Raw genomic sequence first — 250,317 nt, forward strand, 5'->3', positions numbered from 1 at the left:
TTTAATTTGTCTGCTTGGCCAGTGCTTCAAAACTGCTGGTGTGCTGCCACAATGGTCGTGTAGGGTTTAATGTTCTGCAGATCACAGAGCTTCCTCTGCTTCATTCAGAGTGAACGTCTCCATATCTTATAATCAGTATCACGCAGTCCTTCTTTCAAATGTCAATACACTAACTTCATATAACAACAAAATAAGCTTTTCCTTTACAACTTAGGTGTTCAATAGGACTCACTGGCTTTCATTTCACAAATGACAATCATACACAATGTATTAAACAATTAAGAACAATTTCAAAATATTATGTTTACAAATTCACGTTTTGCAGCACTCATTAGCACAAAACACACATCATTTGAAACTAGCTTGTTATTTGTTGTGGATTATTTGGGACGGTTGCAACCTCAGAGATGTGAAGTTCAATATTTAATGCTGTCGGTTACAAACGTTCCTCTGATTGTTGGTCAGCCTGCGTCAGCATCTGCATCCCCCTGTCCATCAGAGGTCTTTGGGTGACAGTTCATCAAGATGATAACATTTTAAAGACTTTTTGTTTTTTGATTAAAAACACATTTTATGTAATTTTTTTGCTTATAACTAATCTCCAATGTGTATTATGGCTGTAATGACAGTGACAGTTACATTTGGAATCACGCTGTGTATTGGTAAACGTTCTTAGTTACGCACTCATACACACACACTAACACACACATACACAGATACACCTGAGGTCTCCCGTGAAGTGAGCTGCTTTAAAAAATCAAGTCTGATTGGATGATTCTTTGCTCACTGCATCAAAAATCCTATGGCTTATATGCACCAGGGTCATGGACAGCACTTTCATTTCTGTTTGGCTAAAAACGGCATTTTGGAGTACTCACACCAACGGCTCTGTTCTGACGTGTGAGATGTGGCCCTGATAGAGTCAACCTGAGATTATGGGATGACGTCAAATCTATCCTGCAGATTCTTTAGTCTATTTTTAAAATTGGTGTATGTGTGTTTTTTTTTTTGTCAAGATTAAGCTGCTGAATTTGTTTTGGCTTCGCTGTCAGAATCTTATTTTGATTAAAAGCACCACAGTTTATACTTTGCTTTCTCTTATTCTTGCTCAGATGTTAAACCCATCACAGATTTCCATGGATTCTGGGGATAACTTACATACCATGTGCGTTTGTGAGTTTGAGTCCTGCTCATGACCTGCTCTCTCACTGCTATTCCTCTTTCCTCTCTTTACTGTTGCTTTTTACTGTGTCCAATAGAGCAGAGATGCATAAAATTAAAGACGAGCTTAAAAACATGTATGTCCAGTCAAAGGGGAGCGAGACTGAGTGAAATATATACAAAAAAGCAAGAAATAGTCCCATAAACAGGCAAAAAGACAGACTAAAAATGTGTATATGCTTAGAAAAACCTTACAATAAAAAAATAAGTAGCATATCTCTCAATGGTAAAAGGAATTTTGAGAAGACACATAGAGTTCTGTTGTTGCAATGTATTTTTACCATCAATTTTATACAAAGCAAGCCCTTATAGACCGGAGGAGTGCATTTTCGTTAGACCACCACCTACTGTTCCTCTCTGTGCGGACTTGTGAAATATATTTTAGACAATCTTGTTTTGGCACAGTGAATTTTAATGGTGTTCTCCAAAACCCACTGACATTTAGTGCTTTTGCTTCTCCCATGTTGTGTTTCATATTAGTAACTGAACTCATTTTAACTTAGAATATGTAAATATGTACTGAATGCAACACTTTTGTTGTATAAGAGCCTAATTTTGTGAGGTTTTCCTGGAGACACTGCTGGACCAGGGCTCAGTGATCTGGAGGAGGAAGCTGCATCACTGTGTCTCTTTCACTGTGCTTTACCAGTCACACTTTTCTTTTGCATGGTTGCTACTGCCTCTCCCCACAGCTCTCCATCACTGTCAGCCCCTCTTTCTTTCTCCTCATCCCAGTAGTCGTCCTCTTCCTCCTCCTGTTCCTCCTCGACGGTCAACTCACATGTGGCTTTCTCCTCTTGCTTGATGGCTTGAATGGCAGGGGGAGCCGCTGCAGCGCTGTCCACTGTGTCGCTGCTATCGTTGAAGGCGTCGGGATTCTCCAGCATCTCTCTGATCAGTGGAGGCATGGGCCCGGGGATCTCTGTCTTTAGCGTGATGGCTCTTTCTGCACCTGAAGGCACAAACACATTCATGTAATTGTTGGTGTGTACAATTGAGAGGAGGGGAAGCCTTTCAAGTAATGTGCATTTTTCACTTTTTACATTTCATCACATTTCAGGAAATCATACTTCACTGCCAAATTCTTCATATATGCAGATGATGGTATATGTTCTCTGACAGAACTTTTTGGCATGCATGAGCCCCAATTTTAAGGTTTCCCAAAGCTTCTCATTTCTAAAAATATTTGATGTCTCATTTGGAATCAAACTCTTGGTTTCCACTGTCAGTTTTCATCTGGTGCTAACCTTTAGCATTCAGTTTTAGCAGTGCATTTTAATTTGTACCATAAATTATTTTGTTACTAAAAAAGTATGATATCCAGCCTGACTCTTGAACTGCAGTCATGGCATGTAAAGTCTCAGCTGACCTTTGGTGCTAATTCCTCGGAGGTCCGTAACCTTCATCAGCATGCGTGGAAACATATGTGGCTTGTTTGGGCGTCTGCGGCGGGTGTAGATCTTGAGAGCCTCTAGCAGGGGTTCCTGCAGCTTGTCAACCTTCTCTGGCTCTTCCAGGTCCATGCGGTCTGAGATAGAAAGAGAGAAGTACAAATATGAAGGAAATGTTGGCAGTCTAGTAAACAGCTGAAAATACTAGTGAGGGAACTACAAAACAATGAAACCAATAACAACATGAAATGGTTTAAGTTGGTTACCAAATCAGTGGTTCCATGACACAGCTTGAGTATATGTCAAAAGATAGAAAACTGAAACCCAGATTTACCTCCACAGATGAGACAGATGGCACTGAGGAGCCCTGTCTCTGTGTCGTCCATCTCCAAAGGCAGCAGCTGACCAGCAAAGGCAAATACCAGGTCTGTGAGTGGACCAAAGCCAGCGTTATGCATCTGTGTCCTGTTGAGAGTCAAGCCATCTGAGAAGGTCATTGTGTCCTGTTCTGGAGTGTAACGAGTGCATATCCTCAGCATCTAAGCAGGGGATGAAAGTGTAGAGACAAAAGTGGACAGTTATGAAGATAAACTGTTCTGAAATTCATCCAAAATAATTTCAAGATGCCTGTTTAAATCACATTGTAGCGTCTTACTGACAAGTAAACATGATAAATGTGAAAGCATTAGGAGGGTGGAAGAGGAATTGGTTTAAGAGAGTAATGTGGTTGGTACCAGGATATCCAGACATGCAGATTTGAGGAGGGTGATCTGGTCAGCGATGGTGAGCGTAGTAAAGCCTGGTAGTCGCTTGGCAAACTCCACAATCTTTATAATGCACTTAGTGGAGAGCTCACTGAACTTATCCCACAGGCCCAAGTCCAGCTGAACTCTGTGGTCAGCACTTGAATTCTGGGAGAGAGAAAAAGGGATTTGCTTTGTGTGGCTTTGCAGATCCTGTACTGTGTTTGTCTTTCTAGTAAAGCAGTGAATTAATGCTTGAGTGGATTGTGAGTATTTAGATATAGTGTATTTTTAAAAAAAAAAACTCACTGTGGTGTATTTTCCCAGTTGGCACAGTGAGGGAAAGGTCTCCTGGTGAGCTTTGCTAACTTTGTTAACCAGTTCTTCCAGTTCTCCACTCAGCTCATAGTTCTCTGGCAGCACCACCTCTTCCTTCACATCCTTCTTCTTTTTGTTCCTGTCGTTACGTACCGCTACGAGGAAACGCAAGGAACAAAATCAGTTTGGCCTTTTTTTTTTTCATAGAGAACGGATAATCATTAAAGATTATTTTCCCTGAGCCCCTTATTGTCTTACACACACCTTCTTTGGACATGCCAACCTCAAAGCACTTCTGCAGCCGACAATATTGGCAGCGGTTCCGAGTCACCTTGTTGATCTGACAGTTCTTGTCTCGGTGGCAGGTGTACACCATGTTCTTCTGGATACTGCGTCGAAAGAAACCCTGAAACCAGTAAGAGAAAATGTCCCACATGCTGCTTCATGACAGGGAAAAAACAAATCACATGAGCAGCTCCGGGGATGGAAGCATTAGTCTGTTAGTTCTTTGGTCCAAAGTGAAATAGCTCAGAAACTATTAGGTGAATTGTTATGAATGTTAGACATAGACATTCAACACAACCTACTGGATCCTCAAACTTTTCATCCGGTGCCACCATCAGCTCTAAATTTTAACAGTGAATATTGTTCACTGTATTGTGTAGTCCCACAGAGACGCTGCTGTGGCAGCAGACTTTCAGTCCTGATTATTTAAATATGATGTGATGCTTAGAAAATAAAACACCATATGCTCTGTGTTGATGATTTGCATACATTAGTAGCCTTCTGCTACAGGATTCACTCGCTGCTGCTTCACACACAGAAAATTCTCCCTTCACTGCTTCTTTTATAACTTTTAACATGTGTTTATTTGCTACTAGCACACAAAAATCTCTATTGTGGTAAATCACAAATGTTCCACGTGTTTTTCCATTTTATGGTAAGGTCTAAATCTGCAATTTGAAGTATCCATTAGTCAGTCACAGTCAACTGTCTCTGAATAATGTGCAACATTAGTAGGGATACACCAGAGGGCAGCTTCACAGCAGCAAACATTACAGCCATAGAGTCCTAACATCTGTCAGGCTGCAGCTGAGCATTAGGGTTTCACTCTGGGCTTCTTTTAGTGCACATCAGCTGTTCACATCACACATGTCCCGTGAACTTGGCTCTTTGGCGAAATATGTCTTTGTCTTCATTTACCTTGCAGCCCTCACAGGAGCTCACTCCATAGTGATAACCAGATGACTTGTCCTGGCACACAAAGCAGGGTTTGTAGACCCGAGGAGGAGGAGGAGGAGAAGGAGAGCTGGGGACCATCTCCTCTGAACTGGTGCTCTGAGTCTCCACCGCTGCAGAGACAGACGAGGAAAAAGCAACATTCAAGGTCTCTTATTATAACAGAGCATCTTGTTTGCATAGGTTCTTAAGTCTTTGAAACTGTGATGAAAGCTAATACAACAACTGATTAGGACTGAATGATCAACAAACAATCCCCAGCCCCATGCAGGACACCCCTGGAGCTAGAAGGCAGGCTCAAAGGCAGACATTTTTAAGAGAAAAGGGAGGGGGCTGGGGGCCACCGATGATTGACAGGACTTAAAAGAGACACAATTAGCTGATGGCCAGATGGCCTGGCTGATAAAATGCTGATTGGCAGCTGAGATTTGATTGGCTTCTACATTTACTAGTCAGCGGGGGAGCAACATACGTCTGTTGACTTTTTGACTGACGTTTGAATTTTCAGTTCTGTGTGTGTGTGTGTGTGTGTGTGTGTGTGTGTGTGTGTGTGTGTGTGTGTGTGCACACATGCACATGCACAGACTCACATTTTTATTTGAAAGGCTGTCCAACCAGACCTGCCTATATACCTACAGCCCCATGTGAACAAACAGAGGCGGGATGTTTATGAGACTCGGCTGGCTCCCTCTGTTCCTTCTTGCGGTCTCGCTAAAGTAAAATGGCACACTGTGTAACACCATTTGCTGGCCACAGGCAAAGTCATTCAGCTGCTGCCGCTAATGAACGTGTTCAAAACAAACACCATGAAACAGACACAACAACGAGCACTTCCAACTTATTAACGCTGTGGTGACTTACACTCAGGTTATGACTGAAGAATATAACAATAACACGCCTGGTTCAGATTTAAAGAACAACCAGATTCCTTCGAACATGCCTTTCAACTTTCACCTTCACTCACCCCAACTTCACCTCCATCTGCTCCTACCCACCCCCACTCCCTTGTTTCCTGGCCCTAAATTCCTCAGTGCAAGCTGGACGGGGTTTAATAGTTGCCCAGGCTCATAAGCGGACCCTATAAAAGTTGCATCTGGGATGGGAAGGAGGCTCCCAGCCAGGCTGACAGCCTCTTTATTGGGATCCAGTCACCTTGGGCAGCTATTCACATCAACAGTTCCATCCTTGGATCCCTTCCTAGTAAAAATAAAGAATCTGGGGTCAAAAACCCAAAGTCACAGCCCCTCCTGTCACCTTCAATGGCTAGCACAGGACTGAACCAAATGTGGCCCCCACCCCACCACAGCAACCGCAACCTGAACCCGCAGCTTGTCATTAAAAAGAGTGGTAAGGTTTCAAAAAACAGAGGCAAAGGCACAAAGGAATAATCTAATAAAAACAGAGAGGGAAAAATAAAAAGTGAAAGAAAAGGAAAAAAGGAGGTGAAGCAGAGGACAGAAGCTTCTCAGTGGCTGAGAGGTTAAATAAAATCCTGACCATTTAACTTTGACCTTGACTGAAGAAGGCAATTCCTAAGTAGATGACCAGTGGCCTGTCTTAAGCTTCCCAAATGTGGTCAAGTATAACACAACATTCAAATGAACATGACCGACTTCATCCTAACAGACAGATGATAGAAATACGGATAAATGTTTAATTGTTCAACCCATTTATTGAGGCAAAATGTTGATGTTTAGCTTATGGAAAACCGGTTGGATAAAACAAGCAATGTCAGCTTGGCTTCTGGAAAACTGGGATATTTTAAACACCAAACAATCAATCAACTGAAAAAATTATTCTGGAGGTTAAGGAATCAAAATCATCAACAGTTGCACACACACACACAGCACAGCAAATCACCAATAGTAAATGATAATGTTTGATTGGCTTCAGCCCAGCAGACCCTGAACTGGACTAAGCCGTAGGTGTATAGAGATTAGATGGATGGATAATGTCTTTAAAAGAAAGAGAGAGAAATAAAACCTTGTTTTAATAAGCTGCATAAAAAAATCCATGTACCTTCCATTCATTCCAAATCCATTTTGAAACACAAAATTGGATAACTTCATTTTCTGATTTTCACATTAAAATAAATTTTAAAAATTATTTAGAAAAATACACACACACACACACACACACACACACACACTTGACAAAACAGGATTTTGCTTTTTCTATCTTCAAATGAAAACCTTAAAAACGAGCATGGCTTGGCATATGCACAGCCTGATGGTTGAGTTTGGACTGTTTGCAATTCTCCATTATATGTGTGTGCATGTGCATGTGCGTGTGCATGTGCATGCTTGCACTTTGTAAATGCACATCGCTCCAAATACACTAAAGACTTCAGGCAGAGCTGCATACCTGTGTGTAAAGACAGTCAGCTTGTACAAACAGCAGACCCTGCACACTAAAATTATTAGTGGTGCTACAGTGAACCCCCCCCCCCCCACACACACACATCACGCATTAATAAGATATGAGAAGGAGATCTCGTATCTTGTGACCACGTATCAATAACCTGTGAGAGTTAATCAGTGGAAATGAGGTAGTGTCTCTTATCCATGTTTTAAAGAACAATTTTAATGCCACTTTAAATTTGTGCACAAAAAGTATAGACCTCCATGTTTTCTTAAAACTCGTGTATTTATAATTGTTAAGTTGTTCCTTTCATTTTTCACAGACACCAACTAGAGTTCAGTTTCCTAAGGTTTTGGTGAAACTGAATCTTTCGGTGCTGTGGATCATTTTGCTGAGTAATAAATGTTTTTCCCCCAGTAAGAGCATTTCACAACACTGACATTTAACAGTCAGTGATGTCTCCGCTTCATAACAAAGATCCAGGGCCAAACACCAGGCATCTTGAAACTTTCTGAATGTACTCACCAAACACGTTTTTCCGAGGCATGAACAGGTTCATGAAGGCTCACTTATGAGAACACCTGATACTTGGAAACTGATACGAGATAAATGTAGCTTGAAACAGAAAATGAATCTGCAACTAAAGAGACAATTGATAACTCACTTAAGCCTTTTTTACAATAGTGCCAAACATTTCATTTCCTTGTCACAGTTATTTTAAACCGACTATCACATCACGTTTTAAAGATGTTTACATGTAGACAGAAACACAACCAGAAACAAACAGACCCAATAGCACATAGAATCGCCACTGAAGCATTGTGCTGAAAATAATTCAAGTGTTTGTTTTTGTTTTATGTGCTATGTAACCTAAGGCTGCAAGAATGCACTGAGCTGCTGAAGTCCTGCCTCCCCCTGAGGGTTTGATGCATTTTTCTTTGTCTAATCTGATAGTAAACTAAATATCTTTTGAGTTTTGGACTGTAACGTAAGAAATAAGCAGCACCATGGGCTTTGGGAAAAACTATTTAATATTTTTAGTAATTTTATAACCCAAAGGATTTATCATTTAATTGGGAAAGTGCGTGGACAGATAACTGATAAAGAAAAAGAAGGTAAAAGAAGGAACCCTAAAAATTATGATTATCTTTTCTACACAGTTCATGTATTTTCATGTACACAAAGAGCCATGAGTAACATTCAAGGTTCTCTGACATTAAGTGAGTTAAAATTATTCCAAGTATGCTGGAGAAAATATCACCTTTCCCACGCAGCACTGTGAGAAAACAAAGAGCTGCCTGCAAATACTATTACGTGTTAAGGTTTGTGGCATTAAAACTCAGGTGTGGAAGGTAAAGTGAAGGGAGTGGAGCTGAATAAGTGGCACTGTAACTTGATCATTGTTTTCTGTTTATATAGTAACGCTGACAATGTAAAAGCAGCCTTGAAAGAACAAGTGGAAAAATAGCTTCCACTGAAACAGAGACGCCGCATCTGGCGCCAGGAGAGAGGCAGTGACTGACAGAGTCTGAGGGCGGTGAGAGCGGGCAAGAAGGGATGTGACTAGAAACGTGACAGAGAAAGACAGGGTGAGACGCACTGGGCTACAGGCAGCAAGGGTGGGGGAGGTTCACCTGGTGAGGAGAAAAAAAGGAAAGGAGCCAAAAACTGTCAGCGGCTGTCATCACCCTGAACTGAGCTCAGCCTCAGAGCCTCAGCTTGAAAAAAATACCTCTCTCTTCTTAACCTACAACTCACCCCTCAGCATGTCACAACATCAATCCGCACACTGCTATTGGACGCACGAGAGACAAGGTGATTGGTGTGAATCGGCTTCATCTGATAGCTGGGTGTGTCTCCTATGTAGCACTTCACGTGTGACCTCTTCTATAAATCTAATCCCTGTCACATGATGAATTTCTCCCTTTTGTTTTTCATTATCATTTAGAAGATCTTTCTTTATCTACTCATTTCTGTGTATCTTTCCCACCTTTTCTTCTTTTATTTACTCAGTATTTGTTGTCAGAGCAGCACATCCCTGATGAGACAGCAGTTAAGCTCCTCTGAAAACAGACGGCTTCCTTATCAGATCTGATGTCTGAGACTCCTGAAACTCAGGAGTCAGGGCTTCATATCCTGAGTAGTGATCGCAGCACTCTGAAGTCCCAGATTCATGCTAATCCACTAATTGTCTATCACATAAACTATAGACTAATCTTAATAGTACACTCTTTTAGTTGTTAGAGCAGGCAATGACAATACCACAATCTCAAACAAAAAGCAAAATGTGAAATTAGTTCCTGGAGCTGCATTCTGACTCTTTCCAGCATACTATATTTTGTTGCTTTTACAAATTAACACAATATATTGTCAAAATCAAGCCGGAATGAAGATGTAGCATGAATTTTGTTGGGTTTGCTCAGCTTTTCCCAAGAATATGCAGCATTACTTTCAAATGAAAATGAGCCTGTGCAAGTTCAGACCAACCGCATGTCCGTCCACTGTTAGGGGTCAGTAAACTGATGTGTCAGCAGGACAGAATTCATCTGTCACTGTGCATGAACAAATACATGAGAATGAAAACACACCGACTTGTCATGCAGTGTATCATTGAGGTGTAGCTGGTAAAGCTAAGTGGGCATGTGGCTTGTGTTACAGCGTTGAAGTGTTTTCCGATTCTTTCCTCAGTGGCCCTGTGGACGACACAGTGTGACATGCAACCTATAGGGCCTGCAGCCTGGCTCCTCCTGCCAACATCACACGTCCTACTGAACTAGACTTTGGCCTGGGGGCTCCACAGAGCCTCACAATGGAGTGAAGTGGAAGCTAATCTGGTATCATTTCAAAGAGTTTAATAACGAATAAACTGCAGCTACAATCATGTTTTATTTAAAGACTGTTATTACTTTTAAATGTAAAAATACAGTAAAATTCAGAGCAAAAGTGCTATTTTCACTCATAATTCTTCCATCCTGAGTCCTCAAAATGTTTATTTGGATGAGAAATTCTGCTTTTACATAACTTATCGCCTCACAAAATGTTCAGCAGCATGCTGTGGAATGTGCGTGCACATGTGAAAATGTGTGTGTGGGCTGCTGCATGGGGCCAAGGGTCGGGTGGACAGTGCGAGTTTTTCAGTGTGACTTTGAGTGCAACAGCACTCAGAAACAAAGTTGATTTGCAGGGAGTGGGAGGAAACACTGGAATAATTCATTGTTATATAAGCATAAGATCAAAATGCCTTCAAATGAAACTTTAATGAAACTAGTCATTTGGATCCTGCTTTCTAGAAATGACCTATATTTGTGACTGTAAAATGTGAGAATGATTCATGCTTAAAGGTACTTTGTTGTAATCCTTCAGCAGACAAACAGTGGGGGGAGAGTTTCACCTCAAATATGCTGAGTGAGTAATTACCACAGCAGCAGGGAGGAGATCATGTTGATCTGAGTGACAATGCCTTTCATCAGCTGTTCTAAGTTCAATACCAGTGTCCCCCCTTCCCTCCCCTCCCATGTCCTCCCCCCCAGCTCAACCCTCACTAATAACCCTCTTCCCCCCCCCTGTCCTCTCCTGCCTTCCTGCCCTGGTGGGAGGAGGAGCCCTTCCTGTCATTGGCAGTGAGTTTTAAAGGAAAGGCTGTGAAAACCAGGCTACTGTCCAGGAGATGGCTCCATAAAAACAGCATCTACAACAGTTAAAAAGGGGGAAGGGACACACACGCACACACACAAATAAATACACAAACACACACACACACACACTACTGTGTACAAAGGTGCACGCACATTTGCAGAAGCTCACAAAGAAAATCAGAAATCCTGGACAAAACCTCAAACCTGCAAACTCTTAAACAGTCGGGAAAGGTCCTGTAATTTCAGCTGCACTGTTGAAAGCTGTGCCAAAGGAGCATAAAATTAAAAGTCAGTTGAGCTTAACAATGTAACATGAGGCAACGTTTGGGACGAAATGTGGAAAACATTCATGTTGGATTTTGTTTTAGCGTGATCGTGGAGTTTAGCTTTGTCTGCAGACTGTGAGGCAGAGTGACTTTACAGGACAGGCTGTTAAATCTGGGTTTGTCCTTCCTATTCATCATCATACACACAATACACCCTTTCTTTTTTATTACACCCAATAAACCCAGCTTTCTATTTTTGCCCTGTTTTGACATTAGAGTCAAGCCACCTCCACCGTCAGTGTAACACTTCCCTTCTCGGACACATCCTCTGCCACTAACGTCAGGGCTTTAACTATTTATTAAAAATTATTTCTGCATCAAAAAATAATAAAGTTGCTAAACCTGTGTGTCAGTGAGACAGAAGGTTTAATCATGTCATTTACTGTATAGTGAGGAACTTGATGGTCCAATTATGCTTTTCAATTGAAAAGGTTTTGTTTTTAAAATGAAAAAAATGTTTTTTCAGGCAAAACTGCGGTTTTGCAGCTAGTGCAATAAAAACAGTCGACTGCAGGACGTTTGATGAATAGTTCAGCAGATATATGAGATACACTCGTAATTTCAAATCATCAAAGGCCAAACTCAGCCAACATTTTTGTGGTGTGGTGGAGATGTGGGTAGAAGCTGCCATGCGACAATCAAAGACAAGTCTGAACACAACTCGTTTTACCTCACAAGATATTGGCTTCACTTCACTGTCTGTGCCTGCGGCTGCAGAAGTACTGTAATTTTGCAAAAATATGCCGCTGTAAGCATTTTGAAAAGGAATCAGGTCAGAAAATTCAACTAAATCAGATCTATTCATCAACAGCAGATCAGATCATATTTTGCTGTGGTGGCACAGAGTTGTTATTACTGAGTTAAAGTCTGTGAGACAAAAAGTTATAAAGATCCACTCGTACTGTGTTGTCTCCTTTTGGTCAATAAAAAGTCCTTCTCCACAGACCAGTTAGGTCCAGCTGAGAGCCACTGGCCCTCTACAGAAGTAAAGGAACATCTGAAAATACCAACATTTCCAGAACACTTAATAATAATATTGGCTTTCATATTATGGCTTTTACAATTACCTTTAATCTGTTTGTCATTAAACTGTTATTGTGCAGACACACATGGATGGTGAAGGCGTTTTTTTCCCTGCTTTGTAAAGTGGATCACACGCACTGGCTGAACTTGAATTTCCAGGTTCATGGAGGTCATTTGAGCGTCACATTGTAGTTTCTTTTTCGCTCTAACTGAGAGAGACATTGTCAGATAGTGAGAGTGTGAGAGAGAGAGACAGTCCACAGGCATTTATGTGCTCTATGACGTGACTCTGCCAACCAGTACTTCATAGAATAGAGACAGAGAGTTCAAAGTTTTATTAAAGACTATTGGGCTCAACCAAAATAGTCCAACAAAAAGAACAAACAGGCATTCTACCTTTTGTCTTCTTAATCTTGTGTCTTTGTTAGCTACTGGCAGGAACAGCATCTCTTCTTTTTATCCGAAGCTTTAAGCTGTTCTCCTGCTCTGATGGTCTGTTGTTAAACGAGCTTTGAAGAAATCATTTAAAAAGAAGAGGCTGCCAGAGAAAAGTGGATTTTCACTGAATGAAGAAAACAACATTTCCCCTAAAGGCCCAAACACCAAAATACAAAGATTTACAGGGAGTTAATCCCAAATCCAACTTCATCCCTTCACTCTTCTTTCATTTGTCCATGCCCCTAAACACCAACTAATCTCCTAATTGACCCTTTGTAATTGTAACTGAGGAGGTCCTGGTTACATAACACAAGACACATACACTGAGCCGAGTGTGGGTACAAAACAAACACACACTATTGCTAGGAGGAACACACACACTGATGCACAAGGTAGGAAGGGAAGATCGAGTTTAGAGAGAGGGGACCTTCAAAAGAGGAGAAAAACAAATGTCACAAGTGACAGTGTGACAGAGGGAGCAGACTTTGGCATGTCCCTGCTCCCTGTAATTCCTCCTGACCTTGAAACAAAGGAAGGCAGAGAGGTGCTGAACTGCCTCACATAACACAGGAAAAGATGACCCCCCCCCCCCCCCCAATCTTAACACACACTCACTCACACATGCACACACACACACACACACACACACACACACACACACACACGCAAACACAGGACAGAAAGGGTGTGTGTCAAAAAGCAAAAAGACACAAAATGTTCCAAGAAAACGTGCTCACTGAAGCCAAACCTGAAAAGCAAACAGTTATTTTTGTTCTTGTTTAAAAAAATTTAAAGTTTTGGAACAAGTCAGAAAAATGATCTTTATATTAAACAGTTAAAGGGGAGAGAAAATTTATCCTGCCAAAAATTGTAGAACACAGTAAAAACCCTCTGCTTGGAAGAAAAATACTTAACTAGAACATAAAAATGAGCTCTGTCAAAACTGTTGAGGTGCAACTAAAGTGAATCTTCATTACTGATAAAATAACCATCATATTAACTACTTATTATATTTTTATTCTATCATTTGAAAAAACAAGACTGACTCTTGTTCACCATTTTCTGACCCTGTGACATCTTGCTGACATCTTCACATGCCTTGTTTTTCTATGAAACAGGAAAAGCTGCAGGCAGAAAGTGTTTGGATTGAAAAATGACTTGAATGATTAATTAATTGATATTTGCCTTTTAATTTTTTTAAATAAATTGTCTAATCAAACAGTGAAATTTGCAGCGTGCCAGAAAAAAAAGAACCCACACTGCTGAAAGAGCAGCACTGTGCTCACTAATGTTATTGTTCTGCAGAAAGAGAGGAGGCTGAGGTATTCTTAGCGCCTCCAATCCATCAAAAAAAACAAAAAAAAACATCTGTACACATGTAGTTTCTGGAACTACAACCTTCATCGCTTCATCACTAAAAAAAAAAATATCAAAACGGATTCTTATTTAAAGAGAGCATGATTAATGAACATTTGTGGACATTTGTCTTTCAGGCTGGCATCTGGTGAAGCTCCTTAGCGAGTTGAAACAGGCCCTGCTGTGGTGTTTGTCATCCGCACTGCTCATCCATCATCATTAGTGAGCACTGTGGACATGACAGTGCTTGATGCCCTGGGATCTAAATAATTACTGAAGATAAATAGACTTAGGGTGCTCGCACTGTTTCAGCACAGTGGAGAGGATGTGTTTTGAAAATATAAAACTGAGCGATACATGAATAGACTGCAGCGAGTCAGTTTCTGCAGTGACAGAGTCAATGTTTGATTTTCCAAGTCACAAAGCCAAGTGTAATCAGAAAATGTTCTCCATGGCAATAACACAAAAAGGGTTTACTTATTATTTTGCCAGATCACATTCTTCTCAATTATCTCTGCAGTGTTCGTCTGTGTGGAGGTTAGGCCTTTCCCTCCCCCCACTGTATCTTAATAAAGCAATCTGTGCCTTGTCTGCTGAAGCCTTTTTAGGAGCTGCCAAAACAATATCTGGTGTGTGAAGTTAGGACACAGGGAGTGCTTATATGTGGAGCAACTGTTTCATCACAGACTTCTCATCTTCACGCTCATCTTTTCTTCTGATAAATAATAATACAATAAAAAAGCTAAAATGAAATCTAGCTTTGAGTAACTCTGTCCGATTGCACAATCAAAGCTGTGTGCAGTCAAAGTGCTCATATGGTAAATTGATTCAGTCCAATAATAATTTAATTCATCACTTTCTGTAAACCATCAGCCTCTAACTCAGTCTGACCATATTGACCAGATCACAATCATGTGATTTCAAGGCCCATTTGCCTTCAATCTGTCTGATTGGATGTTGTTGTTTTCTGGATGGGCACATTGCCGGGTCAGGTCCCGAATTGTTTAAAAGATCTGTCAATCATGTGAAGTCATTCATAAAGAAAACAAACACCATGGTGTATAAATGTGCACTCCCCAGCTCACTCACTCATACTCACAAAGCACTCTAAGAGCATAAACAAACAAACTGCAGGGTGAGAATGGGTACACAGAATCCAAAGGAATCTGACTCTTCCTGTGGAGAGAGCTCTATGATAACAAAACCAGAACTCTGATAAGAACACACACACACACACACACACACACACACACACACACACACATAGATACGTTCACACAGCTGCTCCCTTCCAGTCTGATGGACAGGACCGAGTACTTACACTGAACGCTGCTGGTCCCGGTCCAGGCGAAGTGGTCCAGGCCAGAGAAGTAAGGAGTGGCCTTTCCTAGCATGCAGGAGCCTTGTGTGGACACATCAAAGAGGGGCCGCGGGGCCAGCCCCAGAGCCTCCATACAGTCAAACATGCTCCTCTTAAATCACAGCAACACAACTGCAGTGCTCAGCTATTGTCCTGAAGCTAAGCTAAGAGCACGAGAGACTGTAAAAACTCAGAAGAGGCTTCTTGTTAAGTAACTTGATGCCCTGCTTGGTCCAGGTGTTCCTTGTCTCTCTGTCTTTGCCCCTTCCACTGCCCCTCTTGCAGACTTTGTCCTCTGTATGGACAAAATCGCTTCTTTCTGAATCTTCTTCCTTTGCCTTATTTCGGTTCTACAGTCTAAACTACTTGTACACTCTCTGCTCTCAGATCACTTGCTTGCCTGTCGGTTGAGCCCTGCCTGCTGTAACTGATCTGAGCTCCCCTCTCGTCGGCTCTCTGGGCCTCTCACACTCCACCACAGCCAACTAACTGCATGCTCTCTCAGCAGAGAGAAAGGAGGTGGGGACGAGGAAGAAGAAGAGGGAGGGGACATTATGGCCTGGGGCAGCGTGTACCTGCTTTCTGATTGGCCGTGCAAAACACATTCTCGCCTTCCCTCTTTCCTCCTTCAATTTTCCAACAAGCTTCTTCATAATTCATATTCTTCAAATGAAAACAAAGCACTTCTTTGCTTTACTGTTCCCTCCCTTGTCTTTTTATTCTTTTGTTTTTAAGCATTAACTTTCTTTTTGTTTCCATCACAGCAGGGAACATTGCCTTCTCTCCCAAACTGTACAACTCTGCCACCTTTATCAAAAGACCTCTCACCTCACTTTGTGTGTAGCAAGACTGAAAACCACAGAGAAAGGCAGTTTACTAAAGGTGTTGTGCTAGTTTTCACAGCTTTCACTGTAAATGGATGCTCTCCTGTGGTTTCTGTACAGAGACAGCAGGATTAAGTGCCTCTCTGAGATTAAAAAGAACACACCTGTTCACACATGTCCAACTCAGGGAATTTCTAGCCCATAATACATGATATTGGATATTTATTATTTCTTCTGCAAGTGTGTGTAAAACTGACAAAACAGTGAATTAATACACATAAAGAATAAAAAGTCACATTAAACAAAACATATCAGATAGAAGCTAATGCTTTTATTTTGATAGTGCCTTAACATTTCATCAAAAAGACCTACATGGTAAAATGAAGCTGTGAGTTTGTTAATTTTTTTTTTTTTGAGTGATTTGAGAAGGTGCTAGACCTTTACAGGACAAAACACACATAAAGCTGAACTGATTATGAAGGAATTATTGAGTTGTATACACCTGTAGTAGTGTTGACCTGTTGTGCACTGGCATCTAATTGGATGTAATAATTTGTTAGTGAACCATTTGAACACATACAGTATATGCTGTTTATATACAGCATTAATGTGCAATTTAAAGTGATTTCTACGAAGCATCATCAGAAATAAATATATTATTATTAATATATTTGGAATTTATAGACCTGTAAAAAAAAAGCTTTACAGAAGAGAGAAGAAAGAAAAGCAAATGGTGCTGAAAAGTGGATGAAATACCAGAAAAGGTCAGACCATATTTATATTTTAAACATTTTTTTCTTTTGTTCCTTTTTGCATGTGTAATTATCTAATTCAATTCCTATAATTCAGTTCAGCAGATTCAGTTAGATTCCCCCCCTGCTGCTTATTGGATATTTCAGTCACACTGAAGCACGACTCCACTGCAAGTGAACCAAACTGGCCTGGAGTCTGGATAGTTTGTATACGAGACAACCTCACCCTCCTCCCTCTCTTCCTCCCTTTCCTTCCCTCGTTCAAGAGGGATGAACTCTGGAAGAAACCCCCACTGGGGCTCTAACACCTCCCTACTCACACACACATATACATTGAGTTTCCAACTTGTCCTGCCTGTGGCTCCTTCATACCGCTATTGTCTTTTACAATTCTCTATTTTGTCTGTTTTCTCCATTTGCTGTTTGTTTGTTTGTAGTTTTCCCAACTGCCTGAATCCATTTTTCCACATGAATAAATCAGAGAAAATAGGATACAACCATTCTTTTGTTTCCTTTCCTGCAAGTTTACTCTTTTAGAAATCCCCTCCTCCTCTCGGTCTCACTGAGTAGAGTTTTTACCTGTCTGTCACCATGAAGTCCAGGCATACTTACACACACTCACACACACTACAATGACACACGGCAGGGAGCAGAGCTGCACAATATCAGCCTGCTGAGCTCTCTCCACACCTTGAGACAATTACCCTCCCCGCCTCACAGCACCCTGCCCCCTGTTGCTGCTTCATGGACAGAGCCACACAAATGCAGCAGGAATGTGAAGCGTTGTCTCATTTTCCTTCTCTTCCAACAGAATGTAAGCTCACTCCCACTCTTTTAGTTGGACAAATTGCAGCTCTCTGCCTTTGAAACTTAAAACACTGGACTCCCCGGCCAGCCGTGCTGCTTTCTCCTCTCTCTCTGTCACACACACACACACAACCTGTATAAGGAGTGTGTCACATTACAACTATTTACAGTCAGGTTCTTGAGCTATTCATCCTGTCGTCATGTCTGACACAAACACACAGAAGTGAACAATGGCCTCTCTCTGTTTCTGTCTATACCAGCAGCTCCTCAAGCTCAACTGCGGATATTTGCACAAAGTCTCACTGCACTCATCAGCGAGCGCACAAATATAGTCACAAATGTGAGGCAAGCAGAGTGAGAACACTGGTTTGTGATATTCATGGGTGTTGGAATGTGCAGCCTACAGAGTGGTAGTGGAAATGTGTGTGTGTGTGTGTGTATGTACAGACGCACAGACAATTATGTGTGCATGTGCTTAAACAGAGTGCCTGTGATGACAGACACAAAGAAAAACACACAAAAAAAGTCTTGCTCTGTGGCTTTGGGTTCAAGTTACTAATATCACACTACACACACACACGCACACACACACACTCAAAACATTACAAAGAACAAGATGTGACTAGTGCAGAAATTACGAAAGGACATTGTGTTCATTGTGGAAAAATACACTTATCGAGATTTCTTCCTTTTCGTAAGTAAAAAAACGAGCGTGTCGCAGACAGAATGTTGATCTAGATGCTTTAACAATACAAAGGTCATTATTTCCAAAAAATGCAAAAATATTTACTTTTTCTTGAGAAAATCTAGAGATTGCATCATGTATCCACACCAATTCCTGGAAGCACTGGCCAAAAAAGACTTAGTCAAAAAGCGCTCCTTGTGTTTTTGAACTAATTCCCACCGCTATTAGGAGAAGAAGAAAGAACTTACTGTATGACTGAATACACAGTGGGGAGCTTTTGATGTGGATATCCGCTAATTTCAAGTCCAGAGATTCATCTCATCAGGGAACAAAGTCACTCACTCACACTGATTAGGATCTGGTTTGAATTCATCTGCAAATTCCTCCTAAACCTACAGTGTAATTTTGTCTAATATCGTTCACTGTGCTCTAATGAGAGATAAGTAATTTATTTTAGCTTCCCTTGATGATACATGATGACCTTCCTCTTCATTGGACACAATCAGCAAAGAGACCTGAGTAAGCTCTGTAAAGTGTAACCCTGAGGAAAAACATCCAAAGGATGTGAAAGAAATAAATAAAGGTTGTTTTCTGTAATAATGACATTTTTTATAAATGTATTAAAGCCATGAACTCACCTGCAGAGGTAACTGTTGAAATACCGGTGACGACTGACAACTTACTGATACACTATTAGAATTTTTGTCAAAATTAGTTGTGTATTTTCACAGTGTCGAAATGTCACAAAACACCTTTCCTGTTTACAGAACAGTCAATCAAACATATCTCATGTGACAAAAAACTAATTATTATATTTATATTAGAAATAAACATTCACACATGAATTTCTTTTAGTTGCCTGTGTCTGTGTGCTCTGAAATTGTTGTTGTGCACATACGGTTACAAAAACCCTGCTTTATGTGTATAAAGGCAAGCTAAGACGTTTGACAGTGGCAATAGATGAAAACAATTATTGTTGAACCTTTTTCTGATCCCTTAATCACTTTAAAAGGCAATAAGCTGTATCAGAGTGTACTAGGGCTTGGGGTAGTCGTATAGAGGTTGGGGACGAGCTAGGATACTGATTGCTGAGTGACATGTGAGGTTGAGTTGTTTTATATAAAAAGTAGAAGAGGTGACTACTACAAATAGTGGAAAAAGGTGTAGAAGGGAGAGACACGCATCTTCCGTCCATAACACCTCCCCTCCCCCCCCCCCCCCCAAGATCTTCCCGCCCCCCACCGCCCCCCCCCCCCCCACCCCCACACCGCGCCCCGCCTCCCCCCGCCCCGCCCCACACCCAAAAAGCAGACGGTGTAAAACTGGTCGCACTAAACCACACACCCCCCAAAAACACCCCTCTGCTAAGGATACACAACTACTGTAAAATGACTTGAATCTGTGAATAAACTCTTTCAGTGATCTGTTTGTTTCGTTCAGTGTTGAAGTGTGGGCAGGAGCAGCCCTCACCCTGGAAAGGATCCGCGAATTAGGATATAATCTGTGTCCGGGCTAAACACTTCACCCAAACTTGATAATCTTCTCAGTTCTTCCCATCCCTCCACTTTTTTAAAGTTGGGGGGGGTGTGTGCGGTTACGGATGAAACAAATGTTAATTGAGCGTTGCATATGCAGAATGAGGCGGCAAGAAGACAGAGAGGGTTGTAAAGGAAGAGCGAAGAGGGGGGTTTGTGGGTGGGTCGGTTGTTGACGATGGGTGGGTTGAGGGAATGAAGTCGTTGGGGTTAATAAGGGAAGAGGGGCGAGAAGGGTGAAATGTGGAATAGGTGGAATGACCCACCTCGCAGAGAAGCGAGAGAAAGTTAGCATTCTGAGAGCGAGAACAGCAGGAAAGACTCGTAAGACGCGGGCTTAGCTAGAAGTGATGAAGAGTAGAATCACAGGCAGCAATGATGAATAGAAGACAAGCACCTATAACACGAGCGCGGCGAGTGAAGAGACAATAGTATGGTGTTTAAGAGGTACAGAGGACAGAGAAGGATAAAACGAGCTCTGGAGCTGAAGCGAGAAGAAGCTAATATGAAGAGAGTGAGGGGCTACATGAGATGGATGAGCACGGAGAATAAGCTAGCGACTACCTGTCGAATGCGCAAGAGCAGAGGGCATATATAGTGAGAGGCGGCTGAGATTGCTAGGAGCGGAGATGATGGAGGAGCGAGAGAGGATGGTTTGACGTGCGGTCAGAGTGGTTGAGGTACGGAGAGGAGCAATGGTGAGCAGGAGAGGCTGAGGAAGGAGGAGATTGTAGAAGTATAGCCGACGAGAAGAGCGAGAATGAGTAGGTTCGAGGAATCGGGAAGAAAGGCGAGCAATAAGAACAAGAAGAAAAAGAATGGAGTAGAGAGGAGCGAGACCGGTAGAGTAAGGCAGAGTATAGTAGGAGGAGTATGAGAGAGGGGAGAGACGCACGAGTATTAGTATATCTTGACAAGTAGAATCCAGAGGACGAGGAGATATCGCGTTAGGGGAGAGGAAGTGTCATGAGGTCAGAGGAAAGCGTAAGAGGCAGATATAGAGATAGATTAAATAGAAAAGACAGAGAACAAGTAGGCTAGGCGAGAGGACTCGGAGGCGAGAGGAGAGGAGAGGGATGAGAGGAGGGTGAGGGAGAGGAGAGGATGAGACGATGGATATTAGAGTATCTCACGCGAGGTGGACGGAGGAGAAGAGGCACGAGCGAGAAGAAGAAGGAATACCAAAACGAAGTCCGAGAGGTAGCAGGCGAGCGAGAGGGACCGGAGTCACTGGCCGGAGGTGAGTCTTGCTTAGTCGTTTATCGGAGTACCGGTTCTGGCTGAGTGTTCTCAGAGGAGAGTGGAGTTATGGTAGGAGTTGCTCTGAGAAGTGGCTGATGAGTAGCTCGAGAGGAGGCACTGGTAGTGGCATAGCAAGTAGAAGCGTCAGCGCCGACTATAGATCCCACTATCAGAGCATTCGTCTAGCATTTGCTACATTATTCCTCTCCTCTCCTTCTCCTCTCCTCTCCTATCACTCTATCTCTATCTCTCCCCTACTCCTTATCCCTCTCCTCTCCTCTCCTCTCCTCTCCTTAATGCACAATTTCAAGCTTGATTAGAACCTCAAACTAGACCTGAAGGCTTTTTCACTGTCTCCACTGTTTGAGACAAAACAGGGCTGGTCTGGACACACTGTCTTGTCATGTGATTTTTTTGCTTCGTGACTGAACCTCAAACTAGTTGAACCTTTAAACATTTTAAACCCATTTTCATTGTTGTCTCAGTTAAGTTGAATGTGACCTAGTAGTTTTGAGCTGGGTAGAAATTTAGGCCTGGATTTGTTGTGATTCTGTTTTTTAGGAGCATGTTTGTGCATCATCTGCTTCGTTTATGTAAAACACCCCATGTAGAAAATCTTTCATAGCAATATTCTGAAGCCCAAAATAATAGCAACGGTATAATAAATTAATTTAGTTACTCACACAGCGCAGCCATCTCTTTGGGAAGGTCTGCCCCAAACCGACCGAAGAGGTGGCTACTGGCCAGCAGGTCAAAGGGGGAATGGCTCCTCATGGAGTTGAAGGTGAAGGGGTACATGGCACGAGGGAAGCCAGTCATGTGACGCACTTGGTGCTCCCTGTTGGTTGCCATCTTGAAAAGTGCTGCTGGTGGTTCAGGTGAATTCTGTCTGTCTGTCTGTCTGTCTGTCTGTCTGTCTGTCTGTCTGACTGACTGGCTGTTTCCTCTTCCTGCGACTTTGTCAGGAGCCTGTGGTGAGTGCAGAACAGACTGGTGCCATTCAGCCCCTGTCAGTTGCTGGCTTCTCTGCTGTCAGGCCACAAAGAGGTGAGATGGATGGTGATGAGGAAGGAAAAGCTGTAGAAAGACCAGGAGCCACGTGACCAAGACCTGATCAGGTCCAGACTCTAGAAAAGAAGGAAAGAAAAAGAGGAACCAGACTCCAGTTATTACTTCGAGAGCACATTGCGTTAACATCTCATGTAGAGCCAAATCAATTACAATTAACTCATCAAATTTTCTTGTGAACAAAACCATACATGAAATGCAGTGAGCAGCAAACTCAAGAAAGAGTTTAGAGTGCTGAATAAACAGTTGACAAAGCTGAACAGCGGAGGGGGGTCAGCACTTTTCTCCTGCTTTTTGTCTTCCAAGTAGTGCAGTGATTTCAGGCAATGCCATATGATTTCAATCAGCAGAGCTGTATTATAAAGGGTCTCTCTGTTCCCACTGCCAGCCTGACTCTAGCCAGTCTGCTAGAGAACCACCAGCCACAACATGCGTATAATTAATTAACCCTTTACACCAACAGACACACACACAACCCATTTATTCTCACTGTATCGACAACATAAACCCTGAATCCTTCCACTTTTTCGTTGTGGCTCTGGGACACTGTCACTAAGTTAAATGGGGGCAGCTCTCCCCTCATGTTTCTCCATGACTCTCACCCCCTTCAGTGATTTCATGAGTAGGTGGAGCCTGTGGTGAAGCTGTGGTTAATTCGGCTCTGCCAAAGAATGTCTTGTTGTTTTGGGCCTGCTTCGACATGGGAATCAAACAACCAGGCTGAGAATTATGAATTTACATATGTTCTTCTTTGAAATGCCGAGAGCAACGCATCTAATCAAAACACACACAGGTGTACACACACACACTAATGCAGGTACACATACAAAAACAATACTGGCTGCTGTAACTGACCCAGATTGTGGACAATTACAGTGTTACTGCAGGCAGTCACCTCATATGTGGTGTTAGAAATACTGCCCCCCCCCACACACACACACACAAGCAACAGTTCCTAATTTACCAAGAATGAATGTCACAGATTACGTTTTATGAGATCAGTGCACTCAAATTACCTCTTGTGGTCTTGTGGTATCTAACATTGAAATTATGGTTTTATTTGTTTGAAATCAAACAGTTTCTTTGATTTTTGTCTTGATTCCCTTCAAACCAATATAAGAGACATGAATATACGTTTGTCAATAGCAAATGATCCAGAAACAGTGTTCATGTGACTCTCAATAATCTTCAGACCTTTCTGTGAACAGCTTTCGTATTAAGTGGAAAACTATAATTTGACTCATCTATAACAAATATATCAGAACTGTGTGCATGGTTCAGTTCTACTACTGTACATGTAAATGATAAAATGTGCTTAGTCTGATGCTTTTGGCTGAAATATTGTTGCATCTTATTAAAGAGTGCTCCTGATCTCATCAATCCAGATCCTAAAACAATGTTTTTTTGTGTTTGTATTTAATTTGGATGAACTAACCCTTTAAGTACCTTGTAGTTCATACCAAAATATAACCACACCATCTGTACTGCTATTATGAGAGTATGAACCTCTGCATCCATTTGTTATTACAGCCGCTATTTCTTTCCCCTCACACATGTATATACAGTAGATATTATACATTTAAACACGAAGCCACAAAGTCAGCACAGCGAGTGTTGTTTTTAAAGTCATATTTCCCGTATTGACATATTTTCTGTAACTGTTTGGCTCTGCTGCAGTTTTTCTTCACTGTGAGGGCCAGTCAGGGAGAGTCCCTGCAACTATTTTCACAAAGAACTTTTGTGCTTGAGGTTAAAAAAGTCAAACACAGGTTTGACAAAGTGGTTGGTCGTAAAGAAATTATGACATACATGCACTGCTGTGGAATGGTACCATTAAAATATATATATTTAAATATATACATGCTTCTCCAAAAGCAGAAGACAGAAATACACAAGCTCAGACATGTAGGCTGCAGAAGTGAACATACACAGATGTTCTGTGACTTTAATCATGTTCATGGGCAAGCAATCAGTGGAAAACACACAGCATTTACACATACTGAAGCACCATTGAAACCTGCAATTGACCGTGAAGAATGAAGGAGTAAATACAGGATGGAGCATCCTTTCACAGATGCAGCTTTTGAGTCCCTCGACTTCAAGTTAAACCAATCAATTCCACAGGCCAAAATCAGTACTATGAAAGCCAGATGTATAAAAGGACTGGGATGAAGAGAAAATAAAGTTTCGAAAGCTGAGAAAAAACATGGAAAAAGACAGATGGAAACAGAGGAAAAGAATGAGAGGGGAATAATATAGGAGGGACTTTCAAGCATCTGGCAGGCCATGTGTAAGTGAACAGGGTCCTACTAATTAGAGCCACACTGGAAACTGGATTAATAAGAAAAATAAGGAACTGTGCTAAAGCAGCATGAGATGAGGGAGAAAAAATGGGCAGTGTGGCTGCTGAAAACATAAAAATGAAGAAACGATTTTATTTCCACTAATAAACCCTGAAATAATGTACCTTAGCCAAGCAATGGTTTCTTTCTCTCTAATGAGTAACACCCTCCCTCCGCCCCCTCGCTTTCCCTCCAGAGGAATACACCTTGGGTAGGGCAACAAAAGCAGCGCTGTGTCTCCGGGCCTCTGGCCTCAAGGCCTCAATGCTGCTTTCATGAGACCTGGATAGGTCAGGTCAAACTGGGTCATCTGGTCCTGGTCCTGGTGACACACAGGCACACAAGTATACCAGTGCATGCACTCACACACAGAGCTGATGCTCCATTTTTCCAGACTGCGGGGATTAAAAACAGCTTTGTGTAAAAACGATGGGGCTTTCCATCTCTCCGCCTTTTCCAACAAGCCACTACATCCTCTCGACTCTCGGCTTTTTTTCACATAACTCCAATCAAACTACACTTTAGGCAACCACTTCGTTGTGTTTGATGCATTGCTGCAGCTGTAAAGATCTTTTGGTTGTAAACAACAACATGCTTTAAGTGCTTATTAGGAGCATCATCTGGATCGAGTTATGCTGGGTGTAAATATGACTGAACTATGTTTTCTTCAAACCAAATCAGCTTGAGGTTACAATCATGAAGCAACACACACACACACACACACACACATTACTGAAAACACTAAGCTGGTTCATTTTTTCACATTGTTTACATGTGAAAACGACCTGCCTCCAGGGTTGCAGGAGCTCACCTCACTAAATTTACAACACACAAGCTGCATAACATTTCTTCTCACTTATATTGACATTTTTAACATCTTCAAACCAATTTATACACAATTTATAAATGACAAACATCAAATAATCATCCCAAGCAACCTCTGGTCAGGAGTGCAGCAGAACCTAATTCTGCTCCCTCCTGTTCTCTGTGATCATCTGTGGCCTCATGGTCATCGTCTTTCTCTTTCTGTTGTCAGACAAGTAAACACGCAAAAACAAACGCTACCTTGTAATCAGACGCTCTATTTCTATTCTGTGACTGCAAAAAGTGACCATAAATACAGCCCAATGACAACACCTGTGTTTTAGGACGGGCTTTTTAAAGTTCAGAAGTGAGTGATCAAAGTCAGGGTTATCAGTGACAGAAACCTGTCTTGGTGACTTTACTGCAAAACTGGACTGGCTTTGTACAGAAAACATCAAGCCTTCATTTTAAGATTTATTCTCTCTGGAGGCAGCTTTTGATAAAATCTGCTGATAAAAAATCTGGTGTAAAAAAATTCCAGTGTAGAGAAAAAGTTAAAGCTTTTATTGTGGACATATATTCATCTGGACTTCCATCAGATCTGAAATAAATATATCCAGACAGTTGTTCTTTGACTTTGACAAGTTTACTTAAATCACTTCTTCTCCTTGGCAGACACTTCTCTAACTCTGCTCTATGAACCTTTTATACTTACATAATGTAAAGCACGGAGGAAACAGTGTGCAGCAGAGTTTTGGTCACATTTTTTTGTTGTTTTTTGAGTTAATTACAAAATAAAATAAAATCCTGTTGGTGCGGAAACAATGTGGTACAACAGCTCAGAGAAGATAAATGACAGGAGAATTATAGTTAATGTTCAGTTTATAGGATAATGAGTCCACTTTTAGGGCTGAAAAAATGCGTGGTAATACGACGTCTTAATGTCATTCAGTGTCAGTCAGTGAATGGCTCCAGTTAAAGTGGAGACAGATCACAGTGCATAAGTTAAAAAATATGTACAAGTCATTTAGAACCGGCACTCTAGACAAACCTCCGATGCTCTTATTAACTCAGACTAGTTGCTAAAATGGAAAACACGTGTACAAACAAATCTGAGTGTAGTTTTGAAACTTACTGGTTGGTTTTCATCACTTTTCCTAGATATTAACTTGCTATTTTTCTGTGGTACTTTTTTACTGAATGCAACTCAATAAAAATACTTGCTGGTTACCCAACACGCAAAAGTAACTGATGCATAAATGATTGGACACACTTCTGCTCCCAGAAAATTCAGCCAGATCAAATAATGCATTTAGGCAAGTTTATCCCTTGTTATTCATCTGAAAGGACTAATAGTTCCAGCTTTCTAGCCCTGTTTTGGTAACAATTACAACAGCAACTAGTGCAAGAAAAAGGAGTTAAATATTTCTTTCTTTTTTTCCGGATCTGATGATAAACATACTTTGATTTTTTTTAGACCAAGAACAGGCCACAGGAACTGAAGCGGCCATTCCTTCATCTTCATTTTCTGCGTCTTTTCTCCTGTCAGTAAATAGAAAGTAAAAAATGGTTTCTTTTCTCGTCCCAACTATTTAGTCATCTCTCTGTTTCCAAACTTCCAGTGTGTGGGTTTCATCCAGAGCGATGTGAGTCAGCTGGAAAAAAACGGTGGGTATTCAGTGTTATAGTGCCACAGGGTTTACGTTTTTGAAACTGTTCGCTTGGTTATCTTGTGTGGTTTATTTGTCAATATACGCTTTGCTTATCTGCTGTTCTTTCCCTTTTCTTCTGAAATCTATTCGCCATTGTGAGTGTAATATCAATCAAATAGTTCTGGTTTTTTTTGTACTGAGTCACTTTCGACCAGAACAGAAGGCCTGTAGCTTCAGCTCCAGATTTATTTCAAGAGGACAAACTTAAAGACAGTGTCTGCATTAAAAACCACATGTTCTCATATGTATGACACCTACAGAGCTGCAGAGTAAACGAAAACCTTATTCTAAGTGGTTTACGAAGACAAAAATTCCCCCAAAACAGCCCAAATGTGTATGAAAATCATGACTTCAGCAGGGACAATTAACTGTAAACCATAAAACCACAATCAGCTCTGCCTTATTCTAAGTGAATGCAGCCAGGGATGAGCAACGCTGAGTAGAAAATACACATACTTCCACATAGAAACCATTACAGAGGAGAAAAAAGCATAGGCAGCGTCACCCACAAACAACATAATTAGATTTTCCAACAAATGACTGTACTATATTTTATGTCAAACTGACATGTAAAAATGTCTTTTGAGGAACACAAATATTGCTGGGCCATAAAGCATCAGTGTCTGACAGCCATCTTATAACCGCAAAACGTTTTTGGCTATGGTAAACACATATTTTCAGTTTATGCAAGCAATTATGTTAGTCAAGAATATACACCCAGATGTATCTATATAGATACATACATTAGCTCTTAAAGTAACATCCGCACATTATCCATACCGTGTAGCCTGTAGTGGGTCAGTGGGGGGCTGACACTGGGCAAGGGGTGAGGTATTAGCCTAACACGCATGTCTCTGGACTGTGGGAGGAAGCTGGAGAAAACCCACACGGACACAGGGAGAACATCACACAGGAAGGCTCTAGATGGCTGCAGGATCGAACCCATAGCCCACTTGGTGTGAGGCAACAGTGCTAACCACTGCATGATTGTGCCGCTCCCTAAACAACATTTATATGTTGTTTCCAGGCATTACTACACAGAAACATGTTTCAGAATGACAACCAGACATTCATCTAATTAAAGTATCTGCTAGGCCTTTAATACACTCAGGGAATAGCCCATAGCCCCACATTCAACCTGCATTTCAACCAACGTGATTTAACGTGTTTAGAGGCGTGTGCATGAAATTATGACTGGAATCTTGACTACTGCAATATAGAATAAGCTGCTCAATGGATATATCAATAGCAGACTTCTTGTTTTGTTTGTATAATTTGGACTTGAGAAGTGTGATGAAGAAGAATGACTGTGTTTACAAAAAAGCCTGAAGCTTTAACTATTTAAAAAATGCTGCAGGACCAAGCTAATGTCTACAAAGCCATCAACCATCTAATTGATAGTTTCTTGAACGTTTTAAAACATACAGGGAAGGTTCAATGAGTTGACAAACTGACATAATATTTAACAGATTAATCAACATTTAACAGAACTGTCATGTTAGTTGCCATGAAATTGCCAAGGGCATTCTCCAAAAAACCCTCTTCATTCATTAAGTGTCACTTGACTTTCATCTGATTTATACTGTAGGTTTACTCTGGTGCACAAATTTGAACTGTCAGACATACTTGAAATAACACAGCGTGAATTCCATGTTAGCAGTGTTAATGGGGAAGATGTTGATGATAGTAAGGTTTCATAAAACACACAATGTTGTCATTATCTCGAGACAACCCTGTGGCCTCCTCAGGGTCTCCAGGTCAGAGCCGGGGTCATCCCCTGTCGCTCCAGGCTCAGCAGCCCGGCCATGGGTCAGGCCTAATTGAGGCATTTTGTAGGCAGCTTTTCATTTAGTATTAAACTGAGGAGTGAGACTAAAAACTGCTTGAGCCCCCCACAATCCATGTCTTACACACAGACACACACACGCGCTCAAACTCTTTTTCGCTGCTTCTCCACAGAGAGGATTAGAAGTGTGTTTTAAGGACTTGTCGTTGTGCTAAATAGCAGCCTCAGGCCATGATTAAACACGCCGAGGACCCCTTTAGACACACTGAGACACATTCAGCCTTTAGTTTTAAAGATGTGCAGTGAAAGCAACAAAGAACATTACAAGTCACTTCCAAATCTCTGAAGCCAAATGGGCACGTAAAGCCGACCCAAAGCCAGTGCACGGCGTTTACCAAAAGCTCTCTAAACAACTCTGTGGACAATATGTAATTCTGCAGAACAAGAAAACATTTGTGTCCTTTCCTTTCAAAAATAAGTAGCAAATGCTCGCTTCTTTGTTTTGGAAGTTCCATGATTCCATTTATATGCAGTGACCAAGAGAACAGTCCTGGTACAAAATTAAACTCAGCTGACAAGGGCTTGCAAAGAAGATGGATTTTTTTTTTTTTTTTTTTTTTTTTTGGAAAAATTAAGACAGAGACAAAGGGAAAGAGAGAGAGAGAGAGAGAGAAAGAGAGAGGAGCCAGACATCCTCCTCAGCCTGAGGGGCTGTCATTCTTGTAAAGTGTAGAGAACAAAGGTGAGATTGCAATGCAGTTAAAGAAGTTATATCTAATACACACCCAAAAACAAATACATACAAGTACAGACAACCTTTACTTCAATTTACGTCAGCAAAGAAAACCAAAGAATGAAAGTAGAGCAGACACTGTACATCTGCCTTGAATGTTAGATTTTAAAAAGTCCTCTGCCAGGATCGTGTCAAAAAGGATGGCAAAGTAAAAACACAAGAGATGAAGAAAGTTATATTTAATGAGTATGTCACTGTTATCCAGAATGGGATTTCTAATATAGCATGCATCGTTTACACCCAGCTGTTTATGTCCTGCATGTAGACTCGTCTGCTTGCTCCTGCAGACGTGGTGATGAACATTCCTCTAAACATTAAGGAAAATGACTCTGAAATAGATTTGTCGAGAGTTTGCCATCTAAGCTCACAGCAGGGTCTTGCACTGTAGTGCACAGTACAGAGTGGCATGGTGTGACCACTCAGCAGCATGGTGCTTAGCACAAAGCTGCAAACAGCTCAGATCAGCTGGGAAGGCGCAAATAAATAGCATCTTAATCACAATCATCAATCAAGCATCTGCATCTGTATTTATTTAGAAGATGTTGCACGAAGGATGTAATTATAATGATTAATAGTGTGTATAAAAGATCTCCTGTTTAAATACGAGGGGGTCAGTAAGGTTATTCACACACATATACATACTCCGCCTCACACAGTCATGATCAGATGCACAGCAGACTGTCCTGTGATGTCTGGAGTCGCTTCTTTTAGTGTTTTCAGGCTGCTTATGTAATGGTGTGGAGGGAAACCTGTTTAGCTAGGTAGGTAGACTGATGTCAGGTATAGCAGACCCACTCTGCCATTTGTGTTGTTAATGGAGTGATCCATCTGAGTTTGACAGCCAGTCTGCTGGCTGACAGCCTGCAGGGTAAAGAAGTCACTTAGTCTGTTGCTGCAAACTGGCCTGAGAGGGTTCTAAAGCTCACCTGTAGCACCCCGACACTAAGGCATGCAACAATAGAACATGTTATATATGTATTATTATAACTTCTTCTCTCATTTATGCCATTCTTCAAACATTTGGGGAATTTCTAAATCCATTTTTAATTGATGTATTTTTTTTTCCCGTGTAAAGGACTTTTGTCGGTGACTGAGCCTATGAAGGGAAGAATAAAAGTGGAGATGTGCATCCATCAATAGGGCAAACAAATGAGGACACACACACATTTTCAAAAGCGTTCATCTCCTAATCTCCTCCATAACCCCGGAGCAGATGCAACTGTTGATCAGCCTTCATTCCCTTCTGTAGCTGTTTCTGTTGATCTTTCTCCCTCTCTGGAAATCTCTGTTCTCAATTAAAGCTGTCCTCAGGAAACTCAATCTCTCCACTCATGCTGTCCCAGAAACACACACACACACACACACACACACACACACACACACACACACACATACAGAAAGAGAGAGAGGGAGAAACAGACACACATCACACTCATGCTCTGACATGTCCTCCTGTCTGTCTTCTGTTCTCTCACACCGCCAACACACTAAAGTTATAAGGAGAAGATCTTAAAAAGGGATTGAAAAGCAAACTTACCAGACCCGGGATGTGAAAGCTGCGCAGTCTGGAGGTTAGTGAGGATAAGGTAAGGGGAGTATGGGCTTCAAAGTTGTGTAGTAGTTGTGTTTGTTAGTCAGAAGTCTCTCTCAAAGCGACGATAGAGCTCAGCCTGTTGCATTCCGCCTTCCTCTCCTTTTCCCATCTCTCTCTCTCTCACTGAAATACACCCTCTCTCTCTCTCTCCTCCTGAAATCATTGTGTACTTTGATTCACAAACCCTGCCTTTGTCACGTGATCCAACACTTCAAATATACAGCACATTTTTTACCAGCCACAGAATGCCCGAAGGAAGGGAAAACAAGGTCCAGAAAGCTTAGGTTTCAACTTGCTGCCCACCCCCTCTCGATCCCCCTCTCTCTCTTTCTTTGTCTCACAGTCTGCCTCTCTGTCTTTACCTCCTTCTGCACTGTACTGTCAGTCAACACTCTTTTGTTGGATTTCAACTCTGTGACTGTTTGTTTTGAGTTTCTAAATTTGTTTCTGCATTGCTCACTGTCCAAAGATAGGCCAACACACACACACACACACACACAGCAGGGTGCATACATGCATGTACACACAGCCACAATAATGAAACACTCATTAACTCACATACACACACATGCTACAGGGGGGTGCACACCTTTGGGGATATCGGTATCAGCCCTTGGCATTTGCTCCATGTTTACAGTGCCTTGATTTCAGGACTGTGGCAAGTTAATGTGGGAGTCCAGGGGCTTTAGGCCAATCAAAGGCCACTGAGTGCTTTTCTCTGAATATATTTCCCTGATGGGAAAGAAATACAGTGTCCGTTCTTATGGCTACGGACAATAGAAACAATAACTTTAAAACTGGAAATGCAAAATTCTGCTTAAATACCATAACTATGATTCAGATTTATGAAAATGACAGTGTAACAAAATGAATAATACAGACACAAAGTGAGTCAATCTGTACTGGTTGTGCTTGTACATCACATTTGACTTGCTTCAAATGTGTGCAGAATATTATGTTCATAACAAATCTACAGTACAGCTTCTCTAAAAATCTGACAGAATCTGGTATATATGTTAGATAATTTGAAAGAAATCTCCAAAATGCAAACGACCATGAGCTGTTTTCCGTCTTGCTGAGCCTGAGAAGTACAAAGGGCCATTCTCCTGGCAGTTTCTGCACCTTTAAATGAGTTCAAGTGGACTCTTTTCCTCCTACTGGATTTTCCTAAGCAAATCAACCCAGTGGAATTTCAGGTAAGGAAATGTTTAATAGAGATAGATTTGATGAGATCAGAACTGGCCAGTTGGGCCCTGAGGGGCAAAGCTACCTGCCTCTTCATGTCAGAGATAAAGCTGACTGCTACTGTCTGGCAGGACGGCTTCACTGGTGAGTCAACCCATTACAGGATGATCCATGACGGCAACAGTCAGTGCAAGTCACCTTAAAAAATAAGAGCAGCACTCTCTGGTTTTTCTTTACTTTCGGGTTTGACTGGTTAAAACAGTTTTTAAACATGAAGAACTGTGTCCTCACCATTTCATTTAGAATAAGCAGTGAAATAGATAGTAAATGTAAATGTTATGTATATATTAACTATGTCTTACTTATGTTTAGGCACGCTTAAATAAATCATTCATATGGTTTAGTTGTTATTAATTATTTAGTGTCCTTAAAAATGAAACCTGGACATAAAAAAATTAAAAAAAAACTATATAAATGTCTAAAAACACTTAGATTTCAGTTTTCACATATTCAATTTAAATCAAACCAGACAATATAATTTTTATGTATATTTTTTTAGAAACCAAAATAGTTTTCATGGAAAAACCCACTACAATAAAAACTTGAAATTGTTCCTCCAGCTGTTTCATTTCTGCCCTTATAAAAGTTCTACAGGCCTTTATATAAAGAATGGGTCGTTGTTCTGTCCCCCTCTACAACCACATTAATTCCACTCGTAAAATGGAGTTAAATGAAGTGTTGAATGCACGGTCACATGTAGTTTCATTATGAAATGAATAAAACATGTTGGCAAATATACGTTTGTGAAATTTATCTTATCTTCATGAATGTTGTGATAATCAGTTCATTCTTTTGATACATGACATGGAAACAATATCTAAGCTGCATGGGGAGGGCTGGAAAAAAAAACGCTTCTCTTGCTCTGTGTGTTTTTAATAGCAGGAAATATTCGGAATGGATTTTGTCAGAATGGCATTTAATATCAATCTCAAATCCGCATGTTCCGATACAAGAAGTCTGCCTTGGATCACATGGTTTGATCTGATCTCTTTGGTTATGAATACAAAACAGGGAGGCATCCGACAGGTCCGCTGCTGTAACCATCTGTGACTGCCACACTTCTCAGCACCCGTGTCAGTGTGAGAGGTGAAAGGTTAGTGCTGTTTGTGTTTCTGTGTCAGTGAAATGCACAAAGAGGAGGGGAGTGTAAAACGTCTAGCTGAGTGTGAAAGAAGCATTTGTGTATTTCTGACTGTAAATCTAATGGAGGGAGGGTGGGGGGGGGCAATCTGCATCCTTTCCTGCACATGCAACCACATGTTGATACATGCGTGCATACTCAGACAAATTCACCAATGTTTTCATTCTCTCCCACCTATGTTCTTATGTCTTCTTCTTGTGTTTAGTGTAAATGAGGGGCTTAAAAAGAAAACCAGGAACATGAGAGGAGCTTTGTGAGGCCTACAGGTAGGTTATTAGAGGTTCTGCCTTTGATAACTACAACCTGACGGCGTACAGCGAAGAAAGAACAAAGAAATGAAGAAAAACTGAAGACGAAAAAAAGGGGAGCTTATAACTTTCTGCAGAGCTTGAAATGGGGCCCGTTTTGGCAGCGAGGAGCAGAGAAACCACAGAATGGTGCGACTCTGGAGCTGAGGGGTTGAGGAGGCAGAGGGGGAGCTGAGGCAACGGATAGAAGGAGAACAGAAACGGTGAAGGAGGAGGGTGCAGACGGCAGGTTTTAATCAGCAACAGGCTGTTGGTAATGAGATCACTATCCCATTTCTCTCAGACTGATGTCATGTGAAGCCCTGTAGTGCATGGAGAGGCATGCAGAGGATGACAGGCATGCCTGACAAGCTCACTCGCTTGCTCGGGCACACACAAACACACAAGCACACACGCAGGAAGGCAAAGACAGAGTTGCACTCATATTAAAGCTGGCAAATGCCCACAAACCAATAACACGGGCACTGGGGCACAGGCACACAGGAGACACAAGACACAAAGAACCTTTAATACACCACAACACCCTGCTGTTAATTTTCTTCAAGCAAGAAAAAGAGCTGACACAAATAAAATCACACCCACACTTTCACCATAAACACATTTTTGGTCCCAAGGCTCCCTTATGTCTTTTCTGTCTCTCAAACAGCTAAACATGCCTACACACAAAGAACATACTGTACCAGTAGTGTGGGCTAGCTAGAAAAAAAAAAAACAGAAGGAAAAGAAAACGAGGGAGAGAAAGAGAAAGGAGGGGTTGAAATAAACGAGAGAGGTTTTCATTCAAAGACAAGCAAAATCCACTAAACTGTTTGTGCACACAGTGATACACAAATTCACTACACCCCAACCAAAGATGTACCTGAGCAAATTTGCTTAACTGGTTTATTTGCAGTGATTAGTGTTTGTGGGCAGGTTGACAGGTAAAGAAAAGAAGACAGAAAAGAAAGACGGGGCTGGAGGTGTACATGTGCATCCAATGAAAGGAGAATAGTTTTTCCTACATAAACGTTCCCCAAAATTCAACCATGATGTCACGATGAACCTGTTGTGAACCCAACTCTGTCAACTACCATTACTGTCTCGTTCCCTTTCTGTTCCCCGCCGTTCCCTCCCACTTCACCGCACTGCCTCTTCATCTCCTTCCACTGTCCTCATCTCCTTCTCGCACTTCCACTCTTCATCTTTTGCTATGCATTGTTGTCTAGCTGCATTTTTCTTTTAAAAACAAGCGGCATATGATACCCCGTCACCCCGTCCTTCCTAACCCAGCCCCCAAACACACACACACAAACAAGCTACTCACAGCCATTTGGAAAGTCTCTGGTATAACAGGGACAGTTTTAATCAGAACAAGCTGGCATATTTTGGCCAAGACTTGCACTTATGGTAATTCAATCAGAAAGAGAGGGGAAAAAGGGGGGGAGAGAAAAAGTGAAAAGGGGCACACAGAGGGTAGTAGAGTGCGAGACGGGGAAATAAGAAAAACAGAGGGAGGAAAAAGGAGACAGTGGGCGGATGGGAGGGTGAGGTAGGGGTTGAGTTGTTGAAGGAGTTTGATCCACATGTGGAAGTGATTGTCTAATTACAGCAGATATGTATAAGTGTTACTGCCTGCGGGACAGATGGCGATTGGAACGTGCTGCACCGTGAAAATATGATGATTGGATGAAGGAGAAATCAAGATCGGTAATTAAGGAGTAAGAAAAAAGACTGAGAGAAGTGCCATGGTGGTTTCCTGCAGCCTCAAACAAGAGCTTCTTCCCAATTCAGATGCTCCTTTAGAGGAAGCCAGGTTCAGCCTGCGACTCCTCCAAATGAGCCAGTCCACAAAAAAGCTAAACAAATCCCACATTTGAGTGCTCCTCATATAATCAGTGGGTTTTAAAGATGTATCAGTATAACCTTTCCTACAAATTATGAGAATAAATAGCAGTTTTGATGAAGAAGGCTGACATTTTGGTAAATGTGATTTGATTTAGTGGAGAATATCAACGCCAATGTGTTCTTTATACAGAATTACATAGCAGGAGCCAGTTAATGTCCAAAAGTCACAAAATCCACCACACAGTACCCCTAAAGCTCACTAGTTAATACATCATCTCTAGTTTATTTGTTTGTACAAAAAGCCAGACTGTGACAATGGTAATTCATCATTTTACAGGAATTTATATGCTTTATCGCTTCCACTGCAGTTACTTTTTACAGTCTCTGCGGTTTTAGAGGTGCTTGTTACCTTCACACAGAGCCAGGCTAACTGTTTCCTATTGTTCCCACTCTTTATGCTAAGCTAAGCTAACTGGTTGCATAACTGAAGACAAGGCACTGATACCCCAACCTGGTGGGGAAAATCCACCCTTTCCTGAATGAGAACCATGGCCTCAGACTTGGAGGTTCTGATTCTCATCCCGGCCTCTTCACACCCGGCTGAGAACCGCCCCAGTGCACGCTGCAGGTCCTGGCTCGAAGAAGCCAACAGAACCACATCATCTGCAAAGAGCAGAGGTGGAATTCTCCTCCAAGAGCTGCCACCTTATTGTGGTGGAGGCATTTGAGTGCCCAAATGATCCTGGGAGCTACGTTGCCTGTGGATTATTCCTCTGGTTGGGTCACCCAAGGCAAACTGGTCTCAAGTAATGGACCAGACAAAGAGTGGCTTATAAAGGCCCCCATATGAATGGAAATACATCAAGGCACACGACCCTGCCTGGGAGAGGGTTATTGTGTCCCCTCCCTGGAGTCAGGCCTGGGGCAGGGGCTCGAAGGCGACCACCTGGTGGCCCACGGGGCCCAGTCAGGCACAGCCTAAAGACAAGACATGGAGCCAACCTTCTGTGGGCCCACAACCTGCAGAAAGGACCATATGGGGTCAGGTGCAATGTGGTTTGGGCAGCAGTCGAAGGCGGGTGCCTTGGCAGCCCAACCCTCGAATGGCTAAGCTGGATCTTGGGACAGTCATTGGTTAACAATTTAAAATGTACTGTTAGTACAGTTCGCCACATTTTACCACATTACAAACCCCAGGTTATAAGAACACACAAGGTTTCATGATATTTTATTTGCCCTCAACTTTCTCCACACTCTCTCTCCACTTTCTTCACTGTGCTAAAACAAATGTGTATTAAACAGCCTGGGTACAGTATGGATGGAGCTGTGCCCCTCAGGATAATCTGGCACCTCTTCACAAGAGGCTGCCTGTCAACAGATCTCAGCAGAGCTTGGCTGCCTGCTGCAACATCTGTCTGCCTGTCAGAAAATGTAAATGCCCTCTGGAGGGCAAACCATCACACATAGGTTGTTGCTGCTATCATAGCACTCAACTTTGTTTGCTTTTGGCTTTGTAATCCTGATTGCACAATGTGGTTTAATTCTTTACTTATCTATGTTGATCTAAATGTTTTCATAGTAATTTTAGATTAATATAATCATCATTAAAACAAGTCACAAAGTATATTTTATGTCACACATCAGTGTCATTGGACCAAATCATCTGAACTGAATCAGTGGTTTTCACTGTCTTCATTTCCTAAACTGGCAACTGTCTTTTTCTTTTGTCTTTTCAACAGCAAACATTAGAAGACAAATTATTCATGCAACTCCAGTGACACTCACCTCTGTCGAAATACAACTCCCCTCCAAGCTGATCTCTCTGCTGTAAAGCTTCAAATGATGAATTTATGAGATAGAATTACTTCGCAGAATAGAAAGTAAAAAAAAAAGAAAGATCTGATGGCTGACATTTTGTTTTAGCATTATTGGCTTTGTGGTGATAAACATACAATAAATGTCACTATTTCTACTTGTTTTCTAATTTGCCAGATGCTGCTTAAACAATAACAGATGGAGAGGAAGAGAGTTGCAGAGAAAATGAAGAAGAAAATGCTAAATCCTTGCTCTTGCGATCCCCAATGCCAGGAGAAATCACCCTGTCTACACTCCTGAAAACCTTTTCTCACCTCTAACAAACACACCATCACTGGACCGCAGAGCTACAAGAGCCACACTATACTGCACTCCCTCATTTGTAAACTCAAAGTCAATAAAGTGAAGTCAGTGAGAATAAAAGTCCCAATAACATTATATTTCCCTTGAAAATATTCCAAAAGTATGACACTATATACTAATGTATCTGTCAATGCTGGGTGTGTGAGTAGCCCCAGGTGCAGCTGTACTCATTCTCCCATGTATCACCTAAAGCAGTACGCAGCAATTAGACTAAAAAACCTGGTAAATTCCAAAGGTCACAGTTTGTTTTGACAACCATCAAATGCAGAGCCGTAGCACAATTCTTGCACAGATACAAACAGAGTCAATAAGGCTCCAGTGCTCATGTTTTATGGTCCTCCCTATAAGTCCAATTAGAGCTGCAATGCTAATGTGCTACATACCTATTTCAGTCCTCCCTCCATCTCTGCTGATATGAACACATACACCCTCAAACCTACGTTAAAATGTAGTGACAGGAAACGTTTGCAAGGCTTGACATACCACTAAGTTTAAAGCTTTGAAAACTCTGTGAAATTCCCAACACAACCCAGAAAATAAGTTCTCACAGACCTTTACCAATGCTAGCACTGCCACCTTGAGATCAACAAGCAGTCCTGCATTTCAGAACCAAGACTAAAAGCAGTATAGTCGGGGGATGGGGGTCTTTTCAGCCCGTCATTATTAATGTGTATAGTAATGCAACGGTCAAAACACTCTTCACCAGTTATATGCCTCATACTCATTATGTCCAGATGACATGATTCTATCCATCCATCCATCATCTGTACCCCCTTATCCCTAACCAGGGTCACAGGATCTGCTGGAGCCTATCCCAGCTCTCTTTGGGTGAAAGGCAGGGGTACACCCTGGACAGGCTGGTGACATGATTCTATTTCAGGTAAAATCTGCCCACTAAGCTGCACGTCTTAGTGAAACCACAGTGAGGCGCTATTTAATTACTTATATCTACTACAGGATCATATACCAGGTTCAAGACCAGGTTTTTGTTGAAAATCTCTCTCCTGCAGAGACTCAGGTGAATTCAGCTGGGGGCATCAGGTATTGTAAAACATATTAAAAATGCTGCTTTTATTTTCTCACAAGATTTATATATTAACCAATAATCTTTTACCTACCCCATTAAAACAAACCTTAATTAATAACACATTATAATGTTTATAGTCAATGGTGGAAAAGGTGGAACCAGCAGGATGTTGAGCTTAGAAACACACAGTTCTATAGGATTGTTTGTTTTAATGATGTATTTATGGTCAATGTGATGTAAAGTTCAGAGTCATGTTTCAACTACAATCATTATATTTTTATATCTAGTAATTCTTTAAAGGTCCATTAACCTATTACCTAACAGCAGCAGTGGACAGATTGATATGATCATGATGATATTTCCTAAGAGATAGAAAACATCTTTTAATAGAACTGACAATACTGCTAAATCCTCAAATCATTTTATTTAGGTAAACAGGCTGAATAACTGTTGTTGGCTGTGTGTGTGTGCTGAAGGTAAGTTAAATCATTGATGATTCATTCAACATCAGTCTCTTTTATGTCGTATAAATGTGATGTTGGTAAATGTAATGTCTGAAATTAGCATTTTCTATTAAGTAGTTTAACAATTATTGCAAGTTACATAATATTTCCACACAATAAACTGGATCTTATATGTAGGTACATGTTCTGCTATGTTCTCCTACGATTTAAAGGAAACAAAAACTGTTAAATAAATTATAAATGAGGAAATTATGACTTCTGCCAGGTCTGTTACCTCGTACTTTTCAGGGACCAGACATATTTTTCTGGATGAGACCTATTTTGTAGGACCAGTCATATTTTCAGGGACCAGTTGTATTTTTCATAGACCAGTCGTAGTTTTCAGAGGCCAGACGTACTTTCTTGGACCAAACATATTTTGAAGATCAGTCATATTTTCTAGAGACCTGTCATATTTTTCTTGCCCAGTTGTATTTTCCAAAGACCAGTTTTATTGTCCAGAAGCAGTATAAGAATGGTTTGTTTGATAGATAACAGAATGGTTTGTTTTTTTTTTTCTTCTCAATATTAAATTAATTATACATATAACTATGTAAAATATGTATATATTTACTCAGGGTAATTTAACTCTGGGTTGATTGAACTAATTCTGATCTGGTTTTCAGAAACCGGAAACTCAGTTTCCCATGTCAGGGTCAACCCAGAGTTCAGGGTTAACTTCAGAGTTTGTTCAACCTGCTTTCTCAAACAGGCCCCTGGACATGTGTGTGTCTGTATGTGTGAATGTGTCTGTCCATGGGTGTTGTGTATATCTGTGTGTGTGTCTGTGTATGTATGAATGTCTGTGTGCATCTTCTGGTTACCATGGAGATGTAACCTGTTTACTGTCCTTTAGAGATTAACCTGAAATAATCCCGTCGGACTCTGCCTGACCACGACTGGGCTCAGGCAAACAAATGTGTAAGTCTGGTGGTTTTGGTGCAGCTAATTCTTTCCAGAATGGTCTGTGTCAGTGCTTTCCTGTTATTTCATTAGATCATTATATATAATCAGTGTCTTAATGTTTATCAACGTTTATATGTTGATCATATGTTTCTGTATGTGCATTATCTGAAACAAACTAATGCCTAAATGACAAAATCCAAGTACAAGGACCTAAATATCGCACGGTACTTAATTACTGTACAGTAAACATACAAAGACTGTGCCATATTTGGATCCTGTCGTTTTTCGTGGTTATTTGTAAGGAAATGGTGAAAACATGATGGCAGACCCTCCTAACTGGAAGTGACACAAGCAGATGACCTTTATATCAGATACAGATTATGACCTCTTAGCCTAATTCCCCACAAGTTAGGAGCTGCAGTGAGAAGCTTTTCATTCAGCTCACCTATCAAGTATAAATAAATCCCACCCAACCCCCAAGGGTGAGCTGCGTGACCTACATGTAATCCTCTACATGCCTGCCAGCAACAGGCGGCTGCTCGAGTGCTTTGTAGAGACACTGCGGTTTTAGGCACATTCGAGCTGTTTTACGACGCTCATGTTTGTGCGAGCAGCTCCTGACCTACATTCGCTCGGCCCCAGCCAATCTCCGGCGATATTTCTGCTTTCAGCAAACACAATCCGCGAAGAGAAAGGAAACGTGATGCAGAGGCGGGGGGACGCTGGGAGTCACGGTGAGCACCGCCCTTTCCGCACGTGTTGGCGCCTTCAGGCAAAGATCGTCTATGATAAAAAGACAGCCACTCAGAAGTTAAAGGCAGCGCCGGCTTTTGGCTGACAACGTGGAAGATATGTTTGCGCATGCGCCCTGCTAATGCGTTTTTGACCAAATAAAATATAACTTCTTTTTTTTTTATTTCAAGTCACATATATTGTACATACTATGTGTTTATAGTTATTCTTTCATCCCATATGCTCTTTGGAATAACTGAAAACTGCATTGTTTATTTTGCACACAAACACAAGCATTTTCATTTATGCCAACTGCCATGATATCATACGTTGCATATAGGAGCTTTCTCTATATATTGATTAGGGGTTTATAATGTTCCCAACTCACTTTGTGTTTCTTCTTGTGCTTAAATATAGATCAGAATGACTAATCAGAAACACTAGGATACAAGTGAGAGTCTAAATATAGAAGTACCCATTATTCTATTATTGAAATGAAAAGAACCTATCAACACTGCTGGCTTTGAATAACCTACCTTAATATCCACATGACACAATTTTGTGAACTATTACCACCTTAACCATTTCATCTGAATATTCGCTAGTTTTCAAAGTTTTGGTCAGATAATAAAATTGAATATACTACCTTTAACTTCACTTTATACAGTTAACACTAAATTAATTGTTCGTTTTTTCTTTAATAAAGCAGACATGTCTGATATCAATAATGAAGGCAATTATTAGTTGATGCCCTTCAGTTCTCCTATGAAAAACTAAACCAACCTTAAAAACTGAGCTCAATATAAACTCAAAAGAAGTTGATTTTAACACAGGGTCATTTTACAAGAACTAAATTTCCAACAAATCAGGACTTAAAATCCGACTATGTGTTTCTGGATGATATGGAGTTAGCCTCGTGCCTCTGGGGGCCTTCCTGATCTGTTTAAAATCCAGCCTCGGTGTCTCGGTATTAAAAGTCATTACAGTCTGTCCTCACCCAACAACAAAGGTCGGAGTGAGACCTCTCACTTCCCTGTCCCCCAACCCCCTCCTTCACGCTTATCGCCGAGCTCGAGCGGCTCATTTGCATAAAATGTGTGTCAGTAGGGCAGCGCGAGCTCACATGCCATGCGCACATGCTGCAGAGCTTTAAACGGCATTCCAACGTCGAACGAGCCCAATGTGCCGTTTCCACGCGGGGCTCTCGGCCAATGACAAAGTGAGGAAGAGTAAAACGGTGGGGGCGTGAACGGGGGTGGGTGTGGGGGTGAAATGTTTTCAAAGAGCGTGACACAGAGAGAGAGAGAGAGAGAGAGAGAGAGAGATCTGATATACATCAACGAACAGGCGGTTGAAGGAACACACAAAGACAGAGAGAGAGAGAGAGAGAGAGAGAAAAAAACTGGTCACATTTCTCAGGCACCTGAAAACGTGCTGGTTATTTTAGGACGCGTGTTGCTTATTGATGAGTGGGGAGTGTATAAACTACTTCCACTCTGGTCATGTTTTGATGTGACTGTACATGGCAAGCAGCTGAATGCTTTGGGACCTCTGTAATTTAGAGAAGCCCTATACAGTGATATCTTAACCACAGTCGGGCATCATAAGGTGTGCAGCCGGAGAACCGGACTAAACTGTGCATCTGTTTACCTTGGACATTATCTGGATCATTAAGAGATTTACTCTTAATTCTTTTTTAAAAAAAAATTTTGTATATTTTTTTTTCTGTGCTGAACCACTCCAGGTGGTCTGAGCTTTGGGATTCACTCTCCATGCCTTGGCAGTTCATGACTCTTTCACCTATTTCAACGAAACTCCTCAGTGGCAAGCAGGGGCAGACAATCCAGCTTTAAACGCCCACAATTACATAGCACGGAACAACAGAACCACATCGATCGACTGGGAAACATGGAAAATAGCCCTGGTGGTAAGTCGCTTTGCTGTTTCTTTTACTTGAAGCCACTGAAAAGATCATTTCAGTGCCAACAAAGGTTATTTTGAAAGGACCATGTAATTATGTATAATAGGAACAGATGCTTTGCACTTTCCCACATGAAAATATTAATTTTAGAGGAAAAAAATCTGTCTATTTTTTTTATTGTATCAGAAAAAATCCGCACAGAGCAGCTTGTTGTAGAAATGCACCACTCGCTGTGGTTTGTGTCTTGTTCAGCTGCATGTTAGTTTCAAACGCTGGGGCCAATGCAGCAGATTATTAGGTGCAATACAAGTGTGAAATTAAGCTCTGTCCCTGCTGTAACATTCAACATGATTTGGATCTTATTGTGAAACTCAGACCGCAAACGCCTACACACACACACACACACACACACACAGGAGTGATGTATGATCTGGGCAGAATTATCACAGGCTTTTAACTGTATTTCATCTGTGTAAGATGTGGCACATGGTCAAGTGCTTTAGGGGCTACAGACTGGGGGGGGGGGCTCCGACTGACTGAGCTGTGCACGCAGAGGGAAGTCCTCTCCTGTCAATCTTTACTGCAGGCTTCCGATTCTCTACACGTAAACAAACTCACGTGAAGCCAGGTCTAAAACGCCCCCTGGCCGGGCACGTTGACTTGGTCTATCTGGCTTAACACTATTAACTTTACTCTCGTGGTATTTTTCGTTAGATCGTGCAAACCACGCGCACACGTTGTAACACTGTGGGGGGAGTCGCAGAGTCCGAGCTGTTGATTTGTTGCAGTGTGTGACTCATTTAACTTTTTTTCATTTGTAGCCGTTTCCCTAACACATGTGAGCAGGCCATGTCAAGGAGCTGTCACGCCCACTGAGTCAAAACAAGTTCCCGGTGCCAAGTTTTCCTACTGGCCGGGACTTTAAAGAGCAGAGTTCTGCCAGGAATTGAATCATGCTCAAAATGTTGTGGGAGGGAGCTGAAGATGAATGAGCAGAGCAAGAGACAGAAACGGTCAATCCCCCCCCCCACACTCTCCATAGGACAGGATCTGAAGGGTGGTCTAATATTAGCGTCTTAGGGGGCTGATATTAAACAGATGGGACCTGGACCAGCAATAAAGTATTAATAGAAACATATTAAGAATAGATGACATATCAGATCTAAAGGTAGGATGCCCACTAATAACCACACACGGATGCCGACAGAGAAAGATTACTATGGTAACCAACCCGCAGACATCACCATTACGCCTTTTTTTCATCCGCTCTAAGCCCAGTGCACCCTGGGTAGATAATGTTGGGAATCATGCGCCTGATTTTTAATACACAGCTACCCCGCCTCGAGCTCGCGGCACGTGGATACAGCCTCAGCATCCACGTGCTGCGCATGATTCTCGAGCGCCTCGCCCCGCGCGGTCGTTCCTCTCCATCGCGCGCGCTCTCTCTCTCTCTCTCTCTCTCTGCTCGCGCTCAGCCCGCACGGGGATTCCTCTTTATTTGCTGATAGCTTGGTCAGTGGGTCAGATGGTTTTAGCAGCCTGTTCTCTCGCCCTGGTTACTATAACTGCTTTGAAACGTTCATTAGAATCTACAATCACCCGCTGCAAAAGTGAGGCATTACCGTTTGGTGACTGAAAGGACACATTAACCTACATCTGGCGGTGTTAAATCTGGGTTTTGGGTGGCTAACCCGTTCCTGCTCCTACTGTTCCATTTATTTCAGTGGCATGACACAAAATGACCACTGAAAGCCAAAAACGACCCAGTATTATGGGAGAAGTATTCACAATATAACCCTTCCTTGTTGACCGAATTTATCATCAATGACATCAAAATAAATTAAAAATAGGCAAAAATTATTAAAAACAAAAATGAAATCTGATTAGGTGATATTTAATATGATTTCTTATTAACATTTTTCTACCACACTCAATAAAAAAGTGTTTGTCATGGATCATACAAAATAGTCAACCATCCCTTCAGCTTCAGTGGTTAAAGATTTAACTGTAGTGAAGAAGGTGAGTGACTTAGTAGCTGAATAACAAAATTTAGGTCAGTGTGTTTGTGAAAGTGTTAATGAAGGTCACACTATGGGAACATTTTTTAGAACCTACCAAGGATTTGCCAGTTGCCTGTTCAGTGACTGTTCCCAATGTAACCTCCACCATTTAGATAATGACCTTGTGCCCTAAAAGCTTGATTATTACCTCATTGCTAATGATGAAATAGACATGCTTCACTTCTTTATGAGTTTTTATGCAAGAAATTGAAGATATTTTTTTATTCAACTGTAAAAACTTACACAAATGCATCACATGTATGATTCATGCTAGTGAGTACAGAAAGCTTGAGGTCGAGCTCTGATGCCACTCCTGAAACCAAACTCCTTGACACCTCTGACAGACGATCACACAACCAGCTAATTCACATCAAATGCCAAGTTCGATTCGAGTGACACATCGTATTTCTAACCAAGATCAGGTTTAACTGGCTTCATCTAGTTTTTTTACATACTCCATTAACTGGTGAAACCAAAATGCCTGCACATGAAACTCTAAACATTAATAGCGAACAATAAAATCATGAATGGTTATTCATATGGCAGATAAAGATGGTGGTTTGTTGCTGAGTGATGTTAAGCACATTTAGCCAGTTGTTCAAAGGGAAGAGCACATGATATCAGCATAATGTCTATAAAACCTGCCCTGAACTCTGGACATTAATACATAATGTCCAGAGTTGAGGAACACATGTGTAGGGAAGTCACAAAAGACTGGCATGAGGAGGGCTGGTGGAGCGTTTTGTTGATTGTGTAGTTATTATGTTTGCATTCGCAGGTCACATGTTGTAACCTGTGCCTGAGCACAACAGGGACAATTCCCAGAGCACATTGTGTCACCCACTCAAACCAGATTCTAGGAAACGGTTACAAGGAGACGAAATATGAAATGTTTTTACACCAGATAGGCGGGGACATGGCTGTTAGTGTAGTGGGTGTGGAGTTCACGTGACAGCAGGATATGACCCTTTCTACACATGTCCATGATTATTTATCTTTCTCACACTAATGCATACACCTGGCTGATGCTGGAGCTGCCGCCACACACAAGCCATCGAGCACAGTCTCTCATATGCAGTGTTGACACGTGTGGGCAGTGGAATTAAGGAGGCACTTAAAGCTAAACAGAAATGCAGCACGTGTTTTCTCAAGGAGAGAAAGCACAAGAGATGGGGGAGGCTTTTTTCACAGAGGACTCAAGGTCCTTGGGAGGAAATGTGCAAAGTGTGTGTGTGAAGTGTGTAATAACGTAGTAACAACTCATGGGTGTTGCTACCACTTCAGAAAACACTGTCACTTAAGTTCACATAGTTATAATCTAACTTGATTCCTTTGACAGACTTCTAACATCAACTGCGTTACAAGATTTGATACTGTGGTTGTTCAATGAAAATAGTTGGCTGATAGTGAACCACCATGTGCAATCATGATCATCACAGTGTGAGCACAGTGTTGCAGGCTGGAATAAATGAAACATACAATTTCTCACAAACATTTTTATTGGCTGTGCTTTTATGCTAAGGTGTGTAGACACTACACAAAAACACAGCAAACCTAGCTGAAGACCATAGGGATCACCATAAGGAGACCACCTGCATAAATTCATGAAATTGTGAATCTCTAAAAGAGAAAAGTCTTTTCTAATTGGTGTTTCTTGCTTTATTACCAAAATATTATAAATCAAAAGGAATTTGGTCAACCTTAAAAGTAGGGAGATTATGTTTGGTGTCCTCCCAGGGATACAAACACATGCTGATAATTGTGAACACATATGTTCACCTAATTAAAAAAAGCACAAGCAAATAATTTTACTGCATCAAAACAGTTGCCGGCAACAACGTGACTGTGACCCTCAGTTTCTAGTGGGTCTGTACGATGCATCGACCTATGGTACCTGTGCCCTGCTTGCTTTCCCCCATGTCTGCAGTCACAGCGTAAAACCCTTCTCTATTCCAAACGTGATCTGCCCAAGTGCTTGTTATTGTTCTGCTGCTGTTGTCTACACGGGACTGCGCAAAGAGCCTTGTGAGACGGGCGGGAACTGTGTCAAGAGTCCATGTGAGCTCCCGGTCAGGTGGCTGGCAGATAGATGGGTCTGCAGGCCTAGAGCCAAAGTGGGGAGGGAAAGGGAGGGAAGGAGGGAGGAGGAGGAGGTAAGAGGGGAGGAGGATAGAGAGGAAAGGAGGGGGTGGGAGGAGAGGAGAAAAGACTTAGCGCTGAAAGCAAACAGGCAGGGAGCTGGCTGGCTCAGCCTGCACGTGATGGGCAGTCTTTCATCTTCAGGCAAGAACACTGTCTGCAAAACAAGGCGGGTGGATGGATGGATGGGTGTGTAGGGGTAATAAGCCATTTCCGACTTGACGTGACATCTGTAACCAAAGACATTTTTATGGCACACATGGTATGGTAGTGACTCATTATTTTCTAGTAAGGGTGGATTTGTTTTGTTTATAAATTCTTGATTTAGAAATATGTTTTGGATATCATATATCATGTGACACACTGTCAGCTACTGTATCAAAGAAATCACACCATGCGTTTTAGAACATTGGTATTTAACCAAGAATCTTATGTGTGTGTTGGTGTTGATCTTGTCTGGTCATTGTTTATTTAAAAAACATGGTGTCAAAGTATCTGGAATCAGTAAAAGCCAAACACAGGCAGGTTATTTGGTTATCTAGAAATCCATCTATCTTAGAACTGAAAAAAATCTGTTCATACATCCAGGTCAGTGCTGTTGTTGCTCTAGCCGTGACATATTTTTTCATAATTATTCATGAGATGAAATTTCTGTTGTCCCAACATGCTCAGGGTTGTATGTGTCTGTTGGAAAGTCTGCCAAATAAGCACTCCGACCTACATTGTGCATGTTAAAAGAGACCTAGACAAAGGTTGATGAACGGGTTTCTCACCCTTCTCTCTTCCTCCAGGTGGTGTTATCTTGTATGCCGGCTCATCTGGTAGTGCCAGTCCGAGTCCTGGCAGCCCTTCAAGTGGATACCAGACCCAATCGCCCTCCTCCCACTCGCAGCCTTCATCCCCTGAGGGTGTCTCCTTTCAGGAGATTGGGGCCCTAAAGCAGCGAGTGGAACGAAGGGGCGGAACTCCTTCCCCGAAAATGGTCTTCCAGTTTCCTGAAGTAAACAATGATAAAGCCGCCCAAATTACAACGGTGTCATCGGCAAACTACAACCATCCCACAGTGGCCAAAAGATCGTGTAGTTTCACTGGCACATTCACGAGTAAGTGCACACTCACTTCACCCCTTCATGGTCATTATGTTTACCTGCAAGCAGTGTGATAATGTATTTCCATCTGTGATGTCTTTTCATAGAGACGGGCGGTATGGTGCTTCTGTGTAAGGTGTGCGGGGACATCGCATCTGGTTTCCACTATGGCGTGCATGCCTGTGAGGGCTGCAAGGTGAGACAAAGCCAAGCTACTAATATATCATGCCATGTTTTCAGCAGCTGCACACACAGACACATGTAAAGACTGTAAAGAGACACGTTTTAAAATTTCTCCTGTTCCTTCTTCAGGGTTTCTTCAGACGCAGCATTCAGCAGAATATCCACTACAAGATGTGTGTAAAGAATGAAAACTGCCTCATCATGCGCATGAACCGAAACCGGTGCCAGCACTGCCGCTTTAAGAAATGTCTCTCCGTGGGCATGTCTAGAGATGGTGAGAGACAGTGTTAATGGTGTTAAAGATATTCACGTATAGGTCTTTGTTCCCTCAGTCCAGAGAAAATGATTGAATTGATAAATGCAGGTTTATACACAGAGGCAGAAAAATGTTATTAAAAAGTCTAAATTAGTTTTGTTATGGTTTTTGACTAGAAGATGATTCCACTGTTGAACTTGTCCTTCGGCAGCTCTCACGCTTCATCACAAAACCTCATTTTCTCTTCGTTTTTTTTTTCTTTTTTCTCTCTCCATTCTCCTTTTATAATTTGTTCCCTTCTGCCCCCGTCTCTTCTTGCGCTGTGGTCTGATTTATGGCAAGAGGATCTCAAGAGTCCCAGTAGTCATCAGTCAGAGAAACTGTGACTAATATAGTTTATTTGCAGAACTGGGGCACAGAGTTGTTGATTACGCCCCATGTTCATCAAGATGTACAGTCTTAAATTAATTTTTTTCAGCACTGACATTTACAAATGCTCATTTGATAAACAACCATCTTGTTAATCAGAACACCTACAGTGCCTGAATCGAAATGAAAATAATATTAAAACACCTAATCTGCTTCTCATTATTTCAGCACAGTCTATTCTCTTGAGATATCCCTAAACTAGGTGGTCTCTGAAGCAAACATTTTTATGTTGACCCAAAAAGACAGAATTCAGGTATTAAAAAATGACCTGCTAATTCATCTGATCATGACGCAGAAACTTTATTATTCAAGCCCACAGCAGTACACTCCGCTGAAGCCACTTTCTATTATCATTTCATCCCTTTAACTTGACAAATTATTTTTTCTTTTTTACCTTTGACCCTTTGTCTCCCACCTGCCTCTTAGTGTTTTTAACCTTTCCACACTTCTCCAATGTGTCATTTTACAAATGACATCATGTTCAGAGCTGTTGGCCCAGTGACCTACTTCCACAGGAAAAGAGAGAACAAGTGTTCAACTGAAAGGCAGAAATGGAGAGAGAGAAAAGTGGGGGAGGTGGTGTAGCATACAGCTTACTATAAATAGGACTGTCAGTGGAGGTGTGGTGTTGAAGAAGGGGGGAAGGGTGGATGGGAAGGGCTGGAGGGGAGGATGAGGCAGGCAGAGGAGATGAAGGCTTTAGTAGCCTGTATTGTGGTGAGAACAGGTGTGATGGAGCAGTTAGAGACAGAAGAGAGGGTCAGTGCATCAATTGAAGTGTTGCCAGTTAAGAGCAGTGATACCAATGCTTGATGTCAGTACATGCTAACAGAGGATGCTCTCTTCTGGTTGCTGTTCTTCTCAGCTGTGCGTTTTGGACGTATTCCCAAACGGGAGAAGCAGAGACTGCTGGATGAGATGCAGAGCTACATGAACAGTCTCAACGAGCCAACTTCCGTGGAAATGGAGGTGTCGCCTCCTCCTGATGCCCCCTGCAGCCCACAGAACCAGACGAATGAAGGAGTGGGGTCCATATCACAATCTTACCGCAACAACTTAATGAACAATGATGAGAAACCACTAAAGGTGGCTGTCAGCAACCACAACGTTGGCACTTCCTCTTTCCAAAATAGTTTGGCACAGGAACCTTCCCTGTCGCACACAACAACCCAAACACAGCACACGGTTCAGGGGGATCAGGTAAACCTGACATCAAGTTATCATGTCCCCACAAACTGCCATGTTGCCTCCACCACCAACGAAAACTCCACTAACATTGACAACGCCAAGTACACCTTCTCCTCCAACCACAATCAGTGCCCGATCAGTGGCCGCCTATCATCTCAGTCCTACCCAGCCAACCAGAACAGTTTCCCAGCCAGTGATTCCCAGAACCAAAACGCATGCCCCTGGAAGCTCAATGGTGGCGCCAAAGTCCTGGTGAGACTGTTTTTCTTTTTTGAGCAAATGAATATATAAGAATTGAATGTGAAGTGAAATTCCTAATCCTTTTCTTTTCCTCTTCTTTCTGTCTCCCGCAGGCATGTCCACTCAATTCATGTCCTGTTGCTCCGGCCAGTCGTTCCAGCCAGGAGGTCTGGGAATCTTTCTCCCAGTGCTTCACTCCTGCTGTTAAAGAAGTAGTGGAGTTTGCAAAGAGCATCCCAGGCTTCCAGAGTCTTAGCCAGCATGATCAGGTCATGCTGCTTAAATCTGGCACTTTCCAGGTACATGCACTTAAGAATTTGTTTGTTGCCTTTGGAAGTTTACATGTACTTCCTTTCATTTGCTTTGCAGTTCTGATTTTTTTCTAATGCAGACTTGGACTTGTTCTGCTCACAGGTTCTGATGGTGAGGTTCTGCTCGTTGTTTGACCCGAAGGAGAGGACGGTGACCTTCCTCAATGGGCAGACATACTCACTGGCATCACTGAGGGCTCTTGGCATGCGCTCCTTACTGGACGCCATGTTTGATTTCAGTGAGAAGCTAGGATCTTTGGGTCTGGAGCCGGATGAGATGGCTCTTTTTATGGCTGTTGTGCTTGTGTCAGCTGGTAAGACTCATCCACATGTATGCATACAAGCACATTAATCTACAGGCACGTTTCCTCCTGTTTAAAACCGTTTTCCCCTCTCTTCTTGTAGACCGCTCTGGTATAGTGGAGGTGGGAGCAGTGGAGCAACTGCAGGAGAACCTAATAAAAGCTCTGCGCTCTCTCATCACCAGTCGCCGCCCAGAAGACAGCACACTCTTCCCAAAACTGCTACTACGTCTGCCGGACCTGCGCACCCTGAACAACCAACACTCTGACAAGCTTTTAGCTTTCCGCATTGACCCTTGAGCTCAGATGGCTCACAGTTCACTGATGTATCTGTTTTGGGGAACCTGCCTGTCCCCTATGCAAACCTGGCCTGCCACATACAGCACACTGGCCTCTGCATGATGGACAGTTGTTGTGGGAGCTGTGCCAAGTGTGAAGCTGTGAGAGAGTGGACTTGGAAACATATCAGGAGGCTCAGCAGGAGGTTCGTGGTTTCTGAAACCAAACTGGTCTCCAGTCGGTTTCAAGATCGCTAAAAAAAAAAAAAACAATTTAATTGTAATTTTTGTTCTTCCTTGAGTTCAAGTCAACATCAACCCACCTCTCCATCCTGGAGTTTGTCAGAGTTTTACTCTGAAGACCAAAAAGAAAGAGAAAGACTGTGTTCCTCACTAGACTTTGTCTATCCAAAGTCACAAAGCTAACAATAAGGAAGCACATATTCACGGCCAGAGAAAAAAAAACAGAACATGGTCACACATGCATTAATGATTTCTCACTGTACATTCATGCTACGAGTGTAAAAAGCACTTTCCATACATTGAGAAACCTCGTAATTCTATATATAATATAGCAATAGAAATGTCTAACATACGATGCCCTGTTGAATTAACATAAGCTATTTTCACTACATGTCACCACATGGGAATTCTTTATGAAAACCCATTTGTGATTGAGAAACATGTAACATTTTTAGGAAGTGAGAATAAGTTGCAATGTATTTGTACGTGGTAATCATGGAGAAATTATTGGTCATTTTAGACCATGTCTGATGGGCTATATGGTATGTTATGTGTAAATTTTCTATAGAGTCTTTATTCTTGGTTCGTACTCTTGTTAGTTTGCATATTCTTGGATATGTAAATGGAGTTAGTATTGAAATGGCTGTATGACATCACATGTAATAGATTGATCTAACTGCAAAGAGAAAGCAGCATTTGAACTATGTGCTGCCAGTATAAACTTTTTATCTTAAGATATATAATTGAAATTAATGTATTGTCAATTGATTGCATCACCTTGTGAATATTTTGTAAATGTTTTATGATTACACCATAGAGCACCATTATTAAATAATGTTATATAGCAGTTTGCCTTATGGTCTGTTTCTTGTTGATTTTATTTCTTGCTTAATGTAAATCAACTATCAGCATCCCCGAAGGCACACCGTGGAGCCGTAGCCTAGCAACACACACACGACCAGCCAATCATGCTCCAGGTCGGAGAGCCATTAGGGGCTTTAATATTAACACATACACGCATCAGTTCATTTTCGGGGGTGTGTGATAACATGATATTTTAAAGATTTCACTCACACAATAAATAGAAGATGATACTGTTTGCCACAGTTACTTTGGGTAGAGGAGGGACTGCAAGTATCCAGGAGGGAGATGATGAGTTCATTGACCTATACAAAATAACACTGAAAAGACAATTGTACTGTAGGTTTATATCGGACCTGCACATGTAAATTCTGTGGGGGTGAACCGTCATATTCTAGACACTGCAATCACTAGTCTACTGGAAAGGCTGGAAAAATCCTATTAGTATACACATGTGGGAACATTTACCCTAAACAGCAACTTTGTCCTTTTAGATTTAAGATTGGTCTTTGAAATAGTCTGAGAGTCTCTCTCCCTCCCTCTCTCTCTCTCTCTCTCTCTCTCTGTACCTTCTGCAGGTGTCCCTGGTCCTGGAGCTGTATATCGCTGATGTGCAGTTACTGGCCCCACCAACTTGCAGTGTCTATTTGTTGTTTATTGTTGCTGTTCTTTTCTCTCTGCTCTATCCACTCACCCCAACCGGTCGAGGCAGATGGCCGCCCAAACTGAGCCCGGTTCTGCTGGAGGTTTTTTTCTTCCGTTAAAGGGAGTTTTTTCCTCTCCACTGTCGCCAAGTGCTTGCTCATAAGGGAATTGTTGGGTTTTTAGTTTTAGTTTTTGTAAAGTGCCTTGAGATGATTTGTATTGTGATTTGGCGCTATACAAATAAAATTGAATTGAATTGAATTGAATTGAATATTTCCAGTCTCTCAGAAGTAACCATCAGGAGAACCTGTGGCTCTCAACTATATCCCCCATTATATTGTTTTTATTCAACAACTGGAAAAAGCAGCACACTGCCCCTACATTAGCTGATTGTCTGGCAGTAAGCCTGTCCCTTTGCAATAGCATGTATCTCCCTTGGTACCGAGAAACGAAACGTGATCACCAGTCAAAAAATGATCATCAGCCAAAAGCTGCCCTCTGCAGTGGCATGTCCGTACTTTTTGACTGGGGTGGCCCAGGTGGGGCACTTAGTCATGCATGCGTAGCACCCATGAAGTGGCGGTCTGGGGGTTCTCCCTAAGGAAATTTCAGGGATCGAACACTTCAGTTCCTGCATTTTGGTGAATTTGCACCAATTTGTGCTTTTTCTGACCATTTCTGTCTCCACTGCCCATGTCTGCTTTAATTCACTACATAAAATACTATATAAATAAAACAGAACTGAAAATTGAATTGAATTATTTAGGCTACTAACATTACTAACTAGCCTAGCCTAGCGTTAGTTTTAGTGTAATGTTACTGGCACAACACTGCAGCCTATGTATCTGGAAAAATCTACTCACATTTCTTCAGGAGTGCCAAGAAACAAAACCGCTCGAGGGGGCACCTGGGGACACCTGGGGTGGCCAATCACATTCTAGGGGTGGCATGTGCTGCCCCAGGCCACTCCCTGGACATGCCCCTGTGTTAAACCCTAGTTTCCAAACCAAAACAAGTTAAGACGTCTTAGATTTATGCAAAACAATTGAAGACCTAATGTTCTACATGTTTCAAGTGGTTTCCACATTCTAATAAATTTTAACTGGGGGTTTATGAGGTGTTGATCTCCGAAACCTTTGAAATCACCAACAAAATTCCCATCTTCATCATCGTCATAAGCAGCAGCAGTAGCAGCATCAGTCATTGTGTTGATCTGTAAGGTCGTTTGTCTAACACAGCTTTTCCCACCAAGGAACATGTATTGTCATGCGCCATCTTGTGGCCAGGAGGAGAAAGGGAGTACAGTATTTCATTACTAAAGTACTTTTATATGTGTTAGGGGAGGATTAAATTAGTTTTAAGAAAGGGTCTACACATAGTTCAGCAGTGAAATATAAGATGTTTATCTATCTATCTATCTATCTATCCATCTATCCATCCATCCATCCATCCATCCATCCATCCATCCATCATCTATCTATCTATCTATCTATCTATCTATCTATCTATCTATCTATCTATCTATCTATCTATCTATCTATCTATGCTTCAAATTCTAGACAAGATTAATAAAAAATATATTTCTTTACAACCCTGTTTATAACAACAACAACAATAATAACAATAATAATTGGGTTCTTGGAAAGGCAGAGGACAGTAACATGAATTAAAGTAAATCCAAGGTAAATGCTTTCTGCTAAATCTCATTATTACTCTTTGTAAAGGTTTGTCTGCTATAATGTTCTTAAATTCCATCTCATTAGTCCAGTGTTCCTGTTACTAAACTGGTGTCTTACACAAAACATGATGTCATAAGTTCCCTAGACCTGTTTTGGTTCCACAAAGAAACACTATAGTGTGTAGTGGTTTTGGTTTTCTTTATATATAATATACATGTACATATGGTGATTATTGATTGTCCCTCATATCTGAGTCTCCTGGTTTCCTGCCTAAAGTGGAACAGAATAGTTATGTAACACATATGTAATATGTCCTGTGAATCTTTCTGGTGAGGACGAGGATGATTATCTGTCCTGAAATGCTCTTGAGGTTTGTGCCAGTAAACGAACAAACACTTTGACTTCATCTCAGTGTTTTTGGACTACCTGGACATTACTAGAACAACCTCATTAGACTGAGGGTAGGGGTGACGTGGGATCACGGATAGAGAGAGATTAACCACATGGAGGCATATAAAGCTTCAGTGTAATCCGCACAGTGTAGACAAATTCAGAGCAGCAACTACGCTACAGAAAACATTTTGGTGGTTTGGGACACACAACCTGCATTAAATAACGGACGAAGAGCCAAGGAATTTCAGATTTGGGATTAAAACTTCTACGTACCACAAACAAATCGTGTCTATGACCTCAGAATAATTTTCTTCATCATCAGAAACAAGAACAAAAACGGAAAACCATGAAAAAGGGAAAGGTATGGTATTGCCTTTTAGTTACACTAAATGCTTTAGGCAGAGATTGATTTCTTTAGTTCCATGACACAAACATTACTTTGACAAAGACATATATGGGTCTTCTGTTTCTGTTAGAAAATTACCAACCAAACACTGATATAAAGCTCTGTGATTTTTTTTGTTGCGACTGTGTTCATCTAAGTAACATCATTTTGTCTAGCACTTCAATATAGTGTGTCGTGTTAGTATAGGGTTCTCTGTGCTGCATATCTAAAGATAGAGGCCCATCTCATCCATCCTAATCCTTTAAACTAATCAAACATAGAGTCTGTTTTCTACACTTCCACGATGTAAATCTGCCACAGCCAAAAACTGGTCAAAGGAGAACGATTTCTGAATACAAGAGTAGAGCTTTACACATGATCTTGAACATGCTAACTCTAATTCTGTCCCAGCAGGTGTGTGATGAAAATGAGCCCCCCAGTTATCAGGAGGCAACAGCAGGTAAAAACGTCCTTATTTGTAATTGAACATATAATACGAGTTCTAGATGTAAATAGACTTTCATGTCTTGTTCTACCCGGAAATTATGCTTGTAGGAACATGATTGTTTGAAACAAAGCACTAGGTTAAACACCTAAAACCAGTAACAAAGACAAAAGTATTTTTGCAGCATTTAATTAGCATTTAATTAGCAGAACCTCCTCAGTTTCTACAAATATTTCTCCTCACGTCTCCTTCCTGCATCCCTCTGCACTGCAGGCTATGAGGAAATGCAGACCCAGTTCGCCTGGGATGACAAGACCATCAGGAGGACCTTCATCAGGAAGGTACTGCAAACAAACAACACTGGCACATGAACACATATATCACAACAACACTTCTACGGCGCTGACATAACGTATCTACTCCTGCAGGTCTATGCTATTCTCATGGTTCAGCTGTTTGTGACTGTTGCGGTTGTTGGTCTCTTCACATTTTGGTAGGAGCTTCTACTTATCTGAGCCAGTGAAGTTTTTGCCTTTACCATTTTAATGAATATATAAGTTACTCAATGAATCCATTTACTTTTTGTGTCTGCAGCACGCCTGTGAGGTTTTTCATTCAGACCCATCCCAGCTTGTACATGGCATCTTAGTAAGTGAAAACACGGCTCACATAACTCTCACTACGCTATAATCATCTTCTATTACTTTATTAACTTTTGTTCTATTCACTCACCCTTTTTTCACAGTATCATATTCTTTGCCACCTATATTGCACTGTCCTGCTGTGGCGATCTGAGGTAGAGTTTCTTTGTGATATAAAACACAAATATTCAAGAATAATCATAAAAAATGTCATCATAAATTTGATTTTCTTTCCTACTTAAACAGGAGGCAGTTTCCCTGGAACATCCTTCTGTTAGTCCTCTTTGTGAGTATTTTATGGTATGAAATGTGGCACATTATAATAAAACACAATATGCCCTTTCCTCTCTGCACACTGAGACTTCTTCCTGTCTACCTTCTCCTTACAGACTTTGAGCATGGCCGTCATGATGGGATTTGTGTCGAGGTAAATATATACTAAGATTACGTGGAGGCCTCTGCATGAGACCCTGATGTTTTATGAGTCTTTCCAAGGGGGAAGTTGAGGAAAAGAACTGCATTAACATCTGTGTCTGCTGTTCCCATAGTTTTTACAACACCAAATCAGTGGTGCTGTGTCTGGGAATCACAGCTCTGGTTTGTCTTTCTGTCACCATCTTCAGCTTCCAGAGCAAGGTGAGAGTAACTCCTTAAGTTATAACATCAAACTTCTTCCAAACACAAAAACTGAAATGCGCCATGTTTCTTTTACCTTCTGCAGATTGACGTCACGTCCTATCAGGGTGTCCTGTTCTCTTTGTGTATGGTCATGCTGCTCTGCGCCCTCACCATCTCCATTGTGGTTCCTTTTGGATATGTAAGTTCACCCCCCTTCAGTCGTTTTTGGTACGACCCACTCAGCGTACAAACACCTTTCTAGAGGAAGTCTAAAATAGACGTGATGAGTTAAACAACAGTTAATTCCTCAGGTGCTTCTGGCTGTATTTTGGGCTGAGTCAACGAGAGGAAAGGATTAGACTCCGATAATCTACCAAAGCACTTTGCTGTCTTAAATTAGCAGCCCTTTGTTCTGCTTAACAGGGTTTTGTAATACTTTTTATCTTGCACCACAGGTCCCCTGGTTGCATGCAGTTTACGCTGTGATAGGAGCTATCCTCTTTACTCTGGTAAGGATCAGACAATTGAAATTAAATTAAAATAAATCCCATTGAACAGCATTTTTCTCAGTTTTCTCTCAATCTCTTTTGGCTACAGTTCATGGCATTTGACACTCAGCTGCTGTTAGGGAACAAGCGCTACTCCATAAGTCCAGAGGAATATATTTTCGCCACTCTCAGCATCTACCTGGACATTATCTACCTGTTCAGCTTCCTGCTACAGATCATGGGAGGAGGCCGTGAGTGAAGGATCACATCTGCTTATCTGCTCCATGAGTCTGTCTCTCAGCTGCTCTATTTGAGTTCTCACAACAACCAGCCTGGATTTATGACCTTCATAAGTGAAATGACAGGGCTGCCTATTTCTGAAGAATCACTATTTGGACTTTTTTTCCCATTTCTGTATGTGCAAACTGAAAGTATTCTTTTGATTTTTTTGCATTTGATTACGTTAAATTGTTTGCACGGTCCTGATGCTGATTTTGTCATTATGCCCTACATTACCTATACCTGCTTAATTCCTCACTGCACTCTAGCTGTTCCTATTCATGGGGTCTGCTGTGACCCCACAGTGTGTTTAAACAGTCACTGGGCTCACAAGTGGATAAAAGGCAGCCATGGACACAGACTATGATCGGCTTCTTTGGCTGCATTGGTCTGTTTATCCATTACTGAGCCAAAAATGAAGAGTCAGGAAATCTGCACTTGTGAGTTCAGCAGGGTTGAGTTTGTTTTAATAGCCACCTGTTTCACAAGCTGCAATACGTAGGTACAGTCTGTTTTATATGTGTTTCTATGCACAGAGTTATATATGACAAGTATTGCTGTACTGTGTGTGTGTGTGTGTGTGTAAGATCTTTCCATAGATAATGGACCTATAAATAACTTTCAGATTTCAGAAGGTAACAGATTCCATGAAGGGAAAACGTATATATTTAACATACGTATGTAAGTACTTAAAGTCAGGAGAGATCTGTTGCAGTTTTATATGACTTTAACTAATGTGGCCTTTGGGATGTGATAAAAATGATTTCATGTTAAGAAGCTGATGATCAGCATGTAAGGGTTAAAAACTATCTAACTGTGTAGCAGAGTTTAAAAACCTGGAAATTACATGTTAACATTTTTATAAAGACAATGAGCTGTGTACATTTTATTCTGTCACTAACGTAAAACATATTAATGAACAGTACTGTGTCTGTCCTGACTGTGAAGGATAGTACATGGTGAGTTTAGTTCTGTATTTTTGTAGTGTTCAAAATCCATCCATCCATCATCTGTACCCCCTTAGTCCTAACCAGGGTCCCAGGGATCTGCTGGAGCCTATCCCAGCTCTCTTTGGGTGAAAGGCAGGGGTCCACCCTGGACAGGTCCCCAGTCCATCACAGGGCCACATAGAGACAAACAACCTCACACACTCACACTCACTCCTATGGGCAATTTAGAGTCACCAATCAACCTGACATACATGTTTTTGGACTGTGGGAGGAAACCAGAGTACCTGGAGAAAATAGTTTTGAAAATGAAGGGACCAAATACGTCCAGACTTATGGAGAGCTAATGACCCATCTGACCCAGGCAGCCCTCGCGACACAGTTCACACAGTTATTGAAACAAGGGTTTTATTAAAAAAAAAAAAAGGAAAAAACTGACATATTCAAATTCAAAGAGAAGACCAAGAAAGAAGGAAAATCTTATCTCAATCAATAAAAAAAACACAAGTTACAGACAATTTTAGCAACTCTGGCACAGGAAGACAAAAGTAGCCAAGTGGCTTTGCAAAATAACCAAATATCAAAACCTCTTTCCTCTAACAAAACTGTACAAAATGAGTTATTGTATAAATAAGGAAACTGTTCACAAGCAGGAAGTGAGATGAGCCCACTGTAATTTCAAAATGACCATGTTTCACATAAACGCACCATACAGTGTCAAACAACAACACAAGTTTTATGTATTACCTGTTTAGAAATGTCGCCCAAAGAAAACATTGAAACAGCCTATTAGCAATTATTTTCTATTAATTAGCGGCAACAGCATTTACTAAATATTACTATCATTAAGTTATTATTTTAAATGAAACAGATGAGGGTCATATGTATCAACCATAAAAGGACACATTTTGAAAATCCAGACTGGGCAACATCTAACTACCTGTTTGGAAATCCTGTTTTAGCAGCAAAACATTTTGAATCTATGAAACAAGCCATCAAATCTACATTATGGTGGACAAGAAGAGCATTTTCAAATTAGTGTGGTCTAAAAATAAGAAGTGCAAATATTTCTTTTAAATATTCTGTACTGTCCACAAACACACCATTGATTTTAATATTCCTACAATTAAAATTTAAAATTAAGGTTTTATAATTTTCACGATGCAAATCCATTTTAAAGCATCATGATTTTGTGTTATATTATCTCTGCTGACAAGTTTGTAAAAAAAAAAAAAACAAGAACAAAACATAAATAAATACTGTATTGTAACAAGTGGTCATTTCATAGTTCCAAAATCTTGTTTTTGTATTACAAGTGATGGCTAATACATGGAATATCATTTCTCTGAACGTATAAACAATATCCATGACATTTTCCTTCATGGTGCACTGAATCTGAAACCTTGCTAGTCACTGTGTTATCTGGACAGGTTATAAATCATACAAAAAACATGAAACACAGAAGAAGAGAATGGAAGGAGAGAGCAAAAAAGACTATTTACAAAATTAGCTCTCAGGTCTGAAAACTCTCAGCTTTTTAAAATCCGGGTGTCTCTTTAGGCCACTAAAGTTCATAATGAGTCTGTTTACATTCACGCCAAAACTTCTTTAGAAATACTCAGTTCAATCACCACATGTAAGAGCCAGATTGTTTCTTGAAGATCATATTTTGATATGTCATATGTTAATATGACAGCGCTAAAGAGAATTGCCATCATGTGAAATAATGTGTGCGTGTAAACACTCATAATGAGAACTTTCTAAATCCATTACAACCAAAAAAGGCATCTTATCCTACTACATGTGACAGAGCAGTTCAATCCGTGACCGAGAGCTAAAAGGTGGGTGGCTACAACATCTTTGGTTGCAGTAATGAACACAGAAAAAATATGACGTGAAAAATTATAAAGAAAAAAAAAAAAAACAACACCAAAAAAAACAGAATTAGAAACAGATTCATCAAACTGCGAGACATAATCACACTGTTTTTTTTTTGTTTTTTTTACTGGATTCAAACATAGACGGTTGTAGAGCAGGGAAGAAAAGCTCCTCGTAATCCTACAGCTAACTTGACGGACATGACAACGAAGTGGATGGCATTCAAACAAGCCTGCTGCCATTTCCGCATTATATACAACTTAGTGTCAATCCTATGAGACATCAGGCAGTTTATCCAGAGAAACAACATTAAGGCTTAGCTAAAAATTGTTTTTGCAGAAATTTGGATCACCCACAAATTCAGACTTGCTGTCTCACTAAAGGCTGTAAGAATCATCTTTAATGGCACTTCCATGGTCTAGTGAGCAGTCTTTTGCAAAACCATTATTTCTATTATCTACATATCTACAGTTTTGTCTGTATGTCTGTATAAATTAAAGGTCAACATATTTGAATGTACTGTATGTGGTGACATGAGCTCTACTCACTGTACTGACAGAAACATACCAGGGCTCATATCTACAAAGCCACAACACTGATGCAGCATCGGTATGGATCTTTTGGATCAGCACTAAATGACGTCAATGTTTGGTTCAGCTCTCCAGGCTTTCTATAAACAGTCAAGGTTTGGAACGGAAATTCATGTAAAAAAAAAAAAAAAACAAGAAGAAGAAAAACTCGCACTGTGCACATCAAAAACAGCATCAATCCCTACGCAAAGAAAAGCTAAGGTCTATTCTCTGGGAAAAGCTTAAATCTACAGCTAAACTCTAGTCTACTTCAAAGGTAAATTCAACAAAACGGCTAAATTAGCTCAAAGGTTTTCAAGTGACAGACAAAAAGGAAAAATCAAGACATTTAACTTTCTACAAACTAAAAATCACAACAGACAGACAATCAAACTCAGGTGACAACAGCAGCATTGAAAAAAAAAAGACTTACAGCTCCCTTTCCTTTCAGACAAATTATTCTCAGGGATTTTGTTAGTCTTCTGTTTGATTTCCCTCATCGCTTTACGCTAAACTCTCTCTTAATTTAGTAACTGCACTGTTCTTTGTACATAGAATCTTTTTGTTATCTAACTGCTCAGAGCTAAAGCATCTTCACATCATCCCTTCGACAGAGGATGAATTTAATGATACCTGAAGGTTTTCCACAACAAAACCGCTTAAAACCACTTCTCATGGACATGGATGTAACACAAAGTTACACCATAACAAAACAGGATGACTTTTAGTATGGACAGGTGTAACAGAGCTCATCATTAATGTGTGGGGTAAAGGACCATTACGTTTCTTCTCGTCTTTACAGACTACAGAATTAAATAACTTCTATAAATGTGTATCTCAATGATCTAAAAACTCTAAAAAATAGACATATAATTCAAATATAAATAGAAATAATTGATTGTCTTGTTCACTTGTGAAAGAATGGTTTAAAGTTCAAAATAATGAATTTGACAAAACTATAAACATGTTATTATCATCTGTGCGTGACTAGAAATCTCTGCAGCAGTTACAGGCAGAAGTAGCTTTAAACGGTTTGCCTCCTACGGTTGACAATGACTCGACATATCAGACCAGCAAAAATGTATGTGTGTTTTTAAATCTGTACAAATTGTTGCTCCCCGCTGCTGCAAATAGAATGTCAGACAACAGACATCAGGAAATAAAAATAAAAGTTTGCATATTTTACAAAAAAATAAAAGACACATTGTGTTTCAACTCTTCCTTAAATCACTCTGAAACATCCAGAATGCTTTTTTTTTAAAAATAAGAATTTGTTATATAACGTGCACAAAAATAATGCTCTGTGTCTATTCCTCCTCCCTTGAGTTTTTTTTCTTTGTTTTTTTAAAACTTCGTGTTCTGTTCCTTGTTTCAGTTATCAAAATAGAGCAAAGCTTCTCTGAAGAAGATTCCCACCTTTGGTTGAGCAACTCTTGAGGATGTGAGCAGAAAAGTTCAATGATGTAAGTGTTGTCCTTTTTCTCAAAAAGCAAAAAAAAAAAGAAAAAATAAACAGTCATACAGACACACATACACACACACACGCACACACACACACGCACACACACACACACACACACACACACACACACACACACACACACACACACACAAACGTTCCTTTTGTTATCCATGTTCAAGTCTGGGTGCTTAGTGATGGTATGGAGCACAGATCTCTTCCAGTTGAATCCTGTCGGGTTGGATTCATCCAGTGCCACATCCCTGCTGGGAGCAGGAAACCACACATTCACCTCTGATACGTCACCACTGACAGAGCCCAAACAGTCTGACCCCAGCCATGACCCTGCTGTCTACGCAGTTACTGCAGCAAACACTTTACACACTCTAACAAATCACTCTCTGAGTTTCCAAATTATCTGTGTCTTACAAACTTTATTCTCTCTTTGAGCTTCTTAGCATGAATAATATATAATAATAATAATAATCTATATTATAATAATAATAATAATCTTACTTTCTACCCTCACTGGCCAATGATGGTGTTTTTTTTAACAACTTACAACAAAGACAGTGCTGTCATGAGCTGTCACATATCAGGCCATATTAATTTGAACTAAAATTATTAAACTGGGTTATTGGAGCTCTATCACTAAAACCAGCTGCCTTATCAGACTAGTGTATGCACTGATTGGCTGTGTAAGTAATAGCTGACCCATCACAACAGTCAGGATTACTGAACCATTTTTCATCAGTCATGCTCTTCATGACTTTGGATTCTAGATATAATACGTAATAATGTGTAACCTGCAGGACGGAGCAGCCTGCAAAGTGTCCTACCTTAGCTTCACTTGGTGTGTTGGTACGAGTAGTTTGTGTGTTCTGCAGGAGTCTCCATGGCAACCGTTTGCTGTTGACCACCATTTTCCTGAAAAAGACGACCGGTTAAGCAATTTGATGATTCATAACAAAGAGGAGTTCAACGGATTTTAGAAAGATATGAAGGAGAAGGCTTCCAATCAGACGTTACATGTTTTAGTGTGGATGAACCAAAGAACTAAGGTTTGATTTCACAGGTGTGATCAGTTCACCTCAACTAAAGCCAGTGCATAATACTCTTAAAAAAAAAAAAAAGCAGTGTATCCCATTTATTTGGCACCAAAAGGAGAAAGCAGGCATGTTGTGGATTTAACTTAATTCATATGTTGTTTCATTTCTGTGGTGCATGAGCTGCTTTCATGCATTTTAGCACTCTGCATAACAGCTCTGCTCTGCCACCCCTGCCTAGGCTGTGGCTTATCAATGCTTCATATACAAACACATGCTGTAAACACCTGAGAGGGTCAACCTCCCGAGTTAAGGCTTTGACCCTCCCAAAAACATTAAAAAATAGTTTAGGGGGTCTGTACATTTCTGTATTCATCATAACGTCAGTCCTTAATATTTTTTACAAAGCAATGGGATCATACTATGTTTAACATGAGTCACCAAAACACAGCGACTTGTACTTGTATGATGAAGAGACTTACCTGTCTCAAATAGTTTTTCTTTTTAATGCCAGTGTGCATCGTTTAGAAGTTAAGTATTTCATTATAACTTAGTGAGCTAGTCATATGGATGAGCCCTATCACCCTAAATACAGGCACCAGTTTTTGTTGTTTTTTGTAAATATGTCCACATAAAAGCTTGAAAGATCAAATTGAGGACAGTTTCTTACCTCTACTGGGACACTGGAAGGAGGCACTGGGGTGTACTGGGGGATGTAGGTCCCCTGCATAGTTGTGTTGGCCGGAATATACTGTAGAGAAGGTAGAGACGGAAACACAAATTTGGTGTAGTAGTTTACATTAATAATAGATCTTGTGTTTAGCCATAGGCACAATTGTCTGCCTTATGCACTGTGTGTGTGTGTGTGAGACATTGGTACTGACTGTGCCCGTGCTGCCCAGGGACAGGTGGCTTAGCTGCTGGGTGAGAGGACCCATCATGGACGTGGGCTGGATGGACATGGCGTGATCCATTGTTGGGGTAAGAACTGTACCCTGTGAACGCAAGGAAACACGCATAAACACGAATCACTATCACTGATATCACTAATGTGCTTGAATCCATAACGTGTGAGCCAGACATCTGGTGATCTGCCTCATGCACATTTGTTTAAACAAAAGTAAGAAGGCAACATCACAGAGACCAGTAAATTACAGCTGAGCTATTCAGAGTGACAAATAAGAGCTTTCTGGACAAGTATAGTGACTCACAGCTGGCTGCATGAGGTATGACTGATGGTGCATCCAGGACGGGCTGTGCACCTGCAGATAAAGAAAAAACACATCATCAAACCCACTGCACTGGTATTGGATCAGCTGCTCGCACAGCCGACCCAGACCCCGTATCAGTTTGTATACAGGTCTCAAATAAAAGGGAAAGAAACCTCGGTAAATATAACTGCTGCAGCTAAAAATGAATTTCATTGTGAATACAGTAAAACGTCCCACCTGGTAGGACGAGACAGGAGAATGCATGTAGGGTGAGAGCGAAGTCTGGGCGATCATTCTGTTTGGCGCCAGACTGTAGGGTGAGGAGTAGAAGCTGCTGAGCAGACACAGAAAAGTGTGAGGAAAACATGACGACAGCGGCACCATGTCAACAAGGTCTCCAGCTAAACTAACAACATTTCTGTGTTCCTCTGGCAACCAGCAGAGGGCAGCACTTTACCAGCGTTCGGGACCTACACTTATTTTCCTGAAGGGCTGGGACTGTTTTCAGTCAGACTGTGCATTCCACTCACCCATTTTGTAAGGCTGTGGGGTCATACGCTAGCGTCATTCCTCCCTGGGAAAACAATACACAGGATTCAGAACCAGTGAAGTCATGCAAAACACCGGTGCAGTCTGTACTGAAACTGCACACAACACGCAGTGATACCACTCTACGCTTTTTAAATATGCCCTGGCTTTGATTTTTACAGGAAATGTAACATGTAATCACAGCAAGATCGCATTAAGAATCATGAGTTAAAGTCATCCATGTTACCGTGTCTCCATCTCTAGCCCAGGGCCTTCCATTCTGGAGGTACTTCCCCTGGTTCTGCCTCTTCTTCTGACCTCCGTCTGCAAACTTACATAATAAGGGCTCTGTGGGCACTGTGAATGCAGCAGATCAAACAGTGAATTCAGTGATCACAAAAACACCGAGCTCTGGCACCAACAACAACAATATCAGGTTCCTATAAACAAACATTCCACGCACCAGGCACTCCTGGTGGAGTCTTGATGAATTTCCCATTGAAATGCTGAATTATGGCCTCACATTTCTCTGTAGACTCCATTCTGAAATCAAATCAAAGCACAGTTTATTCCCTTTTTTGTTTTGCTGTTTACTTTGGGTCTAAATAGGACAGAATTGCACCCAAGCTACTTTTTATTTGTATAACAAACTGCACTCAAGTCATTGTAGACCACCACGGAGTAGAAATAACCTTAGGGTGTTATAGACTGACCTGGCAAATCCCACACCACGGCTGGTCCCGTTGGCATCTCGCAGAATGCGTGTGGAAATGACCTGGCCAAAGGACTTGAGCATGCTCTCCAGCTCTTGCTCATCCATAGTTACTGGCAGGTTGGAGATGTAGAGGTTGGTGGGGTCCTGCTCCTGTTGCTGGAAGTACAAGAAGTGGACAAAAACATCAATTCACAAACAGATCTCACTGTGCTGCCTTCAGGCGTCCCACAGGAATGCATCAACTTAAATGTAACATTTATTTCAACAAAACAATTTCGCTTTGTTACTGAATTTGCATTTGCAAATGGAAATTTTCTTGTCACTTCCAAACATTTTTCCACACAGCAGAAATGTCTGTGTAGGCAGTAATGTGACCTGTCTTTCCATCCACACCTGCTATCACTTTTGGCACATTAATGCTTCACACTGTCCATGCACCTTGTCAAGCATCATCTCACAATAGGACCCAAATGTGAGAAAATTGTAGCGTCTGGCCAATAAACTGAAGCATATTTTGTCACCCATATCCACTCATGTGCTTCTGCCTCAATTGAATTGTGCTTTTAAAAATCCACATTAACACTCAAATATATTGATACATGCAAATATAAATTTGTCTGCAAGGGTAAAGTCACACTTTTCTGGTGCAATACTGTTTAATTAAGAGATCTTGGAACCTGCAAGTAAATTAAAGAGGAGCGATTATTCAAAGACTTATTTCGTGGCACAGGCTTGAAAGTGAAACCTTGTGAGACTGTGCAGGAGCAGACAGGAAGCCAGGCATGAAGTTAAAGAGTTCACAGAGCAACAGGAGCCTGGCAACCAAGAGAAAAGAGGCTGGGCTAAAATGAGGGGAAGGGAAAACAGAGTGAAGGAAGAGGATAGAGCAAGAGGAGGGGGGGAGAAATAAGTAGCTTAAAAAGCTTTTATTTTGTGCAGAAGGAGGGAACCGACAGGATAGGAAGTGGTGGGAGTCTTGAGTCATTTGGGTAATGAAAGAGGAGGATGAAAAGATCTAAACTGGAAAAGAGGATAGATGAGTGGGTACTGATTAACAGGCTCTTCTCTTTCATCAAAATATATTTTATCTCTGCCATTTTCCTTTTTGTCACTTCTTTGTAACACACACCACAATCTGATAGCTTTGCACGCCACAGATAATGAAGCTTTTCGATCGTACGCGAAAGAATTTGTCAGATGGAAGAGGAACAGTTCAAGTTATAATCGTTTGAACTAGACTGATCCATGTATCAAACAGGAGAGGGCAGAATCCAGGTGCTGAGACAAGTTTGCCTATAATTTTTAGTATTAAAGTATTAATGCAAGATTTATTGCCTGTATACGACGCCTCTGTTTTCATCCATGAGCAACCTGCCAGAGAGATAACCCATTTTATGCAATTGTCGTCATTCTGGGTGTGGCAATATGACCATTATGTAACACAGAGGCAGATTTCAGGAGGTCATAGGCCAGACAAGATTAATGTGGGTCAAGGCTATATAACAGAGGGTTAAAAAAAAACTCCCTCTTGTTTCTGCATTTATTGACGCTTTACCTCAGCTAGTACGCACAATATCACACTTCAAATTCAAACCAATATTCATGCTGCTGTAGATAAGAAAATGCTGTTGGAGCCGGTCCAAGCACATGAATGGGATTTGCTGAGGCGTCAGTGCATTTTTTGTGCCTGGCCGTAGGTGAGCTATGTCTGTTGAGGTGTGTCTGGCGGATTTTCCTGCTTGTGTGTCAAGCAGCGCATGTGTTCTGACGTCTGAGTTTGAACAGGGAAGTGCTGGGAAGTAAGACTGCCTCTATTTTTAACTCTGCCATTGTTCCCCTGCCTCTATGCGTACGGCTCCTCTGGGCCCACAGCCTGGACGCTGTGGTGGCCCGTTCAGGGACTGAGCATTCTCTGAGGACGGCGAGTGCAAGGTGTGGCTCATTGTGTTTGTGAACAACACTCTGCAGCATCCCTGATGAATTTGTAAATAGATGAAACTGCACTTCAGTGTTTGATATTACATTTACTTTAAGCTACTATTTGATTTTTCTGACCTGGAGTGACCCAGTAACTCTGGGGAGCTGTGTATATTTAGGTTTTTATAGGGGTTATCTGCATCCCTGACTGGGCACATGCTGTCTGGGTGAGTTAAGCATTGGTGTCCAGTTGCACTTGTCAGGTATTGGGATACACAGGATTGTGTGACACTTCTACAGAAGAGGTGCATTGAGCTTAGACTCAGGGTTGCGTTGCATTGGACTGGTTCAGGTCAGTTTGCAGTGCAGATCTGTTACAGTTTTGCAAGGCCGCATTGAAGGAGATCCTGGTGTTACATTGCAGTGGGTCTGTTTGCGTGCAGGACAGAGGGAGGGGTCAGAAACAGAGGGGTGGAGTGTATTAAGTACTGGTGTCAGCCCCAGGCCAAGGCCCAGATGGATGGACAATGCCAGTCCATTGTACATGTCCCATTGACAGTGGGTGTAGTGGCACCCTCCCCTGGGTTCCTTCAATGGGGAGCCTGAGAGCCGGAGGGATCAGCTTAATGGGCCGACAAGAGTTGCTTTGACTGCAGACACTTAGACAAAGAGCTCAGAACAAGCTGCTACAACAGGAGCAGGTTAGCAACATACACAAACACAGAGACGAGGGTGTGAGGGGAAAGAAGATAGTGAGAAGGGTGAGAAGATGAAAAGAAAGGCAGAGAGGATTGATTATTTCCGCTTATGACAAGTCGAGTCTGAGTCAAACCTGACTTTCTTCTTCTCAGTGTCCATAACTCACAAGGCAGAGGCTCACCCAATGACGTACGATGGAAGACACACCCTCCTATAAACCAGAGTGTGTCTTGCACTCTTGCCAAAAGGACAATTACTGCCAATCAACCTAGATCATGTAGCAGTTTACTTTTTAAATGCTCTAAGTGTATGTGGAGTGTACGCTTCTGCAGAAAGGCATTATTGCTTCTGAGTATCAAAGTGCAGCAGCTTGCTCTTTGGAGATCAATACATTTTAGAGACATGATTGGTAAATTTGGAAGTAAAAGAATCAGTCGTTATACAAGAGGTGGCTAATTCTTACTTTGGCCATCTGAGCCTGGATCCCACTAGACTTCAGAGCTGTAACTGCTTTCTGCGCTGCAGCTGGACTGTCAAAGTCCACAAAGCCATACCCTGTAACAGACGAATTTATGTTAAAATTGTTGCACCATTTTTTATGTAAAATTATTCACTTTCTTGAGAGTTAGATGAGAAGATCAATGCTACTTTCACACCTGTGTGTTAAAGTTGAAGCTAAAGCCAGGCAGTATCATACGCTAATCAGTCAACTTTAGAGATGAGGGTTTATGCTGATTTTAATAGCCATTTCTAGACTTTCTAGACTCCAAGCTTACCATCTCCTGGCTGTAGCTTCATGTTTGGCATACAGATATGAAAGAATATCCAAAGCATACAGCATAAACAAAACAAGAGTCACAACCCTCTCAATTAAAAAGAAAACACGATGATTTATGGACACAACTCACCTTTACATTTGTTGGTGGTTTTATCCAAGATAGCCTTGGTTGACACAATCTTGCCATATCTTCAAGGGCAGAGAAGAAACACAGAACAGGATCAATGACAGATGAGGTGACTAAGAGAAGAATCTGCTCCTACCACATACATACCAATCTTACCACACTTCCTCAGACTGCATGACTACAGGTGTAAACATGACTACGTACAGCTTTGTGCATTTAATTGTGTCTTTATAATGTGATCTTAAGTGTCACAGAAAACTCTGCCTGCCTCCACCCGTCAGCCTTTGTCTGCTAGTGGAGGCTGTTGTACAGTATCTCTGTTCCCCAGTGTGGTTTTCGAAAGACAGGAGACAGCACCTCAGGGCCAAAAACAACATGTTCCAGGCCTGTCTTTAACACACACACACACACACACACAGACTAACACACACCACGCTCATAAATACAGCTCTGGCCTGACATATTTGACTCAAATAGAGATTAAAATGTCCAACTTGCAAATAGAAAAACTGACTTTCAAGGGAACTTAGAAACAAAGTCATACGGTGTCCAAACCTGGTTAGTTTAAATTTCTCAAAAGCAGAATCAATTACGGCTGCAGTGTCATAAGACCTTCATGTTATGAAAATCAACTTAAAGTGGCAAATGACAAATGTTATTTATGTAAGATGTGTAGACTAATGGAATGCGGTGTTATGAGACAGTGCATCAGCACTACAGTATAATAGACCTGCCCTTGTCTGGTGTATTAAGGCAGTGAGGGAGGCTGGTGTTCCTCTGTTTGGGCGACATGGCGTCTGGGCGGAATGTACACTGTAACCTGATGCTTCACCCCTCCGGTTTGCCTTCCTTCCCACCATGTTCCTCTCCCTCTCTCTGTTTTTCCACCCTCACACTGCAACACGCCGCTGGGTCCTACACTCCCGCCTCATTCCAGTGGACATTTGCCCAGGTGACGCAGCTCTGATTAGACGGCCACGGCAGAGATTTGTGTCATAACTCACACCAGAGTCTAAAGTATTAATGCTGCGGATACTAATACGTACATATGTACGCAGGCCACGTATTTTTCCTGCTAAACAGTCACAAAGTTACATGTGAACTAGGTTTGTGTTATAGGCCATAACTGGACAGGCATATTATATTAAAATACGATAAATCATCTCATTTTCCACTACTTTAAAAGATCCATACAGGAGTTAATGATCGGGTTTATTATGAAATATGACATAAACAATTGATACATGACAAAGGACTCTTCCTTGCTCCAGACATGAATAATTCATCATCCATCACAAAATAGCTAGATGACCTTTGCACAGGCTATGTTTATAGTTTCCCACTGTCATCTGCAAAGCAGTCATTAGGCATGATATACACAAGCTTAATATGATTTAACCCATTCAGGTCAAACTTAAATGTTACATTGCCCTAGCCCATATCTCTTGCAAACATCTGGATAAGAATTTTCTTTTATACAACATTTTTTAAAACCTTTTTAAAGACAAAGCAATAATGGACTTTTGTGAGGCTCAAATGGACAAATGTCTGTGAAAATTAGTATTTATTCTGATTTCTAACAGTCTGCTGAATTTTGTCATCAACTAGGAAGAACATTATTCAACTTTCTCATTTTATTTTATTTTTTTATGTATTATTTAAAAATGCATACACAGCATTCTGGTATATAAAAAAGTCTGTGCTGTGTGTATGACTCATTAATAAAACCCATTTTTCATTAACAGTACCATAAACAATATGAAAGGCCTTTACTATGAGTATTACTCTGATGGTCATCATGACTTACACTCTGCACTAAGGTACTATTGACTAGTTTTAGTTTGCATTAGAAGCATGACAAAGAAAACAACAGCTGTGTTTCATGTTTTCCTTGCTCGAGATGCCAGCAGAGTTCAAAGGTCGGACGGCAGTAACTGTGCGACCCTATGCTTACCTCAGTCCCTCTGCATCAGAGCAGCAGTGCACCACACCATGGAGGCCACAGGGACTTAAAAGACAGCTTTGACCCATATACGGCCATCTGACATTCTTTCCCAGCAGGCTATGCTACTCTTTTCCCACTCAGTAAAGTTTCCCTGTCAAGAGTAGACTTCCCACCCCTCAAATCTTCTTCTCTCCACTTCTCTACCACTCCACAGTGATTTCAAGTTTGGTTTGTGTTTCACAGACAAACCACAAATGTTAGATTTTCTTTCAGTGTTCAAGCTTTGAAAACGCATTTATCCAGCAGTGCAACCGCTCTCCATATTAACATGGGCATATGAGTCATGTACATTTGTTCAGTAGGTGTGATGCTTCCAAGGCTTCCTCATGTGGGGTTTTATGGTTAAAATGGAGAATCAAACACAGATGTGGTGATATAGAGTGACATCAAGTGAGATTTCATTAGTTATAGCTGACGCTTGCTCAGGAAAGTGTGTTGTTACAGTGACTGCCCTGTAGAAATTATGGTTTCATGGTAAAATTTGACCAGTTGCATACAGTGACCTGCAGCAGGCTAAACCAGTTTGGGAGCTTTATTAGTAGTCTTTATGTGTGTGTGTGTAAGGCAGAGGACACACTGTCTATTTGTCTAGGGGGTGTAAGTGTTGGTCCACTGCTTTTCAGCCAGTTAAACCTCACAAAAAGTGGATGGTTAGATCAGGACATGAGAAGGCAAAATGTCATACCCTTCACTGGCCCCCTCTCTCGCTCTTTCCCAACTCTCATTTGTTCGCTCATTTCTTTATGTCCCTTTAAGGCTCTAACATTTTTCTGGGCATTTCTTGTGTTGCTGTGATTGTCAAAATAAAATCAAACTAACCTTAGCTGTGGTAAATTAGCATCCACATTCACAAACCACTTTGCCTTCCTTTGCCTTAAAGTGCAGGAAGGAAAGAGTTTTTTTTGAACATCAAATTATGACAAATTAATAGTGAAATTAAAGCCTTTTGGTACAGCTCAAAAAGAGGAAAACTGTAATAAGCCTAAAACAAACATTAGCTTTTATTGTACATGTTTAAAAGAATGTAGACTATACCAGACACCGGTCGCTAATGGAAGCTAACCTGCTATTGCTTCTAGCTTCCTACAGACATATGAACATTATCAATCTTCTCATTGAACTTTGCATGAATGTAAAATGGTGTATAGAGCCCAAATACTGACTCATAATGTGGAATTCCTGAGGCTCATGTAGCACAATGAAACAGCTTGGTGAGATCTTACATCCTTCCAAATGTCACTTTTCTCTGCTGTTTTATTTAGAGAAGTTCAAAAATCACTCACGGCTGGCAGAGCTTCACCAGGTCCTGGTCTGTGGTTCCTGGATGGAGGCCGCGAATGTATAGGTTTGTTTTACTCAACTGTTCCCCTCCTCCGCCACTGCTGTTGCTGCTGCTGTTAGTGTTGGGACTGGGGGGCGCCATCTGGTGGCCGGAGGACACATAGGCCTGCTGCGATAAGAAAGAAACAGAGTTAGTTTTCTGTGCATGGACACTTAAATGCGTAAAATGTGAAAGATTTAACGATATCTAGTGGTGAAATTGCAGAATGCAACCTTCTGAGCCACCCCCTCAAACCCCACCCCCCAGTTTCTAGGCACAAGGTAGTGTAAGGTGGCCTTCACCTTCAAAACAAAACGCGAATCCCTGTCTAGAGCCAGTGTTTAGTTTGTCCATATTGGGCTACTGTAGAAACATGGCGGCACAACATGGCTGCCTCCATGAAAGGAGACCTGCTCCCTATGTAGTTTTAAAAGGCTCATTCTGAGATAAAGAAAATGCAATGGTTGCTATTTTCTGTGATTACGCACTAATGACAACATATTTATGAATCCTATATTCAGAGCATATTCTATTAATAGATCACTAAATATTACGCACTGTCTTTAACAGAAATCGCTCCACTAATACCCGATATCCTAAAACATCAGGAAACAATTGACAAATAACAGTATTGTTAAAAAATTCACGCAACGAGTTTTAAGACACTTTGAGAGATAGAAAAGAGTCGTTCACGAGACAGATGATTATGTGGGAGCTGTGAAAAATTATATACAGCCTTCATGTCAACACTCACCAATACTGCTTTCTGAGGGGAATGTGGGGCCTCTTGGCCTCCTGCTCCATACAGAGGACACTGACCTCTTATGAATTCTCTGTGCTTGGTAATTTCTTTTTGACTTTTGGAACCACAAAGTAACCTCGCAGTGGATATCAAGACCAAAAACTTCAAGATTGTGGACCAGCCAGTGGAGCATAATTAAATAATACACTGTGTACAGTGCCCATTTCATACTCCAATTCTTACTCTATTTTTTACAGGCATTTCAGCTCAAGCTTGTGCTTTTCTCTGTCCTAAAGCTGCAGAAGCCTCAATTTCAAAACTGTAATCTGACATTTACCAGACAACTACTTACGTGAAGTTAACGGTTATCAAGATCCTGAGCAGAACGCTGGAGTTCATCTTAGTCCACATTAAATACTAAGTCTGTTTATCAAGATAAATCAGAAACAAGACAACTTCAAACACACCAATAATGGAAGGGCCCCAGGAATTTATTACTACATGAGAGTACATACTGTAGTAAGATGTTCATGTTTTGAGCTAACCACTACCGTAACTACTACTAAACCTCCTCCTCACTTCATATTTGGTGTTGTTTTGTTTCATTACGTCTATGAGTCCAGTGAGTGCCTATGAATACTAGACATAAACTGTGGCAGTCAACTAGCCAGTGACTCACCACTAGGAACATGAAAGACTGTTGCGCAACAACCAGTGCATCATCACTTCTCATTTCACTATGGGATTCTGGCTCTCCTTGGAGAAAACAAACAAAAGACTGTGTAAACATGCAGATGATTATATGTTATTGGGAAAAATGTGGTTTCATTATCACTTTTGCTGTGAGCTTAGAAACTCAGAAAAAATGACTTTTTTCCCCAGGAATAGATCTAGTGGCTGTTTTCCAAGTACGTCTGAGACAATAAATAGCAGCACTTCAATACAGACCAGGCTCACTAGTACTGGGAAATGTCGTGTCTGTTTGACTTTAGGTTTTGCACATGTAGGAATCCAAACAAATATCCTTTCTGACTTAGCTCAGCAGGGTGCATTGAGCCTGGAGTTTCTTTTTGACAAGCTGATTGGACAGAGATGACAGGTGGACAATGGGTTAATTTCATGAGAGAGGAAAGGGTCACAGAGCAGTTTAGGAAAAACACAGCAGGAAGACACAGTCACACCAGGACCAGTGGTAACGTCAACCCATCCTGCTAATTAGACATCATCTATAAGGCATGAAGCCTCTGTGGGACAGACTCTCAGACCTCTATTTTGACAGCAGCATGGCAGCCACTTCAACAACAGCCTCATACCTCTGAGTATAATCTGCTCCTCATTTTTAAAATGGGTAATAATGCAAACCTGATGACACATTACAATACAGCACACAAAAATTATATACTATTATATATACCCACTATATTAATGTATTGCTCTCAATAAATAGAGCCGCAGCTACGTTTTTCAGTTTCAATGTAAAATGTAAAATTCAAGGTAACAGTCGTGATTCCTTTTGATTTTTTTCAGTTCTTAAGACTCCCAGTTGACGTTTTAGGCCATTAGTTATGTTTTTAATCTACTGTAGTAGATTACGTGGTAATGATGGCGATAATAAATAATAAAGGTATTTGTAAAGCACATTACAAAACACTGATCCTTGAATGAAGTTCTGTACAAGTATAAAAACAGAACAAAAAAGACAATAAAATAAAATGAATACAAATCCATCAAACAACTGACAATGCCACAACCAGGCTACAAACTTTGACAATCAGGAAAAAGGAGACAATAATATCTTCAAATGAAATTTAAAAACAGGAAAGTGGGAGCCTGTCTGACAGAGTTTATTCCACAATTTGGGAGCCACTAAGGAAATAACTTCTCCTCTGCTTTTCAGCCCAGATTTAGGGACAACTAGAAGAATGTGGTCAGCTGACGTAAGTGACCTGGCTGGACTCTATGGCTGTAGGAGCTGAGAGAGGTAATGAGGGAACTGTCAATTTGCAGTTTTATAGACCATGAGCAGAGTTTTGAAATTAATTCTAAATATAACTGGAAGCCAATGAAGGGAAGCCCATCCCGATGTAATGAGCTCCCTCTTCCTTCCTTCCTCTCTTCCAGTTAAAAGATGGGCAGCGGCACTCTGAGCAAGCTGCAGGCTTCTCAGTAAAGCCTGACTAACACCAACATATAAGGCACTACAATTGATCAGTCAGCTGGAAATTAAAGCATGCATGACCAGTTCAAAATCTTTTTTTTTTTCGCAAAAGCCTAACCTGGGATAGAAACTGCAGCTTTAACCACTGAATTTCTTTGTCAAATTTTAAATCTTTGTCCAGGGTGACACCCAGGTTCTTAATAGTAGATATGCAGGAAATTTGTGGACATCCAAGTATCCATGTCCTTAATACATTCCAGTAAGAGTGCTAATGAGTTTGTATCTCTTTGCGATAAAGCTGGATGTCATCTGCAAAAAAAGAGACACCACATTTTCTAAAAATCGGCCTCAGTGGACTACTGCCCGATCCACAGTAATACACTGATGTCGATTCTTAGAAAATCTAGTATGTCTTTTATTGCAGATGACATCCAGCTTTATTGCAAAGAGATACAAACTCATTAGCACTCTTACTAGAGGAGGAGACCACGTGGAAGACCCAGGACACGCAGGAGGGATTATGTCTCTCAGCTGGCCTGGGAACACCTCGGTGTCCCCCGAAAGAGATGGAGGAAGTGTCCAGGGAAAAGGAAGTCTGGGCATCCCTGCTTAGGCTACTGCCCCCGCAACCCGGCCCCGGGAAAGCGGAAGAAGATAGATAGATGGAAGGGATGCATGGATGGATGGATGGATGGATGGATGGATGGATGGATGGGCGACTTCAGTGGAAGCATGTAAACTCATAACAGTACTGGGTCAATTATAGATCCTAAAATTGGTGCAGATGAGAATAGAGAACCACCAAAACTGACAGTAGAACTCATATCATTAAAGTAAGATTTTTACCATTCTACAGCAGAGCCTGTAATACAACACTATTTTCTAATTGATAGAAAAGGATAATGTGATCAACTGTGATCAAAGGCTGCTGAGTGATCTAGAAGCATAAATAAGTATCAGTATCTAAAAGCAATTAAAAACATTTTCCCTGCTCTGGGGAGTTTTAAGACCTGACTGGAACACTTCCAATAAAGTATGAGTGTCCAAATAAGATTGAAGTTGGATAACGACAATGCTTTCCAATACCTCAATGAGGAATGGTAGTTCAGATATAGTTCAAAAATGAGAAGAAACGAGGAATCGAGGTTGGGTTTTTCAATCAGTGGTAACTATTACCAGACTACCATGGATTAGCTTCTGAATGAAAGGCCCAACAGTGGTAAAGACCTCTTCAAAAAATGGACAACATCAATAGAACAACCTGAGTCTTTTGACTCACCAATCAATTCCTTTAAAGAAGACAAAGACATAAGCTCAAACAAGTTGGAACCTGGAGCGCTTGTTTCCTCATTTTCACAGAGTATGAAGAGAATCACCAAGGCCAACACAAATTTTGTGTTCTCATTCTTGTTTGAAATGAAAAAGTGGTAGATGGAAATTGTGAACTTAATTGATGAAAACAAACTATATCCCATAGAAATCGACATTTTCTGAGCACGAATAGCACAAATAGCACATAATCGGCTTCTTAAAAGAAACACTTATTGCCGAATTGTTGAATCAAGCTCCATTACCTTCTACATGTTTCTTTTATTGTCCCCATTATTCAGCCCCTGTAAGTTTTATTAGTATGTAAAGCATTATTCATCTGTGATGTTTCATTTTTGTCAGTCCACAAACGTTTGAGAGACTGGAAATCACACATTGTGCAGGGCAAATACACCATTACCCTGCCTGCGGGAGTTTATCCATCTTTTCACTTTGTAAATTCATGATGAATCTGTTTTTTTGAGGCAGCTAATTTGTGAATGAAAGAACAGGACAGCAAAGACCTATAATCTCATTCACACTCTTTTTATCAGGAGCCAAGTACCAGTCTGGTTTCATGCTGTACCACAAGCACAACAGCCTTTAAATCACCTGCATACACAGTTATACTATTATATAAGGTGAATGCATAATTGACCCAATGATTCAGCTGCCCTAGAACGGGGGTTGCCAACACTCTTCCTGCCCTTCAAGCTTCAGATTGACTGAACACACCTGATCCAGTAGGTAGGGCAGGGATAGTTGGAAAACAAGCAGGGTGGGGGCTCTTAAGGGCCAGTGTCGGCTACCTCTGCACTAGAGGGTAAACTATCCAGTAGAGTCTAAGTGATTTTAGTATTGTAGAAAAAAGGCAACAGGTTAAATGCAGTTTATAGTTTCTATCCATAGAAATATTAAGACACTGTACAAGTAAATGTTTCAACTAAAAATCTGATTAGTTCCATTAATTTAATTTCAATGTCAGAATTGTCTTTGTCTTTGCTGAATCCATAGCTGAAAGAAGTACAGTCAGCTGTGACTGTGGTGGTGAGAATAAGTTTTCCCAATAAGAATTATTTCATGCCTCGAATTAAAGTACAGCAGAAAAGGTTAAAAACCAGTTAGAAATTAAAAACACTAGAGGAAGAGTTCTGCAAGGAAAGTCGCTTTCAGAGGTCAGTGCAGATCAAAGACACCTACGCAGTTCAGATGAATTCACTTTGAACGTTATGTTTCTTCTGCTCGGCTGGAACGCTCTAAATGCAAAACAAAAGGCTCAAAAATATCACCGGATATTTTTAGGACTAAACTAAATATAAAATTCTTTCCTATAAATACGACCATTTCCTGTATCGTGATGTAGACTGTCTGTCTCAAACACTGCATACTGTTGGTCCTGACTGACTTTAATCTCCAAATACATCAAAAACATACATCTTTATTTTATGACTTGACATTAAAACATGAAGAGTGATTCATTCCTATAAACACTAGTGTATCTCTTTAAACGAGTCCATCTGTTTAGATGTCCTGGCTCATTTGAAGTCCCACTCCACTTCTGTTTTTAACACTCACCTTTTTGTCTATCCCTCTGGGGCTTCCCCAGTTGACCCCAGTTTGACCTACAGAATTTCAAGGATTTCCAGGCTGTTGTGGGGTCTGCCCACCTTCCCATGTCCTGACTGCCTGCTCCCCCACTAGAGTGCCTGTCTTCTCCTCAGGCGGGAAAGAGTAATGACTGTCTGACCACCTGACAGGCTCACATGCTAAAACACAGATTTATAACCTGGCTGATGAGGATGCAGCTTCCAGCTTGTATAGAATTAGTCACCGGCATCACTAAGGACCAGCGAGGAAAATGAGTCATGAGGAAGAAAAGGAAGAAAAACTTAAAATCGTCACTACACCGAAGGATGCACTACAAACATTTCAAAAAAGGAATTTCATTTTAAACTCAAATAATTTCATTTTGCTGTTCATATCAATAAAAAAACAAAAACTACTAATTTGTCATACTACACCCCACTGAATTATCTGTCCCCTCAACAGAACTAAATGGAGAAAATGAACATGGTGATGATGATAGAAAACATAAGCCAAATGTGCTTCAATATTAGCCAAGGTTTAGGTGAGGACAATGTGCCTGGTAAAGTCCTGAGCTGCAGTAAGGTGGAAGGCGGGAAATCCTCTGTGTCTGCTACTGATCTTATCACACCACCATTTGAATGAGCAGCTCTGCATTCCAACCAGGTGACAGGGACACCAAGCTCACGTCCGGACTCGTCCTGAAACCTTCCTTTATGTCCGTAACCCACCCTTTCCTCTTTGCCTTTCACAGGCATCTAATAATCTTTAAACCGTTTGCCTGTTAATATTCTTGACCACATCGTGATGCATCACATGCACAGTGCAAATGCACATGGGTGCACGACTTTCAAGCCAGGTCAGGTTGCAAGAACTAGGGAGCTTGGAAACAGATACCAGTGGCCCTTGATGCAACAAAATGTGAAGCACACCAAGTGTCTGGCATCACCGCAGTACCTGGCATTGGATTTCTGACAGCTGTGCTTTCTCCAAGGACTCTGTCTCCCTCTCTACCTGTTCACCTTGGCTGGTTAACGCAGTTGGCACCGAAGCTGGGGACGGATCCAAAATATCAGACACGTTAAACAAAGAGACAGATAAACATATACCTGGCAGGAGGCCCAAAGGACAAAGGTGAGGATAAAGACAGTGCAGCCAAACAGCTGGTTCACTACATGAATGCAACTGTAGCCCAGCAGACAGCAATTATTTATGTAATGCATTATGTATTATCTATGTAATGTACTCTGGAGCTGCTGCAAAAATGCATTTAGATTTCAGACGCGTATCTGATATGTGCTCAGTTCCTTTTATACACAGGAAGTGTTGTTGCAATATTTAAAAACAAAAAAAAAAACCCCATTTACTGAGGTCAGAATGTCAAGTCATTATTTCATTTTCCAAGAATACAGGATACAGACTGGAGAGGTATCTAATGGAGGCACGGTTCATTTTAACATTTCTTGTTACATGTTACCTAAAAGATCTTATTTGTGGGGCAGGTTATTTGTAGGTTACTTGATATCCCTGCTGGTAGTCGGTGACAGAACCTATAGTGTGTTTTAAAGCTGTACTAAACAAATTTTCAGTATCAGGAAGAAGATAAACCCCAAAAGAAGCACGTAGACACACAGCCCACTGACAGCACGCAGGCCTCGTGTTTCCTTACACACAAATGACTCCACTCACGTCTATGCAGCAATGTAAACAGATTTCAGTGTTGAATCTGTATCTGTGGCTTCATTATGTCTCCACTGAAGTTTCAACTTCTACTCTAAACATCATCATTGAGGTGTTAGTAGTTTGAACAGGTTTAAGTGTTGTAGATGTAGAACAGTCATCAATATGAAAGACATCAGCATATTTTAATGTTAATCAGGTGTAATGAACGAGTGAGGTCAAATACCAAATGTTTTAAATTAACGTTTCTCCCTAAATAACTGCTTAGTTTTAGTGTCATGCTGGTTTTACAAAATATAATGTTCTTGCTGTTCTAGCTGTTTTTCTTGATGTCACTTAGTTTCAGTTCATGTCAGGAAACTATACCTGCACTGACTTGAAATGTTTTTGACTGTATGTGCTGTAATCAACCGCTGAACATTTAGCTTTACTTTTTGTACAAAGTCACAATTTTGCTGCAGGGCAAACCAGCCAAAAATCCCCATGCTGGTGCATTCAAGGACTCCACATCTTTTCATTTGGCACGATTGGTGACGTTTGAGATTGGACAGGGCTGACTAAAATTCCCATGTAAGCACTATGTAGGGAAAAAAATGAAGAACACCTATTAGACACAGTGTCATGATGGAAAAATGCAAACTTGGACACATTTTTCATGTTCAGCAGCCAACTTTCTGGTTTAGTTTGTAGGACTGTATATACATTTTGTTTTGGTGAACACTGACAATCCAATGTTATTATATACTGTTATATTTTAGGATTGAACATTTTATCAACATATCTGTATCAGCACTGCATCAGCAGCACTGAATGTCAAACCTTATTTGTACTAACACCAAACTTGTGGCTGTGCAATTAGTAGAATTTCTGAATTTTCCAAATTCGATTTTGGCGTCAAACGACCACAGAAACTGTGTAATCGAGAAAAAACAATCATTTAGCCTAAACTCACACAGCTTATACAGCCAGCGAAGAGTCGTATGTGTAATATTTGGTGGTGTTTAAAAATTAGCGTGAATGAAGATGGAGGAACGAGAACAGCAGCAGGTTGGCAAAAAAAGGCACAACCAATATTTCCTGAAAATAGTTTAGATTTATAAAACTTCATTCATTTTCTACACTAGGTAGCACTACGTCTTTTTAACCACCCGAAGGTGTTTTTTATGTTAAATACGTTTAGCAGTCAATGAGTAGTTGTGTTAACTAATCCAGGTTTTAATATTGACCAATATAATCATGATAATCTTTTTCCATAATTGAGCTTTAACCAAGCTGTCCTTGCATTTTTCATCCCGGTTTGATTTTACACACTTTTACATCCAGGTCGACACAGCTTTGGTGAAAATCATCTTCACTGCACTACTGCCCAGTATCAAAATCAGAGTTATCCATTATGATAACATGATCACATTAACAATAAAATATAATTCAAAGGTCTGAACTCCTGTAACAAGCGGCACAACAATAAAAGTAAACCAAGTAAAGAGGTGTTTATGTAAAGCTGTTGTTCATAGGCTTCTATCACAAAGAAAATCAATCTTTCATAAATTGACTATACAAGTGTTTTGGGCTTTTCAACGAGCTTTTATCAGGAGGCCTCACTTTAAATTCAAATATAACTCTACTCTAATTCTAGTGTTGAAAATTAAAGGCTGAAATCACTGATTCAAAGAAGAACTGTGGAAGTACGAATGTTCCCTATGAATGTTCCCTATGTATGTTCCCTATGAATGTTCCCTATGTATGTTCCCTATGAATGTTCCCTATGAATGTTCCCTATGTATGTTCCCTATGTATGTTCCCTATGAATGTTCCCTATGAATGTTCCCTATGTATGTTCCCTATGTATGTTCCCTATGAATGCTCCATGTGACAGTGTAATGCTTCGTTGTTTTTAATGTTTGATATTTCTTCATATCCAGGCATGTTTTCATCTCTAACAGTCAATCACAGCAGTGAGTTAACATTTGTCAAAACGAACTCCTGCAAAGGCGGGAACACAAATCTGACCGACATGTACAAAAACAAGCCGATACCTTCCCCGATGCCTTCAGAGGCGATGAGCCGCCTCCTGTTATTTTTCCATACGGGAAGCTTTACACGAAAACCGACCTAATTTGATTTGAGAACATTAATTCTATTTATTTGAGAGAGGAAATGAGGTGCCGAGTTAAGGGAGGAGCAGTTGGCTTTAAGCACAACAGAAACCCAACTCCTTCTAGTCACTGGGCTCAGTAATCACCTCACACACACAAAGAAGCTTTTCTCACTCCTCAACGTGTTTATTTTGCATTCCGACTTTTATTTTGTGTACTCGTGCAGCTCAGGTGCAGCAGAATGTGAGCAAGAGATAAAATGAAAAGAAGGTGAAGTGGGGGAGGAAATGTTAGGAATCACAACACGGGAACTTGACCTCAGCGTGAACTGAAGCTACACAAAATAGATGAGCTAGGCAGAACTAAAGCTGTTAAAACTATAACTAATTCTTATTGTCGCGTTGAGTCGATCTGATTATTATTATTCAGATAAATGTGAATAAAATGGTGATTAGTACTTCAAAGAGTCCAAGTTAAACCGTATCTTCTAGCAAGAATCTGAAACCCAAAGATATTTAACTAATAATTAGATATGACAATAAAAGCAGCCAGTCCTTCCATGTGCAGAAACTGGAACCAGTTTTATTTATTTGGGTTTTTATTTTTATTTTTTTCCTTGAAAGCTGACACAACATAAATGCATATATAAACTGTACACATAGGTTAAGCTTAGCGCCACATTGTTTAGCCTCTTTACTAATATTGTATTATGTATTTGAAATATATTGTAAGAATATGAGCAAATGAAAGTGCAGGTGCTCACTCCCATACACTGGATTGCTCATAAAGTGTGTTCTTCCTTTTAAAAAGTGACATTTAAGAGTTTTATCGGTCCCTGGTGGGATGAAACGGTTTGCCCTGATAGTCCAGGGAAGGAATCGTTCAGGGAAAATAGTCTCATAGCAATGAAATAAGGTCTGAGTTAGTAACAGCTGTAGTAAAAATGTATATGGAAAAAAAATAAAAATAAAAATAAAAAATCTGAGCTCATTAAAATCATTTCCAAACTGAGCACATGAGCTTGATTGTAGAACAAACAAGTCAAAGACAATGCTGTTGGTTTTTTTGTTTTTTTTCTTTCTTTTTCCTGTGTGTTGACATCAGATCTGGGAGGATGAGCAGCCAGGCGGTGCCCACGAGCACAGAAAGACAGTGTGTCAATATACATTTCAAAACGCCTTTCAGGAGCACAGTGAAGGCAGAAACAGCAGAAACAGGCAGAGCAGCTGTAAACATGTGGATCTGAAATCAGAGAAGAGGATCCATGGATACTGAAAGAGCTTTTACCATCATTAATAAGTCACTGTGCTCCATAGAAAGACAGATGATATGTTCAACCTCTGCCTGGCCAAACTGAAAACAGACTCTGGAAGAGATTTAAGGAAACGGAGTGTTACTGAAAATTCAGATCTCGGATCAGTAACCTTAGTAAGTTCCAGGACTCTTGGCCTCTTTGGTCATGTGTTTTCCAAATATTGTAACGCTGCACACCAAACACACAGCGAGGCCGCCTTTTGTCACAAATCGCTCACAAAAGTGACAATGTCAGCAGTGAATGTAACCACGAGAGTGCGATTCATAATTCTGGGAATGTAGGCACGATGGTCTGGTGGGATTTTTCAAGGGGTGGGGCATATTCCGCTTTCAGATGGGAAACCAGGAAAAAAAAAAAAAAAAAACTTTGCAAACTTACGCGGCAGCGGAGACAATGAAGACCTGATCCAACATTAGAAATGTGTGTCCGGACCTCACCGGGGGGGAAAAGGCAGAATTGATTTTGTAACACGTTTCCCTCAGCCTGCTCTCCTCCCTACCCCCACTTCCACAAACACATCCAGAGCCCCAGACGCGCTATCCCAGCACCGTCCAGGCACCCATGAAAGTTGCTCTCCACCATTGACTTTTTTCAAATGAGTGAGCAGAGTCCTGTCGACATCCTTACTGTAGTATTTATACACACACACACACACACACACACACACACACACACACAAATGCTACGAAAATACAACAGCAGCCGTCCAACATGACAGGCGCAGCCAATTTCCCAACTAGACCTACCGCGGAGCACGGCCGCTCCATAGGCTGCGTTTCCACTCAGCGAAGTCTTAAGTTAAATTCAATGCGTTTCGCTTTTCAAGGACACTGCAGCTCACTGTCACAAGCCCTTTTTGGTCGCGACAGAGCCGGGCGTGTTGTCCTGCAGGAAGAACCAACTGAAAATTAAAGAAAAATCCCGAAAGCGTTTACCTTTTTGCTGTTTCTGCTGTTATAGCCGTTGTATGGGTTGATTCCTGCCCTTGGCGGTACGGAGAGCAGCATTTTTCTCGGCGCTATGTCCGGAGCAGCGAGCACAGCCCAGGCTGCCAGCTGACGTCAGCAGCTGGGGAAGTGAGTGCCTGGAGTCCCGCTGCTTGACTGCGAGTGGTGCTGCTGCTGCAGCAGGACGGGGCCCCCGCTGCTGGCCCCCGGGCGGCTTCTGGGGTCCTTCACACGCATCCGGGCGGCCCAACTGAACTGGGGGTTAGTTCAAAATTATTCACTGTCCACAGTTATTTCACTCACCAGGGGGGAGGCTGATTGGAAAAGAAGCTTCTTAAAACTCAACTGTGTTTCTTGGCACGAAACAAAGAAGATCTTTCAAAACATCAGGCCGTGCTGGGTTTTTGGGGTCCAGATGACTGGTCTATCCTTCAGTTTATTGGCATTATTGAGACTATTTATCAAGACAACCCCCCAAACTATATCAAATTTCTTACATAGTAGTACAATGTTCTAACCTGCTATTGAGAACCAGCAGAGTAGTATCCAGAAGTTATTAAACGTTTGTATTTAGTGTCTAATCTATATAAGAGTGTTTTACATGAAAACATGATCCATCCATCCATCATCTAGACCCCCTTAGTCCTAACCAGGGTCCCAGGGATCTGCTGGAGCCTATCCCAGCTCTCTTTGGGTGAAAGGCAGGGGTCCACCCTGGACAGGTCCCCAGTCCATCACAGGGCCACATAGAGACAAACAACCTCACACACTCACACTCACTCCTATGGGCAATTTAGAGTCACCAATCAACCTGACATACATGTTTTTGGACTGTGGGAGGAAACCAGAGTACCTGGAGAAAACCCACACAAGCACAGGGAGGACATGCAGACTCCACACAGAAAGGCCCCTGATGGGTTTCAAACCAGGAACCTTCTTGATGTGAGGCAACAGTGCTAACCACTAAGCTGCCCTGAATAGGTGGATGTTTTTATTAATTAAAAACAGCTGAGCTTGACAATAAATCTTGGAAGATGTTTCAAAAATGAGAAAAAAACTGTGAGATTCCACTGTAACTCCTTATCAATTATACAGCATCAATCCAAATCTGTACTTTAAAAAAAATGACCACAGGCTTGTTGTCTGCAATAAGGACAAATATGTTTAACAACAAAACCAGAGTATCTGTGTACCTTCTTTGGTTTTGCTGCTGTCCTTCTCTTTGCTTGTGTAACCTTGTCTATCTGTTTATATTGATTTCTCCGCATGATTTATTAAACTTGTTTAGATATTTGCTATTCATATGTCCGTCCATCCATCATATCCAGGGTCACAGGGGGGCTGGAGCCAGTTCGAGCTGACATGAGGCATGAGGCGGAGTACACCCTGCAAAGACTGACACTATCAACAGGGCTTATTTGCTATTCAAACAGTAGACATTTTCTGGCTAGGCATTCTGAGTAATATAATTTCAGTAATACACATCTTATTTGAATGTAAAAGTTCAGACAGTGCATGTCAACTCTAAAATACAAATATCACATATTACAATTATCATTTTGTCTGTGCCTTAATAAAAAACAGCAACAATCAACATTCTTCTTGAATCAAATCTATTTTTGCCACAGTTGTATATACGAAAACTCAAGACTGCTGATGTTTCTGTCACAAATCCGCCTGGGTAGTTTGAGATTTAAAGATCAGCAGTCAATATTTAGATCACACCACAGCTGTAATATGCATGCTAAATGATATTTTTGAGGTCCTGCACAACTGTCAGTGCTATGCTGTTCCATTTATAGCTCTATCTAAACTAAAGCACTTGATTATGCTTGTCAAAATATTTTGAGAAAAAATATTTGTAAATGAAGAATCCAATAGAAGGTTTTATGGTTGTCTTTTTGATCAAATAGAGGCAGTAGTTTCAGTTTGTACAGGTGTCCCACAAGGGTCTACTCTTGGTCCACTTTTAATCTATACATACATAAAAAATATTATTTCTGCTATTGAGAATTATCCTGTTAATCTTTATGAGGATGGGACTGTTTTATATCTCACAGGTTCTTCTGTTAATCAGGCCAATGCAAATCTACTCTTCTTTTTTTTAAAATAAATGTTATATGTTACTTATTAAACATAGGCACTGTGGAAATATGGTCCACTTCTTGTTTGTGTTCACTACATGCACAGCTTAAGTGATTTTTACAATACAGGGATAAACAAACTATATTTTGAATTTTGAGCAAAGGAAAAACACAAAACCAACTAAAAACCACAGGTTACTGTCAACGTGGGCACCAGATAATCAATCCACTGCACAACACCATGAGCAGTGTATGTCACAGGCAGATTATTTATTTCAGATGTTAACAAGACAGTATCTTTGTAATCGATTTGTGCTTAGATGATGTTTCACTCTGACTGCAGAGTTTTGAGTTTGTCGAATTCGATTTTGTGAAGTGGAACAATAGAATAATACTAGACGGTCACAGATATTGGACTTTAAACAGCAGACACATACACAGGATACTAAACCTAAACATTTACCATCAGGGTTTGAATGAGTGGTATCCTGAAGTTGCCTTTCACATCTTCTGCTTGGCTGTCTGGTCCCTGATTCTGGCTTCTTAGCTACCTGTGCTATATTTAAATGCCTTTTCACTTTCTCCTGTTGCCCGTGACTGACTTGGAGATTTACTGTATCCCAGCACAAATGGCAACTGCGACCTGATGCCTAAACTGCAGTGGCACTCAAAAGTATTGGCACCGGGCATTAATTACATTAAAAAGCACATTTGCTACTCTTATTCTCACATTGTATCCAGCAGTTATGCAACTTACAAGCCATATACTCCACCCGTGTGTCTTAGACAGCTTATTATAAAGAGTATATTTAATTATTTCCAGGAATCAGTGTCATTTTTATATACTGGACTATATGCAAACCCCCTGAAAGACTAAACGTGAATCATATTTGTTCTAGCTTGCACACAGGAGCACAAACATGCCACAAGCACAGAAACAACACCCAACACGACTTTTGTAAGAGCAAGGAGTTTGTTAGATAGATGATCACATACAGGTGAGGGGTGAGGAGTTGGCTTCCCTTCAGTATGAATGTGCCTAATATTCAAATGAGAAAGCTGTAAGACCATGCGGTTCCTCAGAACCGAGATTTGTCTATGCAGTTTGCCAGTAATTGATCTTGCTCAAATACAGATGCAAATTCTAACACAGATTAATAATTAAGCCTGTGAAAAATATCTTGTTTATAGTTTTAAAATAAATGCCTTTTACTATTTTGTGTAAAAATACTTAATTCTTCAAGAGTTTTTTTTTTTTCTCTTTTTTTTTTTTTAAAAAGTGCAATAAGTTGCAGAGTTTGCAGAATTTGCATGTGCCTATCCAGTCTCCCACTGAGCAGATTTTTCTCCCTTCTTCACAGGCTGCCCACTTTGTCTGGGCATGGACAGTAAAATGAAAAATACAGCACTGTGAACACTATTTCTATTAATTAAGCAATTTGTGTTGGTGTCTGTTTCATTCAGTCCAGCAGCTTGTCTGTGGGCTGTTTCTCTGTCTGCATTTAGGAACACACCAGTGACACCGTTGCACTCAGCAGAACCTCGGTCTGGCACAACCAGCCACTTTGACGACATCAACATTGTTTGGACATCAACAGGCCGGTTGCTAAGAAACCCAGCCCCCTCCATCCCAAGTGTTCTGGCCTGTGAATCTATACTTATTACCTCTAGGGTGGCTGAGCCTGGTGTGTATGTGTGTGTGTGTGTGTGTAAGTTGCTGAAATGCATATTAGCAATAGAAAAGATGACGCATCGTCAATTTTCTTTTCACTTAAATTTATTATGATCTCTAAGTGGGAGTGAACACTGACATTGAAATAGTGGTGAAAACTCAGGTGAAAGGTCTTTGCATAAAGCCACATTTGCATCTGGTCCAGTTTTATTTTAAAATTCTAAATTTGAATGTCTACAAAGTCCTTTCCAATGTAAGTGGGTCTTTATTTGCAGTTTCACAGCAGAACAGCTACAATTGCTCACCCCCACACAATCAATGCTGTGGTGGTGTCATCAATGTGAGCTTTTGTTTGGGAGGAAGGGGAGCCATGTGTGTGGAAATAAGTGGACATGAATGGGTTCAGGCAGTTCATATGTGAGTGGGGGGCTCAGTCATTGAGACTGCCAATGTGGGGTTCAAGGTCAGACTGGCTAACAGAGCGGGAACGATGGCAAACGGTGGTCAAACATATAAAAGTGCATCAAGAGGACGGAGGAAAAGATCCAGTTTAATGGGCTAGAATTTAAAAGTATGGAGGACATACTGGTCAGGTTGTATGATGTACACATTTGACACCTGCTATACCTTAGAACCCGGTTAACTGTGAACTACATGTAAAAGGAATTTCCTCAAACATGCTCAAGTTAAACAAACTGTAAAATTTGTATTCATGTTTCTGCATGTTAGTTGTTATTAGGCGTACACCATTCATCCATCATCAGCAGTTTGTTTTGCGTTTGCCTGGCTGGTTAGTGCCAGAAATAATTATGTGGTTTTCAGATTTTTTTCAGAACATACATAGTACACAATAAAACGAACAATACCACATACTGAACTCATCAAAAGTATCTCCAGAGTTACTCTTGGTTAAGTTTTAATGAGACACATTTTAAATTTGATCAACTGCACATGTACACTTGTAATTTAACTTTTTCTCAACAGGGAGAACGGCAAAGGACAAGATATTTTGGTGCTGTTTACAAGCCTGCTGTGGTAAATACAGAGTAAAACGATGTGTGTTGAACAGCACAGACAAACAGATGGATGTGTGTGTGCTCGAGTTACGTGAGAGAGGTTACTTTACACGTCTGGTGAACAGACCACACACACACACACCCTCACACACTCAGACAATCAGTTAAGCATTCCCTGTGGCTGGAATGTGTTTTTGAGGGAGTGTGTGAAAGAGGAAGTTTTGGCGAGTAAGGCCTGTGGGGGATGGTTAATAAGAAAACAACAAAAAAACAAATACATTTCAGTAAGCTATGCTCACACAGAATGAATGGAGGCAAATGTAAATATGACGACTTGAGGAAATTCCATCATAATCCCCTTTTTACCACAAGAGAACGTATCTGAGTTTCAGGGTGAGATATAAATAAATGTAAATGTACACTGAGTTACAATCATTCTTTACTGACATGTACCATTAATACATATGTCCTATGTGCTTTTTGTGTTTTCTTTTTTCTGAGGCTCTAGTGGAGGCCAAACTAAAGTATTTCAGACAAGGTTTGGGGACTACTGGCAAAGACAAGCATCACAGCCTGACTGCCAGAACCCCCACTCCTTTTTCCCTTTTTCCCTGCATACAGGGCCAAACCTACCCAGGTGTTATTTTCTTAATTTGGTTTTATTCCCTGTAGTTAAATGGTATCAACACAAACTTACGTCAGGCTGAATTTATGTGCGTAAAGTTGTCAGAAGTCTTTCCTCTTAAAAAATGCACACAGCGATATAATAGTGACAAAGGATTTTTTAAGTCCATGTTGTCGTTCATATTCTCCCAACTTACATGCTCTGCTTTAACGCGTGAATATACTGAAGACTCATTAGAGATCCATGCAATCAAGAATTTCATCTATGGCATCTATATGAACCAGTTCTATAAAGGACCTTCTCTTTAAAAATCAAATCAAAGAACTCATTAAGTCTGGAGTGTATAGTTCAGCAGGACCTGACAAGAAAAAAAACAAACAAACATTATTTTGTCTTCTAAATGTTATTCTATTCTTTTATTCCACGTTATGTTGTTATGTCAAGAATTTCTTGGGTGGGATATTTACGCTGCGTTCCAGCTGGAAGCAATCTGAGCAACAGATTTAAGTGTAAAGAGGCAAGACAGAGTTTGTGATGATGAAGTGGGAGGAAAGGATAGAAGGGGACGAGAACAGGGGGAAGGGGTGAGAGCGGATGGGGGAAGGGCTGTTTGTGCATGCCTCAAATTCCTTAGGTGTTATCAGCATTGCCCACTACATAATTGTTCCTTTCGAGGAGGGGAAAAAAAATAGTCTCTGCAACACAGTGAAGTTTACTTTCTGAGGTTAGAAAAACTAAAAGTGCGGTTAAGATCTCCGAACTGATGCCATCATTTTTTTTTAACTTTGCTATTCTTGCAGTTTTTAAGATGAAAGAGCAAAGAGTGGATTTGATTATTTCTACTTAAAATGGCTCATAAATAATAAGAATTTTTAAAAAAATTAAATAACTCTTGCTAAAGAGCAGTCCGTGGTTAATTATCTATATAGATATTTTTAAATATGTCTCTGACATTTTTAGATTTTGCTGATTATACACCTCTTCTTGCTTCTCCCTTATAGCAGCACCAATGTGTTACTGACATCCATAATGTGCAAAGTCACCTAAAACTCCCTACACCTGACCCCTCAGTCCCCTAAAAAGCCAGACATTTTGATATTGCAATGTTCTCAAATGGCATTAAAGAGGTTTTTGTGCATTGGGAAGATCAGCGGTTTCTTGAGCCTCTGCTTCAAAATGAGCCAACGCATGAAGAGGACTGATATTTTATTTTTTTCACAAAATGGCTGCAGTGAGTAGTACCTCATATATTTTCTTACTGAATGAAGATTGATGGGATACTTACACACAAACACACACACACACTCACACTCACACAGGGGATGTGATTCTGGGAACTCTGATTGATGAGGTAATCCATCTGGCTTGGAGGCAAGTGAAAGGAGGAAGAGAGTACCAGCAAAGGGGGTGTAGAAGATGAGTGAAGATGTAGGACCAAATCATGATGCAGTATATTTGTGTATATGCAGTTATCTGTGTGTATTAAAGATTGTTTAATCTCTGGTCAGCTGGACATGCCAGATATGGACATTAATTATTTTGCATTTTATTTTGCATATTTATAACTTGGTTTGTTAGAAAAACCATGTGTGGGTAACAGTAACACAGTGTGAAAACCAGTACTGCTCTGTTTCTTCTCTCTGGACTTCAACATGGCTTCCATCACAGCTGCAGTGGACTGGGTGGAGGTGCATCATGGGCCTTAGCTGTGGATGAAAGAATGACGCATGAAATACTTGCTCCAGTCGTGACACAAACCAGATGAATGGTGTTTTCACTTACTTTGACAATAAAATTCTCCCTGAACTGAAACTCACCGGCTCGCAGGAGACTAATAACCAGCAGTTGTCTCCGATGTTGAAGACTCAGGCTTTTCCATCCTATGATTCAAAAATCTGTTTTCATAAGGAGAGGAGAAATCTGATCAATGTCAGTTTTTTGACAACGTTTCTTTAGGAGAAAAAGTGGTGAGAGATGCTTTGCTTCTGCATAATGTTGACACTTGACATCTTGCTATGCTTGATTCAAAGACTGCTAACCCTTGCAACAGATATCAAGGTTTTATTTTAAATAATGTTCACCCTTCATTCACATTGTTGCTGTTTTAATCTGATACTACTGCTTGAATTTTCTTTGTGGAAACTAAAATTAGTAAACTGGTAATTGAGACAATAATCCAGACAAAGACAATGAATTATACCCAATGAAGTACATCTGAATGCTTCAAATGTACTGCATAACACATGAGTCATTCAGCAGAGTATGACGTTACAGAGGGGAGGACCAATATACCTGAGCTACAGATGGACAAGTAGCTGTTCAGAGATGAATGAGGTGAAGCATTAATGCTGTGCAAAATGTCAGAAAAATGAAAGATGTTGATACAGTATCACTGAGTCACTTTCTAATGGCTGCAGGGTCAAATATCATCGTGAGCCATTAGAGTTGATCTCTCTGTGTTTTCTTTTACAGACACCACACATTAGCACATCCATCGTCACTAGAGGAGAAAAGATGATGTAAAAAGTGTAATCACGATCCAAGTCTGATGTGTAACAGATGAGATGGCCACAAAAGATGAACATCAACTATGTTTTGACATCCTGTGTTTTCATTGTGAAGAGGCCGCCGATAGAGGACTGCAATGAAAAAGTAAATATGCTGTCAGAGACAAAACATAAAACAGAGACACAGTGTCACTGGAGGTATGACCTTTGAGCCTTGAGCATGAGATTAACAAAAATATAGGGGAAGAGGTATGTAGGGATCCTGACTGTGCTCCACCGCACTGTCTGCCATCTGTGTTATGTTTCCATCTGCTGGCAGAATGTGACAAACACCACTTCATTCCTGAATAACACTGATCAGCATTTCCCTTCGAACAGCCAAAACAAAAAACAAAACAAACATAGTGTTTATGAGCTGTGGGCAGATTAAAAGGGTTTTTGTGTCTCAGATTTATAAGATTTTACTCTCATTTTTTGTACTTTTGAAGTGAGGGAAAATATACAACATTTTATAAGAAACAGCAACGATTAGTAAAAGGAAAAAAAAAGAACATATTATTTTATTAATCTCATCTATGTCAGTCATCCCCTTAGATTCAGCTGGAAACTCTTGTGAAAGTCTGTACTTGCAGGTTTTGGAACGACCGCTTAAGGGCACATCACACAACATAACACAGCAACGAACCAGATAAACCTCAAAATGCTAAAAATGTGTCCTGCTATGGCTGAAATGATGTCAGCTGTAATGAAAATCAAACACTAAAATCACATCAGAGTAAGAGAAGTAGCATATTCAAAGTCTTACTGAGAGGTGGGAGCATTGTAGACACCAAAAGGTAAAGTTTTTACCCTAAACATTTCACTGTATCATCAAGCTCAGTTCTCCCGTCTGTGTGTGTGTGATAGACACATATTGTGTGCATGCCTGTAGTGTGTGTGTGTGTTTTTATTGAAGATTTATAAAACAGTTAGGAAGACTACAGTTTCTTTAGTCTTTCCCTGCCTTTCCACTGCATGTCTGTTTTCAGTTAAGAGAGATTGTGCAAAATCATTCAGTATGAGGACATTTTTGGACTGAAACTCAACAATAGGTTAATAGGTTAAGAATTAGGGCTGTGTTTCTGTTGCTATGTAAGCCATGCCGCAAGCACTAAATTAAGCACATCACCACTTGCCAGAAGTCAAGGCGGAGGGACTGAATGAGGGAAAATAACTGAGAATCCTGACTGAATGAATGTAGAACAAAGCCTGCTTCTTTGTGTGCTGCAGACCCATTTCAGAAAACGAAGCTGTTTCATTAAAAGAGCAGTTTCTCTTCTAGCTTCAATAAATATCATGGCAGTGATGTCCTTAGAACCAAGAACAGATTGTTGAGATATTAAGATAGACTTTGCAACACATAATAGTGTCAAGTGGTAATGACATTCTTCCAAAGGGCTCAGTAAAGTATGTTGCTTGGCGTCGTCTATGAATACAATGCATTCAATGCTGAATTTTTTTTTCTCGTCTGTATTTTATCACTGTGAAGATTATCTCTGAAACAGGCATGCTTAGGTTTGTGAAACCAAACCGTCACTTTGATAGTATGTTAAATAAAGTATCTTTTATCTTCAAGGCACAAAGCACCTATTGTTCTTTGGATTTAATACAGACAGTGTAGACCCACTAGGTGTCAGTGCTGCTCAGCATTTCACAGACAGAACCAGGTGGCTGTGGGGGGTTGAAGTACTATTAATAATAATCATCATCATAATAATAATAATAAATTAATGAAATAAATGTGAAATGTGTATGATAAGCAGTTGTGTTTGACATGAAACTGTCAAATGCTCTTGCTATTTAACTTTAACACCATAAACCTGGGACTTAACATGGACTTGAAGCCCAGAACAGAAGAAAATTGGCTGGAACTGCAAAAATTTCATAGCAGACTCTCAGGCCAGACGTGCCAGATGTGCAGCAGAGTTATTTCAACTGTCCTTGTCCCAGTGAGAGAGAATGATGGAGAGAAAAGAAAATGCATGGTGGTAGTTACATAAATTGTCTTTTATATATATATATAGAGAGAGAGAGCGACTTTATTTAATCTTATGTTAATGTTAATTTGATTATGACATTGTTAATGTTTATATTTGAAATGTGTATTTATATTTATACAGTATATGAAAGAGCTCTTCATGTGCCGAAACACATTATGCTGTCTTCAGGACTCAAGGCTAGAAGTTGGGATGACTTGAAACTTGGATGTCAAGACTTAAGAGAGTGATGTTAAACAATGATGGAAAACAAATATGTGCATATTATAAATCACTTGTTCTCTCTCCAGTTTATAGCAGCCTACTTTCAGATGACTAGTTTATGATTATGGCACAGCGTTGTTACTAACTTACTGTCTAGATGATAGATCAACACAACAATAAGTGTCTGCTGTTTGTGCAAGCTATTTAAATATCCTCATATATCTTTGTTTGTGCATTTCCAAGACCAACAACCAACCAAGACAGACAAAAATCCCACCCTGTGACAAACTTTGGTCTCCCCTGACCCAGCAGTTCCATGGTTCTGTCAGTAACTTCTAACTCCAGACTGCACTTGATATAATATTGGACAACTCTTTTTTTTTCACTTTTAATTCAAATTACTAATAGGATCCTGCAGTGTCTGGAAACTCTTTGTGTATGAAAGCATTATGTCTGGAAATGCTAGGAGCAAAACATTTTGCCAGGATTTATGACTAATTTGGGAGATTTGGAAAATTGGGGGGCAGCACGGTGAGTTAGTGGTTAGCAGTGTTGCCTCACATCAAGAAGGTTCCTGGTCTGAAACCCATCAGGGGCCTTTCTGTGTGGAGTCTGCATGTTCTCCCTGTGCTTGTGTGGGTTTTCTCCAGGTACTCTGGTTTCCTCCCACAGTCCAAAAACATGTATGTCAGGTTGATTGGTGACTCTAAATTGCCCATAGGAGTGAGTGTGAGTGTGTGAGGTTGTTTGTCTCTATGTGGCCCTGTGATGGACTGGGGACCTGTCCAGGGTGGACCCCTGCCTTTCACCCAGAGAGAGCTGGGATAGGCTCCAGCAGATCCCTGGGACCCTGGTTAGGACTAAGAGGGTACAGATGATGGATGGATGGATGGATGGATGGATGGGGATGGATGGATGGATGGATGGATGGATGGCACGTGGTACAGACTGAGAATCTAAACCTCTGTGAACTGTTTGGTGCGAAACATTTATACATTAATACTATTACAACACTCAAAGGTGAGGACATCTGATATGACTTAGTTTATATGTAAAATTGGGTGTCATCAGCATAGAAGTGGAGCACAAATTTATGAAAAAAATAAAAAAAAGGACATGCAGCACTAAGATTAAGGAAAAGGCTGGTCAGGGAACCTGTACAGATCAGGGTGGGATCTGGGATGATTTGCATGGACCATCTACTCATGAAGCTTCTTATTAGTGTGAGAAAAGAAGCTGGTCACACGTGTCATGGAGAAAACACGTGTCCATTTAAAGAAGTGACGTAAAGCACATTTAAAGATGATTGCCTTATCTATAATTTGGATTTTTCATGGGCCCCACTAAACAGAAGGTTTAACAGTGCAGCATCATATCTAGATGAAAGGAGACCCCTTCCAGATTCCTTGTTTCATATGCATTCTTGTTCATCTTTCACTCCATGGCACTAAAGGCATCTTTCCTTGGTGAACATTTAAAATATATTTATGGTAATCAGTATCCCTAAATTAATTTGCATTGTTGTGGCCCTCCTGAGAGTGGGGAGGAGACATACATCCAGACAGACTACGACTGGAGGGAGACAGTCCCAGACAAGATAGTGGGATGAATCCAGATTGCTGCCTCACAAACTCATGAATCATTTAAACTAAATGGCTCCACCATCACCTCCAATATACTTTCATATGGAAAAGTAAATGGGGATCTAAGAGGTTGCAGTAAACAAAATGCATACTGAATTAAATATGTGCATTTTACTTTTCATTTTAAAATGGTGTTGTTAAATTACTTTTGAATCCAGACAGTTATCTTCCCTATATTTAGGACGTATTGCCAAATTGACTTTGTCAATTCCCTCCTTGGAGAATAAGAAACATTTATCTTCATTTGTCTGTGCTAATTTTTGTACATTTAATTTGCGTCACTTTAACTGAAAATATAAAATAAAGAGACTGATTAGTTAATAATTTTATACTGACCTGTCCCTGTAGAGATGTAATTTAATTTGTTGACTTTTTCTATTTATAAAGGGCTTAACTATTTCCCTCTTCTAGCGTGGAGTTTAATACGGATTACAATTGCTTATTGCTTTATAACCATGTGGAAGGCGCTGAGTGTCCTCTATAGTTGTAACAGAGGTTAATTATTAATTAGGGATTTAAATAGCTAATTCCAAAGTAGCCATTAACGTGATATGGATGCAGCCCTTGGCCAAATTAAATGCGCAGAATCTGTTTGATTATATATGATTTTGTGCTCGTTTGACCTTTTAAATGACGGGCAGAGTAACAGTGTATTAGACTTTCACAAATCTGACATTGTTTCTTTGTCTGTCGTCTTTTCCTCTTTGTTCTTCTCATAATGACTGTTATTATAACTATAAACTGCACCAAGTTTGGCACCGCAGACAACAATGTGTGAATAAAATGCCTTAAATAAACACAGCTGAGACAAAATCCAGAGCGCTGTTGCAGTAACGTGGTCTGCACGGTCGTGTGTGATTTGATGGAGGTGTCGGGCGCTGGAGAGAGGGAGGGCCCGCCGAGCCACTGCCTTTCCACTGCTGCTGCGACGTCACTCAGACCGCTGACTGACTGGGCTCCAGGCTTCAGGCTCAATCTGTGGCCAGCAGCAGCAGCAGAGGTGGTGGGGAGGAGAGGAACATTTGATCCACTTCTGTATTTCTTTCTGCGGTTTCCTCACTGGGGCAGAGACAACAAAAGACGGAGAACTGCATGATTAGAGGCGCCAGCTCCTCTTCATCTCGACTGCAAGCCAGGCTAGCTTGATGCTCAGTTCAGCCTAACTAGCCTTTGTGGCAGGGCTGTCCATGCATCCAAGGAGCCCCTAAGCAACCTCGGGCTGGGAGAATCCTGTGCTTTTTTCCTTGACAGTCTGCAGAAAAACAAATCCGAGTGGGCAGCAGCAGCAGCAGCAGCAGCCTTGCGAGCTTCACTGCGCACCCAGAAACTGGATTTCCAGTGAGGAGCATCATCGACTGGGCACGGTTTACACGTCGTCGCCTGTCTACAACCCACAGCTTGACAGCACCCAGAGGCGATTGATGACTAATTCTCTTTAAAGACGAGCTACAATGTTGCGCACCACGGCCAACGTGTTGGTGGCTGGATTGCTTTTCTTGGGATTGTTGGACAGTTTGGAAGTAATCGCTCCTGCGAGGGCTATTGATGGTAAGCAGAGCTGATTTTAGAATAACACCGGTTTGCATGTAAAACGCTATAACTACATTATAAACGTCTTATCACAGGATTTATCGCGTTGTGTGCGTGCATTTAAGACGAGAAGATGATTCCCTGTAGGACTGACTGGCTGATCGAGTGAAGCAACGTGGACGGGATGAAGCTGAGCCTAGACAATTACAGCGGTCTTTTGTTTTCTGTCTCCCACTGCCACATGTGAATATTGCAATGTCACAGCGGCGAGCGCGCATTTCTCGCTGCTCTCCGCTGAATGCAGCCGGTCTCACGTATTTGCACTGACATTAAGTCATGAAAATGTTGCACAGGCCCAGTACCTGCTGAGAGCGCTTCATCTAGACACTGTCGAAGCATTAGTGTTAGTGACAGAGAGGCAAAGACGACCAGGTTTGGAGCCTTCTGCAGAGTCAGTTCATGTTCAACAGTTTTTACTGTGTGCTGTAGTCCCACTCTTCCTCGGTCTAATGCCACTATTTGTTTGATTATGGGGGATTTCAGGGTTGGTGGTTTCTATGTTGTGCTGTGGTGCAGTTTTGATACAATGACTGGCTTCATTGCTTCATTGCTGAGTTTGTCATCTGTGCAAGTTAGAAAGCCTCTGAATGCCAGGAGTCATTCTCTGATCTCTGATCTGCAGGCAGATAGTGAGCAGTTCAAAACAGCTCCCCCCTGTGACCTTGTGAACACACACCTGGAACAACTTCTGGAAACTATTAAGCTCCACGGTCCCACTCAGGCGATGTGGCGTTTGGTCAGAAAGGAAAGGGGCCTTATCAATGAATATGAGTTGTAGTGTTTCCGAGAAAGAGCACTAGTTGGTGTAAAGCTAATCAGATTTCAGAATTTGACATTTCACTCAGTTTGGTCGAACCTCAACGTGCATTACCGAGTCAAACCATGAGCTGCTCTTTGTGAGATTCATGGCCAAGCCATAAATGCTTCTCTGTGCCTTTGAAGTCCTCTCCTTGAACTTGACAGTGCAGTGCTGTGAGTTTCTTTAGGAGAAAAATCCACATAAGTTACTGCCTTGACGATCAGTGTGTGGAATAACAGGTGAGAAACCCTGCCTCGAAACAAACGCTTTCTGCCCTGACGCACAGTAACTGTTTTCAAAATGTTCCTTCCTCCGAGCCCTAATACCCTGATTGGATGAGTCAGCCTTGTGCAGTACTGTGTACCAGCAGAGACTGCCAGACCTTAGCTTTAGCTGAAAACCCACAGGGATGCAGAGGTTTGCTATGTTTGACAGAGCATCCTGAGGAAATATACTGAGATTTGTTTACAGTGGGCTGGGCTCATGCAACAGATTGAAGTTGAGATTCGGCACTTTGGATAGCGACACCTCAATGTTTCATATTTTTACTACGTACATTAAACTAACCAGGCAAATCGAGACCTCACTTGATGTATAGGATGCTACACTTCATGTTGCCTCTTCCAAGCTAAATTGCTTTTGTAACCTCTTTGATTGCCTCTGATTTTTATGGCCCTTTCAACCACATGTTAGCAGTGAAGTTTCCTTTTTTTAGATGTGCCTTCAACTTCTTTTTCCATTTTCTATCACTGTCTAAGTACTGTAGCCAGAATAAAGGCCCTGGGCCACCAACAAATCCTGGTTTTAATTAGGTCTAAATGGATCTTTGTTTTACAGAGGAGACCTCCATGAACAGTCACAAATTGTTCTGAAAGTGCTGCTAATTGGGGACCCTGTGGAAAAGGCCCTAATGAAAGAACAGACACCGTTTCACTCCATGAAAGTAATCTCAGGGCAAAAGGAGCTCGCTGGTCCTTGGAAATGGACAGTACTTTTCCCCAAGGCTTTTAGTGGCAGAGGCCTTTCATTGAAAGAAAATGGAGAAGTAATGTTTAAGAGCTTGTCAGTGAGGACAGATGGAATCATTTTAACTTTTTTTTTTCATGCAGACTCATCCACTTGAATGTTCTTGGAAGCAAGCCTTCTCTATCTGAAATGCCTGGTTCCACATTTCATATTTCCTTATTTTCCCTTCCTTAAATGTTAAACTTGTTCAATTAAACCACATTCTCGATAATAAAAGTAGCACAGCCTCTTTCTTTTTAATTAACTCACCATCCAGTTATTCTCTGCTACTGGCACTTTCCCCCTGTGGACCTCTCTGCTGTAACATTTGGTGGAGGCCTTAGTACTGGCCCAGCATTTTGGTTGTTACTGGGGTGATACTGCCATCATAATGACATCCATATGGCCCAATGGTTCCCACTTTACTGTTTACTGACAGCTGAGGGCGATATGGAAAACAGAGTACATTCGTTATAGGCCTTGGCTGCTGTTGACCTTTTATCACACAAGCAACACTTAAAACTGAGTGTAGAAAAGCCGTTTATGTAAACAGACAAAGAGTATATTTAATACTGGTAGAAATACATGGTTGAGATATGTCCAATGCTCTTTGCATCAATACCCTATATGACGTACTAAAGCCCAGCCATATATATCTCAGCCCAAAGAAGCAAATAAAAATTCAGCTGCATTATTACACTCATGGTTTATGCTTCAATAGTATGAAATTCTGTAGTATAGATTTTCAATTACCACAAGAGTGAAGGTTATAAAACAACTGTCAATAAAACTGATGTGCTTAGTTCTGCTTTTTTTTATTTCATGGATGAAAACATGATATTTTGGAAAATGCACTTATTTGCTTTTTGGCTAAGAATTAGATGAGAAGATCAACATTCGTCATATCTGTCTTTTCAATATGTAGCCTGCCACCAGCCACTGGTTTAGTTTAGCCTGAAAATGAGAAAAAGTGCACTGAACGTAGTGGTTTCTGCTGCTCCCAGTCAAGGAACAGTCCCACAGCACTTTGCTTTTTGCACAGATTAAACAAATAAAATATAATGTCTTAATCACTGAGACTAAGAGGTGCTAGTAAACATACTTAATGTTTGCCCATTTCAAACAGAGCTAGCTATTTGCACCTGTTTACAGTGTTTATGCTATGCTAAGCAAACTGTCTCCTGGCTCCAGCTTCAGCCTGAACAGACACATAAAGTGAAATTAATCTTTGCATCAAACTTTCTGCAAGAAAGTAAATAAGCATATTTGGCAAAAATGTTGGGTTATTTTTTCAAACCGGCAGCAGTTGGATGGTACAAACTAATTCTTATATCGGAAATTAAAACAAATGTATACAAGGGGTTTTCATAACTACTGAAAAGACATTTGAAAGCTGACTTCTGTTTTAGCCAAAGTGCTCTGGGTACATGTGGGCAGGCTTGTCAGAACAGCCCTATGACCTACTTTAGAGCTGTGACCCACTGATTGAGATACATTATCTAGATGGAGCTATTTAAGGTTTGGAGAGAGAAGACAGTCTCAGGAGGCTGTCTGAAAGAATATGAGCAGGATCTTGCCAGAGGGTATTGGGAACATGCAACATCTGCATATTCACAATACATTACCCAGCAAATTTGAACAATATGACTATCTGATGGGAAGGATAGAAAAAAAAACTCAATAGTGAAAGCACGCCTAGAGAAAATACTGAGACTATATTGACTGGAAAATCTGTCTAATTACATCCTGTTAATATCTCAGGGTAAAACAACAGAAATTCTTCCTGCATGATGACCAAAGGTTTAGTATTATTCTTTCACCAGCATGGAAGAGTCCATTTCCCGGCAATACAAACCCTTTCTAATAAGAGTTAGAGCTGAATCGACAGCAGACAAAACAACTCAAAGATGTTAATGAGTGAGCAGGACTTGTGGACAGTGGTAATAAGTTGCAGACAGTTTCATAGTTCACCTAATGTGACATACAGAGTTCTGACAAAATGTCAGGTTGAAAATTAGCTGCAGTGTTTGTAACTTTCCATCCACAAACACTCTTTAATTGTGTTTGACCCTGGGATTGAAAGCAGTCCCTGTGGTGGTGGACTTAGTCCTGCACAAACCTTGTTTTTAAAGTAAGTTAGGGATCGTATATCTGTCTGTGGTGAAACAATAATAACTAAGAGCTTTCCAAACTCAGCTGCTGAGTAACGTTGATCAGGTTTGTTGTTTATTGCCATCTGTCATGCTTTAAATCTGTCCAAACACACAACATACACAACCCTGCAGAAGTATTGAAATCCTGTAGCTGCTTCGGTTACTGGATTGACAAGTGTGGAGAAAGCCATAAATTAAATTAGCCGCTAATTCTCTCAGTCAGTGAATGATCTATTTCAGAGGTGACAGGCCCCTGATAATCCACCAGATAAATGTGTATCTGCATGAGCAAGAGAGAGTGTAAGAAAATAAGTATGTGCCTAAAGACTCCTCGCTATTGACGAAGCCGTTATCCTAACAACAGTCCCCCACTGGCACTGCTCACCTGCTTCAGGTGAGGAATGAGATGCTTGAAAGGTCCTGACACATTTGACTTGACTTCTCTCGACACCACACAAACTCTTTGGGTGACACAGGACAATGAACAGTCATTCAGCCCACCTTTAACAATCCATATCAACCCGATGGTCATGGCACCGCCATTTTCCCACAAGGCATCATTACTAAAAAAAAAAAAAAAAATCAGACATCGTGTAATTTAATTAGGGCTGCACCTATCGATTATTTTTGGAGTCGGGTATTTACCGAATATTTGAGCGATTACTCGAGTAATCCTTGAAACAGACTTTTGCATTTTGAAACAATAAGACTATTATATAAACGACATGTTACTTTAAAATGACGTTACCCTGTGTCGGCTCCGCTGGTTGAGCCGGTCTGGTTCACAACCCCCGTGTTTTCTGTCCAGATGTTGAAGCGTTGAGGAAGTGCTGCTGTGGTTCGCCAGTTCCACTTCACAATACACACATTGCACCATGTTTTCGTCTTATTTAAGTTTGAAACGATCCCAAACTTTGGACGTTTTCTGCCTTTTACGGACAGTTTTGACATGGCGCCAGCTTTTGATACGGAGATGCGTTGTGCGACAGTGATTCCGGTCCGTGTGGAACAACGATCCCTAGGCGGAGCAGGTCCGATAACGCAAGTGATAGAAATTCGTCGCAGCCCTAAATTTAATGAGTTTTAAGAAGTTTGTTATTTTTTATAAAGCTTTTGTCAGTCAGCTGTAGTTAGTCAAATGTTGATAATATATAATTATATAAAGTTTGTCTCTTCTATAATTGAAGGATTGGATCCCATGTTTAGTGTCAGGGTCAGGCTGGATAAGGACTGTTTGTGTTGATGACTTGTGCATCAAGTTGTGACCCTGATTTGCCAGGTTGCTCTTGTAAGTGATGCACAATGGGCTACGTGACATATTGTTGCTGCACACAACTGAATGTATTTCTTTCATTCATGTACTAAATAAACCCCTAGCATCACATATAGTCCCATGTAAATCCATGGCAATTTCCATTTTCTGTTGATTAAAAATGTTTGCAGTCTTGCTTCCTCGACCAGATAAAATATGGCCTGTTTTTAGCATCAGCCCACACTACAAAGTTCATTCACATCCATTTACGCCACTCCTACATCCACAGTCTTTTTTTCAGGGACAGAAGTGTGACAGAAAAGACTCATACTTACTGTAAATTAAAGCTGAACTCACAGACCTCATTCTTTACAGTAATTCCTGGTAAGGTACCATCTAACAAGTGCCCCCACAACCACATCCTGGTGAGTTTTTCTAGACTGTGAACCCTGACACTTGTGGTCATTATTTTTACAAGGATATTGATTTGGATTCATTTCCAAACTTCTAATCCTAAACAAAAAGTACCCATCACTAACCTTAACATATGGCTAATTGTAATAAATCCCTCAAACAGGGATCCACTATCCAAAAATCTGCTCACATAACACATTTATTTTAGCCTGCTGCCCCAGGCAGAAACACAATGTGAATTAGAGATATTAAGGATCAATACTTGGCAACGATTTAAGGTGATAGTACCTCTAATAAGTCTTTGTGAATATAATCCTGCTGTCAGTTGTTTTCAGGCAGCTGATCTTCACATTTATTGTGGAGGATTTCCTCCACTCAAATGCGTGTGTGTAGGCAGTGTGGTCTCTCTGATACTGTGCATTGTGTACTTCTGAGAGGAGAATGGGCGGCTGTTTGTTCTGCTATTCTCAGCCTTCATCCACAGTAAGGAATACACTATATTTCGCAAATGTCCCTGAACATTATTTGCTGGGATTTGGAAACGATGAACTATTTTAAACTTGTTGATTTGGCTGAACTGGCTGTCAGGATGTCCTAAAGGAATAGTGAAACATTATGACAAGTACACATATTCACTTAGTGGTAGAGGAAAAGATCGGTATGACTTTCAGTCTACACAACAGTCAGTAGTGTGTTAACTTAGCCTTATTTCCCAAAATGTTAAATGTTTTGTTTTTTTTAAACAGAAAGTGCTCTGATTATTTATAAAGGCTTATTTAAAATGTGGTTTGCAGAAAATAAGTAGTGGCAGAACATCTTAGCCTGTTAGATTTAAGAGTATTTATTAACATTTACTGTCAGATGTGTTGTTTTAGGTTTCATCAGGTTGATTCAACATATAAACAGTGAAAGGGAAAGAACATTCTAGAGATTTCAGTTTATTTCCATGGAGCTCAAGCATTTCACTAAGACTTGAAAGTTGCACTGGTTTTATGAAAAGGCAATGAGGAATTTCATATAATCTTCTTTAATATGTTTCCCCCGGCAGCATGCTAAGTAGGCTTAATTGTCATTTTTCTCACTGTACAGCTACATACAGCATGTGCTCTGGTGGTGGTGTGGCAAAGGGATTTGTCTAAACTGACTAACTTGACAATGGTGGATCACACCTTGTGGCTTTCTGCTTCGTCCTCACTTTTGATTTAATCCTCATGTGGAATTGAAGGAGGTCGTAGCCGCCTCCCTCCGAGCATTAATGCTGAGTCTAGTACAAATAGCAGTCATGGCTGATTACCACTCTGAGGTTGAGACATGGTGAAATCTCAGCCAGACATCCAAATAGCTCTTCATTAAGTTCACATTTGATTACTCTGCCTCACTTAATACATGCTGCCTCTCAATTCCACAAAGGCTTGTGTAGATTGACTGAGTTTGCTTTCAGATTTGACCTGTAAAATCCAAACAGATGCAGACAGGACTATGCTGTCCTGCATGACCGAGCCCCATTTTACTTGGCAGCTCTCACCAGACATGAGCACATTCCTGCTGTTAATTCTTCTCAGCTCTAAGTGTGCGCATAACACATACTTATATAGACTTTCAAACATCCAGGCTGTCTATAAAACATGTCTCATAAAAATATGATTGAACCACTTATTCATCCTGAACAGTGAGCGTGAATATGCTTCGTTATCTCTCGCTGATAATCCATGTCCATAAGTCCTGTCTATATTTTGTTTTCTCCTCATTCACTAGTGGTTTGACTTCCACTGCTCCTCCAAATACCATACAGTTTGCAAAATCCTGCAGTGTTCATGCTGTTGCAGGGTGTGGAGGAGGATGAGGAGGTTTGGCCACAACCAAAGACGCCTGCTTAGATTCTTTCCTCATTTTTGGCCCTTAGAAGCCCCTCCCATCAGGTCAACCTAAAAGTCAGCAACTATTCTCTCCTTCTGCTTTCTGCTTTACTACGCTCTTGATCTATATGGCCTTCCTTTTGGCTGTTGTAGCTGTTCGCTCTTTCATTACTATTTGGTCTGGTGCCACCTAAATCTTGATCTGGGCATTGTCTGTAGAGGGTTGTAACATTGCTGAACACAAAATATTAAAAGACATTTCTCACTTTATTATTCCCAGACTCGGAGGCTGTCATATGTGTGCTACATATCATTGGTTTCCTGCTGCATCTCTGATGTTTCATTCCATCGTGATCTGACTCCATTTCTAATCTGCCCTGTTGCAGTGTTAATCCAGTCTATGGCTCTTACCAAAGACAAAGCGTCTATCAAGGGCTCAGCTAAGTAAGCGTCAGTGTTAAAACTGATCACGTATACTTGAAGTTGGTTATCTTGCCCTCATATAAACCTTCCTCTCCTAGATATTTGAAAAACATAATAAAACTTTATCACGTCTCCCAGTGAAGTGCATTTGTGATAAGAAGACCATTGTGTCCTCTTGAGAAACCACTGAAATGTTTTATTGGTATGGGTACATGCTATCTTCCATAGACTAAACACGATGTGTTTTTTCCTCCAGTAGACACTGCGTGCTGTAAAAATTTCAAATAACTGTGCGCCTACCTCAGCCAACACACCCACCCGGTGCTTTTGTGCGGCCTACCAGCTTTATTATTCTCAATAGTTTGGGATGAATCAGTGCCAGTGTTAATACTCTAGAAGCTAGAACAGCTCACCCCCTGTGGTCAGAGCACATGTAGCCTGAGAAAGTTTATTCTGCTTGTGTGCACTGGTTGGTTTCTAATATTCCTACTGACATACAGGGTGTGCCTGCCTGTGAGAGACTTAAGCTCACTATAATGTCAAGGGAAACCCCAACTCTGTAATTTTTATAGCCAGGTAAATTCCAGGGTTTGAGATGAGAGTTGTGTAACTAACATGAAGATAATGATGCACAGTGCTTGTGTAATACAGTACTCTGCAAAACAGTATGATTCTAGAGATCACAATGCCTGTTAATCTCAAAACCAGTTTGGTCTGGATTGCTTACAGTATTTCAATAATTATTGTATTGCTGTGATATTTGGTAAATAAATTCATGTTCACCTTTGGGTGAACTGATCCCCTGACTTTGTATAGGGCGCCATCATCAGGTAAAAAAATTAGCCTGTAACTTATAAGAAAAGTGTGTTTATTGTGTTAGCCACATGCTAAACTAAGATGGTGAACATGGTAAACACTCTACCTGTTTAGCATCAGTATAGGAATGCTAGGAATGATCATTTTGAGTGTGTTAGTCTGCTTCATATTAGCATTTAGCTCAAACCAACATTGCACCTAGATTTAGTCCCACATAGCTGCTAGCATGGGTGTAGACTGTTGGTTTTGTTGTAGTTGTTCTGAAGGATTGTTGCTGCTTTCCTGCCTCCACTGTGAGGGCAGAACAGTGGGTCCTTTACAGATCAGTGTCCCTACAGCTGGTGCAGATGGTCCTGCTCAGTGGTGTTTGCCATGCAGTTGAAGGGAGGCCTCCCTGTGCAATGCTTTAGACATCTGGCTCTAAAGTCCGGATTCCATACTGCTCACGCTTCCCTTCAGCACTACTGTTGACAGTACCTGCAGTCTGCCTTCACCTCAGCCACTGTTGAGTTGTGTGCAGCGAGGCATTATCTCGGCGTCTGCTGGAGCTTTGGAGTGCCCTGGCTGATCTTGAAGGGCAGACCTCCAACTTATTTATAGCTTGGCTGTGGGTGTCAGAGGAAATGGGGCTGTGGCTGGGGGGGAGGGCAGAAGGAGGCTTGTGTTTGCCTTAGGGAGGACTCTTCCTCCCAAGCAGACTGAGCTCATCTTGGAGGACTAGCCGACAGCAGCCAGCGGGGGAAGAGGACAGTGGATTTGCAATCAGGCCCAAATGGCAATGACCCAACGCATTTTCACACAGCCTCCACTTTGGTAAACACACGTGGCTTATTGATAGCATGTGTGACATTCCTCCGCCCCATCTCAGTATACTGTACCAGCCCAGATTAGTCTTTTCTCTGTTCTTCAGTCCTGAAGCCAGATGTGAGAACCCTGCACCCCCTTTGACTTGTAGTTGACTCGCCGCCTCTCCATTTGCTCTCACAGCTGGGGTTTGCCTAGTGTATCATCTTGTGTCATGCCACATCACATTCACCTATTTAACTGCTTACTTGGCTTCATCCTCTAACATCATTTCCTTCTTATTTATTTATTTATTTTTAAAGACAAACACGAGACCCAGCTGTATTGTGCACAAGATCACGAAACCCTGAAAAATCCAGACTGTTTTAGACACAGTATGCATTCAGAGCTAACATCAAACTGTGCTCTTGAGACCACTTGATTTTGCCTGACCTGACATGCAAATAAACCTTCTACATCACTTTAATAATCCTGCAGCAGAAAATCAATTCATTCAGATGCAAGAAATTAATAAATCCACTCAGTGAGATGTGTTGCCTCACAATTACACTGCACATGCATTGAGTACACGAGCTGTAAAATCTACCTGACTGTGGCCGGAGCGATCTTTAAATACAGAATACAATTTTGTGCTGAGATTGTGGACGCTCGTTAAACCTTTCATTTTAAACTCACAACATATTCACTACTGCCATTCATAAATATGTTCCCTCATTTTATCTGGACTGTATATACATGTACAAATATAAACCAAGGCATCAAAAGACTCCAGAGTTTTGGATATGACAAACAGCTGATCCAGCTTCAATCCAGCCGTGCTGTCGTCATCAAAAAGTGGTGCCGCTTTTCATGACAACCAAGAAGAAAAGCTGTCACCTTTTCTAAACAGGCTTTTCTTTAGTTCCTCTTCCCTCACTACTTTTCTTTGCATCTCTCATCACGCCTAAAGTGGAAGACGTGAAGAAAGCGAGAGAACCGTGGAGGTAGTTAGGGGAAATGCGATGTGCCCGTGGACTGTAGCGTTACTCTCTGACCACCACTGTGCTCTGTGCTTCCTGTGTGTTTTTCTGTGTATGAGTGGATTTCAACAAAGGAAAGAAACAACAATGGAAAGTGGAAAAAGGTGTGAAGAAGGAGGAAAAGGATCACAAAGAAATTTTAAACTACCTTTGCCCAAATTACATTAAACAATGTTCACAATGTAAAACATACTCAAACAGGCATATTTCTTACTGCTGCAATGAATGGCCTTTGTCTACACTTCCTTTTCTTCCCTCTACCTTTCACAGCTGGCTGGGCTGGTGCTACAGGAACCCTTATCCTTGGTTTCAGTGTCAGCTAGCTAACCTCATAACCTACTTCCTTTGCTCCCTGTAATGTTTCTGTCAGCAGCATCTCGTGGTTGAGTCTGAAGCATGGACGTGGACGGCCCCCACAGCCATTATTGGAAATGGAGTTAAAAGCACGTTGAGCCACAGCATGTCAGCATCTAAATAAACAATAGAGGCACCACAACTGGCTGTGTGCTATGATTGTTGTTGAAACAGCTAATGGAGCAAACAAGTAAATGCACACATACACTAAAGACGAGGGATGAGAAGCAAAGAGGAAGCGCTTGAACACAGGCTTGGTTGCTTTTCATGAATAATTCAAAACCTTGTGACTTCTGAGAGAGGAAAAGACACCCCCTCTACACACACATCCCCAAACCCAGATGCACACACACACACACACACACACACACACACACACACACACACACACACACAGCACAGCAGTACAGAGGGGAGAATAACTGGGCTGTGTGTAAATGTGTTCAGCAATATGTCATGTTGAATTCATGTATTTAGGTTGTGCTCCATTTCAACACAGCCTTCACCACCGAAGGTGGTAAATACAGTTCACTCTGCTTCATCCCATTATCCACCCCGCTTCCATCCCATGCTTCCCCTGTCCTGTTAGTCATGCTGTATGCTGAAATAATCTCGACACGCAACGACACACACAAGCAACAGCACCATTTATTATCACAGCCTTATATTCCGACCCTAAGCAGCTGACTTAAAAGAACCCGTCTGTGCAGCATAGGTGTTAACACTTTTCTACAAGCCGCACTTTGTAAAATAGCATTAAAAATGTAAATGGGATCGTTCGCCAGAGGGCCGAGGTGGGTGGACTGAACCAGTGAGGCAGGGCTGCGACAATAACCCCAGACTAATGATAGCCACCCTAATGGCAGAAAGAAGTGAAGGGTAATGCTTTTAAGAAGACCTTACAGAGAGAAACAAGCTCAGATGACCCAAAATCATCAGTTTGGTCACAGTCAGGTTAAAACATTCAAGCATTTGAATATTCTTGAGTGAATTCCAGTTGCCTGGTTCTCTCTTTACATGTCAACTGGTAGAATGATTGTTTCATGTTAATGAATTAAAAAATACGATATTAATACTGTATCAGAGCACAAGTCTTCTGTTCCTTACGTTTTATAAACCTTTTTCAAAATGATGATGAGACCTGAATATTAGGTTTAGTTTTAGGTCAGCGGGTTTTCAGATAAGTTTGTGCTAAGTGCACATTATAATCTACTGAAGTACAAAGATGTTTCCTTTTCCACTTTTCTTTAGGTCTAATGCTTTTCTTACTCACGTATTAAAATAGTTTAGTGCACTGCTGTCCGACAACAGCCCCCACTCAGCAGTAAGTTCTTTATCCAAAAGCCTCCCCTGAATGCCCACAGGTGAATCATCTTTGTTGCTTGTGTGTCCATCTGTTTTGTTTATGTGCTGTTTTGTTTAAGAGGACTTAAATTAGTTTGGGTTTGAGTGTTCTCCCCCATTTAGCTGTGGTTAGAGTGGGCAGTTTTTTCCTACCACTGCCAGGTTGGTTTGAAGGGGAAATGGGTGATAGCGAGGTTGTCCACTAAACAACATGTTCTTTGATATCCTCCAGACGTGTTGCATCACTTCAAATGGCCTGGGAACACTGACCTGGATATTCAGGTTCAGAAAATTTATGCACAGTTTTTCCAGGCATGCATGACTGAGTGTTTTGGTTTTTCTGTATCCATTCGCTATCCCCTCCGTCAAGGAGCAACTTTCCAGAACCTAATTAGGGCTAGTGAGGGCCACTATTGACTGTGAACACAACAGACCCAGCTTGCTAATGAGAGCTCAGGAATAAAGATCACTGATGCAAAAGGACCATCTTGTTTTTTTGCCCAAGAAATCTTTTAATTAACTTGCTTTTTTCTCTGTCTTTGTTTTTAGCCCCAAAGACCTGCAACCCAAAACAGTTTGTGTGTAAGGATGGGGTGACGTGCATCTCTAAGGGTTGGCGCTGTGACCGGGAGAAGGACTGCCCAGACGGCTCTGATGAGGAGCCTGATGTTTGTAAGTCTTTCTGAGTTTAAACAGCAGAACATATTGTATCCACATGCTATAATTTACCATCCTTGTTATGTTTTTGCTGCATCTGACCTCACAACAGAAGGAACTTTGGCTGACATTTCAACATTTAGGATAGAGAATTGAAGCCTAGAGAAGAAATGTTTGTCAAATTATGCAGATCTATAAATGTGCGTCGTATAATTTAGAGCAGCCATGGTGAGGTGAGTTTTGGACGTGTTTTTTTTTTTTTTTCACCTCATGTAGTAGATAGTTTTCACCCATTCAAGCCTGTGAGCTCTGAGGAATAGAACATCTTTCCAGAGATATGAGTGTTCACTGCAAGGACAGGGAGCACTTTCACTATTCACCTATACAATTAGCCGTTAGTAACCTTTGCTTTCATCACAAAAATACAGGCTTGTAGTTGATTCGTCTAAAATCTGTGCAGAAGATGTTCTGTGAATTACGTAGATCGATTTCATCAGGTGCAGGTGTTTGAAGCTGCCCCAGAAATTGCTTATTTCTGCAGTATCAATGGTATGCTAATACGGTACTGCAGTGTTTGAAGGAAACAATGGGAGGTTTTATCAACTAGTGGGATAGGTCATTCTGCTTTTAAACAGTCCTGTCATACCCAATTAGGAGATTTACTGTTTGTCTTTCTTATATATGTGATTTCCTTCTGCATTCAGAGGATGTAGTCATGATACAAAACCAAAAATAGTCCCGAATAAAGGCAGCTGTCGTGTCAAAGTCTTCATTAGAGTTGAGATGCTTTGAGGTCGAAACCCCTGGGGGAGGAAATGAAAGCAGCAGTGTCTTTTTGGTCAGCCTCTTAGACTGAAACGCCTGTAGTTTTCTAAGAGGACAGAGGGCTCTGGGCGGAGGGGGTTCAGTGTGTGTGTGTGTGTGTGTGTGTGTGTGTGTGCATGAGGTCTGTATAGAGTGCTGTAGCTCCAGTCTAGACACAGACTGTATGAGAATAGGTCTGGAAGTCATTAGAGACTCGCCCAGAGCAATGGAGAAACCTGCTGTTTTTCACAACCTGCTCTTTCCCCTTCTCATCTGTGGACCAGCCTCCTTCCGTGTCTCTATCTGGGACAGAAACAATTGTGACTCCATTCCTCGTCTCTTACTCTCTATGGCTAATGCCAAATTCTCTCAAAAACAACAGCTTTGGGGCCTTTGCTCTGGAGGGACAGTGTCAGAGCGTAAAACCAAAGACGTGAGTCAAAAGAGGCAAGAGACGCTGATTTTATCAGAACTTTCTTAGAATTTAGGTGTTTTTGTAGAAGTTAAGATTGAGATAGATAAAACTGAAGTGAGGATCGTACTAAGGAAAATTGGCAAGAAGCTTATAAAGGAGTGGGCAAAGTAAATATTTACTTTTATCTGCTACTTTTGAGTACTGAACTCAGTATCGAAGTTTAAATAGTATGTCATTTGGGTCTTACTGTAATTGGGTTTGTGGGTGTGTCTTGGACGTAGGTGCTTTAGTAAGACCAAAGGATAAGTGGGGCGATTTCATAGTTTTGGAGCAACATTGTTGGTTTTTATTGGGATTTGTCCCTGCAGCACAGCCATACTAGCAGCCTTAGTGTGCTACTATTAAATTATCCCATAAATGCAGAAACTGCAGGAAAACTAAAACTGTTGTGATGGTGCAGAGCAGATGGGTGTTGACACTGTAGAGCACCAAATGAATCTCAACTGTGTGACATAGTATTTCAGGTATTTTTTGCAGGTCATCATATGTAAACAGGATACAGAAAAAAATTAATTCCTCTGAGCTTCAGAAGTTTTAACAATGATTGAAAATTTAAAAAAAAATGATTGAAACGCCACAGTGCCAAATGAAAAGGTTTCATTATATGGAGCTCAAACTGTATGTACACCACCCACATGAGTAACATTTTTAATTTTATTGTTGTGATAAATGTGCTCTTTGTGAAAGAGCTTTTGCAGATGCTTCTGGTTGAAAGATACATGAGAGAGGTTTATTTATTCACTCATGTGGATGGAGCTTCACAGTGGCCTTTGTTGGGGTGTTGGCTATTGCCAGTGAAGTCAGCCACTGTCCAGTGCAGCTGCTTTGCCCTGCTGTGTAACCCCCACAATGCTGTTCTTTGTACCCTGGGGTGCTGGGTCAGACTGGCATAGAAGGATACTGACAGAGTAAAACAAAAACAAAATGGTTGTCTGGGCATATGACCTTTATTTAGAACTCTGAACTGCACTCTTAATCAATGAACAATTGAAAGCCATGTAATGAAGATAAATGTGAAGACAACTTGTCTGGCCCAAAAAGCCTTCAGGTAGAGAGCTGCCATCTTCTGATGCTGCAGATTTTATTGGGCTCTTCAAATATTCCCACGTGCAATAAGTGTGCCCTGCAAACACAGGAAGTGTGTAAATCTGAAATGACACCCTTTGCCCCTGGCCGATAACGGGAGGCAGTTTTTCACACAGTTCCTATATAGGCTGCACTTAGCTTTTTAGGAGATGAAGCACTTTTGTAACAGCCACAGATAGAATAATCTTTCATGATGTAATGTGCGACTCATCGATTTCTATCAAAACACACAGAGAGAGACAGAGCAAGAGAAACCGTCTCCAAGACTTGGTGACTTTTATCTTTGAAGTTAAACCCACAGCAGCTGTAAAATGACATAAAGGCCTTTATTGTTTGTTTATATTTAATCAGTGATGTCATGTACCAGACAGCTGACTCAAAGCCAGTGGTTACAATGTGCTAATTTTGGGAGAGGAAGTGATCTGTTTGATCCTGCTCCTGTCTCCTAAGAGCAGCCGTCACTCACTCCATATAGCCATCAACATGTTAAGGAAAACAACTTTTGCTCAACATGAAAGAGTCTGTCTCCTTCCAGCACCTTGTTCATACAAGAACCTGCTGCAGGTGTGAGTCTGCTCTCTCCCTTCTCTTTAGAAACATTTACTTTCTGGGTCATCTAGACGATAAAGCAACCATCTTAAACTGAGTGTTCTCCAATAACACACATACGCAAACACAAATAACCATGAAATTATTACATCTCACGCCAAAAGAAAAGCTTTGGCCACAGGAGTGTGCACTACGTCTGAAATTTGTAAGCTTATACTTGATGCAGTAACATGCTTGAAATAGCAGAAATGTCATATTGTGGCAGTTAATTGTTTTTGCATTGAACTGACCACAAAAATGTATGTATTACATTTTACTTTTAGCGAATCAAAGAATTAACAAGCCAGACATAAACACGACACATATATCTTAGAATAACATTTCCCTATTTGCACATCCAGCAGATAGAAAACAACATCAACATTAATTTGAAGTTGTGTTTCTCAAGCTTCATGTACTAGTTAGCTAACAAGTCAGTCTGCTGTAGAATAAAGCTAAGAACAGCACTGTGAGCACTGAGACTAAAGCTCATCAGTAAAATTGCAGGATGTAAAAAAAAAAACAGTTAGTTGAAAGAAGCTGAAATGTTCTGTGGAGCTGAAGGCCTCTGCACAACCGGGTGATAATTCTCTGTTAGTTTGCTAAGAGCAACACCTTTTCCTTTACGTCTTGTTGTTTAATGTGATATTTGAATAGAATCAAATTTTTACAGTCATCGGTGTAACCCCTGCACAAAAATATACCAGAAGACAAACATGTATCTGTCTGTTAAACCAGTTTTAATCCACCAGCCACCAGTTGGCTGTTTTTTGATGAGGAGTTGATGCTGGGGCAGAAAAGATTGCAAAGCTGGGCCTTACAGCAGGGCAAGAGAGGCCAGGCTGTGTTCAGCCAAGAAAAGCGTGTCAGGGGTTTAAATTTTAAAAAGGCCATTATGTAATCTCGGCAGGGCTCTCTGCAGAAGGAGGTGTGGCAGGCCAGAGGCACCGAGGGGATGGGGGGTGGGTGGGTTCATGATGCCGGAGAATAAGGGGCTCAGACAATAATAATATGGTGATGTGGGTAGGCGCACAGATGCTGAACACCTGGCTGTGCCTTGTGGCTAGACTTCCTTTTATGTACGGTAAATCACCTTGTGTCTGATTAAACGGAGTAATAAATGACTCCATCATGTATACGCATTATTGAATGCACAGCTTGTATCTGCAGTGGTTACTTAACTTCGGTCTCTTGGCTCAGGCGGTGACGATTCCTCTAATCCTCCTCTACGACCCCTTCGGGCCTTTCCTGTCATTTGCATAGCTGTTTGTCTACACGATAATTAGTTGCCTGTCCTTTGAATTAGTTATCTAATGCTCTATGTAACAAATAAGAATGAGTGTCTGGAGAGGGGATTGGTGCTTAATTTGTTATGATTAAAGTTAGTCTCTCGATTTCTGGGTAGAAGTTCTCAACCAAAACAGACAAAGTGCCTTTCGGATATTCAGCCATTCTGGGGCAGCAGAATAGCTTTTCCTCTCCTCTTCTACAAGAATAACTTGCTCTGTGCTAATAGTTTTAAGTTAATCCTGAGTTCACTGTGAGGAAATAAGAGGCGAAGGAACCAAATAATGAGTCTGTTTAGTCTCAGAAATAGAGTTGCTGCGTAACAACCCATTAGTAATAGGTGTATTTTTCCTCTTTCATCTGTATTTGTATGTAAGTGAAAGGGAGGAAAAGGGAGACAGTAAGTGTACATGTGTGTGATTTGGTTTGCGTCATATGTGTGGGAGGGAGGTGTGGTTTTATGATCAGTCCTTTCAATGCATAAGCTTTTAGAAATCGCATGTGTGGGATGAATGACATAACTTATTCATATCAACCATTGAGTTCCTTTTGTGGGTCTTTGTCTCTTTCATAACCAACATCGACAGAGGCTCAGTGGGTTTGTTAGGTTGGGGTATGTGGCGGTCCTGTCCTATGTGAATCTTGCGATTTATTTTACTGATAGAAATGTTTGCTTAGTGGTTTTTCTGCCCCGAGGAGCAGTGGTGCTGCTGCGTTTGCAGAAGGATCAGTTTGTTGTGCTTTTGAGAACTGGATTTAGCCTTCCTGCTTTGCTTGTCACCCTGCCAGCCCCCCCACCACCCCAACTGCGCCAGGAAGGAATGAAAACGTGGTGTTGATATCTTGGAAGGAAAGTGGTGATCAGGGAACCAAAGACCAAAGACCCGACCATCAAGTGTATAGACGGCAAAAGGTGTGGCCCCAGGGTTTGAGGCAGAGATGCTTATAATAAACTGCATTTTGTCCCTTGAACGTGTATAAAAACACGTTTGGCATTACTTGGACTGGGAAAATTCACGTAGCTGAAATGATTTTGCTCTAGTAAGGCACCCAGAAGCCGGTTAGTGTGTTGTTTCTCACCTGCAGAGTGAAGTGTTTATGGCATATCTGACAGAAACAAAAGTGCAGACATTTTTTACCTTCGGCACTCTGCTGCCCTGCCTGCTCTTTTGCTGCCCATGATCTTTTTGACAAGACTCTCTTGAGCAGCAACATAAAAACACAAACACCCATGTCAGTGACTCTATCGTCTCTAAGCCTGAAGGAAGCTCTGGTGTTGTTGTTGCTTTTAGTATTCAGTGCTTTGCCCTAGTTGTTTGGACTTTTGTTTCTTTAGCAGCGTGGCGGGGGGGAAGGTCATGGGGTGCCTCGGAGCTGCTGGGTCATGATTTGAGTGCTCCATCCAAGAATGTGTGATGAGGGCCAAGAACATCACAGAAAGGCTCAGCTGGTCTGAGTACATGGTCATCAGTGGTCGGAGAAACCCAGTATTGCTATTTCATTAAGAGCTGCTGGCAGCAAACCGCTATTTATTTATGGGGTGCATTATATTTATGGATCCACTAATTCAATTATCTGTCCGTATCTGCTGCCTTTATGTGTGTGAAAAGCAGCAGGATTGTGAGAGCTTGTCAGCAGAATGTGCTGTTGTTCTGTGTCCGTACTTGTATGTCTGCCATAGTTTCGTATGCTGAAGGTTCTGGAGTACTTAAAATAAACCCGGTGGGTAGCCGCACTGCTCTGCATTTGGCCTCATTCCGGCTCACATAAAGTTCTTTACATATTTTGGTCTAGTGCCGGCTGCATCTTTAGTTGTGTGTACGTTCTTGTTGAATAAGCATTGTGCTGACTAGCGTATGGACAGGAATCATGAAGTATTGAAAGGAAAGGGTTGAGCTTAGAAACAGCCTGTTCTCCACTAGGTCTCCTAGCTGGGCCTCTTTTTACTACTGCAGAGGAAATGCAGACGTAGAAACAGTTTCCAGGATGAATAATTCTGCAAAAAACTGTACTTGTAAAGGAAAAAATGTATTCGCAATTCTAAAACTATTACAGATCGTAGGAGATACAAAACAAATGAGTCTTAAGCAGCACATAATTTGAAAGTGCCAACCTACCCCAATGTGTTCAGATCAAGCTTTGCACGTGACGCCGCTTACAACACTGCGGCTCAGCCTGCTTTGTAGGGGGCCATAGCTGATTTGTGTGATCCAAACAATGGCTTTAATTCTCTTGTCCACCCCCACTCTCACCACCCCCTCTGCCCTCACTCCCTCGGACTGGAAAAGTACATGTGATCTTGTGTGTTGCGGCTTAAAGAGTCCACTTGTGCAAGGTGTCTGAAATCCAGCAGTGCTGTTTAGATGCTAGTGCTAATAGACGAAAGACAGTATTGGGCTGTAAATGTGACTCGGGTAGGCGTTCGTTTTGCTGCCCTAGATAAAAAGAAAACCTCATTATTATATGGAAAACTACACAAGCTTTGATTTGAAGTGAGGTTTAAAGTTGCTGTTTGTACATCCTCAGCCAAATGTGTTGAGTCAGACAGAAAATGGAAAGAGTGAAATCTGAGTTGGTGTCTGCTGACGTCTGTGTGACATCTGTAGCACAAAAATGAAGCCGTGGAACAACCTCTGCTTGTCCATAGGAAAAGAATAGTCAAATCTCCAGCTTCAGTTTTCAACCACTGGCTCTGTCACAAGGACATGGGTCAGTGATGGAGACATCAAGGAGATTTTTCTTTTTTCTGGACTGAGATACAGAGCTGAATAGTTGAAGCTGTACCCACCGGCCTGTGCAAATCTTTCACCCAACTTGTCAACAAGATGTGCAGAGACACAGGGCAAACAGAAACTTCTCAAAGAAAAGAAAGGTTTCTCAAAGAAAACCTGGCTCCCTCACAGTAGAAGAATGTTGAATAAGAGACCCAGTTTAATTCAAATTAGCAATGCCTTTTCCACTGCGGCCCCGCCGACCACTGCCAGCTCTTACAAGAATGAAGCTTTGTGGGCCTCTGTTCACTTCCTGTGGATGAGGTGCTCGTCTTGGTCTTCTATGTGTCTTCCCTGCTTTTTCTCAGTTTCTCTCCCTCTCTCTTTGTTTCTTACTGCCTTTATTTTCCACATCTCGCTCTTACACACTTACTGTAAATGGGTCAGCAGATGTTGGAAGAAAAATGTTGGGAGGAGATAGAGAAGGAGAGAGAGGATGAGGGAGACGTGGAACAGCAGTTTGACTTTCCAAAGAGACAGAAAGACGAGTCCAGAAGAGGAGCGACCGATTGCAAGCAAAGTTAATGATTCAAAAAAGTGAAGGAAAACACAAATGATTAATGAAAATTAAAAAATAGAGCCGTCTATCATCATTCTTTGATTTAGGCTTTAGTATATAAATGTGTTGTGACATGTGGAATTTAAAGAGAAAGTTAGACATTTTGTTGAGAGCGACACTGAAACCCTGATACCGCTCTCATGTGCGTATGCCTACGATGCTGCTGGTTAACTTAACTTAGCAAAAACACTGGAAATAAGTTCCTTCAAAACTCAGAAACATTCCTACAAAGAACTTTAATTTTTCTACCCTGTTTGTTTGACCCATTGCTCATTTAAATAATTAGTCAAGTGCAGTTACTTCATGAACTGCCATGCAACTCATCGCCAAATAGTCATAGCACGTAACTAAAACCACAACTTTACCATTTAAGTTTGTGTAGAGCAGCTAGCTGTTTCCCTACTTGCAGTCTTTATGTTTATCTAAGATCATTTTCTCCCGGCTCTGGCTCCAGCTTAGCACATGTGTCCATTTTTTCATCAAGCTGTTTGAAAGGAAAATATGTTTCCAAAAACATCCAACTCTGCCACATTTTTAAAGTAACCAGATAATGAAATAAACATGTTTATCCTTCAAACAAGCCTCTGCATTTTAACCTGAGCACATAAACTGTGACGTGAGTATAATGCCTAAAATAAATATTAAAGATATGATGCTAATAAAACAATCGCTGTGGTTAAAGGGGGAATTATTGGCAGCAGCACACAGAGAAAGCATCTCGGATACATTTGTGGACAGCACACAGACTTGAGGACAGAGTTGTGCTGAGTCAATAGTCTTTTTGTGGATAAGAGTCAGTCACACGACGGGGAACTTCATCCAAGGAAAAGAGTTTAGCAATAAGGTCATTAAGGACAAAAGCCCTCTGTGTTTGGAAAATGATTTTAGCAGTATATCCAGTTCTATATTGATCTAGAACTGCATGGATTTAGTGTTTTAAACTTTGCTCCAACCAAAGTGAATGTGTTCTCTTTACCTTCCGAGCACAGACTACTCCACCAGGCCGCTATGCCACTATCCTAGCGTGCCAGTTGTTGGTGCCCTGCCTCCTGGATGGAAGTATGTTCTCTGTAGATGTGGTGAATCTGGCTGTTTGGCAAAGCCCACCAACAATAGTGGTGGTTTTCCCTCGTGGCCATCTCTTGTTGCCCTGATGGTTTGTTGGATTTCTGCCTGTTACAGCCAGTTGGCAAGAGAAAAAGATGAATGTGAATTCATGAGGAATGGGAAGCAGCATTATTGGCAACCAAGATAAAGGAACAAAACGGCTAAGAATTGAAAAGAGGGGATCAGAAGCTAACAAACATCCCTGTTTTGTGTTTTTTTTAACAAATGATTCTTGTACTTATTTATACAGGGAAACACATTTTTTTGAAAACATACCAGTTTGGCAGCACATGTTGGCAGATACTGCACAGCACAGACAGAGAACACGCAGTTTCCCCACATTGAAAAATGTAGAAAGTTTCCTGTTTTTCCCATCATTGCAACACGGGTTTGATTAATTATCATGAAGCAAACACTTCTGACTTTGTTGACTCAGACGGATCATAAATGTATGTCTCATTATAAACTTTAACCTTTAACCATTAAAGTTCATGCTCTAGCTCATATTAGTGCAATAGGTTCATTTGATGTTGTTCAGGATGGTCAGAATTTCAGGGAAGCCTGGATGTATGTATGTACAAGAGGGTTTTACAGTACGTTTTATTTTTTTATATTGGACACTAGGTGCCTGGTCTGTAACAGAATTCATGAATTGTAATACAACAGCATGCGATTATGTTGCGATCAGTGGTTCCCATTGTGTTTGGTTTAGTGAGAATGATAGACATTCCTAAACACCTCTTGGGAGGAACATCTACTAGATAAGAGATTTTAGTAGATTAAAGTACAAGTCAGTGCACATCCGCCTTGCCCTTTTCGTGTTTGTTGTGCATTTCCCTGGTGAGCGGTCAGCACATCTGAGCTGAAAAATCTGCATTATAATAACGTGTTCATCTTGGAAATGGCTCTTGAGCATCTTCACTTGCCTCGTCAAGGATTCATTATGATGACCTGTCTGATAATATTTAAGGGTTCTCCCAGCGACCAAGTCCGAGTTGCTCTGTTGATTCCCGGTAAGACTGAGCACAAGAGGTACTGAAAAGTCAGCGTTCATGCATTTTTAGGTGTATTCATAGCCAGATAGTTTGCTGCTCCCCATCTGCAGGTTCCCTCTGTATTTTACCCTGGGCATATAAGTTGTGCCATTCACAAATATTAAAGAACAGGGAGTTTGATGCGCGCTCAATCTGGAAGATACATATCTGTGTTTCTCCAGTCTGACAAATACGTTGTCAGCCACACACAGTGCCTGCTGCCTGTCACAAAGTCTGTCATCCACTGGCAGGTTGAAATGGCAATATTTTATGAAGATTGGCTGCAAAGTATTTCTGCCTTACTGAGCATTTTTATAGTCAGGACAAAATGGATGAAAGAGACAGCAAGAGAGAAAGCAAATATTTCAGGGTAAGCTTGGTCTTAAGTAATCAAGTAAACACGGTACTGTTATGCATGTGCCTTGGTGGCTGCAAACAAATCTGCTTGCAGCAGGCTGGAGCTGTGTTCACAGATAAGGTGGGGCAGTGATATCCATTTTCTGCTTGTTTTTCTGCCTGATTAGAGTAGTTCTTATTGTTACACCTGAATCAATTATTCCCTTTTGAGAAACGCATTTTTCACATCAATACATGACTTTAATCAATTACATTCAGTATTTAAGATACAACAAATAATTCAGTATTTATTTTGGCTCCTCCTGTTCAGGGTCGCCACAGCGGATCAATTGATCCACATACTCGATTTGGCACAAGCTTTACGGCGAAGGCCCTTCCTGACGTAACCTCAGTAGCTGAGGCTATGTTTATTCACTATCTAATTTGCATAAAATTATTATTTTGTGACAAAGGAAAAAAAATTAGATTAATGGGTGAATGTTGCTGAAATGATTAGCTGATTTGTAAATCAATTAACTGATAGAATATTAATTGGAAACTATAATGATAATTGATCAGCAGTTTAAGTATATTCTAAGCTAAAGCAAAAAAAGGAGGATTTGATAATTATGGTGAAACAATAACAGATTTCCATCAACTATTTTTATGTGATGGATTGATAAAGGGGGAAAAAAAACAAGAGGAACCTGCAGCACCAACTTTTGCTTGTAATAAATGGAACTTCTGCTCCCACTTTTCCCTTTTCAGCTAACCCTGTTTGTGTATGACTTCCTCAGGTCCACACAGTACTGTGTCACGATGCCCTCCCAATGAGTACCAGTGTGGAGGAACAGAGCTGTGTATCCACATGAGCAAACTGTGCAACGGGGTCCCAGACTGCACTGATGGCTGGGATGAGGGACCACACTGCAGAGGTACCACTGTCACACACGTCCATACATTCACTCTTTCCTGTACTCATTCATCTGTCCCGTGAAGAAACAGCATTTAGGTCTTTTGCACAGTCAGAGTGTATTTTCTCTTGTGGTCAACTCAATTAGCACATTCTGTTCTGAGACAGATTGTGACATAGTTTGTTCCATTATACATTTAGTTGCAAGGTGAAAGGTCGTATTTGTCAGAGATGTGGAAAGGGCACATTATAATATCAAAGATACTTGGAATTTTTCTTTTTGATTGTGAAAATGGCTGATAATGCAATTTGTCTGGATTCTGAGTTCAGTAACGTACTGATTTTATGTCTGAATCTTGCATCGTGGCTGTGTTTTGTTTGAAACTGAGCTGTGTGTGTTTCTTTTCCCTCATCAAGCTGCAATATTGTACGCTTTATGGAAAAAAAATCAGCAATAAATTTGACTTCCTGTATGCATGGGGGTTCCATTGATTCCTGTCCATATGTTCCATTTACACATTCAATTAGGGAAGTTATTATTGTGAAATCAGAAAGGAGGAAGTAATTTATGATGATCCTAAAGAATGTAATATCCTTTAAAAGAATGTGCTGATTGAGTTGATCCCACCAAGACAAAATAGAACCCGATTGTGCAAAAGTCCCCAAAATCCTCATTGGACAGATGAAGTGTGACTAATCATTCATCCATCCATTGTCTAGCGCTTAGTCCAATTCAGGGTTGCAGGGAGCTGGAGCCAATTCCAGCTGACACTGGGTGAAATGTGGGGTACCCTCTAGACTGATCACCGGTCTCTCACAGGGCTCTGTACTCGGAGAAAACCCAACAGGCATGGGGAGAACATGCGACATAGAAAGGCCCCAGGGTTGAACAGGATTCAAACCAGTGACTTTTTTGCTCTGAGGTGACAGTGCCAACACTGCACCGCTGTGACACCTGAAGTATGACTAAAGAGAACTTAGATAGCACTGAGGCACTTCCTCTACTGGTATTCATGTCTGTCAAAAGGTAGAATTACACAACTGACGATCAGATCCTGTCCATCAAGCAGCTTTGTGTCTCAGATTGATAGAAATCCCAAAGTTATACCTGTTAGAACATCCAGCAGACGTCATTACCACTGCATCACTAACACCTACCCTGTAGTCAACAGCCCTGATTAGCATTAATGGTAGAGTTTGATACAGACCAGAACGGCCTTTTTCACATACAAACTGTATAATATGCAGAGTTAAGATAATAAACCAAATGAAAGATTGAAACATTATTTATTTGAATGTTATTTGATGTTTTGCTTTTAGGATTTAGAAATAAGAGACAGTCTGTCATAACTTAAGAGAAAATGAATGAAAGTCAATGTAAAGCCAATCCCACAAGAATGAAAAGAAAGCCACATCTTGTTGTTTTCTGAGGGTTGTCGTGTCCCAAACTGCCACAAACGTAATATTACGTGGTATGTGTCATTGTGTGTTGTTTACATTATTGCCCGTGTTGTTTTTTTAAACACATCTCAGTTATTCGGTGCTCAGACTTGTTTTGGAAAATTCCAGGCTTGTCTGTAATTTGAACTGTGGTTGCCCCAGCAAGCCTCTGGAGTGCAGCAGAAAGACTTGTTGCTCATCTGCATTCAGAGCACTGTACAGTGATTGACAGCAGGGCACCGGTTATATGAAGTATATCTGATCATTTGATTATCATTCTCATACAGGGCAACTCCTTTTATTAGCAAAAATAAGAGATCTGCTGATTTGTGTGTGTATATGTGGGTGTTTTTTAGGACGGAGTATTTGGTCAATAAAAATATGTACAGACGAAGTGTGGCGCCTTTAAAGAAAAGATTTTTTTGATCCTACTCTGATCTTCTCTCCCCAGAGGTGTTGAGTTAGTGTGAACTGTCTGCCAGTATTTCTGGGCAGAGTGAATCATTTGTGACTGATAGATCTAAGCCTTATTTGACATGAATGTGTTTGTTTGACTATGACTCACTGTTTCTTGAGGTATATCTCACAGGATATGCAGCATGCTGTCGAGAAAATTGCTGAGACTGTAGTCGGCGAGCTGACTGTTAGGTGTGACTGGAACATCTTGCGTTTGTGTCCTGCTGATATTTGATGTGTGTAGCCAACCTCAGCACAGTTGGGGCTGGAAGGAAGGTATTGGTTACTGCAGGGTAGAAGTATTTGTAGATTTTCTATTGTCTCGAACTCTTATTTTCTTATTTTGGAAAATCACTTTGCTAAGATGAGTTGAAGTTTTCTTGGTGTTAGAATTTGAAAAGTCTTGTTTATGTGTGTGATGATGCGTTAGCCTGGCCAGCTGTAATTGCCCACCCTGGCAGCATTTTGGAAAACTTTTGTACTAAGACTTGGAGTCATCTGCAGAGCAGAGTGAAAAATCGGTCCTGACAGCTGCTCACTGCATGAACACCATCAACAGAGCAACCAATTAATTCAGAACCAGTTACACAGATTCATGGTGCAGCCCGGCTAGAAGGTTGTTAAAGCGTATAATGTATGTGCCTTTATGGCCAAAACAAACATTTAAACACTGAATACAATCCTTCCCCCCAGTATCTTTACTGCCACTTGTTTTTCAGTTGTGAAGGCATTTGGCTCATCAATGACACATTCTGGCAAAAGAAACATTATTTTTGTTTGTTTTTTCAGGCACAATATCCAGACAGCTACATCATCTGCATAGGGAGTGGGTCTCCTTTCATGGAGGCAGCCATGTTGTGCTGTCATGTTTATGGAGTAGCCCAGAATGGCCAAACCAGACAGTGGGTCTAGACAGTTTTATTTTGGAGGTGGTGGTGTAGATGAGTTTTTCACATTTTACACTTTGCACCTTTAAGGACTTCAGCTAAACTACAAATATTCTCCAGAAAGTGAAGCAGCAGTAACAATTCCTCATTGTACCTACAGGCATGCCGTGAGCTTTTTGTCTTCTGTGAAGTCGTACCAAATATGACGACTGAAACCCAAGTGATCAGAGTATTATCTAGAGTCTAGTCATAGTGATATTTTGGGTTATTACATAATTTTGTTCAAATGCACCTCACGTTTGAACCACAGATCCAGTGTTTTCAGCCCAGTAACAACATCTGTAAAAGGAAAGAGACAAATAAACACATACACCTTGTTCCTAAGTTTGTTAAATCATCATCTTCCTCACCTCTTTTGTCTCTCTTCAGAGTTTATGTCCAACTGCTCAGTCTTTGGTTGTCAGGAAAACTGTGGGATAACTCCAGGAGGGCCTGTTTGTTACTGTAAGAGCGGTTATGAGATCAGCCCGAATGGAAAGAAATGCAAAGGTGAGTTCCTATTGGCCATTACCACCCACTGGCCCTCAGTGACACTGTTGTTTAATATGCGTCTGTATGTCTAGTATATGGTTTAGGTCCTGTCTATGCTAATCAGTAAGTCACAATGTAAAACGAGCAGAAGAGTGATCCTTATTTTGATATGTCTTTGTGTCAAACAGCTAGCGATGAATGCTGCTGGCTGCATGTAAGATGTTGTTTCTGGTGCTGTTATCAACAGCAAACATTCAGCTTTTCTGGCTTATGTCCAGTAAATCCACATCAGCTGTTAAGTTCTTTATGCAGCCGAAGCGACACAGTGTTTACTCACGTTTTTGAGAAACCAGTGGGTCGTTCAGGGGGCTTGGGAGTGGGGTCATTTCCCACAAAAGGCTATTTAGAAATGCTGCAATCTCAGCAGCCATCAGGCTTACAGATGAGTGACTGGCAGTGGTGAACAACACTTATATAATGATGTTTTTGTACAACAAGATAATCAAGTATTATACCTTGAATGAATCACAGATTTATTCTGGCAAAAACAAACTTAGCCATGAAATGCAAAACAACAGTTAAGCATTTGTTGTGAGTCAAGGAAAATAAGAGCATCAGCATTTTTATAACTCATCTGTGGAAGGTTTTATGTTTTGTTTTATCCACTAAAATTTCAGCAGTGAAATTAGTTATTTTGTATTTGAACTGTGTAATAAGACAATCGATTGCTCCTGTGGTTCAGATTTTGATGAGTGCAGTGTGTATGGGACCTGCAGTCAGTCCTGTACCAACACTGAAGGCTCCTACACCTGCTCCTGTGTGGAGGGCTACTTGTCCCAGCCAGACAACCGCTCTTGCAAGGCCAAGAATGGTAAGTACTGTACCAGAAGATAGCAGCAGCACTGGGTGTACTGGATGTTTGACTGAGGCTGTATGGGTGTTCTGTTCACCTTCATCCTGTTTGCTGTTAGTTATGTCCATGCTTACATTTCCAGTGCCAGTAGACCGTCTGCCTGTCCTGTTGATCGCCAACTCGCAGAACATCCAGGCCACCTCCCTGAGTGGCACTACAGTCAACAGCCTGCTGTCTACCAGCACCAAACAAACCACAGCCATGGACTTCATCTACGCCCAGGAAACTGTCTGCTGGATCCACGTTGGCGACTCCCCCTCATCCACACACCTCAAATGTGCCAAGATTCCCAATCTTAAGAGCTTCACAGAGGAGAGAGTCATCAACATCTCCCTCAGTCTGCACCGTAAGTACACAACAGAAGTATGCACCTGCACCCGAGCATTTTTAGAAATCACAAAGTGATGGTGATGAGCTGTTGCACAGAACTTGGCATAGCATGATATGCATAGGACACAGTACAATACATGTTACAGCCCAGTTCTCCACACATAACACCACTGTCAAAACAGCTACCTCACACTGCAGCAAGGCAAGGAATGTGTGCGTCTGCGTCTGTGTGTTATAATGTTTTGGTATAGTTCATTCCTGAAGGCTACAAATAGAACATATTTTCACTGCAAATTTCATTAGCTTCTGCAGCAAGTGCTGGAACAGTGGCACAAAGACTGAAAAAGCACACTGCACCACCTGTGGCCACGGAGATCTGTCATCTCATAATTTTTTCATGCTGAATTCTTCAGTTTTGGTTGTAGGGGTTGTTTACAACCTACAAATAGTGGAAAAACCTCAGATCTGAAACACACTCCAGAAAATGCATTTTGAATTTTAATTTCTACAACATCACTTCATTTATTTATGTGATGTGAACGTGTCCAATTAGATCCTGTGTCCTGTCAGTCACATGTTTCCTCTTGGTTCCTATAAACAGCAGGGTGATGAATTCTCTATTTCTATAGGATTTAACTTAGGAAGGTACATTCTGTGCGTAGGTCTGGCTGAACTGATGCATAGATGTGTTACATACAGTTATACATAAAGATGAGGGTTCAGGTACAGCAGATGTCTCTGTCCTCCATTATAAGTCATTCTGATTCACCTGTGATCTGTCTTTCTATAGTCCTCTCAGAGAAGGGCAGTAAATCCCTGCCATGGCCTGCAGATCAGAGCTGATCCTTAAACTTGAATGAAGGTTTTTGTTCTGTTTGCCTCTTTTGCAGATGGTGATTTGAAAGGACATGTTGGTTGTAAATGTGCACCTGCAGGTTGTTCTTAATGAGATTCACTTTTAAAGTCAAATGTAAATGGGCGGACAAAAAAAAAAAAAAAATGGTGAGAAATGTGGGCACAACAAAACAGGGCATCAATATTTGTGTCCTTATCTTCTCTATGCTTGTGCACAGCCCGTGAGTCACAGCTATTATAGCAGCACATTCAAAGCAGCTGTGTTTTTCCATGGCTGAGGTTTTCTTCTAGAAAACAATGAAGAGTCTTTTTACCTGAAAAAAAACAGAAACTAAAAGAGAGATGGTGGAGATCTAGGGAGCGTGATTGAATGCAGAGTTGTAGATGTGCAGGCTCCTGACTGTAGACAACCTGTGGGTCAAAAGGCTGCACACCCACATCCTGCTTGTCTCCCTCCCTCTATCACTGATCTTCCTTCAAGCCCTGTGTTACTAGCTGTGTCAGGGCCTGGTTTTTGGCCACCATGTCTCCAGTGAGTCAAAAGGAAAGCAGCCACAGAAACAACAACCTCATCTTCCCAAAACACGGATGTTTCTGGCGGACTTGTTTGACAGATGGTTTATAACTAACTTCACTATTATACTTATCTGCACTTATTGAATAAAAAGTACTTTGCCTTGAGTCAAAACATGTCATTTCCCACTTATACTCATATTTTCTGCCTTGTCCATTTCTGGTTCTCACCGCAATTTCTCCATTCCTGACCTCTGCAAAAAGCTGCAGTGTAATGCAGAAATACTGCAATCATAAAGCTCAGTTTTACTTCTCTCTTTTTATATTTTGTTTTTGTTTTTACTTGCAAGCACTGACTGATCATACTCACTGTGTACAGCAGCTTGTCTCCATTCACATCTTTTTTCCATGTGACCAAAGAATGCATTAACATGGCAGAAATGACTTTGTCAGTGCTGACCAGCTGAGAAAATGAAAAGACCCAATGATGACAGTCAGGCAGCTCTGCCTTCCACATATATGCACAATGTGGTGTAGCTGTCATTTGGAAATATGTTCCTTTCAAACCCGCTGATATCAGACAAGCACAGAATAATGAATATTATTCATGAGCATTTGAGTATCGCTCACATTAATATCATGAAGATCAGCCCTGATGCAAATCTCCATCTGATCTGGGCCTTGCAACCACCACAGCTGTTATTAATAAATTATACAGTACATCTCCTAATCAATCAGGAAAAGGAAATCATAACACCCATTTCAAAATTAATGAAACAGTAGCATGTTAATATAGTGATTTTTTTTTTATTGGATGAAACATGTATTTACGCTTAGTAATTATGATCAGAGTAATTAAAAAAACATTATCACTGTTGCTGTAATCATGCAGCTGGAACTCGGCTCACTTCACAATTTAGGGATCAGAAGAATTTGTAGGAAATTCCAGCAGCTTTTGGTTCTCCATGCGTGTCCCACACAACAGATGCACATCCACACACACACACACACACACACACACACACACACACTACACTGATGTAAACGTATGCAGAAACACAAATAAAATGGAGAAGTGGCTGCATTTAAAGAGCAGGATGTGAATGATGGATGATGAATGATTAGAGCTGTATTACTGAAGTAAGGTAGCAGTTGAAGGAAATGGCACCGTTTTCATTACTGTCTCGTGTATAAAGATGTGAAAAATGTAAATCTATGTATTTATGATGACTAGAATATCTGTCTTTTGACAGTTCACACAACCCCAGCCATCATGTTTAGCATCAGCTCAAAAAAAAAAAAAGCACTATAAAGGGCAGGTCTTCCTCATCTGTTCCAGTCCATAATCTGGAGGGACTGCAAAGTGGATCTTTAGGTTGCTGGTGTATGACAGAATGACAGAACAAGAGGAGCAGTTTATGTTTATAGTTGGCATGGAAGGAGTCAGCAGCAACTAATGGTAGGGGTGAGCCTACAGGAAATGATGCGCATGTGGTTGGGGTGACTCATGACCTCAGTATGCCACAGATGAGTTGCCCAGATGTTTCTCCCTTTGCACTCTCTCTTTTCCTTTTCTTTCCCTCACTCACTTTCATTACCTTCTCTTTGAATGTTTTCTCCTTACATATAGAAAACACTGGAGGTGCTGGAGCTGAGATTTAATTTAAGTGAACATCTGTCACCTCCTGTCTGTTCAATATTCATAACGAGACTCAGAGTCTACAGCCATGCTAGCAGCTGAGTGACATGAATGACATTGAGGCACGCTGCCATTATGGCTGAAGCAGTTTAAATGTCACTGATGTGTAATGTTCATTTACTGGTGACTAATACAAAAAATCATGATGAAAGTTCAGAAAATGCAATTTGCAGTGCAATGAAAATGCATTTTGAATGTGTGTGCTGCACTTTTAATTACTTTGAGGGACTTTGGCACATGGCAGCTAATGTGCTTTTTCTCACAGCGTTTTTAAATTAGCTGTGAGTGTCGGGCTTCCTTTATTGTACGTGGTGCCGAGCGGTGCCGAGCGGTGCCTTACAGCTGTCGAATGTACATGGTGGAGGTGAGAATCAGTTTTATTGTTTTTTCTCTATGACTGTGTGGGTTTTCTCTGGGTATTCTGGCTTCCTCCCACAGTCCAAAGACATGCAGGTTGGGTTTAGACTCATTGGTGATTCTGAATTGCCCGTAGGTGTGAGTGTGAGTGTTTGTCTGTCTCTGTGTGTCAGCTCCGTACCCCGCCTCTCCCCCGGTGCCAGCTGGGATTGGCTGCAGTCCCTCCCCCTGCGTCCCTGGAAGAAAATAAATGGATGTTTGCTGAGAGTTCTCCAATGGGGAAACCTAGGAATTTAATAGACTTAGATTTACATTCAGTAAAACCTGGGCAGCGGTGCTCCACATAATTCACAGGAGGACTGATCCCAGAGCTGTCACTTAGCCTTCCTTCCCTGCCTGTACTGCAAGAGCTACAGCACCTGGTCCCCCTGCACAGTGAGCGACAGTGTGCTACTTAGCACAGACACTGGCCCCAAATCTCCTTAAGAGGTCATGTGCTGTTAGAAGCCAAACCAGTCAGCACATTTTCAAATCTTCTCTCCATGTAACATTTTCTCCAGCTTCAAACCTCCCTCCCTCTCTCCCTCCCTCTCTCTCTGCTTCTTTTTGCCTTGAACTATGAAATACATTTGTCAAACTATCCACTTCTTTTTATCTTGTGACTCTGGAAGATCACACACCTCGAGGCAGCTACATTTTTTTTTTTCTTACATGTGTTTTTGTTTTTGTCTTATTCCTCTTTTCCCTCCCTGTGCTTGTGTGTTTTTGGTGTGACGCTGTCGCCAGATGCTTCAGGGAGAGTTTTGGAGTGCGGGAGGTTGAAGAGGGGAAATGGAGGCTTATTGCACTGGGAGTCTCAATCACAGTTTAAAAGACATCAAAGCCATATCAGCTCCATTAAATGTACTGCTTCTGATAAAACTACACTGTCCGTCCCTTGTTTGAGCAGCGTGCTCCTCAGTTCTACTCCTAAGTGAGCATTGCTGCTTCCCGGCACTTTAGATACATTAAAATCTTTCTAGGCACTCACTTTGTTTGTTGTTGATTTTCCTACACCACCAGGGAACAGAGAGAGAGACAAAACATAGAAAATAAGTTGTTTAGAAAAAGGAGGGTAAAAAATGTAGAAGGCAGGCAGTTCTGTTTTTTTTTTTTTTTCAATTATGCCGTGTTGTTTTGTTTTTTGTTTTTTTTATAGCATAGTTTCAGACAGACGGAGCTGCAGTTAATGAATCCAGACTGTTTTCCCACCTCTGGGGAACAGACCAGGGGAGAAGAGGGATGGAGATAGAAAAGTCTCTGGCTTTGCTGAGACATTTGTGCTTTGCAGAAGGGCAGGAAAATGGCAAGTAGGGGGTGTTAGCATGGGTAGGATGTTTTTTTTAGGGCTTTCAGCATACTTTTTCAATATTGCACAATCTCCTCTTTTCTCCTCCCTTTGTTTATCCATTGCTTAATCAGTGAATCAGTGTATTGTGGGGCAGCTGGAAGTGTTTAAACAGAGAATTCTGTGTTAAAAATTAAGAGCACCTTTGGGAATAAGGCCCCTGATTCCCATAAACCTCAGAAATGCTGCTGCACAAAGGCCAAGTTTCCCTAGTGGAAATCAATTTCTCTCTCTCTCTCTAGGTCTCTCTCTGTCTCCTTCTTTTCTTCTGTCTTCTTTTTTCTCACTTCTTCTTCCTTTCCTGTCCGTCCCCTCTGCATTTTTCTTTTATACGTTTTCCACTTCTACTCAAACCCAGAATATTTGAAAACGTTCCATTTCCCTCCCTTTTCTAGTTAAGCTCCTCAGTAAAATGTGTCACTTTTTATAAACACAGAGGACTACTATGGAATTACAGCCAGATTTATTGGTGCAGAGCTGGTAAGCTTTCAGTATGCAAACCTTTACTGCGCTATTATACAGAGGAATCTGCTTGGTCATTTCCCTCACCCAAGCTTTTCTTTCCTGGTTGAAGAAACTGATCCTTTGGTCTCCCCTAAATCATCACAGTGACCTGATCACCCTGGTAAAAATACCATCACATTACACCTCCACCCTTGGCACTGAGCACTGCATGATCAAAGACCCCTGCAGTCGTATGTGTGTGTGTGTGTGTGTGTGTGTGTGTGTGTGTGTGTGTGCGTGTGTGTGTGTGTGTGTGTGTGTGTTTGTGAGGATAGTTCTGTGGGGAGCAAAGTTTGCGGCAGCTGTGAAAATACAAGTCTTGTCGTTTGTGAAGTCTCTTTCTCACACATTTTCTTTCTAGATCATATGAGGGTGCAGAGTTTTCATTCACTCTGCAAAGATGAATATTTTAAGGTGCTAGATACAGTCGGTGCTGGAAGGAATATTCTGGCGCTTCACATCAGCAGAAGTAGCAAAACCACAATGTAAAAATACTTAACCACAAGTAAAAGTCTTGCAGTATTTTGGTTTACTCTCACCACCCTCATAGCATCGTTCCTGGACTCGTATTCAAGTGGACTGAAATTCAACTTTAAATGAATGCTTTACTAGAAAAACATATCAAGTTAAAAAAGTATTGATGATGCTGAAAGAATGACCTAGGTCATTACATTATTGTCACTGACGCACTGTGTTAGCTTAATTTCAGTGTTGCTGCTGGTTTAGGTGCCGCTAATTGTAACCAATCCATCATCTGTACTTCGTTATTCCTATTTAGGGTCACCAGTCCATCACAGGGCCACATAGAGACAAACAACCTCACACACTCACACTCACTCCTATGGGCAATTTAGAGTCACCAATCAACCTGACATACATGTTGTTGGACTGTGGGAGGAAACCAGAGTACCTGGAGAAAACCCACACAAGCACAGGGAGAACATGCAGACTCCACATAGAAAGGTCCCTGATGGGTTTCAAACCAGGAAACCAGGTAGTGGAGTAAAAAGTAAAATAATATACAAATAAAATGCAGCTACGTTAGATTTAAATATAATACGGTAAATCAACCAGTCTGGCCCTTTAACATCCTCACATCTTCTTTCCTTTAGCTTTAACAATAGCTTCCTTTCTCTTATCCTTGGCCCAGACTCAGTGTTGACTAAAGGAACCAAGGAGAGGGGTATATTAATGTCTCATGTTATTCTTTTCACTGTTATTCTCCTCTTTCAGACCCTCCCTATGTGGTCTTGCACCACATTTAGAACAGTTTGGATAAGCAGGGGTTATTCCAGTTTTTCCCTCTCCAGGCTTCAGTCTGTGTTGAACGGCTGTAGTCTGTGAGTGTTTCATAAAGTGCCTCAGCGGTGCCATGTGCAAGCACCTAGGTGTTTGATTCTCATCGGAGGGCAGGGCACTAGTCTTTCCCATGAGCTGAGCCTCGAGAAAATAAACTCAGCAGAAACCGCACACCCATCATCGCACAGCTACAGCAACATCACACACGTCAAAGCAACAAACAGCCTGTCTCATTTTCTGTCTGTCTGAGTGACTTGGAATGACAAACATGTTACCTAGACATTAGTAATTGGACTTGGCTGCCTTCTTGTTTGTCAGGCAAGAAAAATGCCCAGTCCAAGCCTGAAAATCTGGACTGTGTGTGGATGTGTATGTGAGCATAGTAGAGAGGGAGAGTTGTTGAAGTAGCTGCTACACAGTATTGGTGACTAATTCACTTCATCACATGACAGTGAGTCAAATCTCTCATCCATCTGCTGTGAGTATGTACAACAGCATCACAAGCTCCAGTTCTGTACCAGTAAAAACTGCATTTCCAGCACTGAAAACACTGTTCTTTCATCCCTCTGGACTTCCTCACCCCTCTTCACCCGTCCTGTGCTTCTCTCTGTCCAGATGTTGAACAGATGGCCATTGACTGGCTCACCGGAAATTTCTACTTTGTGGACGACGTGGACGACAGGATCTTTGTGTGTGACAAGGATGGGCAGACATGTGTCACCCTACTGGACCAGGAGCTGTATAACCCTAAAGGCATTGCCCTGGATCCCACCATGGGGTCAGTTTCAACACACATAAATCCAGAGAAAGGTGCCATGTCACAGAAATAATGGACTGGACTGTCGGCATGATTTGTTACTTGACAAATGACAATACAATACAAATAAGTCACAATTTTTTGTTTGGTAGCAGCGAAAGATAAATCATGATAATGCCCTGACATACTGTGTTTGGCTCTAAATCATATTTTCAGTACATTGGTAATAATGGTAAATTGGAAAACCACGTGGATTCAGAAAGAGACTCAAATGTTGAGATGTAAAAAATGGTACACAAGAATCCAAGTTGAGGACTTCAAATGTTGTGCTTTGTCCAACCAGAAGCCCAAATCCTAAAGATGTTCAGTGAGCTTTCCCTTTGAAAAAACTGTTTGCAGCTTTCTTCCTTTTGCCTACTGAAAAGTTATTATTGTTTCCCAGTCATTTATCACAAAGCCAGATGGGCAGAAAATGAAAGTATTTGCCAGTTCAGTTGATGTTTCCTTCCAGCTATCCTCACTCAGGCCTTTGTTTCCACAGGAAAGTGTTCTTTACAGACTATGGTCAGATCCCTAAGGTGGAGCGCTGCGACATGGATGGGCAGAACCGCACCAAACTAGTGGACAGTAAGATCGTGTTCCCCCACGGCATCACGCTGGACCTGGTCAGCAGGCTGGTCTACTGGGCCGACGCTTATCTGGACTACATTGAAGTGGTGGACTATGAAGGCAAGAACCGGCACACCATCATTCAAGGCCTGCTGGTGAGATCAGCTGCACTAGACGCACTCCAGTTATCTTCCATCATCCGAAAGATCACTTATCCTAAATTTGCCTTCCCTGTGCATGCTATTCATAATGCCCTAAAAAGTCCCGTGTGCTTTAGAGTCCCTATATATCTGTAATACACCTTATGTTTCTCCTGTGTGCTACTGTAAAGTGAGTGGGAGAGGAGATGCTGCCTTTTCATTAAAGGCGCTGATTAATAGTGTCTAATACTGAGGCTGTTAATGCTGCAGAGCTGGTGAAGCATAGTGGCTCTTAAACCTGTTACCATGGATTTTATTGTGATCTGTGAAGAAGTAATGGTTTTCATTTACTCACTGAGCCTAAGGCCACCAGCAAACACACTCACACACCGCAATCACTTGCCGAGTGTGTGCGTGTGTGTGTGTGTGTGTGGGTGGGTGCACATGTAATAGGGCGTTTGGAAATGCTTGTCCTTCAGATAAAGGTTAAAGGAAAGTGTGGTTATTGATGGGGCTGGGTTTGGGCTGTTTGAGCTGGAGTGCGTGTGTCTATTAAGACCTGACATTAAGCTGCTCAGGGAACATTTTATCTAAAATATGGAAGAAAAGTTCAAATTAAGTTTCAGGCGGCTCTGATTAGAGAGAAGTGTCCTATGTCTGTTTATTGAGACCAACTTAGATTCGTTATATCTGACAAACTCATTTCTGATGTTTGCTGTGGATTTCGCAACCACTTGGGATCCGAAGTGTGTGACGTCACATAGCCCAGTGCGTTTTCTCTCATGTTTTGGTGTTTGTTGCCTTGACAAGGTCTGTGATCAAAAGTGAGGCAGTGCACAAATATGTTTCCTAACAGTCTGATACTAACATGTTTCCATTTGCTGCATCGCTTCAGCAGAGCGTCGCCCTCCAACAAGACTGTGACTCTGTGGATTGTTCAGGCCGTCTGTGTCTCTCTATGGTCCACTGAGCTCCACAGTGACCACAGTGCCGTGCCACATTATATGCTGGTGCTGACACGGCTTCCTGGGACGCAGAGTCGGTGGCTGCTCAGATCTAAAAGTCATGGTCTTACTTTTCTCCCCTGCTACTGCAGTTTATCCTGCGGAGTCGTTCTTGCTAGACATCCCTTTGTGATACCGTTTCATGCCGTCACTGCAGAAAACACTAGTTTCTGAGTGAGTGCCTGTTAAAATTGTTTATGGGGACGCCTCAGAGTTTAACCGCTGTTCTACATTAGTGCATGTGGTTTATTAAACTGTAGGTAACCGTGGCAACAACACTCCTCCTTCGTGCTACATTACCAGTTAACATCCCCTTGCTAAATAAAAATAACCAGTGGAAAAGATGACGAAAGAAAAAACAGAAGGAAATTTGTCTTGTTTTTGTGGTGAGTTGCCAACGGTTAAGCCTGATAACAGACTTTAGGTTGCCCTGATAGAACAAACATCATGAACTGAAATAAAATGCAACTCCACGTTGAATCATTGCATGGTGTGGATCCACGGTTGTCTATTATTTTCATATATTATTGTATTATTGTTTACATCCATATTAACTGCTGTGATTCAGAGCAACAGCTAACATTAGGGATGAGACTGAATAACTGTGTTTTTAACCAGACTGCTGCGTGTGTCTTTTAGCTGCAACAAAAGTCACATCAAATCCTTCACAGAGTCAGACGCACTTTTCTTTCCTCTCATTCAGATCGAACACCTGTACGGGCTGACTGTGTTTGAAAACTATCTGTACGCCACCAACTCAGACAATGCTAACATGCAGCCAAAAACCAGTGTGATTAGGGTCAACCGCTTCAACAGCACAGACTACCAAGTAGTGACCCGAGTGGACAAGGGAGGAGCGCTGCATGTCTACCACCAGAGACGTCAGCCTCCAGGTAGGCCAAACACACACATTCATAGATAGATATTGATACTTCTGGTTTTTGTGACCTTATTTTCCTCCTTGTCGTCCAGTGCGTAGTCACGCATGTGAGGTGGACCAGTTTGGGAAGGCTGGAGGCTGCTCGGACATCTGTCTGCTTGGAAATGGTCACAAGACCCGAACCTGCCGCTGTCGCTCTGGATTTAGTCTCGGTAGTGATGGCAAATCCTGCAAAAGTGAGTAGTACTCTTAGAATAATCCAATAATTATTACGTTTTAGCAACTACCAACCAACACACCTTCTAACAAATTACCTACAAAGAAACTCCAACATGGACCACACCATAGTCATTAGGCTCTTCACACATCCACCATGGTAGTGATTCACTTGTACCCCAGGGAATACGTCTGCAGATGTAAGGTAGTAATAAGAGTGCACAGTAGCTCAAGTCATTTCAAAATAAAGAAAATGATATGACACATGTAAGACGAGCAAATAAAAAAGGTCTGAATAAATAGCGAAATGTACTGATTTACGAGACAAAGTACTTATTCAAAACTAACTAAAAAAAACAGTTGCAATAGACAATAATTAATAGGAAGAATAAATTATGGAACTAATGATCATCAGATAGTGGTGTGGCAGTATATCTGACAGAAAATGCTGGAAACCACTGCATTATAGCTTTGATTCAGAGTTGAGAGTTGATGTGTGCGTCCTCTAGGAATAACTGTAAGTATGAACTTGGGAGCCGCCATGTTTCATCTGTAGAGCTAAGGGTAACTAAGGCTGAATCAGTGTTGCTCTCCCCCGGACTTTGGACTGGGACGGAGATGTGAACAGAGTAGGTGAGCATCAGTACACGCTATTGTGTTAAAGACTAATTACAATGGGTGAAGTCACTTGCTTATTAAAAGAAATAACTGACCTTTTCACAGAAATGAATTGGGGCTGATCAGCGTTTTTGCTGACATCGTTAGCTGCTCAAATGATTATCCTATATCATCAATATCATTACCCATGATGTTATTGGTAAAAACAAAATCACCAAGGGTGGATTCTGAAATACTCACCCATTTCTGTAGTGCTGCAGTGAAATCACACCACTCCAGATGTGTTACCGGTGTCATCTGATGCCTGTCACATGACCTGACACATAACAAAACCAGTGTGTGATGCTCTTTATGGGGAGGTCAGTAGAGAGCTATAGACTGATGCAGCTTTTTTGACAAGTCTTTTAATATTCTGTCCGTATTGATCTGCCTCCTGACAATAGACTGTCACTGTGGATTCAGTTCAACCCCCAACCACTGCAACCCCCATTCACCCGCCTCTCAATTGAAAATCCCTTAATTTTTATTTAGGCTTTTGCTGATCTTGCATGTTGGTTAATCAATATGCACTAATTGGAAAAAAAACCGTCCTGATGAGTCAGCACCTAACTTGGATTCTTCGTCAAACAGACACTGTTAAAGTTCACAGGACGGGTCGGTAATAGAAGCTTAGTCTAAAATGGTGGTTTTAACTGATCTAAATGTAAATATAGATCTACACTAAAGTCTTCTGTCTTTGTTTTCTTGCTTTGCTGCAGAACCTGAACACGAGCTCTTCCTGGTCTATGGTAAAGGTCGCCCAGGTGTAATCAGGGGCATGGATATGAATGCCAAGGTCCCAGATGAATACATGATCCCCATTGAAAATCTGATGAACCCCAGAGCTCTGGACTTTCATGCTGAGAGCGAGTTCATTTACTTTGCTGATGCCACGAGCTACATCATTGGAAGACAGAAGATTGATGGAACAGAAAGAGATACCATTCTGAAGGAAGGTAAGGCAGCAGTAGCTGCTTTGAAACACAAACAACTCTATTTTGAGCTATGGAGAATGCATAGACATGAAAATGAAACACTTAAATGAAACTTTGGCCCCAGGTTTTTCCGCGTTTACAACTGCAACCTGTAAAATTCTTGACTAAGCTCAGAAACATGTAGAATTTGGAAACAAAAAGTTTCACTTCTGTTAATCCAGGGTACACGACTGAGGTCAGGAATTTTTTTGCCCTGGAAACATAAGATTGAAATCTATAAAAAAAAAAACAAATCTAAAAAAAACAATCCAAATGCCTTGATGCAAAACAAAAGAAGAGTCAACATTTTGATTCACAGGAAATGCACCTTCTAGTATGAAAACACTTTGGAGTGAGTGATGTTTCCTTGTGTGCTGCGGAAACAGACTTCTCACCAACATTTTGTGTTTGTCTCAGGAATCCACACGGTTGAAGGCATAGCTGTGGATTGGATGGCTGACAACCTGTACTGGACGGATGATGGACCTAAGAAAACCATCAGTGTGGCTCGGCTGGAAAAGGCTTCACAGACCCGCAAAACCCTCATTGAGGGAAAGATGACTCACCCTCGTGCCATTGTAGTGGATCCTCTCCACGGGTAGGTGGGACAAGAGACAGAGGGAGAAATGGAGTTCGGCGCTTTTGTTCCACATGAAGTGGATCAAAATCACTGAGCAGGATTCAGAATTACGCAGCTTAGTGAGAGGGAAAAATGTAGGTTTTAGGCAGCGGTTGAAAAGATGCTGACTTTGAGATGGGCTGGTTAATGAGGTGTGATGAATGCACGTCTGTGTGTGTTTACTTGTGGTCACTCAATATAAAATGAGCGATAATGATGGGTGGTCAGTCTGATGACTCAGCTGAAATGATTCAGCCGGTCTAAACTTGTATCTGTGTCCACTCTCTTTCTGTCTCAGTTTCACCTGTGTCTTGAGTCAGGTCTGTTATTTTGGAACGTTGTTTCCTTTTCCACTCGTCTGGGTTTCTTCAGAATATCCAGCAGCGCGGCTTTTATAATTTCAAACGATTTGTACCATTGTTGTTGATTATCACACTGAAATGTCACATCCTGTTTGACTACACGTATCACACATCATTATTAAAACAGATGGAGCGTTTTGCACATTACATGATAGATTTCCTCCACAGGTTCATTATACGCTCTCTCAGATAGCTCTAAATCTTGCTCTGTGTGGATGTGTCTTATTGATATGACCTCCTGGGTTTTCTCCTGAGAACTGAGCTCATAAACAAGCACACACTCTTTGGGATCGCTACTGACAAGGTGGTGTGTGTACACACACACGTCCCAGGAGAAAGCCACTCGCCTCCACTAATGCCTGCAATCAATCAGCCTCAGAGAGAAGAAGGAGGAGGCAAAGAGGTTTTTAGAAAGGAAAGGATGAAAAAGAGGTAGATGGAAAGGGAAATCTGAAACGTTAATGCTAATGCCAGTCATATTCCACTGGAGGGGGGATGTTTCTAGTTTTGCACAAAGCTGTAGACAGCCAGTGCTCACAGTTTCAGAGCTCAGTGGTGAAGATTGACAGGTCCTAAAGCTCCCGGTGAGTGACAAACATTCGTTTGCCTGTGGGCAGATCAACCAAGAAACACTTTGGAGCTGCCTCAGTGTCTGCTGAGTGTTATGTGCTTTAGAGCAGCCAGATAAAATGCAGTTTCCTCTTTTAATACCAAGAGGTTGTTCTAGGTGACCCAATAAATATTCTCTTTTTTTAGACATACTGATATCAGTTCTCTTGGTGTTTCAGGTGGATGTACTGGACAGACTGGGAGGAGGACCCAAAGGAGAGCAAGAGAGGCAAAATTGAGCGGGCGTGGATGGACGGGTCCAATAGAAACGTGTTCCTGACCAGTAAAACTGTGCTGTGGCCCAATGGCCTGAGTCTGGACATCCCGCAGGGAATCCTCTACTGGGTGGACGCCTACTACGATCGCATTGAGATGGTGTACCTTAACACCTCTGAACGCAAGGTCGGCATAAAGAACGGGTTTTAAAGCCACGGGAGACTGTGGATGGTTCATCACAATCCAGTCCAGTTTCTCTAAACACTGATCACTTTTTGTGGCTAAACTGATGATGGGTTGTTTTCAATGGCCTGTGTCTGGGCCTTCAGTGGGTGTAGTATTACTCTAGTCAAAGCTGTGGTAGAAAACAGAAAGAGACCCATCACATTTAACACTGAATTAATATAAACCTGTTTTGAGTGTAAACTCTGCTGTCGCCTGTTTTTAAAAACATACTTTACCGTGTTTTTGCTTTTCTCACATCACCAGACAGTGTATGAAGGTCAGGAGCTCAACCACGCCTTTGGTCTGTGCCACTATAAACACTTCTTGTTCTGGAACGAATACCGTAGTGGCAGCATTTACAAGTTGGACACCACCACTGGCACTGCCACTCTGTTGCGCAATGAGCGACCGCCCATCTTTGAAATCCGAATGTACGACGCTCAGCAGCAGCAAGGTACATTTGTCCACCTCGATCCACGAGGATTAAACGAGGATTGTTAGTTCATTGGGATGTTGAATAAAATAAAACAACACAGACACTTAAATAGCACAAAACATGACAGCAAATGTGTGAATAGAAGGAAGACTATAAAAAGCCCCAGAACCTCTAACCAATCGCATGACCCGAAATTAAATCCAAACATACTTAAATATACTGTTGATGCCAGGGTCACACTGTAGGATTTACCAATTATTATAGCAGAACTTAATTTGTGTACTTCTGTACTAAGCTGTGGTATTTTAAGAAGCGCAGGTTTTGTGTGCTTTTATATGTCTTCATCATGGCCCCTGAGGCCAAAGAGCACTGTTGTCTAGTGAGTGTATTTAACAGAGATATTAGATGTCACAGGTTGAACACATCAGACATGCAGACTTTCATCATGCAAAGACAAACTCCAGATTAAAGTTCTCTTTTCTGAACATTCATTTCTGTCCATCTACAGGCTCTAATGCATGTCGTGTGTACAACGGCGGCTGCAGCAGCCTCTGTCTGGCCATACCAGGAGGGAGACAGTGCGCCTGTGCAGAAGACCAAATACTAGACCCAGCTGACAACACAAGCTGCAAAGGTAGAAAGCTGAGAGATCTGTATGTATGTGTGTGTGTGTGTGTGTGTTTGTGTGTGTGACTGGAGGGTATTTCTCATGGTGCTAATTCTGCCACATTATATTTACATGCTTTTATTCCTGGTATGACGGAGAAGATGAGTCGAGCTTTATGACTGTGACTGTGTGTTTTTGTTCGAACCGTCTGTGCTAAAACATTTGAGCAAATTCAGACACACACAAGGGGTGGCCACAGTAAAAACAGTGTGATGTCATGCAGTCCAATACAAACCTGCAATAAATCCTGCCTTAGTCAAATTTATAATAATCAAGGTAGAAATTTTTTATTTTTTATTTTTTTCTGGCAAAGTAACATTTGGATCTAATACAAGTAACATTATTGTCCCATTGCTGCTCAGCTCAGTCTCAGCCTGGTGTGGATTTTGACTAATGGGTTTCTAGTTTTCATATAATTGTTCTTTTATGCAAACCCTTCCATTTTGCCTTTGTTGCAGATTTTGGAAATTCAAAACTATAATCCTTTTCTTTTTATGTCGTCCATGACCTCTTTTTGACATTTAGCTTTTTGTTCTGATTCCCTCTCCGCAGCCAACCCGTCTTATATACCCCCTCCTCAGTGCCAGGCTGGAGAGTTCGCCTGTAAGAATAACCGCTGCATCCAGGAGCGCTGGAAGTGTGACGGCGACAACGACTGTCTGGACAACAGTGATGAGGCACCTGAGCTGTGTCGTGAGTTACTGTACACACACACACACACACACGCACACACACACACACACACACACATATACACACATCTCATCTAGCACAGTTTCAAAACAACTACCCCTCCTGCTGGTACTGAGTCAGATGACCTCCGGTCGTCTGAATTTGACATTCTGATGATGCCAGACTGAAATGAGAGAGCAGACGTGTGACTGTGTATTTACGTGCACTAATTCTGTGCATATGAATACACAATGTGTGTGTGTGAGAGAGTGTGTTTGTGCAAGGAGGAATGTAGCAATGTCTGCAAATCTGGAAAAGCTCTCTGTCTGCTTGTCTGTGTGTCTGTCTGTGGTCAGAGTGCAGACATGTTTGTATTCCAGACAAAATAAGACCCAGTCCAAAACAGCCAGAATATCTACTCTTCCACTTGTGCACCTCACATCTGTCCACTCTCTCCCATCCCCCTTCTGCCTCTGCCCACACACTCTTCTTGCCATTCAATGTGTCCTTTCTTTTGCCCAGACCAGCACACTTGCCCCACGGACAGATTTAAGTGCAAGAACAACCGCTGCATCCCCCTGCGTTGGCTCTGTGACGGTGACAATGACTGTGGGAACGATGAGGATGAGTCCAACACCACCTGCTCAGGTACACAAGTGAACATACCCTCTATCAAAATCTGATTCTTTGTGCGGACGTGTGACATGAGCTGTGCTGTGTTGTGTTTTAGCTCGTACCTGCCCACCTAATCAGTACTCATGCGCTAGCGGGCGCTGCATCCCTCTCTCCTGGACCTGCGACCTGGACGATGACTGCGGTGATCGGTCCGATGAGCCTGCTTCCTGTGGTTGGTCATCTTTTTCCTCACGGTGTATCTGTAGGGTGATGTACAATAGAGCTGTTTCTACAGGTTGTTTTGACATTTTGATGTGCAGTTTTTAGGAGGTTAAAAGTAGCAACATGTGTTGTTGTGTCCACAGCCTACCCCACATGTTTCCCCCTCACCCAGTTTACCTGCAACAATGGACGCTGCATCAACATTAACTGGCGCTGTGATAATGGTTAGTGTCTGTTCTTTATTCTCCCCTCTTCATCTCTACCGTGCCTGTTTACAGTAACAGCTCACTTCCCTTTGTCCCAGTTTGCTGTGAATGTTTTGCCACCAGCTTCATATTGCCATACAGTCCTCTTTTTGGCACCTTGTACCTTTGTGTTTGTACCTTTCTTTCCTGTCATTTGTTCTGTGTTGTTGGTTTTATTGTTCTGTGTTGTGCTGTTCGCCCACTCTGCTGTCTTCCGTTGATTCTGTCTTGCAGAAAAGGATTGTGGGGACGGCTCTGATGAGTTGAATTGTCCAAACCTGACCGGTTAGTGCATAGATCAACATGCACCACAACAGCCATGATGCTAGCCTATAGCAGTAGGACTGGCCCGGCAGGCTCAGTAACTGTTTAGGGCTGCTTTTCTGCTAATTGAACATGGTCATGGCCAATACTGCTGCCATTCATTTAGTCTGCTGCACACAGATTTGATATTAAATTAGATTTGTTGAATTACTTAAAGATCCAAATTCACACGGAACTGAGTGTAAATGTTGAGTCAGATACCAAAATTCATTAACCTGAATTAAGTAAAGATTTAATAGGATGTCAGATTAAATGATGACTTACTGAAGAATATATACTCTGTACTTGATGATCAGGAAATTCACTGCTGTAAAAAGTGCTAAAGGCTATAAACGTTAGGTTGCCCAATAACATTAGTATATGGATAAAAGTGCTTATGATGCTCTGCTTCCAAGCTCAAGATTTTCAGCGCGGGGTACAATCCCTCATGGTGCATGGCCTGATCTATGCAGTTTCTGCCATTATTTTAACTGTCAACTCTCATATTCTGTTTCATTTGTATTTCATGGTTTTCACTGTCACTGTGTTAACTGTTAAAAGAACAATTGCTTTCTGAATATTTATAATATATACTTTTCCATTTGAGTCAGTGGGTGCCCCATAATGTGAGAGAGTGGGTGTTGTTTGACTGTGTTTGTTTTTCAGATAATGACTGCGGGGACAACAGTGATGAGGCGGGCTGTAGTCACTCCTGCTCCAACACTCAATTCAAGTGCAACAGTGGCCGCTGCATCCCAGACTACTGGACCTGTGATGGAGATAACGACTGCGGGGACTACAGCGACGAGACTCATGCAAACTGCACCAACCAGGGTCAGTGTTGTTGTGTTAACGCGCCGGCAGGAAAAAAATAAGAAATACAGGTTTTTGTAGAATTCCTTATTTATTGGACCACTCTGCTTGTCGTTTCGCCAGACTTGGATTTGTTTACATCGTTTTTATACTAACATAACAAGAGTTGGATGATCATTTAAATGTTTTTGTAATTGTTTTCACCACACGCTCGCCTTTAAAGATTGTTACATGGGCTGGTTTCACCTTGGTATTGACTTCCTGTACTTGTTCATGCAGCACACCTGCAAGAGGAATCCATACCCTGTAATTAGGACGTCTGAAGTAACACAATACCTGGTATAGTTTGGTGGTGCGGTTAACTAAGAAAAGGCCTCATCTTAACCGCAGTTGTTTGTAGCAAGATCATAGTCCCAAGATCATAGTCCACCTTGATGTGCAGAAATAAACATATGCAAATACAAAGAAGGACCTGAGGAACATAGATAACGACTTGAATACACTGACCATGTATTGCTGCAGCTGTTGGGACGGGCTGCCACACTCTCACACACACACTAATAATGTCTGATTTGCAGTAGATACACACCTCGACGTGAAAATGGCAAAAGAAGCTGCAGATGATGCATCAGATGCTCTAAATAAACATGGCCTCTGGTCAATTAGAAGAACATTTAATATCTAGTCAATGATAACAGCAGAGGATGCTTTGCATGTAGATATCAGGCTCCTAGCACACAGTTTGTACATGACGTGTATTCTTCCTCTGCACAAAAACATATCTCATATTTACATTTCTGACAGTCGATGTAAAAGGTCCCTGGTTGACGTTAATTACAAAGTCTGATGTGTTCAACCTGTGACATCTAATATCTCTATTAATTATTTAAAGGCACCGATATTATAACGGTTTCTTTTAAAATATCAACACATGAGACAGAAATACCTCTTTCTAATTATCTATTAGTAATTTTGCTTCTGTTGAGAGCAAAACAAAAATGATTCACTGCCAGCTGGTGTTCCTAAGTAAAAAGGTGACCTTGGACACACACTTCAATTTGTTCCGCCTTTTTTGTCGTTCATCAAGCTCATTAGTTTTTGTTTTCCTTTGATGTTGCTTATTGTCTCTGCTAAAGCGTGTGTCCTGATTTGATTAATTCAGCCAACAACTGGAGAGAATGTCATTTAGAGTCTCATGATGTCTCTCTCCCTCTCTCTCCGCAGCCACGCGGCCTCCAGGAGGTTGTCATGCTGATGAGTTTCAGTGTCGAATGGACGGCCTGTGCATCCCCTTGCGCTGGCGCTGTGACGGGGACACCGACTGCATGGACCTCAGCGACGAGAAGAACTGCGAGGGAGTCACTCACATGTGTGATCCAGCCGTCAAGTTCGGCTGTAGGGACTCTGGTGAGGAGGCCGTACTTTAAATGAAAAGGTGTGTGTGAATTTGGTTGAAGCAATTTTAAAGAACCCGTGACTTCTGTCCATAGCACGCTGTATCAGCAAGGCCTGGGTGTGCGATGGTGACAGTGATTGTGAGGACAACTCCGACGAGGACAATTGTGAGGCACTGGTGTGTAAGCTCTCTCACCATGTGTGCGCCAATGACTCCACCATCTGCCTGCCTTCAGAGAAACTTTGTGATGGCAAAGATGACTGCCCAGATGGCTCTGATGAGAAACTCTGCGGTAAGAGACAACAGCACCCAGTCTGTGTTTCAGTACAGGGAGTGCCAGTACACCAAGTAAAACGCTGTGTCTTAAATAACAGCTGCAGTGGCTCAATAACAATTATGTGCGGCTTTCCCTTGTGTCGGTCCTCCTCTGATTTTCTCTGATTTATAGACCTCTGTTCACTGGACAACGGCGACTGCAGCCACAACTGCACAGTGGCTCCTGGAGAGGGCGTGATCTGTTCCTGTCCACTGGGCATGGAGTTAGGGCCTGACAACAAGACCTGTCAGATCCAGAGCTTCTGTGCCAAACACCTTAAGTGCAGTCAACGCTGTGAACAGGACAAGTTCAGTGTGAAATGCTCATGTTATGAGGGCTGGGAACTGGAGCCTGACATGGAGAACTGCAAGAGCACGGGTAAGGGTCGGAGGAAACAGCACAGGGGGAAATTAAGAGGCATCAGTGAAGAAGTTGCACATTTGATTGATGATAGCTGTATGGTAAGGGTCCTCGCTTAGAGGCGACTGGGTTCTGGGTTTTGTCAGGGTTCGGCACTGCTAAAACAGAAGTGTGGTGTGGGTTTGAGATCAAACAGAAGAGAAGCCACCCTAGCAAGAAACTGTGTGGTTGTAGCAGAAACAATATACCAAAATGGGATATTTATTTGGACAATAGAACAGAGCGCAGGAGAGTCAGTATATAGGTACAGAAAAGCAGAAAAAGGTTTACTAAGAAAACCTAAAAAGACCAGGGTATTGGTTTCTAGCTGGTATTATTATTTTATGAAAAGAATCTGAAATATTAAAGTAGAAAGTGAAGAGCAGGTATTCTTTTTTTTTATTAAGTTAGCAAGAGGGCAAGATGTGCAAAATGGAAATTTCTGAGTCACATTAAGTCAGCTTGAATTTTATCACCCACATAAGGAATATAGATCTCTCTGTGCAGCAACTAGCCAATGAGGAATGCATTTATGATTGTGCTTTCACTGCCAGGTCTCACAGTCTAGCCACCAGCACCCCATCATTTATCCTGCTGCCTGTCTGGCTGACGGTTAGGGTTCAGATAGCTCCTACCTTATTTACACTGCGATTTAATTACCTAGGATTAGAGCCACTTTTAACGCAGCCCTTCTTTTATTGAACAAGTCATACACTTCAGTGGATCATGGCTGTGTTGTTCTCCTGCAGAGCTGTTGTGCCGTATTTTGATTAACAATCAACATGGACCAGGCAAATGGTTTTAACCCTTAACCATCCGGCTGGTTCTCCTTTTAGAGGATCTTTTCCTTGGGAAGGAAAGGTAGACCTGGTCTACCTGGTCCTGATCTGATCTGTTCCTTGTCATTTCCACAGATCCCTTCAAACCCTTCATCATTTTCTCAAACCGCCATGAGATCCGCCGTATTGATCTGAATAAGGGAGAGTTTAGTGTGTTGGTACCAGGCCTAAGAAACACCATCGCCCTTGACTTTCATCTCAGCCAGAGCGCCCTCTATTGGACTGATGTGGTTGAGGATAAAATCTATCGTGGGAAGCTGTCCGAGAACGGAGGTGAGTATTTGCAGTAAAATTAAGACGCTTGAACTTTTAATACACATAGCTTTCTGTTAAAGTGTGTGAAAAGTGTGTTGCTTTGCTGAGTTTCGTTGGATAAGAGGGACTTTTATGAGTCATACATTTTTATCCCTAAATACAGTTTGGTCACTTGGGAAATAAGCCATTATTAATAAATCTCATCGGTGTTCTGCCTAAAACCTTTGTGAGACTAGAATATCCAGTAAAACATATAAATTTGCAGCATGTAAAGCTACACTGCTGTGTCCAGAAAGATTAAATGTGGTTTTATAAAGGGCAGAGCCACTAATTATGACTGGTGTTCATGGCAAACAAGGCCCTATTAACCCAGCTGCAGTACTGAGCAATTAATGTGCACAATTCTAGATGTAAGTCGTGTCACAGTTATGTGCACTGGGGTGTGTGTGTGTGTGTGTGTGTGCGTGTGTGTGCGTGTGTGTGTGTGTGTGTGTGTGTGTGTTGTGGGACAGCCAAAAGGCTACATGCTGTAACTGTATGTTTTCACTGCTCCAGACAGGATAATGACTCATCACAAATAATTACACATATCCCTCTGATTAGGGGCCCAGGAGAAAATGAAAGGTTTAGAAAGAGGATGGAGCGTGTTTCTCTTTAGCCCTGCAAGACACCATATATTTAGATATTTTAAGGCCCATTCTGTAATTGAAGCCTCACAACCCCTGCTGAGCCACTACTGTATTTACTTGTGTTTTCCTTTAGTGCGCTGGCACGTGTTTTCTTGCAAACATAACATCTAGCCATTTGATTAGAGGAATCACAGTTTGTGATACGATATTACTTTGGAATTGAAACAGCTTGATTGCATTTGCATAGTTTGTAAATACCAAAACAAAAAGCATCAGCGCTTTGGGTTATAGTACAGTCTGAAATGTTGCTAACAGCAAAGCGCAGCCTTTGAAGCCTTTACCCATACATATTGAAATACTGTGTGAATTTATTAAAACAAGTTACGCAGCCTGGAGAAATGTTGATTTTCTTAAGCAGCAAGATAAAATATGTTTAGATCAGACTTCTATAGTAGTTTTAAAGACACTGGATGATTCACACCCAGCGTCCTTTTGATTCATTTTCATTCTGAGAGAAACTGGTAGATAAATACATCCATGCACACGTACAGTACATTTATGTAAATAAATAAGAATTGTGTTTGCATGTAGACATGTAACTTAATAAACTAAATAAACGAAACAATATGTCTGACCCTCTCTCTTGTCGTCATCCATCCTCACAGCTTTAACGAGTTTTGATGTGGTAATCCAGTATGGGCTGGCTACCCCCGAGGGCCTAGCGGTGGACTGGATAGCAGGAAACATTTACTGGGTGGAAAGCAACTTGGATCAGATAGAAGTGGCCAAGTTGGATGGCACCATGAGGACCACACTGCTGGCTGGGGAAGTGGAGCACCCTCGAGCTATTGCCCTGGATCCCCGGGATGGGTAACTAGCACAATGATTACAATTAAGTCCAGCTCTTATCAAAGCACATTCACAACAAATTATAATGGAACTGAAGGCTAAATGCTTTGGTACAGTAATTGTGGGTCTGGCTTTGCAGACTGACCAGTTGTACTCTTGTGTTATTATTGGAATAATTTTATGTCTGTGTTGTGCTGGAACTTTGTAGGATCCTCTTCTGGACAGACTGGGATGCCAGTTTGCCAAGGATTGAAGCTGCATCCATGAGTGGAGAAGGCAGGAAAACCATCCACAAGGAAACTGGCAATGGAGGCTGGCCAAATGGACTCACTGTGGATTACCTGGAGCGCCGCATTCTCTGGATTGATGCCAGGTCATACAGAGGGCACAAACAAGAACAGGCTCACAGAAACCCCCGTGTTACATATGCATACTGTGTATTTTAGATGTACCCAGAAATGCAACTGAAAATTGTGCTGTGTGCAGGTCTGATGCTATTTATTCCGCTAAGTATGATGGTTCTGGGCTGATCGAGGTTCTGAGGGGACACGAGTACCTATCACATCCCTTTGCTGTCACCATGTATGGTGGAGAGGTTTACTGGACGGACTGGAGGACCAATACACTGGCCAAGGCAAACAAATGGACCGGGAGCAACGTCACTGTAGTCCAGAGAACCAACACACAACCTTTTGACCTCCAGGTCTACCATCCATCCAGACAGCCGCAGGGTGAGAGACACACACATGCACATATACACACAAACTGTTGAAATGCAGTTTGAAACTTCTTTGGACCTGTAAATTGTTCTTTTACAACTAGTACGTTCATTATGAAGACCTAGAAATGTTAAACATCATTATTTATGAAATATTCAATTATTGTGCCATACTCCAGCTCCAAACCCGTGTGCGCCCAAAGACGGCAAGGAGCCCTGCTCTCATCTATGTCTCATCAACTACAATCAGACATTCTCGTGTGCCTGCCCTCATCTCATGAAACTGGGCCCTGACAAACGCACTTGCTATGGTAAGGATCAAAAACATACTGGACATAAATGTTACTGTAGAAAACAAACCCTGTTGTTCCCTCTGCTTGTCTTGGCAAAACTGTTGTTTAACACCAGAGTGCAATCCTTGTCTATTTGTGTTCACGTGTGTAAAAGGAGGGAAGATTAAATAGTCTAGACCTTTTTTCAGTTTGAGGTGCTATTACTGTGACAGCTTTAGAAGCCACTGAAGTGTCTGTCCATGAAAAGTGAAGGCAGGCTTGTTTATTCAGCGTGTGAATTTAGTATTCAGGGCAGCACTTTCTATTATCTTTGGAGGTAATGGAATGGAGAGCCCCATGCTGTCTGATGCAGGCATCAGCTGCAATCCTCCACGTCCACCACGTATTCTGGCCTGGCCGATACAGCCTGACACTGTCATTACTCTCCCACACTTTTTTTTCACTTTCCCTCTCTTCCTGTCTATCATTTAAGCTGCACGCTGTTAAATGATGATAGGACCGTGGAGACCAGTGCAGCTGTAATGTATCTCCACTGATTGAATCCACTCTGGCTGTCATGGCTGTGCTATTGAGTTAGCCAGCCAGACACAATCATTAGAGTCAAAGATGCAATTGGATTAACTGTTTGCTCAAGTGGCAGGAATAATGCACAGATGCACCCATCCGTGCTGCCTCCATCTATCCACAACTCTGGCATTAGTGTGCATTCATGCATTTGACTTATAGTGTGACAGGAAACTACATTTAACTCCTGATTACTTCAACTGAAGGCTGAAGCTCTGCAGAATTACATGAGTTTGCTTGTCGACACCTTCTGTCCCCACCAGAGTCTCGCCAGTTCCTGCTGTACGCACGCCAGATTGAGATCAGAGGAGTGGACATCGACAACCCATACTACAACTATATTATCTCCTTCACTGTGCCAGACATCGACAATGTTACCGTAGTGGACTATGATGCACTGGAGCACCGTATCTACTGGTCTGACGTCCGCACCCAGACCATCAAGAGAGCTTTCATCAATGGCACTGGAGTTGAGACCGTGGTCTCTGCTGGTATGGAGAAAGCTGTAGCTGTACAATGCACATCCTACTTTATCAGTGTTTTGTTTTATGTTCCTTTGAGAATTGTGTTTCCTGCTCCCTGAAGGCATTTGAGTGCCCATGAGAATAGAAAGAAAGGACAAATCAAGTAGAAATGGTTTCGACTGATTAACAGTCAAAGTCATTTAGTTTTCCCTGGATAAATGGATAACATATCAAGTTATTATTTGATTTATCCATTTATCAATTTTTGTTTTAATTTTAATTTGAAATTTTCACCGATTTATTGAATTTAATTTATTTGTTTTTCAAATTTGCAGTAGAATTGTTGTTGTTGTACTTTTTTGGGTGCAAAGGCATGTACACTATAATTAAAACACCTTCTTAGAGTAGAAATGATCGATCTTAGAATTAAGCCATGAGGCCCCAATAACAGTGATGTTTTGCACTCCAGGTATAGTGTTCTCATTGTGTTAGCATATAGTAACGTGTGTTTGTATATGTGTAACCATCAAGTGCATGTTTGCAACATTTCAACATGTTTCTTGATTTCCAACAAGTCTTCTGGAGACATTTTGAAAGTCAGCTAAACCAACTCACAGCGTTAACATCAGTTAGTGATGAAGTCAGTTAGTTAAAGTTATGGATTCAGACAACAAAATATTATAATGTGATGAGCTTGAATGAAAAGCTCAAGCAGAGCAACAGAAACTAAAGAGCAGGGGCTTTGCTGCAGCCCTTCCCCTTCTTCTTAGATTTCTTAATTAATAACATTAATATCTATATATGGCAGATCAGAATTTCTACATCATGATTCAAAAGGTTTATTTTAGTGACTGTCCGTTGTGTTGACCTTTCCTCAGATCTGCCCAATGCTCACGGTCTGGCAGTGGACTGGGTGTCCAGAAACCTGTTCTGGACCAGCTACGATGCCAATAAGAAGCAGATTAATGTCGCCAGACTGGACGGCTCCTTCAAAAATGCTGTAATCCAGGGGCTGGACAAACCACACTGTCTAGTCCTGCATCCAATACTGGGGTCAGTCGCACACGCAAACACACACACTCACACACATTATAAAGCTGTCACACTTGGGCTAAATGAACCATTGGAAATTGCTCTGACACCCTCCTGAATTTCACCTTTAACCTACAACACATAAACACAGAAGTGCACACAGACACACAAATTCACTGTCTTACTGCCAAGCCCCCTCTCTGTTGGCAGTTGGTAATGGCAGGCAGAGTAGTTTGGTATAAATGGTTTCTGACCTCTGGCTGTTTCCAATTTTTCTGCTGTCATGTCATCTTTCTCCTCTGCTGCTCTCTTTCTCTGGTTTGCTCCATTTCTGTTTTCAAAGCTAGCATCTGTGCTCAGATAGACTGTCTATGAATTATTTACAGCCACTGTCTCTGGTGCCATTTCTGTGTTAGTGTTCCCCCTTGAAAATCTCATCTTCCTGAGTTTCCCAAGCTGGCCTCAGCCGCTCCTCTTACGAGCAAAGCAGAGACAGACCATCTGTATTTATATCTTTCCTTTGGTCCTGCAGGAGAATATGTGTGCTTCAGTATTTGGGGTGGATGAAGTATGGGTGTTTTTTTTTTAAGAAAATATGCCTTTTTGTGTACTCCTTCCTCTCTTTTAAAGATTTAGCCTACTTAAGCGGAGGAATGTTTCCGATCTGAGCGTTGTTGACGCGGGGGGAAAATAAGAAGCAGATGCTGGATCCATATGCTGGGGCTGCCTTCTCTTTATGGCACTCAAAACACACTGCCCAGAGTGGGTGGGAGCAAATGCAGTTGAGGAGGAAAAAAATTTAAAGTCGTCTGTGTATAAAAAGGTCAAAGTGGGAGTTTTAAGTACTTCAGAAACTTCATTTGAAGACAAACAAGTAAAGGGTGTGGTGGATGTGGTAGAATTTAGCAGGAAGCGGGTGATGGGGGCAGAGAATAGATATCCTTTAAATACAGACTACTCAGTCTAAACACAGTGACACACAGTCACGTTGTCCTGTATGCTCTGCATGAGTGTGTGTGTGTGTGTGTGTGTGTGTGTGTGTGTTCATATCTGTGTGTTCAGTGAGGACTTTGACCAGTTTGAAGATCAAGGAAGTTAAAAAAAAAAAAGAAAATGTTGATATGAGCCTGTGTGAGAATTATTATTGGATTTCCTTCCAATTAAAAGATGCATCGTATATGAATCAAGTCTTGCTAACAGCTTTGTGGGCCTATGTGATATCTAAAGTTGAGAAATTATTATTAGTTTTATTACTGGAATGTAGGCTGTGGGTGCAAGATTTATTTGCGGTTCCTATCAGAGAAAAGATGTGAAGTGGATTCACGTCAGAGCGACAGAAAGGTCAGAACACCAGTTTGAAATTATGAAGTATGGTCAACAAAGGGAATTGTCCTCCCTGAAAATAAATCCTTAGTTCTCCTTCTTTTTCCTGCTGCACTGCAGCTTTGCTGATTATCTTTGCACGCCTTCTTCAGGAAGCTCTACTGGACAGATGGGGACAACATCAGCATGGCCAACACAGATGGCAGCAACCGCAGTGTCCTTTTCACCAACCAGAAAGGCCCTGTCGGTGAGCGACGTGCAGGACATCCGTATGATAGACAGCACTTCCTAGTGACAGGGCAGGTTATTACATATCAGCTCTGTCTTTGTTTTCCAGGTCTCTCCATTGATTTTGACACTGAGCAGCTTTACTGGATCAGCTCAGGAAACAGCACCATCAACCGTTGTAAACTAGATGGGTCTGAACTGGAGGTGCTAGAGGGGGCCAAAGGGAAGCTGACCAAGGCTACTGCTCTGGCCATCATGGGTAGGTGACCAGAAGGTGTTGCTTTAGAGAAAGTTCAGCCATGACATATGAAAATGGAAATATTTTGTAGATTTATGTAAATGTATTTAAATGTTTCTTCAAGTTAAGGTTGACATTGTCCTTCCGGTGTCAGATCTGACTTCAGTGCAGACTGTTGACCATGCTGTTGTGTGCTGTGCCCTTTAGGAGAGAAGTTGTGGTGGGCAGACCAAGGTACTGACCAGATAGGAACTTGTGATAAGGAGGATGGTGGCAACTGGAAAGTCCTGAGGAACAGCACATCACCAATGATGCACATGAAAATCTACAATGAAACTGTGCAGAAAGGTGCAGGCTTAACTACAGTACTTTTTTCCTTATAAAACACTGGTTTTGGTTAAATGACTTTGAAAATGTGTCCTTGTCTCACTGAAGGTCTGTTTTTCTTGCTGCATGAAGCCTGTTTACCCAAGCTGAAGCACATCTGTTTATGTCTCTGTTACTCCTCTTTGATTTCTTCTGTGTATTTGTTCTCATGCTTTGTGTTCTCAGGCACCAATCTCTGCAGTAATAACAATGGAGACTGTTCCCAGCTGTGTCTCCCCACCTCCCCAACCACCAGAGCCTGCATGTGCACAGCAGGATACAGCCTGCGCAGTGGACAGCAGTCTTGTGAAGGTACGATATATTCACACACACAGTGTATTCTTAATTGAAGAATGATCAAAATGATGAGCTTGTGATGCAGAACAAACTTTGCAAACTGTAAAAAAAACTGGGGTTTTATTTGTTTGCTGTAGGTGTTGGCTCTTTCCTGCTGTACTCTGTGCATGAAGGCATACGTGGTATTCCTTTGGACCCATCAGACAAGTCGGACGCCCTTGTACCAGTGTCAGGCACATCCCTAGCTGTGGGCATAGATTTCCATGCTGGTAAAAAAAATTTTCAACATATGTTTTTTTTTTTTTATCAAATGCTAGATAAGGAAGAACATCTGAGGTATTTTGTCTTTTTGATGCAGCTTATATAAGACCTTCCAGTTCAACTGTGATATGCTGCTTCTTTCCCCAGACAATGACACTATCTACTGGGTGGACATGGGACTGAGCACCATCAGCAGGGCCAAGAGAGATCAGACCTGGAGAGAAGATGTGGTCACGAATGGCATCGGCAGAGTGGAAGGCATCGCTGTCGACTGGATAGCAGGTGAAGACACATCAGGCGTATCACAGCATAATGTACAGGACATGCTCACAGTTATGGAATCAAAATCAAATAAACATACTGATAAGATGTCGCTCAGACTGTTAGCAAATGAGATAAATCAAAGATAAGGTGAACCTTATCACACACAACTTAAGATCACACTGTATCAGACACAAGGTCACACAGGGTAGATTTGTGTATCAGTATAGATGCAGCACAAGCTCAGAATCCTGCAGCCAGTTTCTCCTCCATCCTCCACAGGAAACATCTACTGGACCGACCAAGGCTTTGATGTGATTGAGGTTGCCAGACTGAATGGCTCCTTCCGCTATGTGGTTATCTCCCAGGGCCTGGACAAGCCTCGTGCCATCACCGTCCACCCTGAGAAAGGGTGAGAGGAAACAACACTGGGTGTAGCTACAGTTACTTGTGTCTTTGGCTTCTCTCATTATTGATTACTGATTATCTCTGTGCTGTTGTTTTTCTGTGTGTAGCTACTTGTTCTGGACAGAGTGGGGGCAGTATCCTCGTATTGAACGGTCTCGTCTGGACGGCTCTCAGAGGGCTGTCCTGGTCAATGTCAGCATCAGCTGGCCCAATGGTATCTCCATTGACTATGAGGTACACAGTGACTGACCATTCTTGAATTCATATGAGAGTGTTACAATGCAGAAAACACACTTGTCGTCACAGCGTCAAATCAACTGTTACTGTTTAGGAGGGCCTGTTGTATTGGTGTGATGCCAGGACAGACAAGATTGAGCGCATCAACCTTGAGACTGGAGAAAACAGGGAAGTGGTGCTGGCCAACAACAACATGGACATGTTCTCTGTGTCTGTGTTTGAGAACTACATCTACTGGAGTGACAGGTACAGATACATCCTTCCTTCTCAGTCTTACTTATCCTCACTTTGGAATATTTGTGAGGAGATATTCGTCCCCTAGCTCAATAAATTTTGTATCTCCAATCGTCTGTCTTTGTTTAATGTTGTTTATCTGTCTGCTTTGGACTAGGACGCATGCTAATGGCTCCATCAAGAGAGGCAGCAAGGACAACGCCACAGACTCGGTGTCACTGAGAACTGGTATCGGAGTGCAGCTTAAGGACATCAAAGTTTTCAACAGGGCCAGGCAGCAAGGTAAACACAGGGGTTCGCAAAATCTTGTGTTGCATTTTTTCTGATATTTACAGGATTTTTATCTTGTGGAATTAATCCATGCATCCATCCACCCATCCATGAGCCACTTTTCCTATTTAGGGTCATTTTTCTGATTAATTAGTTGATTGATTAATGGATTTCATTATCTGTCTACAGGAACAAATGTGTGCAAAGACAACAATGGCGGGTGTCAGCAACTTTGTCTTTACCGTGGCAATGAGCAGCGTACATGCGCCTGTGCCCATGGCATGCTGGCTGAAGATGGCCGCAGTTGCCGCGACTACGATGGCTACCTGCTGTACTCAGAGCGCACCATACTGAAGAGCGTCCACCTGTCAGATGAAAACAACCTGAACGCACCCATAAAACCATTTGAAGACCCCGAGCACATGAAGAACGTCATTGCACTCACGTTTGATTACAGAGGAGGTGGAGGAAAGGGAGCAAACCGCATCTTCTTCAGTGACATCCACTTTGGCAACATCCAGCAGATCAATGATGATGGATCTGACCGCAAGACTGTAGTAGAGAGTAAGTATTTCCACATTTTATTTGAATTCATTTTTCCTCCAGCTAGTTTACTTCACAGTTTATCTCTAGGGCATTCCCCCTCCCATAACTAGCTTGGGTTCTGATATTAGTTCAAAGTAATTTCTGGTTTCACTTTTGTGACAAAAGAAGAACCTTAGTTGTAAGCATCAGGTTCCCCAGTGAGAAATCTTCCTGGACAAGGAAACAACTACATTTCCTCACAATGGAAATAACCTGAACCTGAAAGCTTTTATTTTGAACTCGTAGCCAAACCAGAGACAAATGAAGACTTTGTTAAATCTGTACTTTGAGAACAGTGTGTACGAAAATAAACAAGGCCAGAGACAAATAGACCTGCCTTCATCTTATCACAGCACAACGAAGAACAGGTGAACTGTTAATGTTTTACAAAAGTGTCTTTAATTGAATCTGTTTTACAAGTATTTGCATGATTCTGGGTCATTCGTCCCACTGTCTCTGCAGAGCTGCTCTTTGCAGTTCAAACAGTTTGGTTTTCTCATTCAGTATCTAGATTAATGGTGAATGGTGTCAAGTGAGAAACCTGCTGAATGTTCCCTGCTATTCTTCTGCCTTGTGAAGCAGATTTTCCTTGTTAGGATATTAGTCATGTCCATTGTATTCATGTGAGTCTTTCAGCACAGCAGCTCAGCTTGTAATTGTTTTATTGTGTGTCAGGTGTTCAGTTGTATCAAGGTTGTTCTTGATAGTTGTGCTGTCAGGCAGCAGCATCACCTGCTCTTTGCCCTCTCCTCTTGAACAGCCTCAGTAGGTCCTTTCTGAACTTCTGGGACATGAGGACATACAGTATGGGATTCATGACAGTAGAGGAGGTGGCCGTGAGGCGTGCAAACACACTGAAGGGGCCATAACGTGGTGAGATGCCAGTGGCCCCAGAGCGTTTATCTGCCAGTAAGGCCAGGGTCATGCCATAGGAGGGCAGCCAGCACAGGGTAAAAGCCAGCACCAGCATGGCTGTCGTCTGAGTCACTTTGCTCTGGTAACGCTCTACCTGGGGGGCCCTGCTGGCATGTTGACTCCTCCACAGGAACACGTAGATGCCAATATATGCTATTGCAATGACGACCAGTGGAAGTAAGAAAGCTGCAAGAAAGTGACACAATCCATAGATGAGCTGGTCTTGGTGGGACAGGAAAGTAAAGCAAGCGAGGCCATCGTGGGCTCTTTGGAGGGGTCCAATATGACGAAAAACCAGCTGTGGAAGAGCCAGGCAGCACGCAGGGAACCAGAGGAGTGCGGCACTTATAGTCACCCGGCGAGGGGAGAGGAGGCAGTAAGCTCTAGCAGGTTGCACCACAGTCAGATAGCGTGACACAGCCAGTGCTGCCAGCGTGAAGACACTGGCCGAGGAACAGGCCGATCCCAAGAAGCCCACCAGACGACACATGCAGTCTCCAAATGGCCAGTGCTGCATGGCTATGGCAGCAGTGTTGAAGGGAAGCATGGAGAGCAAAAGCAGGTCCGAAGCACTAAGAGCCATCAGGAGGATATCCGTCCCTGTGCCTGACACGGAGCTTTGAGGAGACTGTCCGATACGTCCTAACCCTCTTCTCCGTCTCCTGCACAAAATCACCATCACCATGCTGTGCCCACCAACCCCCAGCAACAAAATCAACACATCTAATATTGGGACTAGCACCTGCTCCACATTGTGCAGCCCAGTGTCACTGGTGTTCCCCAGCAGATACTCTGGACCCTTAGAGTCCCACAGCAGCATCTTCTCTTCAGTTATAGGGATGTCCTTTAGTCCTACTGCTACTGTTACCATGCAACACAACTTGTAGTTGGATCAATATGCTCAAGCAGGTCATAAAACTACTGATAATACATGTGTGAATGATTATTCACACTATGGGTCAATAGCAGTCAGCTCATAAATAACGTCACAAAGATTTCCAGTCTTTTAACATGATGATGATTCCAGTTAAGCAATAAGGAATGAAGGCCATAAATACCAAAACACACTTTACAAGCACAAAGGTTCCTACTGAAATGTTAAAAATGACACTACCACCTAGAAACTCTCCTTTAAAGCACATCCAGTAAACAAGCATTTTCATATTTCTGTTTAAGTACTACATTTTAATCTAGTCATTTCACAGTTCTCACCATCAACTCCACCTCTGATTGGTCAGGGGCAGTAGTGGAAATGAAACAACATCAGATGGGTTTCATCCCTCCCCCCCAGACTCCCACTAAGAGCATCCAAGTGTTGAAAGCTGAATGCTGTAGATTGTGTGATTTCCTGCGGCCCTAGAACAGGCGGCTCCTCCACATGACATCTCAAGTCAGGACCCGTGCTCAGCAATCCACAATCAGCCTTCCTCCTGCTTCCGTGGTAGAGCTCTCCTGAAAAACACAATGGAGGCAGAGGAGGAAAAGAGAGCGGAAGAATAGCCGGACTGTCGGAGAGGATATCAAATCAAGTAAATGGCAGGTGAACTCTGGACTGATTATCACGGAGCAGGACAGGGATGGGCTGGCCTGCTCTCTGTGGGAGGGCCTAACGGGGACAAACATAGTTTTTCCCAGGGTACATTTTTTCTTCTTCTTTCACTGAAAGGATCTGTACAATTTAAAAGTACTGTCTTTGCACAGACCTATACAGGACATATACAGATATGGTATACACAGAGAGAGACAGGGTAGTGTTTGCCTTTAGAAATCAGGGTAATTATTGACTGTTAGTCTGCAAACACTGAACTGTTATCACGCCTACTGCAGATACATGCAATAAAAAGTACCAGTGTCAGTATAACCAGCTGAGCTCTGGAGCTGTAAATTGAGCTCATCTGCGTTACTGTCAACAAGCTAAAATGTACAGAAACCTAGATAGGCTCATTGTAGGTCAACACCAAAGTGAAAATAAGCACAAATGAAATGCGAGGATTTGAGCACAAGATGCCTCAGGCTAGAGATTTACAATTTATTAACAGCACTAAAGAAAGAGGAAATAGGGGCGAATGGATTTCATGTTACTTACCATTGATTTTTAGGACACTGATTTATAAGTGCTGGAAACACAGGGGACTTGTTTTTGCTTTGCATGCCTCTGCTCAGCTCTCCAGCTGCTTTGCTTCATTCAGAATCTCATAGCACGGGCAAGTCAAATGTTGATTCATATCTGCAGCAATGTATCGGAGATGTTGAGGTGTAGTGTTAAGTGTCCCACCTGGTGGTGAACCTTGCTGATCCTGTGAACTGCGCTGTGGTAGAGTGAGCTCTCATCCCGCCCTGGGAAAGGCCGCTATAGTCATCAGACCCCTGCTGTTCCATTGCACAAACAGTAACAACAAGACAATGACTCTTACCACATATTTGGCAATGGGGTGATCTGATGCGTAGCTGTTCTCAAATTGGCTTAAGTACATTCTTGTGTGTGGGTACTGTATATTGCATCTCAGCAGCAGAGCAGCTGTTCTCTATCTGCAGCTTCAGAACTTTGTGTTCCTCCATCTTGGCTGACTCTTTTCTGTCCTCTGGCCCCGGTGCAGGCGAGGAGCTCGCAACCTCTTACTCATTTCAAGGCTGTGGAGCAGAAAAATGACTCTTTACTTCTCATTTATTGGTGGGGTAGTGCGATGGAAAGTAATACGCTATCCACTAACTGTTATTCTGACCTTTTTAATGAGCCATTTGCTGGATAAAAGCTTTGAATCACACCACGTTCTTGGTCATTAATACCAAACTGTCATGTCCATAGCTTTGACTCAAGTACAGCTGCTGCCAGACGGTCCACACTTGGCCTTTTAACATAGTCCTGGGATTGACGTGCTTCTTTTCCTTTCCCTCCTTTCGCCTGTTTTCTTTCTCTTTTTGGTTGAACGTCTGTTTTTTTCTTTACCTTTTCCAGGGCTAAATTTATCTTCCCCACTTCTCTCTGTTCCTGGGTTCTTTTTCAGATGTTGGCTCAGTGGAGGGTTTGGCATACCACAGGGGCTGGGATATGCTGTACTGGACTAGCTACACTACCTCAACCATTACCCGCCACACCGTGGATCGGAACCGCTGGGGTGCCGTGGACCGGCACACAGTGGTCACCATGTCAGGAGATGACCACCCCAGAGCCTTTGTCCTTGACGAGTGTCAAAGGTTAGATCTAAATGACTCCACTCATTTGCATATAATGCTGCTCCTGTATTATGTCAAAACGTTACACCTGCTCACATCAGGGATTTTTAATTTCTCCTTCAGCCTCATGTTCTGGACCAACTGGAATGAGCAGTCTCCCAGTATCATGCGTGCCACACTGACTGGTTCCAATGTTCTGGTGATTATCGGCACCGACATCCGAACCCCCAACGGCCTGGCCATAGACCACCGCGCTGAAAAACTTTATTTCTCTGACGCCACCTTGGACAAAATAGAGCGTTGTGAATATGATGGCACCCGCCGCTACGTGAGTCACATAAACACGTACACGCAGTATTTGTACTGTAGTATGATCATATTATGGGGCTGCTTAACAACAGCTGTCACTTTGTTTATCCTTTGAAGTTTGTTGCAAGGCTGGATTTGCCTTAAAGCATAATGTCATGGCTGTGGTTATGCCTCCCCCTGCAGGTCGTGCTGAAGAATGAGCCGGTCCACCCGTTTGGCCTGGCTGTGTATGGTGACTACATCTTCTGGACTGACTGGGTGAGGAGGGCTGTGCTTCGCGCTGACAAATACACCGGAGGAGACATGAAGGTGCTGCGGGCTGACATCCCTCAGCAGCCGATGGGTATCATCGCGGTGGCCAACGACACCAATAGCTGTGAGTTTTTACACTATTGTGTGGGAATGTATGTTAAATGTGTAGTTTCTTGAGAAACGGAGCAAAAAATTATTCTGCCATTATAATAATAAAAATCACAGTTTTACAACTTACTTACCTTTTACTTTTAAACTCCCCTATTGCCGTTAACCAGTCCAGCTCAGTGATCTACAACAATGGGGCCAAATACAACCAGATATCAATTCATTCAAAATTAAAAGGTTTAAAAAGTTTGAAATGTATAGAAAAATCTCTAGCAAAGATTTATGTTTTCTCATATTGCACCAATATGCACCTAAATAAGTCCCACTAATAGTAACAAAATGTAATAACACCACATTTCACATTTATGGTATGTCTGCACTATTGAACAGTCATTTCGTGGGTGGAAGTTAAGGTGATACTTTCTGAATATACAGTAATATTGTTCCTGCCTTTGTGGTTGTAAGGTCATTACAAACCTAAGTAAAACTTTTTTTTGGAGGTGTACAGACATGAAGCATAAAGCATATGAAGAAAGTTTGTATTCTACCCCAACAGAGCAGTTGTTAAGATGACAAAAGAAAATCTAGGAGGAACACAGACGCACCTTCTAAACTGCTGTTCTTCACTTTTTTCCATATGTGTCCACCCCTTTCCCCAACTCATCTTGTTCTACATCTCCCATTGTCTCTGTCCTTTTAAATCAATGCAGCCCTGAATGTTTTCCCTCTCCCATATCATCAGCCAGCTTCTCCCTCAAGTTGACTCACTGAGTAAACTCCCTCATGCTCCAATGCCCACAGCGACCATACGAGCTGAGAGCCTGTGGTAATAGCTGCAAATCCCATTTAGATTGAGTCACATTGAATTATGCATTCAACAGAAGCAGAGCTGTTGCTACTTTCATGCAGGCATATCTGTCTGCTGATGTGATTGCACATGGTGTGTGTGTGTGTGTGTGTGTGTGTGTGTGTGTGTGTGTGTGTGTGTGTGTGTTGGTTTGGGGCGGGGACTGTGTGGTTTAGTGGCAGGAGTAGTGTGTGTTCAACTCTCCTCATGTCTTCTGCATAGGTGAGTTCTCTTTGTGCCGTGTTAACAACGGAGGATGTCAGGACCTCTGTCTGCTGACCTCTGAGGGACGGGTCAACTGCAGTTGCCGTGGCGACAGGAAGCTTTTGGAAGATAACACCTGCATAGGTAAAACAAGAAAAGGATTTATAAAAACAAACGTTTGAGTAGGGATACCACATAGAGACAAGAAGTCATTTCCTGCACCCTGTTTTATTGCAATATTTATGTTTTAATTAAATCCACTGATCTTCCTGTGTGGAAGCTCTTTGGCATGTAGACCATAGTGACAGACTGAGATCAGGCTTTGGATGACTCTGCATGCTCGGGGTAGGCAACTCTTCCTAAGTGCATTTCTCTGTCTCTGTCTCTCAGCCCTCAACACTACATGTAACAGCGTGGATGAGTTTGAATGTGGGAATGGAGACTGCGTTAACTACACCCTAACTTGTGACGGCATGGCCCACTGCAAGGACAAGTCTGATGAGAAACAGTCCTATTGCGGTGAGTGGAACCTTTTCCTCAGAGCAGTTCCACACAAACACACATGGCATTTGTACTTTGAGTTCATATTACTTCCTGTCTGGTTCTCAGCCAACCGTGTGTGTAAGAAGGGCTATAGGCGGTGTGTGAACGGCCGCTGTGTGGGCCATAGCTCCTGGTGCAATGGGCAGGACGACTGTGGAGACAATTCAGATGAACTCTTCTGTAACAGTGAGTCAAGTCTCTTGATTAAACAAGATCTTTACACCTATATGATATATTGAAACTATTCTTCGCCTATACGCCTTCTCTTGTTTTGTGTGTTTCAGCCACACTGTGCTCAGCTGATCAGTTCCAGTGCCGAGATGGAGGCTGCATCTCCAACTCCAGTAAATGTAACCAGAAAGTGGACTGCGAGGACGCCAGTGATGAGATGAATTGCAGTAAGTTCAGCAGAGTTAGTGTAATAAGAAAAGCCAGCACTTTCTCCCGGGCTGTGGTATAAAGTGGTTCTGCTCTCTTTATTAAAGCTGCCACAGACTGTTCCAGTTACTTCCGTCTGGGAGTGAAGGGAGTGACATTTCAGAAGTGCGAGTTCACTACACTGTGTTATGCTCCTTCATGGCAGTGTGATGGAGCTAATGACTGTGGAGACTTCTCTGATGAAAGAAATTGCCCAGGTATTTTCACAGCCTCTCAAATTTGCACATTTTCTCACAGCTCCAGTAAATGTACATGCTTGTATTCAAGGAAAACTTTATTTTCACAGATGGATTAGAGTAAAAAGTCCAATTTATATTAATGGAAGTCAAACGGAAACAAAAATACTGAATGTTTTTAACCAATAACTTTTGGGTTTAGGAGGAAATTCTCCTTGAGGAACACAGTTACGTAAATTCAATTTTTTCATTTCTCTCTTCATGCTGACTTTAACTCTTTGTTTTGTTCAACTGTGCCAGGGAGAGGGAAAACAAAGTGTCCGGCGCCTTTCTTTTCCTGTCCCAGTGGACGGTGTATACCGTTGAGCTGGACCTGTGATAAGGAAAACGACTGTGAGAATGGTGCAGACGAGACGCACTGCGGTGAGTTTAGATATTGACCATGCGACAGACCGTTACTTTTGGTGCTTGTATTTTGCACTTTATACGTTCTTTCTGGCCCTCTAGATAAATTCTGCTCAGCCTCCCAGTTTGAGTGTAGGAACCACCGCTGCATTCCCAACCGCTGGGTGTGTGATGGAGCTGACGATTGTGGTGACAGCAGTGATGAGGACAGCAAGTGCAGTGAGTGCTGGCCAAAGACCATTAGGGAATGCAAATGCAACAACCAAACATCTAGCACCAAAATTATTTTGACAGCAGCAGAAATATGAATATGCACTGAGTTCTCACACTTCAAAAATCCTCAGATTTATAAATATTATGAGAGTCTTGTAGCTTCAGTTTGACCCTGTTGATGTTTGCATTTATCGCATAATAAATCTGATGAGTGTGAGTAGTGCAAATGGTTCTATATGCAAAGAATTTAGGTTTTAATGATAGCTTTAAAACATAATGATTAGAATTCTTCCTCTGAAACATTTCACTGATATAATGACCCCACTGTTCACAGCATATTCACAAATACTATGAATGCAATGAATCAAAGTCTCCCTCCGTAACCTCTTTCCATCACAGAGACCAAAACCTGCAGTCCCGAGGCATTCCAGTGTCCTGGGTCACATATGTGTATCTCTCAACATTGGAAGTGCGATGGGGACAAAGACTGTCCTGATGGGGCTGACGAGAGCGTCAAAGCTGGCTGTGGTGAGTGCAGGCAGGACCAGGATATGTAAGTCTGTACTGCACCTGTTGGAGCTTCTCACACATCTCACTCACCAAATGTTTGTGTGTCTTAGTGTTCAACAACACCTGCAGCAGCAATGAGTTCATGTGCCAGAATCGACAGTGCATCCCCAAGCACTTTGTGTGTGACCATGACAATGACTGCAGCGATGGCTCGGATGAGTCTCAGGAGTGCGGTGAGTGGGCAAATGGCCTCCTATTCCCCAACGAGGACACTGACAAAGCTCGTCCCACTTTGCTTTGGCTTTTAACAATGAACTCAACTCTTCTTCTTCTTCTCACTGCAGAATATCCAACATGTGGGCCCAACGAGTTCCGCTGTGCCAACGGACGCTGTCTCATCCAGAGTTCATGGGAGTGTGATGGAGACTTTGACTGCCATGATCACTCCGACGAAGCACCCAAAAACCCACGCTGCACTGGCCAAGGTGAAACTCACACAGCCGTTAAAGAAGCACCGTACTTTTTACTCACTTTTAAAGAAACTATTTAACTAATTAAATCAGCACATTGACAGTGAGATTTAAATTTGACAAATTCAGCCAAATATCTAATTTTCATCTGCAGCCTTTGACCATGTTGATCACAAAAAGAAAGATGCAACCAAAACAAAGGCTATACAAACAGCAGATCATTACCAAACGCAAATCTGGAGAAGGCACATCCAGTATAAATTCATTAAATTTTGGGATGAGGGAGCACTCACTGAACAGCTGCGACCCAAATAAATTCCTGAGGCTCTGAAATAATATTAGCTGCCCTGTTTGACATTTTCTCTTCATTTGTTTCTCATTTCATTTCTTTCATGGAGCAGAGAAGAAATGCAATGACACCGCGTATGCCTGCAATAATGGGAACTGTGTGAATGAGACATTGCTCTGTGACCATAAGGATGACTGTGGTGATGGCTCTGATGAACTGAACTGCTTTGTTAATGAGTGCCTGAACAGCAAACTGAGTGGCTGCTCCCAGCTCTGCGAAGACCTGAAGATAGGCTTCAAGGTAAGTGAACCCAATGAAATTCTGACTTGAGTCTCCAGTGATGGATGTACTGTATTAAAACAAAAAAACAGCATCCACTGTTGCTTTACCTGCTTTGTACTTTGTGTCCTCACAGTGTAGATGCCACCCCGGCTTCCGCCTGAAAGATGATGGGAAGACTTGTGTTGACATAGACGAGTGCACAACAACCTATCCCTGCACGCAACGTTGCATCAACACCCATGGCAGCTTCCACTGTCTGTGTGTGGAAGGTTTCCAGCTTAGCCCAGAGAACCCCACTATATGCAAATCCACCTCTGGTAAGAAACATTCAGACAGAATAATAAAAATCAGGGTAGTGTTTAAGGTAAATCCACTCACCTATGAGGTCTCCATCCATGCAGATGAGGAACCCTTCCTGATTTTTGCCAACCGCTATTACCTGAGAAAGCTCAACTTGGATGGTTCCAACTACACACTGATCAAACAGGTGAGACCTGCAGGTACAGCCTGCACTTTCAAAATGAACAGACAATTCTGCAAACTGTCATTCAGGGCAGAGACTAATGCAGCTCCTGCTCTTTAATAGGGCTTGAACAATGCTGTGGCTCTGGACTTTGACTACCGGCAGCAGATGATTTATTGGACTGACGTGACCACCCAGGGCAGCATGATCCGACGCATGCACATCAACGGCAGTGATGTTCAGGTCAGTGTAGCAGCATATTGTCTAAGACAGTCAAAGAAAAGTGAAGTATACTGTGGTGGCTGTGGGTCAGCAGGGAGAACTACCAGTTTGATCCAGTCCATCTTGGCTTTTCCAGTCCGCATGTTGGAGTGTCCTCAGGCAGGACAGTGAACCCCCTGTTGCTCTCAGTAGCTATTGCAATAGTGTGCTTTGTCACTGTCAATGTGAGTGTGCGTATAAATGGGTGAATGGGCAAATATTGTAAAGCACCTTTAAGGTGCCTCAGTGAATAGAAAAGCACTATAAAAATACAAGTCCATTTATCATCTAGGCTTATTTAAATGTGCTGATAACGCCTACACATTCTCAACATAAAACCTACATTCAAAATGGTGAATTAATCCTCTTTTGTGTGTATGTTCATCCAGTGAAAACCCAGAAAAAAATAATTAAATCTCTCATTGTGAGGCACGGATTCAAAAACTTGCTCATTTGTTAGGTGCTTCATCGCACCTCACTCAGCAACCCAGACGGGCTGGCAGTCGACTGGGTGGGAGGAAACCTGTACTGGTGTGATAAGGGAAGGGACACTATCGAGGTGTCAAAGCTGAATGGAGCGTACCGGACAGTTCTGGTCAACAGTGGCCTGAGGGAGCCACGTGCGGTGGCAGTGGATGTACGCTACGGGTAAGAGTGTTTTGGCCTCGTTCTGTTTGGGTGCTAGATGGGTAGACATTTGGAACCTAGTGGATGATTAGTTCTGAGTCATTAACCTGATTAATACGACACATTCCTGACAGGTACCTATACTGGTCAGACTGGGGTGACAACCCCCACATAGGGAGGATCGGGATGGATGGCACCAACAGGAGTGTTATTGTGGAGGATAAGATCACCTGGCCCAACGGTCTCACCTTGGACTTTGTTAATGACCGCATCTACTGGGCCGATGCTCGGGAGGACTACATCGCATTTGCCAGCCTGGATGGAACCAACAGGCACACGGGTAACACATACGAAGACAAAGATATGTGTCTGTGCACTTTTTCAGATGTTGGTACCAATGAATCTATACCTGTGCCCCTGCAGTTCTGACTCAGGATATCCCACACATCTTTGCTATGACCCTGTTTGAGGAGCACATCTACTGGACAGACTGGGAGACAAAGTCCATCAACAGAGCTCATAAAACCCTGGGAATCAACAAGACCATGCTGATCAGCACCTTACACAGACCGATGGACGTCCACATTTACCACCCATACCGCCAGCCTGAAGGTAAGACTGACCCCTCATCATTCCCTAACACAAGTAAATCCAGGTCCTGGTCGCAGTCTAAGCTGCCCCTCTTCCTCCCTGTGTTCATTTTCCTTGTTCTTTAGTGGCCGGCCACCCATGTCAGATCAACAATGGAGGCTGCAGTAATCTGTGTCTTCTCTCACCCGGAGGAGGCTACAAGTGTGCTTGCCCCACTAACTTTTACCTAGCAGCTGATGGTAAACAGTGTTTGTCCAACTGCACTGCAAGTCAGGTGTGCTATCTCACGGTCTTCATTTTTGACATTTACTCGTATTAACACATTATTAATCTGAAAAAAGAAATCACTGTTTTGCCTGTCCTTTCAGTTTGTTTGCAAAAATGACAAATGCATTCCATTTTGGTGGAAGTGCGACACTGAAGATGACTGCGGGGACCGCTCAGATGAACCTGCAGACTGCCGTGAGTGATGGGTGCAGTCTGACTATGAGTCATCTAGTGCTGATTCATTGTCATAGTATTTTGTTTTCCCAGTTCGAGTGATTAATGTGCATTGTTTTCTTACTGTAGCTGAATTTAAATGCAGACCAGGCCAGTTCCAGTGCGGCACTGGCATCTGCACCAACCCTGCATACATCTGTGATGGAGACAATGACTGCCAGGACAACTCTGATGAAGCCAATTGTGGTACATACTGTACACCGACATATGCTTATGCATATCTTATCTTAAATCTGTTACCAACTGTTTGCTGTCTTTCTGTTTCCAGATATCCATGTATGTCTGCCCAGTCAGTTTAAATGTTCCCACCCCAGTCGCTGCATCCCTGGCATCTTCCGTTGCAATGGACAGGACAACTGTGGAGAGGGAGAAGATGAGAAAGACTGTCGTAAGTCGATCGGTTTCCTTAAACCTTTGTTTATATTTCAGTTTTTGCTCTGCAAGTACAAGTGCAATGCAAAGGATGTGATACTGGTACAGACTAAAGTTTGTCCCTAGAGGTTGAACCCTATTGCTTGTATTGACCCTTTGACCTTGTCTCTCAGTCCAGTTTCAACTTGTTACATCTACCGAGCAATTAGGAAATTGTTGGTCACTTTTACTCCCCCACAGACAATCTCTTCCCATGTTGACCTTTCCTTTGGCAAAGCCTTTAGGCCGAGCGATGTTGCATAATCTAATTGCCGTGACATTTGCCGAACACAATCATCCTCCACAGTGGGAGATCACATGAACCATTCTGCCGTGCTATTCTGAGGTCAAAATTTACATTTTAGCACCTTTAACTGCAAGGTTGTAAGAACAGCAAAAGCACCATGTTATTATGTAATGGATGCTGCCATCTCATGGTGACACTAGCACTGTAAAATCTTGATATGTTTTAATTTGCTCTTTGGTCACCAATACTAAGGAATAAATGCTTTAACCGGTTTGTCTGCTGTGCAGCGGAAGTGACATGTGCCCCCAACCAGTTCCAGTGTGCCATCACCAAGCGCTGTATCCCAAGAGTGTGGGTGTGTGACAGGGACAATGACTGTGTGGATGGCTCTGATGAGCCTGCCAACTGCAGTAAGACACAGCTTATTATTTATTATCATTTCATTCAGTTACAGAAATGGACTGAATAAGCTTGTGTTGTCATAATCTAGTATTAAAATGTCTAATCCATTAAATCCTCTCTGTTGCAGCTCAAATGACATGTGGCGTGGATGAGTTTCGCTGTAAGGATTCGGGTCGCTGCATCCCAGCACGCTGGAAGTGTGACGGAGAGGATGACTGTGGAGATGCGTCGGATGAACCCAAGGAGGAGTGTGGTAAGGAGCGGGTGGTAGAAGCAGGGAAATAAAACTAGCAGTGGAGAACTTGAGCCATGTTTGTACTCATTAAGCCTATCTGGTGCTCAGATGAGCGGACATGTGAGCCGTACCAGTTCCGATGTAAGAACAACCGCTGCGTACCTGGCCGCTGGCAGTGTGACTATGACAATGACTGCGGAGACAACTCTGATGAAGACAAGTGTGGTAGGTTGCTTTCGTTTTGTTTTGCTTGCTCACGGCCACAATCACAACTCACTGTGTGTATGAAAGTGATGACTTATAAAATGATATGACTGTCTACTGTAAACAGGTTATAGTGGTAAGCAGTGTCTCACCTTTCACTGTGTGTGTTTGTTATATTACTCAACTACACGCATGGTTGAGACTTTAAGTTCTTTTTTGCATTAAGTGGTTTCGTGGCCATTTTCACATCTCACATCATCATCTCATGTCTATTTTGCATTTCACACTGGCCTGTTGCTGTGAGCCAGAGGTAGGTGTTTTCACAACCTCAGCTACCCAGTCCTCCATGTGTCCCCCAGCTTGTCGTTTGTTCTGAGCTTTTTCCTTCCCTTCTTAATCCCACTAGATCCTCTAGCTCCTCCATGACATACAGTGCCGTGTTCTGTACCATCCCCACCTTTGTGCTCCATGTGTCAACCCCCTGATATGAATTATCAGCTTTATTGTATTCTTGTACACCTGACTCTCAACAGAGCACCCTGTATTCTTTTGCAGTCTGCTCTATTCCCACCTTTCTCTTCTCTTCCTTTCCTTACGCCTCTCCTTCCTCCTGGCCTCTACTCTGTGTTCCTCCTCAATCGTCCTTCTAACCTTGTCTTCTCTCGGTCCTCAGTGCCTCGTCAGTGTTCAGAGAGCGAGTTTGCCTGCACAAATGGCCGTTGCATTGCCGGGCGCTGGAAGTGCGACGGGGACCATGATTGTGCCGATGGCTCAGATGAGGTATCACTTAACCATTTCCTTCCTGGTAAATCAGTGGTTAGTCATTCTGAGGTTACTAACGAAAATGAATTCTTGTTTTGGTCCAGAATGGCTGTGATGTGAAGTGTGACAGTGATCAGTTCCAGTGCAAAAATGGCCATTGCATCCCCATCCGGTGGCGCTGTGACGCTGATGCTGACTGTATGGATGGCAGTGATGAGGAGAAATGTGACAGTGGTGGTACGGAGCACATATTTATTTTATTTTAGTCATAGAGCTGCATACGGCGGCTGAGTTTCTGTTTCTCCTCTCTTACAATTGTCTTTTAGTGGGACGACACTGCCCCCTGGACGAGTTCCAGTGTAACAACACTCTTTGTAAGCCCCTGGGCTGGAAGTGTGATGGTGAGGACGACTGTGGAGACAACTCTGATGAGAACCCAGAGGAGTGTGGTAAGAATCATGACATTTGACATGCTGATATTAATCCTCAAGATCATTTGATGATCTTCTCCTTCTTAGTTAAGTTCCAGTGTCCACCCATGAGGCAGTTTCGCTGCTATAATGACCGTGTGTGTCTGCCAATATCAAAACGCTGTGATGGAGTCAACAACTGTGGGGACAACAGTGATGAACTCAACTGCTGTGAGTTGCCTGTTGTTAAACAAATACAGGAACACGTTTTATTTCAAATGCAGTTACGGTCTGGCTGATGTTTGCCCACCTGTGTTTCTTCAAAAGTGACCCCAACCACACCAGTATGTCAGAAGGATGAATTCCAGTGCTCCAGTGGCCGTTGCATCAGTGCTGTCCTGCGCTGCAACTACTTCAATGACTGCGAGGACTATGGCTCTGATGAAATCAACTGCAACAAGAAAGGTGTGTTGGGTTAGAGTATATTCATCATAACGACGGTGGATGTTCTCCCTGTGGTGAACGCATGCTCCCTGTTTCTCTGCCTGTAGACACATTGCTGAACGACTGTCACAGCAACAGGACGGTGTGTGGAGATGGAGACGAAGCTCACTGCGTAGTGAACGGAACCGACTCCTTCTGCTCCTGCAAACCCGGCTTTCAGCCCAAAGGACGTAACAGATGTGAAGGTACAGTTTTCTCTGCACTGGTACAGATTTTCACATGTGACGTCACGTCGTGGCTGCAGTCTGTGAGGTGTGTGTCATGTTGCCCTCGACAGATAAGAATGAGTGTAAGCAGTTTGGAGTGTGTTCCCACATCTGCAACAACACTAAGGGTTCCTTCAAGTGCAGCTGCCACAAGTACTTCACCAGAATCAACGACACCTGCAAGGCTGATAGTGAGAACTTCTACTATAACATTCGTTAGCTGTCCAAGCATATCGATCTATATATGCACATTGTGAACATCTTATTCATTTTCTCCTTTTCCTCACGTGTCCCCAGATCAGAGACAAGTGCTGTATATTGCTGATGACAACGAGATCCGCAGCCTGGACCCTTCCATGCCAAACTGGCGCTATGAGCAGACCTTCCAGGGTGATGCCAACGTGCGCATTGATGCTATGGACCTGCACATCAAGACAAACCGCATTTACTGGACAAACTGGCACACAGGGCGCATATCTTCCTACGATCTGCCTTCATCTTCCTCCTCCCCTAATAGCAACCGTAACAGACGTCAAAGTGACTCCAGGGTCACCAACCTGGAGGTAAGTGTGCAAATGTTGGCTTTGCATATGATGTAAAATAGAAACAAGGTATGTAAAGTTAGAGACACTGGAAGTTCTTACTGTAATCTCTTGTGTGTTTAGATCCCTGATTTGAAGATGCCCCGTGGCATTGCTGTGGACTGGGTGGCAGGGAACTTGTACTGGACTGACTCCGGTAGAGATGTCATCGAGGTGGCCCAGATAAGTGGAGGACGCCACCGCAAAACCCTCATCTCCGGCATGATTGATGAGCCTTATGCCATTGTGGTCGACCCCCAGAGAGGGTGAGGCATGGGAGGCTGGTGGTGCTGATAAATAGGAAAAAAGAAAATCACAAGAATTCAAATGGAGCTTTCATTCATTGCAAACAGTGATGAACTGAGCTTTTGCATTTCTATGATTAGGAAAATGTACTGGGCTGACTGGGGGAACCACCCCAAGATTGAAACAGCTGCTATGGATGGAACCATGAGAGAAACGCTGGTGGAAGAAAACATCCAGTGGCCAACGGGTAAAACACACATACACTCTTCTCCTTAATCATCTGCTCTAAGCTAAACACAGAGTGTGACTCTTCAGTGTTTCAACCCTATTACTAATACTGCTCTGTGTTTGTGAAGGTCTGGCGGTGGACTACTTCAACGAGCGTCTGTACTGGGCGGATGCTAAGCTCTCCTTGATCTGCAGCGTGAGGCTGAACGGCAGCGATGCAGTTGTGGCTGTGAACAGCATTAAGAACAGTTGAGTGCACATATTCACAGTATATCAGATTGTGTTGTAATCCCTGCTCATGATCATCATTCTTTACCAATCAGGACTCTGCTGCAATTTTATGTGGGCGGGCGATGCAGGATTCTGCATTTTATCCTATATACTGGTGTGGAAACTAAAACTGCTTCTGTTTTTACACAGAACTGCATCACCCCTTCAGCATCGACGTGTTTGAGGACTACATCTATGGTGTCACCTACATCAACAACTATGTCTTCCGAGTGAATAAATTTGGGAAAGGTCCCATTGAAAATCTGACAACTGGAATGAACCATGCCACAGATATAGTTCTATACCACCGTTACAAACAACCTGAGGGTGAGTTGACAAATGACAAAATTCAACAGCAGCATGAGAGGGGAGAAAACAATAAGGAAGAGAGAGGCTGAAGCGGGGAGTTATGTTCAGAATTTCTAACGCTGGCTCTTTCTTTGTATTTGTTAGTGACTAATCCCTGCGACAGGAAGAAATGTGAATGGCTGTGTCTGCTGAGTCCCAGTGGACCGGTCTGCACCTGTCCCAATGGGCGTACGCTGGACAATGGCACATGTGTGGAGCTGCCCACTCCCACACTGTCTCCTCTCTGTGAGTATGCACACACGCGCAACTGTACGCACACTTTGTGTCTTTAAATTATTCAACATGACTGAAAAACCTTTTCTCTACAGCTCCTCCCAGTGGTCCCTGCTTGGTCCAGTGTATGAACGGCGGCAGCTGCTTCCTGAATGCCCACAAGCAGCCCAAGTGTCGCTGCCAGCCTAATTACGGAGGAGAACGATGTGAGATTGACCAGTGCAGGGACTACTGCAAGAATGGAGGCACATGCGCACCTTCCCCTACAGGTAAGATCTAAACATTACAAGTCGGTGTTGGCAATCTTTACTTTGCTAGTACGCTGTATTATAACATTGTAGTTAAGTGTAAAGCTTCAAAAAGACTGACACCTTCCGTGTCCTTCCCTCTACAGGCTCTCCCACATGTCGATGCCTGCCAGGCTTTACAGGGCCAAACTGCAACCTGCACACTTGTAAGAATTACTGCAAGAATGGAGGCAACTGTACAGTAAGCGCCGGAAACCAGCCAAACTGCCAGTGTCCCCCTGACTTCCTGGGTGACCAGTGCCAGTATAGTGAGTGTTCCCATTATGTGGCCGACATGGAAGTTAATCCTAAGATGCTTCTTCTGTCCAATACAGAATGTCGCCATACGGTTATAATTGGAGTGTGTAAATATATTTTTGTGTGTGTGCGAGCAGGAAGCTGTGAAGGCCACTGCCTGAACAAAGGTACATGTCTACAGAGTGAAAATGGCTCCCAGCTCTGTCGCTGTCTGCCCCAGTACACTGGCAGCACATGTGAAATTGACAAGTGTCACTATTGTCGTGACGGCGAGTGCATCCCCAGCAACAGTTTTTCTTCTACAGGGGACTTCACCTGTCGGTAAGAGCACTCAGACAGACACATACACGCAAAATTGCCTCAGCTTTCCCATTATTTCTTACAATTTCTTCTCTCTTTCACAGATGCACAAATGGCAGAGTCCAGCCCAGCTGTTACACATGTGAGACAAATGACTACTGTGCAAATGGCCAGTGCTCTATAAACCCTGTCACTCGCCTTCCAGAGTGCAGGTGAGAAGCAGCGTCTATTCAGACAAAATGATCTCTGAAGTGTGTCATTGCGTGCATACATATTTCTATTTGTGTGTGTGTGTGCGTAGATGTGCACCTGGCTGGGGAGGGCATCGCTGTGATTTGGTGGCCAGTGAAGGTGTCCCAGGCTCAGGCGGACGTAAGTCAACACTTGAACACTGATATCAAGCACAGAGGTTCTTTCGATGTGGCCTGATGAGGATCACTTGGTTATGATTCTCACTGTTCTTGCATATTTGTGTGGGTATGTGTGTTTGGTGTGTAGGCACTGCCTCCATAGTGATTCCAGTGTTGCTGCTGTTGCTGCTGGTCCTGCTGGCAGGAGGAGCGTTGTTCTGGTACAGGAGGAGGATGAGAGGGTGAGTAACCTGCTCCAGGAGACCGTGCAGTCTCCTTTTTGCCTTTGTATTCCCTTTTGCCTCCCTCCTTTCTTCTTTTCTTTCCTTTCTTCCATCTGTGCTTTTCCTCTCCTCTCTGTAATGAAATTTTTTCTGCTCCTCAGGTCTAGCCGGCACGGCAAAACCGGCTCCAGACGTTTGCGGTAACGGTTGCCAGGGTTACACTCTTCCCTCCATGCCTTCATTCAGTTCTGCATCCTGATGCGCTCTCCTATTCTGTCCTCTCCTCCACTCATGAGTCTTGGTTGCTGTGCAGTGTTTGGTCCTGTGCTGAATGTTGCACCATTTTCTCTGATCGGAGCTGTAGCTCATCCTGCTCTGACAATATCTCTCCTTTGTAATTAACTGTGGCTTTTGTGCAGATCTATTGAAAACACGTATTGAATAGATCTGTTTGTTTTCTGGACAGTTCTGTAGATCTTTCATACTGTTGCCCATCATATCGTGCCATATTGTACTGTACTGTGTTGTGGTTTGTATTGTGGTAGTGTGGTGGAGACGTAGACAGTGCCACAGCATTCTTCCAAGCTCAGGTTGGAAAATGCAGTGTGTAAAATCCAGCATTTACTAGATGGTTGATATAACTGAGGCAGATATTCATAGCACATACATTCATACAATATATTCAAGGATCTATTGTAGGTTTTATCGTGGTCTGAAAGGAGATTCTGTAATATTACAGTCCAATGTCCTGGTCCACTGTGTCAGATCTGTCCTGGGCTATATGAATGCTGGGTTTGTGTAGGTGCCTGTGCTGTGGCTTAGCTCCCTCAACCTTGATGGTACAGTACAGAGAGTCATGCAATGTCTCTTCCCCCCCTTCATAATGTGGATGTGTCCCTTATTGCACTGTTTAGGTTCATACATCCTTGTATGAGATACAAAGGTATGACTGTGTCCTTGATATTTTTTTCTAGGGCCAAGGGCTTCCAGCACCAAAGGATGACCAACGGAGCCATGAATGTTGAGATTGGAAACCCTGCCTACAAGATCTACGAGGGAGAGCCTGATGACGACGCAGGGGAGCTGCTAGATGCAGATTTCACGCTGGACCCAGACAAAGTACAGAAAATAAAAGCCAAACATACATATACAATATATATTTCCTCCTGCACATGTTGCTCAGTATCTAATAAATGACTTTTGATACTTTCCAGCCCACCAACTTCACAAACCCAGTATATGCCACTCTGTACATGGGAGCTCACAACAGCCGCAACTCTCTGGCCAGCACAGATGAGAAGAAAGAGTTGCTATCCCGTGGAGACGAGGAGCCTCTTGTGGACCCGCTGGCATAGACTGTCCATCGACCTGGATCATGCTATTCCAAACACACCCCTCTTCTTGCCTTTAAAAAAAAAGAAACAAAAAAATCGATAAAGAGAGAGAGAGAAAATTGATAAAGAGTGTGAACACTGTATAAAATGTACAAAAATGAAGGACTACTTTTGTATGTGATTGCAGTATTATATTTTGTTCTTTTGAGATTCCTCTGGTCAAAAATGAATAACATTTTCTATGAGAGATTTTTAATTTACACTTTGTCCCTTACCCTTTACCTAAATAGCCACTACCTCTGTGCAAAATGAAATGGAAACAAGAAAATCAGAAGAAAAGACGCTATCATTGGAGCAATTTTAATTTTTTATTTTTGTATGAATTGTATAGAAAAGAAAAAAACATTGTTCCATTTCACCAGTGCCAACTGTTTGTTGTTTGTGTTGACTTTGAGCGGGAAAGGTAAAACTCAAAGTTTTCTAAATCGGTACTTGTGTCGTCTTGCTGTTTTTCCCAGCAAGATTGTATGAGACAGACTTGTGATAGCACCGTTTGTGTATAGCACATGGAAAACGTCAGTACCAGATGGCAACTACAGTATTTCCACATAATTTTTTTCTCAGAGAACAATGTCAATGAAATGATTGTGTTGTCTTCCTTGCACAGAACATCATATTTTACGGTATCGTGTATATTGTAGGCTTTATACCGTATGATGTAAAGCAGGTATGTTTGTTTTTATCACATTATACGACAGTTAGAGCTCGTGTGTTGCTGATGTGAGAGGATGTGAGGTGTTCAGGTGTGCAATTATTGAGTTGGGGAATGAGAAATTCGGTCATGGGTTAAACATTCCAGGAAGAGTAGTGGGTGGTGGTTTACAGAAGAGATACGGATGAATGTCTTGATGTGTGGGTAGTTACCTGTACATACATGCCCAGGCTACAGCTGGCTAATAATGACAGGGCCATAGCAAATACAAGACTTAGATGGATACTGTAATTTCTGCATCCTTTAGCTGTCTGTTACAATGGTCTTCCTCTAGAAGGAAAAGGGAGGCTGCAGTTACGGTACCTGGGAGGGCACAATGAATGAGATGGGTCTTTCACTTGTCTTTTATTTCTCTAGCCCATGTTATTTTAAGACCAGAAAACATCCACTTGCCTTTGTGAGTAGATTTACCTTTCTACCTTTAGAGGATCAGTGTGTACGTTCAGTTTTGTAATGACTCGGTCTTAAGTGCGTTACGTTCATTCAGTCCTTTGCATTTCTGTTTTTAATGAGCTCTTTCTTATCGCTCACACTCCTCTGTGCCCTGCTGCTGCTAATGCTACCATTCTGGTCGCTCTGACATGCCCTTATTCTCAGCCTCTGTCCCAAAATGCTGCTTCTGTCAGAAATGTGTCAGCCATATCTTAATGCATGTGAAAAGTAACACCAATCCTTAATGTAACTACAATAACAAGTTTTTATTTTGCTTAGCTGTCGGCAAGTGTTATTTTATGCTGTTGTATATGTTTTAATTGAGAGAGAAGTACAATCACTTTACCTAAAGAGCATTTTTGCTAAATCATACATGCATTTTCAGAATTGTTGATTAGTCCTTGTTTTTTTTTTTAATGAAAAATGACACATAGCTTTTATAGTACACAGTGATGCATGGAGGCTCAGACTTTCTTCTGGAAAGAGAATAATGTTTAATTTTTGCTGGAGTACTTTACAAACTAAATAACAGATATTGTTATAAAATAAAATTTTAAAAATTGTACAGAAAATAAGCCAATGTGTTCTGAATTTGTTCACAAACTGTACTGATACAGTAAAAAAATATGACCATGAGTCTCTGTACAATAAGTTTGTTTAATCATTGATTTAATGATTTCTCTGATACAGTAAATGTGATCAAGTTAAATTAATGTATGATACTTTTATTCCTTTGCTGTTATAAACTGAAGAACTTCATCAAAACAAATGAATCATGAAAGTTTTGCTTAATATGCAAATCTGATCATGTGCACCATAGTCAGAAATGTAGTTTTTATGCATTTTTTCATGCAGAAAGTCTCAATTAATGAAGAAAATGAGGAAATAGTAAATTCTTAAGCTCTAAATGCTGCCCAGTGCATCTCAAACCAACTGATTACTGGTACATAAAAAACTTCAAGAAACAGCATATAACATAACCTTATGTGCAGTAATCACTTCTTTTCTCATATCAAAGCCTTCACTTGATTCCTTTGGCCTTCAGTTCCTCTTTGACTCTTTTCAGGTAGTCAGGGTCAGGATACCCAAAACTGTAAAACACAAAGTATGTACAAGGGTTAATACATAGGATTTCAGTAGAACATAATAGTGAAAGGAATACATACTTTAAAGACATTAGAGATTTGATTACTGTACCGCTGTGGTCCTCCTGAAGTGGACGTCTTGTGATGAATGTCATTCCAGGTCACCTGGTTATCCAAACCAGAAGTTCTGGACATCCCAACAGTGAAAACGAGCTTCTGGTCAAACGCCTTCTCCAACAGCCGCAGCACTTCTCTGCCCTCTCTGTTGTCTGGCAGATATGCTGTTCTAGTAATACCATGGTAAGGCTGTCCAGGCTTAGGGTGGTTTTTCTGCAAAGTGAAAGGTGGATTATATTTGACAGCTTTATTAGCAAATAAAAAATTAGAACACAGCTGACATTGTTTTTTTTTTCCACATAGTTAAATTAGGGAATTTACCGTCTGTCGTCCACTTGGAATAGAGTAGGTGATCTCTATGGTGCCACATTTTGAGAATCCAGGGAGGGAAAAGGAACTTGTCATCCATGACATGCGTCCATCTGGCTGATCTCCCTCCATCGTACCAAAGATGTCTTTGCATACAGGACAGATGGGTCCTATGCTTTTCTCTGCCTGTTGGAGACATTCCTCACAAAATTCATGTTTACACTTCAGCTGTTTCTTATTGGTAAATGTGTCCATACATATAGGACACGTGTCCTCATTTTTGTCTTCTCCTGATGCTCCCCCTGCTGTAGGTGCTTCTGTGTTGTCATTGCTGTACTTTGATTGTCCATTCAGCACAGGTCCACTGGAGGCCCCCTCTGTCCAGAAATCATCCCTTAGGTTCTTTGGTGAACCACTGAACCCACTGGCTCCACGGTGCTGGGTGAAGCTCATGGGTGTTGTTGTAAACCTCTGGTACAGATGAAGAAGAGCTCTGACAGCATGGCTCTCCATTGCCACATTTCCTCCAGAGCTTCTGTGACAAGCTTTGACATCAACTTTGCCTTGACTGACACCGGATTCTTTAAAATCCACACCAAACTTCGCTTTGATCGTATCTAATTCATCATTAATGGAGGAAATCATCTGCTTCCAGTGGCTCTCCTCCATCGTTAGTCCTGCTTCAACAAGAGGGTCTTCAACATTCATGTCAATCTTCACTGATGTGTCATGAGACGCCCATGTGGACTCTCCAAAAGTAGTGTTGTTTTTCTGTGCTGCATTTAGGGACTTCCTGACGGCTTCTCGACCCTGACTTGGCCCAAATATGGTCATTTCTTTAGAAGACAGAGTGAGCAAAAGCTTATTTTTTTCAATGATTTTCAGTGTGTCCTTCCACTCTTGTGGATTCATGTGGTTGATAGGAATAGTTGAGCCTGTGGATTCAGGCAAGCAATTCTGGACAAGACTTGTGAACTCAGAGAGAGCTTTGGGTCGGTCTGCATCTGTCTGGTTTGGTTCAAGTGTCACCTTCACTTCTGCCAGGATTTTAACTCCAGTCTCTTTCTCTATACGGTTCATTTTCTCCCTGTACATGTGGCTCAAGTACCAGTAATGACTAACTGGGACAGGAACATTAAATGTCTCCTCTCCATCTGGAGAACCAGCTGCTGAACCGCTGAGAGAACTTGATTCTGCAAGTTGCATTTGTTCCTGAATAAAAGAACAACACTTTCATTAATAACAACAACAACAACAAAGATTTGTTAAGTCATACTGGTTGAATACACAGGACATACATCTGGTGGCCCTGACACAGATGGAGGAGTGACGTTCATTGAAGCAGTTTTCAGTATTTCTGCCTTTTTCTCTGGTGGTATCAGACTAACAGACATTATTGTGACTTTTTGCCCATCTCTGCTGCTCAGTGTTTGTCCTTCCAGCTCTTGAAACTCACTCTTGGCTTTAAAGGAAAGCAAACATCAAATTAATTTGCCAGACAAATACAACAATAATAATATATAACACAGATTGTACTATAAATGAGTGCACCCAAACATTTCCCTGATATTGTATATAATTAGACATTAATACAGAAAACTGAATGAATGTTATCAGCCAATGTAAAGATATGTATGTAATCAGTTGGATATATGATATGTCACTGTCAAACATAGTCATACTTCACCTGAGGCAGGTGTGATCTTTATCACAGCAGTCCCAGCTCTGAGGAACCCTATAACTGAGCAGCTTTTCCCCATTTCCTGTTTGTTGAACCAAGTCTGAAGAAGTTTCTGAAGTTTAACGCTAGGTCTCTCTGGTGGACCAGGCTCTGACCAGTTCACTGAGAGCTGAAGGAGAGTCCCTCCTTGAGCCTCTGATGAAGGCCCTGAGGTCTGAAAATAGTTTGAGTTGAAAACTGTTCAAACTGAGTCATATCAGATAAGTCATTTCAAAAATACAGTGAAACTGAAGCCAAACTAAAAACACACACACACAAGGAGCAGCTGCTATTAAATAGTGAGTTATTTAAATGTTGTTCCTTTGCACAGACAATCTCCAGCCTGCAGCTCATTCAGAGGCAGCAGCCAGAGTCCTCACACCAACACACAAATACCAACATATTACATCTGTTCTTAAATCTCTTCATTGGCTCCACTGACACAGAATTAACTTCAGGATGTTGCTGCTGGTCTGTAAAACTCTTAACGGCTTGGCTCCCCAGTATATTACTGCTCTGCCAACGAGACCACTCAGATCCAGGTTTTTAGAGGAACTGGCCCCTTTTCAGGATTCATCAGTGACTACAGTAACACAAAACAGGTTTGCATACTGTGGGTAAAGGAAGGATCTGTTATTAATGTAAGGATCCAACCCAAGTGGATTATTAATCATGATTACATTGTTGATGTCGTGCCTTCATACTTTCACTTTCACATACGCATGACAGAAAAACACACAGGCCTGCTGGAACTCAACTGGAAAGTCTATTCACCCATTTTCCATCCTCTCATGTCGTCCCTGACCCTTATGGAAAAATATCACTTTGCCTTTGTTAGTTTCTGCAACTCTGCACTGGTTTATCAACCAAACCCTGGATTTTACTGTTCACAGTTATATCTGTTGTTAAACAGGTAAGCACACACACACACACACACACACGCGCACACACACACACACACACACACAAAGACCTACCACAGGTGAGACATCAGGTGACAGGTGGGGGTCAGCAGACTGTCAGCCATGAGGGGACACATCAAAATCAAATAAAGAAATTAAAACAAACAAGAAAAGTTAACACTTCACAAACACACACACAGTCTTATGCAAAAACACCTACCTTAGTTGACACATCAGACGACTGTTGGGGGTCAGTAGACTATATCAACCATATGGGAAAACATTAAAATAAAAATTAAACGTTAACACTTTAGAAACACAAACACACTTGCTCACACATATAAACACCTACTGCAGTTGGCACATCAGACGACCATGGGGGGTCTGTAGGCTATATACCCATACCCACCTTTCCGCCAATAGCCTATACGAACACTTTCAATCTGGTTTCCGCCAACTTCACAGCACTGAAACTGCCCTGGTCAAAATCACCAACGACCTCCTAGTAGCCGCAGACTCTGGCCTTGTCTCCATCCTCATCCTCCTTGACCTAACTGCAGCTTTTGACACCATCTCACACAATATTCTCCTCCATCGCCTTGCTTCCATCGGCATAGCCGGCTCGGTCCTCTCATGGTTCACCTCCTACCTATCTGACCGCACCCAGTCCGTCCATCTCCAGAACTTCCACTCCCAGCCCTCTACTGTCAGTTGTGGCGTGCCTCAGGGCTCTGTCCTGGGGCCCCTCCTCTTTATTATTTATCTCCTTCCTCTCGGAAATATCCTTAGGCAACATAACATCAATTTCCACTGTTATGCAGACGACACCCAGCTCTACCTCTCTGCTGCTCCATCTTCTACCCTCCCCCCTCCCTCCCTCCTTACCTGCTTACATAATATCAAATCCTGGTTCACCCATAACTTTTTGAAACTCAACCCTGACAAAACTGAAATTCTCCTCGTGGGCACCAGATCCACCCTTTCTAAAACCAGCACCTTCTCCATTCAAATTGACAACAATACTGTCCTCCCCTCCCCCCAAGTTAAAAGCCTGGGTGTCATCCTAGACGGTACTCTCTCCTTCACTCAGCATATCAATACCACTACCCGGTCGGCCTACTCCCATCTCCGTAACATAAACCGCATCCGTTCCTCACTCACCACCGATAGCACGGCAATACTCATTAACGCCTTTGTCACCTCTCGTTTGGATTACTGTAACTCACTCCTCACTGGTCTACCTCTCAAATCACTTCGCAAACTTCAACTTGTCCAGAACTCTGCTGCCCGAATCATCACCAGAACTCCATCCTCACATCATATCACCCCTGTCCTTAAACAACTTCACTGGCTCCCTGTGTCCTTCCGTATAAAACTATAAAATCCTCCTTCTCACCTACAAAGCCCTCCACTCTATTGCCCCACCATACATCACTGAACTACTTCATATCTATTCTCCGCCTCGTCCTCTCCGCTCCTCCAGTTCCACTCTCCTCTGCACCCCTACAGCGCGCCTGGCCACCATGGGCGCTAGATCCTTCAGCCACACTGCGCCCCGCCTTTGGAACATTCTCCCTCATCGCATCCGGTCGTCTCCGGACCTATCAACTTTTAAATCATCACTCAAAACATATCTGTTCCGTATAGCGTTTTCCACCTAACTCTCTTAACTTCTCAAAGCAGCCCGTGATGTCCTACCACCCTCTGCCTATTTCATATTGTCTCATACTGTTTCATATTTGTTGTTCTGTCATCTGGGTTTCTGTATTTCAATTTACTTTTACTGTACTTCGCCCACTTCCTAGATAATCCACCCTTTTGCCTTTACATTCTCTCCCGCCGTTTATGTATTCTTGTTACTGTTGTTTTAATGCACTCTATGTATATCATGCTGTATGCTTCCTTTTCTATCTGTAAGGTGACCTTGAGACTTTGAAAGGCGCCATGAAATAAAATGTATTATTATTATTATTATTATTATATCAACCATGAGGGGAGACATTAAAAGTTTAAATTTGACATATATTCACATGTATTTCACATCAATTAAATTAAAAAATAAAGAAGTCAACACTTTAGAAACACTAACACTCACCTGCATACAAGCACTTCCTGTAGTTGGCACATCAGATGATGACTGTGGTTCAGACTAAAGGAGGAGAGACAGGATATTAAATTTAAAAAGGTAACACTAATAGTTGTAAATAATTTTAGCAGCTGTCCTTCATACTGTCTTAGACATGAACTTGGAGATTTTGCTCATATCCAAACACTCACAATGTCCATAGGCTCTTCACCGTCTGACATTTTCACTCTTCTGCCTGTGAGACACAGCAAACACTTGTGACATAAAAGCTTCCAGCTCAAACTACCACAGTTATTCATTTGCTGTGTTTATATAAAGACTGCAACCAGAATTTATGCGTCTAATGTGGACACGATGTTAAACGAGCTTATTTAGTTCCACTTTCGCTTAACAACAGAATGATCGACTTTTACAGGCTATTTCTTGGCTTCGCGTTTATTTACTACATTTTTAAAACAAACCTCTGACACGACGTTACATGACGAGCTTTGTTTCTGCTGTTTGGACGCACAGTGCACGGCTTATGAATCTATAAGGCATAAAACTTACCGTGGTCTAAACTTACTCCTGACCCTTCCTGGTAAACGAAAGTGAAAGTGTTGCAGCTCTGCACGATAAGCGACGTCACACTAAAGGCTCCGCAGCGTTGGACACATTTACTTGCTGCTGCATTCAAGAGGTGCACCAATAATTCAAATCCAATATTTACAATTTAAATCGGTGCTTCTACTTTTTCTTCATCCACATTATGCTTGTGACACGCAAGCACCATTTTAAAGGTTCACTGTCTAATATTTCATATTAGTGTGTAAACAGAAAATACCAATCTTTGTGTTTTTTTTTTCATTAGGGAATGAGCCTTTTAAAGCTGCATAGGGAGCAGGTCTCCTTTTAAGTAGGCAGCCATGTTGTGCCGCCATGTTTCTACAGTAGCCCAGAACGGACAAACTAAACACTGGCACTAGAGAAGGAATCAAGTGCCACTGTGAAGGCCACCGTGCCCGCCATTGCACCTGGAAAAGGCTGGCTGAAGTGTGAGAAGCAGTCAGAAGGTTGCATTCTGCAATCTCACCACTAGATGTCGCTAAATCTTTCACATTTTGCACATTTTCTCTTTAAGGACCCAAACTTATGGATTTGTTTTCTCAAAGAAAATATATTCACTCTGTCATGGACATTTTCTCCTACACGTCGGATGTTACACTGTAACATTTGAAATTAAAGGCTCTCCTCCTTCACTTCATTTTAATAGTTAAGTAAAATCAATTACTGCTGCCTACTAATAGAACTCTGCCTTGATCACTAGATAGGTCTCTATTCTCAGCCTCTGTCTCGAAACGCTGCTGCTGTCAGAAATGTGTCAGCTATATCTTGCAATAACAGGTTTTTACTTTGCTTTGCTAACAGCAAGTGTTTGTATAAGAGAAGTGCCATCACTTTATAAAAAACCTCTGTTTAAAATCACACATACATTTTGAGAATTTTTTTTAGTGATCTTTTTTTTCATTTAAAAAATGACCCATAACTTTCATACTTCAATTCTAGGCTTACAAGCAGTGTTATTGACTAAAACTGTACAAAAAATGTATGTTCTGAGACACAAATTGTGCTGATACAGTGAAACATCCAGTGAAAAGTCTTTGGTTTAATCTTTTTCCTAATACTTTATTTTTTCAACAGTAAATTTGATCATGTGAACTGTGGACAAAGTTAAATATATGTATGCAAATATGATTCTTTTACTATTATAAACTTCATTCATTCATTATGCACCCCTTCTTCCTAACCAGGGTCACAGGGATCTGCTGGAGCCTATCCCAGCTCTCTTTGGGTGAAAGGCAGGGGTACACCCTGGACAGGTCACCAATAGGTGAAGCCAGTATATATAACACACACACAAACTTTAAACCTCTAAATGCTGGTTGGTGCATCTCAAACCAATCTTTACTGATAACATGAAAACTTACTACTAGAAACAGCATCCAGTATAATCTAATGTGCATTTCATTCATCACTTCTTTTAAATAATTGACTTGAGGGTTAAATTTCTTCCTGTGTGTAAAGTTAGACTTGTGACTATAAACCTCTAAATCTACTTCATATCAAAGCCTTCACTTGATTCCTTTGGCCTTCAGTTCCTCTTTGACTCTTTTCAGGTAGTCAGGGTCAGGATACCCAAAACTGTAAAACACAAAGTATGTACAAGGGTTAATACATAAGATTTCAGTAGAACATAATAGTGAAAGGAATACATACTTTAAAGACATTAGAGATTTGATTACTGTACCGCTGTGGTCCTCCTGAAGTGGACGTCTTGTGATGAATGTCATTCCAGATCACCTGGTTATCCAAACCAGAAGTTCTGGACATCCCAACAGTGAAAACGAGCTTCTGGTCAAACGCCTTCTCCAACAGCCGCAGCACTTCTCTGCCCTCTCTGTTGTCTGGCAGATATGCTGTTCTAGTAATACCATGGTAAGGCTGTCCAGGCTTAGGGTGGTTTTTCTGCAAAGTGAAAGGTGGATTATATTTGACAGCTTTATTAGCAAATAAAAAATTAGAACACAGCTGACATTGTTTTTTTTTTTTCCCACATAGTTAAATTAGGGAATTTACCGTCTGTCGTCCACTTGGAATAGAGTAGGTGATCTCTATGGTGCCACATTTTGAGAATCCAGGGAGGGAAAAGGAACTTGTCATCCATGACATGCGTCCATCTGGCTGATCTCCCTCCATCGTACCAAAGACGTCTTTGCATACAGGACAGATGGGTCCCAGGCTTTTCTCTGCCTGTTGGAGACATTCCTCACAAAATTCATGTTTACACTTCAGCTGTTTCTTATTGGTAAATGTGTCCATACATATAGGACACGTGTCCTCATTTTTGTCTTCTCCTGATGCTCCCCCTGCTGTAGGTGCTTCTGTGTTGTCATTGCTGTACTTTGATTGTCCATTCAGCACAGGTCCACTGGAGGCCCCCTCTGTCCAGAAATCATCCCTTAGGTTCTTTGGTGAACCACTGAACCCACTGGCTCCACGGTGCTGGGTGAAGCCCAATGGTGTTGTTGTAAACCTCTGGTACAGATGAAGAAGAGCTCTGACAGCATGGCTCTCCATTGCCACATTTCCTCCAGAGCTTCTGTGACAAGCTTTGACATCAACTTTGCCTTGACTGACACCGGATTCTTTAAAATCCACACCAAACTTCGCTTTGATCGTATCTAATTCATCATTAATGGAGGAAATCATCTGCTTCCAGTGGCTCTCCTCCATCGTTAGTCCTGCTTCAACAAGAGGGTCTTCAACATTCATGTCAATCTTCACTGATGTGTCATGAGACGCCCATGTGGACTCTCCAAAAGTAGTGTTGTTTTTCTGTGCTGCATTTAGGGACTTCCTGACGGCTTCTCGACCCTGACTTGGCCCAAATACGGTCATTTCTTTAGAAGACAGAGTGAGCAAAAGCTTATTTTTTTCAATGATTTTCATTGTGTCCTTCCACTCTTGTGGATTCATGTGGTTGATATCAATAATTGAGCCTGTGGATTCAGGCAAGCAATTCTGGACAAGCCTTATGAACTCAGAGAGAGCTTTGGGTCGGTCTGCATCTGTCTGGTTTGGTTCAGGTGTCACCTTCACTTCTGCCAGGATTTTAACTCCAGTCTCTTTCTCTATAAGATCAATTTTCTCCCTGTACATGTGGTTCACGTACCAGTAAAGACTAACTGGGACAGAAAGCTTAAATGTCTCCTCTCCATCTGGAGAACCAGCTGCTGAACCGCTGAGAGAACGTGAGTCCCCAAGTTTAATTTTTTTCTGAATAAAAGAGAAGTGTATTAATATAGTGAGTGTAAAAATCAAGTCATACTGGTTGAATACATAGTACATACATCTGGTGGCTCTGACATAGATGGAGGCAAAGTGTTCAATGAAACATCCTGCAGTATCAGACTAACAGACATTATTGTGACTTTTTGCCCATCTCTGCAGCTCAGTGTTTGTCCTTCCAGCTCTTGAAGTTCACTCATGGCTTTAAATTAAAAACAGACATAAAATTAATTTGCCAGACAAATACAACAATAACAATATATAACACAGAATGGTGCCCAAAACAAGTTGTACTATAACTGTTATAAAGCAACTGAATAAAAAAAGTGCACCCAAACATTTCCCTGATATTGTATATAATTAGACATTAATACAGAAAACTGAATGAATGTTATCGGCCAATGTAAAGATATGTATGTAATCAGTTGGATATATGATATGTCACTGTCACAAACATAGTCATACTTCACCTGAGGCAGGTGTGATCTTTATCACAGCATCTCTGAGGAACCCAATAACTGAGCAGCTTTTCTCCATTTTCTGTTTGTTGAACCAAGTCTGAAGAACTTTCTGAAGTTTAACGCTAGGTCTCTCTGGTGGACCAGGCTCTGACCAGTTCACTGAGAGCTGAAGGAGAGTCCCTCCTTGAGCCTCTGATGAAGGCCCTGAGGTCTGAAAATAGTTTGAGTTGAAAACTGTTCAAACTGAGTCATATCAGATAAGTAATATCAAAAATACAGTGAAACTGAAGCCAAACTAAAAACACACACACACAAGCACCAACTACTGTTAAATGGTGAGTCCACAGACTATTGACAGGCTACTGCAAAAAAATACACACTCCCCAGCAACAAAAGGAGTATTATATTATAGAATTATAACTTTATGTAGCCGATTTCATTCCATATCTGTAATATTTTCTTTGTCTGACAGTGAAATCTGAACTAATGAATTAGTGAAATCAATGTAGTCTATCTGCTCCATAATGTCTCAGACCCTGTGATGTATTTTTGACAGACAAGTCACATTCAGCTCATCAGACATTTCCTTAATATTGGTGCATTAAAAAAAGAAGAAAGATTGTTCGTAAGTGCCAAATGTGGAGTCCAGGTCCAGTCCCAGGTCCCTGTGTGTGTGACTTCAGTGTGAACTTAAGTCCAAGCCCCCTTTTCTCAGTATCCTCTTCTCAAATTAATAATCCCCAAGTTCTTTTAACACCTGTACTTTCATACAGTGTTCACCCAGATGTGGTCACTCACAGCGCGCATGGACTCTCCCACGTCATGGCCTGGCAGGAAGTCAGCAAACCTCCTTTAAAACACACCACAGATGTGTCTGTATAAATTTGCTGTAGTCAACCGTAAATCATTTCTATAGCAAATATTGATATGCTGCTTTTACTTTCTTCGACTCACCCGAACATGTCGGTTCTGACAGGTTAGTGTCCGCAAAGACCAGCTTTTTAAGAGCACCTCTACCACGGCTTTTTGGGGGTTTCTAAGCGCTTGCACACAAACACGGTGCGCAAAAATCTGTTTAGACACAAGACTAAATGTGGCTCGTCGAAAAAATGAAAACGAAAGTGTTTGCAACTTCGCAACATCTACAAACAGAAACCTGACGTGACGAGAAAAACAGGCTCGGTAGGGTTGAATTACTTCCTCCACTAGTGTGTATTTATTATTTGTCTCCAGCTGCCAAACGGCGAAAACTCACGAAATGTACCGCACACATCTGTTCATAGTTGACTAAATAATAATAATAATATCATGATCCGCACTTTTGGACTTCCTGTTTCTTTTATTTTGGAAAGGATCATGACAGGATCTAGTTTTGTTTCATTTTTGTTCACTTTACTTTGACCTGATTAGTTGATTTGTCTCACCTGTTCCTTGTTTTGTCTCTCTGTTCATATACCTCTGTTGAGTCATTGTTTGCTTGACAGGTTGTCTGCCTACCACAGCCCGACACTGCCCTACACAGCCCTACACAGCCCTACACAGCCCTACACTGCCCTACACAGCCCGACACTGCCCTACACAGCCCTACACAGCCCTACACAGCCCGACACTGCCCTACACAGCCCTACACTGCCCTACACAGCCCTACACAGCCCTACACTGCCCTACACAGCCCTACACAGCCCTACACAGCCCTACACAGCCCTACACTGCCCTACACAGCCCTACACAGCCCTACACTGCCCTACACAGCCCTACACAGCCCTACACTGCCCTACACAGCCCTACACAGCCCTACACAGCCCGACACTGCCCTACACAGCCCTACACTGCCCTACACAGCCCTACACAGCCCTACACTGCCCTACACAGCCCTACAGAGCCCTACACAGCCCGACACTGCCCTACACAGCCCTACACAGCCCTACACTGCCCTACACAGCCCTACACAGCCCTACACAGCCCTACACAGCCCGACACTGCCCTACACAGCCCTACACAGCCCTACACTGCCCTACACAGCCCTACACAGCCCTACACAGCCCTACAGAGCCCTACACAGCCCGACACTGCCCTACACAGCCCTACACAGCCCTACACAGCCCTACACAGCCCTACACTGCCCTACACAGCCCTACACTGCCCAACACTGCCCTACACTGCCCTACACAGCCCTACACTGCCCTACACAGCCCTACACTGCCCTACACTGCCCTACACAGCCCTACACTGCCCTACACTGCCCTACACAGCCCTACACTGCCCTACACAGCCCTACACTGCCCTACACTGCCCTACACTGCCCTACACAGCCCTACACAACCCTACACTGCCCTACACAGCCCTACACAGCCCTACACTGCCCTACACTGCCCAACACTGCCCTACACAGCCCTACACTGCCTACACTGCCCTACACAGCCTACACAGCCTCTACACGCCCTAAGAACTGCCCCCTACCCACTGCCCTACACTGCCCTAACAACCCCTACACAGCCCACACTGCTTAACACTGCCCTACACAGCCCTACACAGCCCTACACTGCCCTCACACTGCCCTACACAGCCCTACACAGCCTCTGCCCTACACGCCCTACACAGCCCTACACTGCCCTACACAGCCCTACACAGCCCTACACTGCCCTACACTGCCCCACACAGCCCTACACTGCCCTAGCCAATGGGAAGGAGTTTTCTAGTTTGCCTTGCTTTCATTGCTTCACATTTGAGTTTCCTTCCTGCGTTTTCGTTCATGGATTTTCACCTTGTGTTAAGTGTTCTGTTTTTTTTTTGTCTGTGTTCTCACCATGTCTTGTGTGCTCATGTGTTCCAGTTTTGCCTTGTTACCTTGTCTATGTTAACTCCCTTCGTTCATGTCTTGTTCCCCTTGTGTTCCATGTTCATGCCTTGATTCCCCTTTCATGTTCATGTTCCCCTTTGGTCTGGTGAGTCCCCTCAGTGTGTGTGACCCAGACCCTCAAGCCTTGTTCCCTCCTATTTCATGTTCATGTTCCCCTTTTGGTCTGGTGAGTCCCCTCAGTGTGTGTGACCCAGATCCTCAAGCCTTGTTCCCTCTTATTTCATGTTTGTGTTCCTTTTCATGTTCCATGTCCCTTGTTCGTCTGGGGTGACCCCAGCATGTGTATGTCACAGGTCCCACGTCTTGTCCCCACTGTGTTCCCGTGCTCACGTTTCTGGTAATACCTTGTTTTCTGTTATCTGGTTTTTTGGTTGTAGGTATCGTCTCCTGTTTTTCTCTGTTCTTGTTTTTTTGGTTAAATAAAGTTTGGTTTCAGACCTTGAGTACCAGAGTGGGCGCATTATTGGTCCTAAACAAATTTTAAAACCCAGAATCGTGACAAATAATAGTTGTAATTATTATTATTGCTGTTTTATTGGTATATAACAATATAATTGGAGATTATTTTAAATACCATGACATATATGAATGTTAATTAATGAGGATTATTAAATTAAATTATTGATTTTTATATTATTGGGATTATTGGGATGGACCTAAAGTAATAGCAACTATGTTATATGATTGTTAGGATAACACAGAATTTATTCGTAGCTTAACTGTCAGTGGCTGCAACCATATGGTTAAAGGGGAAAGAATTGGAGGTGGGAGTAAATAAGTTCTACTTCTTTCGAGCTTTTTTTTTTGTTTGTTTTTTTAAATCTACGTGTAATATTCAGAGATATACATTTTTATTTATCTACATATGTGTATAGCTTATATGCTGCATGCATATAAATACTTGTATTTAGCATTTTCCACTGTGAATATTGTACACATTTTTCTTCATAAGTTCGAAATAAATCAATGTTTGTATGTATGTATATGTTACTACGATGAGCAGTCAGAGATAAGTCTAAGCCATGGGTGTAACACAGGGACTCCATGGTGGTGAAGAACCAGAGAACCAAGGGACACTGTGGTAAAGGACATGCGGGCGAAGTAGCGCAAAGACCGGCCAATGGTCACTGGAAGTTCCGGTCTCCTGGTGGTGGGGAAGGACCAGAGAACCTAGGGACACTGTGGCAATGGAGCGCAAAGACCGGCTAATGGACCAAGAGCACCTTCGCCGGATGCTGCTATATTTTTGGCTTTGGGATATAAAAAAAAACCAAACAATCTGTCATTGATATTTTGTAATGATTATCCCCTGATGTTCCTCCCTGCTTTTGGAATGAAAGTAGTACAAAACACATTTTTTTTCAATCAAGATCAATTCATATACCAATTACCACATGTCCTATATTTTTTCAATAATAAAATAATTAACTGTATGAAAATAAAAACAAAACTGAGAAATCTTATTTTTTTATTTTTTGACCATTTTTCACCACACAGTAGCCCATCTAAGGTGAAATCTTTGCAAATATACAGATTCAGACACACTGTGATTGAATTAAGATGAAGGTGTAACATAAGTCTTGTGAAAAAAAAAAAGAAGCTAAAAACAGCACAGTCCTGTGAAATATAAAATCATGTACGAATGATATAAAACAGATCTATAATACTGAAATGGCATTAGCATTTATGAGCAGTACATAAAAATTAATAATCAAAAAATGATTGTGCCCTTCAAACATGATACTCTCAGACGAAAAACATACCTGCAGCAATACATGAGCAAATCCAGCAACTAAATATGGCGTCATTCCTTACATCTTTCACTTGCTGAGCTCAGTCTTAAAACTATTAATTTCTCCTACTAACCTGCTTTTTATCCTTGACAACTCCTAAACTTCAGGCTACTGATCTTTGGTGAGACTATTGATGTATATAAATACACAATGCACTTCAACTATATAGTACATGTCAGTACTCAAAGCTGGGTGGATGCAGGTAAGACTGTCACAGTGACACAAAATGCAGAGGAGGGTGGCGAAGAGGGAGAAGGCCTCAGTGTGAGTTGCAGCAAAGACACTGCCAAGTGATGAAATCATCAGCAAGCAGTGCAGTTATTCAGCTTCATCTTTCAGAGTGAACCTGGAATAAACAGAGGCAGAGTCATTTCAGGAAGCCCAGTTAAGTGACACCATACTTCTCACAGCACTCCTGCAGCATGATGCATTTCTCCATTGTGCTTACACACATTCAGTATGTTAACGGTCTCCTCAAAGCTCCACAGCTCTGATGTGTTTAGCTTTAGCTTGGTGAAATACAGATGTTTGGAATATTTGGAGAAACTTTGATGAGAGTTTTCCATGTTATGTATGTTTTGATGTTTTCTCCACCTTCAATGTGGAATCTAATATTTCAAACTGACCTCAGCCTCCATTAACTTGTCACTTTGTACATCTACAGACAGAAAGTGCTTCATATTTTTCCAAAATATACTTAATAGACACAAAGTATATTTTGGGTGGAGTATAAATAAAATTCAAATGCAGGCTTAAGAAATTTCGGTCGGCTCCGCTCACCATCCTGTGACACCAGAAACCAGGTCAACCTCAGCCAACTCGATTTGCACCTGAAAGCAGGAATGACATGTTAACATCTGCACGTCTTTGATACACTACACTACAAACGTAAGAGTGAAAGAAATTAAAAGTGTTGCTGCCACTTCTAGAGAGAATTCTCTTAATGTGTGTGATAGTCTTATGTGATTATGACTCTAAAGGTCACTTGAGACTGTTGAGACTGAGGCTGCCTTTTGACCCAGTCAGGCATCTGTACATCACATCACTGCTAGTAAACAGGACAGGACAGTAGGGTCAGTGAGAGGTTAGGAACGGCTTATGATGTGAATTTGTTTGGACTCTCATTAGACCCTCTACTGGCTGAAAAATGAGATATTGTAGGCTTAAGTCATCCTGACCTGTCCAATGACGTCAGGGCCCCTGAACGAGGCCGAGTTATTCTTCACTGAAACACTGAGGCGCTTGAATCTCGTCTCCTCCGCAGGCAGATCATACTCAAACCTTAAAGAAGATCACACAGATGGTGAGAGTTACACAAGAGAGAAAATCTAACAAACATTCAACACATTTGCACAGTTAGTTAATTACCTTTCATTGTATTCTGGGTTCAGGTCTTTTTTCTTCACTGCTGTCTTCTTCTTTGTGGCCTTGCTTTTGTCTGGCAGCAGCATGATGGAGACATAACTGTCTACACCATCTTTACCTTGAGACAGCAGACCTCTGTACACAGAAAAAAGTCAATCTTACATCATTTTACATGCAAAGGGTTAAGAATATTTTTAGAAAGCCCCAGTATATTAGGGCAGTACAACGCCTCTGTCAATAGACAGCAACGTGCAAAGTTTGTTTGTGAAAATCAGATTTATGCTCCTTTATAATTTCTCCTACAAACTGCGTTTAGGCTTCTGCAGCAGCAAGATAAGCTTCTTAAAACTAAAACTGATGATGTGATTCAGTGTTAGGACACTGAAATAGAAGCAAATTTCTTATAAAGTCTGAGCTGACATCAAATATTTTGCTGCACTGTTTGAGGAAACACACCTGCAGGCATGGATGACGACAATGAACTTTCTCTCCTGTGAGGAATACGAGAGCGACAACTTCACCTGCCCATTTCCAGATCCACCGGCAGAGACAGCACAGGGCAGAGTCCCTGCACTGATCATATCCACCATTTTGGAATTCAGAATCTAATGAAAACAAATTCACAGCAACAACAAAAGGCAGGAAATATTTATTAGTGAAAAATACAGTGTTTTAATAAGAGAGTATCTCATGATGGGTTTTCTCTGGTACCTTGAGTTCTGCCCTCAGGAGGAGCTGACTCTCAGGCGAGGCTCCGTCCAGATGGAACCACTGATCCAGGACTAACTGTGGTTCCGCAAGCAGGTTCTTGATGGGAATCACCAGAGATCCCATTGGCTGGTCCCAGCCACTCGACAACTGCCATGTAAGGGATGGAGAAAAAATATGTAAACACATAAACACAAATCCATTGATAACCAAAAGCGAAGACAGAGATGGTTTAAAAAAAGTAAACGTCTTGCCTTTATTACAAGCATCTGGTGTTTAGGGTCACGGACCAGGAAGTGGAAAGACTCATTCCACTCAGGGTCGTTGCTTCTGTCACACAGCTTAAGAGAGATGATGAAAATGTAAGACAGAGTCTCTGAAATTGTAACTGACTGAACATACAGAACTGTGCATGAGGAGTCTCACTTTGGTTTTGTATGTTGTTTCACCCAGAACAAGCTCAGCTCCTGCTTTGGGTTCCTTTCCACTTTTCTTCAACTAAGTAGGAAAAGAGAGGCATCTAGGTTTTATTATACAGTAAGTGATATTTATTAACTGCTGCACAGGGTGAAAACAGATGCAGGGGACTTACGGGTAATGAATGTGCTCTCTCCAAATGAACAAAGAGCAGAGCAGCAGAGGGGACAGCTTTGTTCTGATAAGACTGGAGAGACTGAAGCTGCAGTACCTGCGACATGAAGCACAGCCAGTTAGGACTGACAGTTATGTTGTAATGTGATTAATGGGCCCTGCCTGCTGCAATGTGACTCAGCTGCAACTGCTTTCTCGGGTACACACTTAAACTGGGTGTAAAGACGGACCTGGTCAAGTCTGATTGAACTGGACACCTCAGGAACCCATTCCAGTATCAAGTGAACCTGCCCAGACTTCACATCATTCAGAGTGAACCACTGCAACAGAGACAGAGGCAGTTAGAGAAGCAGGACAACGCCCTTCATATAAGGAAATGAAAGAGTTCAGAGATCACATTTGAACACTTAAGGTTATGACTAACCTGATCTGTGTACTGTGATCTGATGACCTCGTTTAGCTTGATACTGAATCTGTGAAGAAGTGTTGTGGTTAACAACAGGATTTCCAGTGCTAACATTCAGAATCATATTAACATTTAATGAAAGCAACAATACAACAACAATAGAGTTTTAAAACAAGCATAAGTATTTCCCAGCTTGTATCTAAAATTTAAAAAAAATGCATTTACTGTTAGTTATACACTGATGCTTTCAAAATTACACGAAGTCAAAGCTGTTATTTGTGCTAATTCTTATCATGCAGATCAATGCACATGGGACTTTTTAGCTTGGGTACAGTACTAATACAAGTTACTGATTACCATAGAGAAGACACACACCTGCCAAGGAAGTCATCAGAATCTATATCCTTATCAAATGCTTCAAACTTGATCTCCTGGGTGTTGTTTCCAATCAAAACCACCTGGTCAAAGCAAACAAAACCCCATATTTGTCAAAAGATACACACACATCTACATGCAACGTCATCCACTCAACGTAAAGTGCTTTAATATGTATGAGCTCCTCATACCTCATACATTTCATTCCATGTTGGGTTGAGATTCTTTTCAATGATGTGACTCTTAAATGTGACCCCCCCTATGTTGATCTTGACATAAGGGTCACTCTTGCCCTTCACCATGCCCCCCATCATGTTGTCCTTGGCAACCAGATTCTTGGCCTCCAGCAGGTGAATCCTCAGCAACCCCTGTAGGACGAACATAGTGAGCATCTGCAGCTTGTTCATGTGCAGCTTTTATAAACTGTATATTTCAGAGTGTCCCTGACCATCAGACGTCTGTGGACCAAACAGGAAGAATTAACACAAACATGATTTTTTCCCCTTCATGTCATAGTGAATATGAATATTTTTTATTCAAAACACTTAGATTCTTCAACCCCAACTATTTCTAAAGCTCTTGTTGGTTTGTTTCAACCACAAACGCTGCAGGCCTGCATGCAGTACTTGGCATGTTGTGACTACTACTAACATAAAGGCACTGTAATAGGTACAAATGAACTTTTATGAGATTAACAGACACCTGCCTCAAGTCTCTACTATAAATCTGGTTTATAAGAACATGTCTTCCTGTTATTTGTTTTCAGTAAATGTGCCATTCAAACCATATTTCCTTCCTGACTTGACACATTTATTCTGAGCCTCCTATGTGGAGGTTGTCTAAGCAGACAGCCAGTGGACTACACAGCAGACCTGGTAAGAAAGCAAAGGAAGCTGAAACCATGCAGGCCTGCATACACAACATAACATGCTATTTTAAGACAAGAAGAAGTAGCATAGACCCAGTGGGTTATTTGACACTTAACGGCATAAATTCGCAAAAATTAATCACTACCTTACAGTGTCTATGTTTATTTTGAACATTTGAACAATTATCAGACTACACTGAATAATAAAACTATCTGAACAGGTCCAATGATGGACTGGTGACCTGGTGACCGGCTTATCACCCAAAGAGAGCTGGGATAGGCTCCAGCAGATCCCTGTGACCCGTAATAGTGGGTATAAATAATGGATGGATCTGAAAAGGCGTAAATTAAACTCACCTCTTTACCAAAGTCTTGGCTTGGGTTGGTGTGTGGTGCAAGAACTTCACCAGCTTTGGGAGTTTCTGCTGGCCCCAGGGTTTTGGCAGGAAAGCCAGTCAGTGTGGCGTGGGCGAGGTCACCTAGACCAGTACTGTATTCACGTACACAGCCAGAAACACACAGAGATTAAAATGAGGTTTCTTTGTGGTGATCACCAAAAAGCAAGCTCCAAACCAGAATGAATATATACATGTATATATGAATGGATAAGGTCTGCTTATTATTCTATTATTGCTATTGTTTTAACGTATGTGTCTCTGGCGCTCACCCCTTTGTTTGTATTTGCTTTGGGTCAAAGTCTCTTTTAGCTGCTGTGTCCGCCTGCTTGGGATGCTCCTCTCTATCTGTTGGCTTTCTCACCAGCTGAAGAAAATGACATTAAAATGCTGAAGGTGCAAACAGACGAAGCCTAATTACGACTGACTGCCATGTGATATGACTCACTTCAGCTGAAGGGGATGTATCAGGTGCCGTGTGAATGGCAGGTGGTTTGGCAGCAGCACCCCTTTCAGTGGATGGTGCAGTGTGAGCTTCAGGTTTTTCAGGCACTGTAACGGACCTGAAAACACACAGTGCTGTTACAGAACACAACCAGATTCAGATGAACTGAACCTAATAAGGCAGAACGCGCAAAAGCCTTTTCCAGGTGAAAGGTAATTTTTAATTACTCCAGCAGCAGATTTGATGTGTGTATTATCAGGCCAGGCACAACACACTCACTTATGTGTTGGCAACTGTGAACTTTTTTCCTCCTCACTAGCTGCTTTGGATGATTTGTCAGTGGCTGAGGCTGCCTCCTCTTTCTCTGAATCAGTTACAGAAGGCTGTGGAACCTCAGTCATCCTTGAGTTAAGGATCTGCGAACGAACAAAAACAATATGGTTTGTTATTCTGTGTATCAGAGACAATCGACCAAATCCCCCTATTGTGTGTATATTCACAGACCTTGAGTTCTGCCCTCAGTAGGATTTCACTTTCAGGTAAAGCTCCATCCAGATGCATCCACTGGTCCTGGACCAACTGTGGCTCAGAGAGCAGATCTCTCACAGGAATGACCAGGGAGCCCAACGGCTGGTCCCAGGCACTGGACAACTGCAGAGACAAGGACACACACACAATGTCAGTCAGAGGCCATATACAGCTCATTAGTACTAGGAGACATATAATACACTCACCTTCACTATGAGCATCTCCTCTCTGGGGTCTCTCACCAAAAAGTAGAAGGATTCATTCCACTGAGGTGATACAGAGCGGTCACACACCTTCGGACAGAAACAGAAAAAATGAGGTATCGGTAGATGCTTCAACCATATAGCAAAAACATAATAATACATTAATACATTTATGGCACTGAGATAAAGCTGTATACTCTGTATCACAAATTCACCTGGAAACACACCTCAAATCCTTTTTGAAATTGTCACTAGGGGGCACCAAAGTTGTCATTATTTAAACAGAGGCTTTTAGTCATTTATCCCATACAGTTTTAATTATTTATGAATGCACTGCTTTGGTTTCTGGGAAACGTGATGGGGAATTCATCATCACATTTTATTGGCAAAAATATTAATAGATCAATCAATATGATAATAATAATAATAACTAGTTGCAGCCCTAAATTTGCATGGCCAAAGACTATGTTTGTATAGACTGTAGCTGTGTCTCAATTTGGGGGTGGCATCCTTCAACTGTCAAACTACAGGATCAACTGAAGAGACGGCCTAGTCCATTGAGGACGTAGAAAGAAAAGAAGGCTGCATTTTGAGGAGCCTTCAAAATGAAACAGCCTTGTCACAATACTGTGATGCAATCAGCCTTCAAATGCAGCTCCTGTACTGGGACACAGCTTGTGTGTGTGGTCTGGTCCTCAAAACTCCAAAGGGCTTTTTTTGTTGCTTTAAAGTTGAATTAACTTTAGGTCGGGGTTAAAATAAGGCATTTAGTTCTGATGGGTAAATAAGTGTCCTCACTATTAGAGAAAGAAAACTGTGTGTGTGTGTGTGTGTGTGTGTGTTTGTGTGTGTGTGTGTGTGTGTGTACTATACCTTGGTCTTGTAGGTGGTTTTACCAAATACAAGCTCAGCTCCAGCCTTGGGCTCATTTCCACTTTTCTTAAACTGAACAGAGAAAGACAAACATTATGTGTTTCTATCTACTTTGTATTCGTTTGTATTCATTAATGTAACAGTGAACAAATATCTAACTTCCCTTTTCTTTAAAAAAAACAAAAAACAAATAACATTGCAACATACAATCCAACAGGTTTTTGCTTTAGCAACTAAAAGTCTTTCATTTGTAGTAATGTGATTGTCCATAAACACAGTATCTAGGGTAGAAAACCTCATTTGTTTATCAACTCCAACCCCATATTTATTAGAGTGATTTTCAATATACACAAAAGGGACTCACAGGCAGTGAGTGTGCCCTGTCCATATAGATGAAGAGCAGAGCTGCAGAGGGAGCAGCCTTGTTCCTGTAAGACTGGAGAGTCTGCATCTGCATCACCTGCAGCAGAATCAAATAAAAAATACATTAGAGTGACTCAGCACTGGTGAGCACAGTGACTCAGCTGGGCAGTGGATATTTTTTGGACTTGCACAGATGAGAGATGAACAGGCAGCACAAACGATACAGCTTATAAAAATGCACTTAGGGGAAGGAGCCAAAAGAAATCATGGAAAAATTGCACTAACTTGGTCCAAGGTTTTATTATGGGACACTGCTGGAACCCACTCTGATATGAGGCGAACACGTCCAGACTTCACATCATTCAGGGTGTACCACTGAAACAGAGACATCCTCTTACTGAATCACAGCCTACAGTTACAGTGAGGAAACTTACTCAGGCACAGTGAGCATGAAATACTCACCTGATCCGAGTACTGGGAATGGATGATGTCTGCCACACTGATTTTGAATCTGTAAACGGTGAAGAAGAAAATGCACATTTTCACACGCACGTCTGTGAAGTGCAGCCTTGCTATTAAAGTTTTCTAAATTTGCATGATAGGTCTTTTTAAAAGTGGGCAAACACTCAAAAATAATAGTTAAACTATATGTTTTAAACAATGATGGTTTTATGACCTAGTGCAAAGCATATAGTGCACATAGTATAATGCACATCAGGAGATCAGGAGCCTTCCAGTTATTGTTGAAAAACCTAGAAACCTCCACATTAGCTCTCACCTGCCCAGGAAGTCATCTTTGTCCACGTCTTTGTCATACAGCTCTACCTGCACCTCCTGCCCTGACTGAGGCCTCAGCACCACCTGTAGGAACCCCAGCCAGTCAATAAAAAGTAGGTAGTTCATAATCGTGCTGAAGCGAACTTTAACCGTACGGCCGCCTCTACTCACCTCATACATTTCATTCCAGACTGGATTTAGATTCTCCTTGATCACGTTACTCTTAAATGTGGCCTCTCCAACACTGATCTTGGCATAGGGATCGCTCCTGCCCTTCACCATTCCACCCATCATGTTATCTTTGGCGACCAGACTCTTGGCCTCCAGCAGGATCATTCGGAGCAGTCCCTACAGGAAGAGATCATTTAGCTTCGTACAGGTTATTAAATGTGTTATGTCCTGTGGGTTATATTTGCTACTGTAGATCACTATTTCGCAGTATTACCTCTGTGGCAAAGCTGAGGTCTGGAGAAGTATGAGGAGGTTGTGTTATAGCCGGACCCGGTGATTTTTCCAACTTTTCTTCAGGCACATTAGCTGCCTTTTTCTTTATGTCCACATCTTCATGCCTAATCGCTGAAGAGACAACTGTCTCCACAGGGGGCGTGTCCACTGAACTAGACCTTAAAACACAAACAGTAGCTAGAAATTCAAGAGACAAGGGACAAATGGAAAGTAAAAACATTTTGGATTAAACTTTCTCACTTCAGCTCTGTGGCTGTCTCCAATTTTTGCTGAGCAGGAGAGGGGTCTGACGCTGAGGTGACCTTAGTCTTATCAGTGGCACCAGGACATTTGCTTGGAATCAGCATCTACAGTTGAGTGAATATTGTTTATTATTATTTCACTTCATTTGTTCTGCTTTGTAACAGTCCTGATTGTAAATATCAGTATCAGTAGAACAAAAAGGAAATTGAAGCGCTGCCTCTAAAACCTCATGACAATAAAAGAAAAGGAAAAGCTGAGCTCTAGATACAGAAACTGAGACATACATGCAAATAAGAAACAGAAAGACATGCACAGTTACATAGTTACGCAGAGTAAAATATATACAAAGATTAAAAGAAGTAGTTACACGGTCAGATATATTGACAAATAAGGAAAACAGCATCGAAACAAAGATTAGGACATAAAGTGATAAATGGATGGAGAAAAAGAAAATTAACTTTAACACATATATTTAGAATAAGACACAATATTCTTTCACCTTGAGTTCAGCCCTCAAAAGAACCTGACTCTCAGGTGATGCTCCATCCAGATGGAACCACTGGTCCAGGACCAGTTCTGGTTCGGACAGCAGCTCTCTAATAGGAACCACCAGGGAACCAATGGGCAGGGTCCAGCAGTGGGAGAACTGGCAAAACACAACACATTGGATTATTTATATGTCAGAAATTAGACCGTTTTCATTACCAGTGTTTTCCTGGACTCTGAAGCCAGCCTACTTTAACAACGAGAATATCTTCTCTGGGGTCTTGAACCAAGAAGCAGAACGCCTCATTCCACTCAGGTGACGTGGTGCGATCACACACCTTCAAAAAAAAGAAATGAAAGGAGTCTGTCAACATTACTAAAATATACTGTTATCAGTCTGTGTACTACAGTAATACAGTACTACAGTAATATATTGTGAATACGTTTGGGGTCTTACTGTCGTCTTGTGGGATGTTTGTCTAAGAGTAATCTCTGCTCCCACTTTTGGATCTTTCCCACTCTTCTTCACCTACAGAGGGTCAGAACAGGAAATTGGAGTTTTAACTGCTAATACCACACATTAACCTTCACACCAGCAGCAAAAGACTCACCGGTAAGCCATCTGCTCGGTCGATGTACACAAACAGCAGGCCGGCAGAGGGAACCGCCTTGTTCTGGTAGGCCTGTCTGGAGTAGAACTGAAGAACCTAAAGGCACAAAAACAGCTGGTGAGTATGAGCCGATCTTACCACAAAGTTCCCATGAATCCATGACTTGATCAGAAAATACTCACCTGATCCAGTCTGTCTGACTCTGAGGCTGTTGGAACCCACTCCAGTACCAGATGCAGGCGACCAGACTTCACATCACTGAGCGTGTACCACTGACAAACAGAGAAACTATTTTAATGCAACAAAACAAGCACCAACATATTCGTCCACTAAATAATATCGGAGATGCTGAATTTTAGTCCCTCATCGTCGGACCTCCATGTTTCCAAAATACTAAACACAATCCTACAACCTAAAAATGCAGTAATAAAGGACCTCACCTGATCAGTGTACTGAGCATCGATGATGTCTTTCAGACTGATCTTTATCCTGTATGTCAAGAAATATAATATGAGAATGCACGTTTACGGATATTATTAGCATGTGGTATTAAATTATACATAGCTACCTGCCCATGAAGTCATCCTTCATGTTTATGTCTTTGTCAAACACTTCCACATGCAGCTCCTGGCCTGGCAGCTGAGTTAGAATCACCTGAGGGGTAAACAAAACCGCACACAAGAGCTCTATGACATTTTTTAAATTTCATCTAATTCTCCAAAATGTTTATTGAAAACCGTGTTCTTTCAATAACGTCCTGTTATTCACCTCATACATCTCGTTCCAGGTGGGGTTAAGGTTTTCCTTGATAACATGGCTGGTGAAGGTTTCGCCGCCGATGTTGAGCTTGACGTAAGGGTCACTCTTGCCTTTTACCATGCCCCCCATCAAGTTATCTTTCGGAACAAGGTTCTGGCCTGCCAAAAGGTGAATTCTAAGCAATCCCTGAAAAAATAATTAAAAAAAAAAAGTTAAAGTATTATATATATATGACATCAGCTCAGACTTTTAGAAGTAGAGAATGTACTGTCGTCCTGTACCTCCGTGGCAAAGCTAGGATGAGGAGAGGTCTGCTGAGGCAGCTGTTTGGACAGTCCAGCTGACAGATTAGATGACACATCAGACGCAATGTTTTCCTCATCTAACCACAGGACCTACGTACAAAAGGAGAAACTGAATGAAGCAAAATCCCAGGTATTTTCAGCTAAGACATCATTATCCATATACATGGTAATCTACATTCTGCTCATTTTTATTGTTTATTCACCCTGAGAACTGTATTGATATAGATGCGACTGGCAGATCCAGAGCTGTCCAGCTGAAACCACTGGTCCAGAGAAAGATTGGAATTGGACAGCAGACGGGATAACGGGATGGCCAAAGTGCCCAACGTCTGCACACGGTCGGCGTCCTTCACCTGGTCAATGAAACATGAAGGAAAAGCCAAAGTATGAATATAAGTTAGCAGGACAGAAAGCCAAACTAATAGTTTAGTGTAGCTAATGAACTGTTACCTGAATGTTTATGTCCTGCTTGCTAGGATCGTGGATGAAGAAGGTGAAAGCTTCTTCCCACTCTGGATTAATGGTTGTGTAACAAGTCTAAAATAAACAGGAAGTGTGATTTAAGTGAGAAGCTCCTGATGTGTACAAATAGAAATAAATGAAAGTGTTAAAGTGTTAAAATGATCTTCCTCAGTTGATAGACCTTGCTCTCTTTAGTGATATTCTCCACGGACAGCTGCACCATGGGATTGGGCTCTTTATTCCCCTTCTTCATCTAAAAGATACAGTTACAGACAAAGGCATGAGAACACAGTAAGGCATGTGAGTGGTGATATCCTGCAACCACGTGCAGAGCACTAAAAGATTCAGCTGCCATTTGGACAACACGTGGTTGATCTGAATAACAGTGTGTATAAGGTCACCATAGCAACGGCACAAATAACAGAGGAAGCAGCACAAGGCATGCTACGATCAGGAAGTGTAACTAAGAAACACAAAGACTGAGTTGATTACAAATCACCAGTGTTCCCTTTTTTATATATATATATATATATATATATAGGATATGACAGCAAATATTAGCACAGCAGGAAATGGCTCAAGTTCGCCGCACTCATCCACACCACAATTCTGTGACCAGGGTTGTAGGCCGAGGCAATAAGTTTGTCAAATGCCTAACAGATGGCACCTACAGCTCTGCCTCAGTTTAACCACACACAGGAAGCAGTTCTGAGATGACTACAAATGTGGGCAGAGAGGGTAGAGATATTTAGCTTACAGGAAGTGCCTCAGCCTTGTCCAAATATACAGTCAAGATGGCAGAAGAAGGTGGATTGGCAGTCTTACTAATCACACTCTCATTCTTCTTTAGGATCTGAGAGAGAGAGAGAATCATTAACATATTGTTTGACAGGAGTGTCGATGCAAAAAAAACAAACAACCTTTTACATTCTTGAATCAACTAAAAATAACGTGTCAGTGGAAGTGAGTGACTCAAACCTCCTCTAATTGATCAGTGTTGGGCAGCAAGGCCAACCACTCCAGCCTCAAATGAATCTGTCCTGACTGCGTGTCCTTCAAAGTGAGCCACTGGAAAGATAAGCCACAGGTATACATTTAATATCCAAAGATGGCAGCTTTGCTTATATAACTGACTGCTGTGACTGTGGTGATAACATTTTTTACTTACATCATCGACAACTATGGATTTCTTCACAATACCCAAATCCAATTTGGTCCTATATGGAGGAAATAAAACTTACTGGTGAACATTCAATTTAAAGAGTCACAGCATATGTGACAGATGCAGTGACTTTAAGATTAAAATGTGTCAAAAAGGTTGTGTATTTTTCCCTCTGCCCATGAAAGGTGACAGATGAAACATGATTCAACAAAGACACATGTACTATGCATCATGTACCTGCCCAGGAAATCATCCTGGTCTGGGTCTTTGTCATATACCTCCACCTCCAACTCCTGACCAGGCACTTCATGGACTATAACCTGATGTACCGGACACACACAAGGACATGAAGACTGACAGAAGGATTTGTATGGAAGCTGGCTGTGGTATCACGAATGAAAAGGAACATTCTCAGCACTGGAACAGACTAATCCCTTCATATACACAGAACAAGGTGAGGTGATAAATGAAATCCAGTCCAACCATGAAAAACATCTTCCAACACTTGTACAAGTAATAAACACAGAATTTAAACTTTTTTTCTTTTTCCTTACCTCATACATTTCTCCCCACTTGGGAGAGTCTGTGTTGTCAATGTGTTTGGAGGTGAAGGTCTGAGGGCCCACCCTCAGTATGGCATAGGGGTCAGACAAGCCAGCCATGACCCCTTTCACATAATTGTCCTTTGCTGCCAGATTCTGTGCCTCCAGAAGGTGGATGCGAACCACACCCTGAGAAAGAAAAAGAGGGTGTAGGTAAAACATGCTGGTTGCTGAAAGAAGATTTCCATCTGCAGGTGCATAGTCGGGTTTTACCCTGGGCAAAGGAGAACGGAGTTGGGCCACATGTAGACCAGGAACCAGGGGGACAACAAGGCGGTTTGGCAAAACCAGGAAAGAGGCGATGGCATCCATAATCATGCTGTCTGACATGACACTGAGACAAAGGAGAGAGTCACATTTCACTGTAAATAACCTGGATAGTTTATTATTCGCTCTATAAACTTTACACAGTAGTAAAATATTGTGAGGTTAGGTTTATTACAAGGCTGTAGCTACTGCTGACAACAAAACTATTTCACCATGACTCACTTCAGTCCAGGGATGTCCAACAAATTAGTCAGTCCAGTCCAATTGATGTCTAGTTTCTGTGAAAAGATTAAAGCGAAGAATGTGTTACGTTCAGCAAATCAATCAGGATGGATGAGAAATCAATATCATGAAAGGTAATACGGGACTAAAGTGAGACACATGATAGGACAGGGGGGGCAACAAGAAAAGGACAGTTAGAGGTGACCATAGATGGACATACAGGCCTCCGGATGAAAAACATGGTGACTGCACCCACTATGGGCACATCTCCAATCAGAGGCTCAAGAATCACCCTCATCATCCCATGTAGCTAAAACAGAGACACAGAGGATGTTTGTGAAATGAATCCAAATGCTGAATAATGTCCAATGTGTATAACCACATAATAACTTCTAGCGTAATAAGAAAACACACCTGTATTCCTTTGACTCCAGCTTTGCAAAAGTACCTTTTCACCTCAACGTTGATCTCTACGTTGCCAACGTAGCTGAGGACGATGGAACGAAAGCGTCAGCAGTGTGATATAAATGCAGAGGTGATGGTGGCTCATAGATCCAAAGAGCAATGGATAAAACTCACCTGATATACAGATCTAACAGGACTTGTCCCTTGTCGTTTTCTGTGTGTGCCTTGATCCCAACGACCTTCATGGCCTGAAGCAAACATAAAGCACGTTTGTTTGCACAACATAATGGACACGCTGCGTTTGTGTGATTTCTTGGTGTCACTTTATAATTAGGGTATCAGTGGTGTCACCTTGTCTCCCATGTCCACTTTTGTGATGCTGAGGGTTTGGAGGTGGGAGCTCGAGGCTCGGATAGATGGAGCGATGGTTTCCACCAGCAGCTTCTCAATGTACTGGCCGACAAAGGGCCACACTTGCTGCAGCACCTGGCCAGGCCACGATTAACAAGGTTAGAAAAGGTAATAACACATGTAACGTGGACAGTATGCAACCAGACACCACTGCTTTAGGTAGACTTGGTTATTTGTCAGGAGGTTTGGTTTTCATAACAATGGCAGAAATAGAGCTGGAGTCTACTCTAGTGTTGGTCTTTTTATTTGTATTTGTTTGTTACTGTGTAAGTATGTTTGGCCTTTAACTCATATCTCCAGGAAAAGAATCTAGTAGCAGACTCAGTGTTTGGTTGCGTGCCTGTGGAAAAACCCCAGAGTTGGTTATAGACTAGCATAAGCGGACAATGAGTCATCAGCCACCCGCTCCGGTGGAGGACGAAGCCTGAGCAGCGCAGGAATCTGCTGATCTATCCTCCAGTAATCTCTCTCAAACCTCTGCTTTGTGTCTTTGCCCATCCTCAGATCTCATGGTCCCGATAGCACGAATACTTTTATCTCTGTACGTCTATATCGGCTGCCTTAGTTTCTCATGAGCACGGGGGGTTGGGGGGACAATAGCTGCAGTTTTATTTAGTTTGGGGACTGGGCAGCTCCTCCCCCTTCCTGTGTTAGCCAGCAATGAAATGGAAATGTTGAGAGGTCTGCCTGGCACTGGTCCTGCTCTCTGCAGTACAGACACGGTGGCTACACTGGTGGAGGAGGAGTGGCCTTTTCTGGAACTTGGGAGCTGCGTCTATCAGATAGCAACAGCTGTTTGTCTGCCATACACCACCAAGCATCAGTCAGTCAGCGCAACAGCTGGACAACTGAATGAACAGACTCGTGTGCTTTAGAAAAACTGTGTCTTTGTGTAAAGTCATACAGTGAAACTACTGCTCTCACCTTGTTCAGCCACTCAACCTTCTCCACATCTGGAAAGTTGACCTGAAGGAAAGCAACACAATGAGGGCAGACAGAGGTCAGTAAACACAACAGGGCAGGGATATGATTCAGCTAATGCAGGTCTGGAAGTGAACAACAGCACTGATAGTATTATGACCAGGTTTTAGACTAAACTATTTCCATAGGAAACAAGAAAGGTGAGATACTGATGCAATGAAAGTGCTTGAAGTTGCTTCATTAATATTTTATAGGATTCTCTTAGAGGAAATATTGACACTGGCCATTTGTAGAGCAGCACTATAGAGATGGCGCTTTGTGAAAACTTTGAGGAGGAGCATGCTGTCTGGTTATGCAAGCATTCATTAAAATCACTCACTGAAAGTATCCAGGGGAACCTCAATAGGGTGTGGCCAGACGCTGTGAGTCAAAACAGACCCATGTGTGCCCAACATTTCCACGTTGATCACATAATCTATAAAGCTGCGTGACTTGCAAAGCAGGACTATCACACATCTCATCCATCTTCCGGCCAGCCTCAGTTCAAAGTGCACGGAGCTTTAGATTTTATGTGCAACAGCTGCAGCACTTTGACAGGTTTTGAAATGCAAACACACCGCAAGTTCACCTACTGACTGAGAGGAAATGGGGGATGTAACATGAGCTGCGTGTTACAACGAAGCTCTAAAATCCAACCACTAGAAAAAGCTGTTTTAACTCCAGGACTTTAGGATCCTTTGTCTTCCAGCTGTCCATAATGTCTAGATTAAAGAGAACAACAGTGTGTTTGTTTGTGCGCATGTGAATACTCTGCGGTCATTTCTTACCCATGCAGGAAGCTCTCGCTTGATTTTGGATAGTTTGGTGGCTGCATACTCGTCCTCGTTGTCGAACAGCTCTATGGCTGACTTCAGCCGTGCCTGCTTGGCTTCTCGGGCATGTTTCCACCCCGTGTAGACCACCATCCCACACACCAGCAGGCTGGTGCTGACCCGGTAGTAACCAGCCAGATAGACGGGCAGCAAGGCGCCCAGACATTTGCCAAATGTCCAGAGCACCGCGACTGCGCTTATGCCCTTCGCTTTGGGAGCCTCTGCCTCCTCCAGGGCGCTCAGCTCCTTCTTGTCGGGGTCGCCCGTGGTCGGAGACTCCGGGGCCTTGGGTTCACTCGGCTCCGATTTTTCGTTTTGCATCTTCGGAAGTCAACAAATAATCACTAATATCCTGCTTTAGATAAAAATAACTTGAAATGTTCTTGAACAGAACCAATAGTTAATCTAACGGTCTCCACCACCCGCTTCAACAAACGCTCCGCTGCACGCTCCCTGTCCTGACTACCTCAGTTCACTGCGTCGCATCTTTTTGGGTTACGCGTTTATTACCGAAGGGAAACTGCGCAGTTTTTAACAAAGTCGCGGACCTTCTGGAGAAACGACTTCCAGCTATAGTTGTGCTCTTCACCCACTATGCACCCAGTCCAGCTGTGTGGAAGAAAACACGCCCACTGGAACAAAAAAAAAAAACTGCACATTTGACTCTTTCGCTGCTGCGTCAAGACAATCATCCAGTTTGGCGTAATTACTGCAGCATTACGCTGACACAACCAGAGGGCTGCACACGCACTGCATTTAGGATTCAAATGTCACTTCCATTATCTGCTAGAAACACTTTCAGCCGTCTGATGAGGCATCATGTAAAATAAAAAAAGAAAATAGTGTGATGCAGTCACAGCATTACCAATCATTTATGGTGTTGGAGTTTATTTTAAAACAGCAGCCTGGTCCCCCTAAATGCAGTGTGAGTCCACAGGCCCTGGTCAAAATGATTCCCTTAAGCTGTAGCAAATAAGCCTGTTGTGTAAAGAGCCACAGTGGCATGAGGCTGCTGAAGAAACACAGGGTATTATATTCAAGTTTACACAGTGAGACTCCACCCGAACAAATCAAGCAAAGGGATGTCAACATGAACATTTTCTACAACGTTTTCTGTCTAGACATGACTTATTCATCTCACCCGTGTGAGCTGTGGTTATATAAAAATGTGAATATAAGAGGATAGCAGTAGACAGAAGTAACAGATTACACAAGAGTCACTGTTTTTTTCTGGATGTTATTTTTTTATATGTGCAAAGTAACAAAGTTAATTTACACCAGAGCAATCCACAAAAATATAAGCACAAACCCCTTTCAAAGTGTTCCAAGTCCCCACAAGGATGGGACCACAGTTTTCCAAAACATGGTTCAAGAACTGTGGGTGACCTCATATATTCAGTTTGTTGTTCTATTTTAGGTGCCTGTGTTTGAAAAGATCCCTTTGGTCTACAGACCCTGCCAGAGTTCACAGGTCAGTCAGTCTGTAGGAGAAAAATGTTTGTAATGCTGCCACAGCACAGAGAAAACGATTGTATGCTGCCCCCTGGTGGACAAACTACAAGTGTCTATACTCAACTCATCTGTTTGGTCATCAGCTCAGTCTAAAACACATTACAGAGCGACCATGTATATTAAAAAATCCCCCTTTACGATGCTACAGTCTGACTTCCGGGTACTACGGTCCTCACAATGGATGTTTAGTGAGGCAGAGTGGTGATCCTCATGCTTTGACTTGCAATGGGGTAGGACACCATCGGGGTGGTGGCATGACTCATGGTGATGCCAGGCAGAGGCTGTGTCATGGACACTGCCACTGGTGCCACAGAAACAGCCACCGGTGCCATAGAAACAGGAGGCGCCATCCCTTGGGCAATGGTCTGTGCAAGGGCAGCTGAGAGGGGGGTGATCTCAGGGTTGAGGTGGGGTGGAGGAGCTGTAGGAGGGGCTGCGTTAGTTGGCGGTGCTGCCTGGGCACCAGTGGGAGCTACCAGGTCTTGCTGGGTGACAGGTCGTGGCTGCAGTCCTGCACTGCTCAGGGTGGTATGAGTCTGGGCGATGCTGTGATTGTAGGAGCTTACAGCACCCACAGGGGGCGCCAGACTCTGCTCAGTGGGTGCAGGCGTCGAAGAAAGCGTCATCACCTTGGCCTGGCTTCGGAACTGGGCATTCTGCTCAAGAAGAACCTCATTTGTTGCAATGAGATTTGAAACCTGACCGACAGAGAACGCATGGATTAGAAAAAGAAAAACAATGTACATACCTGTGTAAAAAAAAAAAAAATACATAAATGCATGTAACAGCTGCCACAGTTTAAGTGTGAAACTCTAGAGCAGACAAATAGTGGTTCCTCGAGGTACAATTTGTGAATTAAGTGTGAAGTGTTGCCCTAACACCAAACTTCAAAACAGGAAGTTGCTGTTTGACTGTAACTGACTGTTTACTGTTAATCAGGCATGGGGTAACACATGACAACAAATCTGCTACTGATTCTTCCTGATGAGGTACAAGACTTTTCTTCAAATGGAAATGTTTGTAAAAACAAGTTTACATTTTTAATCTTGATCAAATGTCATATGAGGACAATGTGTTGGGTCACTTTAGTTCTGCCTAATGTTATATCACATGACAATCATTAAGTTTGTTAAAATCTTTTCACCATGTGTTGTATAGCCCACAAATAAGCTTGTATTTTCTTAAAAAATAAGAAATTTTATTTCTTAAAAAAGCTTGCTCAAAAAAGCAGAGATTCATTAAAAATACTGGGGTCAACCCATAGTGAGACTCATAAAGGGCCATATTATTTTATCAGTTCAAAATAACAGCAAAATCAAGAGCTGACAACACAATGTGATAAAAGTTACAGCCCTACAATATATTCTGTTTAATCATTTGAAGCATATGATCTACATTGAGAATAATGCTGATTCTACTCTATTTAAAAACGTGATGTAATATTTGGCACTGGTCTGTCAAATATACTTACTATTTTGTCCACTACTACATCTGATATTAGCTGTTGAAAGATCAAAAACAAATTGCAGATACTGCGTTAATATTTAACTGATATATGTCGATTGCTATTCATGTGAGAATATCCTAGAACTCAGTTTCATGCAAGTTTTTGTCTTAATCCCAATTAATGAAGTTTCAAAAGAGTGAAAATACACGTTTCTGGTAATAAACTCAGTCCTTTGCTCTCTGCTGTAGTGGATGTTGATGTTTTTCAATCCTTCAGCAACACTGTTGTCTTTTTTATTCTAACCTGCTTCTTCAACTCTTCCACCCTTTTCCTCAGCAGGGCGTTTTCTTCCTCCAAGAACCTATACTCCAGTGGACGTGGTGGCAAGGTGTCTTGAACTCCCAGATCATAGTGCCCACCACCACTCCCATCCGTCAGGCGGAGCCCCTCCAACCGCCGCCTCTTCAACTGTAGAGCAGTGTGGTCCATAGATGCCTCCAGGGAACCAGCATCGAACAAGCCGCTCTCCAGCAGAGGGTCATACACTGAGCAGGAGCTTCTGTCATAGCGTCGCTGTGCTGAAGAACTAATGGACAGGCAACCGCTCATCCCACCCCCACCTACTCCCCCAACTCCTGAGATACCTGGGTCTCTGCAACCACCCAAGCTGGGGCAACCGATCCCAATTATATTACCCCCACCTCCACCTCCAACAAGTCCTTGTATTCCTCCACAAGCACCCCCTCCTCCACCACCCATCCCTCCCCCAACATTCACCACTCCACTGGCACCTGCCCCCATAACACCACCCACTCCGACCCTGGATGTTTCATATTCATAGTCTTTTTTGACATGACGGAATTTACATTTGTTGCCCCTCTGGCACTCTCCTTTCAGGAAGTCTCTGCAGATAGGGACCTCCCCACGGCTATGGGGGAGATCCATTGGGGACAGGCCCAATCGTGCTGCAACTTTGCCTCTTAACCTGAGAGGTAGCTCTCCTGTTTTCTTGTAATGGTCCTCATCCTCTTTAGATCCATGGACAAAGCGGCAGTTAGAGCGCATACACTCTTTATTCTGATGGTCATGACAAAAGATGAACTCATTCTTCTGCACTCCCAAATCAGGTACCTCATTAAAGTCTGGATGTCTGAAGCGGCAGCGCCTCCCTCTCTTGCAGACATTGCGTATGAAGTCCCTGCAAACACCATCCAATCCCAGTCCTGCACCTTGCCCCCCACCTCCACCATTCCCACAACTATTGCCGTTTCCTAATGCACCTCCACCCCCCATGCCCCCAGAACCAGAAAGGTTGTTGCTAACACTTCCTCCTGAACCTCCTCTGCCCTCTGCCGGCACCCCTGCCAAACCAGACCCAGGTCCTCCTTCCTCACCTAGACTACCACCACTCCCACCACCACCTGCCAGGTAAGAACTGTCCCGGTCAGGCATGGCGCTGGGCCCAGCTCATGGAGAAAATAGTACTCATGTGTATGTGCGGTGCTGACGTGACGTGGCGTGGCAAATATTCACATAGACATGCAAATACGTCACTGATTATATTTTCCTGGACGTAGTGCAATCTCCCATTCAAAACTCTGAAAGAGAAAACACAAACTTAAATGTTAATGAGGTCCCAAAGCCATGAAACATACCAGTGAAGGTTATAACGTTACGTTCAAATACTGCGCTGAAATATTAACACGTGACTGCGACTAGTAAATAAACATTTAGCGCTGACGTTGTTGTTTGTTGATAATGAGCAGCAGCTACAACACAGACCAACCACTGCATGCACACCACATTAGAAAGAACACACTCACTGGTTGTCAGTAAATAAAGCACAATATATTGTATCGCGTTCCTGAATAAGTGGCTGCCAAACCTAAAATGGTGCTACGAGCCCGTCGAGCTGGCTGGCTAACATTAGCTAACATTGGCTAACTGGCTAAATGCTAATTTGATCTTACCAGAAACCATGAGCCATATTCAGAGAATAGCTGAGCATCTTCCATGCAAATCAGATTTAATCAAAATGATATAGATGTTTCCTCTAACAACATCAACCAAGCGAGTGTTATTTTTAACAATTCCTCCGAGTCTCGGTGCTGTTTACTACATTTCTTTACGCCTCTTTCACCACCAACGAAGAAGACGACGCGCTTCTCTTCCGTTTCCCCGCCGGGCTGTTGTTGTCTGCTGCCTCTAGTGGTGAAACCGCTGCAGTGCATCTAACTAAGAAACTTAGCTTTCACCCTGTTTTTAGCAGGAAACAATAAACACACACTGTAAAGGTCTTTTTATTCTCGGGGAACAGTAAATACACGCTGTAAAGCTGGACTTGTATAGGAGCAGCACTACCGCTAAAACACGGTGAGCTAAGCTAGCTTATACTCAAAAGTGTCTCTGGACGAGGTCACGTTTATTTTGAAGCACCTTTACCGCGATTTTTTTTTTTTTTTTTGCATGCAGCTTGTCTGAAATAGCCGTTACACCAAGTTAACGCTTTAAGTAAACTAATGTGCTAGAAACAGGAACATGCAGGGCTGCTGTCTGACGCTAGTGTTGACCTGCAGCGCAGTCACCATTAGCTTCATGTGAATATGAAGATGAGCTGTCAAACCGCAAAGCAGCTGCACTTCCAGATAACCTGAGCTGTGCATGACTTCTTGTGTTTCACTTCCTCCTCTGTGCCCAGGCGCTCAGCATGGGGGTGCAAGGTGTTTTCCATTGGATGCAATCCTCCTTGGTCCTGCTGCTGTGCTTATCTGAAGCCCTGCCTGCTGCCTCAGAGACCAGCAGGAATTACTATGATACTCTCAATGTTGAGCCGACAGCAACCGACAGCCAGATAAAAAAGGCTTTTCGAAAACTGGCCAAAAAGTACCACCCCGATAAGAACAAGAGCGACGATGCAGAGACGACTTTCAGAGAGATTGCTGAAGGTAAAATAGGCTAACGCCTGCAAACACACTGAACTTTCACCTTCAAAACACGTGATTTCTTTGTTACAAATGAAAACTTGCAGCAGTGACCTGTGCATTCACGGTGGTTAGTGTAGTCTGCAGGTGTGTTCAGATGTTGTATTGCACAAATGCAGACAGGTGTTTCCAATAATTTGTCCACCCTTATTAATTTAAAGAGTGTTAACACGGCACACAATGATGCAGCACAGTTTCAACAGCACCTCACGCTCCTGTTTCTGAACTAACAGTAAATTAGTTGTCCACCTTCAACAAACAGAATATTATGATCTATATGAGGTGAGGATTTATTGGAGGACTGTTCGTGCACCTAATAAACCTGTACCTGAGTGCCCTTTTATTGCTCAGTTAAAGCTAAAACAAAGTGAAACTCTTGTCTGTCCTCCTCTAGCGTACACAGTTCTCTCCAACAAGGAGAAGAGGAGGCTGTATGACACTGAGGGTCATGCGGCTTTCCTGAAAAACGAGGCCTCTGTCGACCCAGAGGACGACGACGAAACAAGCTTCCACTTCAGCTTCTCAGACTTCTTCCATGACTTTGATGAGAGTCCGTTTGTGGAGGAGCCGCTCTTCCACTGGAGCTTTCATCAGGAAGGGGAGGACGAAGACGGTTCATATGAGCATTACAGTTTTGAGAGGCCTGACTTCAGCTTCAATTTTTGGGATGGGGATGAAAATGAGGAAGAGTACTGAGTAATGTGCAACCTTTAATTCATTGTCTTTTATTCTTATCAACAACCATTAAATTGTCCACTCAATATCCGTGCCTTGTTTTCTGCCTCTTTTATGATGTGACTTGTAAGGTCAGCAGTTGTTTACAGGTTTGTGAGGTTGTACAGTTGACAGCTGGATATGTGATTGGACCGTTATGCCACTCTTCCTGTGTGGGTGTGTCGAAGGCCCACAGTTACTGACTAACACACCATTTACTGAGCTTTTCCCCTGTGCCAGCACTTTAGCTTTGGCACTGTTTTACTCCATTCCTCTCAGGACCAGTGTGCACTTTGACCCAGAGGATATCCTGTGCCTTCTCAGCAGTTGTGGCATGAGTGCACTAAAGCCAACACAAGACAAAAGAGCTTTGAAGCTTTCTGAACTTTTATCGAGATAAACAGAGATTTAAGCTTTCTACAGAGTGGACAAAGGCTGGAAACATTAACTTAAAAGCTGGACAATGATGGTAAGTATGTGAAAATGTTGTTTTTGACAACCTCTGGGTGTCACATGACAGCCTTTCTGCTCAAGGCAAATTCTATATATACAGTATGGGCTAAGGGATGTGTTTATTCGCTTTTAATTTAGCCTGTATACTTATGTGGATTTGCTCATAGCTGTTTTAGTGATAAAGTATTCTTCATTTTACAGGAAGAGGTTAAAGAAACATCTGCTCTGAGTGTCCATGGTCATAACATCAAAGTTACAGAGGTGCTACAAGACGGGGATGCACTTACCTTTATAATTGTTTCTCAAAAGGTGAAAAAATGACTCAGTCCCTCATTGTTTCATAACAAGCATTGATAGTATCAGGTCTATAATAATACAGCAAACCTCTAGGATCAGTCAACTGATGTGTTTGAATTATGATAACACAAAAACTGCCCAGATGACATTTTGTCTGTGCCGAATGTGCCAGCTGTCCGGGACAGGGGAGTACCATGTGGATCGGACCTACGATGATTTCGAATGGCTGCAGCAGCACCTGTTCTCTCAGGAGGACGTGCCCGGGATACAGGGAGTCATAGTCAGTCCTTTATTGCATCTTCCCTCAACCTTTTATTTGACTTGTAAACTAAGACTGGACAGGCATGGGTCATGTAAATGAGATGTGTGGGTATGGAAGTGTGTCTCTCTCTCTATTTCTAAATGCACGATGCATCATCACCAATACTGAACTGAGTATATTCAAGAACTGTGTCATTTTACCCAGGTCGTTTAGAAAACAGTTTTGAAATTGATTGTGAAGAAAATGCAACACTGTACAATTAAGTAAGTTATATAAGCACAGGCTGTGCAAAGTCAGACTCATAAAGTTCCACGTCTTGCATATTTCAAAAAGTTGTAACTTTATTTCAGTGTTTCCCCCAAGCCAAGTACATAATTAAAGGAAGTCCTGCTTTGCAAAACCGTTTGAGCACTAATAGAATTGTACCCTCTTTTTAGTTTCCTCCTCTTCCTGCAAAGCCTCAGGTCAATGCATCTGCCAAGACTATGAAACAGCTCGGTGCGTACGTCTGAAAACCACCTCACACAAAGAGATTTAAATACAATAAACTGAAGGAAAGGTTTAAAATAAAATATCTTTTCAGTGTCAGCGTTGAGTCTCCTGTACAGTGTTGAGTGTGATTTTAAGTATTATGATGAAAATGTTGATGCTGTTCCAACAGGTTTCCTTGGTTTGGGAGAGTGGCAGCCGCACTGTAAAGCCCTGGAAACTTTCCTCCGACAGGTTGCTTCACACGGCATACTCAGCAAAAATAAAGCTGTGGAGATCTTCCTTACTAGCTCAGATGTAAGTAGGATTTCTTTAACTTGCTTTTCAAATCCTCTTTTTTATGATTACCCCCAGTAAAAAGAAATAGGTTAACTTGCAGTGAGTACACAACTTGATTCAATTTTATGAGAGGGACAGATAGTAAATAATTAAACCCTCACTAACAACATTGTTTCAGAGGTAACACATATAGTACCTTACAAATTGGGAGTCTCTTGTACAGTGTTATATCAAATACAAGATACTCTGTATCACAAATGTATTATAAATGTATGCTTTCTTCAGGTACACACATATACCCACACAGTGAATAGTACTTGCCATTTGATGTATACAAATGAGAGCTTGTTGTCCAACACTGATTACCAGATGGCAATACAGTACGTTTTTTCCTCTCTGGCTATGTCAGTCTCAGCAGGTCTGGAATGTTTTATATCAAGCATTAGCAGTTTTGTTGGAGCACGGGCCAAAAAATGTCTTTGGTCGTTCCAAGAATATGTTTTATATCCAGGCTGTCCATAGTGTTCTCATGCTAAGAAAGTATTCAGAAATGTGGTGCTAAAGATTCTCACTGAGTTTCAGTTTATTGTTAGCAGTGTGTTTGTTGTAAATACTTAACAGTCTTAATGTACTGCGTATACTGCGTCTTAAATATCCTTCAAAAATGTGAGCTAATCCGTGTCCTTGTGTTTAGGCCCCTGGTAGACAAAGAGTCAAGAAAAACATTTTCAACCGACTGAGTCAAGCTGTGGAAGAACTGAGGAAAGAGGGCCATAAGGTACACAACTGTACACATATGTGAGGTTTTTTCTGCCAAGGGCTCATTTTTATTCCCCTCCTGTGTTAAAATGCTTGTAACTCTGTTAAAATAAATATGTCAGTTCATGCCTTTTCCTAAAAATGGTGTTATCAACTAGTGAATTATGGTGGAGGTGGCGTTAAAAGAAACAGACATGACACGTGACGTGACACCTGATGTGTTAGTTGATCTGTTGCTAGTTTATGGTCGTTTGCAGCCTAACGCGATGTGAAAGTGCGTTAGACCTTTTTCAATCGGTAAATGCTACACACTTGTAAAAATAATAAACTAACTGAATTGGACAAGTTGTTTTGTTAAGTTTTATTATTTTAAAAATAGACCAAAATGAACACTTCAACATATTCACAAAATGACATTTTCGTGATTACTGAGTGTTGCAGCTGGAGGTAAAAATGGGGGGGTACCGGAATCTTGGCGGTTCTATGGTTCTATGCTGTAATAATTTGTGTCTGTGCAGGATGTGGACAAGTTCTTTCAAGATGAACGTGATCATAACCTTGTATTGACTGGATGTAGCAAGAATATAGCTGAGGTAAACCAGACATGTTTGTTTTTTTTAAACCTGTGTTCGTCCTCCTCCTTTCCTTCCTGTACTGTCTGAATTTTGAACTTCAGTCTTTTCTTGCAGAGGTTCCTGGACATGGTGCTAACTGAGCAAAGTAAGAAAAGTACCATTTAACTCTAAGGTGACAAAGTGCTAATCTGTTGTAATTCACTTGTATGTGTGTGCTGCTACACAATGGTTAATATTCTAGGATGTTATGTAGTATAATCGCTCATTTACATCATAAACATCATAATACCAGTTCAGTATGTCCCAGTTCTGCGACATCTTCTGTTTGTTGGCAGAAATAGCTGTGGCCTGTGGGCACTTCTCAGCTGCTCTGCATCTCTGTGTGGAACCAGGCGAGGATCCTAACACGCAGGCGTTCTCTAAGTGAGGCAACAGTAGTAACGGTCCCATCCATGCCCATATCACATGTGCTTAAAGTTACACCTTTGAATGAGCACTGAACACTGTTTTCTTACAGGGTCTGTGTGAAATTGTCAGACGTCTTTGAATCTATGAAGGTCAGTTGTTTGTCCTTTTTAACTTGAAAGAGATTTGCATCACAATGGACCATTGTTTTGCCACATAATCTGCACTCATGTTTATTTGATGGCAGAAAAATATGATGAGTGTTGCTGAGAACAACGTGAACACTCTTGGACTAGGCCTTGACCTTGAGTCACGCTACCAGGAAGCGGAAAAGGTGAACATTTCTTCATCTTATATGTATAAATGCCAACCTTCTGTTGAAATATGACATGTTATACTGATAGGTCTGTGTGTAACCGTGATAATTATACCCTATGCAGGAAATGCTCTTCAGGAGAACCTGCAAACTAGTGGAGGTAGAGACCGCCAGGAGGAACACAGAGAAGGCCAAACCTGTAAAGAAGGCTGCTGTAAGTGTCTTGCATGTACAAGTCCTTGTATGACCAGCAGGTGTCAGTATCATTCTGCTGAAATGATTCAGAAGTCAACATTAGACCCCTAAAAGGGAAGCTGATATTAGCAGCAAGTGTAATTTGTATATTCCCCCTGATGAAGGTCGAGTGTGTAATGATGCTGATGTGTCTCTGTATTTATCAGATGGAGGAAGTGCAGAAAACAGCAGAGATGGAATTTGATCACATTTGTGAGGTGGCGAAACAGGAGGTAAAACATCTAATTTAACAAACGGCTCACCTGCTTCACCGTCTCAGGTTTATTGTGTAGCATCCTGCTTGTCAACACAAATATACTGTATGTACTAACAAGCTTGTCATGTACTCTCCCAGATTGCACAGCTCAAGGGAGTCCGTGTTAAGCTGCTGCAGCAGGCTCTGGTTCAGTGGTGTGAAAAGCAGCTTCTAACAGCCAAAGAAAGTGCTGACCAGTTTAACCAGCACCTGCAGGCCTTTAGAGGGATGGCTTATTGACCTCACTGGTACCTTCTTAATGAAGCCTCCTCAGTGTGTTTGCAATAGCACGAGATAATCCAAACATGCCCTTCACCATTTTTGCTGTATTTTTACTGGACTCAGTTACATCCAGAAAAAGAAGATAATGCAAGTAAAAGAGAAAAGGACACCTTTGCTCATAATTAAATAGAAATCTAATAATTTGTATATACACATGCATGTTTACAGTCTTACAAATAAAGCCCTGGTAGAAATGACTATACTGTGATCTGAGTGTAGGATTTAGTTGTTTTGGCCATTGTGTGTGTATGTGTTCCATACACTCACACATTTTGTGCTGAGTGTGTATTGTGCGGCTCTCCAGCCACTACATCAGCTGGGGTCACACAAAATAAAGTGTGATGAATTGATTCCCATAGTACCTGGTTGCCTTTGTGTGTGTGTTTCTTACACCTGAATCATTAATCAATTGGTTTGACTGCTCCTGCAAGGACATGGCAGCAAGGACACTCTGTAATGGCTTTGTGTTTGGCTTTTGCAACACTTCTAGTTTTGTTAATATTTGTTTATGGCCTTTCTTCCACTCATTGTTTCATGCATATGCTTGTATTAAGCCTTTAGCGTATTAGGTCTAGCGTAAATCTGTGACACTTCAGATTTCTGCATGTAAGCACAAAGTCATTGTCCCCTCCTGTGTCTGCTGAGGACTGTAGGTCCATATCTCAGCACTGCTGTGTGCTTCATCTCATCTGTTCCAGCCTGTAATCTCTCCATTGGGTGAATAAGGGGGAGTGGTTACATTTGCGGGAATGAGTCAGAAATGACTGTTCTCATAAGAAGGGGGGACGGAGAGGAGGTTTGGCTCGTTCAGCAGTGAAGGAGTAGACAAAGGACAATCATGTCATAGAGTGCCACAATAAAAAAGAAAAATATATTAGCGGTACTGGGTGTAACTGTTTGTTTCCCCCTGGTTTAGATATTTACCTGATAGTTTTGTAGCTTCATAGTGTATCATCAATATGTCTGCATTCACCCTCATATTGCTTGTCTTTAGCCTCAGAGAGAATCCCACAATGCTGACAAATAGAAAGAAATGCATTCATGCTGGATGATACCAATTAACTTTTTCTCCGTCCCCTCCACCCTCATCTAAGATGGTACCTTCCAGCTTCTGATTGGCTGAGCACACCTGATCCAGGTAATTAGCAGTGGGTAGGGCAGGGACAGGAAAACAAGCAGGACAGTGGGCCTAGACGAACAATGGGTTGGCCACACCTGGTTTAAATTAAGGGTCCAGAGCATCACCAGTATGTCAGTATGCTAACACGTTGGACAACGCTAACATGGTGGTGTTTAGAAATATTAACAGGCTGGTTGCAGCAGAAGAGACGTGAGTGGATCCAAAGTCTTTAATATTCATCCTCTGGGCACAGCTTGTCAAGACATGTCAATAAATACCTAAAATGTGTAATATACAGTAGTAGATGTAAGTATGTGAGCACATTTTAAACAGGCCTTTAAAACAGCAATAGTCTCCAAACAAACCTGACATCTTTAAAACAAAGCTGAAACTGCTGTTGTAGGAACTTGTCTTCAGTCCCATGAGAAACTGTAAATTGTATCTGAGCAACTTGAGCTTTTTTTTTCACTGTCTGGAATTTAATCCCATGTTTATGTCCGGACTCACTGAAAAAGCTAAAGTGTTGTTTATGTCAGATCACCCACTAGGTACTGAAAAGACAGTTTGTCTATTTATATTTGATTTGATTTGATCAAGGTAGTAACACAGACATCATTGCCTTTCACTATAGTACATGCACGTATTGATCATTAAATCCAGTAATTTAACCGGGTTTTCAGGTTTTGTGATTCATTTTGTGGTTTATTGGTTTTAATGGGCCGCAGTAAAAGTTAAACGTAAGAAATCTGCGGACCAGTTTTATGATTCTGTGATTTGACTTCTTGGACTAAAAGCTTCTGTTTACCTAAGAAAAACACACAAGATGAGATGTGCCGTGCGATGAATAATATGCCATTATGCTGTTCTCACAGGAAGTAACACAAACTCATAACACAAACTGGATTTTGATTTCTATATATTGCAACAATAGTCTGTTATTAAAAGCTGTTATGTTTCCATCCCTGCTGCTTGTCACTGCGTTAGACCAGATGCACGTCACAACAGGGGAGTCCATTTCTGGTGCTTTCATTGTGGTGCTGCAGTAACTAGCGCTCATGGTGAGTGCACACAGACACACACAGACACACACACACCCTCACACACACACACACACACACACAATAACGAGAGCCTTCTCAACTGCTAAGAGCATGACCCAGATCAAGGACGAGATGATCATGGGAATGCTTTATGCGTGTAACTGTGTGTGTGTGTGTGTGTGTGTGTGTGTGTGTGTGTGTGTGTGTGTCTGTGTGTGTGTGTGTGTGTCTGTGTGTGTGTGTGTGTGTGTGTGTGTGCTTGTATTTCTATCTTTGTAAGGACCATTTTGAGCCTAATTCTATCGAAATGGGGACATTTTGGCAAAGTGATGGCGCTCCTCACTTTTTTCAGACTCCCGTTTTAGTGTTTACACTCGGTATCAGGGTTAAGGTTAGGATTGAGGTTGAGAATTTAGTTGTAATGGTGAGGGTCTAGGGAATGCATTATGTCAGTGAGTGTGCATCCCATTAAAAACATGCACTTAGAGCTGATTTCCTAAAGTAGCTCATTACTGGTAGAAAAGCCACACTCAGCACCGGCCCTATGGCCTGAGCACAACCTGTCAAGTGCAAAGTGAAGGCAATATCTTTGTATATACCTTGTGACACGGTCTTATGATTCAGTGAAGCTGCACAGCAGCAGTTTGATGATTCTGTTTGGTGACAGACTGTCAAGACATGAAAAATATGGAGACAGGCCACAGTTGATTAGCAATTTTTAATCAGTGTGCACACAGAAGGTGTTTTATTGTTGCTTGTTAATTCCTTGGTGTTTTGAATAATAAATCTGCACTGGGTGACGTATATGTTGTTTGCATAAAATTATTTATTTAAGTATTAACCAGTTATTAACCAACAATATTTTATTGAAGCGGATAGTTTATCTGTGGGTCCATTGTCTTGGATTCTAATGCTAATTTGAAGACTTCTCACTTTCCCACTTTTCCAATTGAGACCTGACAAACCTACTAATTACACAGGCAGGGCTTGGGAAAAAAAAATAATAGAAAAACTTTGAGAAAACTTCGAGAGCCTGAGTCCTGTATTTAGTTACATAGTACTGCTGTCATACGGTCTAAGAATTGGCTGTGCTCTGTCACAAATTAGTGAGCATGTTGCAGCTGAATTGAGTCAACCCAAGGTTGTTGGCACCTCATTAAATCTAATCACTGCCGTACACAGATTATGACTCATTAAAACTTTGTAGGCCGGAGAATGAGACATGAGGAGAGAGGCAGAGAAAGAGGAAAACACCACAATGCAGATGCCCTGACCATCTGTAGTTTATACAGCTTTGTCAGGCACACCCCGTTATGAATGTGCAGCACATCACAATGTAAATACTACAAAACAGAGCCTTTCAGCTCCAAAGATCAACCCGCTGATGATTTGGATGCTGGATCAGTTTTCTCCCATTGCAGTGGATTACAGCATTTTGAAGCATTAGACTTGCTAATTTAGTCCATTTTTCTGTTCACTACTCACTGGCATTATAAATATTAATACATTTACACCCTCCTGGCTGCTTGTTATGTGTTCACGGGATTGTGGGTCATGGTATGATGCTATTAATTAGGTTTGAAGGAACAATGTTTCCAGTGAACCTGAGAACAAGCTGACAACCTGAGGTGATGACTTTCCTGCCACTCTCAGCTCAATTCTCTGAATATAGTCTCTGAACATACTGTCCATCTGATTTTATCACATGGTCAATCGTTTTTTGTTTTCACATGAAAACAACTTTAATCAAATATTAAAGAAGGAAACACACAAGACATTACATAAAGTAGTGTAATGTTTTGTCACACAAAGGTACAGTACACTTTGGAGTGGACACACACACACACACACACACACACACATATATACCAATGCATCCATTAGAGTAAAATCAATTATTCATCTGTTTTTCCAACACAACGTTGACGTAGTAGAGAACACAATCAACACAGGCTCTTTACTCCAGAGGTCACTTTGTCACATGTTTTCAACATGTGCCCATGTGTACACCAGCAAGGTGTCCAACATGCTGCGCGTTGTGTCCACTGCAGCATGGGAGTGTTGAAGCCCAGGTCACTTCTACAAGTCTAAGGAAAAGTCAGCATTTTGGAATGAAGGTCTCAATCAGAAGTCTGAACTTAAAAAGGGTAAAGATGATGATACAGATGGTCTAATGAGAGGAGAGGTTTCTCTCGGTTTTTCTGTGCTGCACTGAAGGATTTTTTTGTAGCTTGTTTAATTTGCTTTGTGGAGCACCTTAAATATCTATAATTAGAGTTTTCCATAAAATTGGACTGATCACAAGATAAAAGCTATTTTTCAGTTTCCCTGGAGCTTCAGATGATTCAGAGTTTTGTTCAAGGACACCTCAGCAGGGTGATACCTGCTGCCAGTGGGGCTCTGACTATGGTCCTTCTAAAACAGCTGAAGGACAGGCTCCCTGCTCACTAGTCCCCATTCATGTTCCAAACAAACATACAAGGGCAAAGCAAACAGATGGAAAGTCATGCCAGGCCTGACTGCAAACAGAGGTTGAACATCTGTTTAAGGGATGTTTCCCAGCCCACTCAAGACAAGTCGCACCTCATCTTTCCTACTGTTTGAGTCAGACTCAAATAGATACAGACGGGATGGAAAAAGCACCCCCAGATACTGCTATTAAATTTCCCTTTGAGATAATGCATGTTAAAGTCTCATTAAATCCCAGTCAGAGATAATGCATGGTAAACTCCCATTATGGCTTGATTAGAAGACATGGGGCCTACTGTCGTGCTGATTGTGTTTTTAATCAGATCCTTCCTGTTGCAGAGCAAACAAGAGGAGGAAAAAGAAGGAACACAGCAAAGCGAGCTGAGCAAGCATAAATTTTTATTTCTCTCTAAGGACAAAAGCAAAATTACTGTATATTGTTTTTGACATAATGAAAGCGTATGAGAGTGGATTGTTTCTCAGTGCTATATCTGTGTGGCTACAGTAATTAATAATTTGGTGGGAAAAAAACTAATGTATAAGCAGAAAGAGAATTTCATTTGTTGAATGAATTTTCTATTTAAGCATTTTTAACTTTATAAGAAACACAATTTTCTACACTTAGACGTGTTCTTGTTTCACAACACCACACTGATCATGTTAATTTTTCTTTTATGTTAAACAATTTCCTTCTTTTGTCCAGTGATCCCAATAGTTTTGTATTTACACTGCACCTGCACCACATAATATATAATTCAATAAACACAGCTAATAATCACAATCTAACTTAATATTCACTATTAATATTCACTATTTTCACGGCGCTGGTGGAGCTGCATTATAAAATGGCCGAACTGCTGCTCGATAGTTTCTGAATTTTGCTCAAGAATAGTTCAGCACTTTTTCTTGGCCAGTGTAACATAAGTGAGTGTGTGGGCAAAGTATCTTAGTTTGTCTTCTGCTGCCTGTTGCCAGCACCCACAGAGCATGCTGGCAGTTTGTGTACAGTATTGCTTAATATTCATATTTAAATAACTAGAGTTTTTCCACACAGATGGTACAGGGCTTTTTAAAGTATCATGGAAACGACCAGAGAGGTGCCAGCAGCTGTCCCTGTGCTTCCTGCCTATTCAGACTCTATGATTTATCATTCAACCATACTCCTGGAGGGCACGCTGCTCAGTAAACTCAAATTAAGTGGGTTTGTATTGTCCAGCATCCCATACAGTGTATAATTGGGTGTTTAAAGGTACATTAACAGTGGCTACCTTCCTAACCCATGCTCTCTAAGGAGACAAAGAAATACTTGTCAACAGAGAACATCACCGATAATAAGCCAAAAGTGATATGGAAACTACAGGAAAAGGTTAAATAATAATTCAATCAGACACATGAATGAACTGGAGGCCTGGTAGTATTGAATCGGACGGTTAAAGGAGCTGCTGAATAGTCCAGCAGAGAAGAGCAGCAACAGCAGAAGCGTGAAACTGCGATGTTACAGGGAAATATAGGATCCAGACAGGAGCTACATAAAGAAAAACCATAACATAAAACTCTCCTTGTTGCATCTACTAAAGGATTTTTAAAGTTATTCACCAAGTATGTCAGTGTGTAGCCTGAACTGTTTAATCCCCTTGAATTTTGAAAAAGTTATGCGCACTCCTAGGACAGCAGGAATAAATAGTTTGGATTAGAAAATCACAAGGGGGGCAGCTTCCTTGACAGCAGTTTACATAATTGAAAAAAGTCATGGTGAGAATAGGCTCTTTGTTTTTTTCCTCCTTTAGTTCTTAGAAATGAAGATGCATTTCTGCTGAGATGCTAAAGCATGTGAATAAACAACAGGGGTTATAAGGTTTGTTAGGAAGCAAGACATTCTCCGTCTATGCAACATTTATCACTGCATGTATGAGAAGCATTACTGAGACACTAAAACTGGAGAAATATGTTCCAGTTTTGAGCCACTAGAATACAGTGTGATATTTTGAACAAATCTAACTTCATCATGAAGCCGGAGAAAGGGACATTACTGTACAGTCTGGAGGTTTGTCCCCGGGGAGAGGCCTGTTCAAAGCGCTGTATCCTGTGTTTGGACAGACTGTGCCGTTTCTTCCACCTGCTGCCTTATTCTTCTTTCCGTATTATTCAGCTGAGCCTAGGAGAGACACCGGGCTTTGTAGCTGGGGCCAATAAAAGAAGAATTTCCTGCTGATTACAGCAGTTACAGTCTATCAACAGGAAGGAGGTCGAGCTGAGACAAAGGAGAGGGCAAGAGACCTATTGAGTTATCTCATTAGGTCTAGTGTCTGAAAAAATAAAAAATGTTAATAATTAAACACAGAGAGAAGCAAAGGATGCATAGCAGCAGGAAAGGTAGGTTTGTCAACAAGCATATTTCAAAAAACCCTCAGTATGACATATGGTAAGCCGTTATGGAGAGCATTATCGTACAGGACAGATGGAACAAAGTCATTAAAAGTGATCGGAGCATATAGTACATTTTTAACAAGCTTTTGCAGACATGCTACTGTTTTCTATCCACTATTGCATCTGTGTGTGGTTGTGTAACACAGGATGTCTATCACAGCATAGGGTGAAGCAGCTAGTTATTGAAGCTGGTTTGGAGAAAATGATCATTAAAGGTGGATTAATTAAAGGAGGCATGGTTAGGAGGGGCAAAGGTGGGAGAGGAGGATGAAATATAAGAATCTCTACATAATCCAGCTCAGCCAGCAGGAGACCTGTTGTTATACTAATAACAACTTACACAAACACACAAAACAAAAAAAGTAGTTTGTTTGTTATTTGAAGATCTAAATACAGAAGTACAAGACAACATCCACGTGTTATCTGTCCAGTTTCTATTTCTGATAAAGAAATACGTGTCAGGGTCAGTGGGACCATGACAGTCCTCCACCTTGATGATCTGCACAAATGCACAAAAAGTTCTCTGATCTGCTCTGAGTAAGTGGTGATGAATATGAATGACAATATTAATATAGATGAGAACAAATGAATATTGATGAACCCAGTTTCTCCTCCCTCTGACTGATGGTGTCAGGGCAAACAGTGGAACTAATCAATCACATAGAACAACCACATGACTGGCAGGCAGGTACATCACACACTTCAGGATATATAGTCCCACATTACACACACACACACACACACACACTTGTATAAATGCACGTTGAAGTTTAAGTTTGATGTAAAATCACAGCCAGTGTATCAGTGAAACTCTTGGCCAATTGACATTTGCATCTTTAACACAGTAATTAATAAGCAATGCTTCTTGCAACTGGTGCATTTGAAGCTGTGGTAAACAAAATGTCATCAATGCATCTGACCTGACAAACTAATAGCATCACTCCAGGATGTTTGCTGGGATGATAAATGACATGCAAAACAAGCACATGCATTTTCTTTAATGGTTTCATTGTCATTAAACTGATTAATGAGTCATGCCAGACAGATGGGAGATGAACTGATGGACATTAAATGTTGAGGTCACAGGTCAAAATTCCCTCTTGACCCAGTGACCGATCTATCCGAAAGCTTCAGAAACCTCACGCTGCTTTGAGCTTTTTGGCATTAACCAGCACTCAGTCCCCTCAGTTTTAACTTCCCTCGGAAATGAAAAGCTTCCTACAAGCTGTAACCACTCAGTGCTTCATTACAGGGCTAATGCAGCGTCTCCTGTTCCTACAGCTGTGGGATCATTTACCACCTCTTTACCTTGAGCTTCTCCCCATTTACCCCAGGCCTCCCATCCCCAGTAATGAGTGAAGAAGCTCCAATGGCTGCATGGATCACGCTGTTCCCTCACCATCTGTGGGATTTTGACTGTGCAGCACTCGATCCCTTCAAAAGGGAAACGAGTCTTAGTCGTAACTACAATGTCTGCATAGACACCTGCACATTATTGCATTATTTCAGTGTAATGGGGAGTTCAGAAGTGAAATACATATCACATTTTTACTGATGCTAAAATGCCTGGATGGTTATTTTAAAAGCCAACCTCCAAAGGTAACATGTTATAAATTCAAATGTCATATTTTGCTTGTTTAACTACAAAATACCACAGTTAAAGAGTCAGTGTGCCAAGATGAAGGTCCTGCACATAGCCCTCTGAACAAACAGTCATAGCAGCGGTAACAAACCTTTCAGCCAACATTAAGCAAGAAATGATGAGCTCGCCGTCTAATCAAGCCACTGAAACCTTTTTTATAGCATATCTTGTTAGAGAGTCATTTATTTTTATGACGGTATTGTGAGTGTTAAGAACATAAGAAATAAATAAGAAAAGTTTCCACTGAGAAGGACGACAAAAGTTCTTAGACTGTGTGTAAAAGCCCAACGCAATGATTTGTGTTCAGCCTAGAACGCAGTTATGCATTTCAGCTGTTTAACTTGTATGCATTTATTCACCCCCCCCCCCCGATCTGTTAAACCTGCTACGATCCAAAGTAATGTCCTGTGCCCACTCTGTCAAATGCATGTCACTGCTTTCAAACTGTGAATTCCCACTAACGCCCCACTGTTGCTTCCTGGACCTGTTGTGACAGCGACTGTGTATCTATCGACGGTGGCAGGAATCCCTCTGACAGGTTTAATGGTGAAACGTGTGGCGTGTATCCATGTTGGCAGTGCAGACGGGTGTGACAGGCCCAGAGAGGATTGTTTGTCTTGTGTCATGAAGTGTGTGTGACTTTCCCATAGGGGCGTAGTTCGCATGAAAGAGACACTAAAACCACCAATGTCCCTGTTAATGTCAGGCCAATAACAGAGGAAAGCTCCAGAGTATGAATTAATAGTTTACTAAAAGCAATTGTGCATATAATTGGTCGGTGAGTAATTCAGGGCCACCCAAAACAAAATGTTACACGATCAGCTCTGAGGGGGAACATAATCAGCTTATATGGATGGATCTCTTTTGTTCTAGCCCTTTTTGAAGCCTTTTTAGGCTGCCACAGGTGGCATCTCTCTGGAGTTTAACATTTTCTGCTTTACAATACGCATTTAGCAAACATTAAATGCCCACAATAAGCATTAGCAATAGAAGTATCTATCACGGGCATACATTAACTGGGCATAGCAGACAGAATGTCCTAAATGAGATCATGGACTGGATTTTTTAATTGGTTAATGGTCTCTAAATCCAGACTTGAGCATAAACTGATAGTGAAAGATAGATGTTTTTAAAGTGAGGTACAACATGATCAAACCCTATAAATCAGAATGTTTTCCCTCTGCCTGCTCCGTAGAGCCAATTAGTCAGATGGATGCACAGTGTTATCTTCACTCTGGCTCATCTCCACTACGCAGGCACACAGCCCCTGTAAACCTCTGTGCTCGGATGGGCCCAGAGACCACCATGAAGCTCCATATATCCTCTCATCTGATCACTAATCACACATCACTTAGTACTATTCAAACCTGTAGTCTCTTAACCCTCTTCACACAGTTTTTGCCTTCGACCTCCACGTCAAAGTTTAGATCATGTGTATTTCACATACACGAGTTATCCTGTTGTTTCCATCTCACTTTCTTTTAAAAGTGTGATGCTGTGACAAATGTGACGTACATATAATTGAACATAGATGTTTTTCTACTTCATACAGATTAAAGCTTAAATGAGTGAGATTAAATAAATACAGTAAATAAATGAGGCATGTTAAACAGGCTGAAAATGGGTGCACATTTCTTATTACTGTAAATTTAATGAACTCAATTTAATTTTTAAATTCAATATTCAAAAGTTTAATAGATGAGCAAAATTAGGAGAATTTCAATCAGGGTTATTTTCTGCAGACTTGATCCAAAGCCACAGGGGACATTATACTCTTTGCATTACATTCACTTGTTTCACAGGCAGTGGGACTTTAATACATTGGGGATTTGCTGCACATTAGGGCAACTATCAAAGCAAATTATTGTAATTTATACATTTGGCCATATTTCCAGTTCAACACTAGTCACAATACTGTAATTCACCAGTTCAGTGTCGCTCACTCGCACCATTTTCTGAGGATCATACACCAATGTGGAGTAAATGAGTGACAGACGAATGGCTATGAGTAAAACAGACATAGTCAATAAAACTGGATTCAGGCTGTGCTTTCAGAATAAAACACAGAAACTGCTTCTATTTCTTAAACACATATGTCGAGAGTTCAGTGCCTCCACAGCAGCACCAGCATATTCACAGTATGTGCGGGTCTGTTTTGGCTGAGTTTAAGGTGGAACTTGAGGTTTTGTTCTTTATGCAATTACTGAACTTATTATATTCATCTATTTATTGTTTAGGGCTTTATTTTTATGAGATCATTTTTAGACCAACACCACACAGAGTAATTTGATTTATCTTTTTATTTGGCCTTTTTTTTTTCAGGAATAATGATTAATATAATTAAGCACATTTAAAACCAGTAACGTCAGTACATCTGTTGCATTTAAATAACTTTGTCAGTAAAATGTTAGTGACTTCAAAGGCATCAGGGACCATATTATACCACTTAAGAGGAGAAAGAGTTTTGTACTTTCAGAGCACAGTGTGTTGCTGTGATTGAAACTCTCACCTTACTCTTTTCTCAACGAGTGTCACACTAATGTCCTTTAACGCAAAACTACACTGAAACGAACTCTTTCAGCATAACAAAGGAAGAGAAAGCAGCATGTAACCAAAGACCTCATCACACCAGACACTGTCATGTAGGTCACTGATTTACAGTTAGTTTTGCTCATGAAAACATCCTGCAGTGATGTCAACACTGTTGACATGTTCTGACACCGTTCGTATTTGCACTACAAACCCACACCCCATGTATGGGACTCCGTGTGGTTGGGACAGATGTTCACTTCCAGCGACGTCGCCCCGTCAGAGCCTGGGAACTTGTGTGCCGTCTCGCTTATATTTTGTTCACACATATCCAATGCCGTCAGTCGGAGGGGCCGGGCGCACACCCGTGGGACTGTGGGTGGGAGGGGTTGGTGTGCCTGGTGCAATGTCTCTGCCTCTGCCCTCTTCCATGTCCTATTGATGGTTTAAAGGGTCTGTGTTAGAGGTCACCCCTTCGGAGGTAGCAGGGTCAAACTGCATCTCATGAATATGGAAGAACACTGGACTCAGGGGACCATCTGGACTGTTTTGCTGGAAACTAAACAAATGAGCCTGCTGAGAGGGTGCCATATTTGTGTAATTACTGTGGAGTTCCCAGGCCTAAACAACAGTACTCACTGTTTTTCCCTTTGCAATCAGTATCTGCAGGTGGATTAGACTAAACTGAAGCTGAGAAATGTTTTGCATTGCTGTTTTCACCTATTTTTGGGCCCTACTTAATTAACAGTGCATTGAAATTGCAACTGATTCCTGCACATTTCATGATAAAAGAGTAAACACTGTTGTATTTTTCAATGTAGAGTTTGTTGTACAGTAAGAAATGTCTTTGTGCAGGGGTCTCCTGGTGGCTTAAGACGAGCTAAGGTTATTATTGGCTATATAAAAACAAAAAGTCATGTTTCATATGAATGGGTATATTGAAATCGCTGAACGTAGTGCAGACGTTATGCATAAGGCATTTAAATTAGCATACTGTAAAGCAGCACATCAAATTTAAGAGACCAAAACAAGACTTCAAGATGAAGCTCGTTTGAAAGTAGTGGATATAGATTATGGCAGGGTGTAATTAGAGTGTAATGGTGTCCGTGCAACACAATTCAGAATATTTTCAAATATGCAGCCGTTCAGCAGTTTTAGACCCAGTTTTGATACAAAGAGCAATGTCCTCTCTATTGGCTCTGAAATGGAGTCAAGCTCAGGGGTCTGGTGACCTTGATAAGAATCTCGTCCTCTTCACCACAACTTGAACGTGTCATTGTAAGGACTGAAGGTGAATCATAGCAAATATCTTGCTATTGTTCTGCTCTCGTCTCTCCCTCTTTCAGATGTTTCTGTTTCTCTCAGGACTGAACAACCAGGATGTAACAGTGTCAGTGGCTGCATGTTTGTATGTTCGCCTCAAGTGTTTGTTTGGTTTTCATGTTTGAGTGCAGTGAACAATGAGCCTTTTGTCTTTTATAACATCCTCTGAAATCGGTGACCAGAAGTCAATAAAAGCAGAAGCACCATCCTGCAGATTTTCAAAGGGAGCTTGAGAGCGTTCGGATACCTTGTTCTCCTGAGAGCACTGTCTGAAGGCTTGTTGATGTAGAACGTAAGCTCTCTAGCACAAAAGGTGGAATATGGGAGGTGTGGGTGTCATTCTGGATCAAATTCTGTTTCATCTAGCTGAATATTGACTGAGATTGAATCTTTTCAGCTCTATATTTAAAAATGACCTCATGTATAAGTTTATCCAAAATTTATGCATCAAACAATTAAATTACTTTGGAAAAAACTGTAAATTAGTTATTGCCTGTTGTATTTTTACTGACACGTAGCTGAAGTTCTCTGAACAGTTTGAAATCATTTGTAGATGCATTAAGATGCACAAAGCGAAAACAAACGCACAGACAGACCGTAGCGTATGTTGTCTGTACTTTACATAGATGCATATGACGATGGAGGCAAAGAATAGAAAGCTTCAGAGGCACGAGCCTGGAGCCAGTCTGTCAGGCTGAGTGGCACTAAATACTCGAAGCATGAATAAATCACCACAGTTTGACCCATTTAAATACCAAATGGAACCATATTCTCCACTGGGGAACTACAGTCATGCTTGAACATAGTGCCTCATTTCCATGATGGAAGCAAGTTGCCACTGGTAGACAGTGGGTGTCATAGTTTCATGCGGCTGTCTTGAAAATACTTCTGGCATAATTGCGTTGCCTTTGGCTCTGGGTCAGATGAACAGAGATGTCTCTGGCTGTAGCCTGGGTGATAGCACAGTAATCTAATGATACAGCAACCCTGATATGATCTCTCCACACTCAACATTTCTCAACTCCAGAGGCTATAAGAAAATTCTCAGTCATGCATTTTTTATTCAGCCTCTCTACTCCCCATTGTATAATCCTCCAGCCTCCATCTCTAATTGGTCATGGAGTTGCTCGACAGCAAAGTCTTCATAAACTGCTCTGCTGGCTAATTTAAACCAACTGGCGCACTATGAATTGGAAAAGCAACAGCATTTTTTCAGCTAAATGTTTGGCCTTACATTTGCCTGTTTCCTACACTGGTATAATTCTCTATGCGCTGTGGAGTAACCAAGTTTCCCAAGGACAATCATCAATGACCCTGACTGACCAGAGTATAAATGTCTAATGAGACACCTTCGGTTTTACCAGTGTCAGGTGTACAGACGTAGATTTCGTTGAGATGGTTTCCACCTGCTACCACCACTGTCTGTATGACTGTCCCAGAGTGGGTGTCATGTCTTGTCTGAGGAGCTGATTAATATTTAAATTTCATGTTAGTCTAGCTGTGGTGAGTGACAAGAACCACACCACAGGAAGGGAAGAAAACAGGCCTGTGGTAAGCAAAGTGGAGCTCCGACTGGATATTGCTACCAATAGGAACCTGAGACCACTAGTCTTATTATTTCTGCAGTACCTGTGTTGTATTTGTATTATTTGCAAATAGTACAAGAATGATTATATCTTGAGAATGACAATGAACTGGAATCATCCAGGAGCTGGTATGAAACAATACATGACAACAAACGAAGTCTTTTTAGTGTCTCTTCTATGCAAACTGCATCTCTATGGGAATGTCACTCACAGAGAAAATTAGTTTCACTGGAGCAGGTGTGGTCTGCTGGATGCCACCAAAAACACAGCAGCAGGGAATACCCCCGAGTCAGCGTAATAGTATTTTAGTCATTTTTAGACACATGTTTTAGTGGCTGAAAAAGGGCAGCTAAATGTGTGCCCTTGTGTTTAAAAACTATTAAACACTGACTCAGATTGCACCAAAGGGCATTGAATCAAAAGAGAATAACTGAGCAATATTTCTTAAATAGTTATCTGTTCAACTGGGTGATAGAAAACAAGGCCTCTATCACCGAGGGACTTCACAGAGAGAGAGAGATGCTGTAGAGCCATCTACAGCCTCTAGCTGTGCATAAATTTGTTGAGTTTAGATCTCGGGTGAAGTGGCCATGAAACTTACATTGGAATAATTGCAATGGGCACGGGAGATAAAGCTGCAAAATATAGAAAATACCATTTACTATTGTGAGGCAGAATCATTTCATGTATGGTAGAACGTTCCTAGAAAGTGGCAATTAGGCTCAGCTAAATGGACTAAAAGGAGATCCGGGCGGAATGGAGCATCCTGTGAGACCTAACGTTGTATTAATGTGCTGAGAACGTAAGGTTGATAGTTTTATATAACTACATGTTTTCCTCTGCAGTGGTGAGAGGTTTACAGTAGAGATGGCTCAGCTGTTCTGTGAAACCTGCTGCACGCTTGAATCAGCCATTGCAAAACTGAAAGCCAGGGTTAGAGAAGCCTGGCCACATCACTTGTTTACTCAGAATGACATTTGCTAATTATTTAAGTGAAATGAGACTTGTCAGTGTTGCAACATTGCTTTAAAGAGCAGGCTTTATCGATTTCACTTAATGACACTCCTTTTTTAAAATCCCAAAAGCTTTCCAATTACTGCACTGAATCCTGCAGCTGCAACTTATCCCAAAGCTGAACGACCTGATCACCTTCATGGATGGAGTTCAAGACTCTCCAGCGCATTTTACCACGGTATTTTTGATGCAGATCTCTGCTTTATTCTAAGGCTTTTGCTTAAAAGTGTAAATAGTAATAAGGCAGTTTTGTCTATACCAAGTACAATGACAGCAGCTACTATCGATCTAACAATTAACAGCTTGTTGTGTCTCAGTTGGGCAGTTCCATAATTGGTTCCCCTGCATGTGAGGAACTTGTTCCATTTGTTAAAACACACTTCAGGTAGACTCCTGTCTTCTTGTCTCATCTTCTTGTCCTTGACACTTTCTACCCACTCATCCACCTCCTCTCTGTCTCCATCTCTTTCTTTATAAAATCTGTGTAATTTATAAGGGCTAATAGCTTCCCACTTCACGCTCTTTAACTTTCCATGTATTGATATTACCCAGCCAGGAAATGGAGCTAAATGATCCCATTTACCAGGTGACTTTAACAGTCCATAGGATTTACCCTCTGAAGGAGACTCCTTTACACATGTGCAGCTCGTGTGCAGAGCACAGATGCTGACAGATCTATTCCAGTGACAGTAGCTTATGCACACACACATTTAATTATGCAGACATTAACATTGTGTTATAGAAATCATTCACTACGATAGACCCTTTTTTCTATCTACAGAAAACTATGGCAGTGTAAATAACCTGCAGTATACACCAGCACAAAAAGACTATCAGTGCTCTCAAGATAAGTGAAAATTAGGGGAAAGGCAGACAAAGAAGTATTTAATGGGACAACAGAGTAAAAGAGGCCACCCAACCCCCTTCTCCCCCTTCACCCAAATAATACCCTCAGAGAAAAGACTGGTAAACCACTTCATCAGCCCCCAGCACATCAGTCCTGCCATATATGGACAAAATTGGGTGAGGCAGAAGGGATAGAAAATTCCATGACTCCCTTCACTTCTTCTCCTAATGCAAATCCTCTTCCCCTCTGGTCCTAATCACTCCAATATGGTTTTTATTCACCTTGCTGCTTCCCAAGTGGGGCAACCTAGCCCATCATTTAACCCAATGCTATGTGCTCACTGGGCACTTTTTTTTTCTTGCAGGAAAGCACTGGCAGGCAGCAGGGATAAACTGCTTTGGTGTGATGAGGGAGAAAAAAGTGCTGTGTGTGGATACTGTATCTTTGACAACATCTCATCCTCCTGACAGAAAATGTGCAGCGCTTCTTTGAAAATCAGAGACATTTTAAAGTTGAAGCACCCAGAGCAGCAGAACAAAGAAGTGGAGTGTTTTGAAGAAGAAAAGGTGCTGGGTAAAGTGCTTTTGTAGAGACAGCTGCTTCAGCTCCACACACATTCTGTCTCTATTGAAAATGTCTGAAAAAGGCACTGATGCTCAGAGACCTAGTGGGCACAAGGCCTAACATTATCTTCAGGATTATATCCTCCCCCAGTCTCTGCATGTCTGTCATGCACATATTAGCAGCAGTGCCAGTCACTCTGCCACCAGAATCAGTAAAAAGACACATTCTGACTTCAAGCCTGAGACAGAGCATGTAGCTAACAAAGAGCAGTTGTCTTTGTTCAGCTGGTGCAGGAGAGGGAGGGGTGAACAAGAAGGGATAAGGATGGAGGATGGGGGAGAGACACACTGACTACTTTTCTCGGTGTGAACACAAAAAGGGCCAAGATGCAAAATTCCCTCTATAATCACACACACATTTGGGGCTATCTTTGCATATTATTAAACACCGCCGTCTAATGACGATTAAATCAATTCTTTACACGAAATATATAATATAATGCAATTCACTATATAATCGTGGTTTAGCATGCAGTGCAGTTCTATTCTTAAGGGATGTGTTTAACTACAGTCATGCTACAGTATACGGTCATGCCTATAGGCACCATGAGGCTTAGTCACAGCGGAGCTCCGAGCTAAATGCTAATGCTGTTACACTAATATGTTGATGTCAATTAGGGCTATAATGTCTCTATGTTCACAGTTTGTCAGTATTTTCTAATTAGCAATAAAGACTAAGCACAACTGAGCCTGATGAGAATGACCTTAGGTTAGACCTTAGGTGCCTTCTCAGTGCCTTCCTTTGGATCGTTCATCAATATTTGAGTTGTCACTTTTTACATCTAATTTAAAAACCTTTGTGTCCTGCACATGGTGAGTTTTGACACATGGCAGTAAATGTCCTGATTGTTCTTATATTGATGTTTTATTTGTTTGTTTTATGTCCTTATGTATTGATCTGGTGTGAAGCACTTAGGTGACCCAGGTGTTATTTGCACGTATTATCTACATAAACATTTGATTGATTGATCGACCATGATGGACTGGTGACCTGTCCAGGGTGGACCCCTGCCTTTCACCCAAAGAGAGCTGGGATAGGCTCCAGCAGATCCTGGGACCCTGGTTAAGGAATAAGTGAGTATAGATGATGGATGGATGGATGATTGATCGAGCGATTGATCAGTATCAACATTGTGACATACAGTGTGTAACAACCAAAACGCCGTAGCTCAAGTCACATGCTCCTCCTCAGCATGAAATATAAAGAAGTGCTGTGTTGTTGTGACCTGCAGAAAACTCAAAAAACAAAATAAACTTATTTCATTTTCAGCTCAGAACCTTTCTGTCTTCCTCTCTGGAGATGCAACACAGCCTGTATGGTTTCATGATTTCAACATACTGCTGATAATTATTTAACGACGAGACGCAGATGGTAAAGAGATCTTTAAAGCTGTGCTGTCTTACTTTGCAATGGATTGCATGGAGCAGAGTTTACTTTTCCTTAACATGATTGCTCAAAAACACACTCCATTAGTCGACTTCAAGCAGTTTCCTTCTTCTCCCTGGCAAAACATCAGTGATGTAAAAGATGCTGATGACACATGGCAATTAAATATTAATGGTTATTTTTCGTGGGGATGAGCTAAGAGGAAGAGCAAAACTTGCCTGGTTAATGTTCTTGTTTGAGAGGGAAGATAAGAAGAGCTGATAAATAAAATTGATTAACAAGAGGTTATTATTCCACTATTCAGTTCCATTACAAACTGGTACGCTGAAGAACGATTACCGTTATTAATTTGTTTTTGCATAAAGCAAATGAGTACAAACAGCTAACTCACAAAGTCATACACACAGGCTTCAGAAACTATTTTAATTTTCAATTGTGTCTAAACAAATCAGGCAAGGCGTGTGTTCGACAAACCCAAATGAAAGTCAATCCCCAAGAGCTCCTACTAAATTGCTTTGCTCAGGAGCAATTATAAAGGGATCTGTTGATTTTGTTGTTAAGTGGCTCTGATTGGTTGCGGAGAGACAGGCACTAATGTGGACACTAATGCAAAGTGACATGTGTAACAGGAGTCAGGACCTCATCACCTCTGTGGTTGTTAAGTCCGATCCTGCTAAGACATGTCACGTTCATGCTCACCTTGAGCCTTGGCAGTGCAACTGGATATAAACATTTGGTGCCATCGCTGCTAAAAGAGCACTGGCCGACATTTCTACACAAGACAGTTCACAAACAAACAGCATGGACAAAACATTTCACTCTATTACAAAACAGTGTGTGCCATATTTTTAGCTGCCCAAGCTGATTCCCCCCCCCACGCACACACATCTTATAATAAAACAAATTTGATATAACATGTTAATAAGTGTACTTCCCCAAACTTTTAACTATTCCTTTAAATGTGTACATTATTTCATAATTTCATAATAAGATGTAAATCTACTATATGAAGCCAGGTGACAGCTACAGGGGAACAAGAAAACCAGTATCTATACAATCTATAACAGTCCTATACATGAGTCCTGACATGAATACAACCTTAGGGAAGCTTATAATGTTGAGACTGAGAGCTGCCGACTCAACTCAGGAGTGAATTTCTAAGGCTGTAGTTTGTACTTTTGTTGTATTGGGCTGCATTATATTGTGCTTCTTTTTCTGTTCCTGCCCCATGTCCGAAGCTTCATTTGTTCCACCTATCATGCTGGAGGGGAGAAACGGAGATTTAGCCCAAGGACAACATGGAATTAGGTTAGGGAAAAGGAAACTGAAATAAAAGTGGAATTGCCAAATTTCTCTGGAAAGTGACGGTGCATGTTATGCACATGTACATGCAAGTGTGTGTGAGCACCTCTAGCTTTGTGAGGACCAGTTTCAGCATAATGCTACAGGGGTGAGGACATTTTGGCTGGTCCTCCCTTTCTCACACCCCTGTTTGAGGGTCTTTGAGGGACTTGGTCTCTGTTTAGGTTTGAGCTCGGGTTTGGATTAGGTGTTAAGGTCTGATGGTTACGGTTATGGCCTTGAATGGATTTTGTTTACGAATATCTTCACAAAGACTGAAGTACAAGTGTGAGTGTGAGTGAATCTACAATTCACCAGCAGTATTTCCTTTAGCCTTGTAGAAGATGGCAGTGATACCAGGGATGGTGTGATAATGACATAATGTCACTAAGAAAATGTGCTAAATTACGAGGACTAAGAAAATCTAATGAGTGTTTCTTTTAGTATATTTAATTATTTAGTTAATCTTAATAAAAGTATCTGGTTCTTGTGTTTTCTAACAGACTTTATATAATAAACTGTGGGTGAACTTGTCGTGATATCTCATCCCTGTGTGTTTTTACCTACTTCTCAGCAGCTGCTTTATTTTCTCCCAGTATTCATCTCATCACTCCCCAGCACTTCTCGTTTGATATTCTACCATCTACAACTGGAAACAAGACAAGAGGAACAACACCTTGTCTTCTCTTCGGCTGAGCGTAATGCGGCAAAATGTTGAGAAGATTTGAGAAAGGTAAAATGGGGGGCATGCATTTCTGTGTGACTGGTTTTCCCAGATGGTCATGTGGAGGGAGCTGTGTGATCGGAGATCTAATAAACCGGTGGATATGCTGCATCGCCTTTCCTGGGAGGGGAACTGTTGCCATGGCAACCTCACCACAAGCACTGCAGGTTAATGGTGGGAAATTATGATTTGCCGGTTGCAACCAACGCTCAGAGTGACTGCTGAATCAACTTTCATCCCTCTGTAGTGGCAGAATGACACGAGTGGTTCCCGCTGTGCAGGTTTTGGACACCACAAAGGGCCTTAGTTCAAGTGTACAACTGACCCTCAGCAAAATGAACGATTCTGTTTCACTAGGAATTTACTGTATGTTTACTCATATATTTGTCGCCCAAAAACACTTTTCAGATTAGGGGTGACTAATGCTTTAGTCGCTCTGTGTGAAATATGCTTATTCACTCTATGCTTATGTACAGCTGAGATTGATGCCACTCTGTTGACTGTACATTAAATATGAACATGGGGCCAGTTTATCTTAGCACGGTGACTCGGAGCAGGTGATAGACTGTAATAAATAATCAGACACATAACCCCCAGTTTTACACCTCAGTTTTTGAAAGTGCATAAACATAAGGCCCATAGACTTTACAGCACAGTGATGCAACAAACCCTGAATGTGTCTAGTGTTGAAATTGCCAGTTCAGATGAGCTCACCTCTGAAACTGTACATCACTGAAGTTTAAACGTATAGATAGATTCATGAAACCCTTTGGGCTGTGGTGTTACAGAGAATTTGGTGATTCATGTTGGCTTTGGTATGTATACACTCACTTCATGTGGCAAAAGTGGACTGCAGATCACACAATACATTGACTGTTTTGTTGAGTTTAATGACTTTTTATTATTTTATTAAAATAATGTCAGTTTGCTGAAACCTGTCTGTGACGCTGTTTCCTGGGTAAGAGAATCCACTTCCTGTTGTTAGTGTGTTGTGTTTCTGTAAAGCTTGTTCACACATTAGCTCTAACACATCTAAACACGAACTAGATTCTCTGTATAACTCATAACCCGTTAATATATTCATGTACCAGTCAAGAAACATCGGCACTGTCAAGTTAGAGACTCCAGCGACCAGAGTCCAATGTTTCCTGGGGCCAGAGCCACATCGTGTCAGATCTGAAGCTGCTGGCTGAGGCTGATCAGAAATATGGTAAGATAGTTATTCACATCGTTCTCAAAGTGATGTAGAAAAGCTAGTCCATGCATTTGTTACTTCAAGGCTAGATTACTGTAACTGGTTATGTCCCAGTATCTCCATAAAAAGCCTCCAGTTAACCCAGAATACTGCAGCTAGAGTCCTGACAGGAACTAGCAGAAGGCATCATATTTCTCCTGTACTAGCTTCCCTTGATTCGGTCCCTGTAAAATCCAGAATAGATCCAGAATCCTTCATACCTTAAAGACCTCATAGTACCATATTATCCCAATAGAGCACTTTGCTCTCAGAGTCCAGGTCTACTTGTGGTTACCAGAGTTTCCAAAAGTAGAATGGGAGGTAGTCTGGGTTCAGGGGGCAGACACCGTCTGTATTTTTAAAGTTAGACTTAAAACCTGCCTCTTTCACAAAGCGTATAGTTAGGGCTGGCTCAGGTGACCTTGGACCATCCCTTACTTATGCTGCGATAGGCCTAGACTGCCCGAGGACCATCGGGGCACTGGCCCCACCACCCTGCACAGTGTTTATTTGTTGTGTATTGTTGTTGTTCTTTTCTCTCTCCTCTGTCCACTCTGGTCGAGGCAGGTGGCCCAATCTGAGCCAGGTTCTGCTGGAGGTTTCTTCTGTTAAAGGGGGTTTTTCCTCTCCTGTCAGCATAAGGCATTTGTTTTTGTTATTTTTGTAACGTGCCTTGAGAGGATTGTATTGTGATTTAACGCTATGCAAATAAAATTGAATTGAATTGAAGCTATAAACTATGCAAACACAAGAGGAACAATCCAGGACAGGTTTGTCTTCCTACTCACAGATTTTCCCGTACACATGGACAAAGCCAAAACTGTGTTAATCCTCAAAAAAAAAAAAAAAGCGTGAGCATGCTCTAACTTCCTGCTGAAGATCAACACAAACAGACAGAACCTGCACATGATTTCTGGAACACTTTCATGTCTTAACACAGAGCTAACACATTTCTTCGCTACAGTACTGATGAAGAACCAGGCTGGCAGCTCCCAAAGCAGCAGCTCAAACAGCAAGTGATGAAATGTTGTCATTTTCACTGCTCCCCTCAGAGAGGAAGGGAGGAGGAGGAATCCAAACAAGTGACAGGTCTGAGAGAAAAGATGTATCTCTCTTTCAACATAGACTTCTGTGTGCAATGGTGTGTGTGAGGACTAGTTTTGGTAGTTTACAGTGGGAGTGAGGACATTTTAGATCAGGGGTGTCAAACTCCAGTCCTCGAGGGCCACTGTCCTGCTTGTTTTCCCACTATCCCTGCACTTGCAGCATCTGATTGACTGACAACACCTGATCCAGGTAATCAGCAGTGAGTACAGCAGGGATAGTGGGAAAACAAGCAGGACAGTGGCCCTCGAGGACTGGAGTTTGACACCTGTGTTTTAGATGTGAAGAGGTTTAGGGTTAGAAGTGGGTTAAGGTCAGGGTCAGGGTGCACTGTAGTGATATGCATTATATCAGTGAGTGTCCTCTCAAAGACTGTGTGTGTGACGTGGCCTTATGTAAATTGTTGAATTTTAGGTTTAGGTAGAAGTATGATGGGGTTATTATAAATAAATATAAATTAGGGTAAATCTTCAAATAATTAATGTAAATCAATGTAACATCCACAAGATGTGTGTGTGTGAGTGTGTGTGTGTGTGTGTGTGTGTGTGTGTGTGTGTTGAGAGTGAGTGAGAGAGAGAGAGACTCATAAGATCCACTTTAAAGTCCATTTCATTTCAAAATGATTATGAATTATTAAATAGCAAGTCATTAAAATTATATCAGCTCTGGATCCATGGCACCCAGAGGTTGTTTGTTATCCTCTCCTCAAATAAGCTTTCCAGATTTTTTTTTTTTCTAACTGATGATAAATAAACTTCAGGCGTGTTGACCCGAGGAGTGGCAATAAACACATTTTACCGAGAGCAGCCACAGAAACATTCAAACAATAGGATCTCACAGGCGGCCACTGGTTCCTCCAATCACTTTCTCCATTATTTGAACTTCGCAGCTCGTGGCCGGCAGGGTGGGACTGTTTTCCGCTGGTGGTGGTGCCAGAGCAGATAGTGAGGTTGTCGGTTTGGGCACCACTGTCCGTGACAGATGCGTTTCAGTCCAGCTGACCTGCATCAGGCAGCTGCTCGTCACTGGAAGCTGCGGCGTGTTCACTTTTGAAGTATCTCCGTGTCTCCAGCACTGGAGCGGGGCAGATCTTCCGGCCGAGGGCTGTTTTCCACAGATAAGATTTCTCCTCTTTCCTAAAGCTGATGGTTTATACTCTAAAACGTAATCTGCAGCCTTAGCGCACCTTTTTCTGAGCTGCGGATACTGCATGGGTCGGAAACAGCAGCCTGCAGCGGTCTTGCAAACGGAGGATACGCCGTTTCAGAGGTGAGAGCGATGTGTTTATTTTACGCATGTGAGGAATATTTGATATATGTGTGTACAAGATGTCTCAGAGCATTTCTTGGATTTTGCCACAGTGGAAAAGGGGGGGGGGGGTGATTTTTCAGTCCATTTTAAAGAGATAAACTCGCAAAACGGATTTCTTAATGTGTGTGTGCTTTTAATAATGCACAACAAAGATGAAATGAAACAACGCGCACTTTCTCCGGGCTGCGGGTCCTCGTGGTATCAACGCAAATAAAAAATAAAAATAAAAAAGACTGTTTTTACAGCTTCAACAAACATTTAATTGAGATAGGAAACAGTCTGAAAATTGCCCCTTTTCATCGATGTCTCGTCGGGAATTATCTGCAATGTATGTGTTGGGTTCATTTCATCACAGTGTATTACAGCTGTATATGCAAAGGCTCTGTGCTCTGCAGTCAATCTATGATTATTATGAACCTCAGTGAGTCTAACTGGACTCACCAGAGATCACAGGGAGGGAAACAAAGAAAGCAGGAGGCAAATCTGTGCTCTTCACCTGAAAGGGTGCAACACTGAGTTTCATTGTCCTTCTGCCATAAAAAAGTGAAATATTAAGTTGCTGGTTTTTAAAAGCTGTTAAACTTGCAGTCCGGCCAGCAGCCCTGACATTTCACTGCACAGTGATACCAGGTTCAACTAACAGTGTGGCGTAACATTTAGGCTACACAAACTGCAGCATCACTACACAGTGCAGAGTGCAGCTCAAACAGCTGAGTAGCAGCTATGGGCTCATGTGCTCCATTAAACCTATTTGTAAGCCCAAGGCTCAGGGAACTGGTTGACGTCTGTGATGAGGACACGGACGAGAAAGACAATTCAGTGTTTCTGCTGGGAAGTTTGGGAAAGCAGTGGGGAGTGTGCATTGTTGGGGTCACCTTTGTCGAGTGGCTTCTGTTGTTTAAACTGCTGCATTACAGTGGCACCTGTTACTGAGATAATGCAAAGATGAAGAAGCCGCTTTTATCAGGACACAATGGTAGTAAAGTTAGGACATTGTTTTGATTACAAAAGGAGGAAAATGTGCATTTGCACCATTAACCTCAGCTACACATTTTGTGTAGTTTATGGAGGTTTGTGAATAAAAGGACAATTGATCCAGATGTCACCCAGTGAACCAATGATATTAGAGCCTATGAGCCTGTGGCACCTTCCCCCAGTCCTCACTATGCTTAATGACGTACCTCCTCAGCTAGTGAGGAGGAGTGTGAGAACATGCCAAAACAAAGGCAGGACTTGGTGTGTCTGTGTGTGTTTCACCAGGAGTCATTGTGAGTCAAAGAGCTACAGCATGTGCTGGTGCTGTGGTTCCCACAGCAGTGGTGGGAGACAGGGGTGCCACAGCTTGACCTTCTCCCTTTGTGAGCAGGATCTGAAGGGGAACGTGGAAACGCCATGGGCCGTTGAGACATTTTGTCAAGCTGTTATGACCGAGTTAGTTTTTTTGCCATCGTTTTATCAGCAGTAAACTTGAATGTTAATCTGTATTTTTATGCTTTTGAGCATAATCAAACATTTTACCGCTGCAGATCTTTAAAAAGTGTTTTGAAATGAAATCACACAGGGCTGGTATCAATAAAAAAAAAGGTAATGCACAGGTAAAGTTAACCAAAAACCATAGAAACACCCATAAAAACTCATTTCTGACAGTACATTTTAAAAAGAACATGCATAATGTTTTTGGTTTAAGGGTCAAGCTTAATCTTCCTTGACCTCTGCATTGTTTCAAATACGATTCCCCCAAGATTAGACACTTCTGCACTGTCAGTATGATTGATCAATGCTCCAGTGACAACAAATTGGCCTTTCACAAGCCGTGCAACTGTAAGGAGGTGCAGGGGAAGAATGAGAGGAGAAAAAATAAAAGCCAGAGAAGAAAAATTGTCTCAAGATCCATCTGAGCTCCACAGGGAAATAAAGCAACCATATAAATTTGCAGTAAATAGAAATAGACAATTTGCCGCTCTGAAACTTTTAAACCTCAATGGAGTCTGAAAGAATGTGGCATACTTTTTTTTATTGAATATATAGTATTGGATCTTGTGTTTTTAGTTCATCAGTATCCTCATGTGGCCTTCTAAATGAAGGATGGCTCTCCTCCTTCACTTTCTCTCTTCTTTCTGACTGAGTGGACATGCATCCTTCTCTTCCTCAGCACTTCACCTCTGTGATTAGCAGCTGCACCAAAGCCCTGTGTGATCTGAAGTGAAACACTTGCATACTAATGGAGCCCGAGCAGGAAGTCTCTCAGGCAGGCCAGCCCAGCGAGGACATGGAGAAAACATCAGGCAGCACGACTCAACTTTCTAGCACCACATGAGCTCTGGGTTGAAACTGGGATGTTTGGTAGCTTTAATGTAGAGCTCTAACTATATTACCGCAGGGTGGTGTATTGCTGGGAGCATATGGTTGTGCTGACCCGTTATAGTGTAAGCACTATAACTATACCATGTATGTATCCTCAGTCACTATATGGTTTTATGTTGCAGTCACTTTCTTGTACCCCTTGTACACTTTGGCATATTCCTTTCGCTGCACCAGGCACTAATATCTGTCTTCTCATGTCTTCTCATTTGGTTATGAAACAGACATGCCGGTGGCATGGCCGTTGCTATGGTGATGGCATGTCTGTAAGCCTGTTGTGTGGCTGCTGATTCGGAAACACTGCACCTAGTGAAAGGGGCCTCAGAATTAAAGGGGGGGGGGTCATTACCCTCTATAAAAAATGATGGTGTGCTATCAAGTGACGTTCCTCCTGGTTGCACCAGCGGCACATGATGGACTGTGGTATTAGTAGCATTACACTTAAATAAATACAAGGTTGATCTGAAATGACTTCACAGCAACTGAAGAGACTGAATTCTGACAAGCCATCCAAAGCAAACGATCTTTCTTTTTAACGCTTTCCACTGAAAACTGTGACGGCTGCCTGCGTGCACAAAGACCTGCGCTGCACAGATCTAAATAGAAAATTTGCCTGATTGCAAGTTTGTGTTCCCTTAGTGTCTCTGATTATCTTCATTGTTCCTTGTTTCACCCATAGATTCTATGAGGCCTTAGCATGAAGCAGACAAAGCTCATTATGTTCCACAATTACATCTTGCTGGCTTGCTACCTCAGGGTCAGTGATCCTCTGAAGGTTTATGGGAAATGAATATCAGCTTCTGTAGATGGATGTTTGTAGATGTGGGTGTTTTACATTCAATGTGTACTTAGATTAAAACCTCACAAGGACTGGGTGAGCAAAGACAGTAAATCCCTCATGCTGGAAGCTTCAATTCAGACAGTCAGCTGGATAATGCCAAGCTGTTGAGGGATTTTTTTCCAGTGGGCTGTGTTTTCATGCGTGACATAGTGTGAGAGGAAAATAAATACTGGAAACACTCCGAAGTTTATATTTTGTGACAGTGTCGATACATATGTTTGCATATTAAACGTAGTCTCTGCTGTCTGCTGTTTCAGCCAAGAGATGATTAATAGATTTTCAGAACACAGGTCCTGGTACACAACTGGTGCAGTCCTGCTTTGGCAACGAGAGAATTAATCTCAGACCTAATCTCTGTAGCATCCCAGAGAACAAGAGTTCACGAAGGTGTTGTCCCACCAAAGTGATTCTGTACTGCTTGATGCTATAACAAACCTCATTCCCTCTGAGGGGCGATGCAGTGAGATCTCCTCTGTGGGAGCTCTCAACATGTTTTGAGGCAATAATTGTAGCATACACTTGTGAATTCTGACAGTTTTATTTGTGCTCTAACATTTAAATCTAAAACAATCTGTTCCCCACTCTTTGCCCTTTAAATGTCATTAATCCTTTGTTATACTGGATCTAAATAAGGTAGTCCTTCCATGTGCTGTGCTGTGCTGCAGGAGATGACATGTCATGTAATCAAAAGGGAAACTGTGAATGAGTTGGGACAATCATTTTATATTTGTGTTGTTTCAGACAACTGCTTAAAGAACTGGGCACACACATGAATATACTGTGTACAAAAAAAAAAAAACAATATCATTTACATGAAAGTTATTTTCTGGACAAAATAAAGTATGTGTGACGTTGATGTCTATGTACAGGTTATAGACAATCTACACACGCTGTAGCAAAGTGGCACTGGGCAGGAGCTAAGAGCAGCAGGCTGTTCACCAGTTTGAATTCCTGGACTAGCACTGGGTTTGTCACAGGTGGGATGTGTTTGGCTAGTGAAGTTTTGCAGTAAAACATAAAGGCATCCTTAAGGACAATTTTTAACTCCAACTACTTTAGGCGATTTGATTTGCAGCCAACAATAGGTATCTGTGGATATTCTTGGCAGCTTGGAAGTCTGAATTTGTGTACTACAGTGATTATGAAGCAGACCATCAGTGAGAAAGACCATATGTGCTCAGCAGAGCTTCCTTGGGTCAATGAGGTCAACACAGAGAAAGGCAGGAACGGATGCAAACCCCCACCGTGCTGCTAGGCTGCCAAAAACCTGATGGCAGGTGTCTGAGTTTTCTAGCCTCGGCATGAAATCAGTGATTACTCTGCCTGTCTCCTCTGATTTAATACTCGAGCAGTGTAACACATGGAGGAAGAGAGGGGACAGACAAATGTATTACCAAACTAAATATTTCTCCATATATCCACAAGCAAGTAGCCCTTTGACAGACGAATGAATGGATTATTTGATAGATTGAATGATATGTGATTAAAGGCAGAATGAGGTGCTGCATGTTCAGCGGTTATTCCTAATCAGGATCTATGAATAGAGTCAGTAAGAGGCCCAGGTCCCTACAGTCCAGACACACTGAGGAAATCAGATCAGTTAGAGTGTGACCGGGTCATCGCAGACAGCAGCCACCTGATTCCAGGCACCACATGCGTTTAAAAAGCGACAAACACATAAAACACTGCTGCAAATTTAATATATTTGATTTACCTCCTTTCAGCAAATTTGAAGCTGCTTTTGCCATGCAGTGCGACTCTTCTTGGACTGTTTACGTTTTTAAAAGCAGTCTCGTAATGGTGTTTGCATAGTCCAGTGCTCCATCGCTGTTTGTTGAGGCTCCTTTTTATTATTCTACAAGCAATGGGAATGAAAAGCTGCGAGAATGTGTCAACACATTGTAGGATGTGAACACAACACATGAAAGGAGAGTGAAAACAATCTGTATCTATTTAATGTTAATATTGGAGGAACTTGTCAGGTTTGATGTGAAGCTAAATTAGATGCAACTGTTTTTTTCCTTGTTGCACACACACACACAGCACACACACAAATACACATGTACATGCATGCACACACTCACACACACACATTCTGTGCAACCTCTGTTTATTTATGAGGATAAATGTGAATTTCTGAGAGACTCAGGCTACAAGCCGACACAGTTGTTTAGTTTGCGTGAATGTAACCAAGACTTTCTCTTTCTCTTGCTAAACTATTGTACAAGCTGATTATTCTTTTGGGTTGTTTAGGTAATTGATGTGCATGATATTAACATTCATGAGGCATTTATTTGTTCAAAGTAACTAATCCCCGATTCTTCATCCCATTTGCTTATGTTGTCAAACTTGCTTTTGGAAATACAGTCAGTGTCATCATCCCGAAAGGCCCTTCCAGCAGTCGGTGTCATGGAAACAACAAATTAAAGCGAGGTGTAAAATATGACTCTTCCTTTCGGGGCTTAGACTGTTAGTCCAGTCCAGTCCAGTCCAGTCCAGTCCAGTCTCTCTCTGCTGGTCTTGGTGTGACCAAACTAGAATAATGACAATGTGCATGCAGCCACGGGACCAGCACTTAAAAATGTTAAACTCACTTCACATCTGTATGAGAGCTTCCCATGGGTCTGTGGT

At 41.9% G+C, this 250,317-nt stretch overlaps 12 protein-coding genes and 1 long non-coding RNA gene across 25 annotated transcripts; 6 read left to right on the plus strand and 7 right to left on the minus strand.

Moving 5' to 3' along the window:
* Window positions 1-999: 999 nt before the first annotated feature.
* On the minus strand, window positions 1,000-31,466 carry LOC113130310 (retinoic acid receptor gamma-A-like). 2 transcript variants are annotated; one of them, XM_026306812.2, is made up of 9 exons: window positions 31,299-31,466; window positions 21,940-22,383; window positions 4,877-5,025; window positions 3,938-4,079; window positions 3,665-3,828; window positions 3,347-3,523; window positions 2,947-3,151; window positions 2,591-2,749; window positions 1,000-2,173 (listed from the first exon to the last, which is right to left on the minus strand). In XM_026306812.2, the coding sequence occupies exons 2-9, from the start codon at window positions 22,106-22,108 to the stop codon at window positions 1,854-1,856; spliced, it is 1,485 nt and encodes a 494-aa protein (XP_026162597.1). In that variant the 5' UTR covers window positions 22,109-22,383; window positions 31,299-31,466; the 3' UTR covers window positions 1,000-1,853. The 2 variants fall into 2 exon arrangements, with proteins under 2 accessions (XP_026162597.1, XP_026162598.1); XM_026306813.2 differs by lacking the exons at window positions 21,940-22,383; window positions 31,299-31,466 and adding an exon at window positions 15,373-15,909.
* A 2,143-nt stretch (window positions 31,467-33,609) lies between these two features.
* On the plus strand, window positions 33,610-37,741 carry LOC113129785 (uncharacterized). Its single transcript, XR_003295642.1, has 3 exons — window positions 33,610-33,693; window positions 33,947-34,007; window positions 37,613-37,741. It is a non-coding gene; the product is annotated as an uncharacterized LOC113129785 (long non-coding RNA).
* A 5,386-nt stretch (window positions 37,742-43,127) lies between these two features.
* On the plus strand, window positions 43,128-51,926 carry LOC113130984 (nuclear receptor subfamily 1 group D member 1-like). The gene is made up of 8 exons (XM_026308005.1): window positions 43,128-43,146; window positions 48,131-48,442; window positions 48,535-48,623; window positions 48,740-48,884; window positions 50,161-50,735; window positions 50,837-51,022; window positions 51,138-51,348; window positions 51,440-51,926. The coding sequence occupies exons 1-8, from the start codon at window positions 43,128-43,130 to the stop codon at window positions 51,634-51,636; spliced, it is 1,734 nt and encodes a 577-aa protein (XP_026163790.1). The 3' UTR covers window positions 51,637-51,926.
* A 3,855-nt stretch (window positions 51,927-55,781) lies between these two features.
* Window positions 55,782-58,271, plus strand: faim2b (Fas apoptotic inhibitory molecule 2b). Its single transcript, XM_026308006.1, has 12 exons — window positions 55,782-55,796; window positions 56,235-56,280; window positions 56,539-56,606; window positions 56,694-56,758; window positions 56,860-56,913; window positions 57,011-57,061; window positions 57,153-57,192; window positions 57,296-57,333; window positions 57,455-57,542; window positions 57,628-57,723; window positions 57,980-58,033; window positions 58,122-58,271. The coding sequence occupies exons 1-12, from the start codon at window positions 55,782-55,784 to the stop codon at window positions 58,269-58,271; spliced, it is 765 nt and encodes a 254-aa protein (XP_026163791.1).
* Window positions 58,272-60,918: 2,647 nt separating this feature from the next.
* LOC113130599 (RNA-binding motif, single-stranded-interacting protein 2-like) lies at window positions 60,919-85,461 on the minus strand. Of its 5 annotated transcripts, none has more exons than XM_026307372.1 (14): window positions 85,310-85,461; window positions 73,454-73,617; window positions 70,169-70,227; window positions 69,724-69,815; window positions 66,643-66,800; window positions 66,393-66,472; window positions 66,177-66,286; window positions 65,932-65,975; window positions 65,639-65,735; window positions 65,402-65,452; window positions 65,075-65,185; window positions 64,861-64,941; window positions 63,984-64,071; window positions 60,919-63,410 (listed from the first exon to the last, which is right to left on the minus strand). In XM_026307372.1, exons 1-13 carry the CDS (start codon window positions 85,379-85,381, stop codon window positions 63,991-63,993), a joined length of 1,200 nt encoding a protein of 399 aa, XP_026163157.1. In that variant the 5' UTR covers window positions 85,382-85,461; the 3' UTR covers window positions 60,919-63,410; window positions 63,984-63,990. The 5 variants fall into 5 exon arrangements, with proteins under 5 accessions (XP_026163157.1, XP_026163158.1, XP_026163155.1 ...); XM_026307373.1 differs by having other exon boundaries at window positions 66,177-66,253; window positions 73,454-73,620; XM_026307370.1 differs by having other exon boundaries at window positions 65,639-65,732; window positions 73,454-73,620.
* Window positions 85,462-98,047: 12,586 nt separating this feature from the next.
* LOC113129943 (low-density lipoprotein receptor-related protein 1-like) lies at window positions 98,048-178,826 on the plus strand. The gene is made up of 89 exons (XM_026306187.1): window positions 98,048-98,656; window positions 111,487-111,609; window positions 122,439-122,576; window positions 125,767-125,886; window positions 126,611-126,739; window positions 126,864-127,127; window positions 134,341-134,503; window positions 135,024-135,246; window positions 136,939-137,128; window positions 137,208-137,351; window positions 138,708-138,944; window positions 139,380-139,560; window positions 140,732-140,954; window positions 141,258-141,447; window positions 141,938-142,063; window positions 142,649-142,789; window positions 143,291-143,416; window positions 143,499-143,615; window positions 143,749-143,829; window positions 144,820-144,987; window positions 146,191-146,373; window positions 146,457-146,654; window positions 146,811-147,056; window positions 147,992-148,189; window positions 149,466-149,670; window positions 149,858-150,022; window positions 150,136-150,380; window positions 150,547-150,678; window positions 151,488-151,715; window positions 152,567-152,741; window positions 154,196-154,290; window positions 154,381-154,530; window positions 154,717-154,857; window positions 155,062-155,187; window positions 155,310-155,441; window positions 155,581-155,715; window positions 155,977-156,106; window positions 156,210-156,336; window positions 156,434-156,585; window positions 156,731-156,855; window positions 157,033-157,407; window positions 161,349-161,538; window positions 161,641-161,845; window positions 162,010-162,202; window positions 163,256-163,381; window positions 163,628-163,756; window positions 163,847-163,966; window positions 164,065-164,178; window positions 164,266-164,415; window positions 164,695-164,817; window positions 164,902-165,018; window positions 165,412-165,540; window positions 165,633-165,755; window positions 165,867-166,007; window positions 166,394-166,581; window positions 166,697-166,880; window positions 166,965-167,050; window positions 167,150-167,269; window positions 167,748-167,935; window positions 168,049-168,254; window positions 168,338-168,526; window positions 168,631-168,779; window positions 168,874-168,967; window positions 169,076-169,192; window positions 169,275-169,394; window positions 169,952-170,074; window positions 170,194-170,319; window positions 170,410-170,526; window positions 171,179-171,285; window positions 171,372-171,504; window positions 171,594-171,716; window positions 171,786-171,908; window positions 172,005-172,142; window positions 172,229-172,366; window positions 172,459-172,578; window positions 172,685-172,950; window positions 173,053-173,234; window positions 173,355-173,461; window positions 173,571-173,690; window positions 173,863-174,039; window positions 174,166-174,306; window positions 174,390-174,563; window positions 174,689-174,850; window positions 174,977-175,160; window positions 175,244-175,351; window positions 175,441-175,511; window positions 175,638-175,731; window positions 176,688-176,832; window positions 176,928-178,826. Exons 1-89 carry the CDS (start codon window positions 98,560-98,562, stop codon window positions 177,066-177,068), a joined length of 13,665 nt encoding a protein of 4,554 aa, XP_026161972.1. The 5' UTR covers window positions 98,048-98,559; the 3' UTR covers window positions 177,069-178,826.
* LOC113129945 (delta-type opioid receptor-like) lies at window positions 157,805-172,122 on the minus strand. 3 transcript variants are annotated; one of them, XR_004463072.1, is made up of 6 exons: window positions 171,988-172,122; window positions 166,671-169,362; window positions 164,670-164,767; window positions 162,321-163,373; window positions 159,556-162,215; window positions 158,871-159,005 (listed from the first exon to the last, which is right to left on the minus strand). XR_004463072.1 is itself a non-coding variant. In XM_033325192.1 (2 exons), exons 1-2 carry the CDS (start codon window positions 159,094-159,096, stop codon window positions 158,144-158,146), a joined length of 873 nt encoding a protein of 290 aa, XP_033181083.1. In that variant the 5' UTR covers window positions 159,097-159,201; the 3' UTR covers window positions 157,805-158,143. The 3 variants fall into 3 exon arrangements, 2 of the variants coding, with proteins under 2 accessions (XP_033181083.1, XP_033181082.1); XM_033325192.1 differs by lacking the exons at window positions 159,556-162,215; window positions 162,321-163,373; window positions 164,670-164,767; window positions 166,671-169,362; window positions 171,988-172,122 and adding an exon at window positions 159,086-159,201 and having other exon boundaries at window positions 157,805-159,005; XM_033325191.1 differs by lacking the exons at window positions 159,556-162,215; window positions 162,321-163,373; window positions 164,670-164,767; window positions 166,671-169,362; window positions 171,988-172,122 and having other exon boundaries at window positions 157,805-159,496.
* On the minus strand, window positions 178,557-185,087 carry LOC113129944 (E3 ubiquitin-protein ligase DTX3L-like). The gene is made up of 10 exons (XM_026306188.2): window positions 185,020-185,087; window positions 184,662-184,705; window positions 184,480-184,533; window positions 182,605-182,643; window positions 182,460-182,498; window positions 181,450-181,657; window positions 181,061-181,224; window positions 179,775-180,974; window positions 179,449-179,666; window positions 178,557-179,342 (listed from the first exon to the last, which is right to left on the minus strand). The coding sequence occupies exons 2-10, from the start codon at window positions 184,689-184,691 to the stop codon at window positions 179,273-179,275; spliced, it is 2,022 nt and encodes a 673-aa protein (XP_026161973.1). The 5' UTR covers window positions 184,692-184,705; window positions 185,020-185,087; the 3' UTR covers window positions 178,557-179,272.
* A 1,022-nt stretch (window positions 185,088-186,109) lies between these two features.
* LOC113131069 (E3 ubiquitin-protein ligase DTX3L-like) lies at window positions 186,110-189,921 on the minus strand. Its single transcript, XM_026308123.2, has 7 exons — window positions 189,714-189,921; window positions 189,558-189,609; window positions 188,769-188,970; window positions 188,361-188,500; window positions 187,087-188,286; window positions 186,758-186,975; window positions 186,110-186,651 (listed from the first exon to the last, which is right to left on the minus strand). Exons 1-7 carry the CDS (start codon window positions 189,719-189,721, stop codon window positions 186,582-186,584), a joined length of 1,890 nt encoding a protein of 629 aa, XP_026163908.1. The 5' UTR covers window positions 189,722-189,921; the 3' UTR covers window positions 186,110-186,581.
* Window positions 189,922-193,070: 3,149 nt separating this feature from the next.
* LOC113130475 (extended synaptotagmin-1-like) lies at window positions 193,071-210,143 on the minus strand. The gene is made up of 52 exons (XM_026307158.1): window positions 209,458-210,143; window positions 208,634-208,675; window positions 207,650-207,784; window positions 207,473-207,546; window positions 207,308-207,380; window positions 207,114-207,203; window positions 206,894-206,949; window positions 206,618-206,738; window positions 206,357-206,533; window positions 206,040-206,122; window positions 205,809-205,857; window positions 205,619-205,708; window positions 205,398-205,493; window positions 204,822-204,893; window positions 204,629-204,715; window positions 204,382-204,531; window positions 204,155-204,268; window positions 203,883-204,059; window positions 203,683-203,768; window positions 203,555-203,603; window positions 203,297-203,386; window positions 203,115-203,210; window positions 202,961-203,032; window positions 202,755-202,841; window positions 202,517-202,663; window positions 202,015-202,121; window positions 201,755-201,932; window positions 201,481-201,657; window positions 201,311-201,393; window positions 200,995-201,043; window positions 200,818-200,907; window positions 200,534-200,629; window positions 200,170-200,241; window positions 199,300-199,386; window positions 199,070-199,216; window positions 198,845-198,981; window positions 198,569-198,683; window positions 198,393-198,487; window positions 198,083-198,215; window positions 197,049-197,225; window positions 196,858-196,940; window positions 196,501-196,549; window positions 196,307-196,396; window positions 196,078-196,173; window positions 195,912-195,983; window positions 195,740-195,826; window positions 195,489-195,635; window positions 195,234-195,382; window positions 194,781-194,912; window positions 194,591-194,693; window positions 194,193-194,242; window positions 193,071-193,758 (listed from the first exon to the last, which is right to left on the minus strand). Exons 1-52 carry the CDS (start codon window positions 209,821-209,823, stop codon window positions 193,731-193,733), a joined length of 5,508 nt encoding a protein of 1,835 aa, XP_026162943.1. The 5' UTR covers window positions 209,824-210,143; the 3' UTR covers window positions 193,071-193,730.
* A 582-nt stretch (window positions 210,144-210,725) lies between these two features.
* On the minus strand, window positions 210,726-215,242 carry zc3h10 (zinc finger CCCH-type containing 10). 4 transcript variants are annotated; one of them, XM_026306955.1, is made up of 4 exons: window positions 215,112-215,242; window positions 212,765-214,059; window positions 212,486-212,515; window positions 210,726-211,712 (listed from the first exon to the last, which is right to left on the minus strand). In XM_026306955.1, exons 2-4 carry the CDS (start codon window positions 213,911-213,913, stop codon window positions 211,200-211,202), a joined length of 1,692 nt encoding a protein of 563 aa, XP_026162740.1. In that variant the 5' UTR covers window positions 213,914-214,059; window positions 215,112-215,242; the 3' UTR covers window positions 210,726-211,199. The 4 variants fall into 4 exon arrangements, 3 of the variants coding, with proteins under 3 accessions (XP_026162740.1, XP_026162739.1, XP_026162741.1); XM_026306954.2 differs by lacking the exon at window positions 215,112-215,242 and adding an exon at window positions 214,432-214,666; XR_004463082.1 differs by lacking the exon at window positions 215,112-215,242 and adding an exon at window positions 214,432-214,666 and having other exon boundaries at window positions 211,604-211,712; window positions 213,856-214,059.
* Window positions 214,693-216,205, plus strand: LOC113130380 (dnaJ homolog subfamily B member 9-like). Of its 2 annotated transcripts, XM_026306959.1 has the most exons (3): window positions 214,693-214,834; window positions 215,160-215,406; window positions 215,837-216,205. In XM_026306959.1, the coding sequence occupies exons 2-3, from the start codon at window positions 215,169-215,171 to the stop codon at window positions 216,136-216,138; spliced, it is 540 nt and encodes a 179-aa protein (XP_026162744.1). In that variant the 5' UTR covers window positions 214,693-214,834; window positions 215,160-215,168; the 3' UTR covers window positions 216,139-216,205. The 2 variants fall into 2 exon arrangements, with proteins under 2 accessions (XP_026162744.1, XP_026162745.1); XM_026306960.2 differs by lacking the exon at window positions 214,693-214,834 and having other exon boundaries at window positions 215,035-215,406.
* Window positions 216,206-216,351: 146 nt separating this feature from the next.
* Window positions 216,352-221,121, plus strand: LOC113130379 (sorting nexin-6). Of its 2 annotated transcripts, XM_026306957.1 has the most exons (14): window positions 216,352-216,625; window positions 216,811-216,918; window positions 217,079-217,186; window positions 217,606-217,666; window positions 217,830-217,954; window positions 218,631-218,714; window positions 219,214-219,288; window positions 219,385-219,415; window positions 219,606-219,693; window positions 219,788-219,827; window positions 219,923-220,009; window positions 220,116-220,205; window positions 220,393-220,458; window positions 220,581-221,121. In XM_026306957.1, the coding sequence occupies exons 1-14, from the start codon at window positions 216,620-216,622 to the stop codon at window positions 220,719-220,721; spliced, it is 1,110 nt and encodes a 369-aa protein (XP_026162742.1). In that variant the 5' UTR covers window positions 216,352-216,619; the 3' UTR covers window positions 220,722-221,121. The 2 variants fall into 2 exon arrangements, with proteins under 2 accessions (XP_026162742.1, XP_026162743.1); XM_026306958.1 differs by lacking the exon at window positions 217,079-217,186.
* Window positions 221,122-250,317: the final 29,196 nt, after the last annotated feature.

Source organism: Mastacembelus armatus, chromosome 5, assembly GCF_900324485.2.
Source record: "Mastacembelus armatus chromosome 5, fMasArm1.2, whole genome shotgun sequence".
NCBI classification, from domain to species: Eukaryota; Metazoa; Chordata; class Actinopteri; order Synbranchiformes; family Mastacembelidae; genus Mastacembelus; species Mastacembelus armatus.

Bases quoted from the DNA above. Each gene is read 5' to 3' on its own strand.
- zc3h10 (XM_026306955.1), bottom strand. From the start codon at position 213,913: ATGCCTGACCGGGACAGTTCTTACCTGGCAGGTGGTGGTGGGAGTGGT. The intron at 212,516-212,764 runs GTTAGAATAAAA...ATCTTTCAACAG, and splicing joins TGGAAGAGTTGAAGAAGCAG to CTAATATCAGATGTAGTAGT. The intron at 211,713-212,485 runs GTAAGTATATTT...TCTGTCGGTCAG, and splicing joins ATGTAGTAGTGGACAAAATA to GTTTCAAATCTCATTGCAAC.
- faim2b (XM_026308006.1), top strand. The intron at 56,759-56,859 runs GTAGGAGCTTCT...TTGTGTCTGCAG, and splicing joins GTTGGTCTCTTCACATTTTG to CACGCCTGTGAGGTTTTTCA. The intron at 57,062-57,152 runs GTAGAGTTTCTT...CTACTTAAACAG, and splicing joins TCCTGCTGTGGCGATCTGAG to GAGGCAGTTTCCCTGGAACA.
- LOC113130984 (XM_026308005.1), top strand. The intron at 48,624-48,739 runs GTGAGACAAAGC...TTCCTTCTTCAG, and splicing joins ATGCCTGTGAGGGCTGCAAG to GGTTTCTTCAGACGCAGCAT. The intron at 48,885-50,160 runs GTGAGAGACAGT...TGTTCTTCTCAG, and splicing joins CGTGGGCATGTCTAGAGATG to CTGTGCGTTTTGGACGTATT.
- LOC113130379 (XM_026306957.1), top strand. The intron at 218,715-219,213 runs GTACACAACTGT...GTGTCTGTGCAG, and splicing joins TGAGGAAAGAGGGCCATAAG to GATGTGGACAAGTTCTTTCA. The intron at 220,010-220,115 runs GTGAACATTTCT...TACCCTATGCAG, and splicing joins GCTACCAGGAAGCGGAAAAG to GAAATGCTCTTCAGGAGAAC.
- LOC113129945 (XM_033325191.1), bottom strand. From the start codon at position 159,214: ATGGTAACAGTAGCAGTAGGACTAAAGGACATCCCTATAACTGAAGAG.
- LOC113130380 (XM_026306959.1), top strand. From the start codon at position 215,169: ATGGGGGTGCAAGGTGTTTTCCATTGGATGCAATCCTCCTTGGTCCTG. The intron at 215,407-215,836 runs GTAAAATAGGCT...GTCCTCCTCTAG, and splicing joins TTTCAGAGAGATTGCTGAAG to CGTACACAGTTCTCTCCAAC.
- LOC113129943 (XM_026306187.1), top strand. From the start codon at position 98,560: ATGTTGCGCACCACGGCCAACGTGTTGGTGGCTGGATTGCTTTTCTTG. The intron at 165,019-165,411 runs GTGAGTGCTGGC...TTTCCATCACAG, and splicing joins TGATGAGGACAGCAAGTGCA to AGACCAAAACCTGCAGTCCC. The intron at 170,075-170,193 runs GTAAGACACAGC...TCTCTGTTGCAG, and splicing joins TGATGAGCCTGCCAACTGCA to CTCAAATGACATGTGGCGTG.
- LOC113130310 (XM_026306812.2), bottom strand. From the start codon at position 22,108: ATGGCAACCAACAGGGAGCACCAAGTGCGTCACATGACTGGCTTCCCT. The intron at 5,026-21,939 runs GTGAGTAACTAA...CTGTCTCTGCAG, and splicing joins CAAAGAGATGGCTGCGCTGT to CGGTGGAGACTCAGAGCACC. The intron at 3,152-3,346 runs GTACCAACCACA...TCCCCTGCTTAG, and splicing joins CTGCATGTCTGGATATCCTG to ATGCTGAGGATATGCACTCG.
- LOC113129944 (XM_026306188.2), bottom strand. From the start codon at position 184,691: ATGTCAGACGGTGAAGAGCCTATGGACATT. The intron at 181,225-181,449 runs GTGAAGTATGAC...TTTCCTTTAAAG, and splicing joins AAAGATCACACCTGCCTCAG to CCAAGAGTGAGTTTCAAGAG. The intron at 179,667-179,774 runs GTAAATTCCCTA...TTCACTTTGCAG, and splicing joins TTCCAAGTGGACGACAGACG to AAAAACCACCCTAAGCCTGG.
- LOC113131069 (XM_026308123.2), bottom strand. The intron at 188,971-189,557 runs GTGAGTGACCAC...AACTATTTTCAG, and splicing joins TGGGAGAGTCCATGCGCGCT to ACCTCAGGGCCTTCATCAGA. The intron at 188,501-188,768 runs GTGAAGTATGAC...TTTAATTTAAAG, and splicing joins AAAGATCACACCTGCCTCAG to CCATGAGTGAACTTCAAGAG.
- LOC113130475 (XM_026307158.1), bottom strand. From the start codon at position 209,823: ATGCAAAACGAAAAATCGGAGCCGAGTGAACCCAAGGCCCCGGAGTCT. The intron at 207,785-208,633 runs GTGAGAGCAGTA...TGGCCTGGCCAG, and splicing joins AGGTTGAGTGGCTGAACAAG to GTGCTGCAGCAAGTGTGGCC. The intron at 202,664-202,754 runs GTAGGCTGGCTT...GTGTTTTGCCAG, and splicing joins AAGATATTCTCGTTGTTAAA to TTCTCCCACTGCTGGACCCT.
- LOC113130599 (XM_026307369.1), bottom strand. From the start codon at position 85,381: ATGCTGCTCTCCGTACCGCCAAGGGCAGGAATCAACCCATACAACGGC. The intron at 66,801-69,723 runs GTAAGAATTAGC...TTGTACTTCCAG, and splicing joins TCCAGGCTCAGATGGCCAAA to CAACAGGAGCAGGACCCCAC. The intron at 64,942-65,074 runs GTCAGTACCAAT...CCTTCTCTACAG, and splicing joins CCCTGGGCAGCACGGGCACA to TATATTCCGGCCAACACAAC.